The sequence below is a fragment of the Heloderma suspectum genome, chromosome 2 (genome assembly GCF_057233095.1).
Source record: "Heloderma suspectum isolate Gila_16-S chromosome 2, 16-S_ref, whole genome shotgun sequence".
Classification (NCBI taxonomy): Eukaryota; Metazoa; Chordata; class Lepidosauria; order Squamata; family Helodermatidae; genus Heloderma; species Heloderma suspectum.
Window position 1 is genome coordinate 206,238,457 of NC_139459.1, and position 204,755 is coordinate 206,443,211.

The 204,755-nt window shown below is 43.8% G+C and overlaps 2 protein-coding genes across 5 annotated transcripts; one reads left to right on the forward strand and one right to left on the reverse strand.

Annotated features, from left to right (window-relative positions):
• The first annotated feature begins 9,762 nt into the window (after window positions 1-9,762).
• Window positions 9,763-100,219, forward strand: LOC146353869 (ABC-type organic anion transporter ABCA8-like). Of its 4 annotated transcripts, XM_084837525.1 has the most exons (40): window positions 9,857-10,068; window positions 11,307-11,484; window positions 16,743-16,855; window positions 18,797-19,007; window positions 20,514-20,672; window positions 21,811-21,911; window positions 23,504-23,730; window positions 29,692-29,830; window positions 35,797-35,982; window positions 36,334-36,466; window positions 38,050-38,221; window positions 38,678-38,736; window positions 41,030-41,140; window positions 41,489-41,664; window positions 42,513-42,632; window positions 43,926-44,064; window positions 46,513-46,603; window positions 48,857-48,996; window positions 49,572-49,691; window positions 50,177-50,357; window positions 52,105-52,268; window positions 52,424-52,551; window positions 56,771-56,908; window positions 60,443-60,559; window positions 64,044-64,214; window positions 64,838-64,951; window positions 66,422-66,547; window positions 68,142-68,222; window positions 69,797-69,888; window positions 77,709-77,832; window positions 79,303-79,429; window positions 81,743-81,834; window positions 83,550-83,722; window positions 84,008-84,083; window positions 87,518-87,612; window positions 90,342-90,461; window positions 93,826-93,966; window positions 94,546-94,625; window positions 95,063-95,118; window positions 96,615-100,219. In XM_084837525.1, the coding sequence occupies exons 2-40, from the start codon at window positions 11,472-11,474 to the stop codon at window positions 96,711-96,713; spliced, it is 4,905 nt and encodes a 1,634-aa protein (XP_084693651.1). In that variant the 5' UTR covers window positions 9,857-10,068; window positions 11,307-11,471; the 3' UTR covers window positions 96,714-100,219. The 4 variants fall into 4 exon arrangements, with proteins under 4 accessions (XP_084693652.1, XP_084693651.1, XP_084693650.1 ...); XM_084837526.1 differs by lacking the exon at window positions 11,307-11,484 and having other exon boundaries at window positions 9,763-10,068; XM_084837524.1 differs by lacking the exon at window positions 9,857-10,068 and having other exon boundaries at window positions 10,987-11,484.
• Window positions 100,213-175,791, reverse strand: LOC146353870 (cholesterol transporter ABCA5-like). The gene is made up of 39 exons (XM_084837523.1): window positions 175,488-175,791; window positions 165,432-165,550; window positions 163,903-164,107; window positions 162,426-162,590; window positions 160,239-160,336; window positions 158,755-158,984; window positions 154,799-154,940; window positions 145,759-145,947; window positions 144,325-144,472; window positions 142,026-142,194; window positions 140,635-140,693; window positions 139,741-139,851; window positions 139,153-139,328; window positions 138,059-138,178; window positions 136,580-136,718; window positions 136,346-136,436; window positions 135,723-135,862; window positions 134,845-134,964; window positions 134,217-134,418; window positions 132,524-132,696; window positions 130,503-130,630; window positions 129,425-129,562; window positions 128,597-128,710; window positions 125,377-125,547; window positions 122,891-123,004; window positions 122,263-122,397; window positions 121,015-121,080; window positions 113,295-113,386; window positions 112,170-112,293; window positions 108,936-109,053; window positions 108,729-108,820; window positions 107,737-107,912; window positions 106,031-106,106; window positions 105,843-105,937; window positions 104,464-104,583; window positions 104,177-104,326; window positions 102,930-103,009; window positions 101,815-101,870; window positions 100,213-101,425 (listed from the first exon to the last, which is right to left on the reverse strand). The coding sequence occupies exons 2-39, from the start codon at window positions 165,534-165,536 to the stop codon at window positions 101,318-101,320; spliced, it is 4,935 nt and encodes a 1,644-aa protein (XP_084693649.1). The 5' UTR covers window positions 165,537-165,550; window positions 175,488-175,791; the 3' UTR covers window positions 100,213-101,317.
• Between the last annotated feature and the right edge of the window lie 28,964 nt (window positions 175,792-204,755).

Genomic DNA, 204,755 nt, shown 5'->3' on the forward strand with positions numbered 1-204,755 from the left:
CTCAAACCTGTCAAGCAGTCCAGGATGCCCCATTTAGTACTGCAGTCAGTGGCAGTACTTCGTTATACCAAGAGGTTAACTGTGGCAAACTCCTCCTCCCTCAGAAACAGAAGGGGCAGGTGAGCCACCTGATGAGGAAACCAAATCATTCCAGCACTTTCTTCTGTGGAGAGTCTTAGATTCCTTCCCCCTCAGAAACAAATACAGGTGAGCTCTCTGGTGAAACAAAAGAATTCCAGTACCTGCTGCTGAGATTATGTAACCTTTCAGGAAGGCAATCAACACATTTTCTCTTTCTTTCTCCCCCACTCATCTTTCTTTGTCCATCCCTCCACTTTTATCTCCCCTGTCCACTTCTTTCTCTTTCCCTGGGCATGTGTTGTGCCCCCACTGAAGGAATCATCCTCCAAGGAGAAGTTTGAGCTCCCAGAGATGGATGACACCAGAGAACCACCCACATCCTGAGCCTAGGCCCTTGGGCAAATGGCCATGGGTCTGAGGCAGGGGCTGAGCAACCACCTAGCCCCCAAGACAGTCATCCTACTCATGAGGGGGCCTTGCTCTTGAGGAGGCCTTTCCCTTGAGGTGGCCCCCTTTGTAATCGAGCACTCCTTCTCACCAGGGCCCTACTGGCCTGCCTCTTGGGGTGACAATGCTCTCAGGAGACAGAAAGGACTTAGGGAGTTTTGCTAAGAAGAGCCGTTTCAATCGGGCAAGTCCTGATCCACAGTCAGAATAACAGAAGGGGATGGGGGAAGGAGGTTCCTTAAATCTCAACATACATTCACTCCCATTTAGAGTGCCTTGTGTGGTTCACGATAGCTTGCCTCTGGCCTTGCTTGTTCCTTTGAAGCTTTTGCCACCATATGTTAATCTAGGTTCTTCAAAGAGCCTGAGTTAATCAGGAGTGTTGCACAAAATGCTAGTTTCGCCTCCTGGAGGCTAATCCAATTTGCCCCAAAGAGGAGAGTCAACTTCAGGCTGGGTCCAACTCGATTTTATTGTTTGCAAACAGTTCGACAAAGGAGTTCACGCTCAAAAGCAAAGTCGACCCTGGGCAACCCCCGTGCTACAGTTTTATCACTTAGCTTGCATTCCTCAGCCAGCGTGTTACTTTTGATTGGTTGCCAGCGGTTTGCTTAGCAACCTTATCTTAGGGTTACTGTCTGCTCATTCTAGGCATGCGCAGCTCTTACAATACTACGTGCTGCTTAAGACATATACAATGGCTTTTAGGTTACATTTTTACTACAATTCCCCCCTCAAAAGGCTTTTCTCAAATTTATACTCTCTTTGGTCCAGCGGTGGACTATGCACTTAAAGGCGCAAACTATTATCGCTGTGTGGCATTGACGGTTTTCTCTAAACAGCAAGTGAGGCCTAGGACGCCTTTGTTCTAGCTACTAGAATGTTGACAACAAAAACACATTTTTTTTGAACTTTTGGAACTCAGTTTTGTTCCGTTCATCAGGAACCCTTGAAACGAGAGTGCCCTCTTTCTGTAGAGCTACTTGAGTCCTTTCAGGGGTTCATTATTCCAGCGGTGACCTTCAGGTGGGTCAGCTTCCGGTGTGACCCTCTCTGGTGCAGGTGATGCCTTTATTCAGTGTGATGAATCCACTTCTTCCCTTTGGCGACTTTTATAGCAATGGGAGTGGTAAGTAGGATCTGAAACAGACCCTTCTGCTTCTTGGTAGGTGGTTCATCTTTCTAGGACTGGATTAGCACCCAATCACTGGGATTGACATTATGCACTAGAGCGTCTAAAGGCCAGGATTGGTGCGGTGTCGCAAACCTGTGAAAACAAAACAGACTGCAAGGCAGTAACATAACCTTGAATCTTAAAACTTTTACTTCTAAATTCATATTTAAGCTATCAGCCATAGGTAATATTCGAGGTGGGCGCTTATGGAACGTTTAAAGGGTGTCAATTTAATACTTCCCTTGGTGGTGCACCGTACTCGAGTCAAGGTGATTGGCAAGGCCTGTGGCCTCTCAACTTAATTTTTAAACAAATTTTAGTGAGCATTGTTTTTAAGGCGCAGTTCATCTTCTCAACTTGACTTGTGGATTGAGGTTTCTAAGGGGGGTGTAGCTTCTAGTCAGTTTGTTATGCCTGGGCCACTACTTGCGTCACTTGTCCAACAAAATGGGGCCCCTGATTTGATTCACTCTCTTTAGTAACAAGAGCCTAGGGATTACTTTTTAAGGATCTTGGCTACTGTCTGTGCAGTGCAGTCAATTGGTTTTATTGTTACTAGCAGGTACCAATAGCCATGAGTCTGGGGCAACTCTGAAAAGTCAATTTGAAATCTCTGAAAAGGATAGTAAGCGCATGGGCAACTTCTCATTTGAGCTGTGGGCTCGAACATCTTTGAATTGTTTTTGAGGCACAAAGGGCAGTTAGCCACTGCTCTCAGGTCTTGGTCCAACCTGGAGGAGGTGCTATCTGCCTCGGGCGCACCCAAAATCGGGGTGTTAAAAGGGGATGATCCCTATATTAGCTAACCATAATTTTTTGAACTTCTCAATGAGCGACTTCAAGCCTGCACAGGTGGCTTTCTTCAGAGGATACTGTTTCACGCACACAGGCAGCTCTCCCTTTTTAAAGAAGATTTTAACTGGTGTTATGCATTTGCTCAGGCAGGGGTTCTGTCTGCCCACACACATGGATCAACATTCTCTAAAATCTCAGTCCCTTTGGCCTCTGACACAATCTCGATTGCTTGAAGGGCCATCTGATAATTTGAGCCTTGCATTATTGGCAGCTGTAGTACAATCTGATTATCATGGAAGAAGATTTTAGCTTGCAGTTTTGTTAACAAGTCCCGCTCCAAGAGGACAACCAGGTATGCAGATGAAACTACAAAGGCATGTTCCAGTATGTTATTTCTTTCTCGCCGGGGGGGGTTCACAGGGATCATAGAAAATGTGGCTCTGGTATCTACTAGAGCCTCACAGTCCCTGCCACCAACCCTTACTTTGACCTTGGGATTCTCCAGAGCATTTGTTCGTAGGGTGGTGGCCCTTCAGCTAGACTCCCCCCTGCCGGAGGACTCTGCCGGCGTTTGGCAGCCTTCAGGGTGAGTCTCTTTTCTCTTTTCTTTCAACTCTGGAAAATCTTTCTTCCAGTGTCTATTCTCTTGACAATACGCACATTTATTGAGCCCCGGTCGGCCCTTTCCTTTTCTGCCCCTCCCCCCCGGTTGCTTCTGTGCTCTCAAGCCGCGGTTTATATCTCCGCCCATGGTGGCTGCCAGCATTGCCTTTCCTTTTTTCAAGAATGGCACTCTTTTTATGTGCTCTCATGTGCACCATAGCTCTAAAAATTTCATGATCTGGGGTTTGATAAGGCTAAAGCAGGCGGTGATATTAAGGCTTGCTTCAATTTAAGAAAAGCCTTTTTTATTTTAACTGTCCACTTCCAGTGGGTAATATTTTTGTTAAAGCTTCATATGGGGGCTTCGCCCCTTTTTATGGCTACTATAGCTTCCCTCTTGTAACAGGCACACTTATCTTTTGGCTTGCCTGTTCTGCAGATCATGTTTGAAATTCTCTGTGCCATGCACCAGTTTTAACTCTTTGTCTTCTCTGCAAGTTAGGCTGTTTGCCATTGCTTCGACAGAGACTCACTTGCTTAGATCTTCTTACTAATCTCAACGACACACATTTGGGATAAGCTCTCTTTCTTTTTTAAGACTTTTTGTCTGCTACTTTCTTCTGCCTTCTTTTATACCTTTTTTCATATCATCAAAATCTAACACCATGACTGGAAAACATTTGTTTTGCATCGTAGGGCATGGTGGAGCAGATCTAACAATTATACAGCTCCTCTGACTGCATGGTCAGGGCCCATCAAAATCAAGGGAAGGGCATTCTCATACATGCAAAGAGTTCCAAGCCACCATTTTTGCATCGGCTACTCCACACTGCATGAGTTTTGGCAGAGTGTCAGGTTCGCCTTTGAGCAAATGGAACGTCAGAAAAGATTTTGAGAAAGAGCTGGAACATGTGGGGCAGGAACTTTCTCAGGCTTCAGAAACACAGCTGGGCTTAGAAGTATCACGGGAGAATGGGGGACTCTTTCCCTCTCACCTCTTAAGTTAAGAGAATTTGCTGCCCTCTTTTTAAAGGGAAACTAACTTTCGTAGTTTCTCTTTGAACTTTTTGAAGGCTGTTTCCTTTGTAGTCTGTGAATCTCTAGCAATTTGTATCTGTATCCTTCATTAGGGTAAATGAAATCAAAGCCTTGGAAATCATAGAATCATAGAATAGTAGGGTTGGAAGGGGCTTACAAGGCCATCGAGTCCAACCCCCTGCTCAGTGCAGGAATCCAAATCAGAGCATCCCTGACAGATGGCTGTCCAGCCTCGTCTTGAATGCCTCCAGTGTGGGAGAGCCCACCACCTCCCTAGGTAATGGGTTCCATTGTCATATTGCTCTAACAGTTAGGACGTTTCTCCTGATGTTCAGCCGGAATCCAGCTTCCTGTCACTTGAGCCTATTATTCCGTGTCCTGCACTCTGGGATGATCGAGAAGAGATCCTGGCCTTCCTCTCTGGGACAACCTTTCAAGTACTTGAAGAATGCTATCAGATCTCCCCTCAGTCTTCTCTTCTCAAGGCTAAATATACCCAGTTCTTTCAGTCAAATGCAGCTTTTTATCTGAGTGTTGAAATCACAAATCAAACTGTACACTAAGCTGATCACAAACAAACACACAATCTACAGCAACGGGAGTTTAAGGCTATGACAAGCCTCACAGTACTTTTTACGGCAAGTCTTTAATTGTCCAAAGTTTCAGTCCATGTGCAGAGTGCCTCTAACAAAGAAGGCTTTGGGCCATAAAGAAGAGATGTTTTTAACAAAAGCTCCCTGTCTCTTCATCAGTTGGAATGGGGAAGGTGTAACCTTACACCTCTTCTAGATTCCTCCACAGATAAGAACAGAGCAGTGCTGCTCAGCTTTCCAGCTGTGATGCTTTTCTTGTTTTTTGCAAATCTCACTCTTTTGTCAGGTCCTCACAGACACCTTCCAGCCTCTCTGCTTGCTAAGGCTAAACCAGCCATGGCGAAGGCGGGTTAGTAGGGGTGCACGAAAGTCACTCACCTGGTCTCGCAGCTTTTCGCGGTGGGGGGAGGCGCTTCGCTGCTCCCCCCGCGAAGTTCAGGCCGGGGGGGGGAGGCTTCCCACCTCGCCTGGCCGACATTCAGGCCGGGGGGGGAGGCTTCCCGCCTCGCCCGGCCGAAATTCAGGCCGGGGAGGAGGCGCCTCGCCTCGCCCGGCCGCGAAATTAAAAGTTAAAAAAAAAAACGCCCCCGTGATAGGCTACGTGACGATTAACGTAGCCTGCCACGGCTAGATCTGCAAAGTCATCCATGATAGGCTACATAAATCGTCACGTAGCCTATCACGGGTGACTTAAAAAAAAAAAACGCGTACGCAAATGGCGGCCCCCATAGGGAGCCACCATTCGCGTTCCTTATTTGGTCACTGTAGTCTACGTAAATCTTTACGTAGACTACGGCGAAAATAAGGGCAACGCAAATAGCGTTGCCCTTATTTTCGCCGTAGTCTACGTAAAGATTTACATAGACTACAGGGACCAAATAAGGAACGGGAATGGCGGCTCCCTATGGGGGCCGCCATTATCCGTACGCGCTTTTTTTTTTTTTTTAAGTCACCCGTGATAGGCTACGTGATGATTTACGTAGCCTATCATGGCTGACTTTGCAAATCTAGCCGTGATAGGCTACGTTAATCGTCACGTAGCCTATCACGGGGGCGTTTTTTTTTTCTTTTATTGGAATGGCGGCGGCAGCAGCCGGTCGAAAGACCGGCTGCCGCTCCCGCCCCGGACGAAGACCCGACGAACCGCCGGCCGGACCCGCTGCCGGGAGGGACATTCGCCAAAGGTAAGTCCCGTCCCGGGGGGGGGTGCGGGGGGTGCGGAGAATTTCTCCCCGAAACTTGTTCAGGGGGCCGAACACGTTGGCGCTCGGCCCCCCGAAGTTTCGGGGAGAAATTCTCCGCCATCCCTACGGGTTAGGCAAGTCCCCCTTGGCTCTGGTCTAAGTAGGCTGACAGAGATAAGCTTACACAGACCCTGATATTTTAAGAACTTGCTCTGTCTTTGTTTCTTGATTTTGCCACAATCTTTAAGACGTCAAACAAATCTCTTTCTTCAGAAGTTGCAACTTTTTCAACTGCTTTTGCTTCTTCTAACAAACTTGGATATGGTGGCAGACAAACTGTCTCTGGAAGGCCCCCTCCCTCTCTCAACAACCTCTCCTCCCAACCTAACAGACCAAATAAGATGAGGGGGAGCTCAGGGCACCTTGGGCAGGGTCTCCCAATTTTCAAGCTCCTTCCGTGGGGCTTGAATCAGGGAGAACAGGGGCTTTGGGCTTTACCTCGGAGCATACCATCATGACATTACAATATTGAACTTTATATTCAACCTTTTCTCGCCTTCAGTGGATTTTGGTCGGCACTTATCCAAATGCTGATAACCTCACTTTCCCTGAGGCAAATCTATCTCACTACTTGATTCAGACAGCACCGGGGTCTCTTGCCCCTGTGGTCCTTTGCCAGTAACATATTTACACATTTACACTTCTGTAACTAAGGGGGATTCTTTCCGCCCCAATTCAACCAACAATCAATATAGGCAAATTGATCCCATTGCCCATTATTCACCACATTTTTATATACAGCAATTACAAGATTTACATCAAAGGATCCTATGTCTGGCCAACTAATTCCAAATGCTGGCCAGTCCAGTTGGCAAAAGAAGGTCAATTTACCCTTGGCCATCTTAATTCTAAAATCTCTTTTGAACTTCCTAAAGTTCCTGAGCATGCATTCCAAGGAAGTGGCAGAGCTTTCTAAACGGGAGCTACCCGCCCACATTGTGCCTACCTCTGTTTGAAACCATACACGGAGCCTGACAAACCTCAGACGCTTACACGGAGTCTGACAAACCTCAGATGCTCCGAAGGCAACTCAAACAGAAAGTCACAAGGTAAATCAAATACTTACTCTGCCCAGCACCCTAGTGCCGTCTCTTCAGACCCGTTCAGCCTGGTTGACTCAATCAATGGAGTCCACGCCTTTAACCTCCTGGGTGTCCCGACCCCCGTTCTCTGGTGCCGTGGCAGACCTCAAAGGCGGTCCGGCGTGCCCCACAGGCACCTTCGCCGGTTCTGTCGTTTGACCCCAGGGTGGTCCAAGGGACTCCTGACTAACTCGCCAGATTGTTGTACCAAATGCTAGTTTCGCCCCCTGGAGGCTATTCCAATTTGCCCCAAAGAGGAGAGTCAACTTCAGGCTGGGTCCAACTCGATTTTATTGTTTGCAAACAGTTCGACAAAGGAGCTCACGCTCAAAAGCAGAGTCGACCCTGGGCAACCCCCGCGCTACAGTTTTATCACTTAGCTTGCATTCCTCAGCCAGCGTGTTACTTTTGATTGGTTGCCAGCGGTTTGCCTAACAACCTTATCTTAGGGTTACTGTCCGCTCATTCCAGGCATGCGCAGCTCTTACAATACTACATGCTGCTTAAGGCACATGCAATGGCTTTTAGGTTACATTTTTACTACAGGAGGAAAAACAACAGCACAGGAGTCCTGGCTGGTATCCTTGCCACAGAAACACCAGGGCAGGCTGCACAAAGTGGCTGGGGCTCAGCCCAAATATAGCTCAAATTACATCAAATCTGGGCATAGACACATGCCATAGAAGGGGGGGGGGAGTGGAGGCCACACTGTGTAGAAAGGCCTCCCCAAACAGACTGTGTTTCCATTCCAAAGCTACCTCTCCCTGGGTCAGTCTGACATGTTCCTGAAACTGAAGATTGGGATGAGCTGAAACTCCTGAGTCTCATCTGCAAAGGGAAACTGTATCCGTTTTTTAAAGACGCTTTTGCAGACCTTCCCCTGTGGTGAGGTGGGAACTTAGGTTTCGCCTGGCCAAAATAAGAAGCAGCAGACGAGCGACCAAACTGCAGTATCCAGCACCCTTTGGCCATTCTCTCTATGCTTGTTTGAGAGTATCAAGACTCTGGGATTTGTCTCTCTCGGAGAGAGATCGGTTCGAGTGCCTGCCAGAAACATGGGAGGCCAAGAGTCGAAAGCATCCAGTCTCGAGGACCCAGGGGTCACAGGTCCAGCAGTAGTGGAATTATTGAGGGTGGCATGTTCTCAGGGTGGCTTGTTGTGCCCTCCGAATCCAGCAGCGTGGCTTGTCCCAACCAGCTACAGAGCCACCCGGCAAGAGCGGCAAAACCACCCATGCTGGTGCGGCCTCCATCCTCCCTCGTCAGGGATGTCCACCCCTCCACAGATGGAGGACATTGGCAAGGGGAGGCTGCAAATGGGCTCATCTGCACACGCTTGGGAAGCACTGGGAAAAATAATACAGAGAAAAAGTACTACGAACCTATTTGGGCAACTCAGAAGCACCAAGAAGTTTTTTAAAAAGTGAACGAAGGAACTGCTCTGAAAAGTTTCACGGGAGTGGCAGTGCAGGGCGGCAGTAACTCCCACTTGCCAATTTCAGCCTTTCACTCTTAAGCCTCAAACTGACACTTGTTAGTGCCCTGTCCACTTCCAACCCATCCCCGAGTCCCAACAAAGTCAACAAATGGGAGTTATTGGCTCCCCCACCCACATCACAGCTTCTTTTCATGGCAATCATTGCTGTGGTTAATGTGCTTCAATGAACTTGCACAAATCTCCCAAACAGGTATTTTTAAAGAAACCCTTAGAAGGTGGCTGCATGGGATGGAGCAAACGTGGATCCACTGGGATGGGCGGGAGTAAGTACTGCTGGTGCGGGCACCCCATTCGCTCCATCCATGCATTTTAAAAAGAGTCCTGCCAGAGAGTTTTGCTACTTTAAAAGCTGGGCAGTAAACAGGGGGTGGGATTGGCGCAAATCTCATGACAGGGCAGTAAAACAGAGTGCCTTCTCAATTTCCCCCTTCCCACCCCTTTAATTACACCTGCCCATGCCAATGTGGGGAGAATAACTCCCATCTGTTGACTTCAGCAGGATTCAAGGATGTGTTGAAAGTGAAGAGGATACTGAAAAGTGTCAGTTCAAGGCATATTTGTGAGAGGCTGACATTGCCAAGTGGGAGTTATTGTCCCTTCCACCCCTTTGGTGCTCTGTTTTGAAGCAGCTACTTTGTTCATAGCTTTGATTGATTTGGTAATGCTGGATCCAGCCTTGCACACATGACCTCAAGCTGCTAGTAATCTCCTTTGTTAATGCCAAGGTCTCCCAACCTTGGCTCCAGCCAACACTCCTTAGAGGACCACGCTTACAGCTGCCAGCATCACGAAGGGTGCAGGGCCTGTGCTGCCACACTGCGGACTGCTGACAATACTGCTTTTCAATAAAAGGTTCTTTAAGGGCACAATCTTTAGATGGAAAAAAGCCCTGGCTGGGGAATGCTGGGAGCTATAAGACTTTTTTACACCTAAACATAATTAAAACATTCTAAAACATCTTAATTCTAAAGTTGCCTCAGTTTAGTACTTCATTTGCACTTTTCCTTTAGTCTCGTAGGTCTTATCGGACAGGTGGTGCTGCATGGGGTTTGGGATATTGCTTTCAGGCTGTGTTTCAGAGAGATAATTTTTAAACTTCAGAGATAATTACAATGAACTCTGCCTGCCCATGGTGATAAAAGAGTTCATTTTGAATTTAGCTGCTTGCTCTGCTCACATATATATCATCCTAGTCTGGAGCATAGTTCTCCTTCAGTGGTCCAGCTGCATGAACACTGGATAAACATTCAGAACAAAGAAAGCTGTTGAACTGTCTGTCCCCAGGGTAAGATTTGGGAGGGGACAAATACTGGGAAAACAAAAACAGCAAAGTGGTTACGAAATACTGTGGCTTTTTTGGCTGCATGAATGGATTGAAAGAATAAAGACAAGCCGAAAGCGCTGCTGCAGACATTAAATGTCATAGTCCAGACAAAGAAAGGACACTGCCATTTTATGCAGCTATCTTTTAAACTATCTTTGCTGAACTTCTAGCGGAAACTGATGGCTTCAGGTAAGCCTTTTCATGTTACTTTCTGCCTTGCCTCTCAAGCTATTTTCTCACCAGCAATAGCTGGGTTCTTTCAGACAAGGCTTTTATTGTACAACCACCCTGCTTTATTCAGAAATGTTACGGGGGTCCAGATGATGCTGTCTTCCATTTGCAAACCTCCTGTGGTGCCCCACTGCTTCTTCCACCATTTTCTTAGCACAAATAATCAGTTAAAAGGGGAAAGATGGAATTAGCTGCACACCTTTTGACTGGTAGTGCTAGGAGCTCTCTGCCTGGAAGTACTCCCTGATGCTGCAACCCTAATACAGCCCATGGGTTCTGGGTAGCTTGTCAACCACCCCAATAACCCACCCTTGCTGGGTTTGCACCTAACAAGACACAAGAAGGCATGGTGGTAGTGGCTGTGGGTTTGATAGCCCATCTGGCATCCATGGCTGCTGCAGCCCATGACTAATAAGCCATGGTGGGCTGCGGTGATGGTGTGAACCCAGTCACTGAGTTGAATGAAACTCCCTCCTGGGCAAGTGTATATAGAATTGCAGCCTTAGACTAAATCCTGTGCACTCTTCCTTGGAAGAGCAATCCTACTGAACACAGTGGGTTTACATCATAGAATTGCATGGTTAAACCTTTGGAATTATTGCGAAAGACTGATTGGAACATTAGTGACTGTATTTAATCCAGTCTGAAATGTATTAATGTCTAGTTTTCCCATCGTTACAGCAATGTTCTGAGCAAGGGTTTTATTTTAGAGATATACAAGCTTTAACACTTGATATTGTTGTAAAAATATTTGAGCAATAAGAGTAAAACTGAACCATGGGATACCCAGAGTTAATCCTGTTTTGAAACTGCACATGCCAAGAATTCTCCCCCACACATCGAGCTCTAATGTTGCAGTCCCAGAGCAGCTTTGCAGGACATTGCGTAGCTTTGGCAGCTGTCGCTTCTTTGGTTCTGACTTGATTGGCTGAAGCTGATCTCTGGCTTAGTGTTTATGAATTTGATTAGGAAAGGGATTTGCAATAGAATTCTCTTGAGTCATATTAATAGGGTAGCCATATATATATTGCCAAAAAAGAAGATAAAAGAAGATACAGATTTTAATAAAATTTGCATATGCTAATTTAGATCTATTAAATGCTAATTTAGAAATAATTAATTTAAAAAGAAATACAATACAGCCCTCCATAGTGGGGAGGTCTGTGACCTGTGTGCCTGCTCACTGGTCTGTCCAGGCAACGTCCACTGTTCACGGGCAACGTCAAGACCCCTCTGCTCTCCCTTCTTCTGGGCCTTTATCTTTCCACTGGACTTGAGCTGGATGGCCCTTAAAACAGACAACGCCTTGAAAGAGAGGGCTGTCCTCTGTAAACTAGGACACATGGCCACCATAGTCCTTGATGGAATCAGCAGGTGAGTTACTGTTTGAAGGAGATTTGAGAACTCTCTCTCTCTCCCTCTCCCTCTCTCTCTCTCCCCTTCTCCCTCTCCCTCTCTCTGTATGTAATAATTCATATAGATGGTCAGCATATAGGATGAACAGTTCATCACCTAGGGATGCAGTTGCCAGATCACAAAGCAGAGACCACTCTTGTTTCTCTAAATATTCCAAGACTTCTGGAGATTGTGCAACCATTGGGCCTCCCACCATGTTCCTCCTCCACTTCCTTCTGTTGGCTAAAACTAAAGCCCACAGCAGGTGTGGATGAGAGAAGCCGGGGGTGGAGGTCTGCAAGGAATAGAATGGAAGTCACAGATACTATATTCTTTCAGTTCATTGCAACACTTAAAAGGACAAAATTGAGCTCCACCTAGAGATGTGGAAACCCTATGGGGGAGGAATGCCAGAGAGGAGATGCTCTGTTTTCTCTCTCAAACTATTATGCTGCATCAAGTGCTCAACTATTCTGTTGTGTTTGGGGACTGGTGAGAAATAACTTGCAGTTGCTATGACCTACATCACTCAACTACTTGCTACGAAGCAGGATCCATGTCAGCTGAACCACTAATAAAGACAGGTTGCTACCTGTTACTGCAGTTCTTTGAGTGGTCATCTGTGCATTCACACATATGGGATCAGTGCCTGCATGGAGCCTTGATTTGGGAAAGTTCTAAAGATGAGGAATTTATTTTGGTGGGAACCCTTCCCCCACCATCAAATGTACATATCCCTAGCGGGTTCCCAACTCTTCTTTCAGTTCCTTGAGACTGACATTGTGGCCTCATAACTGAGAGAAGTGAACACTTCAGTACCCAACATCAAACTCGAGTATGACACTGAAGTGGGGATGGTGTTCGGGTTGTGTGAATGCACAGATGACCACTCGAAGAACTACAGTTACAGGTAGCAACCTGTCTTTCTTCTTCGTGGTCTCTGTGCATCACACACGTGGCCTTTAGCTCCAGAATGTTTATGTGGTGAGCGGCTTCACTGGAAGACCACCTGCCATGCACTGTGAGAGTTTGGCAATGTGTTCCCCATCCCAAAAGGGAGTTCCCCGATCAGAACCACCCCAAGGGATTTGGTTCCCCCATCAGAGCCACAGATGGGGAAGGTGGAAGGAAAGGTAGTCCCTGATCCAAGTTGGTCAATATCAACCACCACCGCAGGGAATCCTTGCCTTCTGGTGGACGTGTCAGCATTATTCATTGAGCATTGAACTCATTGAAATGGCAGATAAACCAATTTTGTAAGGACCTCATCCCCAACTGTGCATAGCAAATGACTGCCATTGTTGCAGCCATAAACCCTAATAAATTCTGAATCTTGTATGCTGTAGTAACCTTGCTGTCCAATATGTTTGAAGCAAAGGTGACTAGTGTTTCTAGTCTGTTAACTTAATAGACAGGAAAGCTCTTCCCACTTTGGAGTCCAACAATGCTCCTATGAATGTTATGCTCTGAGTATGGATAAGATGAGATATATAGACATTTTTCCACATTGATATATAGACCTAGAGCGTTGAAGAGACTGCACATCACCTCCATCAACCACATCAGTTGTATCTTCGTTGAAGCTACCAAGAGCCAGTCGTCGCTGTAAGGGTAGACTTCCATGCTCCGCAACTGATAGGGATGTTGGAGAATTCTGCCACGGACTCCAGCGAGGCCGGATTCTTTTGAATCCACCCCCCCGCAGAGTCCGTGGTGGAACGGACTACCCCCCCCACCCGCTGAAATCCCCCCCAGAACAGACCTACCTGGCTCCGGTGGCAGCGGCTCCAGCAGTGGCTCCGGGTCGTCTTCCGGCCACTGCCATCATAGAAGCAACCATCTGTGTCCCTGCCAAGCCGTGATAAGCTACATAAGTATCTACGTAGCCTATCACAGCAAAAGGCAGGGATGCAAATGGCGTAGCAGCCGCCATTTGCGTCCCTGCCTTTTGCCGTGATAGGCTACATAGATACTTACGTAGCCTATCATGGCTTGGCAGGGATGCAAATGGCGGCCGTGCTGACTATCTACGTAGCCTATCACGGCAAAAGACAGGGATGCAAATGGCGTCGCGGCTGCCATTTGTGTCTCTGCCTTTTGCCGTGATAGGCTACGTAGATATTTACATAGTCTATCATGGCTTGGCAGGGACGCAAATGGCAGCCAGTGTAGTGACTGCCATTTGCGGCCACAGCCTGGCTGCGGCCGGAAGTCCAGCTGCAGCCAGGGAGGATTCCGGGGGGGAGGGACAGCTCGCCTCCCCCCCCCCACGGACCCCTGTGGAATCCAGGTAAGGGGGTTTCGTACACCCCTAGCAACTGAAGATAGGCACATACGACTGTCATGCACTTAGTAAATACCCTTGGAACAGTAGTGAGAACAAAGGGTAGAACTCAGAATTGGTATGCATTGGTACTAGGGATGGCGGAGAAATCCGCCATGGACCCCAATGAGGCCGGATCCCAATGAGGCCGGCCTCCAGAGTCTGTGGTGGAACAGCAGTACTCACCTCCACATGGCTCCGGAACCGTCCAGAGCCAGATTATCCTCATGGCAGCTCCGTGGAGCCGCAGGCCAGCTCCGGAGTGCCAGCGATATGGCTGCCATTGCCATGCCGTATCGCTGGCTAGGGATGGCGGAGAATTCCGCCAAGGATTTCAGTGAGGCCGAATGCATTGGCATTTGGCCCCCCGAAATCTGTGGCGGAATGGCCTGCCACCCCCCGTGCTCCCCGTGGATCCCCCCTGGGACAAGACTTACCTGGGGCGGATGTTCCGGATGGCGGCGGCTCCAGCAGTGGCTTCCACGGCGGCGGCAGCGGCTGGTTTTCGACCGGCTGTCATGGCCGTCATTTGCAGTCTGGTCTTTGCCATGATAGGCTACATAAGTCTTTACATAGCCTATCACATCTGAGTAAAACAAAAACAAAAACACGGCATATGCAAATGGCATTTATTTGCGTTCCTTATTTTTCGCCGTTTTAGTCTATGTAAATATTTACGTAGGCTAAAACGGCAAAGAAAAAAGGAACACAAATAGCGCCCACTATGCTATTTGCATTCCCCTTTTTTTTCGCCGTAATAGTCTACGTAAATATTTATGTAGACTAAAATGGCGAAAAATAAGGAACACAAATGGTGGCCGCCATAGCCACCGCCATTTGCGTACGCCGTTGTTGTTTTTTTTTAACCTAGACATGATAGGCTAGGCTACGTAAAGACTTATGTAGCCTATCATGGCTCCCTGGCTGGCGGCTGTGCGTCCGCACCAGCCAGTCCATGGCCAGAAATCCGGCTGCGGATGGCCCTGGCCTGGCCGGCTGCTCCGTGGAGCCGCCGTGGAGCAGAGCTGGCTGTCGAGGATTCTGGGGGGGGGAGGACCGGATCGCCTCCTCCCCATTGAGGATTCTGGGGGGAGGGATGGTGCGCCTCCCCCCCCCACAAACAGAATCCGCAAAAAGGTAAGTGACTTTCATACATTCCTATTGCTGGCTGAGGCTGATCCAGATGCAAATGGCATCCACTATGCCATTTGCAGCTGTTATGCCCTTAGTTTAAGCTAAATGTATTGCTGGCACTCTGGAGCCAGCCAGCGGCTCTGTGAAATCACTGCAGAGCGGAGCCAGCCGGCAAGGATTCCAGGGGGAGGGATGGATCGCCTCCCTCCAAGGGCGGATTCCCCACCGGAGCAGCAGGTAGGAATCCGCCCATCCCTAATTGGTACTAGGGATGGTGCAGGCACCCATTTCGGTCTGCAAATCTGTCAGACCACTGGTGCCCACGCTCCCCGAGCTGGGCCCACCAAGGCCTAGGCACATACAGCTGCATGTGCATAAGCTTTCACATGAGCCCGAACCCCATCTAGGGGGGATGGATGTGCTGGGGCACCATCGGGGTGGGGGGCTGAATGGTGCAGCCCCACTTCCCAAATGCATGTTCAGATAAGTGATTACAGTAACTCCTGAATAGGCTATATAAACCAGCAAAGCCAGAAGAGGGTAGAAACAGCAAAACCCAAAATGTGCCCAAAAGTTAAAGGGAGCGAGAGTGCATATGTGGGATTCCATGGCAGGATGTAGGTCATTGCATCCTGCAGCAGCTGAAGCTTTTGAACGCTTGCAACTCCACGTTCAGAACATTTTGGTAGCCTAAATGCAGATTACAAAAGCGTAAATGAAAATGGCAGGTTGCCAACTGTAAGTTTTGTCTGTGTCTGACAGAATAGGTTGCAGGTTTCTCCTTCAGGTGAAGTTGCTGCTGGGAGTTCAGGAGCAGCAATAGGTCCAGGAACACGTAAAACACATTTTTGTTGTTGTTGTTGCTTTATTTAATACATTTATATACCATCCCATAGCCAAAGATCTCTACAATCTTTGCAGAAATCTCTACAAAGATTAAAAACATTAAAAATACAGTATACACATGTTAAAAGCCATTTACATAAAAAATACACCAACAGACCATATACACAAAGACAACATATATGTAAACCACTACGATCTAGGGAGGCAGTACCACATTGTTGATGGGGAACTCTAGGGCAGCCAGATGTCCTACTTTAAAGAGGACAATCCTCTCTTTTGGAGAGCTGGAAGAGGACAGTCCACTGTCTGAAGGTGTCCTCTGTTTGAAGAGCTGTCCATTCAAAGTCTGATTTAAAGGTCATTGAATCATAAAGAGGGAGCACAGGGGCCTTGAAGTTGCCCATCAGCACTTTGCACCTGGACAGCAGGCTGAGCCACCTGGTCACTCTTCTCTGCTATGGTGAAATGTATTGTATTTCTACTGACATCACAGTTATTATTTCTAAATGTGCACCTGTACAAATAAATATGCATAAGCACATCTTATGTGAATTGGCATCCTCTATTGTCCTCTTTTCTGCTGATGAAAGTCCTCTTTTTTGGCAATACGTAAGTGGCCACCCTAAACCTAATTCACCCTTTAGGTCGCAAGGCCTGGTGAAGGTCATTCAATGATCATTTTATCCCTATTCATTTGAAAATCTTTTACTGCATGGTAAGGAAAAGGAGCCATCCCTAAACAGTCCCAATCAAACCTGAGCATCTGCTGTCACAATACCCAGATATTGATCTGCTTAGGAAAACAAACATGCAGAGGGCATTGTCCAAATAAACAAGAGGGGGAGTTACGTTGTAATTTTTTTACTTTTGCCCACTGCTTCACCTTGCCTACTTTAAAAGATTTCTGTACAGGCTTGTTTCTCTTTTCAAACAGACCCTAAAATGCAGAAACAACACCAGAGAAACAGAAGTGTGTATCAACAGACTATGGCACTCCTGTGGAAAAATATAATTCTGAAATGGAGGATGAGAATGCAAAGTTTTCAGGTGAGTATAAAGAATTAATTAAGGTGGAAGAATATATTTCCACCTTAATTGTGGAAACCTGACTTCCATGAATGGAAGAAGCATTGTCTGATAAGGCGAAGTCACCACTGGATATAACTCTATGTATATACAATCAGTGTGAACGAAGAGTGGCAAAAGGTTGCGTTTCTTTATCTCTTCCAAAATGTATTGGGTGGTGATTCTAATTTAAATTCATGTGAGAACACTACAGATGGATTATGTTGCAACACAAAACATGCATTGTGACACTGTGGTGATTCAAAGTACCTTAAACGTTTTGATACCCCTGTGAGGACCAAAGTTATCTCTACCTATCATTCACACACACAAACACACATGTATATGAAGAGAGATGTATTACATCTCTAAACCTGAGTTTTTAGTGCTATATAGCAAAGTAGGGGAATGGCCATGCTGCCTGGGGAAGATGGAAGGTGTAGTTCCGGAGAACACTAGGTTGAGGAAGGCTGGAATAGATAATACTGAGTTAGATTATCTGATCTGGTATAAGGCAGCTTCCTGTGTTCCTAAGCTAAAGGCTCTCATATATTTCATAAAGTTTTAAGTTTATTATGTGAATACAATGACTTTGTATTTTATCATGAAATCAAGCCATAAACTACATTGACTGTGATTTGTACTAACCATGTGGTACTAATGATATGAGGACCATGGTGGCTTAATGGTTAAGACGCTGAACTGCAGACCGGAAGGTTGGCAGGACAGCAGTTCGAGACCCGAGTGCCACGTGACGGAGTGAGCTCCCGTCTTCAGTTCCAACTCCCGCCAACCTAGCAGTTTGAAAGCAAGAAATTGCAAGTAGATAAATAGGTACCGCTTTGGCGGGAAAGGTAACAGCATTCCGTGCACCTCCGTGTCCAGTCATGTCGGCCACATGACCACGGAAGCGTCTTCGGACAGCGCTGGCCCTTCAGCTTAGAATTGGAGATGAGCACCACCCCCTAGAGTCAGACACGACTGGCTGGGGACACCTTTACCTTTACTAATGATATATCTGATATTAGGGGCCAAGTGTTCATCCTGTACCATTAGTGATTCCACTTTCCAAGTGGCCTGTCAGGGCCAATTTAAATGAGATGGCCCCATGTAGAGGCCTCCAGAAACCACTGCCCCTTGCCTGTATTGGTGGTCCACATTCACGGTACTTATTCAAAGCTCTAATTAACTGTCTGGTGTGTCTTTTGTTGAGAGGAACATCTCCATGCTTGTCGACTGGCTACTGCATGCAGCTAGATCTGGTTCAGGACCAATAGAACCTGCAATATGCCCTACCTTGTAATCCATGCAACCCTGTGGGTTATACAGCATATTTATCACCATGCCTGGCTCTTTCTCTCTGTGTTGGCCCATACACATTGTTGATCTGTTGGGCCAGTATTCTTCATTAATAGCAAGGATTGTGAAGAAAGCAAAGTGGGAAGATACTGAAGAAAAACAAGCAACAGTATAAAAGTTTTGACAAAACACATTTAGCTTCACTGGCTTTTCCAGTCTTTAAACACTGTAAGTGCAGTTCTAAATTGAAACTTCTAGTTGTCTTCCATCTGCCCTGCCTCATCTGCTATCCACATATGTGTGGTGCTGAGTGTGTATATATGTGTGAGAGAGAAAGAGAGAGAAAGAATGGATGTGTGGATTGGGAAGGGGAGCACAAGGGAGCGTTTGCTTACTTCTCTTTCCTCCCTTCCATCTCTGTATGTGCATGTGTATATTATATGAGACTTTGCATGTTCAGTGGGTGTAGGAAGCATCCCTGTGTCCTCTCCATTACTGTAAATTAATTAGCATGGGTCCCAAACTGTTTTCCTATAATCTGAACAATAATATTATTGTAGCATAAATCTTCAAATGTGTTGTTCTGGGTGTTCTCATCACTGATTTGTTTTTTAAAATCTCCAGGAATGGTTTTCATCACTTTTTCTTCTCACTGGAATACTACTAATGGTATATACGGTAAACCTTGATCCATCTCATGAAATACCTCAGGCATTCCTTGGACAGCTAGATGATCCTTCCTTCAATATTACGGGGGCTAAAATTGTTTATACTCCAGATACAAAGATGGCAAGAGAAATAATGGAGAAAATAGAAACCATCTCTGTCCTGAAAGGTATATAATGCCTGGTAAAACATTTTGGCATACTAGTTCTTTAGGAGGGTTCAGCTTGAACTGGGGCTTACCACCTGGGTTGACCTCTGAAGGATGTTCTCCATGGAAAAGCCCAAATGACATTTGCAACAAATGACAAAATAAGGACAAGGACTGTCTTTGTACATGTGCAGAGTGCCTTTCTATCACCACTGAATAAAGATTGCCTCAGAAAGGTGTTTTCCTATCAAAGGGTCATTTTCAAGAGGGATTAAGCACTGTGTAAATGCCGCAATGTGTTTCATTAAGATTTTTTTCTGCTGGCTTTTCCTTTCCCAACCATGACTGGACTGAAAGTCTCTGATTTTGAACACTTCACAGTAGAGAAGGTGCCTTCCTTTAAAATGATTACAGTTTGTTTGCAGCTAGGAAGAGTCATCTTGCATTAGCATTAGCATTTTAAATTATCCCCTTGAAACCTAAACATGTGTTCAGATTTTGAGCCATTCAAGATTCATCTTTGGTAATGAATAAGATAACTGTTCTGTGAAAGGATATCGGTTGTTTCATCCACAAATGAATCTGTCCAACATTTTATGCCAATTGATTTCCTCCCTGTAATTTCAGTCAAGGAGGACTCAAGAGATGCAGGATTAAAATGCTACCAGTCAATACAGGGCTTGATTTCAGCCAGAGCTCGCTTTTACTTGTGCCTTTCAGTTTCAGGTAGGCATCATAATTTGACCCAAGCAAGGCCCACGGCAGCAGTATTGGATGCACCCACTGACTCACTCTTAAGCCAAAACATAAGCAACAGTGAAATCCTATGCATGCCTATTGAATTCTATGGGATTTACTCCCAGGCAAATGTCTATAAGATTGCAGTGTAAGGGACTGTTTAACCTCCAGGGTAAACAGTAACAGTGGCAGGGACTTCTGGGCACCTCAGCTATGTGCAATCATGTGCCTGTATCTTGGCTTGTCTATAGAACTGAGCATTTGAAATGCATATGGGGAGAACTCTTGAAAGAGCCACCACTGCTGCTCACACCAGGGGCAAGGAGATTAACATCGTCCTTGCTTGTTTTTCAGCTTGGGAAAAATTGAGCAAGGTCACGTGCATAATAGTGTATGTATGTTTTGAGGAAGGGGTGTCTTTGGGATCAGAGACTATGTGAGTGCCTGGATGAGAAGGCTTTGAAGACCAGAATGCACCCCCACTCACAACCTTCTGGTTGCCCATCCCTAGCTTATTGTGAATTTTCTGTGCTACAGGTCAAGTCCTCTTTTCATTGCCTTAGTTGGTTACCAGGCCAGAGTTCAAGCTGACATGTTAAATATCAGCCTAGTGTTCAATTAGTTCATTCATTCCAGAAGTGATGCCTTGGCCAGTTCCTCTACCCTGTGAGAGTGAGACAGCCATGGAATGTTACACTGATATAGCTAGCAAAGCATCTCCACAAGAAGCCATTTCTTTCTCTCCTGTATGGAATCCCACTTAGTAACAACACGTTTTCCATACTATAGGTATAAGAACAGAACTGGTGGACAATGAACAAGCCATGGAAGCAGCACAAAAGGAGGACAATGAAATAATCGGAGTTGTATTTCAGGATGACTTTTCCTATCGACTCAGATTTCCTTATTATAAAGTAGTTTCTCCAAGCAATTTAATTGAAGAAATAGGTAATTCAAGATAAATTTGCATTTATGTTCCAGTTCCTAGATACCCATATGTATACACTGAAGTCAGATGCAGATTGGGACTCTCTTCATTATATATTCTTGTAAGCCATTTTGAGTGTGCTTTTAATGTAGAAAAATGATCCATACATTTATTCTATTCAGTTAAGAAAAAACCTGCTGGTTTAAGACCAGATGGGTTAGACAGTGAGAGATGGAGGACTCCCCCAATACAGTAGGGGTGAGAATGATCCTGCTACTAATGAATTGGGGTGTGGTGCTTATACTCATGTTTCCTTACACCACTGGATTGATGATGATGCCAGTAATGAAAAATCTCAAAGTAAGCTTTGAAAATAATCTCCCTGTGTCATACATTTTTAAGAGGCACCACGAAACCATGCATTTTGGCAGTGCGGGCTGTGGGCTGTACTGAGTTTTGAACACAAGTGGGTTACTCAATCATTTATATTTCAGTGCATTTGTCAGCCAGGGCCTCTTCCCCTCTGAAAAGCGCTTACAGGGACTTACACAGAATATCACATTAGACTACTGAGCTTGCAAACCTCAGCCCACACACCTTTGGAGCAAAGAAGTGGTGTGCTGGAAGAGCAAGATTACCCCTTCCATTTATCCCTTCTTTTCAAGTGCAGCAGCACAGGATCTAGCCCGTTTTATGCCCACCAAGCACCTCAGATACCAAAGCAACTGCAGATACATTGCAGCAAGACTGCTTCTGTGGAGCATTTTATGAATGTCCATGTATGCATTAGAAATCTCATAGCAGGGAAAGACACAAAGGAACCAAAGGAACTGAAACTAGATGCAGAATGCTCTGCAAGGGATTTGGAAATGTATTTTCTAATTATCTGCTCCACTTCAGAAAAGAGACCAAGTAATATATAGCTTCAAAATCCAAGGAGAATTTTGGATGCGGAAAATGTTGTAAGCATCTCTAATTGTGTTCCTTACATAAAAGGATTTACTGAGCTAAAGCTCATTTCTAGAATGTTTGTTATTCCCTTGCAATTAAATACATTTTAATGAAATGTCCTACATTTTTTGTTTATTAGTGATGTCATTCATTTACAAGATAGTGCACATAGTTAGGTAACATTATTTGCTTTTCTCTTGCTTGCAGATTTCTGTTATGACTATTCAGCAGATGGTTGTAGAAATCCAAAATACTGGTTCGAAGGTTTTGTATCACTGCAGTCTAGCATTGATAGTGCTCTTATTGAAGTAAGTAGAAATAATTTAGTTTGAGTCTTTTCCCCTATTTTTATTGCATTATTATGCAATTTGCTACATTTCTTTTTATTGTTTATAATATTGGTTTCCATATCAAATAAGCCTGTCATCATATATACTAATTGTGAACTGAATTCCCTTGAGTGCTGGTCCTTAGGAGGTCAAAATGTCACCATCTATGCAGAAAAGGGAATAAATGGGAGGCTTGGGGGAACCCCAAGGTTTGCAGAAGTTCAAAAACTTTAGGAAAAAAAACACCCCTCAAGCAGAACCCTCCCCCAACCCCAATGAGGACTGAGCATGCTCAGTGGGTACACAATGCTGACTGATTGTTGGGGGAAGGGGAAAAGAAAACTAGGAGGAAGGGGAATGGAATGGAGTGGCTGGAATTCTGAACAGAAGCACTCCACACTGCAACAGTTTGTTGCAGGTCCCACTTGTTTATATTCGGATGTGTAGGTCTGACACCAAAGTGAGTTAACCAACCTTCCAAGCCCTGAAGCCTCCCATCCATAAGTATGTTACCTGGCATTTCTGTATCATTCTATCACAGCAGCATTGGTGTGTGTGAAGAATCCCCGTTTGGTCAGATTTTTTAAGCACAGTCTGAGGAAGATTAGTTTTGTGTGAATCTCTTGAGTGGAGAAACATAAAATTGCTGGAAATATTGAGGCTATGCAAAAAAAGAAGGATGTGGCTAAACCCTTTCCTAGCAGGCAATCAAGGCTGGAACTCTGGGTGCCACCGGATGGCACTTTTTTAGAATGGAACCAGAAGTCTTCTGGCTGGGCCCATTCCAACACAATGCCATGTAGTGTATATGTATGGAGGCAAATTTGGTAATTATTATTATAATTTAAATAGAAATACAATACACCACACCAGAGGGGAAGGCTGTGACCAGGTGACCTGTCTGCCTGCTCAGTCTGCAGTCCATGTGCTAACAGTGGATGGGGAACTTCAATGCCCCTGCTGCTCTCCATTTTTATGGTTCCTTATCTTTAAAATGGACTTGGACAAGACAGTCCTTTAAATAGAGGACATCTTCAAATAGAGGACTGTCCTCTCTAAAGAGGTGTGCATAGCCACACTTACTGCATATGTATGGTAGCATCCTAGCACCGCACTGGGATGTCCCCACACTGTGCTAATTTGCAGAGCACCCTCCTGCTCATGTTCCTCAGCAACTGCTACACAGAGACATACTGCCTTCAAGACTGGAGGGGATATACAGCCATTGTGACTTGTTACATATATAACAAGCTGCAGACCCTAAGAGGTCTGCAGTTTATCATAACGAGGGAGATTATATGATCATACTCTCCCTCTTTATGATAAACCACAGACCTCTTAGGGCACAATCCTGTGCATGTTTAGACAGAAAAAAGTCTTACAAGTCCCAGCTGTCTAAACATGCACAGGATTGTGCCCTTAGTCTGATCCATATTTTTTAAAAAGGGGATAATGGTGAAAAATTCTTGCAACTATGTCAGTGGTGAGGATTTTTTTTCATACTAAAAACTGCTATGGAAACTATCAAGAAGTTTCTTTTAAAAAACCCTTTGCCTTTTTTTTTTTTTTAGCTGATCACCAATCATTCCGTTTGGGATGAAATGAAATCAATTAGTGGCATCCGTATGAGATCCCCTTCTTTTACACCTACAAATATGTTTGAAAACATTATGTTCTTTTTTGCGCTATCAGTGTGCTTTTCTCCGTTTATGTACTTCTTGTCACAAAACGTTTCGAGAGAGAAAAGAAAATTAAAGGAGGTGATGAAGACAATGGGGCTACGGGACTCGGCATTCTGGTGAGCTATGAGATTGAGATGATATACCTTTCTCAGCTGGAGCCAATAGCATCATAGGAGTGTTGCAGAACTCAGAGTCAGAGAGACCACGGAGTGAAGGAAAAAGAGTTTCTTTATTTAATGCGCGGGCTTAAGGCTGGAATCATTTCCAAAGAGCCAGAAGCCCCGATTTACATCAGCACATTGTTTTTATAGATATTGTGACACATAGGAAACGGCTCCTCCTCTCCCTCCCATGTGGGGTTGCAGTCCTCAACATTTCTTCTCCTAGCACCATTGTTTATAATACAAGAAATGGGTTATAGGGTAGCCATGATAAGCAGAGAACAGAAGAGAACATGATATACAATTCTATGACCTTAGCCTTTGTTGACAAGATAAGAAATTCCTGTGTCTCGTCAACTTACAAACATATATTTTAGAGAGCAAGAGCTCAGCAAGAACATGCAGCATGAGACTGCATGAGGCTACTTAGTCTGACCCCCGATATGGCTGCTACATTCCCCCCTTAAATGCATAATTTCATTACAATTATAGCATTTTATTATGCAAATAGACATTCTGGTTTGCAAAGTATAACACAGGACTCTTATAGCAACCCTCTTACTTAATATCTTCTTGAGCTATTAGAGCGTAGAGGGCGGCAGTTTTACTAGCCAAGACATAAAACAGATTGGTTAAACAGCGCATAAGACAAGGAATGCAAAAGCATAACAGTATCTCCATGAACAACACTGGTAGAATTAGGATGAACAATGCCTTAAGCCAGCTAAGATCTGGAAGCCAAAGGGTTAACCAATTTAGCCAATTGTTTTGTCCCATTGTTATGTCAGCCACTATATTATGCATGCAGATTATTGATTTGAACATCTACAGCATTACTATTATTAGTCAAATTAAATGATGGAGGAGAAAAAGATTTTAAAAAACCTGTTTGCAGGTATATCTCTTGGCAAACAAAAATGTTTTACTCCAGTGATGTTAGCTAAGTGAAGCCAGTAATTATCAGCGAATCGCTGGGACAGATTTCCCTCTCTAGGGGCAGACCCCCCTTTTTCGCACCTTATTAAGGAAACACAATGCAACACTACTAACACTACAACACGCATGTTTGATCTTCTTTGGGATCTGACCGTACGCTGGGCAGCTATTCACCTGGCTAGCTGCAGTAGGGTCTAGTCCCCTTCTTCAATTCTCCAGTTGCAGGTCTGACCATATGCAGGGTGGACAATCTCCCGGTGTGCCCACAGTAAGGTCTAGCCTGAGTTTTCTTACTGCTTTTTCAGAATGATTTTTAAAGGATTTTTGAAAAGGAAAAATCAAAGGATTTTTGAAAAGGAAAAATCAAAGGATTTTTCAAAGGATTTTTGTTTACAGTCTATTCCCCCCCCTCTCGCTCTCTTGACTCGTGTCCAATGTATCCAGGGTTTAACTCCAGCTGCTTTTATAGCTGCAGGGTGGAAAGTATGACAGTTTTTGGTCTTCTCTACTTGGGAGTTGAAGGGTCATTTTTTCCCTCTTTAACTCATACTTCATTTCCTGGTTGGAAAGGGATGAACTTCTGTGATGGGAATTGGGGGCTTATTTTCGAAGACAAAGCGACGCTGGGCTTGAAGAACTTTGCCCAGTGTTTGGACTTCTTGTTTAAGGCTAACGTTTGCTTGCTTTTGATGCCACTCCAGTGTCAATTATGAATTCAATGTCACGGCTCCTCACAGTCAATGTCACGGCCCCTCTCAAGCTGTCTTTTCTCTCGCCTGTTCTGGCTCTTTTGGTTTTCTCCTTTGTGTATTTGATTTGGGCATTCATGCCACCAATGTCCATCTTGTCTGCACTGGGCACACTGGTTCTTTCTTAAGAATCTTCTGCCTCTGCTGGGTCTTCTTTTATTTTTTCGTCCACGTCTTCTTGGGCCTCTGGGTCGAGGGGGGTATACTGGCAATAGGCATCTAAAAGATGCTCCAAGTATGCTCTGGGGCCTCGGTGGCACTTTGCAGCACTTTACACACTTTGGTCATATTAACTGACTTCTTCATACCTGCCTTCATGGCTTCTAACAGCAGGGTTTGATGCTGGGTGAGGCGCTCTAGCCCTGCTTGTGTTTTGGGATTCCAGCAGGGGGGGTTTACTTACAAGGAGACTTTATTGGGTAACTTACAGCACACAGGCGTACCTAATGGTTGGATCAGACAGCTTCTCTGAACTACGAACTATTGGGCTAAATGGGTTTTATACCATACATGTTACCCATGAGGCAGCACAACACTAGCAAGCATTTTCAGCATAGGCTAGAAGTGTTTGGTTCTCAGGCACAGCTTTCTGTAAACAGACTTCGCTTCCCAAAGTGCTTGATAACACTTTCATTTATTAATATGGGAAGAGAAATTTCTCTCTCTTTCTTTTGCTTTCTTTTTCTTGCTGATCTGCCTGTATTGCAGATCATGTTTCAAACTTTTTACATAAAACTTTCTTCTCTATGCACCAGCCTTGTCTCTTTATTTGTCTTTTTCAAGTTAAACTCACTTACTTAAACCTTTCTACCCTACACTAGTCCCAATGACACACATTTGGGATAGGCTCTTCTTCTCTTTCTAGTTACATTTTCTTCATCTTAAAGAACTATTATATTATTGTGGCTACTTTACCCCAGGTAATAAGCTCTAGGCATAATCAGCTGCTTCTAATTCACCCTGGGGGCAACTATGGCCACGCTTCTTCTCTACAAATGTTCTTTCTCTTTGCCTCTTGCCTTCTCTTTCTTCTTTTTTTTCTCCCTTCTCTATCTGTCTGCCACTTTCTCTATTTCTGTCTTTTCTACTTGCCTCTGTCGTTCTCTACTTGACTTTGTCTTTTCTCCTTGTCATTCATTGGGAACCACACTCAGTATCATTTGGAGTTGCAACTAACACTAATCTGCAAATATCACATATATTTTATGATATCTAAGAAATCATAAAATATACACAACAAACTTTTTCTGCAATTTAACACAATGAATGGAAAACACTTTTTGCATGGTAAGGCATGATGCAGCAGATCCAGCAATTGGGGGGGAAAGCTCTCGGGGCTATCTATCACTCGACAAGCTAGCCAGGGATTTACAATATCACACACACACACACACACACACCTCTTTTCTTCTCTTCCTCTTCAACTTGGTACACTTGAAACTCAGGACGCTGGGGGGTGATGGGCATCGCCTTATACTTGCATTTTTCAGGCAGCCATTAATCTTCTTCGGGGAGGCAGTGGGGTGATTTGCAGGACTTCAAAGGCAAGCTTCTCTGTTTGTTTGTATTTGTAAATCCCAAGCTTAAAACAGGACACGATGAGGTACAGGGCAGCTAAATCTTTGCTTTGGCACGGGCAACAAATAACTCAGGTCAGCTTTCTTCGCTGGGGTCTCAAACAGGAAAACAGTCTTAATTTAAAGTTGTAACATCACTGACAGCGTCAGCCAGCCAGCTACACAAATCTCACTGTTTTTTAAAACAGTTACTCTAATATCTTCTTTTCTTCTCAATCAGGTTGGGTCTTCCAGCTTACACAGTTTATTGCAGCTTCCAGGAGCATGGTAGTAGTGTGATTTTGGCTTGGCCAGGAACATGCTGTCTGGTTTCTCCGTCTCTTCAGCACACACACTCAGGCAGTCTAACACTGGACACTCAAATTAGTGAGATTTCTTCATTGCAGGGAATCCCACGGCAAAAGCTTAACAGTTATGCTCTTCAGAAATCATATAGCTGATGGTCTACAGGCTCTATGAAATTCTAGGACAGTTCAAAGCTAAACACGGCTACCTTGACAGAGATCTTCATCGTGGTCTTTCCGCTTCATTCTGCCTTGGGACAGTCTTATGGCATACTTTCTACTCGAAGAGGGGTCTAGCCTGTGCCCTGGGGGCTGATTCTTCACTTTTATTCTCCATTTTGCGCCTTCATCTTCTGGGTCTTCTTTTTCAGTTTCTATTTCTTAGGGATTTCATCCCAACCAGGCGAGGTGATGATGTTGCACAACTCAGAACGTTGTGGGCAATTTTCCTGCCCCCCCCGACGCGCTAGGCTAACAGCTACTTCTTCGGCCTCACACTCCCACGCTTCGTTAAAAGCCAGGCTGTCCTGAAACATTTCTCTGATTAACAGCCTCAGATCTTGTTCTTTTTTTCCTCTTAGCTCGGCCTTGAGCTTTTTGCCGTTTCCTCTGTATTCTGAATCTTTTTTTAAAAAAAATCTTTTTCCTTCTTTTTTTTGACATACATCTCAAGGGGGTGCAAGTCTTGCTTCCCCCACCTCCCATAGCCTCCCTCTTAAGATGAAGATGGACACAAAGAGGGAAGGGGATTGGTCAGCGAGTAAGGGGTCTCACTGACCGACACAAGAGGATTTTACACACCACACACTTTGCTACTGGCCTGGGCACCCGGACGGTCAACGGTATGCAACAGAAACCGCAGTAGCCACTTACACAATCATCAATTTCACCACTTCATTCATATGTCCCTGCCACCCACTTTCCCACTTTTCCACTAGAGCAAAGCAGTTTCCTCAGCGCCTTGCTGAGTATTAGTGCCTGCACGGGGGTGTGATCAGGCCCCCCTTCCACCCCCAATCGGGTGGGTCACCTTTTGTATACGTATACTAACACTGACCTTACTTCCGAAGGCGGGGCCCTCTTTTTATTCCATATACTTGCCTTTCTCCCGAAGGCTTCCAATGTGGGTTTCAACTCAATTGCAGCTGCAGTATGGGCAGGGCTCAAGTTCCTTCGTCCGCTTCCCAAGGTTCTCTTGCTGCTCGCTGCCGTTTGGGCGATCCCGGCGCAGGCCTTCTCCCGTTTACCCGACAAAAAGGTCGGTGGCGCCAAGAAAGGAGGCATGCGCCGAGCTCTCCCTCCCGGTGCGGCGATTAAGAGCAGGCAACTGCCACCTCTCTGTCTCAGAGCCTGCCACATCCGAGTCACGGCACCATTTATGTTGCAGAACTCAGAGTCAGAGAGACCACGGAGTGAAGGAAAAAGAGTTTATTTAACGCGTGGGCTTAAGGCTGGAATCATTTCCAAAGAGCCAGAAGCCCCGATTTACATCAGCACATTGTTTTTATAGATATTGTGACACATAGGAAACGGCTCCTCCTCTCCCTCCCATGTGGGGTTGCAGTCCTCAACATTTCTTCTCCTAGCACCATTGTTTATAATACAAGAAATGGGTTATAGGGATAACCCATGATAAGCAGAGAACAGAAGAGAACATGATATACAATTCTATGACCTTAGCCTTTGTTGACAAGATAAGAAATTCCTGTGTCTCGTCAACTTACAAACATATATTTTAGAGAGCAAGAGCTCAGCAAGAACATGCAGCATGAGACTGCATGAGGCTACTTAGTCTGACCCCCGATATGGCTGCTACAGGAGAAAAAGGAGAAAGGGATGATATGAATCCAGCATATCTACATTCATATGTTTTATAGTATGCATATAAGCCTAACAAGAATACTAATAGATTACCCTTAGGGTATAATTTGACAGTACACCAGTCATGGAGCTGCTGCTGAAAATGGTAACCCCATGTTCTCCCTGTTCCCCATAACGTTGAGTATTTTACCCAGGCCCCTCTACTTATTTGGCTACTGTGGGTAAGGGTGGGGGGTATGGTTAAGTATGCTTAAATCAGGCTTCCCCAACATGTTGCCCTACAGATGTGTTGGACTGCAACTCCCATCATTCCCGAATGATGGAGTTTTCACTCCAACACATCTGGAAAGCACCAGGTCGGATGGAGAAGGTTGGCCTAATTGTTCTCTCACTTATTGTCTTAGAGGGGAAAGAAAGCTTTCATAGACACAGTGCTCACACAAACAACTTACACTGCCCTCTTCATCCTCTCTCATTCTGCAGGGCCTTATGCCTATAATGTGCCAAATTCAAAGCATCAAAAAGCTAACAATGCATTTTTATTTGCAGGCTATCCTGGGGTTTGCTGTATGCTGTGTACATTTTGATTATATCCTGCATCCTGGCATTTGTTTTGAACAATTTATATTTTACAATGACCAGCTTTCCTGCCCTGTTTCTTCTCTTCTTCCTTTATGGCATATCCTCCGTAAGTCTTGGCCTTCATTTTATCACCATTCAGGGTACTTCATTCAGGACTATGAATATAGTTACAATTAAATGTGTGTGGCTACAGTTAAAGCTTGTGAAATGTTTGATGTCATCTTTTTTAATCATTCCAAATATCACTTTCTCTTTTAGTGGAGGATGAAATCCAGAAATGGGTTAGTCTACCCAGTGCAGATATCCTCCATCCCCTGTTGAGAAGAAACCTTTAGTAAATCAAACAGTCCATTTCCAGGTTTTCCCAATGTTTCTCCCTCTTAAAACAAAGAGAACACCTCTTTGAGAACTTTTTGAAGGACCAAGGTCATCACAATGCAAGGAGAACATGTCAAGAATGTCTGGTGATGGAGAGGTGTAGATATTCCCTTTAGGAAAATGTCCTTTGTTTATAGCATGGAAGTAGCTGAGGACTTGTCCCATTACATATAGGGATGTACGAAAGCCACTTACCATTTTGCGGATTGATTCGCGGTGAGGGGGGAGGTGCGCCGTCCCTCCCCCCGGAATCCTTGACGGGGGGGAGGTGATCCGGTCCTCCCCCCCAGAATCCTGCCTGGCCAGCTCCGCTCTGCAGCAGCTCCATGGAGCATCCGGCCAGGGCCGACCGCAGCCGGAGATCCGGCCGCAGACCGGCTGGTGCGGACGCAATGGCGGCTGCCGTAGCCGTCGCCATTTGCATACGCCATTTTATTTTTTTTTGCTTGGCTTGCCGTGATAGGCTACGTAAATACTTATGTAGCCTATCACGTCAAAGACCAGGATGCAAATGGAGGCCGTGGCAGCCGGTTGAAAGACCAGCCGCCGTTGCTGCCGGAGCCGCCGCCGTCTGGAACATCCGCCCCAGGTAAGCTTCGTCCCGGGGGAATCCGCGGGGGGGTGGGGGGTGGTAGGCTGTTCCGCCACGGATTTCAGGAGGCCGAATGCCAGTGCACTTGGCCTCACTGAAATCCGTGGCGGAATTCTCCGCCATCCCTAATTACATATCATTGCATTCAGCTGTGTGCCAACTGCACCCTTCCCGGAGTAATGATGAAGACTTGGTTATTGTCAGACATGTCCTGAAAAAGTTGTCCAGATTAGATTATTGTAATGTGGTTCATGTGCAGAAATTCCAGCTGGTCCATAATGTCACAGTCTGATTATTGGCTTGGGCTGGCCACAAAGAGCCTGTTAATACTACTGCTTACTGTCCGGTTAGTTTCCAGGCAGAATTGAAGGGGATGTTTTTGACCTTTTTAGCCCTTTTCAGTGTCTGAGACTCAGACTCTGAGTATCTTAAGGAGAACCTACACCTATATGATTTCCTACCCCAGGTACTCAGATCATCCCTGTTTTCAATTCCATCATTTAGACATCAGGTCCAGAGACACTAAAGGATTGTCATTAATGGTCCCTTCACTATGGAATTCCTTTTTCCAGGAAGGTGTGATAGGCCCACATTTAGAAGATTAGCCTCTTGGGATGGGGGCGGTATTCTTTAAGGTTTCAGGGCTGCATAGGTACAAACTTTTCATTTGAGGTTTTTGCTATATTTTATATGTAAATGCTTATAATTTTATTATGTATATTTTTGTAATCTGCCTTGAAAACCAGTTTGGTCAAAAGCAATTTAAGAGCTGCATTAAATCTGACACTTGGCATTCACATATCATTTTTATGTGTAGTACCACCCTACATGCAACAAATGCGTGTAATACAGAAATTAGGAACTGTGATTGGACACTGCTGCCTAATGCATGTATATGTGGTAGCAAGCACCTATGATAAAATTATACACACATGACCTGGCAGCTCAGGGGTAGAAAAGAGCAGATCCAGGTGTGCAGTAAATAACAACAAGAACAACAACAATAATAAATATTTCTATACCACCCCATACCCAAAGCTCTCTGGGCAGTTTACAAAAGTTAAAACATTAAAATACAATATACAAAGTTTAAAAACCATTTACATAAAAACATATGGACAAACAACATACAACTAAAAACAACTTTGAACTAAAACGATTTCTTAAAATCCAACAATAAAACAACACAGCTTATAACAACACTGTTTAAAAATAGTATACAAAACTCAGCAGAAGGAACAAGAGTTCTAAAACGGGAAGGCCTGCCAGAATAACAGCGTCTTCAATGCCTGCTTAAAAACGTTCAACGAGGTCAGCAGGCGCATTTCAACCAGTAGGTCATTCCACAACTGAGGGGTGGCAAAGGAAAAGGTTCTCTTGTGTGTGGCTGCCAGTCTCACATTAGCAGCTGCAGCTGGGGATGTATGAAAATCACTTACCTTTCGCGGATTATGCTGATGGTGGGGGAGGAGGTGCTCCATCCCTCCCCCCAGAATCCTGGATGGGGGAGGAGGCGCTCCGTTCCTCCCCCCTGGAATCCTGGCCGGCCGGCTGTGCTCCGCAGCAATTCTGCGGAGCTGCTGGCCGGCTCCGCTAGCAGCCAGACATCCGGCCGCTGGCTAGCAGGGACACAAATGGCGGTGGCCGTAGCCGCCGCTGTTTGCGTCCGTGCAGTCAGCCGTGATAGGCTACGTAAACATTTATGTAGCCTATCATGGTGTTTTTTTAAAAGATTATTTAAAGATTTACGTAGCCTATCACGTTTTTTTGTTTTTTGGGTTTTTTTAACCTGGAAATGGCAGCGGCGGCAGCTGGTCGGAAGACCAGCTGCCGCAGCCGCCACCGGAGCCGCCGCCGCAAGGAAGATCCGCCCAAGGTAAGTCCCGTCCTGGGGGGGTGGGCCGTTCCGCCACCGATTTCGGGGGGCCGTATGCGCTGGCATTCGGCCTCTTCGAGATCTGTGGCGGAACTTTCGTACATCCCTAGCTGCAGCATAGAGCCCTCAGAGGACCTCAGGTCAGGTGGCGGACTGGGGCATAGGGGAGAAGGTGCTCCCTAAGGTACCTTGGACCTAGACCATGTCTTACCTTTAAAGGTAAGAACCAGCACTTTATATTTTGCTTGGAAACAAATTGGCAGCCAGCGTAAAGATTTTAAAACTGGTATAATATGGTCTCCACGGGATGTCCCAGAGACCAAGCTGGCTGCCATATTTTGTACCAGTTGAAGTTTCCAAATTAAATATGCAGGCAGACCCAAGTACAGCGCATTGCAGAAATCAAGTCTAGAGGTTACCAGGATGTGCACCACCGTTTCCAGGTCTACATGTTTCAGGAATGGGCACGGCTGGCGTATCAGCCGAGGTTGATAACAGGCACGTCTCACCGTTGCCTCCACCTGGGGTGCCAGGAGTAGGGTTGGGTCAAGAAGCACCCCCAAGCTACGAACATGCTCCTTTGGGAGAGTGCAACCTCATCCAGAACTGGTTGACATACCTCAAGACCTGTATTAGGACCCTTCACGATGAGCACCTCTGTCTTGCCTGGATTCAATTTCAGCTTGTTCTCCCCCATCCAGTCCATTACTGACTTCAGGCAGTCATTCAGAGGAGTCATACCTCCTTGGATAATGATGTTAAGGAGAAATAGATTTGGGTGTCATCAGCATACTGATAACACTCTCAGCCCCAAATCTCCTGATGATCTCTCCCCAGCAGTTTCATGTTGATATTAAACAGCATCAGGGATAGAATGGGGCCTGAGGGACTCCACATAATACTTCCTTTGTCAAGCAACAACTATCCCTGAGCAACACCATCTGGAGCCGTCCTGAGAGAAAGGAGCAGAACCACTGCAGAGCAGTTCCCTCAACCCCCAACTCCCTCAGGCGATCCAGAAGGATACCATGGTCGATGGTACTGAATGCTGCTGAGAGATCCAAAAGAATCAACAGGGATGCAGTCTCCCTATCGATTCCCAATAACAACAACAACAACAACAGAACAGAAACTCCAAATGTTGGGCCAGCTCTGAAGTTAAGTGCCTCTCTAGGCACTGATATTTGTTAGGATGTAGGGATGGACGAAAGTCCCTTACCTGATCCCGAAGCTTGCTTTGCGGTGGGAGGGAGGTGCACCGTCCCTCCCCCCGAAATTCTGGCCGGGGGGGAGGCGCCCCGTCCCTCCCCGCCAAAATTCTGGCCGGGGGGGAGGCACCCCATCCCTCCCCTCCGAAATTCTGGCAGGGGGGGAGGCGCCCCGTCCCTCCGGCCACGAATTCTCTAGCCCTGCCGGGACGCAAATGGCGGCAGCTGTAGCCACTGCCATTTGCGTCCCTGCAGTCAGCCGTGATAGGCTACGTAAATGTTTACGTAGCCTATCACGGCTGACTTTGGGGAAAAAAAAAAAAGCGCATACGCAAATGGTGGTGCCCATGGGCGCCGCCATTTGCATTCCTTATTTTGGCACGTGTAGTCTACTTAAACATTTACGTAGACTACGGCAAAAATAAAGGTAACGCTATTTGCGTTGCCCTTATTTTCACCGTAGTCTACGTAAATTTTTACGTAAGCTACACGTGCCAAAATAAGGAATGCAAATGGCGGCGCCCATGGTCGCCGCCATTTGCGTATGCTCTTTTTTTTTTTCCCCCAAAGTCAGCCATGATAGGCTACGTAAACATTTACACAGCCTATATCACGGTGTTTTTTGAAAATCTAGTTTTTCTGAATTCTCCTCCTGAGGATGCGACTGAGACTCCCAATACAAACATTCTAAGCAGGAAAAGATGCCCCTGCAGACATTTTCTCTTAGCAGGAAATTTTCAAATCCACTTTTAGATCCACTTTCTCTACTCAGAGGGGACATTCAGCAGAGTTCCAGTGCCCTCCTCAGAGGGAAAGTGATGCTGGAAGTGTTCACAGCTGCTCCATTCCCCTCTCCCTTTTCCTGCCCATTTCAGTGTCCTGGACCCTTTGGGGGCAGGGAAAGAGGCAGCTGCAAGCACCTTTGAGGGATATGTGTCCCTTCACTTGTGTCACCCTGTGCAGTGTAGTGTAGCCCCAGTGGGATGGCGGCAGTACTCCTTGACCCTTTCGAGGTGCCATAAGAGACTGAATAGTTCTCAGGAGATTTTGAGGAGATTTTAAGATGGGAGAGAGGACATTAGAGAGAGGAAGGGAGTTGGAAGGAAACATCTAGCGAAATCCATGAAGGAGAGAGCAGCCACCGTCTTCTGCCCTCATTCAGCAGCAGCTCCACTGACAGGTTGTGTGAATGACAGAGCCTGAGGCTTACACCTTCATCCTAGGACTGTGAGGCAGAGACAGATCTGAGTGTCTTTGACCACTGACCCGTGTCTAACTCAGTTATTGGTCTTCAGTTCCTCTTATTCTGTTACATAAAACTTCCTTCAAATTATACACTAACATGAGTTACTTCCTTGCTTTCTCTTCATTTCCCTCACCTTGGTAAATTAATCCTAGTCCTTCATATTCTCTTAAATTTCCCACCAGTTATTTCCCTGTCTCCTAACTCCCATTATGAAACATGGCAGTTGCCACTATGCATTTTTTAGGGGTCCTGGCATTCTTCTCCCTCATCTGTTATGTTACAGTTTGAACCCAGGCCCTGTAGTTCCCTCTGCAACAAGGGGCTGCCAGTAGGGAAAGTGGGGTTGCACTTGGAATGTGTGCAAATCCCCCGAGGCTTTGTCCACATTCGCATGGAGCATGTTCCAAGCCCTGTCCCCTTTCAGATTGAAAAAAGGGAGGCTAACACATCCCAAATACTGGTTGCCTATTAGAATGCATTTTTGCTAGTTAGACCAAAATTATTGGACAGTTGACAATCTTGGATTGGAAGCAGGTTTCTAGTGCATGAGCATGTGACAAAATAAACATCTGTACAGTACTCACACATGATGGTGTACATGTATGTAGACAGATACTTTTCTTCCTGCACACACATATGCCCATGTAGAAAAAACCATCATCTATGATGCAGGCCTGTGGAATATGTGTGCATTAAAAGTTACTTCAGTGTATTTTCTGTGCCTTTTAAATTAGTAATGGAAGTACTAAACTGGTAGTTTCCTCTTTTCCAGATATGCTTCTGTTTCATGATGAGTTCTCTCCTAAAGAAGCCTAAAACCACTTGCTTTGTCGTCTTCATCCTCATTTTTTCGTTTGGAGGCCTCAGCCTTGTTACACTGCTGAATCTGCTCCCTGCAGCTTTGGAATGGATTTTGAGCATCTTCTGCCCATTTGCTTTTGGTGCAGGAATGTCAAAGGTACAGTGCTATGCTTTATTTGGGATGGAGAATTCCACACCCCTTAGTGTTGGTGAAGCTGGTTGTAAACATGCCTGAGTCTGCATGTCAATGGAGAGACAACCCAGCCCCCATTGTGCAATAGGCATTTTCATTCCTCTCCCCAAGGAATTCTGACCGAGAATGTACAGAAATCTGTATGGACACAACTGGTGCTTGCCTTCATTTTATTCTGTTGCTTCCTTCACTGGACTGGAGGGTTAGAGTCTGAACAACAATTAGACTTATTCAAGGATTCATTACATTTCAAGTACATGTTCTCTCCATCTGCCTTTGACCTGTGGGAACTGAGGCTTTTCTCTCTTCATACAGGTTCTCCGTTTTCAAACGTATGGAAGAACCTTCTATTTGCCTAACCTAATGTATGAATCATACGCTTATGTCCTGCTTTTTGACAGTGTTTTATATATGCTGCTGACTGTCTATTTTGACAAAGTTGTGCCTGGTAAGCAAACTATAATTAGTACCTGCTAGTTTAACGATTAATACCTGCTAGTTTAAAGATTGCATTTCTGCAGATTCCATTTCCTTATCTCAGGTTTATCTGAAATTGTCTTATGTGAGTTAGGAAGCCAGTTCAATAGGAAGGGATTGTTCAATAGGAAGGCAATTCCATATTTTTTTCCTTAATGGATTTTTTGCAGTAAGGAAAAAGATGGAAGATTTGGTGGGAGAATGTGGGAAGGCTATGATTGGAAGACAACACTGTCAGGACCCCATTCCTTGTAAAATTCTTGGTGATGGCACCATAAAAGCTTCATCTGGAAGCATGCTATGTTCTGTCCACAATAATGCCCTTACTGCTACTCTGCCATCTTTTTTTTAGGGGCATGGTTTTGATGTGAGCAGTGACTTATTGGGCAGCTGAACCTATCACAGCTCAACACTCATTCACTAAACTCTTTGCAGTGGATGCCATTTTTATCACCCTTTGTTTATTTTAATATGTCTTTAAAGTAGCACAAAAATACTTCCTGCTATTTAAAAAAAATAAATTGAACAAGCGAAATACCACTTAAATGAAATTATGTTATATTGCTATAGCCCTTTAATTTTACATTAAATTTTAAATTTTGTGTTTTTAAATTATCAGCAAGATGGTTAATGGTGACTGGAAAGGGGTTTTTAAGTGATTTTTAAAAAACATTATAGGGGTATAGTGCTATTACATTCGTTCATTTAAGTGGATTCACTATTATTCCGTATTTTTTTTCATTGAATAGTTCTGCACACTACTTTAAAAGATGGATTAAAAAATAAAAAAACAGGTGATAACAATGGTGCCCACAGCAAAGATTATACTGAATGTATGCTGAGGTATGATATCTTCACCTGTCTGAAATGTCACAGCCTAGCCATGTCAAAAACAAACCTCTTGAAAAAGATGGGAGCATAGCAATAAGGTCATCTATATCTGTGGAGAGTTTGTTACCCTTCTGTCCTTCTCAAAAGAGTTAAACTTTCTCCAATAAGAAAAAAGATAGAAGCAGCACTGGGAAAACAGAGAAGGATTACAACTGGATGATGCCATCATGTGGAAGCAGGCTTGGGTTATCAATTTTTGAACAAGCCAGAATTTTAAACCAACTTCAAACCATTGTTTAGGATCCTGGTTGGTTTTGAAACCAGTTATCATAGTTTCTCATTTGGGGCAAAATAGGAAACTAGATATTACAGACTTCCCGGTATTATTGTGCCTCATGCAACGGGACTCAATGCACAGCCAAAAGGCTTGTTGATATCTTGGCTTAATAAGCTGAGATATGATTGTCTGAACACAGCCAATGAATTTAAGGCTAAGTCATGCAACTCACTGCTCTTTTCCAACCAGTATATTCACTCTTTCAATAATCAGTTCTTTAAATAACCTACAACATACATTCTCCCTACTGCTCAGTGAAATTGTATTATGGAGATGTGAGGATCGATACATTTGAAGTGGATTGTATGTTCAGTTCCAACAGTAAGAATTTTCAATATCTTTGGATCTACAAGAGCTTTGCTGTGTGTGTTTTATACTCTGGCTAGACAAATATGGAGTGCCTTATCCCGCCTTATTCTTCCTAAAGAAGTCCTACTGGTGTAAATCAAGAAGGAGCTATACTGGTTTTGCCCCTACCAATGAAGGAAGGCATAGCAATATCTTCAGTGACAACGTTGAGCCTGTGCCTCCTGAATTCGATGGGAAGGAAGCCATTAGGTAAAAGATGGGAAATGTGAACTCTAAATATGGTTAGCATGTTGTAGACCTCTTTTGCTCATAAATCTGGCCCCTATTCCAAAGAACTTTGCAGTCAAGACTATTTAGTTTTTGCTTTCAGAGGGTGTCAGGCAAAATTACTTTCCTTTACTAGGAAAAGCTACAAAAAGAAATATATTGCTGCTGTTACAACACAAAAGAAATCCAGGCATGTGGATCATGTTGTATATTGGGAATGAGAACCAGTTTGACATATGCCTGCAGAAAATATATCCCATGTGTTACATTTGCAGGGACATGACATCCCAAAAGCTAATTCTGGCCTGGATTTGAGGTGGCTGCAAGTCAGTACAGGCTGGGCGTTTCTCCCTTAGAAATGATACTTTGAGGTGATTGTGAGAATTCTGACTAGAATCTAGTAATATACTAACAGTTAATTGCTTCCTGACCTTTTAGACTGAACAATATTAAAAAAACATATAAAGTGAAGAAAACGGAAACAGAAGCTTTGAGAGGTAAGATACTTTTAATTACTTTTAATGCCCTCATCCCTTCCCTGGTTCCTTAAAAAAAATCACGTTATTTTTCAATGGAACTGCTTATGGAAATATATGGTGCCTTTCATCCTACAGCCTAGGAGCTTGCCCTCCTGTCTGTGGGAGAAAGCTGCAAGATACGTGTGCACTGTGGATACACAGCATCTTACTGAGACCATTTAAATCAGGGGAACATAACTTATTTCAGCCTTTGGGGGTGGTGTTCCAGTGGTTAGTGGAACCAGAGGCAAAAGGGGCAGGGGACAAAAGTCCAAAAATACCAGCCTATTTTAGCTTAAAGCTCTTATAAGCCTTAAGAGGGCCATTTCAACCTTGGAGAGGTGGGGACAGTTTAAAAGCTGGAAAGCCACCAAATGATTGGTGATTGGAGGGAAGGGGGTGGGGCCTGGGTATGGGGGTGAGGCCATGTTGTAAACCCCAGAGGCTGAATTGGGAACCCAGGAGGGCCAGATTTGTGTCCTGGGCCTGAGATTCTACATCCCTGATTTAAATGGTGGTGGTAATTATTTAAAAGGTCGAGGTGAACAGAAATCTCTTCACTGGACACCCAAAAGACTCAAGGATGGCAGGAAAACCTCTCTGGGAAGGCTGTTACACAACTAGGCCGCCAATACTGAAAAGGCCCTCTGTCTTGTAATCACCCACTTCATTCAGCAGAGGTGCTTGGAGTAGGGCCTCTGAGGAAGATTAAGTTTTAGGTAGGTACATGGATATGAGGAAAGTGTTCTGCCTTTCAGGAAATCTGCAAACATTTTTCAGCAGCCTTATTTTTCAGTTGAGAAGCAGACAGTAGAGAGTTCCACGGTTTCTGCCCAAAATGTATTGATCTGCAAAATTTAGGTTGGGAAGGAATTGTAGCAAAGCAGCAACCACCACAGACTAGTCACTCTGAGCTTCTCTTGAGAGCAGGGGTTCACAGCCTGGAAGTTCCTGGAAGGGAGATGATCCTGCAACAGGCAGAGCCACAGGGACTTTCCTCTCAGCAGCTGAGATTTAGCATTGCAGCCACCAGACCGGCTACGATGATCACCATGGGCGCGCTAAAAAAGGCAGGAAGAAAGGCATATAAAAAAGGCATATCAGAGCTTCTGGCTCATGCAACTCCTCCTCTCAGTCAGTGTCACCTTGTCTGACTGACTGACAGGTGAGCCTGAAATAGCCTCTTGTAGTCCCTTCTCAAACCAGTGTGAGATTGTTGCCCCAGGAGTTAATAAATCCTTTCACACAGACACACACAGGGCTGCATGCATGAAGCTGTGTGTGTGTGCAGATTCCATGTGCCCATCTACCCCAAAGAAAGCTGATGGTGAGTTCGGGACTTGAAAAGTAGAGGGAGAGTTTAAAAGGAGCCTAAGCTAAAGAAGTTTGAGAAACTCCACCGTAAAGCACCGATGTTGGCTCTCCAGGATGATGTTCCTGTTAATAGGCTCTTTACTTAACACTTTCCAATTTCAGTTTCATTCAGGTTTGCCTGGTTCAGCTTGTGGCCAGGGCTCTTTCTGTCTTAACTATCCCCAGTGGGGTTGCATTTGCTTAATACTGATGGGTAGGTGGTTCATAGGGGAAAATGGATTTCCACTCTTCTGTAGGGAGGGGAGGGAAATGTGTTCAGTTTGTATTTTAATATGAATTCACCTAATTTCTCACTTTTGAACCACTATGTGAAACAAAATGTAGTTAATCTTCAAAAGTCTTAATTCACCACATTCTGATTGGAATTTTCCAATCAGAAATACATAAAACAATGTATATATTCAGGAAAACACCATTAAAATGCATTATATTAGGAAAATTGCGTGCAAAAAATGTGTATATTGGGCAAAAATGCATAGAAAATGTGCACACTAATTCTTATAAATTTTCATGCAAAAAAAGTTCTCAACAAATCAAACTTAAGACTGGAGAAATTATCAGAGTTCAAGATGGACTGATCTTAAGACTGGAAAAATGATAACAATGACAGAATCATCCATCCCTGCTCCTCTGTTTTTTTATTGATCCACGGACATCCCTCCTGGTTGGTATGGCATACTAGAGCAAATGGAAGAGGGGATTGAGAGGGCAATCCAGAGCAGGTTTTTTGCAGAAGGAAGTACTGTTGGTTTCAGTGGAACTTTGGCTGCAATCCTATGCATGCTTACTTGGGAGTAAGCCCCTAGATATGTATAGGATTGCTCTATAAGAGTGCTTAGGACTGCAGCCCCAGGGTATCTTGCCCCTTTTAGAGCTGACGTAGTTTCTTGTATACTAGGCTTGTCATTGGATATTTATGAAGGCCAGATCACTGCAGTACTTGGTCATAGTGGAGCTGGAAAAACGACCCTGCTTAACATTCTGAGTGGACTTTCCAAGCCATCTGATGGTAAGAAAAGAATCAAGGCACCAAGATGAGGTAGGCTGCCAGCCCAATTCAAAATTTGTTTTCATAAGAAGAGCCCAACTGGTTCAGAGTCGGGTGGCCACTTAAGCATCACTCAAAAAGAGGAAATGCATCACCCCCCAAAGAGGGCATAGATTCTTCATATTCTACTAGCATGTTTAAAAATATTACTATAATTTAAATAGAAATACCAGGGGCGAGGATATTAATGATATCCTTGTTTGTTTTGCAGCTTTGAAGAAACTGAGCAATTTTCTCAGTAGTTTCTCTGTACTACAAGCCTATGTAATTTTAAAATCTACCACGCCTTCTCTTTGCTTATCTATACAGGTTCTGCAACCATATCCACATACAATATATGTGAAAGGGAAGATATGGAACGAATTAGGGAAATAAGTGCTGTATGCCCACAATTCAACATTCAATTTGAATTTTTAACAGTGGCAGAGAATTTAAAAACTTTTGCTAAAATTAAAGGGGTTCCATCCAATGATATAGAAAATGAGGTAGGTATATATTCAGTTGGCAAAAATTTCTACTACATGGGTATCTGTATTACATATATACATACATACATACGTGTATGCATATATATATATACATATATATGGCAAGCCAGCCTACTGAAATCCAATTACTTCAATGGCATATATAGGTACAACTAATTTTCTTTGGATTAGGACAAGAATATCCTAACTGTATCTCTCCAATACTTGTAACAGCATTGTGGACATAATGACTGATACCATCTTTTCTAAACCTAGTCCCCAGATAATGTCAGACTACAACTCCCATCATCCCCAACCATTGGCTATTCTAGCTGAAGATGATATGAGTTGTTGTCATCCAACAACATCTGAGGATCCAAGGTTGGGAAGGCTAATTCATGGAAATGAGGAATGCAGGGTGAGGCATGCAGAAGAGCGGGGCTTCACCAACCAACTGCCTCATGTCCCATTCCTCCATCAGATCATACTGCCTTGCCAGTCCAGACAGGAAGATTATCACTGTATTGCATTGGTCATCAGAAAAATAATGCAGATCTTTAAAAGAATAAGAAAGTAACCAAGAAAACACTGGAATGTGACAGTTCGGCAGTGAAGTCAAATCGATTCTCAGGCAAATCTGTTTAAGCAACAGGGACAGCAGCTACTCTGGAAGCACCCTATATTTCAAACAAGATAGGCTCCACAATATCTTATAATATCCTATTAAGATCCAGACCCATATAAGATCTGTGGATACACGTGGCCTGTATGTTTCAACCAAGCAAGAGGCTGAAAAGGAAGATAAGAAGAAATCCGAAACATCCCACATCCCAGTGCTTGAATTTTTTTATTTATACACTTTCCAGGTGCAGAAACTATTGACCCTCCTGGATATTAGTGCCATCCAAGACACTCAAGCTAATTGTTTAAGTGGTGGACAAAAACGGAAATTGTCCCTTGGGATTACTTTCTTAGGAGACCCGCAGGTAAAGCATGATCAGACAAAAAGGCCTATTGCACACATCGCGTAAGTTCGTTTCCTTTAATAAATGCAGTGCTTCTCTTCTAGGATGGATGGACCTGTTAATCTTGCTGGGGTTTTATTTTATGTATTTTTATTTACAACTTTTGTACATCGCTCCTCATCCAGACAGATTCTGGAGCGGTGAACCGAAGAAGTACAATAGCAAGAAAGATAAAAGTTTAAAATGCTGTATTAAAATTATTAAAAACCAAATGTCAATAAAAATGGGGGCTGGTCAATTAAGGCGGCTTCCTGGAACAGAACTTTTTTCAGGAAGCGTTGGAAGCAACACAGTATTGGCACCTGCCTGACCTCCAGGGGCAGGGAGTTGCAAAGCAAGGGGGCCTCCACATGGAAGGCTCTTCTCCTGGTGGACTCCAATTGAGCCATAGGAAACACCATGGTGGTTTTTGAGGTCAAACACATTCTGCCTTGTTTCTTTCTGAGCTTGCAATTTTTAAAGAAAGATAATCCACGCAGATATTTCTGTGCGTTTTCATAACATACACATTAATGTGTACATTTTTAAACCTATGCATTTGGGGTGCATTCACCCATTGACTAAAGTGTGCTTGTATGTATTTTGGAATTGTACATTGTACATAATTCTTTATGCATTGTTCAAATGGGCGCATGTTGTCGAACATGTGTGTGTGTGTGCGTGCGTGCGCATGGAACACATCACAAATTCAGAAATGTATGGATTTCTAACTGCAAGTTACATTTGGGTCAGTGTTCAGACTCAGGAGTTGCAAATTGGGTAAATCCATTTTTTAAAAACTTGATGGAACGAATTTTTGACATATCTCTATTCTCTTCTAATAGATAATCTGCATAGATCTCACTGTTCTGTAGTGGGTTGTGGAACTCCCTAATTCTGGGCTGCATGGCTACAGAGTCTTAGGCATACACAGTGTGTGGGTTCCTCCCTTCCGGCAGGGAAAGGACCAGTGTTGGAATGTGAAAGGTTTGGCAGGTCCTTCTATTGCTTCACCTCTGCTGGAAGATCCAATTGTCTTCTCAAAACTTTTCTCAAAGCTTCCTTGGGCTTTGTGTGTAAAATTTACATGGAATTAGCTTCAGTCACAGAAAAAAACAATATGGGATCATTTAATGTTTTTTTAAAAGTCACAGAATTGTGTGATGTTCTTATATCATCATAGAGAAAAATAATGAATGTCATCCAACAATAAATGCTATTTGCACATTCTCAGTGTGATTGGATTTAAAAATGTAAACACATCCCTGCCTGCAGGTCTTATTATTAGATGAGCCAACTGCAGGACTGGATCCTTATTCCAGGCATCAAGTGTGGGCCCTCCTGAATGAGCGCAAAGCAGGTCGGGTAACCCTGTTCACTACTCAGTTCATGGATGAAGCGGATATTCTTGCTGGTGAGTAGAGTCCTCCTGGTAAAGCTGTTCAAAAGTATAGGCATAAAGAGACAGAGACTCCTCTCCCCAGAACGCCATCCCCTCCAGTGGCTTTTTAGTACTCCCTCTTGTTAACGGATCCTTCCCTTGCATAGCATCAACTGCTCAGTCCTTACTTTTCCTTCCTTCGTAAACATTCACACCAGGATGACTGGGATGGAGGAGTCCCACCCATCACTCTTTCCAGGAGGTTTTTGCATCCTACATAGTACCCTTTCAGGTAATCATCTGAGGTGAAGTTGGCCCTGAAACCACTCAATACTATAGCAACCACAATTCCTGTTTTGCACATTTGTATCCTAACTTTCAGAGGAGCATTTTAGATGGGCATCAACCCTGTGAGGTAAGCTAGTCTGTGAGAGATTGCAGTTTGGCTAAGGTCACACAGTGAGCTTATAGGTGACACATATGGATAACACTGATTATATGGGCACATTTAAATTCACATTTAAATTTCAGCCAGGATATGGGACTGAGACTGCTGTGGTCACCTTGGGGGATGATCTATGGTCAGACTTGGATGGGGGAAAGAGTTGGATGGCCTATTAGTTCTTCTGGACCTCTTGGCATCTTTCAGTGCCATTGACCATGATATCCTTCTGGATTGCTTAGTGTGGCTGGGCCCAGGACCACTGTTTTGCAGTGGTTTCGGTCCTTACTGGCAGCCGTGAAGGACCATTTACACAACATTACCGGTGTAAATGGCCCATTCACTCCTGTAATGTTGTGTAAATCATGCCTTTACGGCCACCATTTGCACATTAAATTCCAGGAAATCCCTCAGCCACCATTTTTATGCAAAATGGCAGATCACTAATAAGATGGGCGTCTATTGGATCCGCTCACCAGGGGTGCGGCGACTTGGTGAGCTGGTCCAGGGGAGCGCAGAAGCTTGGCAAATGGGTCTGGGAGGAGCAGGTGGCAACTTGGCAAACGCCCAGCAAAACCAGATGGTGGTGAGTCCATCCATCCCTGGATCAAAACCACACTTCCTTCAGACTGGTGCTTGAAGGTGGGGAATCCTCACTCGATCACTGCACTTGTCAAGAATTATGCAACAACCTGGAGGAATGATTCTTTGCCTGGAGGCGCGTTCACTTCATATCCAATTCCAAACTCCTGTGAGGCAGCAACTAAAAAATTCCAGCCTAATTGTGAGGCACTTGCTCCAGTGCTGATTGGTGAAATCATTCCACTAAATCTCTGTCCCAGGCGGGGACCAAATGCTAATGGCCTCGTAGAAAAATCGCTTGCTAAATACTTTTCCATTCACCTGGTCTCCTAAGTTCTCCAAGCCTTCACTTAATCCATACTAAGCTGAATTTCTTAAAGTGACAGTCACACAGCATATTGGGGTGAAGTGTTTCTCTGGCATTCTGGCCAAGCAACCTGCCAGCACTACTGCAATGCACTCTGTGTGGGGCTCCCAGCAGCTTCAGTCAATACAAAATGCAGTAGTGAGATCTGCACTGGTTGCCAATTGGTTTTCAGGGTCAGTTCCAGGTGTTGGTTTTAAACTTTAAAGCCCTAAATGGCTTAGGACCTGGCTATCTAGGGGACTGCCTGTCTTGTTATGAACCTACCCAGTTATTGAGATCTGCAGAAGAGGCTCTCCTGAGGGTAGCGTTACCCACAGAGGCCTGTTCCTCAAGCATACTGGGAAAGGACTTTTCCCTCTGTTGTTCCCAAACTGTGGAATGCACTCCCTCAGGAATTACAATTGGCTCACAATTCTTGTGACTTTCAGAATGTGCGTGAAGACACATCTCTTTAATTTAGCCGTTTAACCTTTTAATTGTTTTAATGTCTTTTATGTCTTCGTGTTCTATGGTTTTATGGTTTTAAATTGTTGTCTGCTGCCTTGATGGTTTTTTTTTTTTAGCAAAAACGGTGGCGTATAAATGTTAGTAATAAATTAATAGAAGGGCTGGAAACCCAAATTGGGACACCTACATTCAACACTGAACCACTTCGTTATGCTGGCTCAGCCTACCTGCAAGAAATACTTTTGTTTGCAAGACCTGCTGTGACACTTGTACAGCTTGCCGATTTTTATGTGTATATATAACAACCAGCCCTGAGTCATGTGTACAGAAGCAGGGTCATTTGATACAAGCCAGCTTCTATGGATTTCATTTTCTTTTCTGCATTTCCCCTTCTAAATGATCCACCACTGGAGCTTCCCTTCTGGTACTGCCAGTTGATGACGGACATTTGGCAAAGAGAGTTCCTTTCTACTGAATGAGATATCTACTGAATGAGAATTTTTATTGTATAAACTGTATTTATTGTTGTACATCGCCCAGAGTGGCTGGGTGACCGGCCAGATGGGTGATTGATAAATTTAATAAATAAATACATAAATAAATAAATATCTGACACTTTTTTTGCTGTTCTCTTTCTCTCTAGACCGAAAAGCTTTTATCTCGCATGGCAGACTGACATGTGTTGGTTCGTCTTTGTTCTTGAAGAAAAAATGGGGCATCGGCTATCATTTGAGGTACTTACAGTTAGGCACTCTTGTGCTTCTATCTGTTTTCTAATAGTACTGTTTATTCCTATTAGTGCTATGCAGGTACATATATTTATTGTTTATTTGTTTTATTCAATCATTGGAGGATTATATCCTTCCTTTCCATTTCCAAAATGGAAATTCTCAGAGTTTCCTACATCAGTAAAAAGCAGCAATGATCAAATCAGTAATCAGAACAATATACAAAAAGGCAACAAATAAAAGTTAAAAACCAATGCGAAGTCAGAGAAAGAAAGAAAAAAACATTGTTGAAGAGGGAAACAGACAAACCTTCCAGGAAAGGAAATTCCATGTACTTGGTGACATAACAGAAAATTCCCTCTTGTACATGGTGGTGAGACATGCAGAAGGGCCTCCTCAGATTAGGGTAGGGATGTACGGATTCCCCACCATCCGTTCTAGTGGGGAATCCACCTGGGGAGGGGAGGCGGTCTATTTTTCCCTCCTGCCCCCGGAATCCTCTGGAGCAGGTCTGCTCCATGAGGATTCTGCGGAGCCACCCAGCTTGAGGGCCACTTATCTGGGTGGCTGGAGCTGTTCTCCTCCATGCCAATCACCATTTTTTAAAAAATGGCAATCGGCAGGATGTGCCCACAGACTTATATGCAAATACAGCTGTGAATCTTGCATATAAGTCTATGTATCCATAGGCTTATATGCAAGATTCACGGCTCTATTTTGCATATAAGTCTATTTTGCGTGTAAGTCTGCATAGACTTATACGCAAGATTCATGACTCTATTTTGCATATAAGTCTATGGGCACATCCTGCCGATCGCCTTTTTTTTTTTAAAGGCGATCAGCAGGGTGTGCCCATAGACTTATATGCAAAATAGAGCTGTGAATCTTGCGTATAAGCCTATGGGCACATCGTGCCAATCACCTTTTTTTTTTAATGGCGATCAGCGCAGAGGAGAACGGCTCCGGCTGAGCAAGCAGCCGAGTGCTGTCCCGTATGGAATCCTTATGGAGCGGAGGTAAGTGGGGCCAATCTGCTGCGGATTCTGGATTTTCTTTGGGATCCGGCCTCATTTGAATCCGCAGCGGATTTCTCTAACATCCCTAGATTAGGGATGGGGTGACAGTTTGAAATAGGGGTGCTCAATCTTGCTTGATGGCCAAGGGTCATCGTATAGGATCACTCACACTTCTGAGAATCCTGTCCATATCCTCAGGCTGTACAAGCTGAAAAGAGTCTATTGTGATGAAACAGCTGCTGAAGTTATATCAATTGATACTGTCAATGTGGAGACCAAACTGGAAGGGATGCCTGAGGAATTCAATATTTACTCAGTTTGAGATGACAACACTCTCCCCACAGACTTCACAGAAAGACCCATGCTTTGATAACTGCCAAATTGGACTATTGCAATGCAATCTACATGGGGCTACCCTTGAAGATGTTTGGAAGCTACAACTGGTGCAGAATGTAGCAGCCTGGATGATGACAGGTAGCACTGGTAGAAGTCGGATGGTGCCAGTCCTAAAGGATCTGCACTGACTGCCAATTTTCTTCCAAGCCCATTTCAAGATGCTGTTGTCAACATATAAAGCCCTAAACAACTTGGTTCCAAAATATCTGAAAGAGAGCTTCCTTCCCTATAGACCAGTCCAGGTGCTAAGATCAGCAGGGGAGGCCCTGTTATCAATCCCTCCAACTCCTGAGGTTTGCCACACAGTGGTGCACAGAAGGCCCTTTTTGTGGTGGCCCCGAGGTTGTGGAGTTCTCTTCCCTTTGTGGTGCATCTTGTGCCTTAGGGCATAGTGGTGTACCCATCATCAAATCAGGGTGTATCTCTATAACCCAGGTCTTTGGAAGCGGATGAAAGATGAGATCGTGTTGTTTCCCATAGTGAAACTGTATTTTGATTTCATATGAATTGAGGTTTTTATACTGGGTTTAAGTTGTTTATATTGTTTTTTAAATATGTTTCATTACTACATGATCCAGGAAAGAAAGGAGGTCTAAACACTGGGCTGCTATATTCAGCAGAACTCCCACAGTTTTAATTCACAGTTTATTTAGTTCTTCTGTCCATTATCTTATAAAAATTGGAAATTGCTTTAGGCACTACTGGAATAATGTGCTCCTGTTGTGCTACTGAGACAATCGTGGGTCGGGACCAGATCTTGGAAGCCTTATTCAGAGAACATTTGAAATGAATTAGTGCAAGACTTGGCCATTGGTGTGTGTCTAAAAGTATTTTTTAATATGAACAGGATGCATGTAAATGAGTTTTGTGACTCTGAGAGAACAACATCCCTGGTCAAATGCTACATCCCTGCTGCCAAATTATCAGGACAACATGAAAATGAACTGTGTTATACACTGCCCTTACATAATGTGGATAAATTTCCAGGTAATTATCAATTTAAATAAGTAACAATAAATATCATACTATCATCTCTAAGTGTCCAATTAGTTGAGCGGTACCTTACATTTTATTTATTTATTTACTTACTCCATTTATCAGTTGCCCAGTAACTGAAGTTCTCTCAGCAACCTACAGATTAGAACACATTAAAATAAGAGTTTAAAGCACCATTCAATAACAGCAGAAACATACCGTAATGCAGAACAGCCATATCACACCAGAGTTTAACATATTGTGGTAATGATCAGATAATACAAAGAGCCATAAGAATACATTTTCGCAGAGTGAAACACCACAATGGTAATACTACAGTAAAAGGCAAGATTACAATACTGAAATCTTTTCTTTTTTTTTTAAGGCTTGGGGAAAAGAACAAAAACTCTTTGGCACCAAAAAGACATGAAAGTAGGCACAAGGTGTGCCCCCCCCTAAAATGTTAGTCTTCCTAAACTCCTTATATGGAATTTCACAAGGCTATTATGGGGCTTTGAAATCCTCACCTTAAAGTAGAAGGGTAAATCACAGCTAGGCATGTGGGCTTTTCTCCCCCTGTCATGTAGATCTGTTCTGTGACATGGATGGCCAGAAAGACCTAGGAATTATTAATTATGGGGTTACTATGACAACTCTGGAAGATGTCTTCTTGAAGCTGGAGGGAAATGAAACAATTGATGAAGAAGGTAAAGTTTTGTCCAAATAATGTGCCTTCCAGCAATGCTTCCGGCTGTAGCTGAGAAAATGTGAGTTTGGGACCATAAATATGGAGAATGAGAGGGACTTTCGATGGTCTTTCAGAGACAGGAGAGAGATTGTGTGGTAGTGGTGGCAGTTGCTGGAAATTCTGCTGTGACTTACAGCACAGTTGCCTTATATACAGAGAAAACATGGCAACACAGCATTTAGTCTTCGAGGCTAGAGCCAGTGTATGGCTCCAGCCAGCAAGGAGATGAGCTAGACAACCACTGTTGGCCATGCAACAAGTTCTCTATCACCCCCTAGTGTCTGGAAGCAAGCAGACTTGTTCCTATTATCCAACAGCAGCAAGGAGAATAGGGGGAAGGGGTCAGAAGGGAGGGGGAAAGGTCAGGACAGAGTTTGGACAAGCAGGCAGATGCTCCCTAGGCTGATACCAGAGTTCTGATTTTGCACTTTGAAATTGTCTTAGGTTATGGAGTTCTTCAAAGAGAGCAAGTGGGAAAGGGTGAGAAGGAACAAGATCTGCTCTTGCTCTCGGACACAGGGAAGGCAACAATGAGGGGCACCAAACTCTGGAGACAGCAAGTCTGTGCCATGGCAAAAATGCACTTTTTAAACCTCAAGCGCGAGGGCAAAGTCTGGGGATCCCTGTGAGTGCCAAGTCATTTATTTATGCATTTTAGTCTCTGAAATCTCCAGGTTTAAAGCATGTTGAGATTACAGGCTGTTTGTGGAATGAGGGCCAAACTACAGGGCCAGATCTACACCTCGTGTCATATTGATACATATTGATCGTGATGATGCTATATGCCTCTGGCGTATTTATACCTCATAGCGCACGCAATGACATCCGCTACAGTATTTTGGATAATACGGAATAAAAAGCAAGAAATAATGCTAGAAAAGCAGTATATGGAATGTGTAATGTGTCCCAACAGTTATCGGTGCCCTTCAGTACCGATAAGAAGCACTAGTGTAGATCCAGCCCAAGTCATACTTGATTGTCAGATTAACATGCTGTGGTCTCGGCAAAACGGTGAAATTGCCCCTCTCCCAGCCTGTTATGAAATAAAGGAAAAATATACTTGTTTCCTAATGCTTTCCATGCAGTTTGGCCCTAAGATACATTGGGGAAAACTAGGTTTGGTATCTGAAATATTACATTGCCATAGAAGTGACATAATAAGGGTGTAACTACAACACCATATTTGTTTTGCATATGAGAAGATTGGTTTCATAGGAACATAGAGCTGAAAAGAACCAAAAGGGCATTCAGCTGAACCTCTCTCCCCAAAAGCACTGTGTGAATGCATAGATCTTCCCTTGAACAAGCTGCCTTTTAGGATTAGCCCTTCTGCTCCCTGAACAATGCACTATAGCACAGCAGGGGAAGACCTCAGCAGAGCTGGATAGCAGCTGCTTTGCTCTGCACCTCCTCAAAGCTACTTAAAAGCAATGGTAGGACACTTTTACATGCTTTAATGTAAAAGACTCTAATTACACTTGAATGATTAGAATGTAACAGGTAGCTATCCCATGTCTGTTGGAACCCACCCCTGTCCAGGATCGGCAGGTGCCCACTGAAGCTCTGCCCCTGCTCAAGCCCCCCCGGACCTGAGCTTGAGCCCCCATGAGCTTGGTGAACCTCCCACAGTAACCCTGTGCCCCATCCGGTGAGTGCCCGCAATTTTGCCGACTTGTTTTTTTACACAAAAAGAGAGTTAAAAAAACCCTGAACATATTTAAATATGCACTTATTGGGGCTGGGGAAAGCGTAATCTACACAATATTAGAGGTATAATGCCTCTAATATTATGCAGATTAAGCTTTCCCAGGTCAAATGTGCGCATATTTAAATATGCACAGTTTTTTTAGCTCCCTTTTTTTGTAAAAAAAACAAGTTGGCAAAATGGCGGGTGCTACCGGGATGGGGCCTGGGTGAGGGTGGGGAGCATCTGGGAAGGTGCACGTGACTTTCCTAGTGCCAACCAAGGCTCCGTCAGCTGTCAAGGACAGCCTACTGGCCAGGAGGAGGAGAAGAAGACACTCTGCATGCCCCAGCCAGTCTTGCAACTGGGGCACACATGGTGACAAGTCTGAGCTGTTCCCGGCTGCTCGGCAAGCTCCAGGGCACTCGTCGACCGGGTCTGTCAGTGCCCTGGAGTTCAGTGAGCAGGGCCCAGGTGTGGGGATTTCGCCAGCCTCCTGGACTAAGTCGGGCAGTCGTGACATCCCTCAGCTAGCCTCTCTGAGGTTCAAGTGTTATAACTGATAAAGGTTGCTTTTGCTGCAGGCACTGTGTCTCTCCTTGTGCTTCACCTTATAGATTCAGTATAATGCATCTGGCCAAATGTCATCTCCCTCCTGTGCTTAATTGGTATCTTTTCTTCATTACAGTTTGCTTCTTTGTGGAATTATCCTAGCACCTTTTCTCAGTCAGTTAATATCAGTTAATATTTGGTTGAATCTGCGTTATGCAGAGCTTCATCCTAGCATGTATTTTGAGCCAGGAAAGCAGTCCTTCACAGGATCCAGTGGACTTCTGATCCTTAATGATACAGGTAAGGTACAGAACAGAATCGTGAGACATTCTTTCATCAGAATTATTTACATTCTGTCTTATGCTTCATTTTGGTACTTCGCCATTTCTTTGGGAAGTAAAGATTTGGCCATAAACCTCTGATCATCCCCTCAAGACATCTTGCTCTTTTACCAGGTGCAAGCATTGACCATTTTATCCATGCAGTGAAAAATCAGAATATCCTGTTGGAAGTCGTCTCCGGCAGCAACGTCAGTGACCAGCTAGTACACAATGGGGCTATAAAAGTAGCCCTTCAAGACAAGGTAACTTTCAGTTATTTTACTCCTTTTTGGAGAAAGGATGAAGATATCCAATAAATTAGCCTACCCAAACCTGGTGGCTCCAGTTGTTTTGGACTACAACTCCCAAGATTCCTAACCATTGGTGATGCTGGCTGGGGCCGAACGGAATTGAAGTCTGAAACATCTGTGGAGGGCACCAGGTTAGGGGAGGCTGCAGTAGAAGATAACCTCACCCCCCAAGAAAAGCAAGTTGAGGATTATGATAATTATAGTGCCATCTATGTTCAAAAAACTTCACAGAGAGTCATAACAAGAAGAAAAAGATTTCTCTAGACCTACACTCTAAAATGTCTGTAGGAAAGAAAACCAAAGGGAGAACATAACAGATACCTTCCACAATACAATAGCTGCAGTGGCATTTATACTACTGTAAAGAAGTAAGCTATAAGGAAGCTGGCAAAGGGTGAAGGAATTGCAGTGATGATTGACTGATAAGATTTTATTTTGTTAGGATTAGTTGTGCTTTAGCCACTGACCAAAGCTTTTAGAATGGAGCAGACTCCACATCCCCTTCATGGATCACTGCCTTGTTGTGGCGAAGGGGCTTGCGTAACTCAGTGAAGCCATAAGCTATGCCGTGCAGGGCCACCCAAGACGGACAGGTCATGGCAGAGAGTTCTGACAAAATGTGGTCCACTGGAGAAGGAAATGGCAACCCACTCCAGTATTCTTGCCAAGAAAATCCCATGGAACGTATCACAAGGCTAAAAGAGATGACGCCGGAAGATGAGCTCCTCAGGTCGGAAGGTGTCCAATATGCTACTGGGGAAGAGCAGAGGGTATTTCCAAGTAGCGCCAGAAAGAGTGAAGCGGCTGGGCCAAAGCCGAAAGGACACTCAGCTGTGGATGTGTCTGGCGGTGAAAAGAAAATCCGATGCTGTAAAGAACAATATTGTTTAGGAACCTGGAATGTCAGATCAATGAATCAAGGTAAGCTGGAGGTGGTCAAACATGAGATGGCAAGATTGAACATCGACATCTTGGGAATCAGCGAACTAAAATGGACAGGCATGGGCGAATTTAATTCAGGTGACCATCATATCTACTATTGTGGGCAAGAATCCCTTAGAAGAAATGGAGTAGCACTCATAGTCAACAAAAGGGTGGGAAAAGCAGTATTGGGGTACAATCTTAAAAATGATAGAATGATCTCAGTACGAATCCAAGGCAAACCATTCAACATCACAGTAATTCAAGTCTATGCCCCAACCACTGAGGCCGAAGAAGCTGAGGTTGATCGGTTCTATGAAGACCTACAACACCTTCTAGAACTAACACCCAAAAAAGATGTCCTCTTCATCATAGGGGATTGGAATGCTAAAGTAGGAAGTCAAGAAATCACTGGGATAACAGGCAGGCATGGCCTTGGTGTACAAAATGAAGCAGGACAAAAGCTAATAGAGTTTTGCCAAGAGAACATGCTGATCATAGCAAACACTCTTTTCCAACAGCACAAGAGGCGACTCTACACATGGATGTCACCAGATGGTCAATATCGAAATCAGATTGATTATGTCCTTTGCAGCCAAAGATGGAGAAGCTCCATACAGTCAGTAAAAACAAGACCTGGAGCTGACTGTGGCTCAGATCATGAGCTGCTTCTTGCAAAATTTCGGCTTAAATTGAAGAATGTCGGGAAAACCACTAAACCGTTCAGGTATGACCTAAATCATATCCCTGATGAATATACAGTGGAGGTGAGGAATAGATTTCAGGGATTAGACCTGATAGACAGAGTGCCTGAGGAACTATGGACGGAGGTCCATAACATTGTTCAGGAGGCAGCAACGAAATCCATCCCAAAGAAAAAGAAATGCAAGAAAGCAAAGTGGCTGTCTGATGAGGCTTTACAAGTAGCTGAGGAAAGAAGGGAAGCGAAAAGCAAGGGAGAAAGGGGAAGATATACCCAACTGAATGCAGAGTTCCAGAGAATAGCAAGGAGAGACAAGAAGGCCTTCTTAAATGAACAATGCAAAGAAATCGAGGAAAACAACAGAATGGGAAAGACTAGAGATCTCTTCAAGAAAATTGGAGATCTCAAGGGAACGTTTTGTGCAAAGACGGGCATGATAAAGGACAAAGAAGGCAGGGACCTAACAGAAGCAGATGAGATTAAGAAGAGGTGGCAAGAATACACAGAAGAACTATACAGGAAAGATCTGAATGTCCCTGATAGCCATGATAGTGCGGTCACTGAACTTGAGCTGGACATCCTAGAGAGTGAAGTCAAGTGGGCCTTAGGAAGCATTAGTAACAACAAAGCTAGCGGAGATGACAGTATTCCAGCCGAGCTATTTAAAATCCTAAAAGATGATGCTGTTAAAGTGCTGCATTCAATATGCCAACAAATCTGGAACACTCAACAGTGGCCACAAGACTGGAAAAGGTCAGTTTACATTCCAATTCCAAAGAAGGGCAACGCCAAAGAGTGTTCCAACTACCGCACCATTGCGCTCATTTCACATGCCAGCAAGGTGATGCTCAAAATCCTACAAGCTAGGCTTCAGCAGAATGCGAACCGAGAACTACCGGAAGTACAAGCGGGGTTTAGAAGAGGCAGAGGAACTAGAGATCAAATCGCCAACATTCGCTGCATCATGGAGAAAGCAAGAGAATTCCAGAAAAACGTCTATTTCTGCTTCATTGACTACGCTAAAGCCTTTGATTGTGTGGATCACAACAAACTGTGGCAAATTCTTAAAGTGATGGGAGTACCAGACCACCTTACCTGTCTCCTGAGAAACCTGTACGAGGGTCAAGAAGCAACAGTAAGAACCAGACATCGAACAACCGATTGGTTCAAAACTGGGAAAGGAGTACGACAAGGCTGCATATTGTCACCCTGCTTATTTAACTTATATGCAGAGTACATCATGAGAAATGCCGGGGTGGATGAATCAGAGGTTGGAATTAAGATTGCTGGGAGAATTATCAACAACCTCCGATATGCAGACGATACCACCCTAATGGCAGAAAACGAAGAGGATCTAAAGAGCCTCTTGTTGAGGGTGAAAGAGGAGAGTGCAAAAGCTGGTTTGAAACTCAACATTAAAAAAACTAAGATCATGGCATCTGGCCCCATCACTTCCTGGCATATAGAAGGGGAAGAAATGGAAGCAGTGACAGATTTTACTTTCTTGGGCTCCAAGATCACCGCAGATGGTGACTGTAGCCATGAAATTAAAAGACGCTTGCTCCTTGGGAGGAAAGCTATGGCCAACCTAGACAGCATAGTAAGAAGCAGAGACATCACCTTGCCGACAAAGGTCCGTCTAATCAAAGCTATGGTTTTCCCAGTAGTAATGTATGGCTGTGAGAGCTGGACTATAAGGAAGGCTGAGCGCCGAAGAATTGATGCTTTCGAACTGTGGTGCTGGAGAAGACTCTTACGAGTGCCCTGGACTGCAAGGAGGTCAAATCAGTCCATCCTAAAGGAAATCAACCCTGAGTGCTCATTGGAAGGACAGATAATGAAGCTGAAGCTCCAATATTTTGGCCACCTAATGCGAAGAGAAAACTCCCTGGAAAAGACCCTGATGCTGGGAAAGACTGAAGGCCAAAGGAGAAGGGGACGGCAGAGGATGAGATGGCTAGATAGCATCACCGATGCAATGAATATGAACTTGAGCACGCTCCGGGAGAGAGCGCAGGACAGGAAGGCCTGGCGTGCTATGGTCCATGGGGTCAGGAAGAGTCGGACACAACTGAATGAGTGAACAACAACAACAGACTCCACATCCAAAAGATTAGATGCATAACTATCTACTGATTGCAACCCCCCCCGCGCCCCTGGTCTTCTTATGGAGCCCCTGGGAAATGAGCATGCTCAGCTTTAAGGTGCAGTTATGGGACAGGCACTTGAAATGCCTTCCTATTCAGCCTTTACTATTCAGATGATACAGTCAACAGAGGATTCTTGCTTGGTCATTAAAATGACAGAAAAAAATAAATATCAGTACCACCACCACCACCCCCAACTCATTAAAGGCATTTTATTGCACTTGCTACAAACTTCAAAGAAAGTGCATCTCATGGTTCTTTGTAAACTGGTGTTCAGTAAAAAGCAATTATTGTGTAAATTCTGATTTCCTGCTTTGTCTACTGGCTGCTGCTTTCTCAGCGCTCCCTTCACTGAGTCACTTAAGTTCTGACTTCTGTCCCATGTCTTGCTTTGCTTCAGAAATACAGGTTCACACTTATGTGCCACATGGAAGTCACTAATTGCTTTCCAGTGCTTGTCAACATCATCAGCAACGCACTTCTGCAAATGTTTAATTCTACTGCCCGTCTTCGAATCTGGAGTGAAGCACTTCTAGGCGTAAGTGTTTCAGCTGGACCATAAGAAGTGTTTCTAGTGTGTGGTGGTGGAAAAGAAGGCAATATACAAATATATTCTTTTTTAAAGGATTCAACGTGGATTGTAAACATATATTAAAATGTGGGGACATCCATTTTTTAAACAAAAACTGTAATTTGTTCTAGTTGAAAGGGCTCTTGATCCATCATTCTAATAGGACATTCAGATGTTTTCTTTCATTGTTCTCTCCAAGAATCAAGAGTCGTAATAAGTACAGATTTCATAAAGATCCATATTAACAAATGCAGATAGGTCCTGCCGCTTTGCCCCAGAAGACTCCACTGATTTCCTTCTGCTTCTCTTCCCACAAGGCTCATGCCCTATTCACTAGATGCGAGGAGAAGGATGCAGGGGTGGAATTCAGGAGGTGTCTGTAATGGCCCCAGCCCTGTAACCAAGTCACCTGTAGTTTTAGAGGGGCCTAGAAATCCATAATGCTTTGCTTAGGTTTGTTATAAGTGCAATTTCCTTCCCAGTGGGCCTCTGAGCATGTGAGACGAGTCAAAGGTCGATAGCGTGACCTCAGCACGTTCCATGCTAACTAAGGCTAGTATCTTATCAGGGCCTAGGATGTGCCTAAGAAGTGAGGCTATATTTGTGCTGAGTTACAGGTGGCTGTGCTGGGAAGTTCTGATTGTTTTCCCTCTGAACAAGCACCGTTAGCCTATGCTGGGAAAGTTGCAGATGAACGCTAGTTAACACTTGCTGCGGTCTTGATGCCTCACTGCTGACATGTATGGTATAAAACCCATTTTACCCCATGGCTCTGGGTTCAGAGAAGCTGTCTGATCCAACCATTGGGTACGCCTGTGTGCTGTAAGTACTCAATAAAGGCTCCTTGTAAGCAAACCTGGGTCTATCTCAGCACCTCCAAACCTTAGCAGCCCACGGCTGGGGCGTACAGTGTCTGTGGCCCATATCCTACCCAGCTATTTTTAAGGTTAGGGTTGGGAACTTCAAGCAAAGCCTACAGCTGTTCCTTTGTTATGAGGGTTCCAATAAGGGAAAGCCAGTCTCCACCCAGTGCTTCTCCAACTGGGTGTCCTTGACTGTCCCCCTCGGTTACCAGCTGGGGAAACTCCCAGCTCTGGAAAAGGTCAGGGCTCACTCCACCAGCCACTTCTACAGCTTCCTTCTAGGCTGTTGCTGTGGTGGACCTCAGCTATGCTGCCATTCATCCCATCCCTCAACATTCATCTGCCGCTCTTGGCTTGATGTCAGGAGTAGAACAGATGCTTCTTTTGCAAAGGCTCTGCTCTGATCCCTGGCCTTTTGGGACCTACCACACATCCAGTAAGTGAGCTTGCTACTCTGCCGCTGTTTGGAACTAAGACCACAAAGAGGAAAAACAGGTTGCTTACCTGTTAATGTAGTTCTTTTAATGGTCATCGGTGCAATCACACAACCACCTTCCTTTCCCACTGCAGGTCCTGTTGTGCCTGTGTTTCTGCTCTTGCTTTCTATATATAGCTGCCATTTTTATGGCTGTTTTATCGATTCCTGTGCTGTTTATTGTCTTACATTATACTTGTCAGGGTTGCCTCTGAGCATATAGAGTGTCAGAGCAGTTCAGATTCTGAGGAAGAGCTGCAACATGTGGGGGAGGAACTTTCCCAGGCTTCAGAGGCACAGCTGGACGGAGAGGCCCTCCCTTCCTTCACACATCCCTGTGAGTGCTAGCGAACAGGGGGAGGCGAGGGAAGGACAACTTGAACTCTTAGACGCAAAGTGCAGATGCAGGCACAAGTGGGAAATCGCAGGGGCTGAGCTTAGGCACTCTGCCCGATTGGCTCTTTGTCAACAGCTGCGCCTAGAGGTGTCACGGGAGAGGGGGAGATCTTCCCCTCCCACCCCTTAAGTTAAGAGAGTTTGCCACCTTTTTCCCACACGGAGACCAGCTTTTGTAGCTCCCCTTTGAACTCCTTGAACACTTCTCCTTTAGTCTGTGAGTCTCTAGCAGTTTGCATCTATATCCCTCATTTAAATGGAATTAAAACCTTGGAAATGCAGCCTCTTGTCTGAGTGTTGATTTGGCAATTGGAGTTCTCAGCAGGGCTGAGATGACGTAGGGATGGCGGAGAATTTCTCCACGAATCTCCGGGAGGCCGAATGCCAACGCATTCGGCCCCCCGAAATTGGTGGTTAAATTCTCCGCCCCCCGCCCCCCCCCCCCCCCAGGATGGGACTTACCTCCTTCGAATGTCCCTCTCGGCAGCGGGTCCCGGCGGCGTTTCAGCGGGGGCGGGGGTGGCGGCCGGTCTTCCGACCGGCTGCCGCCACCGCCATTACAAAGTAAAGTTAAAAAAAACCACACACACGTGATAGGCTACGTAACGATTTGTGTAGCCTCTCATGACTAGATTTCCAAAGTCAGCCATGATAGGCTACGTAAATCGTTACGTAGCCTATTACGGGTGACTTTGAAAAAAAAAAACAAGTGCGTACGCAAATGGCGGTGCCCATGGGCGCCGCCATTTGCGTTCCTTATTTGGGCCCGGGTAGTCAACGTAAAGATTTACGTAGACTACAGCGAAAATAAGGGCAATGCTATTTGTGTTGACCTTATTTTCGCCGTAGTCTACATAAATCTTTACGTAGACTACCCCTGCCCAAACAAGGAATGCAAATGGCAGCGCCCATGGGCGCCGCCATTTGCGCACGTGCTTTTTTTTTCTTTACAAAGTCACCCATGATAGGCTACGTAACGATTGACGTAGCCTATCATGGCTGACTTTGGAAATCTAGCCGTGATAGGCTACGTAAATTGTTACGTAGCCTATCACGTATGTGTGGGGGTTTTTTTTAAAATTTACTTTTTTATTTCGCGGCCGGGAAGACGGGGCGCTCCTCCCCGGCCTGAATTTCGGGCGGGGCGCCTCCCCCCCGGCCTGAACTTCGGGGGGAGAACCGAAGCGCCTCCCCCCCACCGCGAAGCAAGCTGCGGGACCAGGTAAGGGACTTTCGTCCACCCTTAGGCAAAAGGGAATCCTGACAATACTGTCTTTTATTATTTTAAATATTTGTACTCTATTTTATATTTTTAACTTTTCTATGGCATTTCAGTTTTTTAACTGTTTGTAAACCACCCAGAGAACATTATTGGGCAGATTAGAAATGTAATAAATAAATAAAATTAAATAAATGGCTGTCAGAAATGGGACTAAGCAGGAAGGCGAGAGCCACACTCCCTTCAGTGTGCACATGGAGGGTGGGAGGGTGGGATGTGCCTAGCAAAACTCTAGCCTAGTTTGAGAAGTTTCCCGAAGAAAGCTGTGTGCATGCATGGAACCCATAAGTGTAACTGCATAGATGGTCACTTGAAGAATTACACTAAACAACTTTTCTTTATTATCTTTAAATTGTATTTCTATTTTTTCTCAACTAACCAAGCATAAAGATTAATTACTGATTTTATATATATACACACACACACACACACACACACACAGAGTCACAAAGTGATTATAACTTTTATTTTTCTGATTCATTCCCCAGGACTTTAACCATGAAGCAATGTGGTTTTATTTTTCTCACGTATACATCATTGGAGCTGTTATGCTATTCCCTGCTTTTCCACCACACTTTGCAATGACGAGTATTCATGACTATAAGGTAAAACATGAAATGTGCTTGAAGTGAATAGCTCTTTGATTTCAGTTACACTGGGAACATTAAACTCATATGAAGATATTGGGCTCATGCTCTGTATATCGTTTGCTGCAGGAGTTCAATGATCCTCAGCTACCTTGGTGTATCCAGATTAAATTGCGGGAGCCTATGAGCAATATGCTTTGGGGGTTTTAAGAGCTTTTTGTCTTATGTTTTAAAAGTTTGGAAAATCGCCTGAGTCCATTGTGTCAGAACTGAAGTAAATAAAGTGGTATTTTAATTTTTCACCAACTCGATATCCCAGTCCAGAATAAAAACAATTAAGTTTAAACCAACAACACTAAAAAAGCATGAAAATAAAATGTGATGTTTCATATAAAAACACTCCAAATTTAGATAAAAATAACGAGGAGAGAATAAAACATAAGAAAATAAAACTGATTTTAAAACTACAGCAAGATTTACAAGGCCTTGGAAAATAAGAAGTTCCTTATACGATGCCCAAAGGACACTAAGGGCGCAATCCTTTGGGGATAGGTGGACACCTCCGAACTCGGAGGAACTGCCTATTCAATGCAGGGCAGGAGAAGCACAGAGGGGATTGTTCCCTCCACGCTTCTTCTGCCTGGCATTTGTGGCTAGACAGCCGATTTCAGCTGTCTAGCTGCTGGAAGGCGGAGCGGGGGAGGAGGCTGCCAGACAACATATAGGATGTGTCATACCGGCATTTCTGCCTTCCCCGCCCCAGAACGCTCCCTGGAATGCCCCATTTTGGCTGCTCCATGCTCCTCTTCTGAGTGCGGAGCGCGGAGCTGTTCCGCACTGCCTGTGAGACAGCGCAGAAGTGGGGAAGGTTGATTCCCGGAAAACCACATACCCTACGGCCATCTAGCTGCTGACTAGTGGCCGTAGGATTGCTGCCTAAAGTAGGCATCTTCCAGGGGAGAGCATGGATGTTGCTACCAAAATGGTCTTTCACTTATAGGTACCCTCAACACCTCACCTAGGAATAGCACCAGAAAAGGGCATCTGATGACATACTTAGGCTCTGGAGATCTGTGTGCACCACCCATAGACCCTTCCAGCCCTCCCTCTCACTTCACTGCTAATTACCCATGCTCAGAGAACTAAGAATCATGCATCAAGCAGGAAGTAAGGCCTGGAGGGGAATATGGGTGGTGTCCACAGATCTCTCTCACAGCTGTGTTCCGGAGCTCCTAGGCAGGCTCCACAGGGCAGGAGTATACCACCAAGTAGTATGCTACCTGGGAGGTAGTGTAGGGCTAGACATGTAGGGGTGCCAGGTTGTGGCATTTACTGGGCCCAAAGACAAAGTGCAGCCTGTGCTGTTGCCAAAAAAGAAAGAAAACAACAACAAGGAACAAAGGAAAGGGGAATCTGGCTTCCTTCACCCAGCCTACCATTCAGGGCGCATCTGACTGGGTGCGTTATTTCAGCCCACACCAGGACCATCTTGAGGTACTTGGGCACCTTAGGAAAGGTGGTATTTTGGTGCCCCACAAGCAGACACTGTGCTGCACTCTCTTTTCCCCCACCACTGCCACCATCAAGCCCCGCTCCCCCTTCTCACTCCTCGCTTTCTCCCCCACCAGCATCCACCACCACCATCCTCCCCCTCACTCTTCTATTTCTTCTGCAACTCTGGTAACTGCAACTAGGAACAGCTGAACTCACCCGCTGTCACCTTGCACATTGCTCACGAGACCCACATTGGCTGCCCAACTCTGCTCTCCAGAGATCCCCGAGCTTGCCCAACTTGCTGTATGCTGAGTCGGGCAAGCATGGAGGTCCACGGACTGGCATCCAGGGGGTTGAGTGGGAGGATCTCCACAGACTCCACTCCTTCTCGGACTTATACAACATACCTCGCTGCAACTACCAACACCATCCTCTCCTTGCTCCTTCTCCCCTCAGGCAGCTGAAACCACCACCACTCTTCCTTTTTGCTTCTCCTCTTCTTCTCTCCACCCTCCCCCTGGCCCCGTAAGCAGCAGCCACCACCAGCCATCTCCCTCCTACCCACTTCCTACCTCCTGGCAGAAGCGCTACCGCTGCTGTTCCTGCCAAAGCGGCTGCCCGTCCAGCTCTTCCTCCTCCTAGTCCTCTCTTTCCCATTCCTGTTGTGCTGGACACTCTGTATGCCACCCAGCCACCACCTGACTCCTCCTCGATGCCTTGCTTGCTGTGAGGGGTCCACAGAGTGAGGCATTCTGAATGTGGAAAACCTGGAGACCCCTGTGCTGTGGCAACGGCACCCAACAGGGTGGCTGTCTGGAGGCTCACGCTGGTTGCTTTTTCCGCTGCAGGATTTGCCACAACAGGAAAGCAGCCGACGGGGCTTCCCAGAGAGTCTGCCCACCTCATACCCAGGTCTGAGAGGCTCTCAGAGTTAGGCATCAGGTGGGCAGGTGGTGCTCTGGGGAGCTGTGCTGGGTGCTCCCTGGAGTGATGGGCAGGCTGATGCCAACTCTGAGAACTCCTCGTAGCTAGAAATTGTCCCACTGTTCTGGAGAGCCAGAGTGGTGGGGTAAATGGACCTCCTAGCAGCGCTAGCAGCTGAGGGTGTGCTGCTGATGCGGACCAGCTAGGGAGAGCCAGAGTGCCACCGCACAGCCACCACTGCCACCACCTTCAGAGGGTCATTTGGGACCCTCAGCATTTGGTGCCCAAGGCAGCTGCCTGGTTTACTCCCTAGAAACATCCCTGGCCCACACCCCTTAGACTGCCATCCCTTCCCATGGACAATGTCTCTGCTGCTGCTGCGCCAGGATCAAATCCCATGGTAGCAGGTGTTGGTGGTGGTGCTGTTATGCTTGTCCAGACTGGCTGGCTGCCGTTGGCTGCTCTCGCTTCCACTTCCCTGTCCTGGCTGAAGAAGAAGGTTTTTATTTCAGCTGGGCAGAAGCCCCACATTCTAGTGGTGAGTCTACCTATTCAGCAGTGATGGGGGAAGCCGCTCCATGGGCAGCTGGATCTTTGGCCAGGCAGGGAGTTCTCCAGCAGGGCACCCAAGAGAGGGCCTGCAATTGGCAGGCCAAAATTGCACTTCTCCTAACGACTCCTCAGGCTGTTAACACATAGCAGGCATAGAAGGGATGGGAGAGCTCTAATGAGCCCTGTGAGGATGCTCCAACCAGAGATGCTGTGCCCATGGTGGGAGTAGATTGAGACCCAAGTGGGCACCAGATCTCCTGCACCAGAACTCATGACTAATAAGCGTTAAGCAACATTTCATAAATAATTTGAAATGGGTTTCACCGTTATCCAGGAGGATATCATGGCATGGCAGAAAAGAAGTGAGAATTGCACTGGGAGTAGGAAGAGATGGTAATGAGAGTCAGAGAAAATAATAATATCAGCATTGCGTTCAGCTCTGGTACCTTGGCTCATATTAAGCATATATACCATCATTTAATTAGAAGGAGCACTGAAGGGTATAACCATCTTCTGTCATATTCTTTGCTAGATAAAAACGCGCTCTCAGCTGCGGGTCTCAGGACTCTTCCCTTCTGCGTATTGGTGTGGACAAGCTCTGGTGGATCTGCCCCTGAATTGCATTCTACTCATTTTGGTGCTTTGGCCATGGTTTCTAAGATCAGCCATTGCAAAGAGTAATGCCATCATAATTTTCTGTTTGGTAAGAATGATTGTTTATATCACTTCTAAAAACTAGTCTTGAAACAGCTTTTACAATTTACAGTCTTCAGTTATAAACATCAACTATTACCACATAGTAATAACGGTCACTTTCCCTCTCAAGAGCCTGGAATGGTTCTTGCTTACAGACAGTCCCCTAATCTAAAACAGCTACTCACCAGGGACACAAACCAAGGGCCAGACCTTGCAGATGCTCACTCTGTTTCCATATCTACTCAGGCAACACCATTACACAACTAATCGCATCAGCCAGAGCATTAAAGATTCATTCACCTGCTCATCCCCCAACGTGACATATGATGCCACCTGCTAGCAATGCCTGTCTGTCTTGAATCACTATATGCCAACCTCAGCCCAGATTCACTCAACCAGAATACTTGCAATGTCCATTTGGTCATGTGAATTAGTTCTCAGGTAGCCCCCATTTTCAGACAGTGATTTTAACAACAAATAACACAGGAAGGTTTCCACTATTATATTACTTGAATAATACCGATATAAATTTTTAGTGCAAGATATTATATATATTTGCTACTTAAATGAATGGTATTTCTTTTGCCTAAACATTAGCTTACCGTTAATATGGGGCCTCCTTTCTAACAGGTGTCATTTCTACTTGGATACAGCACATCGTGTGTCTTACTCCTATACACAGTTGCCTTCCTATTTCGCAACAAAATGAATACTAGCAGTTTTTGGTCATTCATCTTCATCTTGGTGAGCATATTGCCAGGACACTGATTTACCCCCTGCAGCTGAAAGGTTGTTTCTCTTGCCCCACTAATGCGTGTGACAGTCATATAGTAAGATAAGCAAAGCCAAGGAGCTAAAGTCTGATTTCCAATAGCAGGGTTGTTAACAGATGGGTGAGTGGAAAAGGAAGCCATGGGGGAGGAGCCTGAGCAAATGCAGTCACACATGTTTAGACCTAGTTTCAGTTGGGGTGACAATCAAGCCATGAGTCTCTAACGCGGAGCCCGCGGGTGCCACTGCGCCCACAAGGCCAGGCTGAGGCCCCTGTCAAGCTATTTTCACTTCTGATATAAGCTTATGGCATTGATTCCGACTATGCATATGTAGGGAATGCAAAAGCCCCACTGCTGAAAAATGGCAGTCTGGGGGTCGGGATGGGGTCAAGTGCACCTACATCATGGACCCTTGGGGCAGCAAGGTCCTCGGGGGGGGGGGGGATTTTGCCTCCGCCCAGCTGATTTTTGGCAGAGGTACTTTTTTTCACCCCATGCAAATGAATGGAGAAATTGCTCCATTTAGTTGCATGGGAAGAAAAGCAGACAGCGAGAGAAAGAAAAAGCCAGAGAGAGAGGGAGGGGCCAGAAAGAGAGAGACAGAGAGAGGGAAGGAAGGAAGGAAGGAAGGAAGGAAGGAAGGAAGGAAGGAAGGAAGGGGGAGAACCAGGGACCAGAAAGAGAGAAATAAATGAGCTGGGGTGGAAAGAAAGAGAAACCAGAGAGTGGGGAATACAAGGAATAGTAGCCAGAGAGACAGAAGGAAGGAAAGAAAAAAGAGCCAGAGAGAGAATGAAAGAAAGAAAAAGGAACCACAGATAGACAGACAGACAGACTGACTGAGAGCTAGGTGCTAGAGAGGAAGAGGAAGGAAGGAAGGAAGGAAGGAAGGAAGGAAGGAAGGGGAGTCAGAGAGAGAGAGAAGGAGACGAAGAGGAGGCAGAGAGACAGAAGGAAGGAAGGAAGGAAGGAAGGAAGGAAGGAAGAAAGAAAGAAAGAAAGAAAGAAAGAAAGAAAGAAAGAAAGAAAGAAAGATGAGCCAGAGAGAGAAGGAAAGAAAGAGGGGGGAGGGAGAGAGGGAGAGAGAGAGAGAGAACAAAAAAGAGAAAAAAGCCAGGAAGAGAGAAAGAGAGAGAAACCAGAGAGGGTAACACACACAAAGGATGCATATTCATGCACACGCACACATGCGCGCGGAGAGAGAGAGAGAGAGAGAGAGAGAGAAAGGGACAATTCCAACGTTTTTTTTAATTGGCTCCCCACCCTGCTACAGCAGTCAATTTGTGGTGATGTTGAGGGCACTTTTTCAAATTGCCAAATATGTCCATGGGCCAAAAAAGACTGGAGTCCCTGTGTTAAGCCATAGACTTTATGGAAAAGGAAAACTGGGGGAAGTTGTTTGAACTGAGTTTTTTTTAAGATAATTTTTGTTCTATTTTAGGTGAACTTCATTTTTGTCGTTGTCAGTGTATTCACACATTCACCTCATGGAGCCTACCTGGCTTACCTTCTGAATTTTTTTCTTCCTGTATATCCGCTTATAAGCTTTATAACTTCCTTCACAGTGGTAAGCTAAAGTGCAAATTTATCTACAGCCTATTTCTATGGAACTACCACCCTGTGGTGGAGCAAGCAGCGGCTGGCCCCTTAACTGCTAGGGTTGGGCGAATGTGCAATGTTTGAGGTCTCTAGGATTCTCCCAACATCGTCTTGCTGTTTGTCCCGTGACAGATTCCTGTTTGTGTTTGTGAACGCTGCTTGCTCTGCACAAATGGGAAACGTTTGCAAATTGAGCAGTGATCAAACGAGAGATTTGTGTGAGTTTCCCCAAATTCACACAGGTTTGGCAGTGGAGGACTGTCCATCACTTTGTGTGTGTGTCTCCCCCCACCCCTGGGTTTCTCTGTAAAAGAGCATCTTTAATCTTAACTCTTAAAGAAAGTAACCATAATATCTCTAGGTCTATTTAATCTCTTGCTGAAACCAATGCAAATAACCATTTCAGTTCCAACAGCAACAGATTGATCAAAATTTAGACGTTCTATTAAAATCTGCCCCATATCTCCAACTGAATCCTTTTTCCCTATTGATTCCAGGATGCCAGGGAGTTTCAAATTTTGAATTCTACATTTATTTTACTTCTTCCCACTCCCCTTCTTATCTCCCTGTTTCCATTTAATATGCATAATCTTCCTTTCTCGATTCACACATTTCTTCATGTGCCTGTCCTAACTGTTCATACAATTTATCCCAGTCTGGCTTTAACTTGTTAGCACTTTGGACTGGGGACTGGACAGGAGAGGGTTGGACCTGCTGGCCAGGGCTGACCTGGCATATCCTTTGTTTGGTAAAATAGTTGCCCTTGGGATTTTCCCTGATGCCTTTCTCTCCCTGCCCCAGTTTGGTATGTTGTAATCTAGGTCTGCATGTGAAAGGGTACAAAAGAAGACTGCCATTTCGAGGCAGTGTGGGCAAGGCACCAAGATAAAAAGTTGAGTTTGGGGTTCTGAAAGCACCTTAGGTTGTTGGCTGCCTCCCTAGGTATCTGATATGGGAGCAGAGAACTTTACAGAGGCCCAGGGGCCATTTTGGACTGGAACGTGAGCCTTGTAGCAGTGTTTGGAACTCACGGAGAGAGGCAGAGAGTTATGTTGGGGCAAAAGAAAAGGGACACATTATGTCTTTACCACCCTCCTGAAATCTTCTGCTGCTGTGTTATTACAAGCAGTACAAGGCCTCAGGTTTGGAACCGGCTGCCAGCCTTAAATCTAAGTACTTTTTTGCTATATGTGGGTCAGGGGGTGAGTGGAAAGTGGGGAAAGTGTCCTTTTCCCTTTCCTTCCTCCTGAAACCTCCCCAACTAGCATGAGAGTGGAAGTTTTTGATGCCCATTTGCTAATCTCTCTCTCCAGAACCATGTTATATTCCCCCTCCCCGCTCCCCAGCAAACTGACACACTCAGCATTATGTAGGTCTTAGGACCTCACTGGGCCTTTTGGGGCATTATAAAAGTGTTTTTCTTTTAATTTGCAAACTCACTCAGTTACCACTAACTTAGTTTTGGATAGGCCTGTTTTATATTCGAACTAATCAGCACAGACATACCAATGTTCAGTACTGGAGGGAATGATCTACATTATATCGGTCTGTTTTTCTTATAGCTAATGGCTGGCTTTAGGGATGTTCATGATGATTATGAAACCGCTGCATATCAGAGTCAGCTCTGGATGTCTTCCTTTGTGGTGAGAAATGAATACATCATTCTTACTGATAAGAGAGAGAGATCTTTTACCAAAGTGGTAAAAGCATAATCTTGCTATCAACAATTACCTCTGAAGTAGTTCAAATAATATGACTCTTGATTCATGTTCTATCAGCTTTTAGTTCAGTGGGTTTCACATTGTGTTTTATCAGGAAATACATTTCCCATCCTCCTCTGATAAATCATCTCTCACTGCTCTGCTGTTGCAAAATTGAGCTTTTGTATCCAGGCAATAAGCCTGTAGTCATTTAACTAATCCCACGCTGATCAATGCAGTTGCTTGCCTATACCCTTTTGTGACAAAGTGCCATTCAGCTGTGAGAACAGGGAATCAGCTGTGAGAACAGGGAATCAGCTGTGAGAACAGGGAATCAGCTGTGCAAACCCAGCTCATTTCTGGGGTTACTTTGACCATGCCTTTATTGTTCATTCTCTGTTTCTTTCTCAGCTAAACTACTGAAATACTAGCATGCTTCATCATCTTGTTGTGGCGAGAAAAGAGAAAGGGAAGCCAACAAGTTTATGTATTAACACCCTGATTACACCTCTGACTTTATGTGGATGTGTCCAAGCAATTTCAGTGAAACCAGTTTCCAACTGAAGGCACTACTGCAGGGAATCATAGCTTGGGTCCACTAGAGGCCTAGCATGAGAGGAAGACAATTCTGATTTCTGCTGATCCCCCTCCCCTCGCATCTGTGGCCCACAGCACCAAATAGAAAACTGTCCTGGATGGTTTCTTGACCCTCAGTAGAAATGTTTGGAGGGTGCATATTGTTGCAGTGGGAAAGAGGATGTGGAAAAGACCAATTCCACTATGGAACTCTGATCACAGTACTTGAGACCCAAGGTCATGGGTTCAGCAGAAATCTGCACACAGGCCTTCTTGAAAGGATTTTAGGAGCTGGAGAGCAGACGTCTCTTTAGGTTGCAATCAACACACTCATGCAGAGTAGGAACAGTGGGAGAAGCACAAGACTCAGTCCAAATGCCCCTCCCACCCTACTGCCTTCCAAGAGGTTACTGGTGCTTCACTCAAAAGCTTCTTACAGTGTGAGCTTCCTATTGTTTAAAAAATGGGGACCCTTGTCCTTTCTATCTGAAAGTTAGCCAGTCTGATCCTTTGGAGGGGTAGTAGAATGCCATAAAATGGCCATGCCGATAGAATGGAAAACACTGAGGATACAAGGAGGAGAAAACCAGCTAGGTCCCCTGTTGAAATCAAGGGGAAGCTGATAGGATGTGTACCCATTGTGTGATTGAGTTCCGCAGTGCTCTGCAGCGAATGGGCAGGTTGGGAAATGCAGTGGCAGCGTGGCTCATGGGAGGGCCAATCACAGTGAGCACTGTGGTTATGAATGGAAGAAAACCATCTGTATATGCATATGACTAACTCTGCCATGAAATTTCATACATTCCTTAACTATAAAGAAATTTAACCAAGCACAGATATAAATATATTAAATTAAATTGATTATAGAGATTAAATTTAATTGATTAAATTAAATTGATTATTGATTATTGAATATAAATTCTGTTTCTGTTTTTATCTAGCCTTACATCCACAGTGTAGTTCTCATTTTTTTACTTCGCTATTTGGTGATGAAATATGGCAAGCCCGTTATGAGAAGAGATCCTGTCTTTAGGTTTGTTCACCCACATCCAGATGCTTATGCAGACAAACAAAGTAATGCAAAAATGTTCCTGCTGTTCTTCTGAAATAATTACTTGTAAACATATAGCATGTTGATATTCTCCAAGTTGGTGTGAGGAAGGCATCCCACAATGAGTTATCTTCCCCCTGTCGCCCAGGAAAAGCAGGATCACTAAGTCCTCACACAGAGCTTTTATCCTGCTATTGAGACTGCTCACTCACGGAAGTTTGCGGACCCTTTAGATGATGCTGGGAACTTCCAGGGCATCTCCTACACTAAAAAGGGAGTGAATGACGTTTACTCCCTTTATAAATAGATCGGAGATAATGAGGAAAAATTTTTTAAAAATTCCCCTCCGTGAAAAGAGGAAAAGCCGCAAGAAGAGGAGTGAGATCAATGACACATATGGAAGACTCAGATAAGGGGGAGAAGAAGGGAGAAATGGGAGTGGGGAAAGGAAGTGCGTGTAAAGGGAGTTGTTGTGATCCTGCATTTAAAATGGAAGCAGAAAGCCCCTTTTTAAATGCGGGATTTTAGGCTGGTGTAGAAATGCTCTTAAACTTTTGAGTGTTCTCTTGGTCCCAGGCTCCTTGCTGGCTTGTCCCTGCTTTTCGCCCAGGACAAAGCTAACTTTCGCCTCGTCCTATTTAAAACCTCTGCTGTCTTCAAAGTCTTTTTTAATTTTTAGAATCTTTCTTACCTCTTAAAATGTCCTCATTAATTCCTTCCTCTTTAAACAACCCCCCCCCCCAATCCAGTCTTCTTCTGTTTCTCTGCTCTGCCTTCCTTCTTCTTCATTGCCCCTCTAGCAAAAATGCCTGTAAGGCTGCAAGAAAGAACAAAACAATCACACATCTCTGGATCATTAGGAGACCACTGAAAGACAAAAGACTGATTGTCCTCACCTCACAGCAGGAGAGCAATTTCACAGACTGGGAAGAGAGTAGGGATGGCAGAGAATTCCACCATGGATCTCAGTGAGGCCGAATGCCAGTGCATTCGGCCCCCTGAAATCCGTGGCGGAACGAAGCCCCCCGCCCCACCACCCCACCACCCTGCGAAAAGTGCGCGAAACAGAGCACCTACCTGGTGCCGTTCGCGCTGCTTTGCGAATGGCGGCTGCTTCTGCGGCCGCCATTCGCTTCATAATTTTTCCAGTGATAGGCTACGTAAATACTTATGTAGCCTATCACAGCTAATGCAGGGACGCCGTTTGCGTCCCTGCGGAGGCCGTGATAGGCTACATAAGTATTTACGTAGCTTATCACAGCAAAAAAGGGAACACAAATGGCGGCCGCTGTAGCCACTACCATTTGCGTTCCCTTTTTTTCACTGTGATAGGCTACGTAAATATTTATTCACGGCGTATTCACGGCAAAAAAAAGGGACGCAAATGGCGGCTGCTGCGGCAGCCACCATTTGAATCCCTGTGCAGCCCAGCAGCAGCCGGATGTCGCTGCGGGTGGCCCCAGCCAGCAGATCCACGGAGTCGCCATGGAGCAGAGCCGGCCAGCGAGGATTTCGGGGGGAGGGCAGAGCACCTCCCGCCCACCGCGGATGTCACGGAACGAAACAGGTAAGTCATTTCGTATATCCCTAGAAGAGAGAAGGGGAAGCAAGATCACCAGCCTGCAAGCATATGCTGAGTCTTGGCAAAGATCACAGAAGCCTCATTACAGCCAGGAAAGAGGTGGCTGAGGTCGAGGCTGTCGGGGTGCCTGAGTCTTCGGGCCACACCTCCCTCTCCTGAGACAAGGCAGAGCCAGCCATCAGCCGACACTTGGACTCGGAGGAAGAGAAATCAGCTCAACAAGAAGGTGAAACAGCCAGAAGCTGAAATGGCTAGGGTGAGATTGAGGGCACCTTTCCCTTCCCACTGGGAAGCTTCCCACCAAATTAAGCAGGTGGCCATTTTAGATAGCAGTTGCAATCCACATCACCAAAGTGAAACTTACCCTCCCCCCATCACTTCTACTTTTAGGCAAGGGAATACTTCCACTATTAATGACATTTCTCAACTAAATGACTCAGTTCTCTCCCAGCTCACAAAAGCTGTGCTGGATAATTTAACCGATCACCTCTTAGACAAACAAAATTTAGGAACAGGATGGGTGGCAAAGCATAACCACAACTTGCACACCTCTTAGTGTTCTTTCTCCCCTCCTCCAAACTCTAGAAATAAAAATAAAATGAAGGATAAAACTAAGGATAAAAATCCACAGCCAAGTCAGCCTAGTACTATTGCCAGCCCTCATTCCTCTGAAGACTCAAGGGAAGGTTCACCAGACCCACGTTCCATAGCCGTGGGATACAATAATAAAAACAGACTATTTTTACTGAGCATCACCCAGACAGTGATTCATCCATGCATTCCCATCAGGAACTCGATTCAGGTGGGGAGGAGAGGTGGTGATCAGACATAGAAATGGTTGAGGAGAATTCATCTGATAGATTCTTTAACAAAGATGAATTGTTGCCTTTATTACCCAAAGCAATTTCTTCCCAAGCCATTAACCCTGCAGAAAGAGAGAGAAAAACATCCATTATCTAGAGTAGCGATGATGTCCCCAGAACTCAAACCTGTGACTAGAGAGGTATCTTTTCCTAATTCTTTCAGAAAGATAATAAAGGAAGAGTGGAAATCACCTCTTTAAGTAAGAAGGGTGCTAATATTGCTCAAAAACTCTACACACCTCCACACGACATTATGAAAGAACTTAAAACACCCCTGGTAGATGCTCCAGTAGCAGCACTACTCTCAGGGTCAATAATGGCCAAAGACAGGGATGCTCCCCTTAAAGATCAGGGGGAAATAAAGTCTGATGCTGCATTGAAGAAAGCCCATGAAGCATCAGCATTACAACTAAGAGTCTCAGCTGTCACCTCCTATTTTGCCAGGGTTTCTATTCTGTGGGTGGAAGACATAATGAATAATAAAGAAATAAAGCAGACTTCCTTATACAGGAGCCTAGTAAAGCTCTCTAAGTCCTTTGCCCTCTTAGCTGAGGCTACACAAGATGCCCTTCCATTTATTGCCCACTCTATGGCAGCTACTACAGCAGCTCAGCACTCCATCTGGCTCAAACACTGGAATGTAGATAATGCTTCCAGAGCAAATTTAGTTGCCTCTCCTCCACAGGAACACATCTGTTCAGAGAGAAAGCCTTAAAACAAGTCCTTATAGATATCAATGACAAAGAACAGGTCATGCTTTCCTCATCCAGAAGAGAAGAAAAAATCCTTAAGCAGAACTTACTCTTTCTCTTCTTCAGGAATACTAACCAATCATCTTTTTGGTCGAAAAGTTGCAGATTCCCAAAACCAGCATGGTCCAGATTGTGCTTCCAGCCCAGGACTGCCACCTCTTCCAGCTACTCTGCCAGACCAACCTCTTCTTTCCAGTCCTCTAAACCAGGCTGGCAACAATGCCAGGAGACCATCCATGGAGTAAGTCTCCAGCACTTCCACACAGCATGGGAACAATCCACATAGGATCGCTGAGTCCTAGTCACCATTAGCAACAGCAGCAACAACAACAACATAGAATTCTGAAAAGAACCCTCTCCCAAGGTCATTTCTTCACCAACATCATGATTAACTGTCAAGAGACACGCCATAACCAAAGACATTTAATACCTACTACAAATAGGAGCAATAGAAGCAGTACTACCACAAGAAAAATACAAAGGCATCTACTCCAACTTCTTCGTTGTGCCAAAACGAGACAGAGGATGGAGATCTGTACTGGACCTCAAACATCTCAACAAGTATGTCAAGTACAGACAATTGTGTATGGAAACACTGCAAACCTTCAGAGAAGCCCTTCACAAAGGAGAGTTCCTGATGTCAGTCGACCTGATGGAGGCCTACCTCCACATCCCAATAGCACCACATCACAGAAGGTTTCTTCACTTCGCATACCAAAACCACTATTTCCAATAGAAAGCAATGCCATTTAGTCTAAGCTCAGCTCCCAGGGTTTCACTAAGATCTTGGTGTCCCTGGTAACTCATCTTCATCTCAAAGGAACACACATCTACCCATATATGAATGATGTACTCCTCAAGTCTCCCACCAGTCACAAAGCCTTACAGGACCTGAACCTGACGATCAACTGCCTTGAAAGTCATGGATTTGTAATAAACAAGAAGAGTTACCTGACTCTCCTTCAGTCTCTCCTACACCTAGGAGCACCAATCGACACCTCCAGGGGATACTTATTCATCTCTCTGGAAAGAATGCTCAAGCTCTAAACTCTATCAAAGAACCTCCAACTTCAATAAACAACAGATCTGATAGAACTAGCGTGCCTATTAGGCCTAATGATATCATGCCTAGGCATCATGCCATGGGCCAGGTTTCATTCCTGCCACTGCACTGGTTCCTGTTTCCCTTCTAAGCCCAGATTCCACTGAAGGACCACCGTGCAGTACATCTACCTCACCATGTCAAAACTTCCCTCTGCTGGTGGCAATCTCAGAACCTACAGAAAAGCATCCCCTTACAGTAACCAACCAAAATCTTACTGACAACTAGGGATGTACGAAACTGACTAACCTTTTTGCGGAATCTTTCGCGATGGGGGGGGAGGCGCGCCATCCCTCCCCCCGGAATCCTCGACGGGGGGGGAGGCGATCCGCTCCTCCCCCCGGAATCCTCGACGGCCGGCTCTGCTCTGCAGCCAGTCCGCGGAGCAGCCAGCCAGAGCCACCTGCAGTCGGATTTCCAGCTGTGGACAGGCTGCTGCGGACACAAATGGCAGCTGCCATAGCAGCCACCATTTGTGTCCAGCCAGGCAGCCGTGATAGGCTACATAAGAATTTACGTAGCCTATCATGGCTAACCTAAAAAAACACACACAAAAATGCAGCGTATGCAAATGGCGGCGGCTACAATGGCACCATTTGTGTTCCCTATTTTTCGCCCATTTATATTACATAAATATTTACGTAAGATAAAACGGCAAAAAAAAGGGGGGAACGCAAATAGCACAGTGGACGCTATTTGTGTTCCTTTATTCTTCGCTGTTCTAGCCTACGTAAATATTTTTACTCACTGGAATCCATGGCGGAATTCTCCGCCATCCCTACTGACAACAGATGCTAGCTTCGAGGGCTGGGGAGCCCACTGCAACATCCAACGGACTCAAGGCAAATGGCATGCATGAGAAAAAAGACACAGCATCAGCTGGCTAGATCTGAGAGCCCTGAAACACTTCTCCCATCAACTACAACAATCCCAAGTCCTCATAAGGACAGAAAACACCATGGCCACGGCACACATAAATCATCAAGGTGGGACCAAATCATACTCTCTCCATTTAGAAGCCCAGACCATGCTGCTTTGGGCCAAGTGGAACTTAGCCCCCATCACAGCACAACACATCAAAGGAATACTGAATTGCACCGTGGATATCCTGAGTCGACAACAAATAGATCCAGGGGAATGAAGCCTCCACCCTGCAATCTTCAAGGAAATCCAGAAACAATTTAGCCCACTAACTCTGGACCTATTCACCTCCCAACTCAATCACAAACTCCCAAATTTCCTTTCAAGATTCCACTCTTATGGAACTGAAGGAGTAGACACATTGAACACCAACTGGCCAAGGGAAAAACTCTATGTCTTCCCTCCATTTCCACTCCTAGCCAGAGTGCTGCAAAAGATCAGAAAAGGAGTAACAGTAGTCCTAATAGCCCCCTACTGGCCCTGCAGACCATAGTTCTCAGAAATCTTAGCCCTAGCTCAGCAAGGACCATGTGTTCTGCCACTGAAGTCAGACATCCTGTCTCAGGATCCATCCAATTCTCCACCCAGACCCACAATGGCTCCAGCTAGCTGCCTGGCTACTGAAAGGACAATTTACACTAACATAGGCTATGCAGATTCTACCATAAACACCCTACTGGCATCCTGTAGAGGGTCCACAACATGGATCTATGAGACAACATGAAATAATCTTAAAGATGGAGCAGGAGAAAGAAATGCAGGAGCTCTTAGCCTTTCTACAAGAAGGACTCGACATGGGTCCTAAGCCAGGCACATTATGCAGACAAACAGCAGCCATATTGTTGGTGCTCTCCAAACCAGGATGACCACCACTAAGCTCGCATCCTCACTTAAAAAGATTCCTCCGTGGAGTATCGCTTATAAGTCCCCCTACAGTCCATAGAGTTCCCTCATGGAACTTACAGGTTGTCCTCTCAACACTACTCAAATCCTCATTTGAAGCGCTTAAAACAATACCACCAAGGAACCTGCCACAAAAGGTCCTCTTAGCAAACTCTAAATTAAATTTGCTTGAAATTATACTCCCACCCTAATTGGAAGTTAGCTTTAGCATATCCCATTGTGCAATGCCTTCCTCACACCAACCTGGAGAACAGAACATTGGTACTTACTAAGAAGGTTCTTTCTGGGTTGGTGTGCGGAAGGCATCCCAACCACACTCTACAGCATTTACTGAGTCTCTTACCTTGTCACCATGGATATCTGCTTCTGCATCCACTGATCAGACCTTCTTATGGCACATCGCTAACTGTGTTACCATATTTTCTGTTCCTTTATGTATCTAACATTTATGCCAACCATGAGATCAACCTGTACCCTTTTATTCTGAGCTATAGCCATGGATGGAACTGTCAAGGAGGAGCCTGAGAACCATAGAATATACAAAAGTTTTAGTCACATGGTCTCTGCTTTTCTTGGGTGATAGGGGGAGATAACCCATTCTGGGATGCCTTCCACGCACCAACCCAGAAAGAACCTTCTCTGTAAGTACCAATGTTCCATTCACATGTTCTGGTTTTGTTTAATTGCTAGTTTTCCAATTTTTTCTTCCATATCTTAGGAATCATAGCTTGTATTGCTCTTCATTTTACCAGGGCTTGCACTGGTTGATACACTTAAGGGGTTTGGCCATATGGTAATGTGTTTTGTGGTTTTTAAGAAATAAGAAATTGAAGAATTTACAAACAACCTTGTAGTTTTTGTGAATTGTTAATTTTAGGTGGTGGATTATATATAACACATCCTTATTCTTTGGACACAGCTCTGAAAGAAAGTATCAGCATATTATTTTGTTGTTAAACTACTATATTGGGGAAAGGAAACTAAATGCAACTCTTTTCACATATATCTCCTAAGGTATGAGTCAAATTAACTTTTCATAAAGTAGGAGTCAAATTAACCTCATAGGCAGAATATTCCATCACCCCCCAAGTTTAGTGGTTGATTTTACAAATAGTAAAATGATATTCATAAATCACAGTATAACTAGAAAAATATACAAAACCTTCACTATTACTCATACAGAGATTTCTGCCTAGCCCCAAATGTAAGATTGCTTGTTTTGGAAGATACTTTTCCACAAAAGAAGATAATGGAATTCTGTAAGGGCAGGATTTTCTCAACTGTATGTTTGCATAGAGTGGTAGGCGGCAGTATTGCAGCTGAAACTCTCCCTATGACCTGAGTTCGATCCCAGCGGAAGCCGGGTCTCGGGTAGCCGGCTCAGGATGACTCAGCCTTCCATCCTTCCGAGGTCAGTAAAATGAGTACGCAGCTTGCTGGGGGAAAGGTAGTCACGACTGGGGAAGGCAATGGCAAACTACCCCACTACAGTCTGCCATGAAAACGCCAGTGAAAGCGGCATTCCTCTAGGAGTCAGCTATGATTCGGTGCTTGCACAGGAGGAACCTTTCCTTTTCCTAGCTTTATTATGAACCATTCACTGATTTCCTAACTGAAACCAACATTTACTCCTTGGTATGCAGTGCTTTCAAACTCTTTGTGATGTCTTTGATCTTTAGGATCTCTCCACAGAGAAAGGGCAGCCACCAGAATCCTGAAGAGCCTAATGAAGATTATGACAGAGATGTTCTAGATGAAAGAGAAAGAGCTCAAAGTGCTCTGGCCTCTGCAAATCAGGAAGAGGTAAAGCAGAATTATGGTGCCTTTCAATGATTTCCTTATGAAGTATAATGAAATCTCTAATCCTACAAAGCACCATAGTGGCATAAAATCTGATAGGGCTCAAAGGCCCTAGTGCTGAAACCTCTGACACTGCACAGGTACTTGCAGATGGGTAGTGAGGCTCAATGAAGGAAGAGAATTGCAGCAGTCCAAGACCTCCAAGGAGTCCAAGACCTGCTCTACATGGAGGGTCAGCAAGATGGGCAGAGCTCTTAAAAGTGCTTCAATAAGCACAGCACAAACACAAAATTAGTAAATTATTACAGCATACTTGGTTTGGAAAACAATTCACAGCTCCTTGATCTCCAGATCTAGAGGAGTAGCCATAGTATTAGATAGCTCACTCAATTTCACCTGTTGCAACGAACTCCAGGCCTCTAAAGTCAAAGAGCTTCAAGCTAAAAAGAGGGGGTGCCCTCATCCTCATGGCAACCCAAAAGGGTGCTCTGTCAGGATTCCTTTAGCCCCCACTTTATTTCAACGCTGATAACAAACACAGACAAGAGGCTTCAGTTTACAGCTTTTAATCCATTACTTCACAGGGTCATACAGATGCAAACTCTCAGTGATTCTCAGTCTACACAAAGGAATGCCTTCAGGGGAATTCAAAAGGAAATTACGAGAGTTGCCTGCCGAAGGCAGTCTCACTAGCCTATCTTAAGGGGGGGGGGAGGTCCCACTCTCTCATGAGGCTTCTGAGTACAGCTTCTCACACAAGGCCAGTCGGGTAGACTGTCTTCTCTCTCTTTGCTCTGTGCCTGCGCCTGGCATCTATTAGATCAGACTCCCCAAACCCCGCCTCCTTCTGTTCGCTGTCTCTCACAGGTGTGTGTGAAGAGGGACCCTCATCCTCAGCCAGCTGGGCATTTGTAACCTGAAAAGCCAGCCCAGTCATGGCTGGACTAGCCTGGGAAAACACCTCCCCCATGTCTGGTGGTTCTCCTTCAGAATCTGATCTGCTATCCCACTCCTTGTGCTCAGAAACACCCTGACACGCACCCCCTTTGGGGTCACCCTTGCCAGCACAGGCCACCACCCCACAGCAGGGCTGCTTATATCTGGAAGGGGTCAACATTCCTCAAATGGCCGAGAAATCAGCACTGCTGCATCTGCCTGGTGGTTCTCTGGCAGGTTGTTAACACTCAGCAGATGGTCTCAATCAAACAGTGAGGATTCCCAGGTAACAGGGTGAACAGTGGTTGAGGCAATTAATCAGTCCTCTTCCCTCAGCTTGTGTTCTCTTCACTGGCAATGAAGTGCAGAGTGTCAAGTCCAGCGTCCTATAATGCGAAGTCATATGTTTCTATGCTGTTTAAAGGGGAAGGCCTCCTTTGGCTTCTGTTCTGATCAATTAAAACCCAAGGAGGAGGAAAGGAAACAGCTATGTCTGGATATTGCACCAGAAACTTCTGCCTTGTTCTCCCAACTTAGAAACCAGTTATCATTGTTCACAACCTGCACAAGGAATACAAAAGTGGGAAGGCTTGTTCCTGTTTCAAGAAGGCCAAGGATGGAAAAAAAGTGGCTGCTAGAACCGTCTCTTTTTGTGTTAAAAAAGGTTAGATGGCAAACACATTTATTGTTATTGTTTTTTAAAGTCCTGACCTGAAAAAATTCCTTTGCTTTGTACTAAACAGAAGAAATGCTTCACCCTATTTATTTATTGTTTGTTTATTACATTTCTATACCACCCAATAACCAAAGTTCTCTGGGCAGTAGACAACAATGAAAACCATAAAATAATGATAAAAAGTAATATAAAAGTTTAAAACTACAGCATAAGACAAAAATAAAACCAAAATAAAACCTAGCAGCAGTGCAAAGATTCAAAATAAAAATCAATATTGGATTAAAACATTTATTTTATTTGGAGTAGAAGGAATCCTAAGGCAGACAGCATCTGAGGGGCCATAGGATAGTTCAGATTCCCCAATCCAAGGTCATAGAGAGTGCTCCGACTGCAGAGGGGGGAAATGGGGATCCACCCCCTCTCCGGTGGCACAGAAAGAACTGCCGGCTAGCCTCCAAGGTCACAAATTCAACTTTGGAGAGAAGGAAAAGGGAGCTTTTCAGTGGGCAGAGATGGGAGGAGACTAGAGAGGCCTGGATATGAGCTGTTCTGAGGCCTTTCCAGCCTCCTCCCCTCCCCCTCCAAAACACGTACAGGGCGGGAGGATGTGGAGGTGAAGATCGGCTCCGGCACTCCTCCCGCTCTGCATAGGATGATCGTAAGCCTCTGTGTTTGGGGGGCTTACAATCATTGAGGGCACAGCCCATAGGACTGTGCACTTAGACACTGAAATAGGAGGGAAAGGTCTTAACAGCACAACCATAGGTCAGATCTACAGTTTGTGTTATATCATTAGGATCCCGCTATATCCCTCTTGTGCATTTATATATTGTAGGTCACACAACAACCTTTGTTGCCGTATTTGGGATAATGTGAAATAAAAAGCAGGAAATAACACTACAAAAGTGGTATATCGGATGTGTAATGTGCCCCAAAAGTTATCACTGAACTTCAATACAACTATAAAGCAGTAGTGTAGATCTGGCCTTATACATTCATACTTGGATGTAGGTCCCATTGAGCTCAATGGGGCTTATTGCCAGGTAAGAGGGAATAGGAGTACAGCCTAAGCTAAGTCTTGGGGTCATGAAGAAAAGCAGCCGGGGGGTGGGGGGAATCAAGGAATTCTTTTTTCTTCTGCAAAAGTATGACCAAAACAGTTGCACTGGAGCACTGCTGCAGAAAAACCAAAAAAGCAATGACATACTTGGAGAAAACATGTTCAGGGAAGCAGTGTCTTCAAATTCAGAGTGCAGTCCAAGGGGATTGCTGTTTTTTAGATCGTGCGCTCTGAGATTGGGCAGGGCAGGTGGAACGACGGAGGCAAAAATGCTTCGCATCCTACCTTGAAAAACCCTTTCAGCAACGTGACCCTCTCAGGCCTTCTAGCTGACTTGGCTTGCTGTGGGCATTTCTCCCTCCTGAGTCCTGACCCTCTTCTGTGGTTGCAACAGTTAGGAAAAGAAGAGCTGTTTTCATTATAAAAAGCCAGAAAAAGATTCCTGCTAAGTTCTTATTATCTGGTTTATTGTTCCATACATTCCTATTACTGTGTGTGCTGTGTACTTTTCACATATATTTGTGTATACTCCCTCATTTTTTGTAATCTTGTCCTTATACCATATTGTGCCTTATATTTTGTGTATTTGTTTATTTTAATAGATTTGTATTTTAGTAGTTTCAGCAGCTACCTCTTGTTCATTAATATAAGAACATAAGAAGAGCCCTGCGGGATCAGACCAAGGGTCCATCTGGTCCAGCATTCTGTCCCCACAGTGGCCAACCAGCTGTCGACCAGGAACCCACAAGCAGGACATGAGCAAAAGAGCACCCTCCCGCCCATGTTCCTGGTGCACACAGGCTTACTGGCTCTGGTACTGGAGGTAGCACAATATGTTAAAGACCATGCCCTTAAAGCAAAACAAAGCCAGCCTAGCTGGGCCAGGAGCAGACACCTGGTGTCATTTTTGCCCCTTTCCCCCTTATAATTGCTGTGATCTATGGATAAGGCAATAGTCAAAACAATTACCCAAAGCCCTCCGACAGCAACGGCCATGCAGCACAGTAATACGCATGTTTCCTCGGGAGTCATAAGCATGAATAACAGCGCAGGCTTGGTATGATGCTCATTTCCGTTCATGGAAACATTGAGATAAAAAAAAAACAGTGGCGATCACTAAAGCATCTGATGTTAAAGGTTTATTTCTTATACGTCTATTTTCATGCCAACATTTCCTTTCCTTTCTTCAGTATGGTGTACTACTATCCTTACTAAAAAGACCTGGTATGTGTTTGTTCTAGGGGAAGTTTTAGGGCTCCTAGGGCCCAATGGAGCTGGTAAAAGTACAACAATGAATATTATAACAGGAGACACAGATCCAACTGCTGGACAGGTAGGTGTGCCTATTTTTGAATAGAAAATTACATTCAAATAGAAAATCAATTAATATTACATTAAATATACATCAGTCTGTATAAAAACATATTATTACATCAGGCTGTACCCCTATACACACTTCCCTGGGAGGATGTTCAGGAGTTCCTGAAATGTTTTATATTGCATTAATGACAAGCAATTAGCTTTCAGATACAAAGTACAATATGCTCAATCTACAGTTCATGCTATTCTGTCTAAGCAGAACCTGATCACTTTAATGAATTTTTTAGAAGGTCTTTCTATTTATCTTGTTTATCATTTCATCATGGAACTATTTATCTAACTTAGCAAAATAATACTATGAAATTCATTAGAACTACATTAACATAACAGAAAACATAAAGATATATATTAGATGCTATAAACAAACCTCTGTATATCAGTCCTCCACTGGCATTATTTGCTGGAAGAGTGAACAGAAAAAGTTCTTTGTAGCTTTTTTCTCTCAGCTTCTATTAAACCTTTCCTCTGTAAAGTACTTATAGTACTTCTAAACAGGATAGGTGCACAAATATCTTCCTCTTTCTGCCTTTCCAACACAGTTCCTAATTCCTTTCAGCCTATAACCTTTCTAGCTTTACCAGCTGTTCCTCATTTCAAAGAACTGTTCCTTATTTAGTCTTAAAATGCAGTGTTCCTTTTAAAGACAAGATCCATAATTGCTGCAAACATCTACTTTTATTTAATACATTACAAGGACAGTGTATTCTAACAGAATAATGTTAATATTCTGACACACATACATAATATATTGTTATGGACTCACAATGTGTTCCTTATTTTGGAGGTCTTCACGTGGCAACTCTAAATCTTTCTCCTGCCATCTTCCCAGCCACTCCTTTAGGGCCAAACTAGCTGTGATGTTAAATGCATGTAAGTACTTAACATGCCTGATGTTTGTTGTTTAAATTGCAGCCATGGTGAGGCGATCAGGGTCAGGACCACAGCACTCAGGGAGGGAGGTTTAATTCTTTCCCCCATGCTGCAGTCTAGTGAAAAATACCCACGAAGCAGCTGTTAGCTCCAGGATCGCTTCCATTAGGAGCTTCCATTCCAGGGCTAATAGTAGCTTGTGTGTGCGGAAGGGACTTTTCATCAGGACTGCAGTGGTCGTGATCCTGATTTCCTCATCCCTTCCACAGGTGCTATTAGCTCCAGGATCGCTTCCATTAGGAGCTTCCATTCCAGGGCTAATAGTAGCTTGTGTGTGCGGAAGGGACTTTTCATCAGGACTGCAGTGGTCATGATCCTGATTTCCTCATCCCTTCCACAGGTGCTATTTAAAGAACAGAAGTTGGGCATGTTAAATGCTTACATGCATTTCATGTCACATCTAGTTTGGCTCTTAGTCTTATATTTTCTAGTTCTTCCCCTACTTGGTGATGTCAGTGCATCCATCCACATTCATATTGGCCAGCAGCATTTTCCTAAAAGCACCATGCTTCTCAGTGAGCCCCAAGTACAAAACTCCAACCAAAACAAACTATATAAACAGAAATATAATCCCATTAATAGCTCTTGAAGATTCTCTGATGTTATTAATGTGCTCTGCTGTGGAAGGATACCCTTTGTTGATCACATACTTTCCTTGAGAAGTCTTTGGTATTTCAAGAGATGCACTTAGGTTGAACAAAATTTTATCAAGGTTGTAACACTGGATATTTTAAACAGATGCTGATAAAAGGGGCAGATAAAGCTGCAACAGAAGAAAACACTGCTGGTTTTCTTGGCTACTGTCCTCAGGAGAATACCCTCTGGTCCAACCTGACCATGAAAGAGCATCTGGAGATTTATGCAGCTGTGAAAGGGATACAGAAAGATGCTGCTGCAATTGCTATCAATCGGTATGGGCAGCAAAAGGTCCTGTTTTCATTGTACAATTCATGTCTCAGGGTTTGGGGGGACTGAAAGCTAGTCTTTTTCAGTTTTCCTTTTTTCTTTTTGGGTGGTGGGCAATAAATAGAAGATCTTACATATTCAAACACCAGATGTGGTACGTATCCATTCAGTATAATAGTAGCATCCCTGAAATAATATTGCAATGTACTTTTTGTTGTTGGTGCAATTGGCACGCGAACGAGATCAGTTGCAGAATAAACTAAATATTCTACTTTCCACTTTTCTTTCAGAATAGTTCAAGCTCTAGAACTTCGAGGGCATTTAAAGAAGGCAACTAAGACATTAGCTGCTGGATTATCTAGAAAAGTAAGTTCTGGGTCTGTTAAGTCTTGAACCATTGGCTAAAGATTTAATGTTAGCTACGTGCCTACTGGCACCAGGTAGCATCATTCGACAGCTGATGGCCTGCGGCCAGCATTGCTTTCTCCTCCCTGCCTATGTTGCTGTTTACCAGCCTCCACTCATGCTGTTACTTAGGAACATAGGAAGTTGGCTTATACTGAGTCAGGCCATTGGTCTGTCTAGTCCAATATTGTCGACACTGACTGGCAGCAGCTCTCCAGTTTTTCAGGCAGGATTCTCTCCTTAGTCCTACTTGGAGATGCTGGGGATCGAACCTGGGACCTTCTGCATGCAAAGCATTTGCTCTACCACTGTGTTCCAGCCCTCTCGCTGAAGTATGGCTCTGAGGTACTTCCTCCTCTTCCTCCTTGTAGTGCTTAGCAGAGAGGTTCAGCCCATCCGACTGACCACTGAAAGCAAAGTTTAATAGGGCAGAAGAGTGGAAGGGTGGGAGAGAGGAGCCAGGCCACCTACCATGCACCACAGTGAGGGAGCCCTACCAGCTTAGGGGGCAACACGTGAGGGGCCCTGTGGACTAGGGATGTGCAAATCAGCAAAACTCAAGCTTGCCAAAGTTCTCTGAATTCCATCTCAAAGCTTGTTCTGACTCAAATCCATATCAGATTGCAAGCTTTGTTTTATTCTTTTCGCATGAAATCCGTGCGTATGTTCAAATGTCCACATCAGTTGTGTGCATCTTTGAAAAGTAGATATTCTTCCATTGATTAAAGGGCGTTTGTGTGCATTTTTCCAAAGTATGCATTTTTTCATCCACATTATTCAGATGTTTGCATGCTGCTGAATGCATCTTTTTTCATCTGTGTATTACCTTGCAAGCGCAGAAATATGCACTTTGACCACAGATTTTACGTCTGAGTTTGTGTTCCATCCAGAAGATGGGAACTGGGAGAATCCTGATCAAAACCAAACTGAAACAAATTTTTCAGATATCCCTACTGTGAACCTGGAGCTGGCCATGATTAGCTACCTCACATGATATCTACATTATATGGTGCAGGATTTGGCATTCGTAGTATGCGCTGCTGGTATGGAGTTGAGCCTGTCTTCAGTTCATTGGATTGTTATGGTATGAATAAGGAGAGGATATGCTTGAGGATCAGAGAATACTGCAGCCCATGATGCAGAGAGAGTTCTGACTAAATGCATTGAAACCATATATTCACATCTCTAAAATGGACTTGGTTCCAAAAAGAACTTCTGCTTTAATGTGATGCAATGGTTATCCATTAAAAATATGGATTTACAATTATCCTTAGGAATCTTTACAAAATTATATTTTGGAATCCTTAGCTTGTGTGGCACTGACATTGTCATTTTGGGGGGCCATGAAAAGACGTACTTCTTTTCCTGGGTATTTCGACATTGTTTAAGGCCAGCTTCTTGTGGGCTGCTTTTCTTGGATTCATTCTGGGCTGTTGGGGGGGGAAGCAAGATATTTGCTTATTCTGTGCAAGAAGACTTTTTCTAGTGTGCTGTTTATAGATTGCTTTTATGGTAGGTTTTTAAAAAATGTATTATTTATTTATTGTATTTTTATCCCACTCCTCAGCCAAAAAAGGCTCCCAGAGTGGCTTACAATCAACGAACAAAGAAGACAGTCCCTGCCTGCAGGCTTACAATCTAAAAAAGACATGACACACAAGGAAAAGGCAATGGGGAGGGGAGAAAAAAGAATTAGGTAGACTGACAGCAGGGCTGGTGGGATGGCCCTGTTCCCCCCTCTCATCTCCCAAAGGAGGGGCAGGCCAAATGGAGCAGGCCCTGATGTTCTGTTTGCCTGCTCCCTCGCTCCTTCTTCTTCCCCACAGGGCCATGTATTATTGTGCTGATTATGGTTTATATTTTATTTTGAGTTTTTTCTGTTATATTAATCATGGATTTCTGTATTTGCATGGGTCTGTAAGTTGACTTGTGACCCGTTTTTGCTCTGGGCAATGATGTTTAAATTTAAACATAATTGTTTATTAAATTTAAATTTAAACATCATTATATCATAATATAAACATATATTATATAAAGAATAATAATATATTATATAAAGAATAATAATAATCCTAATTGACTTGTTACCATTATATATTATACAGTTCCTTCTAGGATTAGTTGTCACATATTCAATGAAATTTCAAGTGATTCTTTGTACAGGGTAATGTTCTATTATATTGCTGTAGGAGTATCATGGAAATGTACGAATGGTCCTAAATAATTTTATGTGTATACTAGGAATGGATGAATCTGTTAATTTTGGTTCATCTCAGTTTTTCATTTTGCCAATCTTAAATTTGACTCATCCTAAACCTTAAGTTCAGTTTATCCCAAGCTTTGATGGTTTTTTTTTAAGTTGGCATGAAAACTCACATGGATTTTTGTACACATTTCTCCTAATACATGCATTTTTGTATGTAATTTTGCCTAATATACACATTTTTGCAGGCCAGCTTCCTAATATAACAAATTTCTCAACATTATTTTCATTGATATAGGCATTTTTTCTGTGCACCGTCCCCTAATGCATTCATTTTAGTAGGAATTTTAACTGGAAAATTCCATTGCAAAATTTGGAGAAGTGTGAATTTCAAAGGATAACTGAGTTTTGATTTGTATATTGGTTTGAAAGTTCAAAATTAGGGAAGTTTGCATTAAAACTCAAACTGAACAAATTTCTCCCCTGTCCCTAATGTATACACACACACACACTATCTGATGCCATGGACCAATGTATATAAGAAAACTACAAAATTTGTGAAATATTGTGATTAGGGAGCCAGCTGTGATGTTTTCAGGGTTTGTAATTACTAGTTTAGGTAACAAATTTCCAGCTTGTACTGCTCATATGTGTTATTAATCTAACATATTTTCCCTTAGAAGTGGTTTGAATGCTGGGACCCCAAGTTTAAATCCATGCTTGGGTGGCCTTGGACAAGCCAGTTTTCTCAACTTGAACTACATCGCAGGATTCTTGTGGAATTAATACAATGAGATAACACCTGTGTCCACCACCCTGAACTCCTTGGAGGGAAGATGGAATAAAAACCTAAAACACTGTGAAAATGGCTTGTTGGCTTGTTTGAACATATTTCAAACATGTTTTAGTTTGTTCTCACATTAGAGACATTTCTCAGCTTTTGCACCTGGGTAACTATCATCACACACATACACATGTTGTCTAGGAGAATCCTGTAAATATTTATTTTTATTTTTATGTAGAGCACAATCCTATGGATGTTTAGGCTTTTTTCTTTCTAAACATGCATAAGATTGCACACAATTTTATTTTTCAGAGTTATATCCTGAGTTTTTATAAAATATTGAAGGCTACTTTTAAGGAATATATAAGATATACTCTCAGAGTTAGAACTAATTTTCCTTCATTTTAGTTATGCTTTGCCCTGAGCATGCTGGGTAATCCTACTGTGATGCTGTTAGATGAACCGACTGCAGGAATGGATCCCAAAGGAAAGCGCCAGGTGTGGTGAGTGTCCCATCCATATATTCACTGTTTAGACCTGGTTTTCTAAGCTTACGGATGAAATGTTAAGTGCAATGCCAAACTTCCTGTCTCTTTCCTAAGTCCCCCATTTCTGCCCAAATACTCTCTTCACCAAGGCATACAATCCCCCAAGCATGCATCCGTGTACACCAGGGCAGGCAGCCTTTTCACTCCCAAGGGTCGGATCCAGGAATGGGCAGTGAGTCGGAGGCTACATCTGTATGCATTTATACACGCACACCATGTGAACAGGCACACACGCATGCCCACACATTCTCATGCATACGTACACTGTCTCTTACGCACCTATACACTCTCTGATGGACACATGGACATCCGTGGGTGCAGGCATGCACTCTTTTCTCCCCTGTGATATGTTCCAGAGGATGGAGCACCTCAAGCCCCACATTCTCTGGTAAGGGTTGCTGTGGTGCACTTCCTCTGTGATCTTCCCCTGAGCTTTTCTCTCTCTCACAGCTCCTGGATTTCCCCCCTGCCTTGCCCTTTTTCCCAGCCGCTCTCTCTTCCTGCTTTCCTCTGTGTCTCCTTCCTCTGACCTCCCCTTCCACTGTCTCTCTTCCCCCATCCTGCCATCCTTCCACTCCAGCCTCGCTCTTCCTCAGTCTGACTCATATGCTCCATTTCGCCCTTGCTTGTGCCAGCTAAGGCTGGCCTCGGCTGGCTTGCGCCTGGATTCATTTCCCATTCCGCCATCAGAACTGGGCCCGCTTCCACTGCTCTCCCCGAAGACAGCCTTGGTTTCAGGTTGGCTGGCGGGCTCCCTATGTTCACTGCTTGTTCTCTCTGTGGCCGTTAGGGCCAACTGCCAGTCCACGTCTGGCTCAGCACTGGGCAAGAGAGATGAGGGGGGCATCCCAGGCCCTTCCCAGTGAGAAGAGACACAAGTGTTGCTAAGTTGTTAAGGGGGAGAAACGTTTGGTGCAATTTGGCAGCAGGTGGAAACAATCCACAAGGAACTGTAAGAAAGGCTTTTGGGGGACACATAGAATAGTAGGGTTGGAAGGGGCCTACAAGGTCTGCTTGCCATGGCCTGCCTATCTCAGATGTAGACAGTACATTTTTTTATCTGAATACACACAAGACGTCTGGAAGTGTCCTAGGAGGAGATGGCCCCCAGTCACACCTCTTGAACCACCTCACTAGGTTGTTGGAAAGGTTAATGGTCAAATTCCCCCTGTGTATGTGATGAATGTCAGGCATGCCAAGGAGAGCTGGCTTCCCCCTGATTGGTCAATCCTTTTCCCCACCTGCCAGCTCCTCCTTCTGAATCTCCAGGGATAAAAGAATGTCAGTTTTCCCGGTGCTTTTGTCACTCCTGGGATGCCTTCTTCTACCAGGGATGGCCAGTGCTCTTTTGCGTATCAGCTGAAGCTACCAAGTCTGCCTTAGATATTATATTGTTTTATAATTATATATGATTTTATTAATTTCATCACAGCTTTGATTTTCATCCATTCTCTTACTGTGCTTTAAATAAATCTGTTCCTTTTAGTTTGAAAACTGATGTTGATTGAGTTCTTGCCCAGCCTCACCCAATTTGACTAACTATTGGCCGATTGACTCAAAGGAATTACAGATTAGACTCTCGCTGCCTATAAACAAGGCAGGAGTGTGTTAACACCCCTTCCTCTCGGATCACTGCCACACACCCTTAGTCTTGGGTTTCTCCCCCACCGAGACCTAGGTGGTTTTTAGAAGGGAAAGTGGTTGTGGTGCTACCCAGGAGTAAATAAAACACATTGGCCTCTGAACTGGACTTCCACAAAATGAAGGGGGGGGGGTGTGCGCGTGCGTGTGTGTGTGCGTGCATGCGTGCGCACCTTTGTGTTTTGTCGCAATAGTACATAGAACATGTATAGATACTAGTAATAATGTTTTATTCTGTGCTCATATTTAGGCATCCAGATAAACAATGTGAATTGTTTAGGGCCTTTCTGAAATATTAGATACAATTTTACCAGTGTGCTAAAACGGTCTGAATGTAGCTGTGGTACAAACACTACAGGCATTCTTTACAGCTGTTCTCAGGGTTAGTACATTTTCATTTTCACACAGTCGATACCCAGAAGAAGCCTAACCCAGCCTTTGGATCAACTTAATTTCAGTAACATAAGCTCATCATAGAACAGAGTGAATTCCTAGAGACATACACAGTTTCCAAGCCTTTGTTATTTCAGTGATGGTTATCACATACACTATGAAGGGCTCCGCTCTAGAAATTCCTAGGAATATACTGAGCTTTACTCTGAATAAAATACATGGGGCCTCATCATGTAAGACTTCAAAGGTGGCAGCTGGCACTTTACTGGAAGAACCCGCACAGACACCAGAGAGAGGCCAGCCTAGAGGCATCATGCAGCACAGTGCTTGGCCAATAACCCTCATTGCCTCTGGTGGTGGTGATGGTGAAGTGCAAGACATTTATCCATAGTGAGGGAAATAGAACAGAGAGAAGGGGAATTCTCCTTGTTGGTATCTAGTAACCTGTCTGGAATTCCCTTCACTGGATAGCACTCTGTGCGCGCAAGCCATCACACCCAAATCACTTGAGACTGAAGTGGAGTGCTCCAGTCTTCTGCCACTGGTGCTCTATCCATCTACTAAAGCAGGAACGAAACAAAATGCTAGGAACAGGCCATTTGGGCTGGTTCAACATTCCTCCACCATAATAAACCTTGTGCTGTCTGCAGGAAAGCAATTCATACTGTCCTGAAGGACAAGGACCAAGGAGCCATTCTGACAACTCACCACATGGAAGAAGCTGAGGCAGTGTGTGACCGAGTAGCCATCATGGTGACTGGACAGCTCAGGTGGGCTTCATCATGCATTTTGTTTTCCAACATGCTAGGACACTGTTTAAACACAATGCGCTGATGAGGTGAAGGATTCTTAATATTCCATATCTATCTCCAAAGAAAGCTTGCTTTGTTCAAACTATAATTCCAATATGTTTTTGCCAGGAAAGACAGGGGGAGTGCTGATCACCTGTCCAGGTAGAAGAGGTGACTGGATTCAGTTCCTTTTGTCTTATGAGCAAGTGAGTGGAGCTGCTGAAGCTGACCCTATGATTGGGCCTGCTCTGCCTGTGTGAAGCCCAGCCCAGGAATGGGAAGAGCATCTGTATGCTCCAGTGTTGGATGTAGGGTTGGCAGAGAATTTCTCCCCGAAACTTCGGCGGGCCGAGCGCCAACGTGTTCGGCCCCTCGAACAAGTTTCGGGGAGAAATTCTCCGCCCCCCCCCCCGGGACGGGACTTACCTTTGGCGAATGTCCCTCCCGGTGGCGGGTCCGGCTGGCAGTTCGTCGGGTCTTCGTCTGGGGCGGGAGCGGCAGCCGGTCTTTCGACTGGCTGCCGCTGCTGCCATTCCAATCAAAGAAAAAAAACCAACGCCCCCGTGATAGGCTACGTGACGATTAACGTAGCCTATCACGGCTAGATTTGCAAAGTCAGCCGTGATAGGCTACGTGAATCGTCACGTAGCCTATCACGGGTGACTTTAAAAAAAAAAAAGCGCGTACGGATAATGGCGGCCCCCATAGGGAGCCGCCATTCCCGTTCCTTATTTGGTCGCTGTAGTCTACATAAAGATTTACGTAGACTACGGCGAAAATAAGGGCAACGCTATTTGCATTGCCCTTATTTTTGCCGTAGTCTACATAAAGATTGACGTAGACTACAGCGACCAAATAAGGAACGCGAATGGCGGCTCCCTATGGGGGCCACCATTTGCGTACGCGCTTTTTTTTTTTAAAGTCACCCGTGATAGGCTACGTGACGATTAACGTAGCCTATCACGGCTGACTTTGCAGATCTAGCCGTGATAGGCTACGTTAATCGTCACGTAGCCTATCACGGGGGCGTTTTTTTAAAAAAAAACTTTTTAGTTCGCGGCCGGGCGAGGCGAGGCGCCTCCTCCCCAGCCTGAATTTCAGCTGGGCGAGGCGGGAAGCCTCCCCCCCCGGCCTGAACTTCGCGGGGGGAGCAGCGAAGCGCCTCCCCCCCACCGCGAAAAGCTTCGAGGACAGGTGACTTTCGTCCATCCCTAGTTGGATGAAGCAGTCCAGCTGTGAGAACTGTGCAGCCAGGGCTAGGGATGTACGAAAGTCACTTACGTTTCGCGGATTATGTTGATGGGGGGGGAGGCGTTCCATCCCTCCTCCTGGAATCCTGGACAGGGGGGAAGGCGATCCGTTCCCCCCCCCCCCGGAATCCTCCTTGGCTGGCTGTGCTCTGCGGCAGCTCCGCGGAGCAGCTGGCCAGGCCCAGCCAGGCCAGAGCCATCCGCAGCTGGATTTCTGGCCGCGGAGGGCTCTGGGGAAAAAAAACAAAAAACCGCATACGCAAATGGAGGCAGCTATGGCCGCCGCCATTTGCGTTCCTTATTTTTGCCGTCTTAATCTATGTAAATATTTACGTAGACTAAGATGGCGAAAATAAGGGGAACGCAAATAGCGTAGCGGACACTATTTGCGTTCCCCTTATTTTTGCCGTCTTAGTCTACATAATTATTTACGTAGACTAAGCCGGCCCAAAATAAGGAACGCAAATGGCGGCGGCCGTAGCTGCCGCCATTTGCGTACGCCTTTTTTTCTTTTACCCAGACGTTTTAGGCTATGTAAAAACTTACGTAGCCTATCACATCTCTGTAAAAACAAGCAAACAAACTGCAAATGGTGGCAGTGGCAGCTGGTCGGAAGACCAGCCGCCGGAGCCGCCACCGAAGCTGCCGCCAGAGCCGCCGCTGCCCGGAAGATCCACCCCAGGTAAGTCTCGTCCTGGGGGGGATCCGCGGGGGGGGGTGGCAGGCTGTTCCGCCACAGATTTCGGGGGGCCGAATGCACTGGCATTCAGCCTCACCGAGATCCGTGGCGGAATTCTCTGCCATCCCTAGCCAGGGCATCTGTTTGTGCGTGTGGTTCCAGATCCTGTAGCTATGCAAAGGCAGAACCCTTTCCATATGTGCATCACCTTAAGGGTCAAAAGAGGGAGAGTGTGGATGTGACCAGGAATGTCTGACATGCATCGTGCCCCATGGGTTCAACTTGTATGGATATTCACTCTCTTTAGGTCAGGCTGACACATGGGAGACCCATAGAGCTCTTCTGTAGCAGTTGGATGCTGCAATTAGAAAACAGAGGGCGGAGTCTGTCATGACTCAAGTATCACCATTTAACTCTATAAAAGCTCTAAGAAGTAACTCTCTTAGAAAGTTTGAGGTGGTCCGCAAAGCTCTGTCAACGAAGATGGTTCTCTGGGGTCTGCAGTGCCTCAGTGCTGTGCTAATACAAGCCGTACTTAGCACTGATATAGCACTTGACAGTGTTCAAAGCACTTCATATACATTTAAGGTAGATCAGTATTTATTACCCCTGTATTACAAAGAGGGAGCTAAGATTGAGGGAATAATGACTGGCCCAAAGCGGTCTAACGAGCTCATGGCGGAGGAGAGTCTGAGCGGGGGGCATCCTGGATCACAGCTTTGCCTCAGAAGGCACGATGTCCAGAATAGAGACCAGCCAGGAGGTCTATGATGCTGCAGGTGTTGGAGCTGAAAGAGTGCAGTGTCCTGTTGCTCCAGTCTGGAGTTTAGTCAGGAGGAAGCTGGCCTCGATGAGAGACAGCATCCCTACTTGTTCCCTGAAGAGTGTTCTGCATGTCATATTAAGAAATGACCAAGTTTACTTACTCTTTCTTTTTTATCCAGCATATTCCTTGTCAGTTTTAGGTGATTAATTGGCAGGGTAAAATGAGCTGAGGCCAAATTTTAATTGCTGTGGCTGAAATTTAAAGACACACTTGCTTATTTTTGTAGATTACTTCAGTTCTGGTTGGGAACCATAACAAGGAATTTTTAAAACCCCAATTACAGATTGTGTTCCTTCTAACAATAAATGATAGCTTTTGTATGTTACACTTTTCATTATGTCATATTTCTTTCAATAGCTTAAAAATGAAGCTTAAAAATGAATCCTGATCAACTGTTGGTAATATACAGATTTATTCAAATATATCCAACAATTCTAAGGTGTTGATAGCCCTACTTTGTGAATATAGCAGCACACATTAAGGACATGAATTATGTTATATAGTGAAAGCCTGCAGTAGTGTCCAAGACAAAGCTATGAAACGTCTGCATTAATTCTTTTGCTGTATGCTGATCCTTCCCTCCCGCAGGTGCCTTGGTCCTATTCAGTATCTGAAAAGCAAATTCGGCAAAAACTATTTGCTGCAAATAAAAGTAAAGGGAGTTGAGCAAGGAGAACTTCTGAATACTCAGATTCTACAGATGTTCCCACGTGCGGCTCGTCAAGAAAGGTAACTGAAAAACTTGTTCACAATTTGTTTTCAAGGTTTCCTGGGTTAGTTTAGTTAGTATATTTGATGTTCTTGTTTGATTTGTATTGTATTTTATTTAAGCTTCCTGAGCTTTAGGGGATTGGTTGGATTAACAGGATGGGGTGAATACCCATCTGCTCCTTCCTTTCACTCAACCTTCTAAGTCCCAATTATTAACACATACACCTACCACATGTACACAAGAGTTATTTCTGGGGACAAACGTATGCACCCTGATCCCCAGCTGGCTTTTCTGTGTGTATCTCAGGCTGGATGAGGAACCATGCATGCAATTCCCTTCCTCACCCAACAGCCAATGCCGTACACATGGAACGCTTTTAAGATGCTGATCAGCTGTTCAGAAGAGAAATCTGTGTATCTGTGTGCGAGAGAGAGAGAGAGAGAGATCTGGATTCAAACTCCCTGCTTCCCTTGCCTGCCAAACTGGGCCTTGGCTTTTTTAACAGGATTCTGTGCATTCAGATCTGGTTGCTCTCCCCGCACTCTTTTGCATCAAAGCTATACTGGCAGCTGGGTTGTTGTCTTTCCTCCGCTTAGGATATCTACTTTGTTGGTCTACAAGATCCCAATGGAAGATGCACTGCCTCTGTCAAAAGCCTTCTCCATTCTAGAGGAAGGTATGTCTGAACTGAATATACTATGCAGCTATTGTAGAAGATACTTAAGGCCCAGTCTGGATGACACTGTCCCTTCCCTTCCCTCTACGCTCAGTGGGGAAGAAAGATCATGCCTTCCCGCTTGCTAGAAGGGCCTTCCCTTCCTCCAGCATGTCTGGATGTCCACATACAGGTGTAGCATGTGAAGAGTGTATAGATGTCTAACATCCAACACAGTGGAGGATGGGTAGATGCATGTTGAATTTTACATGCATGTGCACTCTTCAAACATTACAATCGCACATGGACATCTGGGGGCACTGGAGGCAGAGAAAGTGTATCCAGTGGGCAAGGTATGAAGGCCGGATCACTGTGAGAAAAGGAAGGCGAGGGAAAGCATCGTCCCAAAGGGGCCTATGTCAACAGAACATAACTGGTTTAATTTTCTGTCCTCACAGCTAAACGAAGCTTCAACCTTCAGGAGTATAGCTTTTCTCTGAACACTTTGGAACAGGTAATGTGTTTTTAAAATATGAACAACAAGCAGTTAGTGGAAAAACACTCTTCCATACCCCCACATGGGAAGTTTTAATTTGAATGGAGGAAAGCCACAATCAGCGCCACTCAGCTTCCGCATGTGCATGTCCGCTAATTAGAAACCAAGTGCAAAACAGAGCTGGGCATGTGCCCCTCCCCTGCTGGATCTCTGTGTCCAAAATGGTGGGTTCCTTCCACCAAATTGGGAACTGCTTTTAGAGATACTGAAGTTCCCGCCAGGCTCAGAAAATAACTTTGGGGGATCATTGTAGCCTGTCTCAAAGGAGAACTGAGCCTTATGAGATGAAGAGCTTTAAGCTACAATATGCTGGTACTTTGGGCCCTTTTGGCTTCAGTGCCGCCCAACTCTGGAATGCCCCCCACCCGAGAGCTCCTCCTAAATGGAATTTCACCCTCGGGCTGAGATTCTGCACCCCTGCCCCAACTCCTTCCTCCACAAAGATTAAAATACAAGAGGAGAAGAATTGCCAGCACCTCTAGCCTCCCCATATTCTCTTCTTGAATGCAGTGGAGCAAGGTTGCTCTATTATATTTGATAGGGAGAAAATGAGTCTCTGCAGAGCAAAAACGGGGGGGGGGGAGGCATCCCCTACAGTGTACCTGGAGAGCTGCATTCATCCCACCCTTAGTTCCTTCTAACCTTCGATTTTGCCTTTGTAGCATCTAAATTCTCCCAATACATGTAATGGAGCCATGTCACTCCATTGCCTTCAATAGGGGAAGAATCCAGTCCATGCAGGGGCAAAATCCAGGAGCAAGAGGCCGCCCCTGGGTCGTCCATGTGGAATGGGGTGGGCTTCCTCCCCCTTGGATTTTGTCCCTGTATCATCTTCTCCTACCTTATACCAACTAATGGAGAGCTTTCCTCCATAGTTTTTATAGTAGAGGAGAGAAAGAAGCTTCCGCTTTCTTGGAGACAGAGCAATTCTTTTGAGTCCTTGGATTGTCATCAGAAATTACAAGTCCTTCCAAGAGCTTAGATAACTTTTGAGTTAATTGGAGAGGAGCTTTGGAAAGGTTGCCCGTCCGTTATTTTGACACCCGATTACTTGTTTTTATGAGAATGGGGGCTGAATTCTGATTTCCCTCTCTTTCACTGGCATGGGATTGGTGAAGTCTGCATTCAGCCCCTTCTCCACCTTAAAGAAGATCAGAACTTTCAAAGCTCATATCGCCAGCTATTTACTTGGGTAATTAGATGTACATCTTGGATCAAGACTGAAAAAAACCAGATTTGAGGGAAGTGATGACTGGCATCTTGGAGTTTCTACAGTATAACACCCAAACACAGTCTTCTCTCCCTAAATGTTCACTTTGTTGTGATAACCTCGATGTGAATCAAAATGATCCATATCTCCAGTAGCAGCTGATGACGCTGTTAAAATATCTGTGATGCCTTTTAAACCCTCATCTGCTGAGCTGAAGAAATCAAGTTTTTATTGTGTCATTTAGGTTTTCCTAGAACTTTGCCGAGAGCAAGAGCGAGATAATTTTGATATGGCCCTGGATACAACCCTTGAGTGGAAACAACTGCAGGAGGCTGATCCCTAAGTTGTAAATTCCAAAGACCAATATTTACCGAAGTAAGTGCTTGAACCGAGAAGGATATAAGAAGGCAGATGGCACAGAGCAGACTGTCTCTGAATTTTGTCTTGTCTAGTTTGGCCCTTAGACTGGAAGCCCCTTGGGGCAAGGGCACGGCAGTTTGTACTGTTTTCTGTGTGCTGACATGTCTGTGTGACTAACAACCATAACAGTCAAATGTGGAGATGTAACATTTCTGGAAAAGTTGAACCCATGTGGAGGAGGGAAGGGTTTTTCTGCTCGTTTTTCAGATATATGCAATACTTACTACTTTTAAGACCACAACCTATTTTATGTATAGCTTTTTATACCAACTGTATTATTGGAATAAATTTGAAAAGTGGAATTGTCCTAGTTCAAATAATTAGAAATATACCCCGTGTTAAGAGATGGATCAGTAAGCTGCTGCACCCAAAGGTGCCTAGGCTTCTCTCTCCCCTCCCTCTTGCCCCCATTTTTCAAATTGGCAAAACTAAGAGTTCAGTATATAAGCCACAAACAGTATACTAAAATAACAATTCTCTAGACTAAAAAAGTCATCTCTCTCCACAGTTAGCATTAGCTAGGAAATAAGACACTACAGAAAAATCTGCAACACTTGTTTACCAGAGGTAATACTGGGATGGATGCAGAAACCCAGGGTTAGCTCAAGACAATCAGCAAATGGTGCCGCCTCAGCATCCTCCAGTCAAGGTGCATGGTTCCCAAGGCCAATCAAGTTAGATCAAGAAAATCCTCACAATCATACTACAATAATACATTAACTGACAATTTGCTGATTTTTCATGGCACCCCAAATCAGCTGCCAGATCCCTTTTTCAAATTGCTGCACTCTCTGAAAAGTGTCTGCCTCCACCCGCACAGTATTATCAGAAATACTATTATCTGGTGCTTCCTTCTTTGAATACAATGGTTTCAAAAAGATCAGTTGCTTCTGATTCTGAACATTTATTTTGATTGTTGTAGCCTTCAGCAAACTGAAGGTTCCTCTACTATTTCACATGTGAACTTGTCTCTTTTTTTGACATATATATTTCCTAATGTAGACTAATTACTTTCATACGCTGCCAAAAAATAGGAAGATATGAAACAGAGAAGATGATTAGAGTTGTACATGTATATAAGAACAGGAATTGTAATTACCTCATACTGTAGCTTGCCTTCCATTGTTACTGGAGAGCATTATAAGGGCCTGAAGGGCAGCTAAGGCTCAGTTATCTGGGAATAATCCATAGTGAGACTTACTTCTGAATAGACATGAATAGGGCTATTATGGTCAGAAACACAATTTGGCACTAATAATAGGATTGATTATGAGAACCAGTGTGGTGCAGTGGTTAGTGTTGGACTGGGATCCAGTTTCTAGTGCACACTTGGCCATGAAGCTCACTGGGTAATTTTCTATGTGCAACAGGCTGACTATTTCGTAGGGGGTTTTGGATGAGAATAAGTATCGAGGTACCTTTCAAACTGGCTTCTGGATTTGTTCTGGGACAGAGATTGCTTTGGTCTCTGTAGTAACAACAAAAAATCCAAAACACCTTTCCCCCATATTTGAGAAAAGGCTCTTTGGGGGTTGTGCGGAGGGGAGAGGGAGACAGAGATTGCTCTTCAGTGTTCCCAAGCTTCTTCCCCTTCACATTCATAGTCATACTTATTAAATTGAGGGGTAAAGCAAAAAACAACATACCATTGACCATGGTATCCTTCTGGATCACTGTGCTGTGGTGAACTCTGTGTGCATGTGAATATATACTACTATTTCTGCTCCTGGCCTTGTAGGGTGCTGCAGTATACTACAGTATGAGGTCCATCTTGTTCGTCATACTATATAACATGTAGATAAAACTACTGGTGGAGCTCATCTAACATTTGGGGTGCCATCAGTATGTGCTCTCCTTTTCATCTAATCTTGGGAAACTGGTGAAAGTTCTATACTGCTGCTAGGGATCAGTGATGGGCTGGATGAAGGTAAACTGAAACTTAATCCAGACTAAACGGATTTCCATTCTTTTGAAATGTGCCTGACACAGGAATAGGATACCAGCAGTGTTGAAGGTTATACCGCTCTTTAAGATCCAGACCCACAGCTTGATATCCTCTTGGAGCTGCTTTTTAATAATCAGGTGGCTGTTGTGTGCAAAGCAGCATTTTACTAGCGTTATGTTGGTTTGCCACCTGTGTCTTGTACTGGAGAAAAACTATCAGGCCACAGCAATCCATGCCTTCATAACATTCAGACTAATCTTCTGTAAGATGCTCAGCCCAAACAACCAAAACAATGCAGTGTTTTAACTAGGGATGTACGAAAGTTCCGCCACGGATCTCGGGGAGGCCGAATGCCAGTGCATTCGGCCCCCGAAAATGTTTACGTAGACTAAGACGTGCCAAAATAAGGAAAATGTTTACGTATGTTTAAATGTTTACGTAGACTAAGACATGCCAAAATAAGGAACGCAAATGGTGGCGGCCATGGCTGCCGCCATCTGCGTACGCGCGTTTTTTTGTTTTTTTTTAATCAGCCATGATAGGCTACGTAAACATTTACGTAGCCTATCACGGCTGACTGCAGGGACACATATGGCTGCGGCTATGGCCGCCGCCATTTGCGTCCCTGCTAGCCAGCGGCCGGATGTCCGGCTGCTGGCGGAGCCGGCTGGCAGCTCCGCAGAATCGCTGCGGAGCACAGCCAGCTGGCCAGGATTCCGGGGGGGGGGGAGAACAGAGCGCCTCCCCCCCCAGGCGAGGATTCCGGGGGGAGGGACGGAATGCTTCCCCCCCCCACCATCAGCATAATCCCCGAAAAGTGATTTTCGTACATCCCTAGTTTTAACATGCTATATGCTAATAAGGAATACAAAGAGATTTATCCATTTGGTTTTAACAAGTAGAATTTATAAAGGTGAAAGAAACCTATTTATTTGTGCAAATTCTAAATGTACCTGTGCATATAGTATAGTGTTCTGTGCAGCAACTTGCAACTGTGACTACTTAGACCATTCAAGACAAAGAATATATTTGGCTGTTTTATACTTCATTATACATACATGTATTTGGACATTACTGAATGACAAGTAGTAATTCAGAAGGGCTTAAAGTGCAACTACAATACATTTTTGTGGCTTGACCCTGACAAAAGTACTTCTTCGAAGTTAGTGAAACTCTGATTATGTCCACCATACCTGTAATGTTACAGATTATGTGACTGATGTTCAGATTATATTACCTGAAAGGGGGAGGCATAAATGCACTTATCACTCATTCTGTAGTACAACTGCTTAAAAAAAAGTATTCCGATGAATATGTTGACAAGTACCTTAACACTGACCCTAAGTCAAATAATGCATGGTTTCATTTAAAAAAATAATCTCAACATGAGAATTTGACTTACAGAGTAAATTCTCATAGTAATTTCCATTAAAATGATGATCTTACGAGAAAGTTTAAAAAAAAGAACACACAGATTAAATTCTACGTATTTAATTACTGGCTTATTACAAGTTAAGATGTATCTGAGCGTTGAATCACCTAAATAACAACTGCTAGAAGGTAGGTAGTTTGCTTATTGTTAAATAAGAGGATTTCTTTCCCTTATTTAACTTACACAAAAATGTGTGCAGAGGAGAATTATGACAAAACTTTCATGGAACTGGCAAAGTTGCAAAAATGGCCTTTAGCAAAACATTTTTCAGGAAAGGTGCATGATAAACCGATTATCATTATATAGCAGATTGCTAACTGATGTCACAAAATGATCTTCCTACATCTCTGGAGATAGTGTTCTTAAAATCAAGTTTCAGAAAATGTAGCACATACAAAAGGATATTTGTAAAAGAGTGGGTTGGATCCAGAGCCACTGTTCTGCAAACAGAAGAGCCCATTCTATTCATGAATGGGAGCCAGATCCAATGGAGGATCTCACTCCACAACTGAGTGTTCCCATGGACAGCAGCAGGGGAAGTGATTTTGGCTGATTTCATCTTTCCCCTCTAGCCCCCAGTGCCACCTCTTACACTATTCTGGAGGGTCCCTCAACCATCTGGAGCAGATTTTCAGGGGCATATGTGGCTGCAAAGGGAAGAGAGAATAAACACAAACCCCCTCTCCGTGTTCTGCCCATGGGAGCATGTACTTTGTGGAGTTCTGCTCCACACAACTCTGGCTACAACTCAGTTTTTGAAATTGTTCACTATTATTGTGGATATCACATGCTGTATATGGCTGGTAGAATTCAGCACGAGGGTTTCTAGAACAGGAAAGCATCAATTGCTCCTAAACAGTTACATTGTACAGTGCCCTCTTTCCACCATCGCTACAAAGCAAAGCAGAAAGAGACAAATGCATTGGGATTTTTCATGAAAAGAGCAAGTCATAGATCAGTAATAAGAGTATTCAAAAATAAAGGTATCTCAGAATATTTATAGTATTAATAAGGCAAAGAAGGTGAATACTCAGTTGCTTAGGAATATGCTCCAAATTCATAGTGTTTATTGCACACTACAAAATAACAAAAGCACCCCCTTATTAAACCTTGACGAATGAAGCTCTTGAATTCTACAATGTGGAAGAGATCAGAAAACAACCCGCTCACCCTGGGATCTTTCCCAACTAATTGTTCCATTCAGTGTTCCAAAATTGCTGTCTTCCTCCTCTTGCTCTTTGACAAGTTCCACAAATAACTAAAATGAATAAGAACTACATTAATACATTAATTACAACCACAATCCTCTTGAATTCTACTCAGCCATGGGCAAAATGTTGGCCTGAATTATTACATGGTTGAAAATCTGCACAGCAAAATTGTGTCTTAAAGTGTTAAATTACAGATCTTCTGAGCACTTAGAACACTGTGTGTGTGTCCATGCGTGCGGGGATCAGTTCTGGATGACACCCCATATTATAGTCACAAAACATCAATGGGAATGTAGCCAATTTCTGAATACACATGACAATTTATTTCATAAATCCAGAAAGTAAAGATAGGGTTGAAACGTGTGGGAAAAATAATTTTGGGGAAGGGCAAGGGGTGGAGGGTATGTTATGTCTTTGAAGAAGTCTGTCTAATTACCTGTTCAAGTGTTGCTTGAGAGAAGCTGTACTCTTCAATATTAAAGGCATGTTTTGCTGTTAAAAATGTTAGAAAGAACTGCTTACTCCACAATGATAGTTATGCATCAAAATGACTTCATCTAAATGTGCATTTTAAAATGACATATTTATTCCTCCTGTTGCCAGTAAAAATGGATCAATCTGCAGCTCCATGGGCACTGTGATATGCACACAGAGCTCATGGCATATTCTGACTTCCACATGAAAAGTCCTATCACGGTTACAAGAACCCAACTATCCCTTAATATTACAAAAACTGGGAAAGCCACTGGGTGTGTTGCACAACCTGTATAAATCAAGAGCCTCTGGGATACTTAAATATTTAAGCTAGTCAAACATAGTTTATGGCTGTGAAGGAATGGCAAGTTAATTTCTCAGGATACTAATTTCTTAGGGGAAGCATTTGAAATGCTTCCCCTAAGTGGTATGCTTAGCGTCAACTTTATTGACATTTTGGCACCAGTCTAATACCATCTGCCTACCCAGGCATTTATTGGCAGTTCTCACAATCAATCTCACTGCAGATGGTTTACTGGCTTTTATTAGCTGTTCATTTGCTGTATTTTATTGCTGTTGTTTAAAAATCGTTACCGGCCCTGGGATTTTTTTAATGGGATATAAAAAGAATGAATGAATTAAATAAATAAATCCTGTGTTTCTTTAAATGACCTGAAGTTTGACTGGCTGCATGCCCATGAGGCAAAATTACATCCAGTGAAACCTGGATGGCCTGGGAGATGGTAAAAGCCTGTGAGTGACCAGAAATTTGGATAAAAGGATAGGTTTATATAGAGGATTATAATGCTATGGAACAACATGATGGTGGGGAGTGGGGGTGAGAGTCAATAGGATGAATTCCGATTAGCAGGAGATTTGGATGGATAATTGAGAATCAAATAATGGAGGCATTCATGATGAAGATGGACAGCCATTTGTCAGAGATGTTTTGACTTAGATTCCTGCATTGAGCAGGGGGTTGGACTCGATGGTCTTATAGGCACCTTCCAACCCTACTATTCTATGATTCTATGAGGTTTCACCATAATCAGTTCGCTTAGTAAACTGTTGCCTCACCTTCCTCCAGTTTAGAAAAAGACAGTGCAAGCGACTGGACATCTTCCTTTGGAATTTTATATGCCAAAATCGAGGCAAAACTACAAGACACACAAAGTAGAAATGAGCACAGGCCACAACAATGGCAATCACAAGTGGCTTGAGTAATGTTACAGGAGTTAGGCAGATTTATACAATACTGTCATACAGCCAAACAGGTACAATTATTTTGTCTCAGACTAAACAGGTCTTTACCTATTTCTAACAGAGTACATATTTAAGAAAAATGGTATTCAAAATTAAAAATCACCAGGAGATATGAGAGAGTCTGTGACATTCAGTGTTCTAGTCTAGTTGACCATATACTCACTGATATTTGAACAAAGAAACATCTTCCAAATATTAAGTTCAATCTACTTTGAGAAGAAGTGTTCACAGTCTGTAGCACAAATTTAGGGCTTGTTCAATTCAACACCCTGGAGAGAAGTCTTAAATAAGCAAAAATCTTAGGTGTACGCATCTTCCTCCCCCTCACATCAAGAAGGAAGTAATGAGTGAGCCAGAATGAATGGGGAAGGTGGGGGAGCTTTAATTGGATGGTCAGCTAGGTACCACATTTAAATGAATGCAGTTCATTCGATGCTTCCTGTACGCAGTGAATGGAGCGTGTGCCTAAAGAGCCTGGTTTCATAGTGACTTGAGATTTCTTACCCGAAAGTAATGAGTAAACAGGCTACAAGCAGTATTAAGTGTGGAACTGGTGTAGATATAAAGACCTGCAATGGATGGTGATTGATATTACTTCGCTTCCACAGAAAATGTCTTCTAGTATTTGGTACAATACATTTGCTAACGTTTGTTGAAGCTTTGGACACATTATTTTTAAGAATGCACCATTTGTCATGGATGAGTAACAGAAACAAGTCTGACCCATTTTCAGTGGCTGTTGATAGACAAGTAATATCTGTGTTCCAGAACCCCATGAACAGAAGTTCAATGCATGTGCTCAGTGGCTTTCCAACTCAGTAGCACACACGCCATTTCACTATGCGAGATCACTGTCAATTACTAGATTTTGACTATGAGAAATGTTTGTCTAGTAAATAATAGAATTCAAAACCCAAAGTGTACAAGAGTTCTTGCAGAAAAAATATTATTTTGATATCCCTGGGGATAATTTATTTCAATGTTATCTTGGTGAATTGGTTGCTTACAAAAACATATGAGCTCACTTTTCTTTTAATGCCCATTCTAACTACTATTCTTACCTTTTCTGACAACTTGCATTTGGAAAGATGCGCAAAATTTTCCTTTGAACACGCTCCTTCTGCAGTATATCTGGCACTTCTTTTAATTTCATTTCCAAGAAATATCCTCTGCCAAATTTACTCTTGAGATGTTGAACTGTCCCAATACACCTATCCATTGTTTAGAGGAGGAGCAGAAGTAAAAGACAAAGAGGCAAAAGTGAACGCAGTTCCAAATTTTTAATGATATTTTAAAACATAAATCTGAACTTCTTTACCCAAGATGCCCCAATTTGCAGAGGAGGTACCTTAATTTTCCAGACACCAAGATCGCCACCCGATCACACACAGCCTCTGCTTCTGCCATATAATGAGTTGTCAGAATACCTGCTCTCTCTTTATTTTTAAAGGCAGCTCGAATTGCTTTCCTATAAAATGTAACAAACATTCCATGAACCTGCAAACTGCTGCTCTCTGAGTGGTCCTCTGTGCAGTCACATGGGTGGGATATAAGGACCGTCCACAAAGCTGGAGATGCAAGGAAGTACTAAGCCACCTCCCAAGCCTTTTACCTCACCCCCACAAAATATTTCACCCTCTTTATAAGATAACAGGGAGGTCCAATGTCCTGGCCATGGGTTAGCAGTCCAGACAAAAAGAACTGAATGGTTCTGTGTCTCACCTTGTAGAATGGGCATGAACATACTAAGATTTGTAGAAGGTTGAAATAGAAGTCTGAACATGTTTGACATGGGGCTGAACAGAAACCATAAAGAACACTTTTTCTGTGAAAGCAGTATTCAAAATATGGATGAACACTGATACTAATGGCATTGGTAGCTGAAAAAAAGATTCTTTTTAACAGATGGGAAGTAACTCCCTGTTAGTTAACATGGAAGTTTGCAAAATCACAAGTTTGCTTCTGTTCAGTGTTTTAGCCACTCCATTCCATTTCCTCTTCTCCTCCCCACCCCCCACCCCATTTTCCTTTCTCCTTCTCCAACAATCAGTCAGCAGTCCGTGTCCACGGACCATGCTGACTCTTCACTGGATTGTTTTGGGTTTCCCCCCTCCATTTTGGTTGGCGGTGTGTGTGTGTGTGAGAATCCAAGCTAAATTACAATCTTATATTTCGCCATGGGAAGCTCTCACTTCTGTCTGGGGAAATTTACAAATCGTTTCTTGGTGTGGACCAGAAAAAGACCTATCCAGATAATGAGATAGTTCTTTCTATCCTTTTTATATCTTATGTGTCTCTTCCTCCTTCTGCCAATCCATTCCATTCCCCTTCTCATGTGGTTGGGTTTTTTTTTTAGTCACCCCATTCCATTCCTCCTCCCACTTGGTTGTCATTTTTATTTTCAGCCTTTGAACAATCCATGCCACTTAACTTTATGGGGTTGATTTTGTCCCCCCACCCCCTCCCTTCAGATTTTTTTTCTAAAGATGTTTTGAGCATATGTAAACCTCATGATTACCCTGAGTCTGCTGCTACCTCTCTTGTATGCCTGGGCGGTGCTGTTTTGGCAATATAAGAAGGAGCATGGGAAGACTTGAATCAGATATAGAAAGAATGATAGTGAGCTTAGTGAAAATCCCATGCTCATAGTTACAAAACAAGTAAACACAGATATCAATGTGATATTCTATTTTAGTTACAGGCTCCATGCCATTTGATGATACTCACCACATCTGCTGTATTTCTATAGGATCCATACCAGTAGATGGCTCATCTAGTAAAGTAATATGAGGGTTACCAAGCATACTTAAGGCAAAACATAACTGAAAAAGAGAGAAAATTGGAAAGGTGAATTTGATAGCTGTTTACGTCATATAGCATACAGGGTCAATTCAACTTTTAAAATAATAAAATACCTTTCGTTTGATTCCTGCTCCAAGTTTTTTTGCTCTTTTCTGTAGATGTTCCTTAAGATCAAGTGCACTAGAAATGCTGCAGAAAAACAAGTACAACATTTGAGTAGTTTTGAAAGGGATGTCACTACAGTACTAAATGTGTAAGCATTCTAAGAGACCAGTATGAGAGAACTTTAAAACTTCAACATATAATACACTCATTTTATCTTTTTCAATATGCTGGTTAAAGTTCATGTGATTTACCTATACAGTAGATATACAAAAATACAAGATGAAAACTATTCACTAAGGAGGAATGGTGGAGGGATGAATTTAGCAGCTATTATTTATTTAATTTTAATATTTTTAGGCTGCCTTTTAAGGTGCAAAACCCTCTCAAGGCAGCTCACAAGATACAAACAATACAACAATAAATATCAGAATGAATAAAACCCAGTGACAATAATAAAACAGATATCCGTCCCCCCAATACCAAAACCAAAGCCAACGGCAGTCAAAACTATCAGCGGCCCTGTAAAAAAATCTTTTAGCATGTTCATTGTGTGAACTCTTCTTTCTCTTTAGACTTCTTGGCTGGTATTGCACTCAATATGTGTCTTATAATTCCCATTTAAATGACTTGCCAGTACTCTTTTGAAATCTGTTACAAATAGAATGGAAGGAAGGTTGAGCCTGTCTGAGGGTTCAGGGATACAAACTAATTAGTCTGCCCCATCTCTAGCAAGGAAACCAAAGAGCTTTTGAGTTTCTCATCAAAGGTAAAGTGCACATATGTAAAATCTTAAATATGTCTTCTTAAAATTCTTAGTAGTTTTCAGGGCCGTTTCCAGATATTTTATAGCTATGTGACCATTTTTACACAGCATGCCCATAATGCTTGGTGATGCCCTTGTATTTTATATTCAGGTATCTGTGCTCAAGTACAAAATGTAAAGTGAGAATTGACCTCATAGATATTAGTTGTAATTACATCCAGCATGTAAGGTATCGGGGGATAAGGATAAAAAGGGAAGTGGACCAAAGTGTGTTTCCGCCATTGGGATAAGGCAGTAAATCTGACTGAAACTATTAGTCAGGGGAGGGCTCATTCCTCTTCCACTCTAATTGTAATAGCAAAGAAATACTTAGAGTCACAACTCTCTCATCATCAGTACAAAAGCAAAAGTGAGAGCTGGCCATTACTTCCATGTATTTATTTAGGATCAGGGTGTTAGAAATCACTTTGGAATACATGGTGAGATAAAGGGTTTCTGGGGGCGGGGGGTGGGGATTTATGTATAATTTTCATTCAAAGATAATTATGAGGTATATGCATGAGAATGGAGAAACTAAAACAACTTTAGCTAAGACAGAGCTGGAGCTAGAAAATTTGCTCCAGACAGAGTTCTTCTGTGACTAGAAATTACCTTCCAAATTAGCACACAGGATGTAGATCTAGAAATATGTGCCACTGAACAATGGACGCAATCCTAAGTACAGTGTGCTTTAGACTGAAAAATGCGAATGGTCTACCTTTTTGGAGTTATATCTTTTTTTTTTTTTTTTTTTTACATAACTTCTACTTTCCCCCACTTCTGGGGGTGGGGGGCAGGAGTAAGTTCAAGGCATCAAACATTTTCAAGGAGATCATATCATAGTAAAGTAAGAGAAAGAACACACTTCTATTAACTTCATGAAAATAAAAATGTTTAAAATGAGATATTTACCATTTTATGACTTCTATCATGTCACTAGCACTCATTCCTTTGATAGCACCATAAATTTCAAAATGCTCCTGTAATGTAATATTGGGCCAAAGTGGATTTGTCTGTGGACAGTATCCCATAAACCTCATGGAATTGTCCTTGTTATTCTCACCTGAAGAATAATCTCCCATCAGCACCTGTGGATACACCAGTCCTTTCTCAATATTTTTATGTAATGTTTTCAGTTAACATGCAAGAAAATACTTAAAGGTAGTTGTATGAAAAGATGAATTAAAATAATAAGAAATATTAGTGCCAGAATTATCAGCTTACTTTTACTATATGATCACTTTTCACTTTTATATGCTAGGGACATTCTGGGATGTCCCTCCTATTTAGTATGGGCAGTCACAACATTCAAATGCCTATTTTCTACTTTAAGGCTGTAACTCTATATGTAGTTACCTGTGAGTAAGTCCTATTAAATGCAATGGGATTTTCTTCTGAATAGACATGCAAGGATTGCACTTTTATTGAGGAGAATCCATTTACCCCATCTTTAGTTTACACTGCAATTTTGCCAGAACACGAATCTGTAACTCTTACTGTTGTTTCATTCAGTTCAACCACACATTTCTGTAGTCATGTCATTCCACAGACATTTTTAAATTCATAGTTCAAAAACTGTCTATGAAACCACAAAAAAGAGACAGACTGAAAGCTCGTATGCACAGACATTTTCAATAGTAGGTACACCACTGTTCTGTGTGTACTATTTGCTCATCTATATGAAGTCTGGGTATTTCCAGCTATCAAGAGATGTACCTCCAAGTGTTATTCTATTACCACAAAAAGCATCTTTACAGGTTGTAAAGTATATGTAGCCTCTGTATGAAGTATCCATTTTATTAGCTTAGAAAGAGCTGTGAAACCTGTTTTGGATGAGAACTCCTGCAATGGTTAACAGAAAAATATTGAAGAGAGGTCACAGAAGCTAGTGTGCAGTTGGATACCTGGCCTGAAGTTGGTTCAACTTCTCCCACCAGAACATTAATCAGTGTGCTCTTCCCAGCTCCATTTGGCCCTAACACTCCAAGAATTTCCCCTATACAAGAAGGAGAAAGAAAATGGAACATGCAACAACTGCAGGTTTGATTTGCAAGATATATTTATTTAATTTTTAAATGTATTGATTCGGTAGTAACTCGTTTAACGCCAACCTTTTTTTACACAAAGAGAGACATGATTAGTTGCCACTTTCTTTATTTTTCTTCCAAGAAGAAAATCTGTCTTTTCATCATATTCTTTATGCAAACTGCTGACCAAAATTGCTGGTTTCTAATAAAATAAAAGATAACACAGAAATTAATAATGAATTAGTTTTATTGCGTAATGCAAAAATGTTAGAGGTATACAGACCTGCCACTTGCCCCCCCCCGATCCTTCCCAGTTCAAAGTTTACACAGAGAAATCCCATGGTGAACCAGCCTGCCCACAGAGACAGTCTTCAGCCACCTCTGTAGTTGTGGAGCTATGGGCACTATAACTATGGAAATGACCACAGGGCATTTCTGTGCACAGCTCACTTCACATTCCATGATATTATGAGGTTTCTCTACATCAGCCCTCCCCAGCCTGGTGACCTCCAGATGTGTTGGATTGCACCTCCCATCATTCCCATCCAGCATGGCCAATCTGGGCAACGCATTTGGAGGGCACTAGTTTGAGGAAGGCTGCTCTACAAGATCTCGTGCACAGGAGAGACTGTGTGGAAAATATTAATACTAATAATGTGGCTTGCTCACAGGTATTTATTTTTATTTTATTTATTAAATTTATTAATCGCCCATCTGACTGGTCACCCAGCCACTCTGGGCGATGTACAACCCACCATAAACAATTTAAAACAATAAAATTTTACCATAAATTTTTTTTTAAAAAAATACCCTAACCCACCCCAAATGCCTGCCTGAACAACCACGTTTTTAATGCACGACGGAAGCTCATTAAAGAGGGGGCATGACGGAGTTCCCTAGGGAGGGAGTTCCACAGAGTGGGGGCCACCACAGAGAAGGCCCTCTCCCTCGTCCCCACCAGTCTAGCTGTCCTGGCTGATGGGACAGAGAGAAGGCCATCCGAGGCTGATCTTGTTAAGCGGCCTGTCTGGTGTTGCTGGAGGCGCTCCTTAAGATAGGCTGGGCCGGAACCATATAGGGTTTTAAAGGTCAAAACCAACACCTTGAATTTGGCCCGGAAAACAACTGGTAACCAGTGCAACTCCTTCAGCACTGGAGTGATGTGATCTCGCCGGCGGCTGCCTTTAATCAGGCGAGCCGCCGCGTTCTGTACCAGCTGCAGTTTCCGAACCGTCTTCAAGGGTAACCCCACGTAGAGCGCATTACAGTAGTAGGTATGGATCAACCTGTGGAGGTCAGGCATATTTTGTTGTTGTTCAGTCGTTCAGTCGTGTCCGACTCTGGAATACTGTCATATCCGCTAGCTTTGTTGTTAGTAATGCTTCCTAAGGCCCACTTGACTTCACTCTCTAGGATGTCCGGCTCAAGTTCAGTGACCACACTATCATGGCTATCAGGGACATTAAGATCTTTCCTGTATAGTTCTTCTGTGTATTCTTTCCACCTCTTCTTAATCTCATCTGCTTCTGTTAGGTCCCTGCCTTCTTTGTCCTTTATCATGCCCGTCCTTGCACAAAACGTCCCCTCGAGATCTCTGATTTTCTTGAAGAGATCTCTAGTCTTTCCCATTCTGTTGTTTTCCTTGATTTCTTTGCATTGTTCATTTAAGAAGGCCTTCTTGTCTCTCCTTGCTATTCTCTGGAACTCTGCATTCAGTTGGATATATCTTCCCCTTTCTCCCTTGCTTTTCACTTCCCTTCTTTCCTTAGCTACTTGTAAAGCCTCATCAGACAGCTACTTTGCTTTCTTGCATTTCTTTTTCTTTGGGATGGATTGAGTTGCTGCCTCCTGAACAATGTTACGGACCTCTGTCCATAGTTCCTTAGGCACTCTATCAGATCTAATCCCTGAAATCTATTCCTCACCTCCACTGTATATTCATAAGGGATATGATTTAGGTCATACCTGAATGGTTTAGTGGTTTTCCCTATGTTCTTCAATTTAAGCTGAAATTTTGCAATAAGAAGCTCATGATCTGAGCCACAGTCTGCTCCAGGTCTTGTTTTTACTGACTGTATAGAGCTTCTCCATCTTTGGCTGCAAAGTACATAATCAATCTGAGTTTGATATTGACCATCTGGTGATGTCCATGTGTAGAGTCGCCTCTTGTGCTGTAGGAAAAGAGTGTTTGCTATGATCTGCGTGTTCTCTTGGCAAAACTCTATTAGCCTTTGTCCTGCTTCATTTTGTACACCAAGGCCATGCTTACCTGTTATCCCGGTGATTTCTTGACTTCCTACTTTAGCATTCCAATCCCCTATGATGAAGAGGACATCTTTGTTTGGTGTTAGTTCAAGAAGGTGTTGTAGGTCTTCATAGAACCGATCAACCTCAGCTTCTTCAGCATCAGTGGTTGGGGCATAGACTGTGATGTTGAATGGTTTGCTTTGGATTCGTACTGAGATCATTCTATCATTTTTGAGATTGTACCCCAGTACTGCTTTTCCCACCCTTTTGTTGACTATGAGTGCTACTCCATTTCTTCTAAGGGATTCTTGCCCACAGTAGTAGATATAATGGTCACCTGAATTAAATTTGCCCATGCTTGTCCATTTTAGTTCGCTGATTCCCAAGATGTCGATGTTCAATCTTGCCATCTCATGTTTGACCACCTCCAGCTTACCTTGATTCATTGATCTTACATTCCAGGTTCCTAAACAATATTGTTCTTTACAGCATTGGACTTTCTTTTCACCACCAGACACATCCACAGCTGAGTGTCCTTTCGGCTTTGGCCCAGCCGCTTCACTCTTTCTGGTGCTACTCGGAAATTCCCTCTGCTCTTCCCCAGTAGTACATTGGACACCTTCCGACCTGAGGGACTCATCTTCCGGCATCATATCTTTTAGCCTTGTGATACGTTCCATGGGGTTTTCTTGGCAAGAATACTGGAGTGGGTTGCCATTTCCTTCTCCAGTGGACCACATTTTGTCAGAACTCTCCACCATGACCTGTCTGTCTTGGGCAGCCCTGCACGGCATAGCTTATGGCTTCACTGAGTTACGCAAGCCCGTTCGCCACAACAAGTGATCCATGAAGGGGTCAGGCATATTACTATTGGAATAATCACCTTTTCATATTAGTACAAGTTGTTTCTGTGATGCCCAGAAAGAGATCCATCACCAGCTGCTTCCAGATCTCTGTGTAATGACACCAATGTACAAGTGGCCAGGCAAATCACGCCTTGTGCATGCTACTTTATGATGGGATCTGGTGCCACTTAAGTTCAGAGGATTAAGACAAAGGGGCAAGATTTACCTCCTCACAGCTCTGGCAGGTTGTCATCTCTTTAACCCTCAACCTCTCAGCCGTAACATCTTCATCCTCATCCTCCTCACGTGGCACATCTGGAAATTTCCAGGGCTTCAGTTTCACAGGAGTTCTGAAAATATATCCATTTCTGCTCATAGGACCTCTGAACAGGTTAGTTGATACAACTAACAGGGAGCGGGGGTGGGAACCAGTCTGTTCAATAGGCCAGACCTGGTGAACTGGAATGCTCTACCCTTGAAACCCTACTGATGTTTCCCTATACAAGGCATCCTTGTGGCAGAACTGGGTGGACAAGTGATCTGGAGGTGCCTTCATGTGAAAGACTATGGGCTTCTCTACACAAGGGTTTTGTAATGCGATTGTCATTTTTCAGGCAGTGCATTCATGTCAAGGACTAAGCATAAATAAGCACTTTTACACTTAACTGGAGAGGGTTCCCAAGTGCTGGGATTCCTAGAGTCATCCACCACCACTGCTGAAAGAGGAGAAACAACTTTCTCTCTCCCTGCTAAAACCCAAACTCTCCAAGTAGCAGCTGAAGACAGCACTTCTCAGTCCTTGTCCTTTAGGTCAATGCCACAGCAGCCGTGGGTGATTTTGCCAGATGAGAGAGGATGACTGGGTAGACAAGGAGGGGGTAGCGCTCCTATTAAAGTAGCTGATAATACCCATTCATCCCCGATTCAATCTGTCACATGTAGCAGTAGGAAGAAAGCTGCTGTGGGCAACAATCACCACATACCTGCCAACCACAGAGATGCCTGGTAAAAGATAGGATGTGGGGACGGTTTTCTAGAAGACAGAATAAGTTTGGAAGTGCAGTGCTGGGCAGGGGGGAAGGTCTGTGGGGATGGAAGAAGATTTGGTGGGGCCAAAAAGCAACCGTTTCCTTCTCGTCCTGCTCGCTGAGCAGAAGCAGGTTCAAGAACAGGAAGGAGAACCTGGTGCCCTAAAGAGACTTCACATTTCCATGGACAAAAACTTCTGTTGCAAACACTCTTGAAGAGCTTGTTGTAGTGCATGCCTCATTGCAGTTTACTGCTGGCACACTCTGACCTGGTGTAGTAATTTCAATATAGATCTTTAAAAGGAAAACACAGACAGACAGACCTGAAAAATGGGTCCCTTTGCATTGATTTGCCTCCGTACTTCACCTCAAGACAGCGTAGAAGGAAGAGCCAAATTACACATTGCAAATAAGGCTAAAATTAAAAGAAGAAAAAGTACATTAAAACAACTTAGTTCCTTTACTAATTGCATTTGTAAGTTAGTGCGAAGTGAGTGGAACTTGAAAATACGCTCTAGAATGGGGCATGCCAACTGCTGTGCTGGTGCAGCAATTACAATCCGTGGCATTGTGTGAGTGCTGTAAATATAATACGAAGGCATCGCTAGGGAGAGATGTTAGTGCAAATCTTTACAATAAGAATATGAAAGGTCTATCATGATTTTTTTAAAGCTTTATAATGGCCCCAGGCCAGTAACCAAGTGACCAGTAGTTTTAGAGGGGCCTAGAGATCCATAATGCTCTCATGGACTGCAATTCATGGGCTGCAATTCCCTTGCTAGTGGGCCTCTTGGCTGGTAAGATGAGTCAAAGGTCGATATCGTCACCTCAGTACATTCCATGCTAACGAGCGCTGGTCTTCTCAAGGCCTGGGATGTGCCTGAAAAGTGACGCTTGTTTGCCTTAATGCTGCAGGTGTCTGTGCTGGGAAAGTTCTGATTGTTTTCCTTCTGAACAAGCACTGTTAGCCTATGCTAGGAAAGCTGCAGATGAATGCTAGTTAACGCTTGCTGCTGTCATGCTGCCTCACTGCTAACATGTATGGTATAAAACCCACTGTACCCCTTGGCTCTGGGTTCAGAGAAGCTGTCTGATCCAACCATTGGGTATGCCTGTGTGCTGTAAGTACTCAATAAAGTCTCCTTGTAAATAAACCTGGATCTGGCTTATCATTATCTCGGCACCTCCAAACCTTAGCAGCCCATGGCTGGGGCATACAAGCTCAGTGGTAACTTTGTTGTTCAATGCCAGGAAGTGCTGGTTCCTTTTCAAATTCGCCAGTTCTCCTAAGAGAGTTCATAGTTCTGTGTGGGGTTTCCTGATTCGATAAACCTGCTTTAGTGCCATGGCACAAACACAGGTCTGTACTGTGGCAGTATCCTACTAGTGGTGTAGTGGGACCAGGATTCGCTGGGATGCATTGCCAACACTTTTTGATTAGCAGGGATGCTGACATTAACTGCTGACCCCTTAAACTTCCCTGTTTTTCTGAGCTTAGCTGCAATCCTCACAGTAGCTGGGAAGAAATGAACGTTCCCAACAACAATGACAGGATTCACACAATCATCACAGCCTACCGTAGCTTATTTAAGCCACAGTAGGTTGTGGTGCATGCCGGCAGCTGTTTTGAATATGCAAGTCATGGCGGGTGGTCGCCATGGCTTATCATGTTGTGTGAACCCAGTGAGGGTGGCTTATGTGAGGGTTAAACAACCCTCACATAACCCTAAAACAGCCCATGCTGTTTAATCCTCACAGCAGGTTCACACCACATGATAAGCCACAGCAAGTGCCTGCTGCGACTTGAATATTCAAAAGAGTGGCTGGCAGGCAACACAATAGCAATTTTGCAAACCAGCCCGCTATATTGTTCCATTTTGTATTTGCGGGTGGCTTGTTCTTGAACCTTTTAATTAAGACCCCTTAGCTTTACAAAATATTTTATCTCAGTGGAGATAAAACTCTTAGAACTGGCTTGCTGATATGGATCAACACAGCTGCCTGCATTTTTGGACTCTCCTTAGGGGCGTGGCTATCTGGACTATCATGATGAGTGTCTGTAGTTCAAAATTTAACACTACACCACTGGATCCTATTCTTTCTAGCTGGGAAGCGTTCTACTTGCCTCAAAGGAAACCTTCACTAAACCCCTACTCAATCCTCTGCCAAGATAGCACAAGGTAAAATTGTGCTATTAGATTGATGGGGCATCTTACACTCACTCCATCATTTCTCTTTCTGTATCCATCTGAAGACTGTGTCTAGAACTATTTATTATTTATTTAAGAAATTAACAAGCTGCCTTTATCTTGTCCCTGCTAAATATCCTTGAACAGTATTTAAATGTCACAGTGGTAGTAGGGTCAGGTGTAGTGAATCACAGATGTCTGCTCCTGTGCTAGCGATGAAAGCAAAACGAGTTGCATCAGCATGGGTCCACTAGTTCCTGTGCTATAGCAATATTACCTCAAATGAGACCTTCAAGCCTCAGCCTGATGAACTGTTTTCTTAACAAATTTATGACTAGGCCATAAATCGTTTGACTTCATACGGCAAAAATGTGATATAATATTTCTAGAATGCACTATCCAGAACAAGAGGTGCTTGACACTGACTGCATTTGGACCTCACTCTAAAGTGAGATTTAACTTTACATCAATGAGAGGGAAGAGGGGTGCACACTGGCCTAAGCCTCATGCCCATAATCTAAATGATTGTTTAGCACAGCCCTCCCCAACCTGGTGCTCTCCAGATGTTTTGGATCACAACTTCAGCATCCTCAGTGGCCAGTATGGTTAGTGTAGGCTTCCAGTCCTTTGTTCTTTTAAACCCAGAAAGACTGAGATTACATCATACAGAAAAAATGGTATGTCCCCTTCCCAAATGGTTTATCCCAGCCTTCCCTAACCCAGTGCCCTCCGGATATTTTGGATTACAACTCCCAGAATGCCTGAGCATCAGCCATGCTGCCTGGGCCTGATAGGAGCTGAAGTCCAAAACATCTGGAGAGCACAGGGTTGGGGAAGGCTGCTTTAGCATTGTTGTTCAGTCGTTTCCGACTCTTTGTGACCCCATGGACCACAGCACGCCAGGCCCTCCTGTCCTCCGCTCTCTCCCGGAGTGTGCTCAAGTCCATATTCATTGCATCGGTGATGCTATCTAGCCATCTCATCCTCTGCCGTCCCCTTCTCCTGTTGCCTTCAATCTTTCCCAGCATCAGGGTCTTTTCCAGTGACTTTTCTCTTCGCATTAGGTGGCCAAAATATTTGAGCTTCAGCTTCGGTATCTGTCCTTCCAATGAGCAGTCAGGATTGATTTCCTTTAGGATTGACTGATTTGACCTCCTTGCAGTCCAGGGGACTCGTAAGAGTCTTCTCCAGCACCACAGTTCGAAAGCATCAATTCTTTCGCGCTCAGCCTTCCTTATAGTCCAGCTCCCACAGCCATACGTTGCTACTGGGAAAACCATCGCTTTGATTATACAGACATTTGTCGGCAAGGTGATGTCTCTGCTTCTTTCTATGCTGTCTAGGTTTGCCATAACTTTCCTCCCAAGGAGCAAGCGTCTTTTAATTTCATGGCTACAGTCACTGTCTGTGGTGATCTTGGAGCCCAAGAAAATAAAACCTGTCACTGCTTCCATTTCATCCTCTTCTATATGCCAGGAAGTGATGGGGCCAGATGCCATGATCTTCGTTTTTTTAATGCTGGGTTTCCAACCAGCTTTTGCACTCTCCACTTTCACCCTCAACAAGAGGCTCTTTAGATCCTCTTCGCTTTCTGCCATTAGGGTGGTATCATCTGCTTATCTGAGGTTGCTGATAATTCTCCTGGCAATCTTAATTCCGACTTGTGATTCACCCAACCCGGCGTTTCTCATGATGTACTCTGCATATAAGTTAAATAAGCAGGGTGACAATATACAGCCTTGTCGTACTCCTTTCCCAATTCTGAACCAATCAGTTGTTCCATGTCCGGTTCTTACTGTTGCTTCTTGACCCTCATACAGGTTTCTCAGGAGACAGGTAAGGTGGTCTGGTTCTCCCATCTCTTTAAGAATTTGCCACAGTTTGTTGTGATCCACACAATCAAAGGCTTTAGCGTAGTCAATGAAACAGAAATAGACGTTTTTCTGGAATTCTCTTGTTTTCCCCTTGATCCAGCAAATGTTGGCAATTTGATCTCTAGTTCCTCTGCCTCTTCGAAACCCCGCTTGTACTTCCGGTAGTTCTCGGTTCACATACTGCTGAAGCCTAGCTTGTAGGATTTTGAGCATCACCTTGCTGGCATGTGAAATGAGCGCAATTGTACGGTCGTTTGAACATTCTTTGGCATTGCCCTTCTTTGGAATTGTAATGTAAACTGTACCTTTTCCAGTCTTGTGGCCACTGTTGAGTGTTCCAAATGTGTTGGCATATTGAGTGCAGCACTTTAACAGCATCATCTTTTAGGATCTTAAATAGCTCAGCTGGAATACTGTCATCTCTGCTAGCTTTATTGTTAGTAATGCTTCCTAAGGCCCACTTGACTTCACTCTCTAGGATGTCCGGCTCAAGTTCAGTGACCGCACTATCATGGCTAGGGATGTATGAAACCCCCCTTACCTGGCTCCGCTGGGTTCCGCTGGGGGGGGAGGCGCTCCATCCCTCCCCCCGGAATCCTGGCCGGCCGGCTCCGCTCTGCGGGGATTCCGCAGAGCCGCCGGCCGGCTCCGCCAGCAGCCGGACATCCGGCCGCTGGCTAGCAGGGACGCAAATGGCGGCTGCTGTAGCCGCCGCCTTTTGCATCCCTGTATTCAGCCGTGATAGGCTACGTAAAGACTTACATAGCCTATCACGTCTGGGTTAAAAAAAAACCACGCGTACACAAATGGCAGCGGCTACGGCCGCCACCATTTGCGTTCCCTATTTTTGGTTGTCTTAGTCTACGTAAATATTTACGTAGACTAAGACGGCGAAAATAAGGGGGAACGCAATCAGCGTAGCCGACGCTATTTGTGTTCCCCCTTAGTTTTGCCGTCTTAAGTCTATTTTTACGTAGACTAAATATTTACGTAGACTAAGACAACCAAAAATAGGGAATGCAAATGGCGGCGGCCGTAAAAAGGTAAAGGTAAAGGTGTCCCCAACCAGTCGTGTCCGACTCTAGGGTGTGGTGCTCATCCCTGTTTCTAAGCCGAAGAGCCAGCGCTGTCTGAAGACGCTTCCGTGGTCATGTGGCCGGCATGACTGAACACCGAGGTGCATGGAACGCTGTTACCTTTCCCGCCGAGGCAGTACCTATTTATCTACTTGCAATTTCTTGCTTTCGAACTGCTAGGTTGGCAGAAGCTGGGACTGAAGACGGGAGCGCACTCCGTCACGCAGCACTCGGGTCTTGAACTGCTGACCTGCCGACCTTCCAGTCTGCAGTTCAGCGTCTTAACCACTAAGCCACCACTGCCCCTTGGCGGCGGCCATAGCCGGCGCCATTTGCATACACGTTTTTTTTTTTAACCCAGACGTGATAGGCTACATAAGTCTTTACGTAGCCTATCACGAATGGGGGGGGGAAGACTGCAAATGGCGGCGGCTGGTCAGAAGACCAGCCGCCGCCTTCGCCGAAGCCGCCGCTGGAGCCGCCGCCGTCTGGAACATTCGCCCCAGGTAAGTCTCGTCCCGGGGGGGATCCGCGGGGGGCGGGAGGCCATTCCGCCACGGAGTTCGGGGGGCCGAATGCACTGGCATTCGGCCTCACTGAGATCCGTGGCGGAATTCTCTGACACCCCTAATCATGGATATTAGGGACATTAAGATCTTTCCTGTATAGTTCTATGTATTCTTTCCACCTCTTATTAATCTCATCTGCTTCTGCTAGGTCCCTGCCTTCTTTGTCCTTTATCATGCCCGTCTTTGCACAAAACGTTCCCTTGAGATCTCCGATTTTCTTGAAGAGATCTCTAGTCTTTCCCATTCTGTTGTTTTCTTCGATTTCTTTGCATTGTTCATTTAAGAAGGCCTTCTTGTCTCTCCTTGCTATTCTCTGGAACTCTGCATTCAGTTGGATATATCTTCCCCTTTCTCCCTTGCTTTTCGCTTCCCTTCTTTCCTCAGCTACTTGTAAAGCCACCTCAGACGGCCACTTTGCTTTCTTGCATTTCTTTTTCTTTGGGATGGATTGAGTTGCTGCCTCCTGAACAATGTTATGGACCTCTGTCCATAGTTCCTCAGGCACTCTGTCTATCAGGTCTAATCCTTTAAATCTATTCGTCACCTCCACTGTATATTCATAAGGGATATGATTTAGGTCATACCTGAATGGTTTAGTGGTTTTCCCTACGTTCTTCAATTTAAGCCGAAATTTTGCAACAAGAAGCTCATGATCTGAGCAACAGTCTGCTCCAGGTCTTGTTTTTGCTGACTGTATAGAGCTCCTCCATCTTTGGCTGCAAAGAACATAATCAATCTGGTTTCGATATTGACCATCTGGTGATGTCCATGTGTAGAGTCACGTCTTGCGCTGTTGGAAAAGAGTGTTTGCTATGATCAGTGTGTTCTCTTGGCAAAACTCGGTTAGCCTTTGTCCTGCTTCATTTTGTACACCAAGGCCATGCTGTTAACCCGGTGATTTCTTGACTTCCTACTTTAGCATTCCAATCCCCTTTGATGAAGAGGACATCTTTTTTTGGTGTTAGTTCTAGAAGGTGTTGTAGGTCTTCATAGAACCGATCAACCTCAGCTTCTTCGGCCTCAGTGGTTGGGGCACAGACTTGAATTACTGTGATGTTGAATGGTTTGCCCTGGATCCATACTGAGATCATTCTATTGTTTTTGAGATTGTACCCCAGTACTGCTTTTCCCACCCTTTTGTTGACTATGAGTGCTACTCCATTTCTTCTAAGGGATTCTTGCCCACAGTAGTAGATATAATGGTCACCTGAATTAAATTTGCCCATGCTTGTCCATTTTAGTTCGCTGATTCCCAAGATGTCGATGTTCAATCTTGCCATCTCATGTTTGACCACCTCCAGCTTACCTTGATTCATTGATCTTACATTCCAGGTTCCTAAACAATATTGTTCTTTACAGCATTGGACTTTCTTTTCACCACCAGACACATCCACAGCTGAGTGTCCTTTCGGCTTTGGCCCAGCCGCTTCACTTTCTGGCGCTACTTGGAAATTCCCTCTGCTCTTCCCCAGTAGTACATTGACACCTTCCGACCTGAGGGGCTCATCTTCCGGCGTCATATCTTTTAGCCTTGTGATACGTTCCATGGGGTTTTCTTGGCAAGAATGCTGGAGTGGGTTGCCATTTCCTTCTCCAGAGGATCACATTTTGTCAGAACTCTCCACCATGACCTGTCTGTCTTGGGTGGCCCTGCACGGCATAGCTTATGGCTTCACTGAGTTACACAAGTCCCTTCGCCACAACAAGGCAGTGATCCGTGAAGGGGGCTTTGGCATTACCTCAAACATATTTGAAAGGCTATGCCAGTTGGCTACCATTTTGTGGGGAAAAGCTCTAACACAGGAATGAACTTATCAGCTTTGCTCCTTCAACTGTCTCATGAAATGAGTGGCTTACTCCCACTCCCAAATCTGAGGGCATGTTCACACATGATATAAGTAATGATTTTTCCATTTCATCACTTCTCAAAAACACTAAATCAATATAGAAAGTATAAGCCATTTTAATGGAATACACGTTCTGGGCAATGTGCCTTTTTGTTCAACTGACAGGTTACAGAAGATTCCAGTACTAGTTTTGAATTATATATGAAAACACCACAACTTAAAATTGTACTATTAGATTGATGGAGCAACTTAGATTCCATGATTGCCCTGTCTGTATCCATCTGTAGACTACAACTAAATTTCCTTTTGTTACAGCATTGTATATCACCAATCTTTTAAAACATTTGATCCAAGAATATGATTGTCTTGAACAAATCATAAACAGCAAGAGCCCCAATATAAACCATAACACCTAGTATTTACTTGCAAAAGTGGATCTAGATGGCTAGTCGTCTGAATTTGTAAGAGGGAATATGGAGCTTGCTTACCACTACTACAGAAACCAACAGTCTTTCCGTATTTCTTTCCATCCTTTGACCAAGTTTCTTCTCTACCTAACAAGACAGTAAATAGTTATTTCAATAACTCTTCTCATAATTATTACAGGTAACTGTAAGTTAAATTATACAATTGTAATTCAGAAAATGGTTTCATGTGCTTCTTCTCCAATGCCTTTGGAAAGTTTATGTCTTCATAGTGTTAGAAGAGCCCTATCTGGTTTGATTCAGAATTGTGCTTGACAAATTGAGCTATTCCCATTACTGACCCTAATCAGAAAGTAACTTGGCTAATTCCAACCACAATTCAGACACTATCTTGCTTCCACTGATATCACGAGTCCATCTGGGACTTAATTCCTCTCCCAACCTCCCTTACCTAGGTCCTAGAGCAATGGTGGTCTATGTCTCTCAATCTCTCTCAACCTGGCATCTGAAACGCTGCGATGGCAGTATTGCTAGCACCAGGCATGCTGGGAAATACAGCTTTACAAGTTGCCAGTGCCTTGGGAAACTACTCTTCCCAGTATCCCTGGCTCTGACAACACGACTATAGCAGTGCTTCAAGTGGAGGAGGAGGAAGGAGAAGATGCATCCTGTTCTTGTCATTGCCACAGCCAGGTAAGTGGGAGGAAGAATTCAGTTATGGTTTGGATTACAGTGTGAACTGGTTAAGAACGATGGCAGGGGGAGGTGGGAGGAGACAGTTCAGAATACTGGGCTGATTTATGCTAAATATTTACAGATGGTTTCCCTCAATTTGTAATACTTCGTAACTGAAGAATATCCATGGTGTCACTGTATGTTGCTCATAGATGTGATGACATCACCAAGATAAAAAAAAGAACAAAATCAAGCAGACTCAGCTGATGTAAGCTGTATCCATCCAATTTTCTTCAATTCTCCCTACCCCACCTGACCCACATAAGACTTTCCCAAGGGTCCCTTTTTATTTCATTTATGTTTGATATAATTGTGGGTTGGAGCCAAAAGGTTCCTTTCCTCCAACAGAAAAGATGATTAGGGTTATGGTTCGTAGCAGATTTGAGAATGGATCAGAGCCTAGTGTGGTCTTCATTTGGGCTCCTAATTATGCTCAGAATAAGCCAAGCTACTTCCCAATTCTAAGCAAAATCATTCAGTTTCTACAGTCCAATTATGGTTGCCCATCACTTATGCACACAGACTTCTGAAATTACAGACAACATTAGTTAATATTTCAGTTCACTGCAAACTTACCTCTATAAGAGAAATCAGACACCCAATAAGAGGATAGATTGGAATGAAGACACAAAAGCAAGTGTGAATTATAATGGCTAATGCAGGCCACTGAGCAAAAGCTACATCAGCAACAATAATACAAATCAAGGCTACCTGAAAAAGAAAAGGAACAAAAATAATTACAGTAAAATTAATGTGGTAACATCAAGCCATACACCTGCCTTATTTATCTGGGAATTTTACTTTCCTGTACTAGCAAATGGAGAGGTAATCCTGAGGCTACTTAATTAAAGGCCAAGCAGTCAGCTCTTACAATGTTGGGTTGGGTTTTAGTGAACTTATGGAAGTAAACAATTATCCTGTTATGGAGGAGAAATACAGTCTCAGAAATGAAAGGAATAGTTGTGCCGGACTTATATTTAAGAGTTCCTGAAAACTCTGCCCTCATGCTCCACACCATGTCATGGTGTGACTTATAAAGACACACGCACACTCCAGGATTTTAGAGAAAACTAAGCACTGTTTTCAGGAGTGTGCCAAATGCAGAAAAGTATAATTGAGACAATATTTCATATAAAAAAAAGAATACCAATTACGAAATGTCAGTAAATGGAAAAAACAAATTAAGCACTGAACTTTTACTTACTGTTGAAAAAATGAATGACCAAAATTCCTTGGTGTTCTGTATGGTTTTAAAGGTGAAAGAGACAACGTAATGGAATAGAATTACTGAAGGTATATAGCCAATAAGGCAAAAAACCTGCAGGGAAAAATTTACATGGCTTAGTTATTCAGAACATGCACTGACATGAAAACACACCATAGTGATGAAGAACACACTGCACAGTCCTTCCTCTTTCCCAGGGGAGGGGATCTCCATAGGGCTCAACTGAGCCTTTAATTCCTCCTCTTTTGTTTCTGATCATGATTGTCTCACACATGTGTCCAGTGGCGCCGTTCACTACAGACCTGAGTGCTCAGGCCTCACCTAGTTGTAGCGTGAGTGCAGCCTTGAGGAAGACTGATGGCATTAGATTCATGCATGGGACATGAATGGGCCTCTTGGGAATGGCCAAGGATGTAGTAATACATAGTACTACGTACACCTGCAAGGGAGGGGGGAGGGGGAGTTAAAGACAAGCTCAGCACTGCTACCCAGCACTGTCAGACAAATGTGACCACTGCAAGATGGAGGGCCAGCAGGGCTTATGCCAATATCATATTGTATTTATTTATTTTATAAGGGTGGTGTTGAAAAGAGAAGTGCCAGCCCAGGCAGCTACAATGGTCACCAACTTCCCGTACCCCTGTCTCTAGGCCCACACTCAAAACAGTGATGCTTCATTGGGGGCCAGAAGCATCTGAGAGAAAGAAAACAGAGGCTGCTGCAGAGTCGCCCAGACTAGTGCTTCTTCCAGTATTGGGACTTTCCTTTAAAGGTAAAAAAAGAAAAAGTTGTTCAGGCCTGGGATCCTGCCTGGGCTGCTATAATACCCCTCCTCACATTTCCAGCAAGGATTTGGCACTGAAAGGTGAAGTGCCCATTTTGGTGGTTCTGCAGCAGCCTCTCCTTGTAGCTTGTTCCTATCACTGCATTTCTCACCAGCAAGGTAAGCTTGGGGGGGAATGGGGTGTGTGCCATGGAAGCTCATAGGGGGAAGATGGGTGCCTCAAGGGAATTCATAAGGGCTTGTGGAGGGAGAGGGGGACCATCATGGAGGCTCACCGAGGGGCATTGCCAAGGAACTGCTGTGTGGGTCCCTGGATGGCATCTCACCCTGGCCCCCCTCAAACCTGGCATGAGGCCTACTGAGGGCTATTTTTTATCAGGCAAAAGCTTGTGCTTAACTTCTGGCTGCCCATAAAGAATAAAGAATTTAGCAGCCTACTTCCTGATAGGAGTGGCCATTGGAAGCAAATTCCATCTGTGCTTCTGTATCTCTACTGCCTTTCATGAGGCTTCCAGACACAATTTGAGATATTGGCCTTGGCACAGAAATGCCTAAATGGCTTCAGCCCTCAAAGAGTGTGTCTCTCTCTCAGGTCCTATTGTAAATGTTAACACCAATTAAAACATTTTTATGACTACAACATCATTACACCACAACTGTACAAAAAAAGAAAAGAAAAGAAAAGCATTCTTCAAGGTTGGCCCTTAATTATAGAAGCCTCTTTCCTAACAGATTCATAAAAGTCTGAGCATTTTTTAAAAAAATGCACATCCGCCAACATTTCATGAATGAAGTTAGGGGCAGTCTTGTTAACAGCTTATTTTTATATCAAGGATCACTTCACATGCCCCACCATATGATTGAAGGCTCTTCTTCACCACCTGCTGTGTGCTGAACTCATGGACTATGCAATAGCCCAGTCTTTGACTGAATTAAAAGCCAAGAAGGTGATGGTTGTTTTGAGTAAAGGCAGTCTAGAAAAACATAATTGTTCTACAATATTTTATCAAAACATACCTCGGCAAATGTGTGAAAAGGCAGGTCGTGCCATAGCCTGTTTGTTTTATGTTAATGTAATGTAATTATGCATTTTAGCAATTGTGTGGTGTGTTTTGCTGTTTTAAATTGGGTAAGATGGTCTAGAAGCCTGCAGGCCAAAGAGTTGGTTATTCAATTTTTACAATAAATAAATAAACACATGGTGTTAATGCACATGCATTTACTTAGATGCACGCTAGAAACAAGTTGCACAGTGATCTAACTGAGGAAAGAGCTGAATCACAAAGAGTTTTCTTTAAAATCAGCAACACTTTAACAGTGGGTTGTATCCAATTGTGCTGTTTCACTGGTGGCCGGGAACCACTGGTGGAATAACACACCTGAAATCAGCTTCAGAGGGTCCCTCAACCCTACGGAGCAGATTGGGGCAGCACATAGGGGACTGCTGGAGGGAGGAGAGGGAAATCTCATCACGCAGGTGAACTTCTATTCATGTAAGGTTTGGATCCAACCCAACACATAACCAAACCACAAAAAATAAGAACAAAAAAGGGACAATTCTTTACCAGGGATGTATACCAAAATTAGGGACTGTTGGAGTATATGATAATGCAAGATCTGGATTTTTGTTACTGAGGTGATGGCAACAAGGAACATAAAATGTATTAAAAACAAAACTTACCACAGCAAGAAAGTCTGCAGAAGAGAAATTAATTTCATGGTGAACTACAAACAAGATTCCTGTCATCAGAAAGAGAATAATATAATATAAAGGAATGTCAACTAGTGCATGTCCACACCAGTAAGCAGATGGATAAAGGCCTGATATCTTAAGCTGAGTGTAGGCTTTCATCTGCAAAAGTACAAAAATAAGTTAATTAAAGAGCATGTCAATTATGGCAGACGGCAACAAATCTAACAGTGGTATTTACAACATAGGGTTGGATCCAGCATGTTCTTCTGCGAGCAGTAGCACCCCCTGGGCTCAGAATGTTCCCACGGGTGGAAAGAAGGGTGGGGGGAAAGAGGCAATTTTTGCTGATTTTCCTCTTCCCCTGCAGCCCCCAGCACCACCACCCCCACTGTTCTAGAGGAGGTCCCTCAACCCCCCTGAGCAGATTTCAAGGGAGCAAAGAGGGATGAAAGGGGAGGGGGAAATGGATGAAAATGGCCTCCTTCCTCATTCCACCAGTTGGTTTTCTTTGCTGGATCAGAAACATTCCATGGATGGAAGGAGCTCTTCCACCTGTGGGACTGGGAGGCAAATTTTGGATGCAGTCCATAGTCTTGGTTTGGCTATCTCTGCTCTTTACCTGGCTTGCAAATGAACAGATGTTAAAACCCATCTCTACAATATATGACCTGGGATGAACTTACAAAAAATGCAACACTGAGGAGATCATATAATCACAGAATTGCAGGGCTGGGAAGTACTACTCTGACTCACTATCTTGAGAGAGGAAACCCCAAACACCACTAACAGATGAATGACCCTATATGGAAGAAGGTATATCCTATTATATCCATATCCTATTAAGAATCAAAATTATTGTGAGCTACAAGCAGAGAGCAGCTTAGAGAAAGGTACAGCAATGCCAGAGAGGACTGTACATACCATTCAGCACTTCACAGGTGAAAATAGAGACACTCCTGTGCATAGTGGATACCCATAGTGGGTACACAGAGTCTAGTATCTCAGTTGTGTGGTGTAACAAACAATGTCAGGGCCAACATAATCCAGAAAGCAGAGATTAAAAGTGCATGCAAGCAGATGGCTCCAGGTGACAGAAGCGGGGAGGCAAGCCACAGGCTATAAGGCAAATCAAAAACATAATAATACACATATAACTGTATTGGTCTCATTTTACAGCAAACTTTGTGGCACAACAATAAATAACTAGGCCAAGGTCAGTCAGTGAATCCATGGCAGCGATGTCTTAAACAAAAGCAATACTTAAGTAATAGAACAGGCAATGCCTCTGAGCATATGCAAAGTGCTTTCCTCTCAACCACTTAGCAAGTCCAGCCTCCCTCCCACTTAGAATTAAGAAGCACGGCTTCTTAATTATGATGTATTATTTCTGTATCACAAAGCATGATCACACTGCAGTCTACTGCTTTTTAACAATGGTTTAAAGCAGGCTTTCCCAAACTGGTGTGCTCCAAACATATTGGACAGGACTAAAGGTGAAAGGGTGCTTTAAAGCTTTTAAGAATACTCCATCCTGGATGGCAGCAGAACTCTGGGTTAATAGGCCATTATTTATTTTATTTTACTATTTTTATTAATTAATTACATTTCTATACCACCTAATAGCTTAAGGTCTTGGTTAGGACCATGCATTATCTGCATAGCTCTAACTGGAATACCTCAGGGCATAATGAGGTCAAATGAAATTAGAAGCATGATTTTTAAAATGTAGGATAAATTTAAGCAATATCTATGCCCATTATATTTTTCCATTAGACTCAGTTACATATAGCATTATTTTCAGAGAGTGATAATATCAGCTATTCCATAAACTCACATTACAGTGTCAAATATATCAGGATTTTTAAATGTAATTAAAAATAATAATTAAAAATGATTTTTTAAACTTAGCTGATTGTTGTGTTGTTATTTGGTTTGCTGGCTGAAGAGCTGTTTTGTCTTTTAATTTGTAACTGTATGGTTTTTATATTGGATTTGTTTGATTGTAAAAGATGTTCTGTACACTGCCTGGGGATCCCTTGTGGATGAACGGCACTTCATAATTTTCAAAAATAAATCAAAAATAGAAAATAAACCAGTCAATAGCAAAAATGCCTGAGTTGCATTTGGGAGGGAAGTTCAGAGAAAAAAGAATTCCTATTTGCATTTAAAATAATAATTTATGCCAGTTTCTTTGCTTGCCTCAGTAAGCAGAGACTTATAGTTATGTGCTCAACAAATTATAGTTTTTGATATCCATAGCATATATTGAGAATACAGAAATTTGGTAAGCATTTTCTTTGTGATGCCTTTTCTCTGAACTTCAGCTTTAGCTAACATATATAGTACAATCTATCTATTGCAAAGAAGAGAAAAGAAAAGAAACATAGATAGATACATCTTTAAAATTAAGACAATTAGCAGGCAGGGTTTTCCTGGAACTGAAAAACTGTGGTTATTTTGGCTGAAATCAGGACAGTTGGGAGTAAGGAAGTAGCTTGGATACGAAAGAGGAAATTGACTCAAAATGCATTATAAAATGAAAATTCGCCAAACTAGCCAGAAAATGTTACATGGGCAGAGGGTGAGACTCAATCCCAGGTCCTGAGCCAGATGTATTTATTTATTTGATTTATTTATATATCCCACCCATTCTCACAAGGAACCCAGGATGACCAAAATATCTAACAATAGCCAACTAAAGCCCACCAACTACATTCATCAGTTAAAAGCATTATTTTGCCCATATGATACCTAAAGATGATATGATATACAACTTAAAACTATTCAAATTAACCATGGCCCTCAGGGTTGTTATGTATTTCTGATGGGACCGCAGCGATGAAGAAGCTGCCGAGACCTGTATCAAGTTACCATTGAATAGGGGGAGAACAATCCAGCAAGTAAGCTCTTTAAAATATAGTTTGACAAGCAGCTCAACAAGCTAAACTACCTAGGAGTGGGACATTATTGTAAGTATTACTGTTATTTGCTTACTATCATAGAAGACTTCCATACATATCGTTCATCAATATTTCTCCACTATAATATATGAGAACATGATGGCTACTAGGTAGCCAGCAGATTGTTATGGTCACTCCTGATTGTCCATCTGTTCTTATGATACAAATTTGGCCAGGGGAACCATTGTGTTGGTCCAATGTATGGGATATGTGTTTCTTTTTCAAAATCTGGTTTAATACAAAATTACCCTGTGATTTTCTGCATTCTCCATGGCAAAATAGGATGGCATCCCAGTTATCGTAATTCCTAACATCAGACTTTGAACAACCAGCACCATTATGAAACTTCTGTCAGCAATTTTCTGCAAAATAAGAGATTGCAATATTAGAAAATGAAAGAAAAAAATAAGAGCGAAACATGACTTTACATTCATAAACCTGTTTTTGCTGCCTGCCCAGGACTGCAAAACAGGGAGCACTTGGGAGACGATGGTACACGGCTGATAGGCTAATGCTTATTTTTGTGGGTCACAAGTTGTGCAGTCCTGAATTAGGTATGGGGCAGAAGTTCGTTTGGTTGACATTTTAATATGAACCAACCTAATTCGCACTTCCCGAAGTAATACATGAATCAGAATGCAATTATCTCCTAGTTTTCAGACTTCTCTCAATTTTACAATTTAGTTCTCTTATTGAAAAAGGCACACAAAACATGTCCATTACTGAGAACTGTATACAAAAATGCATAAGTTAAGAGAAATGCGTATGAAAATGCATATGAAAATGTGTATGAATTTTTGTAAGAATTTTTACCTAACAGTTCTCAAACTGATGTGAAAACGGGACAGAATAAACATGTGCCTCAAAAAATTTGGAAGTTGTAGAAAGTGAAACAGGCAGATTTGTCCATCTCTACCTGCAAACCATGCAAATTCTAATTTATCTTGAATTTGTATGTGCACACAGAAAAACTGCTTATACAACTGCCTTTCCCTATCACTTCATTTTGCAATATCAGCCTTTGTGCTTTGCATTTAACAACAACAACAACAACAACAATATAATAATTTACTTACTTGAAAGTAAGAGCTACTCCAGGCAAGGATATTTCCAGTTACATTTAAACTGTGCAGATAGAGGTTACTAATAACATTCATCATAACAGGCAAAGAATGTACCATGGTACTGTTAAAAGCAACTGTAAAGATGTAGCTCTGCAACAACAGGCATATAACATATTAGCTATATATATAACACCAGAGCAAGCTTTCTTACCACCTGAGGCGGGAGAGCGCACACATACTGCCCACTATGGCTGCTGCTGTGTCTGTTTCCCTCCCTCCCTGCCTGCTAGCTGCACTCATCTCCCTCTCCCCCCACATCCATCTCCCCACCACATCTGTCTCACTCTGCCTCACCCACCCACTGTGTCCATCTCCCTCCCTGCTGCATCTGTTGCCCTCCCCTCTTTCACTTGTCTACCCAGCCACCCACCCACAAATCTTCTTTCCTTTCTGCCCCACCCAGCCCAGCCCATTCACTCCTTTGGTGGCACGTCTCCCACCTCACCCACCCTATTGCTGCTCTCTGAAGAGCTGTGGTGGCAGCAGCAGCAGCAACAATGGGGTACGAAGGGGGTGGTAGGCATGGTGGTAATGGGGGGGGCAGCACACAATGGTGGCAGGTCCTCCTGGTGTGCGGGAGCACATAATTTCCCATTCCTCCTGCTCTGCCACCTTAGGTGCGGGATTCACCCGGCCTCATGAAAGGGCTGGCCCTGTATAAATACTAAGTCCTCTTGGCAATTTCACCTGGATGGAACTAAGTCCACACCTGAGGCAGTCTGAGGGAAAGAGAATGGCAGCTGTCCCATCAAAGATAGAGCTCTGTAAGCACTGATCTTGCTATTGTCGCCACCAAGGGGCAGAGAGGGGGAGCAGTGAAAGAAAAAAGACCTGCTACTCTGCTTCTAAGGTGAGCCTCCTCCCAGAATTTCACCACCCCTCTTGTCCTCCCTCCTCCAAGCCACATGGATCATTCAAAATAAAAACATTCAGTTACCCTCAACCCAGTTCTTACACCTAATAGTCTATTACACACACCCCACATCCACACAGGGCCAACAGTTAAATATATCCTGCACCACTTTCTCACCTTGTCTACACGAGATACATTTAAGGCTGCACTATGGGGGGCAACTGATACATAATCACTGCCATTGAATGTTTCTGTCAGTATACTGTGGCCCCAAAGGGAGTGGATGATGTCATCAATGCCTGATCCTAGGTTAAGAAAGTTGACAGTTCAGTATTACAGATGCAAAGACTCCTCGCCTACGAATGAACTTGCGTGTGCGCACCAGGCTTCCCCATTCTCTGTTATGCCAAAGACAGCTCTGTATATGTATTCTCACTGCACATATGGAGCTAGCACTATAGCAAAATGGGGATGCCTGTGTTCTGCAGGAGCCTCATTATGTTACACATTAAAATACCCACACTGCAGGGTGTTGACAACAGATACATACATACATCTATATAGATATCTATAGTTCATATCAAAAGACTTGTGCTCTCATGTATTCATTAAAATTACAAAGCACAATAGTTTACTTTATTTAAGGTATTTATACACTGCCAACTAAAGGAAGCACTTGAGGTGGCTAACAGTATACTTAATACATGACCTGCTTTGTCTCCATGGGTGGCAGTGACATCTGAAGATAAGATCACTAGGATCTCTGCAGTCAATGTATAGCAACACAAATTACATTGCACAGTAGTGCATGACATTTTGTCACCTCAGTGCTTCAAACCAGGTGGATCAACACAGCCAACAGGACTACACAGCACCAGAATGACACTAGTTTACCCTACCTTGTTTGGGATGGTAGGCATAGTTGAAATTTTGAACGAATACTGTGGGTGCTCTTACAAAATGGTTGCCGGGGGGGGGGGGGCTTGCCCATTCACAATATGGCTGCCATGGTGGTTACAGCCAGTCCCAAAACACTCATTCCCCAGGAGGAAAAAGTGATGAGGCTCAGATAACACCTCCCCCACCAAATCCACAGGCAAAGCACACTACACCAAAACAAATCAGTGAACACACACCACACCAAACAAAACAAAAAGCAGGCAAAACACCCCCATTAACACTTTGTGATTCCCTCTATAACTCCAGGACACTCCCTGTCACCCTCTCTAGCCCCCACCCCCACCTTTTCTTTTTTCTGTGTAACTGGGCATGCTTCAGAACAAAGTGCAGGACTGCAGTTGCCTGCCGTTTTTATTTTCTAAGACTATCTGGGGCTGACGTGAGGCCCAGAGGCATTCTTGGAAACAAAGCTGGTGCTGGTAGCCAGCATGTCACTTTTCAGCATGTCAGGTTTTCAGTTTATTATTTTTAATTTAAATAAATAGATAAATAAACAAACATCAAGAGGAGCAGGGAGCCTGACAGGCACCAAGGGAGGTGTATGCAGGCACTGTGGTGCCCATGGACACCGTGTTGGGAAATGCAGCACTAGATGAGGTTACTAAATGTCAAGTCTTTATTGATGAACCATGCACTTAAAAAAAAGGAGGGAAATCAATTACGTATTTTGAAAGGGGTGGCAAATATAGGCTGCAAGAAGGTTTCTGGGAAAGTGAACAGAGGCAAAAACATGACAGCAGTTTGGGATGAGCCCTACTTTAACAGAGATAGTTGGTTCTTACTACTGATCGGTGCATTTTACTGTAGAAAAATTCCTCTAAAAGGATTATTTATTCACAACATTTATCTTACAATCCACAACATATGCTTTGGCCTAAGAGAACATTGGTTTAAGTCTTCAGCTATTCAGAAATCAAACTATGTCTGATTAACACAAATTTTAAAGTATAAGTTCCAGTAAGTTGGCTGGATTCATGCCAGAAACATACTCTAATTCAGTTTGTGAATGAATGACACCTCCCCCACCCCCACTTATTTTTAGAAGACTGAGCTCCATGTGTCATCCACCAGCCATGTGTCATCCACACTGATCATTCTTAAACCTGAATGCATGCAGAGTACACTTTCAGTTTATTTCCATTGTACTTCACATGCTAAAAGATGAACATGCCAGAACTTGAAATGAACAAAAGCAAATCAACTGAAATAAAATTGTAACTTTTTTTTTCACTTCTTACCAGTGAAGTTTTGAATGAGGAGACTGGTTTTGTACTTATGATGAGTTTCATTTGGTTTAAGAAAGTATAAGTCTGGAGAAAGTTTGACAGGGGCCACAGCATTTTTTAAGTATAGTTGATACATATGAAACATAAAAATCTCAACACCAAGGAACATTGTGAATAGCAAGAACCTGAAAGAAAAAGAAATATAAGTAAAGCTCATCCAAATTGCGGTAAATAATAATGCCTGTCCTTTAGAGCAGGAGTGGGCTGACAGCACTCCTGTATAGTCTTTTTTTCCCTAGAAAGTCCATGGACCTCCCATCTGTATTAAATTTACTAAACACAAACACATACTAAAAGTCACTTAAATCATAATGACGCTGTATTAAGTGATCCTGCGTATGTGTTCTTCCATAAGAACAAAGGAAGGACCTTGCTGGATCACAACATGTTCCATCTCTTTGAACCTTCCTTGCAAGAATCCCCTCAATCTGTATACTAGGTGATCCACTGGAAACTGGCTGTAATCTAGTCATTAAAATTGTTTTACTCATCCATATTCTCACAGTATGAACCTGTGAACAAGTGTCCTGAGACAGCAGTCTCTTGCAATGCAAAGGATATAAGAGCAGAAGCGGCTGATGGGGAAGGTGGGTGGAAGGAGCAGAAGTGGCTGGTGGAATGGAGGAAATCCGGAGGTGGCAGTGATGTGGAAGGAGGGGGAAGGAGGTGGTAGAAACTAGAAAGGCGGCGGAGGGGGAGAAAAAGTAGTAGTAGAAGAAGAAATCTGGTAATAGCTATTCCTCTGCTTCTTGTGTAATCAATTCACGATTATGTTTTTAAATTATTATGATTCACTGTTTGTTTGTTTTAATGGGTCTGTGACCACATAATAAAATTAACTGAACTGAAGAACTCTGGAAGAGGAGGATGAAGGGTGGCAATCCCACCAAGGATATGGGGTGTGTGTGTCAAGAAAAGACCATGTTCTACCAAGTTGTCAGGGGGCAAGGAGTCAAGAAAAGATAGAATCCTGCCAGAGGGCTGAAGAAAAGACAGACTCCTATGAAGGGCAGGGTGGGGAGGGCAAGAAAAGACTGAATCCCCCAAAATAGATACGCATGGGCCCAAATGATCATATGACAAACAAAAAAATGACAAGTGTGCCCGTGATCCTGAAAAGGTTGCCTACTCCTGATATAGCAGAACTGATGGGAGGACATGATTATGCCGTTGCTCTAGCCACACTGCCATCATGGAAGCCATCACTCCTGCCTATACATGCTATGCCCCCTCAGCACATGTACAAGTAGGTGAGGGAGCAGAGAGGAGGACCCTATAGAAATTCTTTCACAAACAAAGGCTGTGTTTGCAGAAACTGGATCGTGCCCCGAATATGAAATATATTAAAATCAATCAACAATGAGGAAGAAAAGTAATCACCCACAGCTAGTGATATGCAGACCCCCTCTGGTCCACCAAACTAACTGGATTCTAGGGGGGGCGGGGGCTGAAAATTTTGAGGCCCCACACATTTGAAGCCTCATTATCCTCAACTACTAAAGGCTTACCCTAAACAGGAAAGTCTTATACTTATGGAAAGTCTTATGGAAGATTATATATGATCAACCTGTAAAAACTGCATATTTCTGTTTCTCACATCAATAAACTACTTTCCAAAATTCTGGGCAAACACACACATACTTACACTTCTGACATTGATTTAATGTCACGTTTGAAGCTAAGAAAATGAACCTTTGCCATAGTAATGGCCTGGTTTTTCCAAAGAGACTTGTTGCCCACTGTACAAGATTTTGTCTCGGATAACATTAGTAGGCTTTGCTCTAACTCATCAAGAGATTTTGCATCCATCTCCTCTTCACTTTGCTCTGGGTTAAAAATACCAAAATCTGGGAGAGAGAGAAAAACTGGTAAGGGAATTCAGAAGTTATCCCTTCTAAGCAGATCACTGCTCTGTAAAACTGTGTGTCACATTTATAGCAATGATCAGTTACACCCTGACAGCACAGTCCTATTTTCGGCATCTTGGGAAAAGCTAGCTATAGGACCTAACAACAACAACAGGAAAATAAAGCATTACAGCCCAATCCTCAGAAATGAATTCCTCTAAGGGGTCTTACTCCCTAGTAAGCGCTTATGGGTATAATCTTCATGATCTCCCATTCTAAATATTACAGAAGAATATGAATACAGTACAATATTCCCAAATTACAAACAGTATTTTATACACTGTAATACAGTTTTAATAATTTGATTGTGAACATCATATCATATGAAGAAAAAACACTACAGGAAGTTATGCAGTTGCTTCTCACCTGCTTGGTCAATTTCTCCTTCAACTTCCAGCTTGAGGAACACATCCTCCAAGGTGGTCATAGAAACACCATACGAAATAACACCCAAATGGGAATGAGTGTCTAGATCAGCAAACAATGCTAGAAGAAGAGGAGAAGGAAGAAGAGGAAGCAGCAGCAGCAGCAAAGCTACTGCTTGGAAATACAATTACAGTTCTTTGAAATCATATTTTCTTATTTCTTTCAGCTACTTAGTGCAATGACAACAAAGCTTCTGATATCACCTCCAGTATCAGAGGCAATATGCCTATGTACACCAGTTGTTGGGGAACATGGGTGGGAGGCTGCTGTTGCACTCGTGTCCTGCATGTAGTTTCCTGGTTGACAGCTGGTTGGCCACTGTGTGAACAGAATGCTGGACTACATGGACCCTTGGTCTGATCCAGCATGGCCCTTATGTTCTTACGGTTTAATGACTGTATACAACATGACAAGGTCCAATGCCATGATACAAAATGTTTTCCTTCCATCATGATAGTAACAAAACTGTGCCTGATGTTTGAAGATTCCCTGTGTTTTCTGGAAACCCTCTAACACTGTACCAAAAAATGCCAAACCCCCACATGTGTATAAAGGAGGGAAGCAAAATTACTTGCATAAATAAATATGACTATGTGTAGAAAAAAAAAAAAAAACAGTTTGGGGTCAATTGTCCTCTTTCAGAATATCCATCAACTTTTTCTTCTTCTTCTGAAGAAAGTCTTCTGAAGTCAAATATTAAAGTCTAGTATATGTTATCCTTCTTGAAGGACTTTTCAATTTTGCCTTCCCTGGGTTTTATAGATTCCCCAATCTGCTCCCCACTTTTCACTGATGTTCAATAGAGAGATTAATTATACCTGAAAACTTGTCCATGTCTTTAAATGGCAAGGCATACAAAAGCTGCTCTTCATTCTGTTTTAACAGAACAGCTCCGGGGATATGCTGTCTGATCAAAGATGCTGTACCTTCTGTGTTACAGTACCTGTCTATTTGCATACTAATGAAAAAACACACACACAAGGTATGAGCATTATTGTTCACAAGGTCAGCCTGATGGTTTTTAGAAACAACAAGCAAGAAAAATATACTGTAAACCAATTTAAAGATAATTTTTATTTTCTTAATCCAACTGAAGAACAACATTTATAAAGAAGTATTCAATAAATAGGTATTCAATAAATATTCTAAAGCTTCTTACAAATATTGTAAGATTTTTAGACAGACACACACACACACACACACTTACAAAAACACATACCAAAAAGCAGTATTTTCCAAAACAACAATCATTTTCCAGAATAAAACTTAGAAGATTACAGCAGTTAAGAAAGACAAAAGGAAAGAGTCAACAGTAGTAAGCCTAATACCTCAGTTAAGGGATTTGTGATGGTTCACAAAATCCTTATAAAACTCAGGCATAGAGATTGTGGGCATTGAAACACATAATGAAATAGGCTGGCAGATTACTAAAAAAAAATACCTCAAGCGATAGCCAATTCCCCATTTTGTCTTAAGGAAAAGAGAGGAGCCAAGACATTTCAGCATTCCTTGGGAAATCACAGCTTTCCTATCTAGAAACAAGAGCAGAAGGGGCCTTTAGTCATAATGGTTTGTACAGTCACAAAGGAACAAGCTGGCTGTATTACCAAAAAGTCTTATTCATGCTATGTTTGACTTGGATATAGTTAAGACACAGGACCCTAACTGAACTTGCCAGCGATAATGTCTGCTTCATCCATGAAATGGGTACTGAACACTGTCACTCGATTGGCTTTTCTGTTTTTCAGGAGGTTCCAAACTGTATGACGAGAGCAAGGATCCATGCCAGCAGTTGGTTCATCTAAGAGTAATACCTAAAGATTGGCCAGAGGAAAAAAAACATAAAAGTCTTGTATTCCTTTTACAAGTACAAATACTCTTTGGCAATAAGGTTGTTTATAATAAACACTATCAAGATTATGTCCGTCTAATCAAAGCTATGGTTTTCCCAGTAGTAATGTATGGCTGTGAGAGCTGGACTATAAGGAAGGCTGAGCGCGAAAGAATTGATGCTTTCAAACTGTGGTGCTGGAGAAGACTCTTACGAGTCCCCTGGACTGCAAGGAGTCAAATCAGTCCATCCTAAAGGAAATCAACCCTGAGTGCTCATTGGAAGGACAGATACTGAAGCTGAAGCTCAAATATTTTGGCCACCTAATGCGAAGAGAAAACTCTCTGGAAAAGACCCTGATGCTGGGAAAGACTGAAGGCAAAAGGAGAAGGGGACGACAGAGGATGAGATGGCTAGATAGCATCACCGATGCAATGAATATGAACTTGAGCACGCTCTGGGAGAGAGTGCAGGACAGGAGGGCCTGGCGTGCTATGGTCCATGGGGTCACGAAGAGTCGGACACGACTGAACGACAGAACAACAAAAATCAAGATTATATGTGATCAGTTCAACAACCCCCAGCATAGTATACTTAAAAAAAAAATTAGCAACCCTGGTAGTAAACACTGATGTTTTATGGATAAATTTACCAGAAGAGTACATTTTGTTCCAAAATTAATGGGGGATAAATAAATCACTTTGGCACTTTGAGAACAGCTCTTTCCCACTTATTCCAGCATTCAATGTCTGTCGTCTTTTTTGGTTCTCATGTTATGTAGGCCTGCCTTTGATAAATATGCAGCTGCTAACATGGTTCTGATAAGTAATGATGAAGAAATGTAGACTATCTTAGTGTTTATCAAGAGGCAGTGAATAAACACAACTTTTGGTATTGTTAACCAATCAAATAAAGTATTAGAAGTGGCAGAATTATACATAAAGATATAGGTGGGCAATTCATACATACAACACCATACCATAAGGAGTAGGGATATACTATGTCTTCAGCAGCTGGCCCATGGATCCTATGCTAGTCTGCCCCGGTGGATTTGCCCCATTTTCTGGCATGTTCGGTATTGAGAAATGGGTAGCCATCAGCAAGCACATTGTCAGAACTGAACAGGAACGACTGTTCTGGTCAGTTTCAGCAATCATCAAAACACATGAGTATTTTCACTTTAAAAACTAGAATTGGTATGATCAATAATAAATATGCGAGGGAACTTATTCAACAAACAGTACAGTTCAGAAAAACAAATTTCTTGTATAAAAAATTCAAATTATCGCTGCACTGATCAATCAAGGTCTTTCTGGTGTTTACCTTTGGATCTCCAAGAACTGCAAATCCAACTGACAGCTTTCTTTTCTGTCCTCCACTTAGTTTTTTAGCCTGGTTATCTTTAATGGTTTGCATATCCAAATCAAGTAAAACTTTCTGGACCTTATGAAATAAAGTACAAAAAGTATTTGATGGTAATAAAAGCAAGAAATAATCAAAGAATATTATAGTCCTTCAAACACAAGTCCTTCAAAATTGTGTATCTTATGGATTACGGACATTATCCATAACCTTCCCCTTGCCCTCTGCACACACGACTGTTTTTTAACTCCAAATTGTAAAAAAAAACTTATTTTGAGGATTTGAGATGAGAGCTTTTAAAAAGAGGATATGCTATTAGTGCACTTGTACTATTTGTTTCTTCAAACATCTTGCAGCAAGTATTCTCCCACCCGCACCGGGCCATCAAAGAAAAACTGTGATGTGAGAGAAAAGCAGGAGACTGAGGGAGGCAGGTGAAGAGACCATCAGACACACATCTGTAATGTGTTTCAGCAGGAATTTTTTTTTTTTAAGCAGGATGGATATTAATCATTCTGTTGCATTTCATGCATGCTGCATGAACTGCTCTGGGAACCAGTCAAAAAGCAAGATACAAATCTACCAAATAAATAAAAAATAAAATAAGCAACCATCTTTTTGAAAGTATGTATTTAAATATGTGTGTGGTAATGGGGTATGTCTAGAAAGGAAACTCTGAAAACATGGGTTTGCATACATCTCTCATGTGATTGTAAAATGGACAAGCTGGGAGGATTTCTTTTTAATTTTGTCAGCTTCTTTATTTTAGAATGACTACTAAAATAAAGCAGAATACATTAGGAATAGAGTTTAAAATCTTAGATGAATAAAAATCTTAATAAACCTTTGTATAAATTATAATCGTATGAATTTTAATATTATAATTATACACGTTTGTAGTATAAATTATTAGTTAATTGTTTCAGTTATATCTGTGCTCACAGATTCATAATGCACAAACTTTAATGGAGTTAAGCATGCCCAGCATAGTAAGATTATTTTATAAATCAAAATCATTACATGCACTTAATATAATTTTCACCTGATTTACTCACCTCTTGTATCATATCATTGGGAGGTATCCCTTTAATTGAGGCAACTACTGATAAATTCTCTTGCACTGTTAATACATCAAAATATATATCTAATTGCTGGCAAACTCCTATTATCTTTCTTACATCTAGCATTTCATCTATTTCCGAAACTCTATATCCATATATTGATGCAAACCCTAATGCATAAAGAAGAGGAGAGAAAGAAAAAAGATTACCACTCAGCTAGCTAGCAACAGGCAACATTCATCCAGATTTAGTGAAAAACAGCCATACGTAGAAACATCTTGCTTTACTCAGATGTCTTCCAGTGCTCTGAACAGTTTGGGGAATCCCCCACACCCAGATCATGGGACTGCAGGTGGGGAATGGCCAAATCCAGACAACAGAGTACAGCGGGAGGCTGGGCACCCGCTGCTGCCCTCATCCTCCTATGGACCAGGGTAAGTCGTGCTATCGGTTTAATTCTTCCTAGAAATTCCATTAACACTCTTTAAGACAAAAACAAAAAGAAAAGAGAGAAAATTGGGGACAAGAAAAGAAAAAGAAGCCAAAAGAGGCAAAGCAGACACATTTTGATTATATATTTACCATCAGATGGTGGGCACAACCCACAAAGAATGTTCATTAATGTTGTCTTTCCTGTTCCACTGTGTCCAAGTAATGCCGTGATCTGACCTTCATATATGTCAAAGGATAAACCTAATAAAAGAATGGAGCAACAGAGGTGGTGGTGGGTGGGTGGGGAATTAATGACCATGAGAAAGCATTGCTACAAGCATCACTATTAAATATTCAGGCACTGCCATAGAGGATACACTTCCATTCACCATTTAATATAACACTGAATAGTTAATATAACTAAACACCCAGATGACTGTATACAGGGATTGACAGACTTCAGGCTTGCATGATCTACTTTCTCTTTTACTAGAATTCCAAGATCCACCAGTCAGAGCAGGTACAAAACAGTCGCTTGTTAAGCAAGGTCAATTACCTACTGAATCCTATGACTCCATCCCATACACTGGGATAACCTGCATTTGGAAGTACATATCTACTTCTGAGTCACAACAGATCAACAATTCTAACACAAACTAGCCTGATCGCTGCACGTTGCCCAGGACAAAGGCAACCAATTAATACCTACCTTTTACAGGCAAGGATCACTGAGGCTGAGAGGTAAGCAAATGGCACAAAGGCAGCCATGACAGATTTTTTTTTTCCTGGCAATCTTGCTTGTGATTGTTAAACAAGTGAGAGTTGGAAACCCTTGCTGATCTACTGCAAATCACTTAGAGATCTCCAGCAGATCTTGATCTACCTTCTGCTCACCCCTAAGTTAATACATTAGTGAAGGCTAAGAGAAACTCTCCCACATGCTATGCCATTGCTCCCATTGTCAGAACACAACAAATGGACAGCGCCTAAGTGCAAGGACTCCCCCTACTTGTAGCATATAGTTGAAAAACTAAAAATTCTTACTTTTCAGAGCCTCCACAGTCTCACCCTTTTTAACAAAAGATTTCTGGACACGGTTGATTCTGAAAGAAAACATGCTAAATTGTTTTTTGGGTTTTTTTTAAGCCACACAGAGCTCTGGTATAAGATAAAAGCAAACAATATGCAGCGATCACATATTTATATTAACATAAATAATACTTCTTCAGTTTGCTATGAAAGCTTATCTACATATTTAAATTAGTACAGTTCTCCTGGGACAAAATGAAGGTGGAGGTCACATGTTTTAATCCTTCCCCATAACTCCCTGCCCAGAAAGAAAGTACTACATATTTTTTCCTGAACATATAATTTAACATTTCTTACATATTTTGATCCTGCATGATATGTTGGAGGAACATATGTGGTAGGAAAGATTGGGGTGCAGAACACAGTGCAATTGCTGTAAAACACTAAAAGGTAAATTTCTGAAGCACAGAGGTCACCAATTTATGCATGCCATGTTCCTGACACACATTGGTGATGCACATGTGCAAATTGCCAAGATACTTTGAAATTTCATAATTAACAGAGAACTTTTGACCACGTTTATAATGCTGAATGTATAACTTAGTGAGCAAATTACAATTATGATGGGGCAGTTTGCCCATCACTAATCTTAACTGCCAACTCACCACTATTCAAGAGAGCTTCATGAATGTAGAGGCCTCCTTGTTATTATTATTTTATTTATTATGTACATAATTTATATACGACTCTATATACAATAAAGTATCCAAGAGGTGAAAAATAAAATGGAAACAACAACACAGAATTAAAACCTTTACAATCAGATTGTGCCAATAAAATCATGGCTGGTTTGTTAGGGAAGGCTTGTTTAAACAAAAATGACTTCAGCAGATGCCCAAAACAAAACAATGATGGTGCCTGCCTGCCTGCCTGCCATCAACAGTCAGGGAATTTCATAGGTAGTGAGCCAATGAACTAAAAGCTGTACTCCAAGTGTACTCTAAATGGACTGCAGGTCTAGATGGAACCACCAGGAGTCCCTCATCTGATAACTTCAGATGAGGCATTTATCAGAAAACAAATGCTTAGTACATGCAACAGGTACATCTTAACCCTTGCATGCATGTTTATAGCGTGGTGATTTGATAGAGACTCTGTTGTTTAAAGGTTGCCTTTTGACTTTTTTCTTTGCTTATCGTCAATATGACAAAAAAGCATCACTTCACAAGACAGTCACAAATAATACTTATATATGCAAACTATCATACAATTCTCTTACACTACTTGATTACGCATCGATATTTCTTACTCAGTTACTGCATAAAGTTACACAGTTATTACTCACACAAAAATATCAATAACTGACATTAGCAGTTAAACTTAAACTACAGCTTAATCAATCATACCTGATAGCTTCTTTTCCTTGAAATTCAGGAGATACAGGCTCGATTATCTCAGTGAAATCTAAGCTCCCAGTAATGCTGCTCTCATGCAATTCCTTATAATTTCTTGTCCGCTTTACCCAAAATGAGGGCTTCAGAAAGAAGAAAAAACCTCGCCGCAATCCATATTCCCCTGAGCAATACAAAACAAAAAACAATCTTTAACATTAGATATTGGTAGAGCACAGTATACAGCAAGCTGGGAGAATGAGCTCACATGTATTCAACTTCTCACTCTTCTGATACTTGTAACATAGCGGCATGGCTGAGACGTAGTGACATTTAGCATCTGGGAATGAATCTGGCAAGCCTTGGGCTCACAGACTTCCTTCTCCTCTTCCAGTGTAGCCACAAGGAGATTAGAAGTATCTGTTTCTGTTTTTAAACTAACTGCGGTTTGTTCTTATATCCAACAAAAGCAAGCTGTGGTTAGTTTAAACTATGGTTTATAGAAAGAAGCCAGGATCAAACCATGGTTTCTGAACGAACCACATTTCCCAGTTCAGATGTAATGAGATACTCTGGTTAGTTTAAACCCACAAGTAGTGCTTCTAATCTCTGCATGGCAATGCAGGAGGGAAAGAGGAACACACACATCTGAGACTTGCCCAAGCTCATCCTGGTCCCACTAAACTATGGTTTAGCGTTATGTTTAAACCAGGACATGGCAATTAAATTATCTGAGACAGTGGTGCAGCTAATGCTGGATCTAGGGCTGAAGTCCAGGACCCTGCAGCCCAGGGGTCTCACAAATGACAGTATATAAGGTGCTAGGTTTGGGGACAATGGCAAACAAGCTTGGCCTCAGCCCCTGGGCTAGCATGGGCATACCAGGGCTCACCAAGGCTAATGCCAGATGCCGCAGAATCCTTTCTCTCTTCTGACCTTTTAAAACGTTTTATACTCAGCCAGGCATGTACATGGCTACAGATGCTCTTTTTATTATTTTTACTTCAAAAATATTTTCTATGACAAAATGGAGCTTATTCTTAAGTAAATGTGTTTAGCATCAAGTCAGCAGAAACAAACTCCATTTTATTCCTATAGTGATTATGGTGCTATGATTTACATGAGTTAAAAATGCAGAACTATACAGGTTCTGAGTATTTTTGTATCAAGGATAGCAAACAATTTTCCCTCTAAAATATCAGGAATATAGACACAGTTATAAAGCACAGAATGGCAAAGGGGAAAGAGAAATGTTAGTTGTGAACTTCAGAACTGAAGCAGTACACATGGCTGTCTAAAAGGGGTGTCCTGTAAGAAGTGCATGGGCAAATCCGTCTGGCAGCTGTTTTGCGAGACATTCTCACAAAATGCCAAATGTGTCCACGAATCCAAAATGATTAGGGACGCCATAAGGCCAAAACTCCAGAAGAGGCAGGGTGGATAGAAAGAGATTTTTTTAAAAAATCGGATGTTCTGGATTTTTTAAAAAAAGATGTAAATATTGATTCTGTGAAATAATAGAGGGCAGAACAATCAAAAGCGGGGCTGGAGAAGAGTGGTGCAGGGAGATTTTTTCTTTCTTTTTCACTATGCCAGCTCCCAACTGGATCCAAGGTGCTGCTGGCCCACCCCACCCCTGAAATGCCCTGTTTGGGGGCATTCTGCCATTTACCACTAGTGGGAGTGCCAGCAGCTCTGGTTTTACATCTGCAGAGGTTTCTATAGGTGGAACAGGGCTGCTCGGGCAGATGGAGCCTCCCTGGCTAGTGGAGCTCCTCTTTGCTGTTGGAGGCCACCCAATTCTGACCCCCTCCAGTGAACTAGCTTCAAGGATTAGGGTTGCACTATAGGTTACTATTAAGATAAACATGTAAGCCTTACAATTGTTCTGTAAACTGAATCAGTGCCTCTGCCACAGTCATCAGGAGTAGGTTGGCTTGTTTGATTGTTTGTTTGTTTGTTTGTTTAAAGCTAGTGGGTCTTAATTGCCCATTCAAGACCAAGCCACCCCCAAATACTTTGCATTACAACAGGGAACAAGGTATTGTTGCCTGGAAATTTTCATCCCCCCCCCCCCCCCAAGCTTCTCTGAGGACTGCAGCTATGTTCAGAGGAACAAGAAATTCAGAGTTGGAGACAGATGCCATCAGCATCCCTGCTAATAAAAAAGTGCTGGCACTGTCTTGTGAGCCCTGGCTTCACTACATCATTGCCTACATGATGCTACTGAATTTATGCTTCATTTGGACTTTAATACCAAGCACTTGTCGTTGTTTAGTTCTTTTGTATTTTTTGCTGATTCTATCAAACATACCTGGAATCACCTGATCCAAATAAATCCCTAGGAGTAGATAAAGCATGCTATCAAGGGTCAATAGTGTAAAAGTAATAACTAGTGGATAAGGGCCATGAGTTAAATTTGAGAAAATAGCTCCTTCGTCATAATCTTCCAGATGCATAACCTGCAAGGAAATATGAAAGATGCAAAGGAATATGAAAAAGGTATGGAACATTATTAATATATTAAGGAAAAATAATGTAACACTATATAAATCTAGGTGATTGGTTGTCATGGAAGAATACTAGTAGCAGTGATGGGCATACTTCTCTAGGCTCGATTCAGATTGGAACCAGTAATTATGAGCTACAGTGGAAAAGGCTCAGAAGAAGTACTCTTTTTCACAGTCCTAAATTTGTTCTTAACTGCTGCTTCCCTATGAGCTTCCAACGCCCTTTACTTGGTGACTGGTGCTGTGACCATGGCAAGAGAGAGGAAGGTTGTGGGTTGAAGTAACAGGTAATGATAGGGTTAAATTGAGTCTTTCATTATATTGGGTTGGTCCAGATACTCCAGCTTCAGACTGTTCTTGTGTTTTACTGTCATGTTCCTATTTAGCTCCATTTGCTTGTTCTTCAAAAAACAGCTTATGATTTGGGCCTACAAAACAAGTAGATTCTGCCTTCTTTAAAAGTGAGAAACAGCAGGTTTCTCTCCCCACCCCTTCTCTTCCTCACTCCTCCTTTCCCTTGCACCTAATATGCTGCTATAGTTGTGTGCTAGGAGTCCTGGGAAATGTAGTTTCCCCAGAGCACTAAATGTCCATACTATCATCCAGGTTCCTGGAACATGATGCTATTATAGCAGCATTTCAGACACGAGGAAGGGGGCAGCGGCCGGGGGGGGGGGGGGGGACTCCCTGCCAGTACCACAGCAACCAGGTAGGAGTGAGAGGAGGTGGGCGTAGGAGTGAGAGGAATTAACAGTTAAACCAGAGGATAAACTCAGGGGCTGCAATGCTCACCTTGCATTGAAGCTGAATACTATGCATCACCAAGGTTTGTATTTCAAGCTAAGGAATTACAAACTTGGGCAGCATCACTACTTAAGAGTCACATTTTCATGGTGGGAATACAGTATGACTTACAATGTAAACGTTTTCTACAAAAAGTGCATGATATCAGATGCAGCCTTTTGCCACAGACTAATGATTCCGCTATCCACATCTTATATCAGAAAAATTAGTTCTGCACAGTAGCCCAGTGTCTCTGTTCAATTTCAACAGAAGTCATAGAGAAAAAACATCAGTAAACAAGTAGCACATTTCCCAAAAGTTTAAGGCATATGCTTGTCATATGTTTGTATTCTGAGACAAAACATTTGAGTATCATCATATCTGGTATTTGAGCCACAGTGAAGTTACTGTTCATAAAAGGATGCAGTAGCAAGCAAATTAGACACTTTACTAACCTGTGCAACACCAACTAAAAATGTGCACTCACACAGTGGGCTTAATGACCACACAAAGGACTTTGGAAAATCTTCCACCAAGACAATAGTCAGGCCAACAGCACCAAAAGCCACAGTTGTGAAATACTGAGCTGAGCCAGCATGTGTTGATTTTTTAAAAATGGAAGTTAACATAAACGCAAAGGAAACCTAAACAGAGATGGAAATACAAGAAATCCTGATTAGCAATACTGGAATCAAAGTTTTTTTCTGTGAATAATGTAATTATTGCAAAAAGAAAAAAAGCAACACGTGGCTCACTGCAGACAATATAATATAGTGATGAAAGACATCAGCTGGCTTTATTAGGCTGAGTACGTTTCCCTAACACTGCTAACTCCTTTGATGCAATGTAGTATGAGTAATTTGAGTTTGGTCATGAGACCAGAGAGGGTATTTAAAGCAATAAAGAACACATTAGGACAATATGTTCTTTTAATGATCCAGCTATAAAACAAGCAACAGGTTGCCTTCTCAAAAATGATCTATTAAGATTTGCGGTTCAGAAATAAATGTCAATGGCCAAGACACAATTCAGATAACAATGTAGTTTTTACACTGAATGGGATTTTACATAGTAATTTATTTATTAATCAAGGCATAGATCCGGAGTAGCCCTTTCATTCACGAAAGGGCTACTCCTGTTTCTTGGAGGGTTGGTGATCCAGGTGAGGCTGTCCTTCACAGAAGGGAGATACGAGGTGACTTCCCCCTGCAGCTTCTTGTGCCATCTCCCATGCTGTTCCAGAGGACCTTCCAACCCTCCACAGGTTTTCAGAGGGTGGGTGCAGGGTGCAGTGGAAAAATATGCCCCCCACCCCCTTCCATGAACAAGAAGTTTCAGGAGCAGAACTCTGCTCACAGGATTTCTGGATCCAACCCTACATGTAATACCCTGTCTTCCAGCCCAGATTGGTCCTTCAAGCAGTTTACAACTAAAATCCTCATAAATGTTAAAATATAATTAGGTATTTCTTTGTGGGGAGGGAGGTGGGGGGCGGTCTCTCTTGTTGAGCCTAGCAGTAGGCAATGCAGTTCAGGCTCTTCCCAAGGGTGGGGGTAGAAGGACTTGTGATCTCTGTGCCACCTGGACTAATGTCTGGTTCAGAAAGCATTGAACTATATATCATCAGATTTTATAATTCTTCAAAAGTTAGACGTTTTTGACTTTGCATTTAGAAAGCATATTATGAGAGAAAATATGTTCGGTGCTACGTAATTAATCTTATCATATCAAGTGGTATAGAAGGAGTTCAAATACATAAATAACTATTGGAATTTCATGTAGATTTTTTTAAACTAAATATTGTAGACCAACAATACAGATGGAACAGACATGGGAGTGAAGATGAGTGAACATGACATGGACTGAAATAGGCAGATTTATCCATCCCTAAGCAAAAGCAATAGGGCAGCACATGTGTCTGCCCCATTCACATATCATATCAGGATAAAAGATTATGTTCTTTACATGAAAAGCACATGACGAAGGGAGCAATCCTATGGCCGCTAGACAGCGGCTAGACGGCCATAGGATATGTCGTTTTCCGGGAACCGACCTCGAAGCCTGTGCTTCCCGGGAGAACCGACTTCCCCGCACTTCTGCGCTGCCTCTGAGGCAGCGCGGAACAGCCCCATCCTCCGCGCTAGCAAGAGGAGTGCGGAGAGGTCAGAAAGGGACATGGCTGGGGGTGTTCCGGGGCGGGGAGGGCAGAACTGCATGTACAACACATCCTATGTGTCGTACAGCAGCCTCCTTCCCCGCTCCGTGCTCAACTTCCATACCGAGGCCGCTGTATCCAGGGCAGCTCAGGACTTTATGGCCACCATCACAACCATGGGGCTGTCCCAACTTGTCATCAGCTTGACACATGTAAAAGGACACATACTTGATCTGGTTTTCTCAACTGGGCAGGAGGATGTTGATCTGAAAGTGGTCCCTTTGTTGTGGTCAGATCACTTCCTGCTGAGGTTTAGACTCTTGGCAGCCTTGCCCCTCTGCAAGGGTGGGGGACCTATTAAATTGGTCTGCCCAGAGAGGCTAATGGATTATGACGGATTCCAGAGGGCTCTGGGGGATTTTCCTGCTGGTATGGCTGGAGCTCCTGTTGAAGCCCAGGTCGCTCTGTGGAATGCAGAGATGACTCGGGCAGTTGACACGATCGTGCCCAAGCACCCTCCCTCTCTGAGCAGAGCCTGGCCAGCTCGTTGGTATACACCTGAGCTGAGGGCAATGAAGCAAGAAGGGAAATAACTAGAACGCAGGTGGAGGAAAACTCGTGCTGAGTCTGACCGAACACAGGTTAGAGCTCATCATTGAGCCTACTCTGTGGCGGTGAGGGTGGCAAAGAGACAGTTCTTTTCCACCAGCATTGCATCTTCTCAGTGTTGTCCAGCAGAGCTTTTCCAAGTGGTTTGTGGCCTGTTACATTCTGGGCCAGGGAGAGAGACTTCAGAACACTTGGTAACACGCTGTGATGAGTTTGCACAGCACTTTGAAGATAAAGTTGCTCAGATTCGTCATGAATTGGACACCACGATTAATGCAGTTCCACTGGTAGAGGCGTTCAGAGCACTGTCTGCTCCAGTTTTATTGGATGAGTTTCAGTTATTGAGGCCTGAGGATGTGGACAAGGTGCCTGGCCACGTTCAGTCAACCACCTGTGTGCTCAACCCTTGCCCTTCATGGCTTATTACATCAAACAAGGAGGGGATATCCGGCTGGGTCCAGGAGGTTGTAAATTCCTCCTTGAGAGAAGGAGTGGTACCGGCCTCTTTAAAAGAGGCAGTAATTAGGCCACTCCTGAAAAAGCCCAACCTGGACCCGGAGGATGTTAACAATTATAGGCCAGTGGCCAACATCCTCTTCCTGGGCAAGATGCTTGAGCGTGTGGTTGCACGACAACTCCAGGCACTCTTGAATGAAATGGATTACCTAGATCCATTTCAACTGGGCTTCATGCCTGGTTTTGGAACAGAACCTGCCTTGGTCACCCTGTGGGATGACCTCTGCCGGGAGAGGGACAGGGGAAGTGTGACCCTGTTGATTCTCCTGGACCTCTCAGCAGCTTTCGATACCATCGACCATGGTATCCTTCTGGATAGGGTGTCTGGGCTGGGAGTTGGAGGCACTGCACTGCAGTGGTTCCACTCCTATTTGGATGGCTGATTCCAGAAGGTGGTGCTGGGGGTTATTGCTCTGTGCCATGGCAATTGTGCCATGGCATTCCACGGGGCTCTATTTTATCCCCTATGCTGTTTAACATCTACGTGAAACTGCTGGTGGAGGTTATCCAGAGGTGTGGGCTGAGATGCCATCAATATGTGGATGACACCCAGCTCTACCTCTCTTTCTCATCAAACCCAGGTGAGGCAATGGCTGTTCTGGATCAGTGCCTGGGCACAGTAATGGGCTGGATGAGGGCCAATAAACTGAAACTCAATCCAGACAAGATGGAGGTACTGTTAGTGGGTGGTTTGTCTGCTCAGCTAGGTGATATTCAACCTGTTCTGGACGGGGTTGCACTCCCCCTAAAAGATAAGGTTTGTAGTTTGGGGGTGCTCTTGAACCCAGAACTGTCACTTGAGTCACAGATAAACTCAGTGGCACAGAGCACTTTTTATCAGCTTAGGCTGGTATACAAACTACACCCTTATCTGGACAGCCTAGCTACAGTTATCCATGCTCTGATAACTTCTCGTCTGGATTACTGCAATGCGTTACATGTGGGGCTCCTTTGAAAACAGTCCAGAAACTTCAGCTAGTCCAAAATAGGGCAGCAAGATTATTAACAGGGACTGGCCAACGAGATCACATTACGCCAGTACTTTTCCAGTTGCACTGGCTGCCAGTCCATTTCTGGGGTTGATTCAAAGTGCTGGTATTAACATTCAAAGCCCTTAATTGCTTGGGGCCAGGTTATCTGAAGGATCGCTTCCTCCCATATGTGCCTGCCTGGACCCTAACATCATCCTCAGTGTCCTTCTCTGTGAATACCTGCCGAAGTAAGTGAGGCGGGTAGCTACCAGGAAAAGGGACTTCTCTGCTGTGGCACCCCGGTTGTGGAATGAGCTCCCTAGAGAAGTTTGCACCTATGTTGTATTCCTTCCGGCACCGGGTGAAGACCCTTTTATTCTTCCAGGCATTTTAGCTTCCTAGTCTTTTAGATCTGGTGTTTTAAATCCGTATTTTAAATCTCTGCACTGCTGCTAGATTTTATTCAGGTTTTATTCTGGTTGTATTGTTATATTGTGGTTTTAATGTTTTAATGTTTTATATTGGTTTATCCTGCGCTTTTTAGTTTTAATTTCTGTGAACTGCCCAGAGAGCTTTGGCTATTCAGTGGTATAGAAATTAAATAAATACATACATACATGCATAAGGTAAAGGTAAAGGTGTCCCCAACCAGTCGTGTCCGACTCTAGGGTGCGGTGCTCATCCCCGTTTCTAAGCCGAAGAGCCAGCGCTGTCTGAAGACGCTTCCATGGTCATGTGGCCAACATGACTAAACACCGAGGTGCACGGAATGCTGTTACCTTTCCCGCCAAGGCATTACCTATTTATCTACTTGCAATTTCTTGCTTTCAAACTGCTAGGTAGGCAGGAGCTGGGACTGAAGACGGGAGCTCACTCCGTCACGCGGCACTCGGGTCTTGAACTGCTGTCCTGCCGACCTCCGGTCTGCAGTTCAGCGTCTTAACCACTAAGCCACCGCGGCCCCGTGTACATGCATACATACATACATAAAACAGATCTAGGTTGTGTGAAAACTACTAAAAGCAACAGAGTGCAGTAAAGGTGACAGTGAAATTTAGTCATCCGCCCTGCCGTGTAGCCCATTTCATGTAAAGCAGGAGTGGGCATCTTCAGGAGGTCTGAGGAACATTTTCACCCCTCACCCCCCTCACACCAAAAAAAATAAACTTTTTTTAATTAAAAATGGCATCTGGATCAGCTACAGAGTGCCAAATGGGCTGTTTACAAGCTAATTTTGACCCTTTGGCCACTGTGGTAGCTTCAGAGTGAAAAGGTTTTTAAAAGGTCAAAGCAGCTGTCCTGGATGCATCATCATCATCATCATTATTATTATTATTATTATTTTACAATTGGTTGGGTGGGTGACAGGGGCTGCATGCCGCCCACAGGGTGCATGTTGTCCATCCCTGATGTAAAGAATATACTCTCCATCATCATTTGATATGTGAATAGAGACAGACGTGGATGAATGGATGCCCTGTCACATCTAGTTTGGCCTTAAGAACGCAGACAAATCAGAATCAATGAGAGTCATCTAGAGCTAAGTAGTAATTTTGCCAAGATGAATTGGGGCCTTTGTTCACTGACACCTAAGAAAACTCTTTAAATGCTTTTAGTGTGAAAGAGGAAAACAATGAATATCACAGTTCGGTCTAGTACTGGGGGAAAGGGAGGAAGGATTGTGAAGTTCATAGCCATCTCAATTCATTCAACATAAAATGAGACATTACGTCTGCCCAAACATATAAGCAATAAGTAATTATTTGGGATCTTATCTTATGGGGTAACGTGCCTGCCATCATTCAGAGCAGAGAGAGAAAATCACATTAGAAATGAACTGTCAAACAGCACAATTCTATCCTTGACTTACGCTGGCTGACTAAGGATAGGATCCTTATTAAGTGCACTTGCACACTGTTGGATGCTGGAGATACACTGGCGGGGATCTACAGAAGTATAGCACCATGATTGTGCTGACATAACATTATGCAAGCAAAAGCACAACCATGGCACACTGCTGGCATAAGGGCAAAATCTGGCAGAGTTGGGGTGTGATGGAGGAGTTGTGGAACTCAGTCAGAACCCTACGCTAACTAAGAGGTCAGTTCCACCCCCAGTGATGGTGTAACATTACAACAAATGAGATGGTATAAGTTAAAACACTCCCACTCATCCCACTCTGCAAGGAGAGGAATCCAATTAATTCTGCATCCCATTATGGCACACCAACAGCAATATATAACACAGCTCAGCTGGCTAGATAAGTGGCATTTGGGCGGGTGAGGGGGGATACATCACTTTTTCTACATGTCTACAGAACCTAGATCACAGAAGTGGAACTAGTCATGGGAGCTATGGAGAAAGCGCACTTTGCACAAAATGGAACTACTTTGTTTTTAGTCCTGGCTGGCCGTTTGAAGGGCATATTGTGTTGTGTCTTCGCAGAATCCTTCCTGCAGCCTTCGCCAACCTTGTGCCCTGCAAAGGTTTGGGACTTCAGATCCCATCAGCCCCGCCACCATGGCCCACTGTCAGCAATGCTGGGAATTGTAGCCCAAAACCTCTGGAGCACATCAGGTTGGGGAAGGCTGACTTACAAATACCATCTCTTAAGATTCCAGATAACAAACAGGCGATAGAGACTTCCACTACTACAACCGGGGCTGAGAGGACATGGCACCCCATAGAGAGTTTGTCAGGATTGGGAAAGTCTCTGAATATTACTTCTGCAGATGTTTCCCGTTCCTGCTCACTTCTCCCCTGCCCTAGCTGCAATATGGGCTAACTGTGTGAAGATTCAAACATCTTTCCTCCCCGAACAGGTCTCTGACACAGGGTAAATATGCACGGTGCAGAAATGGGGGCTATTAGTCACAAACCCCCACATTTGGGTGAGGCCTCATCACTAAGGATGGACGAATCTGACAATTTTGCTTTGAATTTTTAAAATCTTGAGTTCTTTCTGTCCCATATATGAAGAAATTTATGCAGGACACAGAATAATGGGCTCAAGTTACAGGAAGCCAGATTCCGGCTGAACAAAAGGAAAAACTTCCCGACTGTTAGAGCAATACGACAACAGAACCAATTACCTAGGGAGGTTGGGGGTCTCCCACACTGGAGGCGTTCAAGACGAGGCTGGACAGCCATCTGTCAGGGATGCTCTGACTTGGATTCCTGCATTGAGCAGGGGGTTGGACTCGATGGCCTTGTAGGCCCCTTCCAACCCTACTATTCTATGATTCTATAAAATCTGAGAATTTTTGTGAGTTCTTATGAAAAAACGAACCAAACAAAATTCTCACCCATTTGCACTGGCCACATCCAATAGGTTGTTATTCCTAGCATGAGGAACACCATGTTGTACCTGCCTGCCATGCAACTGTTGAAGATGAGGAACCTGTCTGAAAAAAGAGGTGGTAACCCCAATTCACCACCATAAACATGGCTGAATATACAGGGATTCAAACCTAGATTCTTAAGAGCCAAGCACTCAAAGCCCTCTGCCTGGATGGACAAATCTGTCAGCTGTACTTTCTCCCACATTTATTTTTAAATCTCAAGTTCTTTCCATCCTGTTTTTGGAGAAATTTGTGAATTTTGGTAAGCTCTTATAAAAAAAAAAGGGGGGGAGAGAGAAAGTCTCATCCATAACTACTCACCATACACCAGCGAAGGTGGTGTATGGTGGAAGCACAGTCCTCTTCGTGAATGAAAATCAAGTACTTGACTCTAACTATAGCTACTGCAGGCTGAACACCTTGCAAGAACAGAGGTAGGGCAAAAAAAAGAGCCAAACACCGCCTCTCACGAAATCAGGTGCAATTCCCTACATGGGATGGAACAGTCTTGTCTCAGTGACTACATTATTTACCTACCACCCAATGCGGATAGCAGGAAGTGTAAATGGATAGGATGAAGGAGACTGGGCGAAAATGCCAACTAGCTATATGAAGCTACACAGCTGGTCCATGTATAATCCCATCTGGTTGGCTAAATCACTGCATTGTCTCAGGCAAACCCTGTGTGGGGGTCCTTGCAAGCTTTTCCAGTGGGAGACTGAGTCCACAACTTGAGCACAAGACAACATGCATTCTATAGTTGTGCTGTTGCACACAGCAATGACTCCATAAAAAGCTCCTTCAATCTTGAATTATATAGCTTGATCCACGGGCTGGGTCCCTGGGGAATTACAAAGGCCCCATCACGTATTTCCTGCTTGCTCTGGTGTCTGTATGGTTAAAAATCTATTCTATACAGTGGGAGGTATGGGTTCTAATCCTGTCTTCTCCACCTTTTGGCATCAGACTTCACTGTTGCTAGCCCAGCAGCCCCAAACTGAACTTTTTTGGAGAATCAATTCAATGTTTCCCTGTAGCGGGGCTTGAACTCCTATCTTCTACTTCTCATCTCAAAATGCATTCTTGCTGAACTACCAGAGAGGTCCTAGTGCTGGGCCCTCTGCCGAGCCTGTTGAGGTTCCTACACGTTCTTATTAATATGGTCTTCTCACTTGCAAATAGCTTGCGTCTCTCACAGCTACATAATTCTTTGTGAGGGAGCATTATTCTTCAGCGGGGCGTAAACCCTGCTCCTGTGGAGCCTGTGGGTTCTCCATACAGGCTTAATGTGGCTGGGTGTTATGACAAGACCAGCCTTCATTCTCTGTATGGCCCTGTGTGCATGCCTCTCAAAAAGGGATTTGTTTGTTTGCAGCCTCTCTGTCTAGGACTACAAGGGGATTCAAACCCCTCTCTATAAGGAGCCCTAGAGTATCTAGCTATGGATATCAGCTGCTGAATGCCTGTTCACTATGCCTTAGTGTTCTATACTAAGCAGGGTGCTGTGGTGTCTCATGGTTGCTGGTTTGTGTTTTGTATGTGTTCTGAGTAGGGTGACATTCATGGGGTCCTTCTGCAATCACTGTTTGTTGATTGGTTCTTTCCATGCATAGCTAATATGGGGGAGTTATCTTCATGCAACATAGTGATTGGAAAGGTGGCAGAATTGCCATGGATGCTGGGGAAGTACCTGTCAGTGTTTCTATGTTGTCTCTGGTTTAAAGAGGTATCATTTTGCTGAAAGTGCACAGGATCTTGACTACATTTCCCCAACATTATGCCTGTATTAGCAGCTGCCTCCTTAACATGATCATAGGTTTGCTTTGTATGTCAATAGCAAGAAGGACTCTAAAACACAATATAATGACAACAAGCACACACACACACATATGCACACACTTACGGAGGATATTCCATATAGGAAAAAAAGATGAAATATCACAAAGCTGCTACTTTTGGGAAAGAGCGAAGAGAATGTTGCAATGATTGACATGAGAAGGGACATGACAAATATCAGACTGGTGTACAGTAAGACCCAAGAAAGCCTAGAAAAAGGAAAAACACAATGAAGGTTCACAAATTCAAAGTCATCTGAACAAACTACTAGTAGAAGCTAAATGTTATTCAATGCTGTACAAAGTGATAGCCCTCAAATGAGCCCTTACATGAAAGGAAGCATAGAATTGTAGCAGACACAGTGCAATGAATTCAGCCTTATTCTTCTAATTTTGTTGCAATGCATGTAGTTAACCCAAAACCAGGAGAAATGAGATTTTTTGATAGGGAAGAAAACAGCTAGTTAATATTAGGCTTGGTCATGGAGAGCACATCTGGGCTGTTTCATTGAAAAGAATGCAACTAATCCCATACATCCTTTGCATGAGATTATGGAGCAGGCAATTGTAGCAGACATATTAATTCTTTCATATTCATCTACACATTTTGGCACCAATGGGGGATTTCTTGCCAAATAGCACTGTCAGAGAAGGAATTTTCCTCACGATTGCAATGGGGGAAGAAAGGATTAAATTCTACCTCCATGCCTGCTATGACCCATTAATTGTCAGCACTCCTAGTGATGCTTTTTGCATTTTTAAAAGCCCGCACATTAAATCAAAAGATTTCTTTAGTGCCAAGTCTAGCTTGGGCCTCAGTGACAAATTGCTTGGAACGTGAGGTGGTGACAAGTGTTTGGCTGTTCCTCCAGTCTTTTGTGTTGTTTAAATCAAACCAGTTACTGCTTGGTATACAGCCTCATATGTTGGGTACTCTGCAGATTGTGGAATTATTTATTCTGCCTCCCTAACTTTGAGACATTGGGATGTATCCAAGGTTAGTCTAACTGAACTCCCATTCATTTCAATGGGTCTACTCCAAGTATGACTAACATTGAATACAACCCAAGATTTGAACTGTTTTAGCAGAACAGCAATTTAGAATAGGTATTTAATGTAAATAATGTACTAATTTCAAGCCAACTGCAGAAAGAGGGGTTCTAAGATAAATAAATTTGTCTGGGGGAAGAAAGGAATGGAATGGATGAGGGAGTAGTGGAAATAAATTAGAAAAGAAAATGGAAGAAGACAAATGAAATTATTTTGGCTAAGGAGAAAGAAAATAAACTGGAAGGAAGAAATGAATAGAAATTGCAATGCAAAGGGGAGGTTTAGGAATGAACTGAAGGTGAAAGGTTTAGTGGAAGTGCCAAAGTAGAGGATGAAATTGGCAAGTTCTTTGACAAGTATGGAATATGATTCTTTTGGGCTAAACCAAGAGGATGAAACTGACAAGGTTATTGACAAGAGGGGAATATGCCTCTGCAGGGCTACATAGAGGACAGGTAAACTTGCAATGTGCACACTTGCACAAGATAGCCAATAAAAAATATTTTTAAAAATTCTGATACCGTTTGCTCAACTTTCAAGACCTCCCAAATTTGTGCAAATTACAATTTGCACAAATGGTGGAACCTGGGAAAATGTGCAAAATATATCTGGAAGGGCAGGGGGTGGGGGGAATCCGCTGCAGTCCGCCACCACTTACCAAAACAGAAACACTGTGGAATCCCATTGGGCTTAAATGGAATTTCTAGCATCACACATCCCTAATTCTGATATTATCCAAGAGCCCATGCGTTCATGGAAAGTACTAGCACAGAAAATGCTTAAATGTTAGAGAATAATCCTATGCATCAACCAACGCAGTCCATAAAGTCACTGTGTCATATTGTTTCTAGGAGAAACCCTCTGGTTAGTTGAGTTGCTCAAGTTGCTCCACAATGTTTTATGAAGGTGGCTGATTTTGAATACCATGTTCAATATAAAAGGCAGTCTACAGATGCCGAGAAAAGTCTGCAACTTTAAACTACCACTTTAAACTGCTCCCCTTAAATTTTCCCAATGTCAGCCCTGCTCATAGGGTGTGCTTTTGTATGTAATTCACCATCATAAGATGTAGTGATGATTTTTAAAAGCCGTGTACATTAAAGGAGGGTTAGACAAACTCATTGAGGATAGGACTATCAACACCTTAGCCATGATAGCTAAATGCAATCTCCATGTCCAGAGATAGTATAACCTCTGTATAAGAGTTGCTGGAGAACAAACAAGAATGTTGTCCTTACTTGTGAACATTCTGGAAGCTTCATGTATTATGATCAAAGAATTACTAAATCTTACATTTTGCTCCCAAAGAAGTTTTTTTTCCTCTTGGCATATATTTTAGACCCTACACTTTTATTAACATCCATGGTTAGTAGTCTACATATTCTGTAATGGGTAATGTAATGCAATACAATGTAAATGGACATTGTGAAGCAGCAAGCATTGGGTCAAAGAACTGATCTGGCATTTGGGAGCTCAGACGTGACTTCTGTCTTGTACTCAGTTTCTGCCACTGGGCAAGTCCACTTTTCTTATTTAGCTTGACACCCTGTTTGCAAGAGTGACCAGCCAAATGTTCCAGGACATTTACAAAGCAAGGCATGAAGGCAACTGTAGGGGGAAATCTTCTAGATATTTACAGTTAAGAACTTAATCTCATGGGGAAAATCCTACAGAAACGTTAGGGTTCTTGCAGCCCTGCTCTTACAGAGTACTGAGTACTTGCAGATAACCTCAATCAGATATGTAAACTAAACCCAAGTTTTGAAAGGGGCAATAAAAGTAATACACAGCTCTATACTGATAAGTATCACTGTGCAGACCTAGCTAGCGGCAGACTTAGAAACAAAAAGTGTAGGCTTGATCCATGGGCTGGTTCCCTGGAGAATTACAAAGGCCCTATCATGTGTCTACTGTGTACTCCTATGGCTGTATGGTTAAAGAGCTCCTCTGTGTCGTAGGAGGTCCTGCCCTCTCCAGTTTAGTGCGGGCCATTGTGACCAGCCTATTGAGTTTCCCACACTTCCTTATGGATTTGGTCTTGTCCCTTGCAAATAGCTTATAAAAACTTGCTCCTTTTTCTGAAAATGTGGCAAATGCAAGGCACAGAGAGGCTTGGAAGCAAAAAAGTTCCCTGATGGATGATTTATTTTGTTTTGTTTTATACTTTGGAGAAGGTAGAATGTAGGGTTTCTGTGAGCTTTGGGCAGTTGCGAAGAGGAGGAGATAGGAGGTGCGCGCTTACATAGATCAGATAAATGTCATTTCTTAGGCTTTGGTGTTGTGTTCTTCATCTCTAAAATGGGTAAATAGTTTCTAGAAAGTCTTCTACATGCTTATTTCCTTGATCACATAATGAATATCACGTGCCGCTTAACTCACTTTCTTGAAGTCTCTCCTCTATATATAGCTATACATTACATGCTTGTTGTACTTAACCCACAAATTAAGGAATGTACACACAAATGTGACCACTTATCTTTGAAGCAAATGAATCCAAACTCTTTACACAGAGACACTGCCACAACAATACCCTTGCACTTGACAGTAACAGTTAAGGCCAAAGCACTGGCTTGAATCCTAAGATAAGTTAACTTATGTATTTATTACATTTCTATACTGGCCAGGTGCTGAAGCTATTCATCCCGTTCCCCCCTGCAGACCTGAGCCCACAAAAAGCCTCTTGAACAATATGGGGTAGAGCAGAGAGGATAGTTAATCTTCCCAAATCTCAGCTAGGTTTGGGTAATTCTCCCCTCCCCTAGAAGCCCCCCTCATTCCCCATATACAGAGGCTTCTTGGGAGTCTCAGGTGGTTGCAGGGGAAGGCAGGCAGAAGATTTCCTTTCATAAATTTCTTAAATTAACTTATCTTAGGATCCAAGCCACTGTACTTCTTCTGCCCAAAGTAGCAGTGATATGAGACAACGTGGCAACCATTCTGTTTACTTAACAAAGAACTAAAAAAACATACATACCAAAAAGCCATGTCTTGAAGTCCCATTACAATTAAGAATTCTTTCAATTTCTTCTCCTTTTCTGTCATAATATGGATTGTCAAGTAATAGCCAAAGGGTGAAAAGGCAATCACTAGGTAAATTAAAACGACTGCACGAAAAAAGTCATCTATTTCCACAACAGCAGACTTTCCCATCATGACAGCCTTTGTTGATTCCAGTTCTTCCAAAACAGAATGGTTAGTCTTTAACTAAGAAAAAGAACGAAATGATAAAACCAGTTTTCATATTACTGCAGCAGCTATTTGGATAGGTAATTTTTATTTCCAAAGTAAACTGTAAACCTGAACTTACCAATCTGTTTCCTTTACCTAGCTTATACTCATGATCTAACGTACTGCTATGAAACTCAAAAGGGATGTTTCACAAAACCATTCTGGCTACAAGAAAAATCCAGATGGAAATGTGCTGTGTCCTGGTTCCACCAACTTTCGACTTTTTCCCCAAATTGCTAACACAATCTGAATATATGTCAGAGCATTGACAAGACCAATTCAACATGCCAACCTTCCCAATCAATCAATCAATCAATCAAGATTTTACTATATAAAGATTATCCTTATCACTCATTCAAAATTAACCATTGCCCAGATACTCAAGAACTGGAATCTCCATTTCTCAAAGTCCTAAAATATTGTGAGTGTGGTGCAGCAGGATTCAATTACTTGCACTATTATTAACCACCTGCAGTGAGGCAATCAGAACACAAAGGACATTACAGTGGGAACCCTTATGAGCTAGTTTTTCTGTCTAGCCAATACAAAGTTCAGGTGGCTAAGAAGAGTGCTTCCTCAGTGAACACTGGTAAATTCTACATTGAACACCTATATGCCATTAGAAGTATATACATGGGCAGCAGTCCTAGCTTCTGGTGAGCAGAACTTTGCTCACAGGATACTTCTGTAGGAGGAAAGGGAAGCAGAAATTTTTACAAATTCCCCCTTCCCCATGCAGCCCCCATTGCCGCCAGAAAATCTGCTTCTGAGATTTGGGGAACCCTCCAGAACAGCATGGGGGATGGCGCTGGGAGAGGCAGAAGGCAAAAATCACCTCCCCATTGCTGCCAGAGGGAGCCTCTGCTGGACCGGTATCCCTTTCATGAACAGAAGGTGCAACTCAGGATGCAAGCCATCATTTTAACATGTGGATTTACTTTGTATACAACTGGCCACTACCCTTTGGGTGTATATCCACAGCACCGATATTAATGTAGCATCACGTAGACAAAATGTTTTATATCTAGCTAATGGTTGGCATTGATGTCTGCACAGAAATCATTATATATATTTAACATTCAGTCATGATGGCAGCTGTTACTGCACAAATCTAAGAAAAGCAGTAAATTATGTGAAACGTCTTCTTAAATTTTTTAAAAAATTAATATTTCAAGTATAATTCAAAAGATAAATCAGGACTTATATCACACTCTGATTATTTACATTTACCTGTATAATTGCTGCATCAAGGCAGATCTGTAGCTCTGAAAATCCATAGTGCCAATATGTTGTAGCTTCACACATCTGGGAAGGACTTGAACAACTGGCTATGGAAATCAAATTATAAGAATGAACGCATGAACTAATTTTGTTTGCTAATTATTAAAAAACGCTAAGTTCAGGTTGACATTAAATGTGTGTACTATAAATTCTGATGCCAAAAATTAGGGGTGTGCTTTGGATTTGGCCCAATCCCAAACCAAATGGTACTCATTCAGAAAGATTCAGGACATACCCGAAGCAGGGCTCCTCCGAAGCAGACAGAATTCCAAATCTGAACCCTGCTGAAGCTTCATCATTAGTGGATCATATTGACACAAAGACACCATACGTTTGCAAAATATGATACATTTCTCACCATGCTCCCCATATAAATTGGGGAGAGGAAGAGGAGTTGCAGCATTGTGACTGGTAGCTCTAGCTTCTTATCACAGTGAGTGGTTTTTGCAGGTCTCTACAATCTCAGTGCTGTGGGGCAGGGATATTGAAGTAATATATCACAGGTCTAGTCCAGTGTTTAGTGCTCTTTGCTACTTCTCTCTCCAAAGTTCAGGAATGTTAAAAGAGGTTTGGTGGAGTCTGTGGGCCTGGGAGGGTGTACCATTCAATGCTTGCTTGGAAAATGATGGATGTTCAAGTTTTTCTGCTTCTGCTATTGTATGCTCCACATCCACATCCATTATCCACCCCTGTCATATTGTACTTCCTGTGACAGTGGTGTCAGTTAACCAGAACACACTCACCCCAAAAAGCTTTAAAGACTTTTTCATTAATCATAACTCCCTAGTCCCTGCGTCTATTCTTCTGAAATTTTGCAGGTTTTTTTGCATAGGGATAACTCTATCATTTATGCCATTTTCATACTCATTGTTACACACACACCACCACCACCACCACCACGGGAAAGAATCAGGTGATTCTTCTCTGAACCAAAATCTGTAAACGCCCCCATTCCACAAAAACTGCTGCACCTATCCTTCTGAAATTTGCAGCTAGGGCCAATTCTATGATGTATATCATTTTCATAACCATTTCTCTCAAAGAACGGAGGAGGATAAGTGCATCTTTTCTAGGAAAACCCCAAACTGTAAAGACTTCTCTTGCTCCTGTACCTATTCATCTGAAGCTTGGTAGGCATGATTCCCCTGAGAAGGGGCAACTATGCCTGAAAATGGAATCTAGTTCTGCCCAGAAATACGGTTATTAACAATTGCCCTTCTTAAAAAAAGAAAAGACAAAATCTAGCATTCCCCCCCCCCCCCGGCACCTATTTTTCTGATCTTTGGCAACTTTCTTCCTCTCAGAAGGGGTTACTGTGTCTGCAAACTTCATCCAACACTGTCAAACAAGCAAAAATGTTATTGTCATTTGTTGATTTCAATTAAAAGAGCTAATGGGAGATTTAGGTTCAGCTTCCGAATCTGAGCAGTCTCCGAATCAGTCCAAAGTGAATCGGAATGTTTTTTGAATGGCTGAATTAGGCCTGACCAAATTTTATAGTTGGTGCACACCCCTACCAAAAATCTACTGACTCATTTCATCACCACTATTCTAGATGTCATCCTGGCAAGGATCGATTGTTGTATGATTCTGTGTTAGAGGATAAAGATTCGATTGCACAGATATGATAAAGATATTTATTTATTGATTGGCATTGATGTTTCATGCACTTTTACCTACAAGGCACTCTAGGCAGTAAAAATAAAATGATTAATACATAAGCACACACACACGAAATAGGTGCAGTCCACTAATGCTGGCTGAACTTCCTAAAAGTACCTGCTATTGGAGGTCACTCCCATGACTGACACTCCAGCATAATAAGGAACTGTCTACATATCTTGCGGTGCAAATGTTTTTACTGTGTATGTCATCCTGAGAGCTTTGGCTATAGGGCAATTCACAGACTGAAATAATAATAAATACGTTAAAAATCTGGGAGCTTGCAAACATTCACATGACCTAAAATCATCATGAGGAAAGGACTTCTATTGTCAACAGTTTTGTCATACCATTATTTTTGGGTAGTAAATCCTTTAGATCTTCAATACTATGATACAAGATTAAGGAAGTTCCAAGCTCTACATTTCACTTGTTCTAAAAATAAGTATATATATTTTATGTATTTATATTTACTTTTTGATTCCACATGGATTGAAGATGCTGGAACCAGTGTAGGAGGAAATCTGAGATGGTAGGACATCGAATCTTTGAAAATTACACCTACAAATTTTTCTGAGCTATGAAGACTACGAGCCTCTTCCATTTCTTTCTCACTCAAAAATTCTCTTGCATCTTTTCCTGCAAAATATCAAAGTTACTTCAAATTACTTTTATCTTGCACTGACAGAAGTGCAGTTCCGTATTTTTAGGTGGTATCATTTGCTGGCAAATGAGACTCTTCTATTCACACATATTCACCAGTTCATCTAGATGGGAGCCCTGAAGTTATTCACAGTAATGCATAGCCAAGTTGGAAGTTACTATTTTAACTTGATTATGCAGTACTGTGAATAACTTCAGGGTCTCCCATCCAGCCCATATTGTATCCTGTAAATGAACACAGCCCATATTGTATCCTGTAAATGAACACAGCTTTCTTATATTTGCAAAGAATGGGGGGGGGGGGGTTGCAACCAAATCCTACAGAATAGTTTTGCAGCCCTAGCTAGCATCACCAATGCTCAGGAATCCTGGGAGTTGTAGTCCAAAAGATCTGGAGGGCATCAGCTTGGGGAAGGCTGACATAATGGCACTGGACTATCAGTGAAGGCTCCTGGTCTGCAGCAAGGGGAATAACGCTCAGCAGGAAGCTCCATTCTTCCAGGCTTGCAAACTCCCTTCAAATATCAGGGGCAGACTGAGCTGTGGGAAAAGGCATTTAATACCCCCACCAGAGCAAGTCATGTTGGGAGGTTAAGTTCTAACACCAAATAATAGAAAGGTTCTTTCTTAGACAGCTTAGAGTCCACTGAGTTGGATTCAAGATTTCAGTGCTCCTGTATGGCCTGATGCATATTTAGTATGAGAAAAGTGTGCATGTAAATGAAATCCCAAGTGTGAACATTACTATAAAAACAGTTTTACAATATAAGGATAAAAATCTATAGACTTATCAAAATCTATAAAATATAAAGAAAAACAAAAAGCACAACACAACAAATATCTTAGAAACATTTGTAATACTTACACAGATACTAGCAATATACAAATTCTCCTCAATAGAAACGAAAACTAAACAAAACAAAGTAAAACAACAACGCCTGCCTAATGCCAATAGAGTGACTTAAGAAGCACGCCACTTGTGTTCTCTTCTACAGTGCTCTATAACCAAATGAATTTAAGGTCTGGCTGCAATGAGCCTTACATACTCACCTTTCAGCACTAAAAATCATCTACATTCCTCCTTTGGTTGCTCTGCAAGTTTAGTATGACCAAGCATGAAGGAATGTCAAAGGCTTTAAAAGTTTAGTCTATACAAAGGAGGAATACTTTTCCCTGCAGAGAACGTATTTGATCAGTCACTCCAATGACTGTAACTTCCAAGTACATGCACAAAAACAAGATATATCAAATTTATGCAATGTCAGAGTAGTGTGAAAGCTCACAGTACCTTCCATGCAGGATTCGGAAAATGTTTTGTGCATGATTTTTCTGGTCTCATTAGTTCCTGGTGTGTAGCCAACAATAAACTCCGAGATGCTGGAACGATTCTCAGAATACAGAATAGAATCAGGCACCTCTTCCTGCCTTTTGTTTGGCTGTAGCATACTTATTATTATTAGCAAACTTAACAAAGAAAGTGGAATCAGGACTTCCTGCACAAATGAAACAAACAAGTTAAATGGAAAATGGTAAAAAAAAAAAAAGGGCCCTTTACAGTTGCATTCCTGCGCATAGGCCATAGGAGCAGGGCTGAAGCCTTGAACTTATAAAACATAAATATAAATGACATTTATTATATCCTGTGCTATAATTATTAACAGATATCCAAACAAAGGTTTTCTCTGTCTATTCAAATGCATAGTAAAAAACTAAACTAAACTCAAACCTTCAATACATCCACAATAGGTTAAAAGCTGGAGGGCCCTGGAGCTGAGCCATCTAGAGGGGTGGACTTGAGGTATCATCAATATACAGATGACACACCGCTCTACCTCTTTATTCCACTATCTTATGCTAGGAAAGCGGGGAAAACCCTGAAAAGGAAATCTGGGGGCAGAACCAGAATGGATGAGGGCTGAAACTTAATCTGGATAAACCAGAAGTACTGTGGACTGGGAAATTTGACTCTTAATAGGGTCACACTCCCCCTGAAAAGGCCAGGTATGCAATCTCTGATTGCTCCTGGACCCAGCACAGTTTATGGAGAGGCAGGTGGTATCAGCTGTCAGGAATACTTTTTCCCAGCTTAGGCAGACTAGACAGCTGGCTGCAGCCCTATCTAGAGAAAGCTGACCAAGCCACAGTGACTCATGCCTTGGTTATATCTAGTTTAGATTACTATTCATGCGGCTGCCCTTGAAGATGATGATCATGATTCAGAAATTGCAACTGGTACAGAATGTGACAGCTAGTCTGCTTGTGGGAGCTAAGTGCTTGGATCATATTACTCCTTCCATTACTCCTATTGACATTAGCTGTCTGTTAGTTTCCAGGCCCAATTGAAGGTGCTGATTTTGACCTTTTTTGCCTTTAAAGCTCTAAATGGTTTGGACCACGTTATCTGAAGGACAGCCTATAACTGTATGAGCCTGCCCAAGTATTAAGATCAGCATCAAAGACCCTACTCTCTGCCCCACCAGCAGAGTCATTAGGCTGAGGAGAGGGGCTTTCTCAGTGGTGGCTGCACACCTTCCAAACTCCCTCCCCAGAGAGATGCACATGGCCTCATCATTGTTAACTTTTAAAAACCCTGAAGACTCATCTATTCCAGTCTGCGTTTGGTGCTAAAAAATCATGTTGCTTTGTGTGTGTATGTTTAATTGTAATTGTATGTTCATATTTTGTAATACTAAAAGCCATCTTGTGAGGGCAGTGCACCCTGAAAGGCGGGTAAAAAATCAATAATAATAATAATACTGATGATGATGAAGAAGAAGAAGAAGAAGAAGAAGAAGAGAATACTTCTTAGCAACTCACCTGGACACTAGTCTTTTTGGTCCTCCATTTTACTAGGCAGTTCTTGTACAAAAGAGCTCTGGTTTGCCGCCACACACCTACTTGTCTAGGAACATCTGTGGACATTTTTTATGTGTAGCCTAAAAAGCAAGTGCAATACATTTTTAATTTGTATCCTTTAAATGCCAAACACCCATATTGTTTTAGCAGTGGAATAATGAATAGCCAACTCCTACAGAAACTTTTATTAATTTCTTAACTACCCAATTAATGGGTGAAATGGGTAAACCCTCTGCAAAACACGACACCTTGAGGTAGGTACGCCCACTAAGCCAGCCTGCTGCTTTCAGGTGCAGTGGGAAACACTGTCCTGTAGCCAGTTCATGTTTTGTACGTAGAATGTGAGGGGGTGCAATCTTGTTCCTTGCTTCAGGCTGCAAAATGTCTTGGGCCAGCCCTGTTGTTTGAGCAGTTGCATGGCAATCCCCACCACTATCTCAGCTCCAAGGTTGGGAGGAATGACCAAAATGCCTGAAGAGCCTTGGCCACACGGGGCCATACTGTCAATCTCCCTCTCCCGCCGGCCTTTCCTGCTCCAGGTCAGGAAAGGTGAGTAGGAGCCCGACAGTATACAGTCCTGTCCCCCCGTTCTTTCCCTCAGGAAAGACTGAGTGGAGAGAAGAGTATTGGATGCTGCTTTCAGAATGAGCACTGTGCACATTTAGGCAGCAGCATCAACAGCCCACTCCCCTAAATTTTTCTCTCAGGAAGTACCATGAGTGGGAGAGTTGGGCACTGTTGTGCCACTTCTGAAAATATTCAGTGCCTATTCTGGCAACGGCACCTAACAGCATATTCCCCCTGCCTGCAGTCTTTCCTCTGGGGATGCTGGGGGGAAATGGTGACTAAGGCCAGCTAAAAATTGTTGAACCCTGCTCAAAAATCTTGAAAAGGTTGGAGCTAGGCTGACTTTTCATTAACAAGGTTTGTTGTTAATAATTCTAGCTTTAATAATGCTTTCTACCAATTTACTCAGAACAGGCATTAGGTAAATGGGCCTGTAAAGACTAAATAAAAATTATGGCGTAAGCTTTCTCTTCATCAGAAGTAAAAAAAGAAAAGAAAAAGGAGGCCATAATAACCTTGTTAGGCTTTATGGTGCCATGAAATCATTTATTGTTCTTGCTTTTTATAGCTTCTTTGAGGGCATTTCTATGTGAGACTTTTATCCTGCATTTTTACCAGAGCTTCTGCTTCCGGATTCTTTGTGGGATTAAGATCGGCTCCTTTAAACATGCTTTTTTCTGTGGATTTTCTTTCTTTGCCTTTCTATATGTTTCATTATACAGCCACCAGATGACATTGTGGTATAGCATGATTGCACAATTACAAGCTATAAATATGCCATTCAGAAAAATACACTTTCCTCTGTCTTTCTTTAAAAAAAATGATAATGGCTGCAAAGCATGGGAGAGGCCCTGGAGGATGACGATGTTGTGTAAAGGATCCACAAATTACCATGAGTGAGCAATCAAGAGCGTACAATAAAAGCCTCATGTAGAAAGACTCTGAATCTGCTTGCTGATCACACTGGCAATCACTTAGACTTGTTGGCCCCTTTCACGATCTGTTATATACGTTCTATTTCTGTTGCTGTCTTTGTGGTTTTAAATAATCTCTGGAGTCCTGAAATGATATGACACCATTCCTAGCTCTCCTTACCAACTTCCTTTTAACTAATCTCATTTTTAGAAGGTGTTTTTTAATCTAAAATCAAATACAACTGTGTTAGACTTTCTGGGCAACTTTCCACTTATACAGATATATGCTGAATTTGATAGCAATGGTCAACATATGGTCACTGTTCCCAATCAGTTTGACATAGGGATGGCGGAGAATTTCTCCCCGAAACTTCGGGGGGCCAAGCACCAACGTGTTCGGCCCCCCGAACAAGTTTCGGGGAGAAATTCTCCGCCCCCGCCCCCCCCCCGGGACGGGACTTACCTTTGCCGAATGTCCCTCCCGGTGGCGGGTCCGGCCAGCGGTTCGGCGGGTGTTCGTGCGGGGCGGGAGCGGCAGCCAGTCTTTTGACCGGCTGCCGCCGCTGCCATTCCAATAAAAGAAAAAAAAAAACGCCCCCGTGATAGGCTACGTGACGATTAACGTAGCCTATCACGGCTAGATCTGCAAAGTCAGCCGTGATAGGCTACGTAAATCGTCACGTAGCCTATCACGGGTGACTTTAAAAAAAAAAAAAGCACGTACGGATAATGGCGGCCCCCATAGGGAGCAGCCATTCCCGTTCCTTATTTGGTCGATGTAGTCTACGTAAATCTTTACGTAGACTACGGCGAAAATAAGGGCAACGCTACTTGCGTTGCCTTTATTTTCGCCGTAGTCTACGTAAAGATTTACATAGACTACAGCGACCAAATAAGGAACGCGAATGGCGGCTCCCTATGGGGGCCGCCATTAGCGTACGCGCTTTTTTTTTTTTAAGTCACCTGTGATAGGCTACGTGACGATTTACGTAGCCTATCACGGCTGACTTTGCAGATCTAGCCGTGATAGGCTACGTTAATCGTCACGTAGCCTATCACGGGGGCGTTTGTTTGGGTTTTTTTAAACTTTGGAGTTCGTGGCCGGGCAAGGCGGGAAGCCTCCTCCCCGGCCTGAATTTCGGCCGGGCGAGGCGGGAAGCCTCCCCCCCGGCCTGAATTTCGGCCGGGCGAGGCGGAAAGCCTCCCCCCCCCCGGCCTGAACTTCACGGGGGGAGCAGCGAAGCGCCTCCCCCCCACCGCGAACAAGCTTCGACGACAGGTAAGTGACTTTCGTCCACCCCTAGTTTGACAACGCTACATCTCACACCAGATCTGGGGCACTAGCCAGGACTAAGTTACAAATCTTCTTTAACTCAGTTCCATGAGAAGCAGTTCCAAGGCGCACAAACGTTTATTGCATCTAGAAATGTTGTGCTTGTTAAATGTGCATTATTATGGAGTTGCCGTGATGCTAGTAGAAGACAACCATTATTTAAAAAAAAATTCCTTTAGCTGCCTCCCTGATTTTTCTCCAGCTCAAGATCAGTCTCATAGTATTGGTCAGGGGAACAATGGAGGAGTATATTTCTCTTAAGTTTCCTTTGACATATAGACCAACCCCAACTCTAATACAACCTGCCCTGCCCTTTATATAGATTTTATATCTACGATTAATCATATTTTGCTGATTCTTTCCATTCCACCAGCACTGTTATATTACCATTGTATCTTTGTTCTCATTTAGCACTACAAACTCCTGCTTTCCCATTTTGGCATGCAGGCTTCAAGCATTAGCAGAAAAACATCTATACAGTGTATCCCTCTTCAACTGTCCTTCATGAGTGCAACCGGCACTATGAAGCTTTGGTCTCTGAGGTCTTTCCATATGCTCACTGGAAAGTTCTCTCTATCCCCATTTTGATGAGCAGAACCATAGGGTTCTGAAGAACCATCCTGAAAGAGACGTTCCCCACCTCCTGTAAGCTTTCCTCCATAAATCACTTTAAACGCTGCTCTGTGAACTTTCTGATGTAAATCACAGTCTAGTTCCATCTCAGATCATGTGGAGTCAATCTCTTGTACAGGTACAGCATGTCTCAAAACGTCCCCAAGTGCCTAAAAAAATTAAACCCTTAAAAATAAAGTACCAGATAATACTTTAAATAAGGTAGCCTGATGGGTGGAGAAACTGGCAAGGAAACAGAATTCTTAGAAGATATAGCAATTCTGCCAGCTCCAAGCCATCCATTTTCTTCTGATGGCTTTTATTTATTTGTTATTATTTAAAGTATTTTTATCCCGCCCTTCAGCCAAAAAAGGTTCCAGGGGGCTTACAACCAATCAGCCCCCCCCCAAAACCCTGCCATAGGCTTACAATCTAAAAACACACAAGGGAAAATGGATGGGGAGGGAAGAGGAAACATTTCAGTGGGGCTGATGGAATGGCCTGTTTCCACCTCCCAGAATGGGGGTAGGGGTAGAGCAGGCCCCAATGTTCCCTCTGCCTTTTCCTGCTTCCCTTGCTCCTTCTTCTTGTGCAGGGAACTCAGCTGTACATACCTGAGACAGAATAAGGCCAAGGGTACCCAACCGTTTTGGGTTGATGGGCACATTAGGAATGTTGACATTGTGTCATGGGCACTGTCAAAAAGTGGCTGCCAGAGGGAGCCCATTCATAAAATAGCAGCCACAAGGGGCATGACTGATCACAGAGGCAAACTGGTGTGACTGAATGAAAAGCAACATGCCCAAGAACCTAACTACAAGGCAGAGGTGGGGTCTGAGTTCCAAAATCCAAAACAACCCCTTTGAATCCATAGTTCTCTGCTCCACCACCCATTTCACAGAAAGCAAACTGATGAGGCTCAGAGATAAGTTACTTTGCCGAGGAACTCTATACAAGGCAGATGTAGGGTCTGATACCCAAATGCCTAATCACATATCTGACCCACAAAGCAAGAGAAAATACCAATTTCACAGAAGATGAAATTGGAGGCTGGACGTCAGCTAGAGCACAAATGGCACAAGACTCAAAGTGAAGGCGACCGAGCACGCTCTAGAGTGTATAATCATGCCTACCACGTGGCAGTGCGGGCAGAAAAGAAGGTTTATTTTGCTGCCTCTATTGCGTCCTCAAGTAGCCATCCAGCAGAGCTCTTCCAGGTGGTCCGGCAGTTGTTAACATCTTCCCCAGTAAATGGGGCCCTGGCCCCGTCGAGGATCCACTGTGACCTTTTTGCATCACACTTTGAGGACAAAATCGCTTGTCTCCGCAGCGACCTTGGTGCTGTTGTTAGTGCTTGAAATAATGCAACCAACCACATGCCCTCTTGATTAGGGATGGACGAAAGTCCCTTACCTGTTCTCGAAGCTTGCTTCGCGGTGGCGGGGAGGCGCTTCGGTTCTCCCCCCGAAGTTCAGGCGAGGGGGGGGAGGCGCCCCGCCTCGCCCGGCCGAAATTCAGGCCGGGGGGGAGGCACCCCATCCCTCGCCGGCGAAATTCAGGCCGGGTAGAAGCGCCCCGTCTACCCGGCCGCAAAAAAAAGAGTAAAAAACAAAAACAAAACACACACACCCGTGATAGGCTACGTAACGATTTACGTAGCCTATCACAGCTAGATTTCCAAAGTCAGCCATGATAGGCTACGTAAATCGTCAAATAGCCTATCACGGGTGACTTGGGGGGAAAAAAAAGCGCGTACGCAAATGGCGGCTCCCATGGGGACCGCCATTTGCGTTCCTTATTTTGACACGTCTAGTCTACGTAAAGATTTACGTAGACTACGGCGAAAATAAGGGCAACGCAAATAGCGTTCCCTTATTTTCGCCGTAGTCTACGTAAATGTTTACGTCGACTAGACGTGCCAAAATAAGGAACGCAAATGGCGGCGCCCATGGGCCGCCGCCATTTACGTACGTGCTTTTTTTTTTTTTCCAAAGTCACCCGTGATAGGCTACGTGACGATTTACGTAGCCTATCACGGCTGACTTTGGAAATCTAGCCGTGATAGGCTACGTAAATCATTACGTAGCCTATCATGGGTGTGGTTTTTTTTTTTTTACTTTTTGTGTTTTTTTGCACTGGCGGCGGCGGCAGCTGGTCAGGAGACCGGCCGCCGCCCCCGCCGGGACCCACCTCTGAGAGGGACATTCAGCCACAGTAGGTCCCATCCGGGGGGGGCGGGGGGCCGGCGGAGAATTTCCCCACCAATTTCGGGGGGCCGAATGCGTTGGCATTCGGCCTCCCGAAGATTCGGGGAGAAATTCTCCACCATCCCTACTCTTGATCCCTGTCCCTCCTGGCTAATAAAAGCTAGCCGAGGGGGTATGACTGGGTGGGTCCAGGGAGTGATAAATGCTTCCCTACAGGAAGGGGTAGTCTCTGCTGTCCTTAAGGAGGCAGTAGTGCGGCCACCCCTGAAGAAGCCCACTCTGGACCCTGCAGTATTAGGCAACTACCGCCCAGTCGCAAATACCCCTTTTCTAGGGAAGGTACTTGAGAGGGTCATGGTGGACCAACTGCAGGCACTCTTGGACGATACCGATTATCTAGACCCATTTCAATTTGGGTTTCGTCCTGGTTACAGGACTGAATCAGCCTTGGTCACCCTGATGGATGACCTTTATCGAGAGAGGGACAGGGGGAGTGCAACCCTGTTAATTCTGCTCGATCTCTCATTGGCTCTTGACCATGGTACCCTCCTGGATCGACTCCGTGGGATGGATACTGGAGGCACTGTGTTACAGTGGTTCTAGTCCTACCTACAGGGCCAATTTCAGAGAGTAACATCGGGTGACTATTCCTCGGCCCCTTGGCAATGGAGCTATGGGGTGCCGCACAGTACCATCTAGACCCCAATGTTGTTTAACATCAATATGAAGCCGCTGGGAGCGGTCATTATGGGATTTGAAGCTAAATGCCATCAGTATGCTGATGACACGCAGCTCTGTCTCCCTGTGACATCTGAATCAGGTGGGGCTGTGCAAGTCCTGGATCAGTGCCTAGACTCAATAATGGGCTGGATGAGGGCCAATAAACTGAAGCTGAATCCTGGCAAGACCTGTGGGTGAGTGGTTCCTAGGTCTGGGAGATAGGCTCATTGCCTGTTCTGGATGGGGTTGCACTCCCTCTGAAAGATCAGGTCCGTAGTCTGGGGGGTACTCCTAGATCCATCGTTGTTGCTGGAGGCCCAAGTGGTCACGGCGGCTCACAGTACCTTTTACCAGCTTCGGCTGGTTCACCAGCTACAGCCTCTCCTGGACAGGGATAGCTTGACCACGGTGGTACAGGCATTAGTAACCTCAAGACTGGATTACTGCAATGCGCTCTATGTGGGGCTATGTGGGGTTAAGGACTTAAGGCTGGTCCGGAAGCTGGAGCTAGTGCAGAATGCAGCAGCTCGGCTGTTGTCGGGAGCTGCCTCTTTTCAGCATGGAACTCCTCTGCTGAGGGAACTGCACTGGCTGCCTATTCGCTACCAGGCCAGGTTTAAGGTATTAGTACTAGTGTAAGGTAAAGGTAAAGGTGTCCCCAGCCAGTCGTGTCCGACTCTAGGGTGCGGTGCTCATCCCCGTTTCTAAGCCGAAGAGCCAGCGCTGTCCGAAGACGCTTCCGTGGTCATGTGGCACAACGCCCTAAATAACTTGGGACCAGGATACCTGAGAGAGCACCTCGCCTCCTTCTTTACCAACCTGCCCAGTCACTGAGGTCATCAGAGGGCATGTTCCTGGTGGTTCCACATGGACCCATGGCCCGGTTAGAGTCCACCAGGAAAAGAGCCTTTAGTGTGGTGGCCCCCTTCCTGTGGAAGTCCCTGCTTTTAGAGGTCAGGCAGACGCCAACATTGTGTTCTTTCTGGCGCCTCCTGAAAACGTTATTTCAAGAGGCCAGCCGTAGTTTGTTAAATCCCCTTTGTTGGGGTTTGTCTTTTTAAAAAATGTTTTAACTCTCTTAACCTACTGTTTTATTCTTTTAGCATGTTGTTCACCACTCCGAAATCTTCTGATATGGAGCAGTATATAAATATTGTAAGTAAGTAAGTAAGTAAGTAAGAATCAAATCCCATGCACATCCATTCACAACACAAACAAATAATTAGACCCGGGCAAGAAACATACAAACAGGCAAAACACACTCCACACCAAAACAAACAAACCAGCTTACACACATACATCACACAAAAGAACAAGAGAAAAAAAAATCCACTCCTTGTTCCTCACCTTACTCCTCTCCAGCCACCCAGGACACACTACCACATCTAACTTAGAGTGCAATCCTATGCCAGTGCCTTGTAAGCCTCTGAACTTGGAGGCTTATGGGTATCCAGAGCAGAGTGGGAGAGCAGAGCAAAGCGGCAGAGGCACTCTTTGCTTCCACACTCCTCCTGTTCTGCAGTTTGGGTAGACGGGCTTTTTCGCTCATCTAGCTGGGGCACACCAGAGTGAGAAGGAAGAGACTGGGAAGGCCTCAGGATATGCCATATCCCAGCTTCCCCAGTCCTCTCCCCACCCGTCGGCATGCTCCCTTTGCGACCTCAGAGGCAGCCGGTTCTCTCTATGCCGGCTGCGAAGGGGAGGGGGTGGGGAGCGTGGATTCCTGGCTCTGAGGTCAGGGTGCTGTATCCAGCCTTGGATCCAGGAATCTGAAAAGTCCTATGGTCCCTTGGATGCTGTCTAGGGAGCCATAGGATTGCTCCTTCCCATTCTTTTTTCTGGGCAGCTGGGCATGCTCCAAAATGAAGCACTGAGCTTCAACCACCCACAATTTTTATTTTATAAGAATGTCTCTGGATCTATTAGAAATAAAGATGGAATGGAAGGCTGGTGCTTTGCAGCATGCTATTCTCCTTTTAATATCTTGTTTTAAAAAAAATGGAATAAAAATCAGGAGAGGTCTGGTGGGCACCAAGAGAGGTATCCATGGGTCACTGGCGCCCACAGGCACCATGTTGGAGACCCAGGTGTAAGACAGTTTAGAGCTGGACCTCGTACAGAGATGGCGATTGCTTAGCACTAACTCCTGTCTTCCATTGGCAGACAAAAGGCCCCGCAGAACTAGGTTGGCTTACACATCCCTCACACAATAGATCTTATCTACAAAATCCCTCTCAAAAGAGCTTTATCACAGCTGACTCTTTGCAAGACAACCCCCCCTAAACTCTCACCCTTCTCCCTAGCATCAAAACTAGTACCCCCTTTCACCCTAACATTACTTCTGCCCCTTCACCTCTCTCACTAGTGCTTGGTAAAATGCCTTCCTTGGACAACAGCATTTCACAAGAACCACATGTTAATGCACAACAAAAACATTTTAAAAGTGGAAACCAACCTGTGAGGGCTGAAAACAATTTGCTAGGAAGAAAAATGTGCAGGATTCCACACATTCGCTGTTCTGGGACTCCACACAACATCAGAATCCTGGCCTTAAACGCTGTCCAGCACCAGGCACACCCCATTCACTGCAATCCGTGAGAGTGAAGATGTCAAACTGCAGAAGCAGCAGCAAGCAAGCAAAGGAGCCAGATGGATGTTAAGAAGGCTGGGCAGGCCAAGAGCGGTTGGAGCTTCTCTATGCTCCCTCCCACTGACTCTCACCCCCTCAGTTCTTGCCTTGCTCTCTCGCTGTAGGCATTCTGGGCCCAGGAGCCAGCACACCCCACTCCCTGCACTCAGCGGGGTGAAGATGTCAATTAGCGGCAGCAGCAAAAAAAGAAAAGAAAAGCCTGGGAGCTAGATGGATGTTAAAAGAGGCCAGGCAAGGAGGCAGCTGCTGGATGAGTGAAGTGGGCAGGGAGAGCATTTTGAGGTTCCCACCTACTCTCCCCCCTCCCCCCCCTTGCCTCCTTGTCATAGAATCATAGAATAGTAGGGTTGGAAGGGGCCCAGAAGGCCATCGAGTCCAACCCCCTGCTCAATGCAGGAATCCAAGTCAGAGCATCCCTGACAAATGGCTGTCCAGCCTCGTCTTGAAGGCCTCCAGTGTGGGAGACCTTCCTCTCCTCTCTCTGCCTCTTCTTGTCCTCTCTCTGCCTCTGGCATTGCTGGCCCTGAATGCCGTCCAGCGCTCGTCAGGCCCCGCTCACTGTAGCCATGGGGGCAAAGATCTCGAGCAGCAGGAGCAAGCAATGCTACGCGCCAGGTGGATGTTAAAGAAGGCCAGGCAGGCGCTGCAGTGGTGGCGGGGGCAGAGAGAGGAAAGCATCTCACTCCTCCCGCTGCACCGGCTTCAATTTCTCTTCCTCCCTTTTTGCCCAGTCATTTCGACCGGCGCGTGGCTAAGGCACGCCGCGCCACCTCCTCCTAGGCAGCGGTGCTCCATCCTGGCACGGCCTCCCAAAGGAGCCCAGCGCCCAGCACGCAGAGGAGCTGCCTGGGCGCGCGCAGGGCTCCTCGCACACGCGCACCCCGCACGCCCGCCTGCGCCTCCCCGCCTGCGCTCCCCCCGCCCCCGCTGCGTCCCTTTTCGCCCCCGCTGCGTCCCCCAGCCCGCCTCCTCCTTGCTCGTTCTCCACGCATTCCCCTCCATTTGGCTCCTCACCACAGAATTCCTCCCTGCCTCCGTCCCTTCCGCAGCGCCTTTCCGCCAGCGGCGCCTCTATCGGCTTGCACGACCCCCAGCTCAGAGTCCCGTTCAAGCACCGCCCCGCCGGAGGGAAGCCTCCGGCGTCCCCAGCAGCTCCCGGGCGGGCGGCGGCTTCTCTTCAGGCCCGGCTGAGCCAGGGGAGCAGCAGACGCGCAAAGACGCGACTTCTGCGGCCGCCGCTCTCTTTCGGCGCGCGGCCAAGGGCCCTGCTCGCCAACCCGCCCGCGAAGCTGTCGGGGCCGAGCCGCCCACCCGCCTCGTGGGCGGGGCGCCTTAATTCCTCTCTACGCAACGCCTCGGCGGCCGTCGCCGCAGACACCAGCGCCCTTCCCCTCGGGGCGCCGCCGCCGCCGCCGCCCTCTTCGCTGCTCTCGCTTTCTCGTGTCGCCCTCAGGAGCGACTTGCCCTTCCGCGATTCCGGCAGAGCAGGCCGCCCAGCGGCTCCGGCGGAGGAGAAAATTAATCTTTAAAAATGAACATGTAAACAGTGACGTTCTGGAGAGGTGGGCTTGCCTCCAACAGAGAGCGCCGAAGGACGTTTCACACAAGGGTTCAGACGACCACCCCGCGAGTTCGAGGAACGGGGGGGGGGGGCATAAGCCGCGCAGAATACGCGCCTCTCACAGTCTGCACGCGAAGCGCAGGCGGGTGAGTGAGTATGCGCGTGTGGTGGTGGTGGTGGGGGCTGTATCCGATGTAACCATGGGAGGGATCCAAAGAGAGGGTTTTTTTTTAAAAAAAATCCTTCCTTTCAAATATTTTGTGTATGTCAGTAACAATAAATAATAGAAATGGAGAAGAATTAGAATTGAAATTAGAAGAGGCATATAGCAGTAGTAAAGGAGGGGGGGTTCGCATCAAACTCTAAACCACGCCCTGTTGTCGAAGGTGACAGTTGCGCTGCCCCCGTTGAGATGGGAAGCCCCGCCCTAGCCGGAAGCCCCACGTATGCGATCAGCTGACCCAGTCATATGACCTTCAGGGTTACCTGATGGGGGTCATGTGACCCCTCTACGAACTTGCCATGCCATCGTGGGCCCATAGGAATTGGTTTTTGAGCCCTAGGGGGCACAGGCACAGAAATGGCCCGTGGTGCCATTTCCAAGCCGTGCCCGGATTGGTCCAGCGGGGTCATGTGACCCCTCTACAAACTCGCCATGCCGCCATGGATGAATAGAAATTGGTTTTAGAGCCCTAGCAGGTACGGGCGTAGAGATGGCCCGCGGGGCCTTTTCCAAGCCATGCCCGGATTGGTCCTGCAGGGCCATGTGACCCCTCTACGAACTCGCCAAGCCACCGCAGCCCAATAGGAAGAGGACTTAGAGCCTAGCCCTGGAAGGTCATGCCCCACAACCCCATTGACCAATAGGGACAGCCTTGCCCCCAGAAAAACAGCCTTTTATCATGCCCAGACACGTTTTCTGCACAGAGGACGTGGCGCAGCCAAGAGTGACTGAGGGACCTTCAGGTTTTACTCATCCCCCGGTACCCTTGTGCATTCAGCCCAGAAAGATGGAAACTGCACCTATGACACCTGGAGTCATAAACAGTAAACCAGGGAAGGGAGCTGTTGTCACAGCAACTGTAACAGAGAGCTTACCTTTAGCTGTATTTCCCATGGGGCAAAGAACTTTTCCTGAAACTGAGCTACGTGCCGCTTGGAGTATAGCACTGAGGTGAAGCTTATGAAAAGACATGGATGGCGGGGTGCTTATGAAAATAGCCACCTCACCTTTAGAGAAAATGGAGCTGGGGGATCCTGACACAACCTGGTCTACTTTCCGCACATCCCTTGAGGATCTGGAAGAGGAGATGGAAGTTGAGGCAGAGAAAGGAGGCACACCAGTAAGTGTTTATTTCTGAGATTTGTTCTTAATAGTATTTAGAGAGCAATTCCAGGGGTGGGGGTACATGCTGCTGACTCTAAGCTTTTCATTGTGTTACACAGGAACATGGAATGTGTGGTGATATTGAGAACCTGAACATCAAGAGTTCACCGACAGTCAACATTTTCTGCCTGTCATGTATTTCCCCAGACACGGTCATAGAAAGATAATGCTTTCTGTGGTGGTTGTTTCTTTTGCACCAATAAAAATGCTTTGTAGTAACCCTAGGCATCCATTCTTGTGTTAACCTACAAAATGTCAGAGTATGAAGAAATCCTAAAGAAGATTTATTATACCCCCAGTGATGTTGGGAGTTTGGGTGGAGTGAACCCCTTATTTCAGGAGGCAAAGAAACATAGCAAAACACTGGTCAGAAGAGAGGTTACCAAGTGGCTCTCAGATCAGGAGGCTTACACACTGCATAAACCAGCCAGGATCCATTTTAAATAGGACCATAGTGTCTGAAGTGGATGCACAGTGGCAAGCCGATGTAGTCGACATGAAGCAATTTTCTCAATACAACAATGGTTACAAGTATATTTTAACAGTGATAGACATTCTGTCTAAATATGCCTGGGCTTGCGCTCTAAAAGACAAAACGGGCAGGGAGGTGTCTGGAGCTTTTAAAGAGGTTTTCGCACAAGACGGAAGGCAGCCTATCAAAATACAAATGGACAAAGGAACGGAGTTCCTAAACAAGGATGTGGATCATCTATTAAAAAAACATGGGGTACACCATTTTGTTTCCAATAATGAGGTCAAAGCTGGAGTTGTTGAGAGGTTCAACAGGACTTTAAAAACAAAAATGTGGCGGTATTTCACAGCCAACAATACCTTCACTTATGTAGATGTGCTACCGCAATTCATAAAAAGTTATAACCATAGCTTTCACAGAACCATCAAAGCTAAACCTGTGGATGTTAATCAGTCTAACTCTCTGGCCATTTGGAAAGTAGTCTATGGGAGCTCTGTAAAAAGGAAACATGAGGCACCCCTGCTGAGAAAAGGGGACCATGTGCGGATTTCTAAAAGCAAGGGTGTCTTCCAGCAACATGTCACACATGTTGCCGGAAGACCCTTCAGTTTCAAGAGTGTTTTGCTGTGTAGTATTGAGGGGAGGTATGCAGCTGTTTAAGGAACACAAACCCAGACAGGTGGAATTAGTTGGGTAGATCTTTGGATTCCAGCCAAGGTTTCCCACTGTGACATATTTCTGTCTATACAGCATTTTGCCTTAGTTATAAAAAACTCTGCAAACATTTCAAGTGAAGCATCCTATCTGGTTTATTTTGTAAATTGCCCTTACTATGCTTGCAGTCTGTTTTTCACATATTATCAGCCTCCATCAAACCTTTCCTCTGCAAAGTATTTGTATTTAGACCAATCGGTTACCTTCTTCTGCATTATTAAGGTGTTATGCTAGTTTCTCCCCCCTATCCCTGCCGCCCCCTGGGCCATCTTACTAGGACCAATAAGTGAATTTCTTAGAGTTTCTCCCATGTTATTAATGTGATGTGATATGGAAGGACACACTTTGTTGATCACATATCCTCCTTGAGAGGAATTTGATATTTCAAGAGATGCACTTATGGTGAACAAAATGAGGTCAGAATACTCTATATTTTGAACAGATGCTGATAAAAGGAGCTGATGCATCTGCAACAGAAGAAAACTGCAGGCTTCCTTGGCTACTGTCATGAGGAGAATGCTATCTGGAGATTTATGCAGCCGTGAAATGGATAGGGAAAGCTGTTGCTACTATTGCTATTGATTGGTACAGGCAGCAAAAGATCCTGCTTTTATTATACAGTTCATATCTCAAGAGTTTTGGCATACTGAGAATAAAACCTCTCCATGTACTTTCCAAATGTACTACTAGACCATAGAAGCTAGTCATTTTCAGTTTTTATTTTTGGATGGTGGACAATAAACAGAAGTTCTTACATATGAATTCCTTGCAAGTATTATTAAAGATAGTAATCATGGCTTCTGCAAAGGTAAGTCATGGCTCACTAATCTTTTAGAGTTCTTTGAGCATGTCAGCAAACATGTGGATAGGGGTGATCCAGTAGACGTTGTTTACTTGGACTTTCAAAGGTCTTTTGACAAAGTCCCTCACCAAAGACTTCTGAGTACATGTAGCAGTCATGGAATAATAGGAGAGGTCATCTACTAGGTTGGTAACTGGTTAAAACAGAAAGCAGAGAGCAGGAATAAATGGACAATTCTTGCAATGGAGGAATATAAGAAGTGGGGTCTCCCAAGCATCTGTATTGGGAATGGTGCTTTTTAACTTGATTTACAGTTAGCGGTGAGTAGTGAGGTGGCTATGTTTGCTGATGACACCACATTAGGGTGGTTAAAACAAAAAGAGACAGCAAAGAGCTCTAGAAGTTCCTCCAAACTGGGGGAATAGGCATTAAAATGGCAAATGCAGTTCCACGTAAGCAAGTATGAAGTGATACACATTGGGGCAAAAATACTAACTTTACATATACATTGATGGGAACTACCAGGAAAGGAATCTTGGGGTTGTGGCTGATAGCTCAGGTTAGTCAAAAAGGGCAAATTCCATGTTGGGCATCATAGGGAAAGGAACTGAACATGAAACTTCCAAGATCATCATGCCTTTATAGAAATCCATGATGTGACCACACTTCTGTACAGTTCTGGTCACTGCATTTCAAAAAGGATATAGTAGAGCTAGAAAAGGTGTAGAAAATGGCAACCAAAATGATCTAGGAAACTACTCCCCTACAAGGAAAGGTTACATTTGGGCTTTTGTAGCTTTGAAAGAAAGTTAGGTAACATGGTAGATGTGCATACAATTATGCATGGTGTGGAAAAAGGGGATAGGGAGTTTTTCTTCCTCTCACAATACTAGAACCTGGAGTCATCAACTAAAGCTGAATTCTGGAGGGTTCCAGACAGATGAAAGTATTCACACAGCACTTAAACTGTGGAATTTGCTCCTTCAGGATGTAGTGAAATGGCTACCAACTTGGGCTGCTTTAAAAGATTAAACAAATGCATAGAGGAAAAGGCTAGGGATGTACGAAAGTCACTTACCTTTTCGACGGGGTGATTCGCAGTAGGGTGATTTCTAACCCGGCCGGCAGCTCCGCTCCATGGCAACTGTGCGGAGCCGCTGGCCGGGTGCATTCGCAGGCGCCGTATGGAGCCTGCAGACGCAAATGGAGGCAGCTACGGCGGCCGCCCTTTGGGTTCCTGTTTTTCGGCCGTGATAGGCTACGTAAATATTTACGTAGCCTATCACAGCAAAAAAAAGGGAACGCAAATGGCGGCGGCTACAGTGGCAAAAATAGGGAAGCGAATGGTGGCCAAAGATGCAGCCGCCATTCGCAAAGCAGCGCGAATGGCACCAGGTAAGTGTCCCATTTCGCACGCCTTTCTTGGGGTGGGGGGGCGGGGGGCTCTTTTCCGCTACGGATTTTGGGGGGCTGAATGCACTGGCATTCAGCCTCACCGAGATCCGTGGCAGAATTCTCTGACATCCCTAGAAAAGGCTACCAATAGCAACTAGTGATGATTATGTATTAATCACTTGTATCAAAGGCAGTATGCCTCTCAATACCAGTTGCTGGGGAACATGAGTGGGAGGGTGCTTTGCATTCTTGTTCTAAAAAACAGGACACTTGTGCTCGCTCCTCAGCCACCACCTAAGTAAGGTAAGCCCAAGAAACCCAAACCCAACCCATGAGAATTTCTCTGAAATTTCTTCACCAGAGAATTTCTTTTTGAAAGTAATTTCTCGTCCATCAAATTGAATGGATATACTGTGTGTGTGTGTGTGTATGTGTGTGTGTGTGTATATATATATATATATACACACACACACACACACACACACAGAGTATATATGGGAGAAATTTTCAGCACAGCACTACCCAAATATTTTACCAGTTTTGCGTTCCGTTGATTAACAAGCGACTTCTGTATTTCCTCTATTTGCTGCCTGTCTAAATGAAACTCATCCCATTTTAGCCTTGTTTATTTTGTATCCCTCCTTTATGGATCACTGCCTTGTGGTGGCGAAGGGGCTTGCATAACTCAGTGAAGCCATAAGCTATGCCATGCAGGGCCACCCAAGGCGGACAGGTCATGGCAGAGAGTTCTGACAAAATGTGGTCCACTGGAGAAGGAAATGGCAACCCACTCCAGTATTCTTGCCAAGAAAATCCCATGGAACGTATCACGAGGCTAAAAGATATGACACCGGAAGATGAGCCCCTCAGGTCGGAAGGTGTCCAATATGCTACTGGGGAAGAGCAGAGGGAATTTCCAAGTAGCACCAGAAAGTGTGAAGCGGCTGGGCCAAAGCCGAAAGGACACTCAGCTGTGGATGTGTCTGGTGGTGAAAAGAAAATCCGATGCTGTAAAGAACAATATTGTTTAGGAACCTGGAATGTAAGATCAATGAATCAAGGTAAGCTGGAGGTGGTCAAACATGAGATGGCAAGATTGAACATCGACAGCTTGGGAATCAGCGAACTAAAATGGACAAGCATGGGCGAATTTAATTCAGGTGACCATCATATCTACTACTGTGGGCAAGAATCCCTTAGAAGAAATGGAGTAGCTCATAGTCAACAAAAGGATGGGAAAAGCAGTACTGGGGTACAATCTCAAAAAGGATAGAATGATCTCAGTATGAATTCAAGGCAAACCATTCAACATCACAGTAATTCAAGTCTATGCCCCAACCACTGAGGCCGAAGAAGCTGAGGTCGATCGGTTCTATGAAAACCTACAACACCTTCTAGAACTAACTAGGGATGCACGAAAGTCACTTACCTGGTCTCGCAGCTTGCTTCACGATGGGGGGGAGGCGCTTCGCTGCTCCCCCCGAAGTTCAGGCTGGGGGGGAGGCTTCCCTCCTCGCCTGGCCGAAATTCAGGCCGGGGGGGAGGCTTCCCGCCTCGCCCGGCCGAAATTCAGGCCGGGGAGAAGCGCCCCGTCTCCCCGGCCGCGAACTTCAAAAGAAAAAGAAAAACGCCCCTGTGATAGGCTACGTAACGATTAACGTAGCCTATCACGGCTAGATCTGCAAAGTCAGCCGTGATAGGCTACGTTAATTGTCACGTAGCCTATCACAGGTGACTTTGAAAAAAAAAAAAAGCGCATGCGCAAATGGCGGCCCCCATAGGGAGCCGCCATTCGCGTTCCTTATTTGGTCCCTGTAGTCTACGTAAAGATTTACGTAGACTATGGCGAAAATAAGGGCAACGCTATTTGCGTTGTCCTTATTTTCGCCGTAGTCTACGTAAATCTTTATGTAGACTACAGGGACCAAATAAGGAACGCGAATGGCGGCTCCCTATGGGGGCCGCCATTAGCTGTACGCGCTTTTTTTTTTTTTTTAAGTCACCCGTGATATGCTACGTGACGATTAACGTAGCCTATCACGGCTGACTTTGCAAATCTAGCCTATCATGGCTGACTTTGCAAATCTAGCCGTGATAGGATACGTTAATCGTTACGTAGCCTATCACAGGGGCGTGTTTTTTTTTTTACCCCCGCCCCTGACGAAGACTTGCCGAACCACCGCCGGGAACCGCCACCGGGAGGGACATTCGTGAAAGGTAAGTCCCATCCCGGGGGGGGGGGCGGAGAATTTCTCCCCGAACAACCTTCGGAGGACCGAATGCGTTGGCACTCGGCCCCCCGAAGTTTCAGGGAGAAATTCTCCCCCATCCCTAGAACTAACACCAAAAAAAGATGTCCTTTTCATCATAGGGGATTGGAGTGCTAAAGTAGGAAGTCAAGAAATCTCCGGGATAACAGGCAGGCATGGCCTTGGTGTACAAAATGAAGCAGGACAAAGGCTAATAGAGTTTTGCCAAGAGAACACGCTGATCATAACAAACACTCTTTTCCAACAGCAAGAGGCAACTACACATGGACATCACCAGATAGTCAATATTGAAACCAGATTGATTATGTTCTTTGCAGCCAAAGATGGAGAAGCTCTATACAGTCAGTAAAAACAAGACCTAGAGCTGACTGTGGCTCAGCCATGAGCTTCTTATTGCAAAATTCTGGCTTAAATTGAAGAATGTAGGGAAAACCACTCAACCATTCAGGTATGACCTAAATCATATGCCTTATGAATATACAGTGGAGGTGAGGAATAGATTTCAGGGATTAGACCTGATAGACAGAGTGCTTGAGTAACTATGGACGGTGGTCTGTAACATTGTTCAGGAGGCAGCAACGAAATCCATCCCAAAGAAAAAGAAATGCAAGAAAGCCAAGTGGCTGTCTGATGAGGCTTTACAAGTAGCTGAGGAAAGAAGGGAAGCGAAAAGCAAGGGAGAAAGGGGAAGATATATCCAACTGAATGCAGAGTTCCAGAGAATAGCAAGGAGAGACAAGAAGGCCTTCTTAAATGAACAATGCAAAGAAATCGAGGACAACAATAGAATGGGAAAGACTAGAGATCTCTTCAAGAAAATCGGAGATCTCAAAAGTGGCTGCAAGACTGGAAAAGGTCAGTTTACATTCCAATTCCAAAGAAGGGTAACGCCAAAGAGTGTTCAAACTACCGCACAATTGCGCTCATTTCACATGCCAGCAAGGTTATGCTCAAAATCCTACAAGCTAGGCTTCAGCAGTATGTGAACCGAGAACTACTGGAAGTACAAGCTGGGTTTCGAAGAGGCAGAGGAACTAGGGATGGCAGAGAATTCCGCCATGGATCTCGGGGAGAAAAAAATAATGTAAAAACGTACGTAGCCTAAAACGACTGGGTAAAAAAAAAAAGGCATACGCAACCACCATTTGCGTTCCTTATTTTGGGCCATCTTAGTCTACGTAAATAATTACGTAGACTAAGACAGCAAAAATAAGGGGAACGCAAATAGTGTCTGCTACGTAGCCGCCTCCATTTGCGTACGCGGTTGGTTTGTTTGTTTTCCCCAGAGCCCTCTGCGGCCGGAAATCCGGCTGCGGATGGCTCTGGCCTGGCTGGGTCTGGCCGGCTGCTCCGCGGAGCTGCTGCGGAGCACAGCCGGCCAAGGAGGATTCCGGGGGGGAGGAACGGAGCGCCCCCCTGTCCAGGATTCCGGGGGGAGGGACGGAACGCCTCCCCCCCCACCATAAACATAATCCGCGAAGTGGTAAGTGATTTTCGTACATCCCTAAGAGGAACTAGAGATCAAATCACCAACATTCGCTGGATCATGGAGAAAGCAAGAGAATTCCAGGAAAACATCTTTTTCTGCTTCATTGACTATGCTAAAGCCTTTGATTGTGTGGATCACAACAAACTCTGGCAAATTCTTAAAGAGATGGGAGTACCAGACCACCTTACCTGTCTCCTGAGAAACCCGTTTTAGGGTCAAGAAGCAACAGTAAGAACCAGACATGGAACAATCGATTGGTTCAAAATTGGGAAAGGAGCATGACAAGGCTGTATATTGTCGCCCTGCTTATTTAATTTATATGCAGAGTATATCATGAGAAATGCCAGGTTGGATGAATCACAGGTCGGAATTAAGATTGTCAGGAGAATTGTCAACAACCTCAGATACGCAGACGATACCACCCTAATGGCAGAAAGCAAAGAGCATCTAAAGAGCCTCTTGTTGATGGTGAAAGAGGAGAGTGCAAAAGCTGGTTGGAAACTCAACATTAGAAAAACGAAGATTATGGCATTTGGCCCCATCACTTCCTGGCATATAGAAGGGGAAGAAATGGAAGCAGTGACAGATTTTACTTTCTTGGGCTCCAAGATCACCGTAGGCGGTGACTGTAGCCATGAAATTAAAAGACGCTTGCTCCGTGGGAGGAAAGCTATGGCACACCTAGACAGCATAGTAAGAAGCAGAGACATCACCTTGCTGACAAAGGTTCGTATAATCATAGCCATGGTTTTCCCAGTAGTAATGTATGGCTCCCCTTCATGGATCACTGCCTTGTTGTGGCGAAGGGGCTTGCGTAACTCAGTGAAGCCATAAGCTATGCCATGCAGGGCCACCCAAGACGGACAGGTCATGGCAGAGAGTTCTGACAAAATGTGGTCCACTGGAGAAGGAAATGGCAACCCACTCCAGTATTCTTGCCAAGAAAACCCCATGGAACGTATCACAAGGCTAAAAGATATGACACCGGAAGGTGAGCCCCTCAGGTCGGAAGGTGTCCAATGTACTACTGGGGAAGAGCAGAGGGTATTTCCAAGTAGCGCCAGAAACAGTGAAGCGGCTGGGCCAAAGCCGAAAGGACACTCAGCTGTGGATGTGTCTGGTGGTGAAAAGAAAATCCGATGCTGTAAAGAACAATATTGTTTAGGAACCTGGAATGTCAGATCAATGGCTCAAGGTAAGCTGGAGGTGGTCAAACATGAGATGGCAAGATTGAACATCGACAGGGGAATCAGCGAACTAAAATGGACAGGCATGGGTGAATTTAATTCAGGTGCCCATCATATCTACTACTGTGGGCAAGAATCCCTTAGAAGAAATGGAGTAGCACTCATAGTCAACAAAAGGGTGGGAAAAGCAGTACTGGGGTACAATCTTAAAAACGATAGAACGATCTCAGTACGAATCCAAGGCAAACCATTCAACATCACAGTAATTCAGGTCTATGCCCCAACCACTGATGCCGAAGAAGCTGAGGTTGATCGGTTCTGTGAAGACCTACAACACCTTCTAGAACTAACACCAAAAAAAGATGTCCTCTTCATCATAAGGGATTGGAATGCTAAAGTAGGAAGTCAAGAAATCACTGGGATAACAGGCAGGCATGGCCTTGGTGTACAAAATGAAGCAGGACAAAAGCTAATAGAGTTTTGCCAAGAGAACACGCTGATCATAGCAAACACTCTTTTCCAACAGCACAAGAGACGACTCTACACATGGACATCACCAGATAGTCAATATCGAAATCAGATTGATTATGTCCTTTGCAGCCAAAGATGGAGAAGCTCTATACAGTCAGTAAAAACAAGACCTGGAGCTGACTGTGGCTCAGATCATGAGCTTCTTGTTGCAAAATTTCAGCTTAAATTGAAGAACGTAGGGAAAACCACTCAACCATTCAGGTATGACCTAAATCATATCCCTTATGAATATACAGTGGAGGTGAGGAATAGATTTCAGGGATTAGACCTGATAGACAGAGTGCCTGAGGAACTATGGGCGGAGGTCCGTAACATTGTTCAGGAGGCAGCAACTCAATTCATCCCAAAGAAAAAGAAATGCAAGAAAGCCAAGTGGCTGTCTGATGAGGCTTTACAAGTAGCTGAGGAAAGAAGGGAAGCGAAAAGCAAGGGAGAAAGGGGAAGATATATCCAACTGAATGCAGAGTTCCAGAGAACAGCAAGGAGAGACAAGAAGGCCTTCTTAAATGAACAATGCAAAGAAATTGAGGAAAACAACAGAATGGGAAAGACTAGAGATCTCTTCAAGAAAATTGGAGATCTCAAGGGAACATTTTGTGCAAAGATGGGCACGATAAAGGACAAAGAAGGCAGGGACCTAACAGAAGCAGATGTGATTAAGAAGAGGTGGCAAGAATACACAGAAGTACTATAAAGGAAAGATCTTAATGTCCCTGATAGCCATGATAGTGCGGTCACTGAACTTGAGCCGGACATCCTAGAGAGTGAAGTCAAGTGGGCCTTAGGAAGCATTACTAACAACCAAGCTAGCGGAGATGACAGTATTCCAGCTGAGCTATTTAAAATCCTAAAATATGATGCTGTTAAAGTGCTGCATTCAATATGCCAGCAAATCTGGAACACTCAGCAGTGGCCGCAAGACTGGAAAAGGTCAGTTTACATTCCAGTTCCAAAGAAGGGCAACGCCAAAGAGTGTTCAAACTACCGCACAATTGCGCCCATTTCACATGCCAGCAAGGTGATGCTCAAAATCCTACAAGCTAGGCTTCAGCAGTATGCGAACCGAGAACTACTGGAAGTACAAGCGGGGTTTTGAAGAGGCAGAGGAACTAGAGATCAAATCGCCAACGTTCGCTGGATCATGGAGAAAGCAAGAGAATTCCAGAAAAATGTCTATTTCTGCTTCATTGACTACGCTAAAGCCTTTGATTGTGTGGATCACAACAAACTGTGGCAAATTCTTAAAGAGATGGGAGTACCAAACCACTTTACTTGTCTCCTGAGAAACCTGTACGAGGGTCAGGAGGCAACAGTAAGAACTAGACATGGAACAACTGATTGGTTCAAAATTGGGAAAGGAGTACGACAAGGCTGCATATTGTCGCCCTGCTTATTTAACTTATATGCAGGGTACATCATGAGAAACGCCAGGCTGGATGAATCAGAGGTCGGAATTAAGATTGCCGGGAGAATTATCAACAACCTCAGATACGCAGACGATACCACCCTAATGGCAGAAAGCGAAGAGGATCTAAAGAGCCTCCTGTTGAGGGTGAAAGTGGAGAGTGCAAAAGCTGGTTTGAAATTCAACATTAAAAAAACGAAGATTATGGCATCTGGCCCCATCACTTCCTGGCATATAGAAGGGGAAGAAATGGAAGCAGTGACAGATTTTATTTTCTTGGGCTCCAAAATCACTGCAGACGGTGACTGTAGTCATGAAATTAAAAGACGCTTGCTCCGTGGGAGGAAAGCTATGGCAAACCTAGACAGCATAGTAAGAAGCAGAGACATCACCTTGCTGACAAAGGTCCGCATAATCAAAGCTATGGTTTTCCCAGTAACATCGTATGGCTGTGAGAGCTGGACTGTAAGGAAGGCTGAGTGCCGAAGAATTGATGCTTTCGAACTGTGGTGCTGGAGAAGACTCTTATGAGTCCCCTGGACTGCAAGGAGGTCAAATCAATCAATCCTAAAGGAAATCAACCGTGACTGCTCATTGGAAGGACAAATACTGAAGCTGAAGCTCAAATATTTTGGCCACCTAATGCAAAGAGAAAACTCACTTGGAAAGACCCTGATGCTGGGAAAGATTGAAGGTAAAAGGAGAAGGGGACAGCAGAGGATGAGATGGCTAGATAGCATCACTGGTGCAATGAATATGAACTTGAGCACACTCAGGGAGAGAGCGGAGGACAGGAAGGCCTGGCGTGCTATGGTCCATGGGGTCACGAAGAGTCGGACACGACTTAATGACTGAACAACAACCATTTTGTATCCACATATCTGTCTCAATTGCTGGATAATTTTCTTCCCTTTCCTCAGTAAATTTACTGAATAAATTAAGTTTAACATGATATCATCTGCATCAATGCAATTTTTACTTCAGCAGTCCCGTCTTGATTACTTCTGATTGCATTAGCTAGATTCTCAATAAAGATCACAAACAATGAAGAGTACCCAGAATACCCCTGCTCTTGTTTCAGACTCTTGGAAAGAATTCCATTGAAATAAAATTTAGGGGTTTTAAATGTTGAGATCCCGGTACAAAATCTTTTTCTATCAAAAATAATGTATCCCAAACTGAATCCAAATAAGTTATTCCCACTAAAACCAGTTAAATGCCGTAACCAGCATTTCTTTAATATCTCCTACAGCGACAGCGATCATGCCATCCTGCTGTTCCTTGCTTACTTTGTTGCTCTAGTTTCCATTTTTGTTCACAGTATTATCTGAATCATTTTATTTTGCTTGTTCATATCTTAGAATTGGCAATCTTGACAACTGTTTAATCAAATCTGCTATCGATGGTGACCAGGTTATAAGGGAACATTCCTAAGATCCTGCAGAGAGCAGTTGAGGGGACATTGGATGATGTGGAATTCCCTCTCTGTGCATAGTTCCTGGGTGGAGGTCTTCTTGTGCCCAACATACTAAACAACTGTGTTGAACCCACAGTTTTCAGCACCAAGAGAAATATATTTCACAGCAATCCCAGCTGCCAGTAAGATTTTTTTTTTAAGTGGGAGGGGTAGGACACCTTGATGGGTGCCAGGAAAGGGGCCCAGGAATGCATTGGTGCCCACAGGGACCATGTTGCCTACCCCTGGTCTAATGAGCTATTTCCACATTTGTATCTAATTATTTTAACTATTTTCTTTAAACTGCCCCAAACTTAGCTATTGAAACATTTTTCATAATATTCTAGCATTTAGAAATGAAAACAATATGTGACCTAGTGCTACAGTCATTTAGTTTTGACAACTTTCTAAAAATATTTACAGCTATAATGCTGTAAATAGATTCAGTCACTTTCAATGGCTTCCTAATAAACAATACCTTAGTATTGATATGTCTCCTAATAAGTAAACTTGGGTGATCTGTGCCAATCTGTTTGGAAGTGAAATATGGCCACCCAAAGATAAGATAGTGATTTCTGCATTCACCAGGGACCCTCTAGAGAATATTAGTCTACAAATTAAAATATATTTTTAAAAAATAATATTAATCCCCAAACACCTCCCAACAATAACCTGCACTAGTGTCTTCCAGGATCTATGGAATGTTTAGGTTGTCCATTGGGGGAAAATGGGGTGGGGTAGGATTGAACTGTTTTCATCATTAACAACTTATTGTCAGGAGTGCCCTAGCGGCCTCTTTCAGTACACTCCAATAGCCAACTGAAGACACAGATGAAAGGATTCTTTTTAAGGCTTTAATCCTTTTACAACTTAATGACTCTTTCAGATGCTATCACCAGCGACTAAGCAATGAACAGCAGAGTAGCCTATGCTCCGGGTAGGCAGTTGGTCCCCGTTTGAAGGAGAATCACTTGAAGACCCTGAACTCATGGGCTAGGGAGAGATCCTCCCTCTTTCCCTTGGGTCCACGGGACACGGCCGTTGTTTGCGCGCCAAATGGGCGCTACGCCTCTCCCTGTGTCTGTGTCGAGTATCCAGCAAGCCCCCCTCCAGCGCTCTCTCACTACCAGGGTCACTATCTATCTCAGGAATGCTGGCAGGAGGAATCTCTGCCAGCTGCTGTGCCTGTGAGAGACGAGCGCGCTCCTCTCCCACGGACTGCTGATCCTCCTCAGAATGAGAACTGCTCTGGGGTTCTATCGGCTCAGCTTCCACCCTGACACTTATAGTATATTGGAATGGTGGTATTTGGTAAATGCTCAGTGTGAGGTTAAAAATCTGCCTTCCTATAGAGGGTGGAGAAAGAGAAAATAATACATTTTCCTTTCCCACTCTCCAGAGAATACCCCTTTCCCTCTATTTAGCAAAACAAATTCTCTAGAGCTAGCAGCTAGCTCCAACTGAACCCTTTAGTGTTTTAGAGCACAACAGGGGAAGGCTTCAGGAGCATAGGAAAGGAAAAAAGCTTCCCCTCTCCTGATCCCATGCGCCATGGTAAAACCAGAAGAATGCTACATGGCTGTTGTTGGGATCATTCTTGTTAGGAGCTGGGGATTCACTGTTGGCAACATTTTATTGCAGGGCCTCACTTATATGCTAATATTCACTAATTTTGCCATACAGCACTCTAATATAATTTACCAACAATTTTAATATTATTGATCACATAATTCAAACACTTAAATAACTAACATGACAGGGCTTTTTAAAAGTGCTTAAGTATAGCAACAAGGTTCCAATGCTGATAGCTAAAATTCTAATATTTTTAAACAGAAACATGTGTTCCATTCCTGGGCAAGGTCCTTGAGTGGGTGGTTGCAAGTCAGCTCCAGACACTCTCGGATGAGACCAATTATCTGGATCCATTTCAGTTGGGGTTCAGGCCGGGGTTTGGCACAGAAACAGCCTTGGTCGCCCTGTATGATGGCCTATTTTATTTATTTATTGCATTTATATCCTGGCTTTTTTCCTCTTGCAAGAACCCAAGGCAGCATACATAACCCTCCTCCTCTCCATTTTATCCTCACAACAACCCTGTGAGGTAGGTTGGGCTGAGAGTCTGTGACTGACCCAAAGTCACCCAGTGAGCTTCCATGGCCAAGTGTGGACTAGAACCTGGATCTCCCGGCTCCCAGTCCAACACTCTCACCACTACACCACACTCCTGTCTATGTTGGGAGGAAGACAGGGGGAGTATGACCCTGTTGATTATCCTTGCTCTCTCAGCAGCTTTCAATACCATCAGCCATGGTATCCTTCTGGGACGACTGACTAAGTTGGGAGGGGGAGGCATTGTATTGCAATGGTTTCGCTCCTACTTGGAGGGTCGGCTCCAGAAGGTGGTGTTTGGGGAACATTGCTTGACCCTGCGGATTGTCCAGTATGGAAAACCACAGGGGTCCATTTTGTCCCCCATGCTGTCCAACATCTACATGAAATTGTTGAGTACAGTCATCCCGTGTTTTGAAGTTCGCTGTTATCAGTATGCTGATGACACACTGCTCTGTTTCTCCTTTTAATCTTCTTCAGGTGAGGCTGTGGATGTGCTGAATCAGTGCCTGGCTGCAACAATGGACTGGATGAGGGCTAATAAACTGAAGTTCAATCCAGACAAGACTGAGCTTAATTCAAGGTGCTAGTTTAACCTATAAAGCCCTACACAGCTTGGGAATTCAATACCTGATGGCATGCCTCTCCCAAAATGAACCTACCTGTACTCTATGTTCAGCATCTAAGGTCCTCCTTTGGGTGCCTCCTCCAAGGAAAGTTCGGAAGGTAGCAATGAGGGAGAGGATCTTCTCAGTGGTGGCCCCCCATCTGTGGAATGAGCTCTCCAATGAGGTCTGCCTGGTGCCAATATTGTTATCTTTTTGGCACCTGGTTAAGACTTTATCTCTTTTCCCAGGCATTTGGCAGCACATAATGAGTTTTAATCAATCCTGGATGTGTTTTAAGTTATGACTGACTGTTCAAAGTTGTTGTTAGTTATATATTGTTTGTGTATATTGCCTGTGTGCTTTTATGTAAATGGCTTTTAAACTTTGTATATTGTATTTTAATGTTTTAACTTCTGTAAAACTTTGGCTATGGAAATATTATTATTTTACTTAAATACTTATATCATGATGACAAAGTCATTTTTTAAAGTGCCTCAATGCTAGCAGCAACTACGTTCTTCCAGCAGAACCATCGCGTTGTGCCTAGTGCAGACAGGAAAGAGGAAGGCGTAAGATGGGCATCAGGTGGTGAAGCTGGGGAGACACGGTTCTGGACTTGGGGCTGTTTAGAGGCTCTGAATTTAGGCCATTCAGCTAAATGCTGGTTGGACAATAGGTAGGGCAACCAGGGTAAACTAAGGCCAGCCAAAGACATTTTGCTGTCTGTGGTGGAGAAGCAAATGACATCCCTGCCCTCCCACTAATCAAGCTGTAAGCAATGAGGGTTGTAGGCTATTTCAACTCAGTCAATTTGGTTCTTATCCAGTCTCTCCTCCCCCTCTGCTCCCTGCTGCCGGCAGAAAAGGTACAATAATGTGCTTCAGTGTTGCTAGCATACTTCAAATAAATTATTCAGTTCCTTAAATTGCAACAGGAAACTGTCTTTTTTAAATGCTTCATTACTAGCAGTAAAGTTCCAGCAATGCACTTCAATGCTAATAGCAACAGCAAGGCTCCAATAAGGCGCCACACTGCTGATAATTTTATACTTGTAATATATTATTTAAGTGCTTAGATCGTAGCAGCAAACTGATTTTAAAGTGCTTTAATTACAGGTCAAGCACTACTAATAACTATGCACATAAAAATAATTCATGAAATGGGTCAAGTACCTAGTATGTGATAAAAGAGATGAAGACATTATGCATTAGGTTTCATTTATGTGGGCACAAAAAGAGGATATACAAGTGTTATGGGGTAGGTAGATGTTCCTGGAGAGGAATGATATTCTCACTCAGAAGATAGAATGCTGGCACCTCCTCTAGTATTGAGCGGTATGGGGTCCCACTGATGCTTGTGGAGAAGACCACTGTCCCTCGAGATCCAGCAGTTTTGATGAGAAACACAAAAATAGGAAGAAGGGACGGACGGATGAACAAGCATTCTGCAGCCAGTGTTTCACTCACATGGTGCAGTGATAAGCAAGAGCCCAATTGAATGTGGTTGAGCCCCAGCAGTGGTTCAGACAGGGTTCCTGGTTCTTCAGATAAAAAGCCTGGGACCAAAGCCAGCTCTGAAGGTGGGGAAGGGGACCACAACAGCAGTTTCACAGCAGTAAAGCAGTGTCTTAACTGAACCTACTCACTCACCTTTCTCTGCCTCCTCCAACCTGTTACTCCTCCATCATCCACTGTCCCATCCTGAAACATCAGAGGCTTTTTATTGGGGTGCTCAGGAGGACCTGCCCCAACTATCCCACTCTTTGTCTGAACCTGCATTGTAGACTTCATGGCCACAAGTTCTGGCCTAATTTTTCTTTTTAAAGACCTTTTTATTTGCAATAGAACAATACGAACAACAAGCAAAAAAGCAAAAACATGATATAAAACATATCAGTATGCAGTAATTGTTATCTTCTTTGATGTAAGGGACAAAAGGGAGGGGAAAAAGGGGAAAGGAACAGAAAGTGGGGGGAGGATTTAAGGTCTGGCCTAATTTTTGAACTTTTCTGTCCACCACTCCCATCCCCTGCTCCCAGAATGAAGAATTCTGGAGAATTCAAAAGCTTGCACACAATCTTTTGTGGGATTTTGGATGGTCCTAATAAAGCTATTGCCTAACTGTAGATTCCCCTCCTACCCCACCTCCTAGATTTTGGATGTTTTACTCATGCGTCAGCATCATCCATAAGTAAAACATCCAAACTTGTCCTTTTTTTTTTACATGTGCCTTCTTTTTCCTGACTCTGGCAAGACCCCAGTATAAGTTCAGCCCTGGCTGGTGACTGCCTGGGTGTGAGTGTGTCCCAATCCCACCACAACAAGGATTGTTTGGTAATGAACGAAACAAAACCAATAAAATATTTAGACCGTATATTGGACCTGCTCGAATATAATGAATTATGATCAATTCATCCATCAAATACCATGACATTTTGAATTATGGAAACTCTAAAATATCCCACGTGGAAAAAACGTCATGGATTTAAATGTGTGCCTCAGTTAATGTTAGGTTCCGCCAATTTCAGTTAAAGGTCACTGTGGAGAACTCGAGCTGAAGCAGGCATATGCTTGCTCATGTACCTCTCCTTTGCAGATTTGGAGTCTGTTCCCCTGTATTTACTGGTGTTCAGAGTTTTCCTAATGGCTGTGGAAGCTTCCCTATTTTCCCTACGATTGCTTAGTGCAATGTCTGTCTTCCTGTAATGGTAGATTTTCTTCCTATTTTACAAGAGAAACTGGTCTTACTATAATAGGGTAGTAGTTGTTCAAGTAGCAACTTCTCTCTCTTGAAGAGAGATCTCTTGGAAGCGGCTTCAGGAGGTCCTTCCCCCCAAAGGCCATAGTCTCCCCAAAATGATTTTGTTTTGTTTTTTAAATGGCATACGGAGTACTACAGAGTGCCAAAACCTTGTTTGCAAGCTAAATTTGATCCCCCCCTTTTTTTGTTTCTGTTGAGCCAATGCTTTTGAAAAGAAGACTGGTCTTTCTTTGCCTTTAATCTAAAGACATCACTGGGATTTATAAAGGGGAATGGCCCCTTTATAAATAAAACTGATTCCAAAAAACCCACAATGGAATGTCTCTGTCTCTCTCTCTCTCTCTCTCTCTCACACACACACACACTTTTAGAACTGAAACTCTTCCATTGTTACACTTTCATTAACTGCTTCACACCTAGAATCCATCTGAAACAAAATGGAATGGGCTGGCGCAGAGATTTTATAGCTGGATTTGCAAAAAATAGGATATGCTAAATGCACAATAACATTTTAGAAATGAAATCCATGCATTATTAAAATTGTATTTACCCATTTCCAGCTGAAATACTTTTTTTTTTTTTTTTAACATAGATTGAAATACAGTATTAGACATGGGCAAATTGGCACACCACAAAAGACTAGGTCGGAATGACGCAACTACACTGGGAACTTCCAGGAAATCCATGTTCTGGTATCCATGCCAGGCAATAAGCCATATTTCAAAAAAACCCAGTCTGGAATGGCAATTTCCAATGGAGCCAAGCCAACCAAATTCACCAGTCACAAAAGACTTGATGGAATTGATGCAATAAACCACAAAACCTCTATAGCTGAATTTTTCAAACTGTGTTCTGTGAGCTTCATTTGTATGGTCCAAGGAGAGGTTGATAGCCACTATACTTTCAAACACAAAAGCAGTATGAACCTGACCTGAGGCTAAAGCTGACAAATGCTATACCTGACTTCATAGAACTTTGCTCGCAAAAGCAGGAGCATCCATCACATTAGGAAGGCAAGACTATGATTATTAAACTATGAGATGTATGTGCTTTGATATGTAGAGCAAAACAGTTTATTAAATACAGCAAATTTCAAGCGGCCTGCAAATAACATAAAATTGAGAACTCCTGTTCTACAGAATCTATATTCCAGTATCTATTCCAGGCAATAAATAATATTCTGTGGGGGGAAATAGCCTGGAACTCCAACTTCCAGGCTAGTCAGACCAACCATATTTACAAGTACCGTTGGAGCAGATGGGAATGATTCAGTAACCCACAAAACTTCCAAAAAATCTGCATTCCACTAGTCATTTGTGGGCAATAACTGGTATTCTGAGCAAATGATCTGGTAAAACTAACCAAATCAACCCCATTCAAACATCACACAGGACCAGATGGGACTAGTGCAATAAACTTTCACTGAATCCACAGGAGAGGTAGCAAAAGAGTGTGACTCTATGGCATGTGATTAGATGCCTCCATCAATGGAAAAATAGAAGGCAGTGGCCACTGAAGTGAGCTCCCATTTCTCATTAGAGGACTGGCAGCGGAGGTCCCTTGAGCTTGGTCCTCTTTGTTATCACCAGGTGTTCTGGCCTGTCCATAACTGGTACCCACAAGCCACAATATGTTCCTGGACAATAATAGCTTGGCCATGGTGGTTCAGGCATTAGTAAATTCAAGATTGGATGATTGTGATGCCTCAATGTGGCGCTACCCTTGGGCCTGATCTGGAAGCTGCAGCTGGTACAGAATGCAGCTGCAAGGTTACTAACACAGCCTCTTTTCAGCATCATGGTACCCCTCTTTTAAAAGAACTGCGCTGCCAGTAACCTGTTGGGTCATGTTGAAAGTTCTGTTGTTAACATATAAAGTCCTAAAGAACTTGGAACCAGGTTCCCGTAGGGATCACCTCACCTCTTATGTCCCCACCTGGCCCTCCAGAGGAGTAATTCATAGTGCTGTGTGCTCCTGATGTTCGCCTCAGGAGTACATGCAATAGAGCGTTTAGTGTTGCAACCCCCACCTTCTGGAACATACTCCCAATTGACATTAGACAAGCATCTTCAATCTTGGATGTTTAGACATCAGCTCAAGGCCCATCTCTTCATGTAGGCTTTCCCTCAAGAGTGAACCAGACAGTATGGTTACAGCTGACTAGTGATTATTTTACTGTGTTTTTATTGTTATATCTAGTTTTTATCATTTCCATAAACTGCTTTGATAGATTTATATACTGCTTTCCAGTGGTCTATGTAATAATAAACAGTGAGGCTGTACAGGGTTGGTGCCATGCTCCACTACGCTGTTGGCATAGTGTTGCTGATGGGCCATTGTCACCACCATGCAACTTGCCACTGAGGTCCCTCACTTACGCATCCCCCACGTATCAGAGGTCCCACCACCAGCTGGCCAAAACTATTTGCTCACTCACCAAAGCACCCACCCTGCCAGCCCATCCTCCCTCCACTCTGGCCTTTTTTTGTCCTGGAGGAGGCAGTGGTGGCTCTGGCTGCTCCTCCTCTTTCTCACTTGGCCTGGCTGGCCTCACTGCCAAAGGGCTGCACATTTTAAAAACACTTTTAAAAACTTGGCCAGTGAGGGCACAGTAGTAACGTAAAGACTTTTTGTATTGCCCCGGCCATGGGCTTCGAACTCTTAATTTAGAGGTGCCAAGATAGTGATAAATCAGATCCGGGTTTACTTACAAGGAGATACTTCATTGAGTAGAATCAGCACACAGGCGTACCTAATGGTTGGATCAGACAACTTCTCTGAACCCAGAGCCATGGGGTAAAATGAGTTTTATACCATACATGTTAGCAGTGAGGCAACATGACAGCATCAAGCGCCAACTAGCATTCATTCCCAGCATAGACTAGCAGTGCTTGGTTCTCAGCACAGCCACCTGCAGCTTTAAGACAAACTTCATTTCCTAGGCCCATCTTGATAAGACACTCCACTCATTAGTATGGAATGGCTTGAGACTGCCCTGTCGCTCTTTGACTCATCCTGGTAAATCAAGAGGCCTGTTAGGGAAAACAGCAGCCTTCTGAACCAAAGTTAGAGAGCACTATGAATCATCTAAACCCCTCTAAAATGACTAATAGCTTTGTTCAGGCCTGGGGCCTTATGCTTTCCTATGACCTCATTGGCTAAGTCCCCCCCCCCACACACACAAGGACAGCATCTGACTGATTCAGATAATTGCCATTCAAAACATAAGTTAAAATATAGATTGGTTTTTAAAAAAAACAACAACAACACGTGGCACTGCAGAGCCTGCAGGTTTGACCATAGTGCTTCCTTTCTTCAGCAGGGCCAGCCAGGAGGGCAAGGAGGAGAATGGTAGCAGCTGTGGCAGGATCAGGAGAGCCCTTCTGAATCTCTGGGCAATGGCAGCTGCTTGCCCATGTCCACCACTGACGCTGGGCCTGGCCTTGCATGGCAAGCAAATCAGCAAGAAAACACAGCAGAAGAGACAGGAACAACACAGACTGCTGGCTGCAGCACCAAGGCTAGCTCCTAGTGAGGTAGAATGAATGAGCTTGTTTCATTCTGAGATTCTTTCTCCAGTCTACCCCTCCTAAGCTCTGCCCCTTTGCTTGAAGGATGAAGATTCTTAAAAGGGCCAACCCTGTGGCTTGCAGATGAGTGCTTCTTTTCTTTGCAGCATTCCTCCTGGTGTGCTGACTACTGGGCAGGCACAATAGTTTGAGAGTGCTCAGATCCTTGGACTGCCTTCCTTTTTGTTCTTTTTTTAAATTGCAATTTCCCTCGCTCACCATTAAACAGCAGTGAAGCAGCAATCCATACAGCTCCAGGGATTACGTGGCCTGTGGGCTGCACGCCCCTGGTCTACAAGATAGGAAGGGAGGATGAACTGTCAAAAGCCTTCTCCATGCTAATGGAAGGTATGACTGAGTATACTGTAGTTATTTGTAGAGGAAGGCATTTAAGTCAATAGAATGCAATTTGTTTCTCTTCATATACACAGCATTGGCAAGTACGGCTTTTCTTTGAGCGCTTCGTGTGCTTTAAAATTACAGGACAGTATATGTCATAGTAAACAACTGCACCATATCCCCAAAATGAAATTTTCATCTGGGTGGGTGAAGGGCACATTTAGCACCATGCAGAATTCATGGGTTGCATCTAGTGTTAGTCTAACTTAACTCCCATTCATTTCAAGGAGTCTACTCTAAGTAGGGCTAATATTGGCTACAACCCCATGTGTACTTCCTTTGGTGGGTCAGAAACGTGTGTGCATGAAGTTTCCATCCAGTGCTGGAACACTGCATCAAGACCTACATGCTATGTGTCTAGTTTCTTCCACCATATGGGAACTTACTTTTTTTTATATAACACTGATGAGCTTTTTTTGAGCGGGTGGGGGGGCTGAATTCTGATGTCCGCCTTAAAACACTGTCATGATCCTGGCCTTGAGGTACACAAAGGCTCAATGATGGAGAAGGATAAACTGGTCAAGTCCATCGTCGCTATACTCCCAACTGAAGAACACAACTAGAACCAGCTGTGAACCTGCAGAACTCGAGCCAAGCTCCTCATACATGCCCCCCAAGCTCAATTCCTCTGGGAACAAAGCACCCCTTGCTCCACAACATCTGCCTAATGGTGGAGAAAGTGCACCAAGCAGGGAGCTGAGAGGCATTGAAATGCCTGCCTCTAGGCTGAGAGTTTGTCCCTTTAAGAAGCCACCCTACAGAGACAGGAGGGGTGGGGCCTAGGAGGAGGTCCTTACATAAGAACCCTGCTGGACCACAGAGTCTACTGATACTGGAAGTAATATATAACCATAATGACTAGTAGCCATTGATACCCTTGTCCTCCATGAATTTGTCTAATCCCTTTTAAAAACATCTAAGTTGGTGGCCATCACTACATCTCATGGCAATGAATTCCAAAGCTTTGCTATGTGTTATGTGAAGTACTTCCTTTTATCTGTTCTGAATCTTCCATTGAATGAAACAATTCAGGTTCATTCAGTGACTTGCATTATAACATGAAAGGAGAAAAAAAGTTCTCCCTATCCACTTTGTCCACACCATGGATAATTTCATACACCTCTATCATGCTCCCATTTACATGTCTTTAAGATATAAAGGCCCAAATGTTGGAACCTTTCCTCATAAGGAAGTAACTCCAGCCTCTTGATCATTTTGGTTGCCCTTTTCTGCACTTTTTTTTCAGCTCTACAATATCCTTTTTTAGGCGCAGTAACCAGAACTGTACACAGTATTCCAACTGTGGTTACATCATAGAGTTGTATACAGGTACATGATCTTGGATGTGTCATGTTCAGTTCCTTCCTTATGATCCCCAACATGGAATTTGCCCTTTTCATAGCAGTCATTGCCAGCTCAGGCCCCATCAACATTTATGTAAAGTTATGTTTGCCCCAGTGTGCATCACTTTACATTTGCTTACTTCATTTGCCATTTTAATGTCCACTTCACCAGTTTGGAGATAGCCGTTTGGAGCTCTTCACTGTCCCTTTTTGTTCTAGGCACCCTAATGGTGGCCTTAGCAAAGCTGGCCACCTCACTGCTCTCCCCAAATGCCAGTTTATCAGCAAATTTAAAAACATTCGTTCCCATACAGATCCTTGGGGGAACCCTGTTTATATCCCCCCATTGCAAGGACTGTCCATTTCTTCCTTCATTTGGACTGAGGGAGTTATAAGGCCTCAGTCAGCCTCCAAGTTTGTTGGAACAAATTGCTCAAATAGAGCTCCTTGAGATGCTGCACCACTGGCCTGCCCTGCTGTGTGCCCCACTGTGCCCTGTGGGGTTCAGCTTAAAATCAAAATAAGACACTTATAGGAAGAGTGAGGCCTGCATTAAGCCCCATTCCATTTTTAAGATGATGATATATTATCCATTCAGTCGTGTCCGGGTTTTGGCAATTCTATGGATCATCTCTCTCCACGTATCCTGATCTTGTACTATTTCTTTGAGCTGTTCCATGCTCTGGTTGGTATCAATTTTGATGGTATCTAGCCATCTTGTTCTTTGGCGGCCAGGTTTCCTTTTTCCGCTAACCAATCCGAGCATAATTGCTTTTTCTAGTGAGTTCCTCTGCATAACATGGCCAAAATAAGTCAATCGCAGTTTCATGATTTTTCCATCCAATGACATGTCTGGGTTTATACGTTCCAGTACTTGCTTGTTATCTCAGCTGTCCAAGGAATGCGCAGGAGCCTTCTCCAACACCACAGCTCAAATACATCAATTCTCTTTATGTCTTGTTTCTTCATTGTCCAACTTTCGCATCCATAAGTAACTATGGGAAACACGGTGGTACAAACTAATCTGCATTTAGTTGTCAAGCTGATGTCCTTGTTTTTCCATATTTGGTTCATGTTCATCATTGTTGCGTGACCCATCGCAATTCGACGTTTTATTTCTGAGCTGCATTCACTGCTGTGATTGATCTGCAATCCTAAGAAAATAAATTCTTCTACACATTCAAACGCTTCACCATCAACTACTATGCTGATATTTCTGTTCTTCGCAGAAGACATGAGATTGGTCTTTTTGATGTTTAAGGAGAGGCCAAACTTCTCACTCTCTTCTTTGGTACCTATCCTTGGTCAAAACTGTTATTTGACACATTTTAGGGAAATAACAACTGGCATCTAGGAGTTGAAAAGAAAATCCAATGCTGTAAAGAACAATATTGTTTAGAATCCTGGAATGTAAGGTCAATGAATCAAAGTAAGCTGGAGGTGGTCAAACATGAGATGGCAAGACTGAACATCGACATCTTGGGAATCAGCGAACTAAAATGGACAAGCATGGGCGAATTTAATTCAGGTGACCATTGTATCTACTACTGTGGGCAAGAATCCCTTAGAAGAAATGGAGTAGCACTCATAGTCAATAAAAGGGTGGGAAAAGCAGTACTGGGGTACAATCTCAAAAACGACAGAATGATCTCAGTACGAATCCAAGGCAAACCATTCAACATCACAGTAATTCAAGTCTATGCCCCAACCACTGAGGCTGAAGAAGCTGAGGTTGATCGGTTCTATGAAGACCTACAACACCTTCTAGAACTAACACCAAAAAAAGATGTCCTCTTCATCATAAGGGATTGGAATGCTAAAGTAGGAAGTCAAGAAATCACCGGGATAACAGGCAAGCATGGCCTTGGTGTACAAAATGAAGCAGGACAAAGGCTAATAGAGTTCTGTCAAGAGAACATGCTGATCATAGCAAACACTCTTTTCCAACAGCACAAGAGGCGACTCTACACAAGGACATCACCAGATAGTCAATATTGAAATCAGATTGATTATGTCCTTTGCAGCCAAAGATGGAGAAGCTCCATACAGTCAGTAAAAACAAGACCTGGAGCTGACTGTGCCTCAAATCATGAGCTTCTTGTTGCAAAATTTCGGCTTAAATTGAAGAACGTAGGGAAAACCACTCAACCATTCAGGTATGACCCTTATGAATATGCAGTGGAGGTGAGGAATAGATTTCAGGGATTAGACCTGACAGACAGAGTGCCTGAGGAACTATGGACGGAGGTCCGTAACATTGTTCAGGAGTCAGCAACTCAATCCATCCCAAAGAAAAAGAAATGTAAGAAAGCAAAGTTTCTGTCTGAGGAGGCTTTACAAGTAGCTGAGGAAAGAAGGGAAGCGAAAAGCAAAGGAGAAAGGGGAAGATATATCCAACTGAATGCAGAGTTCCAGAGAACAGCAAGGAGAGACAAGAAGGCCTTCTTAAATGAACAATGCAAAGAAATCGAGGACAACAATAGAATGGGGAAGACTACAGATCTTTTCAAGAAAATCGGAGAACTCAAGGGAACGTTTTGTGCAAAGACGGGCATGATAAAGGACAAAGAAGGCAGGGACTTAACAGAAGCAGATGAGATTAAGAAGAGGTGGAAAGAGTACACAGAAGAACTATACAGGAAAGATCTTAATGTCTCTGATAGCCATGATAGTGCGGTCACTGAACTCGAGCTGGACATCCTCGAGAGTGAAGTCAAGAGGGCCTTAGGAAGCATTACTAACAACAAAGCTAGCGGAGATGACAGTATTCCAGCTGAGCTATTTAAAATCCTAAAAGATGATGCTGTTGAAGTGCTGCACTCAATATGCCAACACATTTGTAACACTCAACAGTGGCCACAGGACTGGAAAAGGTCAGTTTACATTCCAATTCCAAAGAAGGGCAATGCCAGAGAGTGTTCAAACTACCATACAATTGTGCTCATTTCACATGCCAGCAAGGTGATGCTCAAAATCCTACAAGCTAGGCTTCAGCAGTATGTGAACCGAGAACTACCGGAAGTACAAGTGGGGTTTCGAAGAGGCAGAGGAACTAGAGATCAAATCGCCAACATTCGGTGGATCATGGAGAAAGCAGGAGAATTCCAGAAAAGTGTCTATTTCTGCTTCATTGACTACGCTAAAGCCTTTGATTGTGTGGATCACAACAAACTCAGGCAAATTCTTAAAGTGATGGGAGTACCAAACCACTTTACTTGTCTCCTGAGAAACCTGTACGAGGGTCAAGAAGCAACAGTAAGAACTAGACATGGAACAACTGATTGGTTCAAAATTGGGAAAGGAGTACGACAAGGCTGCATATTGTCGCCCTGCTTATTTAACGTATATGCAGGGTACATCATGAGAAACGCCAGGTTGGATGAATCACAGGTCGGAATTAAGATTGCCGGGAGAATTATCAACAACCTCAGATACGCAGACGATACCACCCTAATGGCAGAAAGCGAAGAGGATCTAAAGAGCCTCCTGTTGAGGGTGAAAGTGGAGAGTGCAAAAGCTGGTTTGAAATTCAACATTAAAAAAACGAAGATTATGGCATCTGGCCCCATCACTTCCTGGCATATAGAAGGGGAAGAAATGGAAGCAGTGACAGATTTTATTTTCTTGGGCTCCAAAATCACTGCAGATGGTGACTGTAGTCATGAAATTAAAAGACGCTTGCTCCGTGGGAGGAAAGCTATGGCAAACCTAGACAGCATAGTAAGAAGCAGAGACATCACCTTGCTGACAAAGGTCCGCATAATCAAAGCTATGGTTTTCCCAGTAGCAACGTATGGCTGTGAGAGCTGGAGTATAAGGAAGGCTGAGTGCTGAAGAATTGATGCTTTCGAACTGTGGTGCTGGAGAAGACTCTTATGAGTCCCCTGGACTGCAAGGAGGTCAAATCAGTCAATCCTAAAGGAAAACAACCGTGACTGCTCATTGGAAGGACAGATACTGAAGCTGAAGCTCGAATATTTTGGCCACCAAATGTGAAGAGAAAAGTCACTGGAAAAGTCACTGATGCTGGGAAAGATTGAAGGCAAAAGGAGAAGGGGACGGCAGAGGATGAGATGGCTAGATAGCATTACCGAATATGGACTTGAGCACACTCTGGGAGAGAGCGGAGGACAGGAAGGCCTGGCGTGCTATGGTCCATGGCGTCACGAAGAGTCGGACACGACTTAACGACTGAACAAATCTAGGAGCTACTAGGAACATCATCCAAAAGACACATACTATTTGGTGAATATTTTTCAAATCTGTAACAATGAAATATGCAGAGATAAATACTAGAGTGCTCTGCTCTAGCTTCATTTCTTACATTTTTGTATATTCTTCTGAAAGATGCATATTTACATATTATTAAATAAGGACAACTTTGTATGTAGTTTGAGGAACACAGTGTTACCTTGCACGCCATTCTGATTTGATATGTTTTTCAAAGGCTATTTTTGGATTTTGGATTTCCATTTCTGACAGTAAAATTAAAGGGATGTAAAATAAAATAGCACTAAGATTAATTCCTTCATTTCCTCAAGAAATTCAAATATCCTTAAAAAAATGAGATGTCCTGCAAGTGAAAATCTTGCAAAAGAAGCAGCCTTCACACATCAGAAGTAGCGTGATTTTGTTTGCTGAGGCTGAGGTTTTATGGCAACAAAATTTTGGAGGAGAGGAATTTTCTACATTTGTTCCATATACACTAAATTTTCCACATCTTTGTCTAGTGTGTCTATTGTGCATTTAGTAATGTCAGAATCATGCAGCATGGGCTGTTAGCCTCTGGAACCTAACAGAAAAATGAACTTTCCAGAAGAGTGCA

What these genes read in the sequence shown, in the direction of transcription:
- LOC146353870 (XM_084837523.1), bottom strand. Translation starts at nt 165,536, where the DNA reads ATGTCCACAGATGTTCCTAGACAAGTAGGTGTGTGGCGGCAAACCAGA. An exon ending in GGAATTGGCTATCGCTTGAG is followed by an intron (nt 135,863 to 136,345) that starts GTATTTTTTTTT and finishes TTTTTTCATTAG; the next exon opens with TATGCAAATAGACAGGTACT. An exon ending in CAAAGGGACCCATTTTTCAG is followed by an intron (nt 112,294 to 113,294) that starts GTCTGTCTGTCT and finishes ATATATTTTCAG; the next exon opens with AACTCCTGTGAAACTGAAGC.
- LOC146353869 (XM_084837525.1), top strand. An exon ending in CGAGTATTCATGACTATAAG is followed by an intron (nt 60,560 to 64,043) that starts GTAAAACATGAA and finishes ATTCTTTGCTAG; the next exon opens with ATAAAAACGCGCTCTCAGCT. An exon ending in CTCTGAACACTTTGGAACAG is followed by an intron (nt 95,119 to 96,614) that starts GTAATGTGTTTT and finishes TGTGTCATTTAG; the next exon opens with GTTTTCCTAGAACTTTGCCG.